At 42.5% G+C, this 288,358-nt stretch overlaps 1 long non-coding RNA gene and 1 pseudogene across 1 annotated transcript; one reads left to right on the top strand and one right to left on the bottom strand.

The window, feature by feature from the left end:
* Window positions 1–79,415: 79,415 nt before the first annotated feature.
* Window positions 79,416–203,620, top strand: LOC143773664 (uncharacterized). The gene is made up of 3 exons (XR_013215289.1): window positions 79,416–79,473; window positions 108,076–108,167; window positions 203,276–203,620. It is a non-coding gene; the product is annotated as an uncharacterized LOC143773664 (long non-coding RNA).
* A 20,137-nt stretch (window positions 203,621–223,757) lies between these two features.
* Window positions 223,758–225,958, bottom strand: LOC143775016 (piwi-like protein 1 pseudogene; annotated as a pseudogene).
* Window positions 225,959–288,358: the final 62,400 nt, after the last annotated feature.

Here is a 288,358-nt window from a genome sequence, read left to right as displayed (position 1 = left end):
CAAAACCATGGTCAAGTAGACCAACAAAGATGTCATCCACAACTGCCAGGAAAATTGTTTTGTGATGTAAATAAAAACCCACAAATAACATCAACTGGACTACAGGACTCTCTGAAAACTAGCAGTGTGGCTGTTTCAAGATGCACAATAAAGAGCCACTTGAAGAAAAATGGGCTGCATGGTGAGTCGCCAGGCAAAAGTCATTAGTGCGCAAATGCCACAAAATATCTCGCCTACAATATGCAAAACAGCACAGAGACAAGCCTCAAAACTTCTGGAACAAGGTAATTTGGAGTAATGAGAACAAAATTGAACTTTTTCACTACAACCATAAACGTTACATTTGGAAAGAGGTCAACAAGGCCTATGATGGAAGGAACACCATTCCTACTGTAAAGAACAGAGGAGGATCGCTGATGTTTTTAAGATGTGTAAGCTACAAAGGCAAAGGAAACTTGGTCAAAGTTGAAGGAAAGATGAATGCAGCATGTTATCAGCAAATACTGTTAGCAAATTTGCACTCATCAGTCTGAAAGCTGCACATGGGACGTACTTGGACATTCCAACATGACAACGATCCAAAACACAAAACCAAGTCAACCTGTCTTTGGCTACAACAGAACAAAGTTCTAAGTGGAGCTTAGTTGATTATGTTTTTCAATAAAGATAAAACTATTTGGACTGTTGACACTTCCTAAAATTGGCCATGGCCATTAGCTAACTGCAAGCTGAAGTTTTTCCATCAGATTATATGTGTATGTGGATGCCATTCATCTAAGGTGGGGTGATCTAGTACCCATTGACATTGCATGGTTGGCAGAACTGAAAATGACCCACTGCTCATACAAAAGTTAAATTGAAAGATTTTTACATTTAGCAATATTCATGGTGAATCAAATCAGCATGATTATTAAGATGTAGGTAACGATTCAACAGAAGTAAAATATCATATAATAATAATAATCTTTATATAGCGCTAACACATTACGTAGCGCTTTACAGTTTGCACACATTATCATTGCTGTCCCCGATGGGGCTCACAATCTAAATTCCCTATCAGTATGTCTTTGGAATGTGGGAGGAAACCGGAAAACCAGGAGGAAACCCACGCAAACACGGAGAGAACATACAAACTCTTTGCAAATGTTGTCCTTGGTGGGGTTTGAACCCAGGACGCCAGTGCTACAAGGCTGCTGTGCTAACCACTGCACCACCGTGATGTTAGATCTATGTGTGTTATTCTTTAATGTCTGAGCTTTTCTTTCTTAAAAGTTTAAAATTATCCATTGGTAAGTACATCTCGGTAATTAATAGCAGAATTCAATTCCTGGTAGAACAGAGCTCATTCCCAGTAAACTATGTAGTGAACAATTAATCTGGGTGCAGGATCTTCCCCAAGTAACTGGTTTGTGCGGTCATCTTTTATTTCCAGATAATCACTAGTCCAATATCTGACTTCACAGTCGCTGCCTATTTAATTTTATCAGCTTTATTCCCGTCTCTTCATTCAGAATTTTTTTCTGATCATCTTATCATAGATAAAATTATATATAGATTCAAACTATCATCTTCCTAATGATTACATTTAAATATTTTTTACCTTTTAATTATTTTTTATGTTATTCATTAAGTGCTGTAAATTCCACAAAATAAAGAAGGCAGACAACAAAGTTAAATTATATAAGTTTGAATAATTGAAGTGCTTTTAAAATTAGTTGATATATTTCTTCATATTTTTTCTATTTCAAAATTTTATGTTGTGCTATTACCTTTATTTAGGAGATGCATGCTACTTTGACAGTAAGTAGTAATCAATTTATATCACCTTAGACACAAGCAATAAAAATCTGCCTTAGGTTATAGGTAAGACAAGAACATGAAATTATTGTAAAATTACTCTGAACTAATGAAAAGGAAAGCAGAGATTGAAATTCTTGATAAGAAGTTTATTAATATGTGCAGTACTCATAAAATAGATCTTTAAATTACTTGACCTGTTGTCTTTGTACTTTACACCTTCCCACAAAGCCATGAAATTCGCATAGACACATAAATGGATCTTAGCTGAGTTTGGTGACTTATAACAAAACACTATAATTGAATTGAATTGAACTTTTGGCAAAACCAATGCTCCGAAATCTGAATCAAAGAGCAATGCTATTGGTAGATCATGATGAACAAAGCCCACTGCTATTGGACCCTAAATCAATTTGAAGATTTAATAAAATCTTATCATTCTGTCAACAAAGATAATATTAAAATATTTGTTGTTATATTGTTGAATATATTCTAAGCATGTAGTACTCGCAAAGGAATTATCCAGGATTAAAAAAAATATTTTTTCTTCCAAAAATGTCTAAAATGACAGCTCTATCCCATTCAAACTAATGCAGATGAGTAGCAGTAAAAGCTACAGCCCAAAGAAGCAAACCTTTTTTTCTAATATCTTTAAAGAGAAATTAACTAAGTTGAAGATTCTCTTTATTCTCAACCAGGCTTTTAAGTACAATAGTAAGGCTAGGCTTTTATATATCTTGGCCACCAGTGTCAGTATTTTTATATCAGTTGTTGGCCAGCTTTTTTACTAGTTTCTTGAGCGAGACAGATAAAAAAGCAACATGTATTATTTTGTGATCCAGCATAGAGAATGCTCTGGCGCAACAAGAGATGCACAGGATTAATGTGAGCAATCCCATAGAAAACAATGAGATCTGTTCCCGCCTCAGTGTGTCTTTGCCATGAGCAAAAATAAAAATGCAAGAAGGCCAAAAAATGGAAACCTGACCACATACTACTGGCACTAATATCGTTATGTTAACTGCTTGTCTATTTAAATCATGCCTTGTAATTTATATAATTAAAGTCATATTCTCATTTCAATGTGTCTACATACCAACAAAGATAAGTTGGGTGGTCACTATTTGGTAAAAAATATATTTTCATTTTGCTATCTAAATAAATATCTGTTGAATACTAGACAGCATGTAAGTGTAAACATAACTTTTGTAATTATATCATGTATACCCAAATGTTGTCATATACTTCTTAACTTTAATTTATGACAATTCTGAAAAGTTTGTGTGTATTAATTTTCCGCTTTGTAATGTGTATATGTTCATAGAATATCTGATGAATGTTGGAAAGTGAAAATTATTATTAATGCTTTCTCTATTTTTTATGGATGAAAAAAATGAAATTTTTTTAGCAGCCCACATTGTAGAAATATATTTTAAAAATTACTTTTCCATTACTCAAGGGTTGCATTACCTGTACTTCACTGGTTTCTATCTAAAACTTTGTTTTCTCACATTTCTTATTTCCCAGATAAGACATTAACTCTAGTCAATCCATTTCTTTCTGCAATCATTACGCAAGTCTGTCTTGTGTGAAACAAATACACTTGCTGCTGCTTTCACATGATGCATACCATATATGTTTAAACCTTTCATTAGTTCAGAGTAATATATATATATATACAGTACTGTGCAGAAATTTTACACAAGTGTGGAAGAGATAGATGTATCAATGATTCAATTTAAATTTCCACTTTATTTGTTCACTACACAATGTGAAGTGAACAAATAAAAGGGAAAATTAAATTAAATCATTTGTTGGCATGACCACCCTTTGTCTTCAAAAAAGCATCAAAGCATCAATTCTTTTAGGCATACTTGCATAGATTTTGAATTAACTAAGCAGGAAGTTTATTCCAAACATCTCGGAGAACTAGTCACAGATTTTTTGTGGATATAGTTGTACGAATACTACTGTCTCTTCAGGTAATCCCAGACAGACTCAATGACGTTAATTGTTATGATCCTTAGTGGTTGAGGATCACAAAATACTCCAGCTAAGTAACAAAACATAGGACAAGCTCTAGGGAGGTGGTAAACTGGACTGACCGCAAATCTGAACCTATCCAACACACTAGAGGTAGCCGGTGAACGTGACTAAAATCCTAGACGTCTCGAGCCAGCCTGAGGAACTAACTACCCCTAGAGAGAAAGAAAGACCTCACTTGCCTCCAGAGAAATAATCCCCAAAGATATAGAAGCCCCCAACAAATAATAACGGTGAGGTAAGAGGAAGGCACATACACAGGGGTGAAAGCAGATTCAGCAAATGAGGCCCACTAATACTAGATAGCAGAAAATAGAAAAGGGGTCTGTGCGGTCAGTAAAAACCCTTACAAAATATCCACACTGAGATTTCAAGAACCCCCGCACCAACTAATGGTGTGGGGGGATAAACTCAGTCCCCTAGAGCAACCAGCAAGCGAGGAAATCACATTTTAGCAAGCTGGACAAGAAACATGATGAATGCTGATAATCAAAAAATAAACAAACAAAAACTTAGCTTGTCTTGGAGATACTGGGAGCAAGGTAGTCACAAGGAATCTGAAGAGCACTGAATACATTGAGAGCAGGCAAGGAACTGCGTATCCAGGTGAGCTAAATAGGAAACCAACCAAGGATAACGAACCAGCTGATGCTGCCAACCTGCAGAAAGACAACACTACACAGTACCGCTTGTGACCACTAGAGGGAGCCCAAAAATAGAGTTCACAACAGTACCCCCCCTTGAGGAGGGGTCACCGAACCCTCATCAAGACCCCCCAGGGCGATCAGGATGAGCAGCGTGGAAGGCACGAACCAAATCAGCCGCATGAACATCAGAGGCGACAACCCAGGAATTATCCTCCTGACCATAGCCCTTCCACTTAACCAAATACTGAAGCCTCCATCTAGAGATACGAGAATCCAAAATCTTCTCCACCACGTACTCCAATTCGCCCTCGACCAGCACCGGAGCAGGAGGCTCAACAGAAGGAACCACAGGTACCACATACCTCCGCAACAAAGACCTATGGAACACATTATGAATGGCAAACGATGCTGGGAGATCCAAACGAAAAGACACCAGGTTAAGGATTTCCAAGATCTTATAAGGACCGATGAAGCGAGGCTTGAATTTAGGAGAGGAGACCTTCATAGGAACATACCGAGAAGACAGCCACACCAAATCCCCAACACGAAGTCGGGGACCCACACCGCGGCGGCGGTTGGCAAAGCGCTGAGCCTTCTCCTGTGACAACCTCAAATTGTCCACCACATGGTTCCAAATCTGCTGCAACCTATCCACCACAGAATACACCCCAGGACAGTCAGAAGACTCAACCTGACCCGAGGAAAAACGAGGATGGAAACCAGAATTGCAGAAAAAAGGCGAAACCAAAGTAGCAGAACTAGCCCGATTATTAAGGGCAAACTCGGCCAATGGCAAAAAAGTCACCCAATCATCCTGATCAGCAGAAATAAGACATCTCAAATAAGTTTCCAACGTCTGATTAGTTCGCTCGGTTTGGCCATTAGTCTGAGGATGGAAGGCCGACAAAAAAGACAAATCAATGCCCATCTTAGCATAAAAAGTCCGCCAAAACCTGGACACAAACTGGGATCCTCTATCAGACACAATATTTTCAGGAATGCCGTGCAAGCGAACCACATTCTGAAAAAATAGAGGAACCAAATTGGAGGAAGAAGGCAATTGAGGCAAGGGCACCAAATGGACCATCTTGGAAAAATGATCACACACCACCCAGATGACAGACATTTTCTGAGATACTGGAAGATCCGAAATAAAATCCATGGAAATGTGCGTCCAAGGCCTTTTCGGAATAGGCAAAGGCAAAAGCAAACTGCTGGCACGAGAACAGCAAGGCTTAGCCCGAGCACAAATCCCACAAGACTGCACAAAGGAACGCACATTCCTCGACAAGGAAGGCCACCAGAAGGACCTAGCCACCAAATCTCTGGTACCAAAAATCCCAGGATGACCCGCCAACACCGAAGAATGAACCTCGGAAATAACTCTGCTGGTCCATCTATCCGGGACAAACAGTCTCTCTGGTGGACAACGGTCAGGTCTATCCGCCTGAAATTTCTGCAGCACTCGTCGCAAATCTGGGGAAATGGCAGACAAAATCACTCCCTCTCTGAGAATACCAGCCGGCTCAGAAACTCCCGGAGAGTCAGGCACAAAACTCCTAGAAAGTGCATCAGCTTTCACGTTCTTCGAACCAGGCAGGTATGAGACCACGAAGTTGAAACGGGAGAAAAACAACGACCAACAAGCCTGTCTAGGATTCAGGCACTTGGCAGATTCAAGGTAAATCAGATTTTTGTGATCAGTCAAGACCACCACACGATGTTTAGCTCCTTCGAGCCAATGTTGGCACTCCTCAAATGCCCACTTCATAGCCAACAACTCCCGATTACCAACATCATAATTCCGCTCGGCACGCGATAACTTTCTTGAAAAGAAAGCACATGGCTTCATCGCAGAGCCATCAGAGCTTCTCTGCGACAAAACAGCCCCTGCTCCAATCTCAGAAGCATCAACCTCGACCTGGAAGGGGAGAGAGACATCTGGCTGACATAAGTGTTGTGAATTAGACTTTTTGGCTCCCTCTTGTGGTCACTAGTGGTATGACTCTGGGATTGTCTTTTTTCTGTTTGGCACTCACCTGGGTCGTTAGTCCAGGGGTGTCGCTATATTAACTTCCTGGATCCTTAGTCCAGTGCCTGGCATCGTTGTAATCAGATCCTTCTGTTGCTCCTGTCTGCTGGTCCTGGCTCTTGCAAAATTAAGCTAAGTCTTGCTTCTTTGTTTTTTGAGTTACTTGCTTTGCAACTATTTTTGTCCAGCTTGTACTAAATGTGATTTCTGACCTTGCTGGAAGCTCTAGGGGGCTGGTGTTCTCCCCCCGGCCGTTAGACGGTTCGGGGGTTCTTGAATATCCAGCGTGGATATTTTAATAGGGTTTTTGCTGACCATATAAGTCATCTTACTATATTCTGCTATTAGCTAGTGGGCCTCTCTTTGCTAAATACCTAGCTCATTCTTATGTTTGTCTTTTCCTCTTACCTCACCGTTATTATTTGTTGGGGGCTTGTATCCAACTTTTGGGGTCTTTTCTCTGGAGGCAAGAAAGGTCTTTCTTTTCCCTTCTAGGGTTAGTTAGTTCTCTGGCTGGCGCGAGACGTCTAGAACCAACGTAGGCACGTTCCCCGGCTACTTCTATTTGTGGTGCTAGGATTAGATATATGGTCAGCCCAGTTACCACTGCCCTATGAGCTGTTTTTTTGTGTTTGCAGACTTGGTATTGATTCCTGAGACCCTCTGCCATTGGGGTCATAACAGTATGCCAGGCCAATATTGAATGTTTAATGCATTGCAGAAGTGGGATATAAGAAAGGAAATTCTGAATTTTTTTTTTCTTTTTTTTTTTTTTTCTTCCTCTCTTCCTCCCCTTTACCTCTGAGTGGCTTGAGCTTGCTGCAGACATGAATGTCCAGACCTTGATTACAAGTGTGGACCAGCTTGCTGCTCGTGTGCAAAGCATACAAGATTTTGTTACCAGTAGTTCTATGTCTGAACCTAAAATACCTATTCCTGAACTGTTTTCTGGAGACCGATTTAAGTTTAGGAATTTCAGGGATAATTGTAAATTGTTTCTATCTCTGAGACCCCGTTCATCTGGAGACTCAGTTCAGCAAGTTAAAATTGTTATCTCTTTTTTACGGGGCGACCCTCAGGATTGGGCTTTCTCGCTAGCGCCAGGAGATCCGGCATTGGCAAATATTGATGCGTTTTTTCTGGCACTCGGATTGCTTTACGAGGAACCCAATCTTGAGCTTCAGGCAGAAAAAGCCTTGCTGGCTATTTCTCAGGGCCAGGATGAAGCTGAAGTGTATTGCCAAAAATTTCGGAAATGGTCCGTGCTTACTCAGTGGAATGAGTGTGCTCTGGCCGCAAACTTCAGAAATGGCCTTTCTGAAGCCATTAAGAATGTTATGGTGTTTCAGGTTTTGCGTGAGAATGCTTTATTTGTTAAGGGCTCAAAGTGTCTCTTTGGAGTACAGAAGGTTCCCTTTTTGGGGTTTATTTTTTCCCCTTCTGCGGTGGAGATGGACCCAGTCAAGGTCCGTGCTATTCATTATTGGACTCAACCCACGTCAGTTAAGAGTCTTCAGAAGTTCTTGGGTTTTGCTAACTTCTACCGTCGTTTTATTGCTAATTTTTCTAGCATTGCTAAACCTTTGACGGATATGACCAAGAAAGGTTCTGATGTTGCTAACTGGGCTCCTGCAGCCGTGGAGGCTTTCCAGGAGTTGAAGCGCCGGTTTACTTCGGCGCCTGTTTTGTGCCAGCCTGATGTCTCACTTCCCTTTCAGGTTGAAGTGGATGCTTCTGAGATTGGGGCAGGGGCCGTTTTGTCGCAGAGAGGCCCTGGTTGCTCTGTGATGAGACCTTGTGCCTTTTTCTCGAGGAAGTTTTCGCCTGCTGAGCGAAATTATGATGTTGACAATCGGGAGTTGTTGGCCATGAAGTGGGCATTTGAGGAGTGGCGTCATTGGCTCGAGGGTGCTAAGCATCGTGTGGTGGTCTTGACTGATCACAAAAATTTGATGTATCTCGAGTCTGCTAAACGCCTGAATCCTAGACAGGCCCGCTGGTCATTGTTTTTCTCCCGTTTTGACTTTGTGGTCTCGTATTTACCAGGTTCAAAGAATGTGAAGGCTGATGCTCTTTCAAGGAGCTTTGTGCCTGACTCTCCGGGAGTCGCAGAACCAGTTGGTATTCTTAAAGAGGGAGTTATCTTGTCAGCCATTTCTCCGGATTTGCGACGTGTGTTGCAGAGATTTCAGGCTGGTAGACCTGACTCTTGTCCACCTGACAGACTGTTTGTTCCTGATAAGTGGACCAGCAGAGTCATTTCCGAGGTTCATTCCTCGGTGTTGGCAGGGCATCCGGGAATTTTTGGCACCAGAGATCTGGTGGCTAGGTCCTTTTGGTGGCCTTCCTTGTCACGGGATGTGCGGTCGTTTGTGCAGTCCTGTGGGACTTGTGCTCGAGCTAAGCCTTGCTGTTCGCGTGCCAGCGGGTTGCTCTTGCCCTTGCCTGTCCCGAAGAGGCCTTGGACACACATTTCCATGGATTTCATTTCAGATCTCCCGGTGTCTCAGGGTATGTCTGTCATCTGGGTGGTATGTGATCGCTTTTCTAAGATGGTCCATTTGGTACCTTTGCCTAAGCTGCCTTCCTCTTCCGATCTGGTTCCTGTGTTCTTTCAGAATGTGGTTCGTTTACACGGCATTCCTGAGAATATTGTGTCTGACAGAGGATCCCAGTTTGTTTCCAGGTTCTGGCGATCCTTTTGTGCTAGGATGGGCATTGATTTGTCGTTTTCGTCTGCCTTTCATCCTCAGACTAATGGACAAACGGAGCGAACTAATCAGACTCTGGAGGCTTATTTGAGGTGTTTTGTTTCTGCGTATCAGGATGATTGGGTGACCTTCTTGCCGTTGGCTGAGTTTGCCCTTAATAATCGGGCTAGTTCCGCTACATTGGTTTCGCCATTTTTCTGCAACTCTGGTTTCCATCCTCGTTTTTCCTCGGGACATGTGGAGCCTTCTGACTGTCCTGGGGTAGATTCTGTGGTGGATAGGTTGCAGCAGATCTGGAATCATGTGGTGGACAACTTAAAGTTGTCACAAGAGAAGGCTCAGCGTTTTGCCAACCGCCGCCGCGGTGTGGGTCCCCGACTTCGTGTTGGGGATTTGGTATGGCTGTCTTCTCGATTTGTTCCTATGAAGGTCTCCTCTCCTAAATTTAAGCCTCGCTTCATCGGTCCTTACAAGATATTGGAAATCCTTATTCCTGTGTCCTTTCGCTTGGATCTTCCTGTGTTGTTTGCCATTCACAACGTGTTCCATAGGTCTTTGTTGCGGCGGTACGTTGTACCTGTGGTTCCTTCTGTTGAGCCTCCTGCTCCGGTGTTGGTTGAGGGCGAGTTGGAGTACGTGGTGGAGAAGATCTTGGATTCTCGTCTCTCCAGGCGGAGGCTTCAGTATCTGGTCAAGTGGAAGGGCTATGGTCAGGAGGATAATTCCTGGGTGGTTGCCTCTGATGTGCATGCGGCTGATTTAGTTTGTGCCTTTCACGCTGCTCATCCTGATCGCCCTGGTGGTCTTGGTGAGGGTTCGGTGACCCCTCCTTAAGGGGGGGTACTGTTGTGAATTAGACTTTTTGGCTCCCTCTTGTGGTCACTAGTGGTATGACTCTGGGATTGTCTTTTTTCTGTTTGGCACTCACCTGGGTCGTTAGTCCAGGGGTGTCGCTATATTAACTTCCTGGATCCTTAGTCCAGTGCCTGGCATCGTTGTAATCAGATCCTTCTGTTGCTCCTGTCTGCTGGTCCTGGCTCTTGCAAAATTAAGCTAAGTCTTGCTTCTTTGTTTTTTGAGTTACTTGCTTTGCTACTATTTTTGTCCAGCTTGTACTAAATGTGATTTCTGACCTTGCTGGAAGCTCTAGGGGGCTGGTGTTCTCCCCCCGGCCGTTAGACGGTTCGGGGGTTCTTGAATATCCAGCGTGGATATTTTAATAGGGTTTTTGCTGACCATATAAGTCATCTTACTATATTCTGCTATTAGCTAGTGGGCCTCTCTTTGCTAAATACCTAGCTCATTCTTATGTTTGTCTTTTCCTCTTACCTCACCGTTATTATTTGTTGGGGGCTTGTATCCAACTTTTGGGGTCTTTTCTCTGGAGGCAAGAAAGGTCTTTCTTTTCCCTTCTAGGGTTAGTTAGTTCTCCGGCTGGCGCGAGACGTCTAGAACCAACGTAGGCACGTTCCCCGGCTACTTCTATTTGTGGTGCTAGGATTAGATATATGGTCAGCCCAGTTACCACTGCCCTATGAGCTGTTTTTTTGTGTTTGCAGACTTGGTATTGATTCCTGAGACCCTCTGCCATTGGGGTCATAACACATAAGACTGGAGCTGAAAAAAACCGGTGCTTCAGCTCCCGAAAGGCCTCCTCGGCCGCAAGAGACCAATTAGTCACATCAGAACCCTTCTTGGTCAAATCCGTCAAATGTTTAACCACGCTAGAAAAATTAGCGATGAAACAAAGGTAAAAATTAGCAAAACCCAAGAACTTCTGAAGACTCTTAACAGACGTGGGCTGAGTCCAGTCATGAATAGCCTGGACCTTGACAGGGTCCATCTCCACAGTAGAAGGAGAAAAAATAAAACCCAAAAAGGAGACCTTCTGTACTCCGAAGAGGCATTTTGAGCCCTTCACAAATAAAGCATTAGCACGCAGGACCTGAAACACCATCCTGACCTGCTTCACATGGGACTCCCAATCATCAGAAAAGACCAAAATGTCATCCAGATAAACAATCATAAATTTATCCAGATATTCTCAGAAGATGTCACGCATGAAGGACTGAAACACAGAAGGAGCATTAGAGAGTCCAAAAGGCATCACCAAGTACTCAAAATGGCCTTCGGGCATATTAAATGCTGTTTTCCATTCATCTCCCTGCTTAATGCGCACAAGGTTATACGCACCATGGAGATCTATCTTGGTGAACCAACTGGCACCCTTAATCCGAGCAAACAAATCAGACAATAGTGGTAAAGGATACTGAAATTTGACTGTGATTTTATTCAGAAGACGATAATCTATACAAGGTCTCAAAGAACCGTCCTTCTTGGCCACAAAAAAAAATCCTGCACCAAGAGGGGAAGAGGATGGGCGAATATGTCCCTTCTCCAAAGACTCCTTTATATAACTCCGCATCGCGGCATGCTCTGGTATAGACAGATTAAAAAGTCGTCCCTTAGGGAATTTACTACCAGGAATTAAATTTATAGCACAGTCACAATCCCTATGAGGGGGCAGGGCACTGGACCTGGGCTCATCAAATACATCCTGGTAGTCAGACAAAAACTCAGGGACCTCAGAAGGAGTGGAAGAAGCAATAGACACCAACGGAGCATCGCCATGAATTCCCTGACAACCCCAACTTGACACAGACATAGCTTTCCAATCTAAAACTGGATTATGAGCCTGCAGCCATGGCAGACCCAAAACGACAACATCATGCAAATTATGCAGAACAAGAAAGCGAATCACCTCCTGATGTACGGGAGTCATGCACATGGTCACTTGCGTCCAATACTGAGGCTTATTCTCAGCCAATGGCGTAGCATCAATTCCCCTCAGAGGAATAGGAAATTCCAAAGGCTCCAGGACAAAACCACAGCGCCTGGCAAATGACAAATCCATCAGATTCAGGGCAGCACCCGAATCCACAAAAGCCAAACCGGGTAGGACGACAAAGAACAAATCAAAGTAACAGACAAAATAAATTTATGCTGCATAGTACCAATGGTGACAGGTTTAGTGATTTTTTTTAAGCATTTAGAGCATGCTGAGATAACATGAGTAGAATCACCACAGTAAAAGCACAACCCATTTTGACATCTATGACTTTGTCGCTCAATTCTGGTCAGAGTTCGGTCACATTGCATAGACTCAGGTCTCTGTTCAGAAAATACCGCCAAAGGGTGAGCAGATTTGCGCTCCCGCAAACGCCAATCAACCTGAATGGCTAAAGCCATAGAATCACTCAGACTTGTAGGGGTGGGAAACCCCACCATAACATTCTTAACAGCCTCAGAAAGACCTTCTCTGAAATTTGCAGCCAGGGCACACTCATTCCATTGAGTAAGCACCGACCATTTCCGAAATTTTTGACAATACACCTCTGCTTCATCCTGACCTTGAGAGATAGCCAGCAACGCTTTTTCTGCCTGATTCTCAAGATTAGGCTCCTCATAAAGCAGTCCAAGAGCCAGAAAAAATGCATCTACATTAAGCAATGCAGGATCTCCTGGCGCCAGAGAGAAAGCCCAATCTTGAGGGTCGCCATGCAACAAGGAGATAACAATTTTAACTTGCTGAGCGGAATCACCAGAGGAACAAGGTCTCAGAGATAGAAATAACTTACAATTATTCTTAAAATTTAGAAACCTAGATCTATCTCCAGAAAACAACTCAGGAATGGGTATCTTTGGTTCTGACATAGGGCTATGAATAACAAAATCCTGAATACTTTGCACCCGTGCAGCAAGATGATCCACACTAGAAGCCAGAGTCTGAACATTCATGTCTGCAGCTGAGCTCAAAACCACCCAGAGTTCAAGGGGATGAAAGAAGCTAAACAGACTGCAGCAAAGGAAAAGCGGGAGGAAAAAAAAAATGTACTCAGGTCTTCTTTTTATCCCACTTCTGCGATGCATTAAACACTTTTTGGCCTGCTCTACTGTTATGATCCTTAGTGGTTGAGGATCACAAAATACTCCAGCTAAGTAACAAAACATAGGACAAGCTCTAGGGAGGTGGTAAACTGGACTGACCGCAAATCTGAACCTATCCAACACACTAGAGGTAGCCGGTGAACGTGACTAAAATCCTAGACGTCTCGAGCCAGCCTGAGGAACTAACTACCCCTAGAGAGAAAGAAAGACCTCACTTGCTTCCAGAGAAATAATCCCCAAAGATATAGAAGCCCCCAACAAATAATAACGGTGAGGTAAGAGGAAGGCACATACACAGGGGTGAAAGCAGATTCAGCAAATGAGGCCCACTAATACTAGATAGCAGAAAATAGAAAAGGGGTCTGTGCGGTCAGTAAAAAACCCTTACAAAATATCCACACTGAGATTTCAAGAACCCCCGCACCAACTAACGGTGTGGGGGGAGAAACTCAGTCCCCTAGAGCAACCAGCAAGCGAGGAAATCACATTTTAGCAAGCTGGACAAGAAACATGATGAATGCTGATAATCAAAAAAATAAACAAACAAAAACTTAGCTTGTCTTGGAGAGACTGGGAGCAAGGTAGTCACAAGGAATCTGAAGAGCACTGAATTCATTGAGAGCAGGCAAGGAACTGAGTATCCAGGTGAGCTAAATAGGAAACCAACCAAGGATAACGTACCAGCTGATGCTGCCAGCCTGCAGAAAGACAACACTACACAGTACCGCTTGTGACCACTAGAGGGAGCCCAAAAATAGAGTTCACAACAGTTAATATCAGGGCTCTGTGAAAGTCATATCAGCACTTCCAGGGCTTCATGTTCTTTTTGTGGTTTTCCTAGAGATGTAACAAAATAAATATATAAAATAACGAATACACATTTAATCATTAACAAATGTTTGAAATTCCTCATTTGGCAAAAAAGGTATGCTTTATCTAGTGCACTCTGTCAGGATTCAAACATGGCAACTGACATATATCATTGTGCAGCTTGCACGAGTTTTCAGAGGACACAAAGTAGGATGGGCAAGCGTATATGTTCAAAAGCAAATAAGCAAGTGTAATACTGTAAAACCTAGTCTTTAGTATAACAAGATTAAAATCTTGCGCGTAAGCTGCTACAAATTCACAGCAATAATGTGATTCACTCAGGGAGTTTTGGGTTTAACCAGGATGACAATAGCTAATAGTGCTCTAATAGGGCCTGTTCCAACAGGAATGAGGAACAGGAGTCAACATCACATGAGTTTATATGCAATGACTGTGCTGAACCTTCTAGATGGTTGAGATTGTTCTATTTTCTATTACATTGTGGTTATGCTAATTGTAATATAATACCGGTGTGGATCATATTTGGGTCTCTTGTCTCACATGGGTCACTATTTACGCGGACCACCTTGACTAGGACTGACCACAATCAGTGCGGTATTCCAAATATTAGATCCCACTACTTTACTCACCTTTGTATGTATTGTGTCCCTATCTGTGTGAATCACATTTTTGTTGTCAATTTTTAGATTTGCAGCTGATTGCATAAGAGATTTTAATGGCATTATATTAAAAGTTATTTTTTATTGAACTTACTTAATTTCTTTTGAGGATATTTAGAAAAATTATTAATATTTAAATGTGTGTTATTTATTTTATTACATTTCTCAGATAAAACCATGAAGCTGAAGATAGTTTTTAATGACACTGGCTGTATGTTTGGGATCATTGTGCTACTGCAGAATTAATTTGGTGTTAATCACATGCCTCCCTGATTGTATTGCATGATTAATAAGAATCTGCTGTATTTCTTTGCATTGATACACCATTAATCTTGACCAATTTCCCAAAACCATTTGCTGAAATGCAGACTCAAACTTCACTGTTGCTTACAGAAACTCATTATTGTGCTACTTTGTAGCATTCCAACAGGCAAACTCCCTTGTGTCACTACCAAACAGTTAACAGTTTAACTCATCAGCCCAAATCACCTGCTGCCAGTTTACTGCACCAAGGGAAAGACAAAACGTCCAAGGTACAAAGTCATGGTGGAAAAATATGTAAAAATATTTATTGGCGTACAGGTGATAACAAGAAAAAACAGAGCAATACAAGATAGTTAAAAAATTATGAAAACAAGGGGAGCACACCCAGACTAAGCTACACCCATGTCCAGAGAAACAAAGAATAGAATAAAATGGTAGTTGAGAACAAATCATATATAGTCCATATGGAAAGAAGATTATTGTGAACTAGCATACTAGCATATAGCATATACAGAAGATAACAAATCAATGCATTTATGGCCAAAGTGTATGGCCAGAAAAATATATATAGAAGGTGCAGATGCTAGTGCAGGTAAAGTTTATAGTTATTTAAAAAGCCAGTAGCTAGATGCTCCCAGGTAAGGCATTGGTCCATACTCCATCTAAATACCAGTGTGTAGCCTATAAGTAACTACAGGGGGCATGCCTAAAACTGCATATAGGTCCCAGGTGCAGTCATGTTGCTGTTTATGTAAGCACTAATAGCTCTGAAAAGCATAGTATGTAGAGAGTTAGACTTAAGGTACCTTTACTCTAAACAACTTACCAACGATCACGACCAGCGATACGACCTGGCCGTGATCATTGGTAAGTTGTTGTGTGGTCGCTGGGAAGCTGTCACACAGACAGCTCTCTCCAGCGACCAACGATCAGGGGAACAACTTCGGCATCGTTGAAACTGTCTTCAACAATGCCGAAGTCCCCCTGCAGCACCCGGGTAACCAGGGTAAACATCAGGTTCCTAAGTGCAGGGCCGCGCTTAGTAACCCGATATTTACCCTGGTTACCATTGTAAAAGTAAAAAAAAAAAAACACTACATACTCACATTCTGATGTCTGTCACGTCCCCCGGCGTCCACAGGGTTAAAACTGCTTTCGGCAGGAGTGCTGGTAATGCACGTGCTGCTGCCGAGAGCTTCCCTGCACTGAATGTGTCAGCGCCAGCAGTAACAGCGGTGATGTCACTGCTGTGCTCTGCTTTACGGCCGGCACTGACACATTCAGTGCAGGGAAGCTCTCGGCAGCAGCACGTGCATTACCAGCGCTCCTGCCGAAAGCAGTTTTAACCCTGTGGACGCCGGGGGACATGACAGACATCAGAATGTGAGTATGTACTGTTTTTTTTTTTAAACTTTTACAATGGTAACCAGGGTAAATATCGGGTTACTAAGTGCAGGGCCCGATATTTACCCTGGTTACAAGTGAACACATCGCTGGATCGGCGTCACACACGCTGATCCAGCGATGACAGTGGGTGATCAGCGACCAAAAAAAGGTCCTGATCATTCCCATCGACCAACGATCTCCCAGCAGGGGCCTGATCATTGGTTGCTGTCACACATAACGAGATCGTTAGCGGGATCGTTGCTACGTCACCACAAAGCGTGACGTTGCAACGATATCGTTAACGATATCATTATGTGTGACTCAGCCTTTAGACAGAGATCCTCCGGCAGGTGGCGTCCACCCCAATACACGTTTTGTCTCTACTGAAACCTGACCAAGGTGGTCTAGCTTAGTCTGGGTGTGCGCCCTTTGTTTTTATAATTTCTCAACTATCTTTTATTGCTCTGTTTTTTCTTGTTATCACCTGTATGCCAATAATATGTATTTTTCACCATCACTTTGTACCTTGGACTTTATGGCCGGATTTGGTTTGTCTTTCCCTTGTTGCATATACTGACTGTCCCATTGGCACTTTCATATTTAGTCTAATCCCTTTTTTGTAGATAGCATATAGGTTACAATATATATATATATATATATATATATATATATATATATATATATATATATATATATATATATATATATATATATATATATATATATAATCACATCCGGGGGACCTACCCCATCTCCTTGTTCCCCGTTTTCAAATTTTTGCAAAGATAACACTTCTGGCCAAACTCCTCCAAGGGGTAGTTAGATGTAAGCCATTGTAGCCAGTTCTGAGATGATGGTACTGCACTGCTGGACTTTTTCTAATTTTGAAGGGAAGAAAGCATGATGTGTCTTTCATCTGCTGCACTAAGTTTCTTTGGCCAATATCTGCATATAAGGCTTCAGTGATGCCTAATCTTTGATGTCTTCATTACAGAGCAATACTGACAGATTCTTATCCATCATGCAATACCACCAGGGAGGTTCCAAATGTATTCTGCAGTAAAACAATAACTCCACACATATTGCCAATGTCATTAAGAACTACCTTCAGCATAAAGGAGAATAATGAGCATTGAAAATGATTATATGATCCAGACACAGCACCTGTTCTCAATATTATTGAGTCTTCTGCGGTATTATGTGAAGAGACAAAAGGTTTTGCCAAGCCTACATCCATAGAAGATCTGTAATTAGTTCTCAAAGATGTTTGGAACAATCTCTCTGGTGAGTTCCTTCAAGAACTGTGCGCAAGTGTACTTAGAAGAGTTGATGCTTTGATGCTGTTTTGAAGACAAAAGGTAGTCACAACAAATATTGATTTAATTTATATTTCTCTTTTGTTCGTACACTTTGCATTTTGTTAATTTATAAAAATAAACTATAAGAACTTCTATTTTTGAAAGAATTCCTAATTTGCAGCATTTTTTCACATCAACCTAAATCTTTTGTACTGTGTATATATACTGTATATAATTCTCAGAGCCATGCAATTACACAATATCCATAATAAAAACTGTATAAATTGCAGTCATACTCTAGAAATTGGTATACTTTGTATGTGCCAAAATGCATAGTATGTTTTAGACACCTACCGGAACAATTGTAAAAACAATATCTGGGAAAAATGGGTTGTGACTTTGCAAAATAGAGCACGTTTATTAATTAATGTTATATTCTATTTTTTTAAGGCAAAATGTAGTACTTACACTAGACATGGGCTAGTGAAAGAAAGAAGGATTTATTATCATCATTATGGAGTTTTGCTAAGCCGTGATCAAAATTAGCCATGTGGCAACTATGAGCCCTTGCAAGCAGGGGTCATATTCATTAAAATACATTGTTTACTGATGATACATCTCCTTTATATAGTTTTTTCCTTTCTTACCAACCAATTTGTAAGTGCTTTCATTTTCAGACGTGGCTTGTAAAATTAATTTTAAGTTTTAATAATATTGGTTGTTATTTGCACATCTTTCAGTTTTTGTACATGAAGAGTAAATCCTCTTTAGTTTTCTGTTCCGATCAGTTGTGCTTCCTTTTTTCACTGTCTAAAGACTATTTTTATCCAAATTGTAAAACTGTAAAATGTTAGTAAAACAGAAACTTATTACCTATGCTTTTAGAAATTAACATTCTCTTATTCAGTTGCTGCAATTATTGCTGAAAAGTGATCAGGAACTGTAGACATAATAGTTGTCACTTTAGAATTGCCTGCTCAGAAACAATGTTTTCCTCATCTCTAGGTAATATACTGTTTATTGGAATCTGTTTTATTCACACTCTTCCATGCTCATAACTAAATAAAAACATACTAGATTTTTTGTGGACACCGAGGAAAAAAATAAAACAAAATTACCGTTCTTTAGAGCTAGCAAAGAAATTCTACTTCTGAATGAATGGCTAAAGCAGCTTTGGTGATCTTGTCAACATCTTGTATCTATAAAAAAAAATCAAATTTATGTCATTTATTAAAGTAGAGGTATATGCAATTTCTTCAAGACCTTGGAAGTAAAATATTTGTAATGAAAAGTAGACTGATACATTTATTTTGTATTCAGTGAGCAAATATCTTCAATCTATTTCATAGCACATTGCCTCATTTAACAACTGAAGATTATCCAAAGGTTTGATTTCTTTTCCATTTGTCAATATTTCAAAGGCTCAGGTAACGCTTTTACTTAGGCTCATTCAATAAAAGGATTACAGAAACTAGTGTGCTATTACCAAAAATGTCAGAGCAATTTGTTACAAATCAGAGCAGCAATTCCTTCTTTGTAGTGCCAGGGATAAAAAAGGATCTGTGCTAATTAAGGTTGGGTACAGCCTTACAATGGGAGAAAGCAGCATAATCTTATTTTGCAACATGCTTTGTGTAGAAAAGAATTGTTGTCGTTGAAGTTTGGGAAAATGCATACTGTCATTGAATATTTATAACATTTTACAGTTTGATACATTACCTTTAAACATATGAATGTGGATGATAATGGCTTCTCTGTGACATGTAAAACGTGTCTTCTTACTCTAAAGCTGAAGTTGAGTCGCACATTGAGTTCCTTGTTTCCGATGAAGGCATAAAAAGATTTAAGCAACCAACCAAATATATAGACTTGCATAAAGTTGCTTGCTTATGTCTTCTATATTAAAAACATACATCCTTCAAGCAGCACACATCTCAAGAACAATTAATTGGATCAGAAACTCTAAAGATAAACAATGGTTGAATATAGAAGAAGGAATGTCGCCTCTTCCTCTACGCTCCATATTACTTGGACAAAAGGCTGACCCAATCTTAACTAATATAAAAAATATTCATACTTTAGCCACAATTAAAATATGGAAAAAATGTTACCACAGTTTAGCGCTCCCTTTATCCCCCTTAGCTAAAGTCACAGACTTACTAGATTACCTTCCTATCCAAGCAGAACAAATTCCACTAGACCTCATACTTGAAGATGGTGCACTTCTTCCAGTGAAAGAATTACACAAAATTCCCGGCCTCTCAGGACTAACATTTCTACAGCACAGAAAACTTTCCCACATCCTATACCAACAGAACCACCTGGTCGATTTTAATAAACCATTAACCCCTTATGAAATGTTATGCGCCAGATTAAAAACTCCTATAAGGATTCTATCAACTATATACCAATCTTTACTTAAAATAGACACAACACTGAAGCGAGCTTATTTGACCAGATGGGAAAAAGACTTAGGCTATTCCCTTACTGACTCACAAATCAAACATATTCACAGATTCTCACACGGTCCCTCAAAGTGTGTGCGAATCCAAGAAAATTCTTTTAAAATTATCACTAGATGGTACATCACACCCAAACAAGTACAAAGATGGCATCATGCTACATCCCCTATTCCCTTTCCCATCCATCACTGTATATGCACAGTATACACTAGTCTCCTCATGTTTTTCGATTTTCTGTTCTTTGTTGTCCATACTGTTGTACATATTGATTGTTTGCTCTTTATTTAATATCACCGAAGTAAACACTGAAGAAGGTCAATGTCTCTGACCGAAACGTTTGTACAAGTGGCTGCCATTAAAATTTCATATCATTGCACGTTGAGTGCCAAAGTTTATTTCATACAATATAGGATACGACATACATTTTACTCAGCAATAATGCCATAAATTGATAACCTCCCACACCAAGGAGCTACTATTCCCACCCCCCACCGACCCTTCCCTCCCCCTACTCAATCCCCCATCTCATCTTTCTCCCCCAACACTTGGACTCTCTTGTTCCTTTCTTTTTCCCTTTTACTTTAACCCCTTAATCCCGTATGACGTACTATCCCGTCAAGGTGACCTGGGACTTAATTCCTGGTGACGGGATAGTACGTCATAGGCGATCGGCCGCGCTCACGGGGGGAGCGCGGCCGATCGCGGCCGGGTGTCAGCTGCATATCGCAGCTGACATCCGGCACTATGTGCCAGGAGCGGTCACGGACCGCCCCCGGCACATTAACCCCCGGCACACCGCGATCAAACATGATCGCGATGTGCCGGCGGTGCAGGGAAGCATCGCGCAGGGAGGGGGCTCCCTGCGGGCTTCCCTGAGCCCCCCGCAGCAACGCGATGTGATCGCGTTGCTGCGAGGGTCTTACCTCCCTCCCTGCCTGCTCCAGACCCGGATCCAAGATGGCCGCGGATCCGGGTCCTGCAGGGAGGGAGGTGGCTTCACAGACGCCTGCTCAGAGCAGGCACTGTGAAGCAGCCTGCACTTCTCTCAGATCGGTGATCTGTCAGAGTGCTATGCAAACTGACAGATCACCGATCTGTATTGTCCCCCCCTGGGGCAAAGTAAAAAAGTAAAAAAAAAAATTTCCAAATGTGTAAAAAAAAATAAAAAAAAATATTCCAAAATAATGAAAAAAAAAAAATAAATATTATTCCCATAAATACATTTCTTTATCTAAATATATAAAAAAAAACAATAAAAGTACACATATTTAGTATCGCCGCGTCCGTAACGACCCGACCTATAAAACTGGCCCACTAGTTAACCCCTTCAGTAAACACCGTAAGAAAAAAAAAAAAAAAACGAGGCAAAAAACAACGGTTTATTATCATACCGCCGAACAAAAAGTCGAATAACACGCGATCAAAAAGACTGATATAAATGACCATGGTACCGCTGAAAGCGTCATCTTGTCCTGCAAATAACGAGCCGCCATACAGCATGATCAGCAAAAAAATTAAAAAGTTATAGTCCTGAGAATTAAGCGATGCAAAAATAATTATTTTTTCAATAAAATAGTTTTTATCGTATAAAAGCGCCAAAACATAAAAAAATGAGATAAATGCAGTATCGCTGTAAGCGTACTGACCCGAAGAATAAAACTGCTTTATCAATTTTACCAAACGCGGAACGGTATAAACGCCTCCCCCAAAAGAAATTCATGAATAGCTGGTTTTTGGTCATTCTGCCTCACAAAAATCGGAATAAAAAGCGATCAAAAAATGTGACGTGCCCAAAAATGTTACCAATAAAAACGTCAACTCGTCCCGCAAAAAACAAGATCTCACATGACTCTGTGGACTCAAATATGGAAAAATTATAGCTCTCAAAATATGGTAACGCAAAAAATATTTTTTGCAATAAAAAGCGTCTTTCAGTGTGTGACGGCTGCCAATCATAAAAATCCGCTAAAAAACTCGCTATAAAAGTAAATCAAACCCCCCTTCATCACCCCCTTAGTTAGGGAAAAATAAAAAAAAAGTATTTATTTCCATTTTCCCATTAGGGCTAGGGTTGGGGCTAGGGTTAAGGCTACAGTTAGGGTTGGGGCTAAAGTTAGGGTTAGGGTTTGGATTACATTTACGGTTGGGAATAGGGTTGGGATTAGGGTTAGGGGTGTGGTTAGGGTTACTGTTGGGATTAGGGTTAGGGGTGTGTTTGGATTAGGGTTTCAGTTATAATTGGGGGGTTTCCACTGTTTCGGCACATCAGGGGCTCTCCAAACGCAACATGGCGTCCGATCTCAATTCCAGCCAATTCTGCGTTGAAAAAGTAAAACAGTGCTCCTTCCCTTCCGAGCTCTCCCGTGTGCCCAAACAGGGGTTTACCCCAACATATGGGGTATCAGCGTACTCAGGACAAATAGGACAACAACCTTTGGGGTCCAATTTCTCCTGTTACCCCTGGGAAAATACAAAACTGGGGGCTAAAAAATAATTTTTGTGGGAAAAACAAAGATTTTTTATTTTCACGGCTCTGCGTTATAAACTGTAGTGAAACACTTGGGGGTTCAAAGTTCTTACAACACATCTAGATAAGTTCCTTGGGGGGTCTAGTTTCCAAAATGGGGTCACTTGTGTGGGGCTTCTACTGTTTAGGTACATTAGGGGCTCTGCAAACGCAATGTGACGCCTGCAGACCATTCCATCTAAGTCTGCATTCCAAATGGCGCTCCTTCCCTTCCGAGCCCTCCCATGCATCCAAACGGTGGTTCCCCCCACATATGTGGTATCAGCGCACTCAGGACAAATTGGACAACAACTTTTGGGGTCCAATTTCTCCTGTTACCCTCGGGAAAATACAAAACCGGGGGCTGAAAAATATTTTATGTGGGAAAAATTTTTATTTTTATTTTTACGGCTCTGCATTATAAACTTCTGTGAAGCCCTTGGTGGGTCAAAGCGCTCACCAAACATCTAGATAAGTTCCTTAGGCGGTCTACTTTCCAACATGGTGTCACTTGTGGGGGGTTTCTACTGTTTAGATACATTAGGGGCTCTGCAAACGCAATGTGATGCCTGCAGACCATTCCATCTAAGTCTGCATTCCAAATGGCGCTCCTTCACTTCCGAGCCCTTCCATGCGTCCAAACGGTGGTTCCCCCCCACATATGGGGTATCAGCGCACTCAGGACAAATTGGACAACAACATTTGGGGTCCAATTTCTCCTGTTACCCTCGGGAAAATACAAAACTGGGGGCTAAAAAATAATTTTTGTGGGAAAAAATTTTTGTTTTATTTTTACGGCTCTGCATTATTAACTTCTGTGAAGCCCTTGGTGGGTCAAAGCGCTCAAAACACATCTAGATAAGTTCCTTAGGGGGTCTACTTTCCAAAATGGTGTCACTTGTGGGGGGTTTCAATGTTTAGGCACATCAGTGGCTCTCCAAACGCAACATGGCGTCCCATCTCAATTCCTGTCAATTTTGCATTGAAAAGTCAAACGGTGCTACTTCCTTTCCGAGCTCTCCCATGCGCCCAAACAGTGGTTTACCCCCACATATGGGGTATCAGCGTACTCAGGACAAATTGTACAACAACTTTTGGGGTCCAATTTCTCCTGCTACCCTTGGAAAAATACAAAACTGGAGGCCAAAAAATAAGTTTTGTGGGAAAAAAAAGATTTTTTATTTTCACGGCTCTGCGTTGTAAACTGTAGTGAAACACTTGGGGGTTCAAAGTTCTCACAACACATCTAGATAAGTTCCTTGGGGGGTCTAGTTTCCAATATGGGGTCACTTGTGGGGGGTTTGTACTGTTTGGGTACATCAGGGGCTCTGCAAATGCAATGTGACGCCTGCAGACCAATCCATTTAAGTCTGCATTCCAAATGGCGCTCCTTCCCTTCTGAGCTCTGTCATGCGCCCAAACAGTGGTTCCCCCCCACATATGGGGTATCAGCATACTCAGGACAAATTGGACAACAACTTTTGAGGTCCAATTTATCCTGATACCCTTGTGAAAATACAAAACTGGGGGCTAAAAATCATTTTTGTGAAAAAAAAAAAGAATTTTTATTTTTACGGCTCTGCATTATAAACTTATGTGAAGCACTTGTTGGGTCAAAGTGCTCACCACACATCTAGATAAGTTCCTTAGGGGGTCTACTTTCCAAAATGGTGTCACTTGTGGGGGGTTTCAATGTTTAAGCACATCAGGGGCTCTCCAAATGCAACATGGCGTCCCATCTCAATTCCAGTCAATTTTGCATTGAAAAGTCAAATGGCGCTCCTTCCCTTCCGAGCTCTGCCCTGCGCCCAAACAATGGTTTACACCCACATATGGGGTATCAGCGTACTCAGGACAAATTGCACAACAATTTTTGAGGTCCAATTTCTTCTCTTACTCTTGGGAAAATAAAAAATTGGGGGCGAAAAGATCATTTTTGTGAAAAAATATGATTTTTTATTTTTACCGCTCTGCATTATAAACTTCTGTGAAGCACTTGTTGGGTCAAAGTGCTCACCACACATCTAGATAAGTTCCTTAGGGGGTCTACTTTCCAAAATGGTGTCACTTGTAGGGGGTTTCAATGTTTAGGCACATCAGGGGCTCTCCAAATGCAACTTGGCGTCCCATCTCAATTCCAGTCAATTTTGCATTGAAAAGTCAAATGGCGCTCCTTTCCTTCCGAGCTCTGCCATGCGCCCAAACAGTGGATTACCCCCACATATGGGGTATCAGCGTACTCAGGACAAATTGTACAACAAATTGGGGGGTCTATTTTCTCCTGTTACCCTTGGTAAAATAAAACAAATTGGATCTGAAATAAATTTTGTGTGAAAAAAAGTTAAATGTTCATTTTTATTTAAACATTCCAAAAATTCCTGTGAAACACCTGAAGGGTTAATAAACTTCTTGAAATTGGTTTTGAGTACCTTGAGGGGTGCAGTTTTTAGAATGGTGTCACACTTGGGTATTTTCTATCATATAGACCCGTCAAAATGACTTCAAATGAGATGTGGTCCCTAAAAAAAAATGGTGTTGTAAAAATGAGAAATTGCTGGTCAACTTTTAACCCTTATAACTCCGTCACAAAAAAAAATTTTGGTTCCAAAATTGTGCTGATGTAAAGTAGACATGTGGGAAATGTTACTTATTAAGTATTTTGCATGACATATGTCTGTGATTTAAGGGCATAAAAATTAAAAGTTGGAAAATTGCGAAATTTTCAAAATTTTTGCCAAATATTCATTTTTTTCACAAATAAACTCAAGTTATATCGAAGAAATTTTACCACTATCATGAAGTACAATATGTCACGAGAAAACAATGTCAGAATCGCCAAGATCCGTTGAAGCGTTCCAGAGTTATAACCTCATAAAGGGACAGTGGTCAGAATTGTAAAAATTGGCCCGGTCATTAACGTGCAAACCACCCTCGGGGCTTAAGGGGTTAAATACAAATCTTGAGAAGATGCTTCTTTAATCGATGAAAGATGATTGTATAACTCTGACATTAATGGTACTTTCGTTAATTTGAAACAATCAGAGCTACCAGTACCAGATATAAGTTTACATTTTTTTAACTATGTTATGGTCACTGTCGTTGAATATGTTTGTTATACATTAAATTTCTTCAATAAAAAGAACATTGAAAGAAAAAACATACTTCCTGTGCAGTTTGTGTTTATCTTTGTGTATAATTGCCCATGCTTTGCTTATAGTGCATTTGAATGTGTTGTCCTCTCCGACGGGTCCCAGAAAGCATCATTGCTTTTTGTATCCATACTGTATTTGCAATTATGGCTTCATTACATTGAAAATTCATTGTAATGAACCTATAACACTGAGATTTCACAATATTTCCTTTTATATCTTTTTCCTGGAACATTTTGGACCTGCAGTGAATCCCATGCAGAAGTATACAAATAAATAAACAAATTATGACTGTGTGCTTAAAGTGAATCTGTCACCAGGTTTGGCCGATATGAGTTATGGCCATCCCCTTTCAGGGCTGATATACAGTATTCTATAATGCTGTATATCTGGTCCCAGCCCGACCTGTAAGAGAAGAAAGATACCTTTTATTATACTCACCTGCAGGTTGGTCGGGTCTGATTGGCATCGCTCTTCTTGGTCTGACGCCTCGCATCTTCTCGCGATGCTGTCCTGCTTGCTTCATGTGGATGTTTTTGACCCTGCATCATCTACACAGTCTCCTCGGCACCACACTCCTATGCAGGCATGCTCTTCTGCCCTTTTGAGGGCAGAGCAAAGTATTGCAGTGCGCAGGTGCTGGAAAAGGTCAAAGTAAGCCTGCGCAGGAGCGCAGTACCGTGGGGACTGTGTGGATGATGCAGCGACACGTTATCCACAAGAAGGAAGCAGGATGGCAGCTATCATAAGAAGATGGGAGACGCTGAACCGAGAAGAGCGACACCCCTCGGACCAGACTGCCCGGCAGGTGAGTGTAATAAAAGTTATTTTTCTTCTCTTACAGATCGGGTTGGGGGCTGATATACAGCATTATAAAGTTCTGTATATAAGGCCTGAAAGTTGATGGCCATATCTTATATCGGCCAAAACTTGTGACAGGTTCCCTTTAAAACACTCAATTTTACGAGAAATGTATAATTAAAAACTGACATATTCTGTAACTCAAGTTTGCTTATTTTATGCATGTTATTTTTACGGTGCAAAAAGCAATTGAAACACTTTCAGATTTTATACTGGCCACTAGAGCATTCAGGTGGCAGCTTTGTGGCACATCCTCATTCCAATTATATCGGTAGTGTTTATGGATAGCAGTTGTACCTATTGTACCCTCTGGATCTGTTCACATGTCAGGGTATTCTTATAGATTGAGTGGACTGCACAAATCATATCTAATTTTGATAGGAGTCTCGGATCACACTTGCCAATGCAAGTCCATGGATCCATGAAAAAAATTGGACAGCACTCATGTTCTATCCGTGTGCAGTGTATTCTTTTCAAGGAATGTTTATTCTTAAAAGCTTGAAATTCTTCCATTGTTTTGTTTTTCATTCTAGTTAAACGGAAGAATCTGTGATCAAACTATGATGGTAAAAACTAACAAATTGACCAAAGTGATGACACTCGGATAAAAAACAGTGATAAAACTAAGATTTTTTTTTGTGTGTTTGATAAAAATCACTGACAGCTGAATGAGACCTGTGCATATTGAGAAATTTAATAACATGCTTTATCGTACTACTCCAGGCCTAAATAATGCAGGATAACAACACTACACACACGGATAAGGTTCTGTATACATCTTGCCTGTAGTTTGTATCATTTATAGTGATTTATGAGATATATTATTTATGGAATATTTCTTTGACATGACAATAATGATTGAGGGTGGTCTCAGAGGCAAGACACCCACTAATTATATATTAATGTCATGCTTGACTTATGGTATCAGTATTATAATATATTTAAAGCAAATCTCCAAGATTTGTGTTGGACCTTAATAAATTCACCTTGCTCTCTGGGTCTTTCAGACATGGATAATATGAGTTAATTACAATGTTTGTAATATTTGCAATTTAGCTGATTTTCTAAACATGTTACATTTTTTTCTTATCTGTCTAAATTGCTTACACAAAGGTCAGTAAGAAATTGTATTTGTTTACTTTGAACATGATTGACATTTTAAAGTTTCATAATTATCCTGGTTCAAATGAATGCAAATTACCTAATCAGCAAATGCAGCAGCGTGTGATAAATGTGAAGTCAGGCAAGGAGTCTCAATGAAGAATTCATTAGCATGCATTGGTTTCAGTGTTTTGATGATGTAATAATAGATGTTTTAAAATACACAGTACATGTTTCAGTGTGCAATGTGGAAATGTACTTGTGAATAATTCACACTACCTCACTCACTGTCTGCGGAACACAGTGAATTTAGAACACCTAATATATCCAAATAAGTAATAGTTGAATAGGCTTATCTCCAAAGTCATCTTTTTCTGTGCATTGTCTTCACCTTATCCACCACTAAAAATGTTCATGAAATAGTTAGTTTGGCCATGACTAAAATGTAATAGAAATGTAAAGTATTTAAAAGATAGATTCTTTTATAGGTTATTTTTCAACTTATCTGAAAAAACTTTCTATTGAGATGTTAATTTGTGTAATGTTTCTACCAAACATCAGAATTTAATTAATAAAGCATGGAGCAAAATTCATTGCAAACATACCCTTAATAAACTTTCAAATGCAGCAGATCTACTGTAAAAAATAATTGCAGGAAATGCAAAGCGATAAATGTGTACTAATTTTGGTGCTTATGTTGATGCTGATTTTCTTGTGAAAAACAACAATATGGGAAATAAAACAAGTACAAGTATACTCCTGTTCACTGGTGGTTCACTGGCACTTTTGCTTGGATCACCGGGTCTCTGTAAAACCTGGCCTACTGCAATCATTTCTCACGTATGGCTAAGTGAATTGGCCACAATTTGTTTCAGGTACAATCAGTGGAATTAACACTGCTCTGAAAATATTTTATTATGTTCTTAAGTCTCTTAAAACACTAAAGTATTTTGACCCCAAGAAGGGGTTAAAATAATAGAACACACCTGTCTTAGGAACGCCCCACATCTGTCCTCTAGCCACAGCTCACCATACAATAGTCTGCTTCAGATCTGTTGTCTCTTTGACCTAGCCTTCTTCAGTCCTGTCTTTGTTCTTGAGGCACTGATGAGGTCTCAGATGTTCACGACAGGCTAGACTAGAGCCCCCGTCACACTAAGCGAGGTCGCTAGCGAGATCACTGCTGAGTCACAAGTTTTGTGATGCAACAGCGACCTCAGTAGTGAACTCGCTATGTTTGATACGTAGCAGCGACCAGGCCCCTGCTGTGAGATCGCTGGTCGTGTCGGAATGGCCTGGACCTTTTTTTGATCATTGTGGTCCCACTGGGTAGCACACATCTCTGTGTTTGACACCTTACCAACGACCTCGTTGACTACAACGTCACACAGGACATCCCTCATCGAGGTCTAAATCATCATAATAGCTGCCATGTGACAGGGTCACAACGACCAACGACATCGTTGTACAGGTCGCTACAGGTCGCCGCATTGCTGCTGCGTCGTTGGGAAGATCTCACTGTTTGACATCTCACCAGTGACCACATAGCGACGCAGCAACGATCCCTGACAGGTCGTATCGTTGTCGGGATCGCTTTAGCATCGCTAAGTGTGACGGGGCCTTAGGACTGGTGAGTATAATTTTTTACTATATTTTATACACTTCTTGTACTGGTTGGCTGCCATTTTTCTAGATTCGTGGAAATCAAATTCCAAAAGGTTAGGCAGAAACTGAATTTGTCAGAACATTGTAACACATTTGTTTTTTTATGACTCAATCTGTTCTTCTCGAGTCTTACCCATCTCATTTCATGTGACTGATGTAGCCTCTGATTGATTGCTGTTGTCTCATGAGATGAAAAACATCACAAAAGTGAAGATCCAGCAGAAGATCAGTCAAGAAAGTCATGGAAGCCCCGAGGGTTGGGAGGAAATAATGTATGAGCTGATTCATCTTAGCTTTTATGCCAGATAACTGAAAAAAGTCTCATCATTTCTGTCTAACGGAAGGCATTTTCATGCCAGTGTGAGTCAGCATTGCCAAAATAAGTGGAGCTGGGGAGGAGCCGTGTTGGGATGGGACATAGCCATGTCTACCCATCAGGTTCGTCAAGAGAGTCAACGCTTGTGTGTCAGAAGTGCTATTCCTTAGTGGAGTAGCATTTTTGACCACATAGGTGCATATAGCTCAGAAGACATGCCATGTCATTAAGTGGCATGCATATGTTAATGACTTTAGCGCCTTTTACTCTAGCATGACTGACATAGCATGAAAGTGCGCTTAACCAATCTTGATGAATTGGTGTTTTTTTATTTTTAACATTTATGGAAAGTTGCATTTTTTTGGACCTGCTGATTCTGCTGTCAGAAAATCTTAAACAATGAGGCTTGTTGTGGACTTTTACTTTTGCATTGAACATGATAGCAAAAGAGATGCAAACCTGTGAAAAATTTGCAACAAAAAAATCATTAATTTCTTCTTGCAATATAATTGTATTTGCATTTGTCCTGTATTTGATGACCTGAATGATCTTTGATCTGTAAATAATATTCAAATTTTTTGCAACTTTTATGTAGAAATGCAGTCCTTTAAATTATGAGATTGGGCCATCGTATAAGAAAAGTGAAATTTTTAGCATAGGTACAAAAATTGGTGTGAAAATGACCTAGATGGATTCCAGCAGTAGGATCAATCCATCTATTCTCTCTATATGGGCATATAGGTCATAAAAAGTTGTATAAAATGATACCTTGATATCTGCAATCTGATGTCTTATTCCATCTAAATCCACATTTTCCTTTCATTTAAATGAGCTATTATTTCCCCTTAAGAAACTGAAAAAGTTGATATAGTAAGGCACGACAATGAAATGTCTCAATTTATGAAAAAAATTGTGGAGCAATGATAAATGTCTCCCAGAGTTTATGGAGAAAAATAGCTCAGTAAAATAAAATGAATCTACCAGTGATAGGTGAGCATGCTCGGCACTGCTTGATACTCAATCGAGCGATGGGGTGCTCGATAGAGTAGTGAACAGTACTGGGTATAGCTTGGTGCTCTAGGACCCAGTAAGTGAATTAGCTGTGTCGGGCGCAGAGAGCGAGAGAGATTTTCTGTCCTGCAGAGAAATGCTCTAGTTTGCCATTCACTCCATCATGCTCGCTACTCGAGGAGAGCACGTCCGAGCGTCTGACTTGCTGGATTCAAGTACTGAGCTCTTAAGCATTTATTTCAGTGCTCGAACAACACTAGAACCTACATATAAAATTACAGGCATACAGGGAGATAGTGAATCTCCATAAAAACCTATCGTTACTATTTTATGACTCTGTTCTACTCATATTTATGTAAGTCACTTTCTAAAAGCAAATTTTATAATTTAGCAGCATTTTTTGACATTTTTGCTATCTGGTCAGCCTATAATAACACATAAGACATTTTTAATGTTCCATTGTTATTTTTAAAGCCTTGCTGAACGAATTTCAACTAAAATATTTGCTGTTTTTTTGCAAAAAAAGCTTCTGCATATTTGTTAATGTACTAAAAAAAGCTTTCTATATAAAATGTTTCTGTAAGTTTGAGCTATATTGTGCACTGTATATTTTGTATCATGTGAATAAATTCATCAATTGCATAATCTTGCGCAAGCTTTTTTTCTCCATAATTGCTTTTTTACACTTGTGACTGTTCTATGACCTATAACAGAAGCATATTTTCTCACCATGTGTTGACTTATGAGCCTACCATGTGTTTGCTTATTCTGCTTAGCTTCAGAAATGTTTTTTAAGCTTCGATGGGTACACAGTATTCTTTTAGAGTGTATTCAGAGAAATTACTTTTTTGAACTCTTCTTTACTTTTAATCATACTGTTTTATAGTATATCATTTAGTGCATCTTGAATTATTTAGATTTTATGTAACTAAATGTATATTGAAAATATAGAAAATGTGATACTGAAATATGCAATAATTGCGCTGTTAAAGATGAAATCTTTGAATATTAAAGTGTACCTCTCATTTCATTCAATGTTAGTTTTTGCCCTTACTCCCTACAACAATTTAATTTTTTTTCTTTGTGCAAGCATCAGTCTAATATGATGAAAAAATAAATTTATTTTCATGCACTATAACTTGCCATTTATTCTTTGCGAGTGAGAGGATACTCTTCATCATTCTCCTACCAGCATAGTAGGTGCTGGGACCTCCTTTCTCTCTCTTTGCAATTATCATTATGCTTGTTGTTGTATCGTAGTTTGCCTGCCACAAACTTGAAGCCCACCTCTCTGTTAAACCTGATTGTTTGATAGACAGAAGAGCAGGGGCGCTGAGACAGATACCCATTGTCACTTCCTGTAATCTGTTTGTTTTTCTGTTGCTTCAGATGGATTACAGCAAGCAGTAGATAGCAGGCTGGACAAAAGATAGTTAACTAGTGGCTGTCCCTTTGAGTTGATTTTTCAGGCTGAAAATATAATTTGGGGTAATTTATGTATTCACTTTTTTTAGCCTTTGTTTTGGCCTTCAGATAAGCCCAATTACGCTAACATGTCAGTGACTACGAAACTATTTAATTAATTGTCAGTTACTTAATTTGCATTTTGAATTTCTTTTGTGTTATTTTGCAATTATTACTTATTACCCCATTACCAAAAAATTTGATTCACTGAACCCCCTAACTTTGATGCAGATTGGGAAATTAAGCCCACATCTTTACCAGCAGTTGATAGCTGTGTTATTCAACCATCATCTACCTCTATCAGACATGAGTGGAACAGAACTCATTCATCAGCTGTTAACATGTATAATGTCTGATGGGTAGCCATCATGGCTATAGTACTATAGTACAAGTGATCACCAATTGCAGGATTAAGCCTCCTAATGGGACTACAAAATAAAGCAAATAAATAAATGTTATTAAAATATGATTTTTTTTAATCATTGAATTTTTCCTAATTAAAAATAATTCAATTTTAAAATACACATATATGACATTTTTAAGTCCATAAAAGTCTGATCTAACAAAATATAAAAGTAATTAACTCAATCGGTGAAAAATGTAATAAGAAAAAATTCAAAACATCAGAAATGTAGTATTTTGATCGCCACAACACCTGAAAAAAATGCTATAAGACGCAATCAAAATGGTATCCGTAAAAACATCATTTAAGGATGCAAAAAAACTAAGCCCTCATACAGCTCCACTGACCAAAAATTGAAAACATTATTGGTCTCCGAATGGTGACCAATATTTATACACAACTGTACATGGTTGACATCACCAAACTAACCAGAAACTCATACTGCTTTATAATGAACACTGTAAAAACAAAACCCCAAAAAACAATTGCAATATTGCGTATTTTTTTCACACTTGGAATTGTTTTCCACTTTCCATTACATAGCATGATAAAATAGTGTCATTCAAAAGTACAACTTGTCCCATAACAACGAGATAAGGCATCGCCTTAATGTTCTTTTTCCCCAGCCTATATGTTACAAAAAAGCTGAGGGTGGTGAAGAACAATGCCAATTTAGGCGTTAGACCTTTCGAAGACTTTAGGTATACCAGATTCTTGTGATCTGAGATTAACATAGATGCTCTGTTTTCCACTCATGACCCTCTTTCATCCAAAATAAATTATACGCCCCTCTGAGATCCAGTTTAAAAAAAACAAATTTTTAGGGATCACATCACATTTGAAGTGACTTTGCGGGGCTATATGACAGAAAGTACCCAAAAGTGACACCATTCTAAAAACTGCACCCCTGAAGGTGCTCAAAACCACATTTAGGAAGTTTATTAACCCTTCAGGTGCTTCACAGGAACTAAAGCAATGTGTAAGAAAAAAATGAACATTTAATATTTTTTCAAAATTTTTTTACTTCGGACCCAATTTTTTTATTTTCTCAACGGAATCAGGAGAAAATGAACCACAATATTTGTTGTGCAATTTCTCCTGAGTACGCTGATGCCCCATGTGTGGAGGAATACCACCGTTTGGACGAATGGCAGGGCTCGGAAAGGGAGGAGCACCATTTGATGTTTTGAATGTAAAATTGGATGGAATCGAGAGCAAATGCCATGTCGCATTTAGAGAGCTCCTGATGTGCCTAAACTATGAAAAACCCCACAAATGACCCCATTTTGGAAACTAAACCCCTCAAGGATCTTATCTAGATGTGTGCTGAGCATCTTGAACCACCAGGTGATTTACAGAAGTTTATAACAGAGCTAAAAAATACCCCATGTGTGGGTGAAAACTACTTTTGGGGCACAGTGCAAAGCTCAAAAGGAAAAAAGCACCATATAAACCCCTTTACACTAGAGGGTGGTTTGCACGTCAATAACTGGACCAATTTTTGCAATTATGACCACTGTCCATTTATGAGGTAATAACTCCGGAACGCTTCAATGGATTGGCGATTCTGAGATTGTTTTCTCGTAACACATTCTACTTCACGTTAGTGGTAAAATTTCTTCTATATAACTTGCGTTTATTTGTGTAAAAAACGGAAATTTGGTGAAAATTTTGCAATTTTCAAACTTTTAATTTTTATGCCCTTAAAACAGAGAAATATGTCACACAAAATAGATATTAAATAACATTTTCCACATGTCTACTTTACATCAGCACAACTTTGGAACAATTTTTTTTTTCGTTAGGATGTTATAAGTGTTAAAAGTTAACCAGCATTTTCTCATTTTTACAACAAAATTTGCAAAACCATTTTTTTTAAGGACCACCTCACATTTGAAGTCACTTTGAGGGGTCTATATGGCAGAAAATACCCAAAAGTGACACCATTCTAAAATTGCACCCCTCAAGCTGATCAAACCCACATTCAAGAAGTTTATTAACCCTTCAGGTGTTTCACAGGAGCAGAAGCAACGTGGAGGGAAAAAATGAACATTTAACTTTTTAGTCACAAAAATGAACTTTTAGCAACGATTTTTTAATTTTCACAAGGGTAAAAAGAAAATGAACAGATAAAATTGTTGTGCAATTTCTTCTGAGCATGCCGATACCCCACATGTGGGGAAAAACCACTGTTAGGGTGCATTGCAGGGCTCAGAAGGGAAGGAGCACCGTTTGACTTTTTCAAACCAAGCCATGTCGTGTTTGGCGAGCCCCTGATGTACCTAAACAGTGGAAACTCCCCACAAGTGACCCTATTTTGGAAACTAGACCCCCTAAGGAACTTATCTAGATGTGTGGTGAGCACTGTAAACCTCCAAGTGTTTTATTAAAGTTTATAATGCACAGGTGTTGAAAATGATATTTTAGTCCCCAATTTTTTATTTTCCCAAGGGTAACAGGAGAAATTGGACCCCAAAAGTTGTTGTACAATTTGTCCTGAGTATGCTGGTACCTCATATGTGGGAGAAAATGACTGTTTGGGCACATGTCGTGGCTTGGAAGGGAAGTAGTGAAGTTTTGAAATACAGACAGACTTTGATGGAATGGTTTGAGGGCGCCATGTTCCGTTTCCAGAGCTCTGATCTGCCTAAACAGTAGAAACCCCCACAAGTGACCCCATTTTGGAAACTAGACCCCCTAAGGAACTTATCTAGATGTGTGGTGAGAACTTTGAACCCCAAAGTGTTTCACTAAAGTTTTTAATGCCTGGGCATGAAAATAAAAAATCATATTTTTTACCCACAAAAATGATCTTTTAGTCCCCAATTTTTTTATTTTTGCAAGGGTAACAGGAGAAATTGGACCCCAAAAGTTGTCCAATATGTCCTGAGTATGTTGGTGTCCCATATGTGGAAAAAACTGTTTGCGCACACTTTGGGGCTCAGAAGGGAAGTAGTGTACAATGTGCATGGACGGCTTTTTGTACCACACCTTGGCCTTTCTCAAAGCACTGTACGGTTGGAGGAATTGATCGGAGAGATCAAAGCCCCCCATGTTTCTGTTGTACCCCAGTACACAGTCCAGTTTGGTGACCTGTGTAGAGGTACCTCGTACAGTGCTGAGGACGCTGCCATCACCGTGAATTGTGGTCAAGAGAAGGACCCCACTTGTCCTTGTACTTGACCACCAGTAGGTGGTCACCACATTGGGCTCTGCTGTCACCCTTTCTGAGCATCTGCCCAAGTAGTGTTTTCGGGAGGTCTCTCTGATTTTTGCGGACAGTACAGCAGGCTGCGCAGAGAGGGATTTGAAGAGTGGGATGCTGGAATAAAAGTTATCGGTGTAGAGGTGATAACCTTTATCCTGCAGTGGGTGCACCAAATCCCACACAAGTTTCCCCCTCACTTCCAGGACATGGGGACACTCAGGGGGTTCAATCCTGGTGTCCTTTCCTTTGTATACTCTAAAGCTGTAGGTATACCCTGAGGTACTCTCACACAGCTTATAGAGTTTGATTCCATACCTGGCCCTCTTGCTGGGCAGGTACTGACAGAATCTGAGCTTTCCCTTAAAATGAACCAAGGACTCATCCATGCATATGAAAATGTTTTGTTGAAGTGTTCGATGCCCGGCCGAACTTTGAACAGACGGTCAAAGTTGGGGTCATCTCATGTGGGACACTGTGCATTAATGGTATAATCCAGGAATTTGTTGTTGGCCTTAAAACACGTCCAAGCCATGACCATACGGAACACTGGAGTGTTGTATAAAATATCAACACTCTAATATTGCCAAAGTTCTGGCTTCTTCAGGATCCCCATATGAAGTACCAGGCCCCAAAACGGCATCATTTCAACTGCATCTAGAGGAGACTAGGTTAGAAAATGATATATCTGGGTTTTGCGCCAAAAATTGCCAAGCATATAAACTAGTTTGGCCCACCATGCGATTAATAAAATCCTCAGAGAAAAAGACTTTGAAAAAGTCTATTTCTGTGAGGCTGGTGGTGTCAAACTTGATTCCTGATTTTGCCACAAAATCAGAAATCAGTGGCTTGGAATTTTCAGGGGGCGAGGTCCATACGGGGTCCAAAGAGGGGTGCGCTGGTTCATCTTCAGGAGAGGGCGCTGCCTCATCTTCTGTCCTGGGACGTTTGCGTGTTGGTTCCACAGGACCCGAGGAGGAAGATGAGGAGGAAGAGGATGAGGATGAAGAATCCAAAAAGTAAAGAAATGTGTGATCCTCTCCCTTGCTATCAGTGTTGGACGCAAGGAAAGTATATGCCTCCTCCACTGTATATTGCTGTTGGGACAAACGTGATGAGCGGGACATTTTTTGTGAATATGGTGCTTTGTGGGTACTTTATTTATAATTGCCTGTGAAAAGAAAAGTGTTACATTTATCAAAGATCAGCGGCTGCTGGATGTGTGCACGTAGGTGGCGCAAGGGGGTGGTTTTCACACCATTCTCCATGCAGTATAAGTGATTAGGTGACTTTATTCTTTGGGTCGGTGTGATTACAGCGATCCCAGATTTATATCCGTTTTTGTTATGTTTGGCTGCTGTCACACACTAAGGCTGGTTTCACACTTGCGTTTTTGTCTGCAGCGTTTTTTGCACAAAAAACGCATGCGTTTTTTTCCCCTATATTTAACATTGAAAACGCATGCGTTTATTTGCACATGCGTTTGGTCGCGTTTTCAAACGCATGCGTTTTTTGTCTGCATGTGTTCATTTTCAAAAATGCTACCTGCAGTATTTTCTTGCGCGTTTTTTTGCCGCGAAAAAACGCATGCGTTTTTTTGCGGCAAAAAAATGCATTGCTGTCTATGTAACGCATGCGTTTTTAAGCACATGCGTTTGTTTGCGCTAAAAACGCATGCGTTTTTATAGAAAAAAACCAGAAAACACACTGAAAAGCCACCCACCACCATCAAGGTGATAAAGGGATCCAAACCCTAACCCTAACTCTACCCCTAACCTCACCCCTAACCGTTTAATGAACATTTTCTGACAGTCATATTGCCACGTATTTAAGTGCCACGTATCACGTATTTCAGTGCCACGTATGCCACGTGCCACGTATTTAAGTGCCACGTGCCACATATTTAAGTGCCACGTGCCACGTATTAAAGTGCCACGTGCCACGTATTTAAGTGCCACGTGGCACATATTTAAGTGCCACGTATTTAAGTGCCACGTGCCACGTATTTAAGTGCCACATGCCACGTATTTAAGTGCCACGTGCCACGTATTTAAGTGCCACGTGCCACGTATTTGAGTGCCACGTATTTAAGTACCAAGTATTTCAGTTGCACGTATTTCAGTGCCACGTATTTCAGTCACGTTTAGGGTTAGGGTTAGGGGTAGGGGTAGGGTTAGGGTTTTCTTGTTTTTTCTTGTGTTTTCTTGTGTTTTCTTGTGTTTTTCTATAAAAACGCATGCGTCTAAAAAACGCATGCGTTTTACCGCGTTTACATGCGTTTTTCACACATGCGTTTTTTAAAAAAAAACGCATGCAGACAAAAACGCAAGTGTGAAACCAGCCTAAAGGACACTATTTTTGCAAGAAGTTTTTGCATCGCCATATTTTGAGAGCTGTAACTTTTCCATATTTCAGCTGACACAGACTTGCCTTTTTTTTTAGGGATAAGTTGTCATTTTTAATGGTACTACTTTCAGTCACATGAGATTTTTTAATCTCTGCCTATTCCAAATTTTGTGGAGGCAGAATGAATAAAAAACATCACTTCACCATTTTTTTGTCTTTTCCCCCTTCTGCGTGTTTTAAAATTGATAAGGCAGCTTTATTCTTCGGGTCAGTATGATTACAGCAATGTCACATTTCTATAGTTTTTTCATGTTTTTGCGCTTTTACACAATAACATTTTTTATAGAAAAAATAATTATTTTTGCCTTGCTTTATTCTGAGAGCTATAAATTTGTTATTTTTCTGCTGATGGAGCAGTATGGTGGTATGATGATAAAGTATAGTTTGCAACTTTTTTTGTGTTTTTTTACAGCGTTCACTGAAGGGGTTAATTGGTGTGATATTTTTGTAGCTTGGATTGTTCCAGATGCGTCAATACCAAACATGTGTACTATTTTTGTTTATTTACATTTTTTTTTACATAAAAAGTGTATTTATTAGAGGATTTTTATTATTATTATTATTATTAATATTATTATTACTACTATTGTTATTATTTTGTTATATTTTTATACATATTTTAAAGCAAAATGTTTTACTTTTTTTTCTTTTTTACCTAGTCCCTTTATGGAACTTTCAATTTTTTTCCTTGGATTGCAGGTATAATGCATTGCAATGCATTAGCATTGCATTGCATTATACCTATACTGAAAGCTTCGGACAACATGTTGTGTGCATGATCTCAGAAGCTTTCTGTAGCTTGGTGACCCGGGGATTTCATGGAAATGATCGGGCTCTCGCGATATCAATGCTAGGGCTTTCCTTAGCTTGCCCTGTTGCTCAGGTAATTTCTGATGGTGAAGATGCTGGGGCCACATACCTTGTCTTTGCTCCTGAATTTGCCCTCAGTCTGTACCCTTCCACTACCCAGAGAAGAGGGGAGAGGTAGTATACCATAATATACCAACAAGACTAACAAGGTAATATGAACAGGGGTAAAGAACAATACCAGACATACAAATATATACACATAAACAACAGAAGTATGCTCTGGGGAGTGGAAGATGAGGCAAAACCAATGAGGGAGTAGTAAGGGAATAATCACACACTCATAACCTAGCAACAGTCAAATCCACCAAATGCCTTTCTCCAATAAACACCAGCAACAACTTCCAGCCGTACAGCAAAAGCTATCTCTGACAATGAATATCAGCCAGGACTCAGTTTATATACGAGATGGGAGTGGCTAATATCTGAGAATCTCAGCTCCAGGAGCTGTCAACAGAGCAGATTAACCCCTGCACTGCCCTAACAAATTTACATCGTTTATTAAGAAGGTGAAGTGTTTCTAATCAGTGCAGAAGTAGGAGAAATCAGATGCTGCAGATTTCTGTCTCCTTTCTAACGTGGTAAACCTGTGACAATGTCACTTTATCAGCAGTCGTAACCATGAATACTTAAGGTTCTGCAATCCCTGCACATGAGGAAAAAGACATGGCGAGTAAAAAAAACGATGCTTTTTTTCTAATTGAAGGTATTTCCTAATATTATTATTATTATTATATCTACTAAATATTAGGATAGGTTCTTGAAGATGGATATACACCTTTAATGGTGGTCCTTACTTTTAGAAGGCCTGCCATCTACATTGACAAGTCTGCTTTAGTAAATAACGTTTTTTGTCCTACAATATTAGAACATATTTTAGATTTTCTCACTGTGCTAGCGGGGATTTCATGGAGGTTACCACAGTTCAGCCCTGCTGGGAACGCAGTCTCAGTGACCGGAGGTCAACTCGATGATGTTTCCGCTAGGACTGAGGCTCAGTCACTAGTGGTTCTCAGCCTGGACAGTCGTATCTTGGTACCATCCAGGTTGAAAACTTTTTATCCCCCAGAAATGGATTATGGCATGGGACAGAACGACGGATAGGTAAGGGATATACACAGAGGCGTAGCTAGGGTTTTGGTCCAGGGGCGGCGAAGGTTCTGAGTGGGCCCCTAACCAGGTAACCTTGATTAGAACTTGGTGACGCGCCCTAATACTGGAGAACCTCAGCAGAGGCCCGCGCTGTTACTGAAGATAATCTCTATACAAAGACCAATAAGGATATTACCACCGTATGGTTAGTGGTAGATACCAGCCCTACAGAACATATAAGAGATCACAGCACAGTTACAGATAATGTCTTACAGCTGACGTCCTTTCTGATGGAATCATTCATTTTTCCTGTCTTTTCCATCTGGCCCAGACCGACATGACAACTTCTTCCAGCCAGGACTCGGCTGCAGAGAATACAACAAAGACACATTTCACTTCTCATATTCCAGCCCCATCACCATCTATTCCCAACCTGCACAGACTCCTCATCCTACTGATACCCCAATATTGAGCCGCTGCTGCCGTATGTGCCCCTATTACTACACCTGATACCCCAATACTGAGCTGCTGCTGCCGTATGTGTCTCTATTACTGCACCTGATACCCCAATACTGAGCCGCTGCTGCCGTACGTGTCCCTATTACTGCACCTGATACCCCAATACTGAGCTGCTGCTGCCGTGTGTGCCCCTATTACTGCACCTGATAATCCAATACTGAGCTGCTGCTGCCATATGTGTCCCTATTACTGCACCTGCTATGTGGTTCTCTGTGCCCTCTAAATTCTAAAGCAACGCTCTATAATATAGTAATGACGGATGCAAGTGCCCTAGAAAACAGTACCCATATTTTGCCCCTACAAAGTAATAATGCCCTGTGTGCCCCTTTGATAGCCATAGTAACCTGAGTTCCCCTATAATAATAATAATAATTTTTATTTATATAGCGCCGACTAGTGTTGAGCGATACCGTCCGATACTTGAAAGTATCGGTAAGTATCGGCCGATACCGGCAAAGTATCAGATCTAATCCGATACCGATACCCGATACCAATACAAGTCAATGGGACACCAAGTATCGGACAGTATCCTGTATGGTTCCCAGGGTCTGAAGGAGAGGAAACTCTCCTTCAGGCCCTGGGATCCATATCAGTGTGTAAAAGAAAGAATTAAAATAAAAAATAGGGATATACTCACCCTCCGACGCAGCCTGGACTTTACCGCCGTAACCGGGAGCCGTTGTACCTAAGAATGCGCGCTTGAAGGGCCTTAGATGACGTCACGGCGCTCTGATTGGTCCGTAGCGGTCGCGTGACCGCTACGCGACCAATCACAAAGCAGTGACGTCACCTAAGGTCTTTCAAGCGCTTGAAATACCTTAGAAGACGTCCGCAGCTTCTAATTGGTCGCGTAGCGGTCGCGTGACCACTACGCAACCAATCACAAAGCAGTGACGTCTTCTAAGGTATTTCAAGTGCTTGAAAGACCTTAGGTGACGTCACTGCTTTGTGATTGGTTGCGTAGCGGTCACGCGACCGCTACGGACCAATCAGAGCGCCGTGACGTCATCTAAGGCCCTTCAAGCGCGCATTTTTAGGTACAACGGCTCCCGGTTACGGCGGTAAAGTCCAGGCTGCGTCGGAGAGGTGAGTATATGCCTATTTTTTATTTTAATTCTTTCTTTTACACAATGATATTAATCCTGATACCGATTCCCGATACCACAAAAGTATCGGATCTCGGTATCGGAATTCCGATACCCGCAAGTATCGGCCGATACCCGATACTTGCGGTATCGGAATGCTCAACACTAGTGCCGACATATTCAGCAGCGCTTTACAATTTATAGAGGGGACTTGTACAGACAATAGACATTACAGCATTACAGAAATCACAGTTCAAAATAGTTACCAGGAGGAATGAGGGCCCTGCTCGCAAGCTTACAAACTATGAGGAAAAGGGGAGACACGAGAGGTGGATGGTAACAATTGCTTTAGTTATTTGGACCAGCCATAGTGTAAGGCTCGGGTGCTCATGTAAAGCTGCATGAACCAGTTAACTGCCTAAGTATGTAGCAGTACAGACACAGAGGGCTATTAACTGCATAAAGTGTATGAGAACAATACATGCCCACTTTACATTTAATACAGTCCTGAGTCTCCCCCTGTACAGCTCCCCTTTACACAACATGATGCTCTCTTATACACAGTATACTGACCCCTTAGTAGCCTCAAAACTGTTTGATGGCTCCAACAATGTATAATGACCCCCACACTGTAATCTCCATACTGTATGATGGCCCCCTAGACACAGTAGCATAATGCACCAAATAGTCCACAATATAGTATAATGCACTCCCCATAGGCAGACTCTATAGCATAGGGCAGCCCCCATAGGCAGACACTGTAATAAGGCAGCACCGTCATATAGGCAGACCCTGAAATAAGGCAGTACCCCCATAGGCACACTCTGTAGTATAAGGCAGCACCCCCATAGCCAGACCCTGTAATAAGGTGGCAGACCCTGTAATAAGGCAGCACCCCCATAGTCAGACTCTGTAATAAGGCAGCCCCCATAGTCAGACCCTGTAATAAGGCATCACCCCTATAGGCAGACCCTGTAATAAGGCGGCAGACCCTGTAAAAAAAGGCAGCACCCCATAGTCAGACTCTGTAATAAGGCAGCCCCCATAGTCAGACCCTGTAATACGGCAGCAGCCCCATAGTCAGACTCTGTAATAAGGCAGCCCCCATTGTCAGCCCCTGTAATTAGGCAGCACCCCTATAGTCAGACCCTCTAATAAGGCAGCACCCCCATAGTCAGACCCTGTAATAAGGCAGCCCCCATAGTCAGACCGTGTAATGAGGCAGCACCCCTATTGTCAGACCCTGTAATGAGGCAGCCCCCCTAGTCAGACCCTGTAATAAGGCAGCCCCCTTAGTCAGATCCTGTAATAAGGCAGCACCCCCATAGTCAGACCCTGTAATAAGGCAGCCACCACAGTCCGACCCTGTAATAAGGCAGCCCCCAATAGTCAGACCCTGTAATAAGGCAGCACCCCTATAGGCATACCCTGTAATAAGGCGGCAGACCCTGTAATAAGGCAGCACCCCCATATTCAGACTCTGTAATAAGGCAGCCCCAAAGTCAAACCCTGTAATACGGCGGCACCCCCATAGTCAGACTCTGTAATAAGGCAGCCCCCATAGTCAGCCCCTGTAATGAGGCAGCGCCCTCATAGGCAGACCCTGTAATGAGGCAGCACCCCTATAGGCAGACCCTGTAATAAGGCGGCAGACCCTGTAATAAGGCAGCACCCCCATATTCAGACTCTGTAATAAGGCAGCCCCAAAGTCAGACCCTGTAATACGGCGGCACCCCCATAGTCAGACTCTGTAATAAGGCAGCCCCCATAGTAAGCCTCTGTAATGAGGCAGCGCCCTCATAGGCAGACCCTGTAATGAGGCAGCACCCCTAGTCAGACCCTGTAATAAGGCAGCACCCCTATAGGCAGACCCTGTAATAAGGCAGCACCCCTATAGTCAGACCCTGTAATAAGGCAGCCCCCATAGTCAGACCCTGTAATGAGGCAGCACCCCTATAGTCAGACCCTGTAATGAGGCAGCCCCCATAGTCAGACCCTGTAATAAGGCAGCCCCCTTAGTCAGACCCTGTAATAAGGCAGCACCCCCATAGTCAGACCCTGTAATAAGGCAGCCACCACATTCAGACCCTGTAATAAGGCAGCACCCCTATAGGCAGACTCTGTAATAAGGCAGCCTCCCTATAGACAGACCCTGTAATAACGCAGCACCCCTATAGGCAGACCCTGTAATAAGGCAGCACCCCTATAGGCAGACCCTATAATAAGGCATCACCCCTATATGCAGACCCTGTAATAAGGCAGCACCCCTATAGTCAGACCTTGTAATGAGGCTGCAGCCCCATAGGCAGACCCTGTAATAAGGCAGCAGCACCCATTAAAAAAATAAAATAAAGAAATACTCACATCTCTTCATCCTGGTTCCTGCACTGCTCCCGCTGATCTCCTGACAGCGGGCGCCGGGAAGTGATGTCATCACGCCTGCTGTCAGTGTTGGCGACGTCAGATGCCGACACTGACAGGGGGATGATGGGAGAAGGAGCGCAGCGCCTTCTCCCATCAATGCGATCAGCTGTATTGCTAAATGCCAGTACAGCTGATCTTCCGATGACGGCTGGGGGCCCACTGCTGGCACTGGGCCCCCCCACCTGCTCAGGGGCCTCATAGCGGCAGAGCAGGGAGATCGATTCTCCCTGCTCTGCCGCAGAATGTAACAGTTATCAGTAGCGTAGCTCCGGGTGGGCCCCCTCAGAGCACTGGGCCCGGGGCGCCCGCACCCTCTGCCCCGCCGGTAGCTACGCTACTGGATATACATTTTGTTTTCTTATAGGAGATGAGAGATTCAGTAGAATTATGTGTTAGGTGAATATGACTGTGTTTGTTATTTTTAAATAAAAAAGTAAAACTGTGTTTTGTTTATTTCAAATAAAGAACTTTATTCTGGCTGTGTGTTTATTTACCATACAACTATAGGATTAGTAATGGATATGTGCCTTATAGATGCCTCTCCATTATTAATCCGTGGACCTGATATCACCGAACAATAGAAAGGTGTCATCAACCCCAAAAATATGAACTCCACTTGCCACCGCTACAGGGCAAGTGGGAAGAGACGGCCAAAGCATCAGAATTGGCCCATCTAATAGATGTGGCTTCAGGCTGCTATTTTTAGGCTGTGTAGCAATATCCATGGCCCCTTACCAGCCTGAGAATACCAGCCCCCAGCTGTCTGCTTTAGCAAGGCTGGTTGTTCAAAATTGAGGGGACCACATGCCGTTTTTTTAATAGTTTATTTAATTAATTTAAATAAATGGTGTGGGCAGCCCTCTATTCTTCATAACCATCATTGTTCACACTAGCAGTGGTTTTACATCTCTGCACCGTGGACCCCGGGTTGCGATTGCACTTTAACCTCAAGGGTGGTTTGCATATTAATGACCGGGCCAATTTTTACAATTCTGACCACTGTCCCTTTATGAGGTTATAACTCTGGAATGCTTCAATGGAGCCTGGTGATTCTGACATTGTTTTCTCGTGACATATTTTACTTCACGCTAGTGGTAAAATTTTGTTTATACGACTTGCGAGTTTATTTGTCAAAGAAAAGGAAATTTGATGAAAATTTTGAAAATTTCGCAATTTTCCAACTTTGAATTTTCATGCCCTTAAATCACAGAGATATGTCACACAAAATACTTAATCATTACATTTCCCACATGTCTACTTTACATAAGCACAATTTCGGAACAATTTTTGTTTTTTGTTAGGAAGTTATAAGGGTTAAAAGTTGACCAGCAATTTCTCATTTTTACAACACCATTTTTTCTTTAGGGACCACATCACATTTGAAGTCACTTTGAGGGGTCTATATGATAGAAAATTCCCAAAATTAACATCATTCTAAAAACTGCACCCCTCAAAATGTTGAAAACCACATTCAAGAAGTTTATTAACCCTTCAGGTGCTTCACAGGAATTTTTGGAATGCTTTTTAAAAAATTAACATTTAAGTTTTTTACACAAAAAATATAGTTCATATCCAATGTGTTTTATTTTACCAAAGATAAAAGGAGAAATTGGACCCAAAAAGTTGTTGTACAATTTGTCCTGAGTATTATGATACCCCATATGTAGGGGTAAACCACTGTTTGGGTGCATGGCAGAGCTCGGAAGGGAAGGAGTGCCGTTTTGGAATGCAGACTTTGATGGAACAGTCTGCGGGTGTCACATTGTGTTTGCAGAGCCCCTGATGTACCTAAACAGTAGAAACACCCACAAGTGACCCCATATTGGAAACTAAACCCCCCATGGAACTTATCTAGATGTGTTGTGAGAACTTTGAACCCCTAACTGTTTCACTAAAGTTAATAACGCAGAGCTGTGAAAATAAAAAATCTTTTTTTTCCACAAAAATTATTTTTTAGTCCCAAGTTTTGTATTTTCCCAGGGGTAACAGGATAAAGTGGACACCAAAGGTTGTTGTGCAATTTCACCTGAGTATGCTGATACCCCAAATGTGGGAGAAAACTACTGGTTTGGCACATACACGTCGGGACTCGGAAGGGAAGTAGTGGCGTTTTGGAATGCAGACTTTGATGTAATGGTCTGCGGACATCATGTTGCATTTGCAGAGCCACTAATGTGCCTAAACAGTAGAACCCCCCACAAGAGACCCTATTTTGGTGAAAACTAGACCCCCCCATGGAACTTATCTAGATGTGTTGTGAGAACTTTGAACCCCCAAGTGTTTCACTAAAGTTTATAACGCAGAGCCGTGAAAATAAAAAATCATTTTTTCCCACAAAAATGATTTTTTAGCCCCCACATTTTTATTTTCCCAAATGTAACAGAAGAAATTGGACCATAAAAGTTGTTGTCCAATTTTTCCTGAGTAGACTGATACCCCATATGTGGGGGTAAACCACTGTTCGTGCGCACAGCAGAGCTAGGAAGGGAAGTAGCACCATTTTACTTTTGCGAAGCAGAATTTGCTGGAATTGCGATCAGACACGATGTTGCGTTTGGAGAGCCACTGATGTGCCTAAACAGTGGAAAGCCCAACCCTAACCTGAACACACCCCTAACCCTAATCCCAACCCTGACCATAACCCTAACCTCACCCCTAACCCAAACACGCCCCTAACCCTAATCCCATCCCTAACCACACCACTAACCCCAACACACTCCAAACCCCATCACGCCCCTAACCATAATCCCAACCCTAACCACACCCCTAACCCCAACACACCCTAACCTTAATCCCAACCCTAACCATAATCACACCCCTAGCCCTGACACACCGCTAACCCTAATCCCAACCCCAATCCCAACCCTAACCCCAACCGTAAATGTAATCCAAATCCTAACCCCAACTCTAGCCCCAACCCTAACCCTAACTTTATCCCCAACCCTAACCCTAACTTTAGCCACAACTCTATCCCTACCTTTAGCCCTAACCCTAACCCTAATGGGAAAATGGAAATAAATACTTTTCTCAATTTTATTAATTTTCCCTAACTAAGGGGATGATAAAGGGGGGGGTTTATTTACTGTTTATTGCAGGCTTTTAAAACGGCATTTTACGTTTGGCAGCTGTCACACACTAAAAGACGCTTTTTATGGCAAAAAATAGTTTTTGCATCATCATATTTTGAGAGCTATAATTTTTACATATTTTGGCCCACAGAGTCATGTGAGGTCTTGTTTTTTGCGGGACGAATTGATGTTTTTATTGATACCATTTTCAGTCACATGACATTTTTTGATCACTTTTTATTATGATTTTTAGGAGGCAGAATGAACAAAAAAAAGCAATTCATGAATTTCTTTTGGATGGGGCGTTTATACCGTTCCGCATATGGTAAAATTGATAAAGCAGTTTGATTATCGGATTAGTATGATTACAGCTCATTTATATCATTTTTTATGTTTTGCCACTTTTATACAATAAAAACTATTTTATACAAAAAATAATTATTTTTGCATCACTTTATTCTGAGGGCTATAACTTTTTTATTTTTTGCTGATGGCGCTGTATGGCTGCTCATTTTTTGCGGGACAAGATGACGTTTTCAGTGGTACAATGTTATTTATATCTGTCTTTTTGATCGCATGTTTTTCCACTTTTTGTTCAGTGGTATGATGATAAAGCATTGTTTATTGCCTTATTTTTTATTTATTTTTTTACGGTGTTCACTGAAGGGATTAACTAGTTGGACAGTTTTATAGGTCGGGTCGTTATGGATGCGATGGTGCTAAATATGTGTACTTTTATTGTTTTTTTAATTTACATAAAGAAATGTATTTATTGGAACAATATTTATTTTTTGTTTTCCTTATTTAGGAATTTAAAAAAATATATTTTTACACAGTATAATATTTTATTTAACTTTTTTACATTGTCCCAGGGTGGGACATCATTGTATAAAGTCAGATCGCTGATCTGACACTTTGCACAGCACTGTGTCAGATCAGCGATCTGACAGGCTGTGAAAGAAGCTTCTCAGATCCTGCAGGACCCGGAAAGACTCTGTGGCCATCTTGAATCCAGGGGTCTGCAGGCAGGGAGAACCTCAGAACAACAAGATCACATTGTGTTGTTCTGAGGGTCTCAGGGAACCATGCAGGGAGCCCCCTCCCTGCACGATTCTTCCCTATGCCACGGAATGCTGCAATCTTGTTTGATCACAGTGTTCCGGGGGTTAAAGTGCCGGCAGCAGTCCGTGCTGTTCCTGGCGCTTAGTCCCAGGTGTCAGCTGCTATAATCAGCTGACACCCGGCCACGATCGGCCGCACTCCCCCCGTGAGCGTGGCTGATCACGTATGACGTGCTACCCATCCACAGGAATTAAGTCCCAGGTCACATGGATGGGATAGTACATCCGATGGCAGAAAGGGGTTAATTTATATTTTATTTAGTGCAATCCACCAACCATAACAGTGACAAACACCCAGTGTTTGGGAGCCAAACCCAAACAGTAACATGGACTTCCTGGTGAAGTCTGTGCTCGGTGTCCATGCCAGAACAGTAGATGTTCAGTACGGATGCTGAAGTATACTGTTCGGGTTATTGCAACCTACAGGGTACCATGACAACAACAAGTAAGGCTGCTTTCACATTAGCGTCAGTACGGGCCCGTCGCAGTGCGTCGGGCTCACGTACCGACACATGCTGTGAAAGAAAAGCACAACGGGGGCAGCGGAAGCAGTCTTACGACGCTTCCGCTGCCCCATTGTAAGGTCCGGGAAGGAGGGGGTGGAGTTTTGGCTGTGCATGCACGGTCGACAGTTACATGTAACATTTTTTTGTGGCGGCGGTAAGCCAAAACACGACGCAACCGTCGCACGACGGTTGCAGCATATGGCAATACGTCGCAATGCATTGGTAATGTAAGTCTATGGTGAAAAAATGCATCCTGCAGACAACTTTGCAGGATGTGTTTTTTCTCCTAAACGACGCATTGCGACGTCCGCCGAAAAACACTAGTGTGAAAGTAGCCTAAGTCGCAGAAAGGCAGAATCACTTAAGTTTTTTTTACATGCTTGTCACACACAGTACCTTGTGATTTGTAATGTCCCTTATGCACCAGTATCACTTTGAAATATTGCAGTGGCTTAGAGCGAGTTTGGATCTCATTAGCTATGTCTCTGTCAAAATCGTTGTGTATCCCCCGACTTTTGTACTGACACACCCCAGTCTTCTGTCTACATGCAGGCATCACCATTGAGGCAAATTTTTGATTGCAAATTGCCTCTACTGACAGAAAGGTCACTATCGACCCTTTTAAGTCTTACCGTATGGCTTAGGATAAAAGCCAAACAAGCATCTCAATTTGCAAATATGGTGTTTTGGGATAATAGACGGCACTAGAGTTCAAGTCCTTTACCCTCTGAAGAGGCAATTTGCATATTTAATTTCCCAGAGGAGCATTATAAGCCTCCTCACACTGACATGCCACTGTTCTGAAGGAGAAACCCTTAGATCGCAGTCAGTACCTTCTCATACAGCCAAATCATTTCTCATGCTTTGCACTGATGAGGGGCAACTCCCCGAAACACTGTGTCTGCAAGTTGAAATTCTAGTTTAGCTATTATTATTAGTCATATGGCAAGGCTCATTAAAAGGAGCATTGCATGATGTATACGCCTCCTTACACTGACATGCCTGGCATGTCACTCTCCACAGGGAGAAACTTAACCCCTTTGAACCCATGTAGAGTACAGCATGTTATTACTGCAGGACAAGTCAATGTGACTGGTTGCAAGCCCCAGAATAACGGAATTGGTGTAGAAGGGGGATTACCTCATGAGTGCAAATTATTTTTCTTATTTTACAAAATCCCCTGCCTTTATTAAAAATTTAAATCTTGGACAACCCCCCCATTATTCTATGAACTATGATTTATTTAAATTGTTTTTAACGAAAAAGTGGGTTTATTTATTTATTTATAGGATGATATATCTTAAAAATACAGCGCTATTGACAGGTCCTCTTTAAGTGTCTGGTCAAGTGAAAGAAAGGTTTGCATTTTCAGGGCACATTCCAGCAATTATGATTATTATTTTCATATCTGATATTTTTCAGCTGTATGTTAGTGCTTTGATATTTCATTTTCAATAAAATCAAATATATTTCACCAGTAACTTTCTAAATGACTAGAACATTGGTAAAGGTCAACTGCGTAAAAAAAACAATTCTCAAGATACTCTAGATATCATTTGTCCATAACATTAACCACTATTAAATTTTTTATTAGGGTTCTAATTGTTGGAGGACAACAATGCATATAAACTTTATTTCAATCTCTGAATTACTGGCAAGTCAAAGTTATTAAAGAAGATTACTACAGCACAGTATTTATCATGAAATTATAATCAGTGCATACATTACCTTGGAGTTAGTTTTAATTGAATCCATAAATGTTAATGACAACATTTCTGATTTAGTCCTAAAAGTAGGAAGATGAAAAAACATTACTAATTGCTAAACAAAGAACATTTTAGAAAAGAGACTCATTTGCACAAACAAAGTTAATTTGCATACCAAAGTAAAAATTAATCTTAATGGTTTGTGATTCTTATTGCACCATATTTTAGTGCATTATGAACTAATCAACTTCCAATAGGGTCACCGGCTTTTTTACTTCATGAGCTTGCAGTGGCTGGTCCTTCTTACCATGTAAGAGAATGGGTATATTAGAGTATCTTGCAGTTCAGTGCTCAAATCCTATTAATGTTCTTGCACTGTACAGATGACAACGTTAAACCTAATGTTATACCAATGTGTTACCGCAGTGTTCTCCAACTCTTGTCCTCAAGAGCCAACAACAAGTCATATTTTGTATTGTTTGTATTGCACAGGTGATAATTGCATCACCTGGACAGGCAAGAATTCCATCACCTGGGCAATAGGAAGGAAATCATGACCTGTTTGCGGCTCTTGAGGCAATCTGTGTTTCAGTATAATCCACAAAGACATTAATCTCTTTACACAAGGATCATGTAGAATTTCAATGTCAATCACTTCAGCAACATTTAAGTCTAGGGCCATGATTCATTCAAGACCAATGCTATTCATGCCAAACTTGATGAGGGGGTATGTAAGAGTTAGAAGCCACTGACTTATTTTGTGTAGCTGGATTCAGGCACGTCTTAAAAGTGAAGTTCCCCTTGCCACAAATGTTACTAGTAAGATTTGTGGTGCAAGACATGCCATAGCTTGTTATGAATTAGACATTAGTTGCCATGCCCTATTCCGCCCCTTTCTTGCCTAGCTCCGTTCATGTTGGCGGAGCTGAAAGAAAATAAAAACGCTTAAAAAAATCTAAAAATATTTCTGCAACTTGCATTGCACAAAAATGTTGTGACTTTTCAAAGTGTTTTATACTACATTTCTGGCTTAAAGACTTTGAAGAATACATTTTACATTTACATTATACATTTGATGAATACATTACATTATAAACATTTGTTTTATCTTTAATTGTTTGTGTTTTATTGGTTGATGGACTAATATGTTGATCTTTGAGCTACTTTACTAAATTAATATCACATATGACATGGCACTAAACCAAGAAAATGTACTTAAGTCCTCAGGTTGTATTCTAAAGAGTCCTCAGGTTGCTTTTCCTGACTAGTTCTAAATAACAATAGGAAACAGCTTGCAGGTGATATTCTAAAGTATCTAATGATGCAGAGTTCCATGGCCCTCAGAACAGATTTCAGACCACGGATCTATGTCTGTGAACAGCTGATCCTCTCATATGCAGTGCCTTACTGTGGTATAGGAGTGAATAAAAATTAGGAAGTTCTAAGATTCTGTGGACAGATGTGTAGCAATGTGGATTCTCTACCTTTTAAGCCCTCGTTGCAATTCCACCTCTGCAAATACAATTTGCATAATTCCGCAAGGACTGGTTGTGTGAATCTGAAATCAGACATGACAGAGTTCATGTATTTTGTGGACAGTGCAGCAGTTATGTTACCAAAATTAAAAAAAAATCAAGTTCATCCAACTAATGTGGTAAATCGTGATGTTACATTGGCCCTTTAAATTTTTCACTCTTTGTTTCATTGCAGCCATTTGGTAAATTCAAAAAACTTCATTTTTTTCTCAATAATGTACACTCTGTACCCCATCTTGACTGAAAAAAACCCAGAAATGTAGTATTTTTTGCAAATTTATTAAAAAGAAAAACTGAAATATCACATGGTCATAAGTATTCAGATCATTTGCTCAGTATTGAGTAGAAGCACCCTTTTGAACTAGTACAGCAATGAGTCTTCTTGGGAATGATGCAACAAGTTTTTCACACCTGGATTTGGGAATCCTCTGCCATTCATCCTTGCAGATTCTCTCTAGTTCCATCAGGTTGGATGGTGAATGTTGGTGGACAGCCATTTTCAGGTCTCTCCAGAGATGCTCAATTGGGTTTAGGTCAGGGCTCTGGCTGGGCCAGTCAAGAATGATCACAGAGTTGTTCTGAAGCCACTCCTTAGGGTCAATGTCTTGTTGAAAGGTGAACCTTTGGCCAAGTCTGAGGTCCAGAGCACTCTGGAAGAGGTTTTCATCCAGGATATCTCTGTACTTGGCCGTATTCATGTTTCCTTTAATGACAACCAGTCGTCCTGTCCCTGCAGCTGAAAAAAAAACCCATAGCATGATACTGCCACCACCATGTTTCACTGTTTGGATTGTATTGGGCAGGTGATGAGCAGTGCCTGGTCTTCTCTACACATACCTTTTAGAATCATCACCAAAAAGGACTGTCTTTGTCTCATCAGACCAGAGAATCTTATTTCTCATAGTCTGGGAGTCCTTCATGTGTTTTTTAGCAAACTATGCAGGCTTTCATATGTCTTACAGTGAGGAGAGGCTTCCGTTGGGCCATTCTGCCATAAAGGCACGACTGGTGGAGAGCTGCAGTGATAGTTGACTTTGTGGTTTTTTTCTCCCATCTCCCTACTGCATCTCTGGAGCTCAGCCACAGTGATCTTGGGGTTCTTCTTTACCTCTCTCACCAAGGCTCTTCTCCCACAATTGCTCCGTTTGGCTGGGTGGCCAGGTCTAGGAAGACTTCTGGTGGTCCCAAACTTCTTCCATTTAAGGATAATGGAGGCCAATGTGCTCTTAGGAACCTTGAGTATTGCAGAAATGCTGTTGTAACCTTAGCCAGATTTGTGCCTTGCCACAATTCTGTCTCTGAGCTCCTTGGCCAGTTCCTTTGACCTCATGATTCTCATTTGGTCTGACATGCACTGTGAGCTGTGAGTAGTGTTGAGCATTCCAATACTGCAAGTATCGGGTATCGGCCGATATTTGCTGTATCGGAATTCCGATACCGAGTTCCGATATTTTTGCGATATCGGAAATCAGAATCGGAAGTGTGCGGTGCGTATGGTTCCCAGGGTCTGGAGGAAAGGAGACTCTCTTTCAGGCCCTGGGATCCATATTCATGTAAAAAATAAATAATAAAAATAAAAAATATTGATATACTCACCCCTCCGGCTGACCCTGGACCTTAGCGATGTAACCGGCAGCCTCCGTTCCTAAGAATGAGTGAGTGTAGGGCCTGCGATGACGTCGCGGCTTGTGATTGGTCGCGTGAGCGGTCACATGAGCAGTCACGCGACCAATCACAAGCCGCGACATCATCGAAGGTCCTTCACTCTGCATTCTTAGAGAACGAAGGCAGACGCTTGGACCGGTGAGAGCCGGGGCCGTCAGAGGGGTGAGTATATCAATATTTTTTATTTTTATTCTTTATTTTATACATGAATATGGATCCCAGGGCCTGAAGGAGAGTTTCCTCTCCTTCAGACCCTGGGAACCATTCCGATATTTTGTGTCCCATTGATATGCATTGGTATCGGGTATCATTATCGGCGATATCCGATTCTTTTTGGGTATCGGCCGATCCAATCCGATACCGATACCTTTGCATATCGGAAGGTATTGCTCAACACTAGCTGTGAGGTCTTATATAGGCAGGTCTGTGCTTTTCCAAATCAAGTCCTAATCAGTTTAATTAAACACAGCTGGACTCCAATGAAGGAGTAGAACCATCTCAAGGAGGATCACAAGGAAATAGATAGCATGTGACTTAAATATGAGTGTCTGAGCAAAGGGTCTGAATACTTATAACCATGTGATATTTCAAGTTTTCTTTTTTATTAAATTTGCTAAAAAATTTACATTTCGTTTTCTTTCAGTCAAGATGGGGTGCAGAGTGTACATTAATGTGAAAAAAATGGCTGCAATGAAACAAAGAGTGAAACATTTAAAGGGGTCTGAATACTTTCTGTTCCAACTGTACATTGCATAAAACTTTTGTATTTTTATATGGAGGAGGGGGCTTCAGACTGAAGAGAACTGACCAGCTGGTTTTAAAATCAGAAATAGTTTATTTAAGACTAAGTACACAAAACAAATTTGACTCCTCTTACTGAGGTATGCTATCATCGGGCAAAATAAGAAAAAAAATGTATTTTGAACTCTATGTTTTTGCAGTGGCCTTCTGTATAGAAATGAACTTAAATATTCATAAAAATGCAACATGATATCATTGTGTGAATGCATCCTTTCGTGGAATTAACTTTAATTTCCATTGATACTGTTTTGGGGCACTTTGAGCACATTAATGAGCTATTATTCAGTTTATAATTGCTTTATAATACCACAATAGAAGTAAAACTGCTGCAAAAGACACATAATTCAACAGTTTCAATAAAAAAGATTATTTATGTTGCATTATAGATAGCAGTTTTCATAATTCTAACATTACCTTAAAATCTTTCATAGTGCAGCAGGCTCCATTAGTCAGCATCCAGTATGAAGAGGGTTATGATAGGTGCTCGTTTCCTGCTTTGCTTTCTGACACTATTTTGCCTCCACTTTATAACAACAAAAGGTAAGAAGTCAGTGGTTAAAATAATGTGAGCCCAGCCAAAGGATCACAGAAGGCAGTAAATAAGATGACCAAATTCAGGAGTTAAAACCCAAACTCCCTGCCTGGATAGCATCACTAGTCCCAGAATAAAAACTCATACTGCAGCACTCTTACTTAGCATTGCCCACAATGATGGTATGGCACCACACAAAAACAGAAGCAGAGGGAGTGAGCACAGACATTAATGTAACAATACCTCCCCTTTTGTGAGTTACTGCTAAGCCCTTAGGACCTGAGCATTGATGTTATATAACATCCCTGCCGGGATCACCGGATGGATTTCCATCTCCTATCAGACAGATACACCATCTTACTTACCTCTCCAGGCCATGCTGTGAGTTCTGCCCTCTGCCAGCTCCATGCTATGAACCTCATGTCTCCTGCCTGCTGTTTGCATACTTCCTGGCTGTGTGCTTAGGGGGGTGGCGCCGGCACTCCCTGATTCTTACAGAAACAGTGCACACCTTCCTAAGGTGTCCCCAGCCAATTGCCAAGAGGCATCAGGTACTTAAGGCATCTCCACCTATAGGTATAAGCCTGAGCAACAAACACTCTCATTTTGTTTTCTGTTTTTGAGTTGCCAGGTCCTGTCCTCTTTTCCACCTCTCTGGGGGCTGCATACCCAAACTTCATTCTGTGTGTCTTGTCTTTTGCCTCCCTGGGGGCTGCATACCCAGGCCTGAATCCCTTGTCCAGAACTTGTTTCTGTGCCTGTCCTTGTATGAACTCTGCCCTAAACCTGCACCTGTTTGCATCCTTGTTTGTTGCCTTCCCTACTCAGCTGTGTGTATCTTAGTGTCTACTACTTCTGCTCTGCTGTGCTCTCTGCATCCTGCGGCTCTGCTTTCTTCATCCCGCAGCTCTGCTCTCCTCATCCTGCGACCCTTCTCTGTTCTCTGTGTCTTGCGGTCCTGCTCTGCTCTCCGCATCCGGTAGTTCTGCTCTGCTTCCCACATCCTGCAGCTCTGCTCTACTCTGCTATGCTCTTCGCATCCTGTGGCTCTGCTCTCTGCATCCTGTGGCTCTACTCTACTCTCCACATCCTGTGGCACTGCTCTGCTCTCCGCATTCTGCGGCTCTGCTCTGTTCTCTGCGTCTTGCAGTCCTGCTCTGCTCTCCATGTCCTGTGGTTCTGCTCTGATCTCTGCATCCTGCGCTTCTGCTCTGCTCTCCACGTTCTGCAGTTCTGCTCTGCTCTCCACATCCTGTGGCTCTAAGTAGTGTAGCAGAGAGATTACTCATCAAACTCAATTTGACAGTTGGACCCGCCCCTATCAAAGTGTATCAAAGTGTGTAACCCCTCCCCACTCTGTTAGCCGTCTGTCCCTCCGTCTTGGCTGATTTTCCCTTTTGATACAGTTTGATATTGTTAATTTGATACAGTGATTATTATCCCAGTATTTGTTTTTATATTAGATTTTTCGTATTATATGTAGCTGGTGTGAGATTATTCTGTAAGATGTGTTTTATTACCAATGAGCACATAGAGTGCAAAATTGTGTTTTATAACACACCGTGCCGTTTATATAATTTTATATCCTAGGATTCTCATTTTACACATGGTTTAGAGCACCAGGGTCATTATATGGGCACATTATGTATATGGCCATATTACAACACCCGCAAGTATGTAGCGGTGTGTTTTATACGATTATAAAAACCAAAGACACGATGTTGTAAAAGTTTAAAAGATTTATTGTTGTAAAATAAATACATCTCAAAGACATTTCAATACTATAAAATTCTTACAGAATATAAAAAAGCAAACATTAAATAGCACAGTGATCATACTTCAACACACTTCTTACAAAATAAATAAGTAAATAGTATCACAAGTACAATGAACATACATCATTACACTTCTTACAAAATAAATAATATAGTGTTACAAGCCGAGTACAGCATTTATCCAGTAAATTCTTTACATTGTGAGCCACATGGTTTGTAGCATCGGTAGAGACCTTTTTTTAGGTAGCAGAGTTCCGCGTGTGGTACCTAATGACCGGGAATGTAAAGATTGAATTGTACGCGGTGTTGGGGCTAGCATCTGTGGTGTAGATACAGCGTGTGTCTCACTGCTGGAAATTTTTAATTCATCTAAAAGCTTCCTACTAGTGGAGTTACCCACAACTGTAGACGGTATATTTAGCTCGGCCATAGCCTGCATAAATGAATCCCAACCCGGAGGTAAATTTCTGTGGGACAGAGCATGACTCTGCGTTGTACTACGTACCAAATCCAGTAAGTTAGACCCTGGTATTACGGATCCTTTGAAAATAAATTCAGCTTTATTATTCCAGGCTGTAACATTTTTATTCTGTAGTAACCTGCTTAGTAAAAATTCAGCATTCTTTTTATATCTCTGGTTTATATGGCTGACAATTTCAGCGATCTCTTGATTTTTATCAGAGTCGGTATTTGACAATTGTTGCTGATCAGGATCAGGAGTGCTAACGAGATTTAAAGCCGTTACTTCTTTTGTGCTGTGTCTCGTATGTACCAAGTAGCGCTGTAGCACGGTGCTATACATTTTAGTTTTCACATCATCGGGAATGTCATGACGTTGTAAAATGGTGCTAATCTCACCATCAAGGCAGCAAATAACACTGTCGCGAATTTTATCTGTAGCACTGGGTCTTAGTTTGTCTAGCTCCTGTTTGGGGACTAGATACATTTTCTCTGTATGCTCCATTATTTTCCGGCGAGCAGACTTGTTATTATTGTAATTGCAAAAGCTAAAAGAGGGCCGATAAACCCGCCGGCCTGCTTTAGTAAGCGCTTCTTTTTCTTTATGGGCTGCGACCTGTCGCTCAGGGTTCTTATAGCTTTACGCCACTTTTTTTAATATGCCCTTTTGACGCTCTTTCAGCAGAATCCTGCCTTTTAAGATGTTTAAAGCAATCTCGCCGATGGCTGTAATTAGATCACTGCTTGCATTGCGCAAAATAGACTTTCTGACAGCGGGGGTTGCTTTCACCAGAGTTTTAAGGGCGCCCAGTTACGCCGGAGCCTCTCAGACATCTTTACATCACAACACACACAGCGTAGAATGTCTGATTCCACATAAAATTCACTTTTTAGAAGTATTTTTCTTTTGATCATAGACAGCAGGCAACGCTGGTGGAAACAACCCGGTCCTTAAGCAAAGATCCTTGGGGGTATTAGCTCTCAAATCTACAAGCAAATACCCATAAGGCTCTCGCGTGGCATCCTCAAAAGCTTTCAGGTAAAAACGTGTTTTTCCGGGATACATCTGACGAGCTAGAGTTAAAATTTGTAATTTATCTCGGGGGTTATTAAAAAGCACTATGTACTTTGTGTTTAAATTTATCATGCGGCTTTTCTTACCCTGACAAAATATGTTTTGTACCAGGTAGAAAATGCTGAGATTTCTGTGGTGCACATACTTGGTAAAGGCTTTTTCTATCTCACAATTTTCACTAGCACTCTCCATGAGATCATCAACAATAGCCAAATTCACCTTCTCCGGTGGGAATAATTCGTCATCTACGAATGTATTCGGCAGACCCTCCACAAATCTGGCGTGGGGAAAAGAGAGAGAGATTTCATCATATAGTTTTTGCCAACACGAATAAAACCAAACAATATTATCAGGTTTCTGAGAAAAATTAGTTTCAATATTATATAGCAGTTGTTTTACAAAATAGCTCTTTCCAGAATTAGACGGCCCTGCTAGAATGCATGAGAATGGGTGTTGCAGACGTGGATCCATCACAATACGCGACTAATACCCAAAAGGTAATGTTGTGAAATCATCTAATAGGCTCCGCTTTGTATAAACGCAATTTTGTGTTTTGCGTAATGGCCTCGTTTCAATATCCCAGTACTTTTTATTTCTCACAATGGACGGCTGCTGTACGACAATACGTTTCTGAGTTTCTGTGGCAGAACTGGTAGTCCAGAACTAGATCTTTTAGACTGTTGAAATTAATAGATTGAGAGTTACCAACATTTAGTGTTATCCCCTTAACTTTTAAGACAGTTTTACCGGTGTTGAGTTTGTATCCGTAAGTTTTGGGGCCCGCGGATACAAATTCTGTGATGTGTGTACCATCGGGTATTTCACTGGTCAGCTCCCCCAGGTAATCGCCTAAAGGCGGTTGCCACTCACCATCTCTCTGTACAAAAATAACTGAATCTGTGTCGTGATAAAGGCACCTCTCCTGCAGCCGGTCCAGCAGCGAATAGAGCTCTAACCGAGCATACGCTGTTGTAAAACACGCTATAAAAATGTTTGTGTTTTTGTTGAGTGTGTGGTGTCCTTTTGTATGTTTCCAGTTAATGGTTGCAGTGTCATCATCAAGGAAATGTAACTTTGAAATGTCATAGTAAGGCAGGAACAAATACTTAAAAAGCTCATCTGGATCCCTAACAATGCTGGTACATGATAGATTAGATCTCTGAGAAAACTTTCCCCATAAAGAATTTAAGAAAAGCTTGGAGATCTGTCTCTTAGCAGGATTGACAGCTATATTTTCAGGTCGTAATTGCACACCTTCTTTTTCAAGAAAAGAGTCAATGTACTGCCTTTTCTTAGCGTCATCAGTGCACCAGCTAGGATAACCAGAGGCTTCCTGCTTATCCCTAAGATGTAATTTAAAGTAGGGAGCAAACAGATCATCAGTGGTTTTAGGAAAATGCCATATTTCATAGATGTGTGCGATCCGATACCCTTTTTCTATCGCCATCTCGAGCTCTATAGTGCACCAGGTGCCTGTCAGGGCACGTTCCTCATCACTATGAGCACAAATATCTGTCTGGGAGTTTACAGTGCATGTGTAGCAAAGGGGGAACATTAATTTTTTGTTGAGTTTTACCGGTAGAACTGGAAAAAATAGATCTCTCGGTGGGTAGACCTTGACTTTAGCAATGCCAAAGTATTTTTTAATGAATCCAAAATTGTCATAGATGATGTCTGGATGGCCTACAGGGTATGTTTTAGTTTTGTTTACAAAGGGGTACAGACTGGTGAAATCGTAGTAATGTAAAGTCTCCCCTTCTTCCAGCTGGTGATAGAGCTTAATGGCATTAGTTCGGCCGCCATAAAGCGCATCACGGGGGTCTAAAGGAACGGTGAATTCCATCTGGTGGAGAAATGCTTGAAGGTTAGAATCATTTTCAACCATTTCATTCCACGCATGCTCCCACATCACTCTTACTGTATACCCGCAGCACTGTAAGTAATGCTTTTTAGCTAAAAAGGTATAATATAACTGGCCGTAGGACATGTTTGTGACCTTATTCGTGTCATTTTCATTATAGCACATGGGACACCCGTGGTAAAAACAGCCCTGAAATTCAAAGGCTATGTGTTGGTCGCTAACATAGGCATAACCATCTAGAAAATATTTCCCGACCTGTTTTTCACCGCCTCTCAAAGCGTGCTGTATGTCAATGTTCTCGGAGTGGGCTACATACATGAGCCACTGTATAGCGGGTGACGAGTAGCGCTTTTTTGCCTTGTGATAATTATCACCGGGCAAAATGGCGATGGTCTTTTTTGGAAGAAATTTAAATCGGTACATTGCCATACACACCGAGGCCAGGGTGAGGAGCTGAAAAGGATCAACACATCTGCTCACTACAATCATTTGCTTTTGACGCTTACAGTATTTTTTGACATTTTTCTGTGTCATTTGCATAATACGCTCTCTATAGATCTCGCAGGAGCGTCTCAAAATTTCAACATCCTGTTTGCAATAAGATTTTAGCTCAGCCTTGAAGTTAAAAGTTGTGTTTACCTGTGTCTCATACCACTCCAGGAACTCTACCTTCTCACCAGGTGACAAGTACTCCACCCCATAATATTTTACATCAGGTGTGGGGCCTACATAGTTTTGGTTTTCTCTGGTATTGAAAAAGTGTGGAAAATGTCCTTTGCCGCCTGAAAAACCCATGGCCTGTGGTAATTTACTGAGTTTCATGGGGATAAAATTTAGAGAGTCTATGAACCTTATAGACATATCGGGGAGCGTCACACACAAGAGCCGGCCACCTTGGGATATCAACTGTACCTCTAGTTTTTCAGAAATCAATTCCTTAACAATAAAGTATGAGTCGTATCTTCCACCATTGTGGGCAATAAATGTGTGATCTGAAAATTTACCGCTTGTAAAGAACTGTACAAAGTCATGTGTACAGGTATCCCCCTCAAACTCCCAGGAGGGGTGACCATGCAGCGTTGTAGCATAAATGTAATTCGGGATGTGCGTGACTGTCTCCTGCATACATTCAAAATCATAAAAGATATAACAATCTGACTCATCCTGTGCCACATACCGCCGCATGTAACAAAGATGAGCATCAAATTTATATATACATCTGCGACATACAGGACAGCGCAAACCATTACATTTATGCTCAGTCTCGCTATTTCTGAAAGCAAAACGGTTGCATGAATCACAAAACAATTTAAGCCTGCAGAAGGCTATGTCGTCTACACCCAATTGTGTGTGATAATCTAAGCACTCGCTCGAGCGGCAATAAACATGGCAAACAGGACATCTGGGCTGCTGGTCGGCAGGGCCTTCTGCACAATCCTCTCTCTGACAGGCTTTACAAAAATGCTGGCAGGAATGATTGTTCTTGTGATGAAACACTGAATTGCAGAGCTCACAAAAGTAATCAGCACCGATAAAACCCTTCATGTTTTTGATACCGTAGTAGTGATTATCATGGAACAATATGAATACGCTTTTACCACTAGCAGTATTGCCATTCTGAAAGTAGCGCCAATCACCATGACTATAGTACAGCACTTTAATAGTGACCCCCAAATATTTTTCAAATGCTGGAATGTCGCTAAAACTCACTAACTGACCATCAGGAATGCCCAGGGCTGTGTGTATGTTTTTAGAGCGGCTCAGTAAAACATCATCAGCGACATCCATGTTAGCCATCAGGGCTCACACACTAGCAGCCAAACACAGATTTGTCGTGTAATTGTTAAAATCATACAGCCATCGCCTCTTTTGTATAATGATCTGACTGCTCGCTATAGATTTCGAGCGCCTTTTTACACCACCGCGTCGGTTTTTAATGATGGTGACGACTAGCTTTAGCGAATTGGATGATATGCATTCAGCGTTACTTTGAAGTGAGCTGGCAATGGCATTTAAAAAAGATTCGGAATGAAAATCTTCCCTGGTTTGTTTTGTAGTGAAAATAGGGTCTAAAGTATCGCCACCTTCAAGCCTTAACTGTACAAAGTCGCCAGGTTCAATGTCCCTGCAAGAGCCCGCGGAATAAAGAAATCTGATGTGACTGGCTGGTTGAATAAACAAGATACCTACACGCTACACAAACCTGCTAGAACACGCTTTTTGACAAATAAAATTTACGTCTCGGACATTGATGCGCAGTGGCAAGCGGATCTCGTAAGTTTAATTGACTATTCAAGGGAAAATGATAATGTCGAATACATCCTGACGGTGATTGATACTCTATCGAGATACGCATGGTGCGTGGCCTTATCAAACAAGACCGGTGAGAGTGTAGCCAGATCGTTCAAATTAATATTTCAAAATGATAAGCGCATACCGAAGAAATTGCAGACGGATCGCGGCAAAGAATTTATAAATTCACAACTCAAGCAACTATGTAATATGCATAATATTCACCACTTTTTTACCAACAATGATGTGAAGGCAGCTATGGTAGAGCGCTTTAATCGCACATTAAAAACCTATATGTGGCACTATCTTACGCAGCACAATACCTTTAGGTATATTGATATTTTACCGGATTTGGTGCATAGCTAAAATCACACTTATCATTCTACCATACGCTGTAGTCCCGCTGCTGTGACAGAGAAAAACGCTCTGGAAATCTGGTGAAATATTTACAGTTCTACTATTACTAATAAGCCTATTAAACCGTCTTTAAAGATTGGAGATCATGTCAGAATTTCCAGCTATAAAGGGATCTTCTGTAAGAGCTATAAAAAATCGTACAGCGACGAGATTTTTTTAATTACCGCAGTCTCCAATAAATTTCATAAACCTCTTTATAAAATTAGTGATTTAGCCGGTGATGCTGTAGATGGGTCATTTTATAAGGAAGAGCTGCAAAAAATACCTATGGATGAGAATCGTGTCTACAGAGTAGAAAAGATTTTGAGAAAAAAACGTGTCAGGGGTGTGAGTCACTGCTTTGTCAAATGGCTGGGGTACCCCGAAAAATTCAATAGTTGGATCCCGGCTTCGGAGTTGACAGATATATAGCCATGGAAGCTGGTTCGTTTTTTGTCACATTACCCAGCAATTCCTCAATCAAAATCTACCCCGAAAACACCATATCGAGCTACAATACCAAGTTAGCGAGGGCCGTTCAACTTTCAGACGCTTATGAAGTGGCGTTAACGGAAATACAGTACCCCCATACATGGAACACGTTTGAGGCTTTTGAAGGGAACTTCTACGCGGCTAAACACAACGATCCGTTAGAACATTATCACATAAAATCAGGATTTTACTCGAACATTCATAAGCTGGTTGGCACGGTCAATGCCCGAATAGAAGCGCTGAATTTATCCACGCCTGCCTACAGAATACGGTATGATGAGCTACGCCGAGAGGTGATCCTGCCCGAGCCAGCCCCTATACAGTTTGCTCTGGGTACTAAGCTAAAATTTATTTTCGGCCTACAGACCGTCGATGACTCCCCCATTGCTTTAATGCTGTGGAATCGCCGCTTTTACCCCGATTCAAAGGCTGGTTTTTATTCGCTTTTTGTATACACTGATATAATTCAACATCGGCTTGTAGGGGACAGTTACGTTCAACTGTTACGAACCGTAGAAGTTAGCGGCGATGATAATGATATTGTCACGGTGCGCTACTCGCGTCCCGATTACATACCGCTGTGCAAACAATACTTTGACTCCATAAACATTACAGTCATGTCGGACCAGGGTACGCCGGTTAAATTCAGATACGGAAAGTGTATAGTGCGATTAAATTTTAGACCGCGACAGTATTGACACGATAAAATGGTGTCTCAAAGGGTGTATGAAGATCCTGCTGTTTATGCCCGCTACTATACTGCCCAGTCGTTGCACAGGCTAGAGGGGTTCCGTGGGAGCGAGTACATGTATGGCTCTGGCCTGGCCGGAATATTTAAAGGCTTATTTCGCTGCGCTGTGCCGCTTTTCAGAAAAGGCCTAGAATTAGTAAAACCGCACGTTAAGACAGCGGTCCGGAACATCGCGACGGACGCCGTCACGACCGCCTCAATGGCCCTTATGAACCGGCTAAATACACAACCTCAGCAAGACAAATCTGGGATAATTTATGTCTAAAAAAGCACAAAAAAGAAAGAGGCGCGCTTGCCCGCCTTTACCGCCGATGCTCATGAATAAAACTACCACCAAGAGACGCCCCCATCAGAAACGAGTAAGACGCTCTGTGGACGACATCTTCTAATCAGTTATCATGGCTTTCCTGCATGATGCTTCTGTAGAGTGCGCAAAATCTGAACTGGATATTTTTGACGTACCCCCGACACAAACAAGTATAGAGAAATCTCTATTTGTAGAAGTACAACCGGTTGCGGCTCTGTCAGACAGTGGACCGTTGGAACTTTTCATATCTGGGAGCGGCGATTATTATTATGATCTGAACAACACGCTGCTGTACATAAGCTGTCGCATCGTGAAGCAAGATAATACGGCTATCACCGATGGTTCCCATGTGGCTCTCATAAACTACCCTCTAGCCACCCTTTTTAACCAGGTCGATATTACTCTGGGAGATCGACTTATCTCACAATCAGACAATCTCTACAGCTATAGAGCGTACATAGAGACCCTTTTAAATTACAGCTCGCAGACGCTGTCATCACAATTTACAGCGGGTTTGTTCTATAAAGACACTGCGGGCCATCATAATGACCGGTGCTTGGATGGCGCAAATGCAGGGTTTATCAAAAGAGCCAATGCAACTTATCGCTCAAAGCCCATCGACCTCTTGGGGCCCATTTTTGGGGATATATTTAATCAACCAAAGTTAATATTGAATGGACTTGACCTTAAGGTTAAGTTAACAAGAAATAAGGATGCTTTCTGCCTCATGTCCGCAGAAGCCGAGCCGCTGAAGGTGCAAATCTCGCAAGCGGCTCTCTATGTGAAAAGAGTGCAAGTATCTCCGGCTGTCCAAATCGGTCACAGCCAGGCCCTCCTATCCGCAACAGCCAAGTACGCTATTGACCGAGCATGCATGAAAGTGTACAGCATCGCCAAGGGGACACGGATCACGAACCACGAGAACCTCTTCCTAGGCCAGATACCAAAAACTGTTATATTGGGGTTTGTAGATAATGAGGGGTTCAGCGGTTCTTATGCGAAAAACCCGTTGCACTTCCACCACTACCACGTCAACCACGCCGCTTTATATCTGGACGGCCAACAGATACCTGCGAGACCTTATAATCCTAATTTTAATGATGATTTAGCCATCAGAGAGTATATGGCGCTTGCCCATATATCTGGCAAGCAAAAGGCTGATTGTGCCATGGCGATAGATCGTGAAGAATTTATGGCTAGATTCACTCTATTTGCTTTTGATTTATCGCCTAATCAAGAGCCTGGAGGGCATTTCTCGCTCATTAAAACAGGTAACCTATGTGCTGAAGTCCACTTTGCACTAGCGACACCCCACATGATAAATATGATTGTTTTTGCAGTCAACCACACCATTCTGGAAATTAATAATAGGAGAGAGATCTTGTACGATTTTAATTAAGTAACGATGGACAGTCTGCAGCGGTATTGAGGGCCGATAATTATACAGAGCGCATATTCGCCGGTATGTTTCCGTGTGATTTGCTTTCGGAAGAAAGAGTGACTCAGAGACCCGCGGCATATATCGTGAATACAGACCCGGCGAATCAAGCTGGACGCCACTGGCTATTAATCGTACTCTGCGATGATAAGACGGGCATATTTTTTGATAGTTATGGGTTTCGTGTGGACAATATTATCTTCCCACGCAAATTTGTGACATTCCTGAACAAGAATTGTGACTCGTATTGTTATCAGAACGCACAAATCCAGAATTTGTATAGCCGTGTATGCGGCCATTATTGCATATATGTATTGCACCATTTAGCACGCAGGCTACCATTCAAGAAACTTTTACAGCGTTTCACTTCTGACTTTCAAAGAAATGATAGAATCGTATCAGAGTTTGTGTCATCAAAATTAGCAACTTTAAAGAACTGTTATAACACTCGTCATCTTTTTTCATCAAAAATGTATGTGTCTTTGTGCACAGTTGTATTGAGATTTAGCTAACATTGCAGAAGCGTATCAGAGTTTGTGTCATCAAAATTAGCAACTTTAAAGAACCGTTATAACACTCGTCATCTTTTTCATCAAAAATATATGTGTCTTTGTGCACAGTTGTATTGAGATTTAGCTAACATTGCAAAGTGTGACTGTGGTTAGCTGGCCGCACTTTGCATGGACATTATCTGTACAGGGTGCGGCGTCTCTGTGCTTGTGGTTATTTTATCTGGTAACCACCCCGAGCATCTAGCTGGATATCACACCTAACACAACCCCTGGACACGCTGAAAAATTATGCTGTCACTGCTTCATTCTTAATGTGTAGTGGTCAGCTCCCTGAGCAGCACTTGCAAATAAGAGTAAACTTAATACAACATATAATGACCAAGTAGTCGCATTTTGATAGTGACATTTAACATTTTGATAGAGACATACATAATATACCAGGATAAAATACATTATCAAGGATAAAATACATTATCAAATTAACAATATCAGACTGTATCAAAAGGGAAAATCAGCCAAGATGGAGGGACAGATGGCTGACAGGGCGGGGAGGGGTTACACACTTTGATACACTTTGATAGGGGTGGGTCCACCTGTCAAATTGAGTTTGATGAGTAATCTCTCTGCTACACTACTGCTCTGCTCTCGCCCAGCACTCCATGGCTCTTTTTCCCTCCAGTCTGTACTGGTTACTACCCATTCCCTTATGCCACTTGAACCTGCCTGTGTTCCCATGCCTCCTGAAGCAGTTCCTGTCCCTCCAGTCTGAACCGGTTCTTATCTGTTCCCTTTTCCTACTCCTACCTGCCTGTGTTCCTGCCCTGCCCGTTACAGTCTTGATTCCTCCAGTCTGTGCCATGCCCACCTGCCTGCCAGTGTGCCCGCCTGCCTGGCAGAGTGCCAGCTGTGCCCACCTGCCAGAGTGCCAGCTGTGCCTGCCAGAGTTCCAGTCGTGCCCACCTGCCAAAGTGCCAGCCGTGCCCACCTGCCTGTCAGCCGTGCCCGCCTGCCCACCAGCCATGCCCACCTGCCCACCAGAGTGCCAGCCGTGCCCACCTACCTTCCAGAGTACAAGTCATGCCTGTCTGTACTTGAATGCACCTGTCCCTAGTGCTCCTTCCCCCAGTGATATCAGTGCTACAGCCAGACACCGCCCTGGATTGGTATCTGGTAGCTACCTGCCACACAAGCCTGACTGTTGTGAATTTGGATTCTGGGCTCCCCCGGTGGCTACTGGTGGAATTGAACTGGTGTCTTCATCTTCTCTGTTCACCTGTTCCCATCAAGATGTGGGAGTCGCTATATAACCTTGCTGCTCTGTTAGTTGCTTGCCGGTCAACAATGTTATCAGAAGCCTCTCTGTGCTTGTTCCTGCTCCTAGACAACTACTAGATAAGTTGGACTCTTGTCCATGTTTGTTTTTGCATTTTGTTCCAGTTCACAGCTGTAGTTTCGTTACTGTGTCTGGAAAGCTCTTGTGAACGGGAATTGCCACTCTGGTGTTATGAGTTAATGCCAGAGTTTTAAAGTAATTTCTGGATGGTGTTTTTTGATAGGGTTTTCAGCTGACCATGAAAGTGTCCTTTCTGTCTTCTGCTATGTAGTAAGTGGACCTCAAATTTGCTAAACCTATTTTCATACTACGTTTGTTATTTCATCTCAACTCACCGCCAATACATGTGGGGGGCCTCTGTCTCCTTTCGGGGTATTTCTCTAGAGGTGAGCTAGGACTAATATTTTCCTCTGCTAGCTTTATTTAGTCCTCCGGCTGGGCTGGGCATCTAGAACCAACGTAGGCATGCTACCCGGCCACTGCTAGTTGTGCGTTAGGTTTAGTTCATGGTCAGCTCAGTTCCCATCTTCCAAGAGCTAGTTCCTATATATGCTCATGCTATGTTCTCTTGCCATTGAGATCATGACAGTTTGACCGGCCCGCAAAGTGTTAATTGTTTGGGCTGAAGCAGGAGAAAAAGAAGTGTTGAAGGGAAATTTTTTTTTTTTTCCCCTCAGAGTTTTGCTGCCTAGCCCTTAATTGCTGTCTAGCTGCTTCTTACCTCCTCTTAACCCTTGAATGGCTCTGTGTCCACCTGTTTGTAATGGATCTTCAGAGTGTAACTGCAGGTTTGAATAATCTCGCCACGAAGGTACAAAATTTGCAAGATTTTGTTTGTCATGCACCTGTATCTGAGCCGAGAATTCCTTTGCCGGAATTTTTCTCGGGGAATAGATCCGGGTTTCAGAATTTTCGAAATAATTGCAAATTATTTTTGTCTCTGAAATTTCGCTCTGCCGGAGACCCTGCACAGCAGGTCAGGATTGTGATTTCCTTGCTCCGGGGCGACCCTCAAGACTGGGCTTTTTCATTGACACCAGGGGATCCTGCGTTGCTCAATGTGGATGCATTTTTTCTGGCCTTGGGGTTGCTTTATGACGAACCTCATTTGGAGCTTCAGGCAGAAAAAACTTTGATGTCCCTATCTCAGGGGCAAGATGAAGCGGAAATTTACTGCCAAAGATTCCGTAAATGGTCTGTGCTTACTCAGTGGAATGAGTGCGCCCTGGCGGCGACTTTCAGAGAGGGTCTCTCTGATGCCATTAAGGATGTTATGGTGGGGTTCCCTGTGCCTGCGGGTCTGAATGAGTCCATGACAATGGCTATTCAGATCGATAGGCGTTTGCGGGAGCGCAAACCAGTGCACCATCTGGCGGTGTCCACTGAGAAGTCGCCAGAGAGTATGCAGTGTGATAGAATTCTGTCCCGAAGCGAGCGGCAGAATTTTAGACGGAAAAATGGGTTGTGTTTCTATTGTGGTGATTCTACTCATGTTATATCAGCATGCTCTAAGCGCACTAAAAAGCTTGGTAAATCTGTTTCCATTTGCACCTTACCGTCTAAATTTATTCTATCTGTGACCCTGATTTGCTCTTTGTCATCTATTACCACGGACGCCTATGTCGACTCTGGCGCCGCTTTGAGTCTTATGGATTGGTCCTTTGCCAAACGCTGTGGGTATGATTTAGAGCCTTTGGAGACTCCTATTCCTCTGAAGGGGATTGACTCCACCCCATTGAATAATAATAAACCACAATACTGGACACAAGTAACTATGCGTATTAATCCGGATCACCAGGAGATTATTCGCTTTCTGGTGCTGTATAATCTACATGATGATTTGGTGCTAGGATTGCCTTGGCTGCAATCTCACAACCCAGTCCTCGACTGGAGAGCTATGTCTGTGTTGAGCTGGGGATGTAAGGGGGCTCATGGGGATGTACCTGTGGTTTCCATTTCATCATCCATTCCCTCTGAAATTCCTGAGTTCCTGTCTGACTATCGTGACGTCTTTGAAGAATCCAAGCTTGGTTCGTTACCTCCGCACCGAGAGTGCGATTGTGCCATAGATTTAATCCCGGGTGGTAAATACCCAAAGGGTCGTTTATTTAATCTGTCTGTGCCTGAACATGCTGCTATGCGAGAATATATAAAGGAGTCCTTGGAAAAGGGACATATTCGTCCATCGTCATCTCCCTTAGGAGCCGGTTTTTTCTTTGTGTCAAAAAAAGACGGCTCTTTGAGACCATGTATTGATTATCGGCTTTTGAATAAAATCACTGTTAAATATCAATACCCATTGCCGTTGCTGACTGATTTGTTTGCTCGCATAAAGGGGGCCAAGTGGTTCTCTAAGATTGACCTTCGTGGGGCGTATAATTTGGTGCGAATCAGGCAGGGGGATGAGTGGAAAACCGCATTTAATACGCCCGAGGGCCACTTTGAGTATTTAGTGATGCCTTTTGGTCTTTCTAATGCTCCGTCAGTTTTCCAGTCCTTTATGCATGATATTTTTCGCGATTATTTGGATAAATTTATGATTGTGTATCTGGATGATATTCTGATTTTTTCGGATGACTGGGACTCTCATGTCCAGCAAGTCAGGAGGGTTTTTCAGGTTTTGTGGTCTAATTCTTTGTGTGTGAAGGGTTCTAAGTGTGTTTTTGGGGTACAGAGGATTTCCTTTTTGGGATATATTTTTTCCCCCTCTTCCATTGAAATGGATCCTGTCAAGGTTCAAGCTATTTGTGATTGGACGCAGCCCTCTTCTCTTAAGAGTCTTCAGAAATTTTTGGGCTTTGCTAACTTTTATCGTCGATTTATTGCTGGTTTTTCGGATATTGCTAAGCCATTGACCGATTTGACTAAGAAGGGTGCTGATGTTGCTGATTGGTCCCCTGATGCTGTGGAGGCCTTTCGGGAGCTTAAGCGCCGTTTTTCCTCTGCCCCTGTGTTGCGTCAGCCTGATGTTGCTCTACCTTTTCAGGTTGAGGTCGACGCTTCTGAGATCGGAGCTGGGGCAGTGTTGTCGCAGAAAAGTTCTGACTGCTCCGTGATGAGGCCTTGTGCCTTCTTTTCCCGTAAATTTTCGCCCGCTGAGCGGAATTATGATGTTGGGAATCGGGAGCTTTTGGCCATGAAGTGGGCTTTTGAGGAGTGGCGCCATTGGCTTGAGGGGGCCAGACATCAGGTGGTGGTATTGACTGACCACAAAAATTTGATTTATCTTGAGACCGCCAGGCGCCTGAATCCTAGACAGGCGCGCTGGTCATTATTTTTCTCTCGGTTTAATTTTGTGGTGTCATACCTACCGGGTTCTAAGAATGTTAAGGCGGATGCCCTTTCTAGGAGTTTTGAGCCTGACTCGCCTGGTAACTCTGAGCCCACAGGTATCCTTAAGGATGGAGTGGTATTGTCAGCCGTTTCTCCAGACCTGCGGCGGGCCTTGCAGGAGTTTCAGGCGGAGAGACCTGATCGTTGCCCACCTGATAAACTGTTTGTTCCTGATGATTGGACCAGTAGAGTCATCTCTGAGGTTCATTCTTCTGCGTTGGCAGGTCATCCTGGCATTTTTGGTACCAGGGATTTGGTGGCAAGGTCCTTCTGGTGGCCTTCCCTGTCACGAGATGTGCGAGGCTTTGTGCAGTCTTGTGACGTTTGTGCTCGGGCCAAGCCTTGTTGTTCTCGGGCTAGTGGATTATTGTTGCCCTTGCCTATTCCTAAGAGGCCTTGGACGCACATCTCGATGGATTTTATTTCAGATCTGCCTGTTTCTCAGAAGATGTCTGTCATCTGGGTGGTGTGTGACCGTTTTTCTAAGATGGTCCATTTGGTTCCTCTGCCCAAGTTACCTTCTTCTTCCGAGTTGGTTCCTCTGTTTTTTCAAAATGTTGTTCGTTTGCATGGTATTCCTGAGAATATCGTTTCTGACAGAGGGACCCAATTCGTGTCTAGATTTTGGCGGGCATTCTGTGCTAGGATGGGCATAGATTTATCTTTTTCGTCCGCTTTCCATCCTCAGACGAATGGCCAGACCGAGCGGATTAATCAGACCCTGGAGACATATCTGAGGTGTTTTGTGTCTGCTGACCAGGATGATTGGGTTGCTTTTTTGCCATTGGCGGAGTTCGCTCTCAATAATCGGGCCAGCTCTGCCACTTTGGTGTCCCCGTTTTTCTGTAATTCGGGGTTTCACCCTCGATTTTCCTCTGGTCAGGTGGAATCTTCGGATTGTCCTGGAGTGGATGCTGTGGTGGAGAGATTGCATCAGATCTGGGGGCAGGTGGTGGACAATTTGAGGTTGTCCCAGGAGAAGACTCAGCTTTTTGCCAACCGCCACCGTCGTGTTGGTCCTCGGCTTTCTGTTGGGGATTTGGTGTGGTTGTCTTCTCGTTTTGTCCCTATGAGGGTCTCTTCTCCTAAGTTTAAGCCTCGGTTTATCGGCCCGTATAAGATATTGGAGATTCTTAACCCTGTTTCCTTCCGTTTGGACCTCCCTGCATCCTTTTCTATTCATAACGTTTTTCATCGGTCATTATTGCGCAGGTATGAGGTACCGGTTGTGCCTTCCGTTGAGCCTCCTGCTCCGGTGTTGGTTGAGGGTGAGTTGGAGTACGTTGTGGAGAAAATTTTGGACTCTCGTGTTTCCAGACGGAGACTCCAGTATCTGGTCAAGTGGAAGGGATACGGCCAGGAGGATAATTCTTGGGTGAATGCATCTGATGTTCATGCCTCCGATCTGGTTCGTGCCTTTCATAGGGCCCATCCTGATCGCCCTGGTGGTTCTGGTGAGGGTTCGGTGCCCCCTCCTTGAGGGGGGGGTACTGTTGTGAATTTGGATTCTGGGCTCCCCCGGTGGCTACTGGTGGAATTGAACTGGTGTCTTCATCTTCTCTGTTCACCTGTTCCCATCAAGATGTGGGAGTCGCTATATAACCTTGCTGCTCTGTTAGTTGCTTGCCGGTCAACAATGTTATCAGAAGCCTCTCTGTGCTTGTTCCTGCTCCTAGACAACTACTAGATAAGTTGGACTCTTGTCCATGTTTGTTTTTGCATTTTGTTCCAGTTCACAGCTGTAGTTTCGTTACTGTGTCTGGAAAGCTCTTGTGAACGGGAATTGCCACTCTGGTGTTATGAGTTAATGCCAGAGTTTTAAAGTAATTTCTGGATGGTGTTTTTTGATAGGGTTTTCAGCTGACCATGAAAGTGTCCTTTCTGTCTTCTGCTATGTAGTAAGTGGACCTCAAATTTGCTAAACCTATTTTCATACTACGTTTGTTATTTCATCTCAACTCACCGCCAATACATGTGGGGGGCCTCTGTCTCCTTTCGGGGTATTTCTCTAGAGGTGAGCTAGGACTAATATTTTCCTCTGCTAGCTTTATTTAGTCCTCCGGCTGGGCTGGGCATCTAGAACCAACGTAGGCATGCTACCCGGCCACTGCTAGTTGTGCGTTAGGTTTAGTTCATGGTCAGCTCAGTTCCCATCTTCCAAGAGCTAGTTCCTATATATGCTCATGCTATGTTCTCTTGCCATTGAGATCATGACACCTGACCTCACCACTAGAGGCTCCAGTGAACACCAAGGTAGCTGCTTAGTCATGCCCTTCCAGGGTAGTCTGGCTTGTAGCACAGTGGGGCCACAATCCTTGCTCGCGCCATCCAGTCTGGGCCCGAGCGTTGCATGTTATTATTATTAGCCAAAACTCAAGATATTTCATCTGGTCCCTACAAGATATCAAGTTCAAGATCACTGCACAATTTGAATAATCTGATTCTGAACGCGTCCGGCCAAAACACATACAGAAACCTATCCAATGTCAAACCATATATAACACGAGTTTCACTGAATCTCAGATGTAAATTAAATGTAAATTAAAAATATCCACAACTCATCCATCCTGGACCCTCAGCAACAATTGTATAAGTAATACTTATGTAATGATTCATTCATACGTGCTCATTCAGGCATTTATTTTTATTTTTTATTTTTTTCCTTTTCTCTTTCACTTTTCAGTTGATTTTTACAAGAAGAGAATAAAAATCCCTTACCTCAATCACTCCGCCTGATTCAGCTCAAATTGAGTTGAATAATGTCCTCTGTCACATACAGAGGATCACACCTAACGGAACCCCTCATCAATCATGGACTTATTTATATCCCTTATCTCAATTACTCACCTCTCATGTCATTCAGAAGTTCTCATAGACATACTGTACATACAAGGATTTCCACAGACTGCCTATTTTGCACTTTGGAATTAACACAACTTATGTAACTACAGCAGTGTCCACTGACACTCTGAGATCACCAAGGCCAAACAACAGAAACCACAGCCCTATACAAAATACAGCCTGGTATGATGTACTGCCAATCCAAAATGACCAAAATAACAATACTGCACAGAGTCTATCCCAGCTCTGTACTACACAGTACACAACCAGTTAGTATATTGACAGATATTACAGATGACAATTATCTTATTACTCTATTATTAAACTCTCATAGATGTAAACAGACAAAACACAAAACTCACTGGTGATGTAGGTTCTTTGAACCATGTTCGCAGCCTTTACCCAGAGATATGGAGAGATCCAAAGAGATTACAAGTGCAAAACAAAGTGTAGGAATAAAATTTCTCATCTTGCTGCAGCTGGGTTTTGCATGTCCAATCTCTCAGGAAACTCCCACATACGAATTCTGAATAGACTGGGCACCACAGTCCCACGTTCGGGCGCCAAAACTGTCATAGCTGTTTGCGTTCTGACCCAATGTCAGATATGTCAGATCACCAGTGAGGCCAAATCAGGAGGTTAAGCCCTTCATTGATAAGCGCTCTTGGAGAAAAAGGAAGCTGCACACATGCTGTGAGCAAAGTCACTTTATCTGATCTAATGGAGCAAGAGACAGTATTTTATACCATTTACAACAAATGTAATTCTCAATGTAATTCATATAGCCCTCCCCCCTGTAACCCTGGGTCATGCTAACCTTTATTTCCCACGTACCCAGAACATGCTGTTTGCTATATAAGATAAGAAGTATACAATCCTTGAAGAGGAGACTACCAGACTACAGCATCATAAGAATAAATTCTAACAGATTCTAGCAATTAAAGGCAAAAGGCAATTAGAGGCAAAACTTTAACCCTTCTATATCACCTCTCAGATCCTGAAAAATAATGATATTTGTGCCTCACATTCCAGATTGCCTCTAAAGACAGGAGAAAGAGGATTACTAAGAAAGTACACTGGCAAACTGTATGTTTTAAGCAGGGATTTATGGAACACATGGTGCATCTGGAAGGAAGAAAACAAATTTAAGTGGAAGATTACTGGATTAATGAACTCAGTTATTTCATAAGGCCAATTAACTTTGGTCTTAGTTTAGCGGAAGGTAACTTTACTTTAACCCCTTAGTAATGAAGCTAATTTTGACCTTAATTACCAGGTCACCTTTTTAAGTCTAGCCAGTGTCACTGTATGTGGTAATAACTCAGGAATATTTTAACAAATCTTCATATATTTATGAAAATATTGAAAATTTGACAAAAAATGCTTCACAGGAATTAATTGAATATGGAAAGAAAAAATGAACATTTTACTTTTTTTCTTAAAAATTTAGCTTTGTCCTCAAATGTTTTACTTTCACAAGGGTAATAGGAAAAAGTGGACCACAGCATTTGTTGTGCAATTTCTCCTGAGTATGCTGATATCCCATTTGTGGGGGGAAAACAATTGTTTGGGCACATGGCAGAGCTTGTAAAGGAAGCAGCACTTTTTGACATTTTGAAAAAAAAATGGCTGGAATCAAGAGAGGATGCTATGTTATGTTTGGAGTGCCCCTGATGTGCCTAAACAGTGGAAACCCCCAACAAGTGACCCCATTTTGCAAACTACACCTGTCAAAGATTTTATCCAGGGGTATATTGAGGATTTTTAACCCAAAGGTACTACACAGAATTTTATAAAATTAGGTTGTCATATTGATAATGTCATCATTAGGGTTGAGTGCGAGTGCTCACTACTCGAGGTTGCATCAGAATGCTCCGGTATGCACCAAATATCACAGGTGCTCAAGTGACCCAGATACACTTGCACTCAACTCTAGTCATCAAACTTTTTTTATTTTTGAAATAACCCTAATCCCATTGCTAACTGTAACAATAACCCAATTCTAACCCTAATCCAACTCTAGTCCAAGCCTAACCCTAACTCTTCTCTAACCCTAGCCCACTCCTATCCCTATCCTAACCCTAACCCTAGATCAACCCTAACCCTTAGCTCAACCTGAACTCTAGCTTAGCCTCAACCTATGATTCCATATTTCCTTCATTTGTGTTGTTATACATTGTAGTATATCACACTAAAAATGTTTTGTCATTTTTTACCTATCAATACAGTACTCCTGTCTCAGTGTAGGCTCAATATTATATGGAGTTTATTCTTTACCTTCTGGCACTAGGGTAGGTGGACCATGTATGTATCTCTTCTAATAGCATGCTCCCAAACAGATTACTATGTTTATGCTCTGTGAATTATGCTATTCTGATTATTATTGTGTTTTTCATAGAGTGTGATTCCACACAAATGGATTTTAGAACACACGACTAATCATGGCTCTGTCAAATTAATGAGTTATTCAAATAAGAACCAAATTTGGTTTTATATTTGAACTACAGAGATAACCAAGAACACATTCATGAATTAAAATAATTACTTCACAGGAGAAAGAGAATCTGGTGGAACAAAGGCTTTCTGTAAAAATAAATTATGAAGTGTTTGATTCCTTGGGGCTTATGGGTCCAAGTGTTCTCCTCCTTTGCCATTGATAATGCTTGGCTTTAGCCAATAATTGCTCCAGATGCTTCATGGGTCTCCTCATCAAACTTAATGACCAAATATTGGTCTAGATGCAAAAGGAGCTAGATTACTTACAAACCTCATTTAAAAAATATCTATCTTCTGAAGCCCTTAGTAAACGTAATACGAAATTGCACTCTCATTTTTTCAGATAGGAGAATGAGACAACTTCAGTTAAAACCTCAAGAATCCAAAGAGATACACTGGACTTCCAGAACAATCATGTTTATAAATGGAAGAGAGCTGGACCTATGTCTCCCTCCCTACCCAGATCTCTTTCTAAAACAGTCTCTTCTACAGTGTTAGGAGACAATTCAGAATATGGGAGTATAAAGGAGAAGCAAGCATTTAAGATTTTCCAGAGTAATTCTACCTCTAGATACACCAGACAGAATAGAGGAAGACCAACTAATAAATGAAAATTACATCACATACTCCTCATGTGGAATCTAAATGTAAACGGAATTCCCTTGAGGTAACTAATGTTTCTTCTCATATTCTCTCTGATACACAATGTCAAGTCCTGGGACTTTTTTTGTACCAAATAATACTTTTAATTACTTTACAGCCACAAATGACCTTCATCTATATGTACATAAAATGATACTGCAAAAGCTAAACAATAAAACATTAATTGATTTCGACAGATAAATAAAGGCAGAACAGGAGGCATTGGCAATCTAAGAGGATTTGTTAAGGGAACAGAACTTCAATTCCCCAGGTATGTTTCCCACCTCAATAATACAGAGATCTGCAATATTTCATCCTCTGTCTCTCTGAACAAAAATATAGATTTTTACTAAGCTTGTCCTCGAGAATTTTTTAAAAATCCCTATAACTCTAATGATAACCTTACTCGCTCAAAACATGTGTCACTCAAAGAGTTGAGGGCCATGACTGATTTTGTGATTAAGATGGCAGACACGGGTGAAAATGTTGTTATTGGGTTTACTAAGAAAGATGAGAAAGAAGCTTTTTGACAACTTGATAGAAATACCTTTTCTCTTGGAAGGCACATTTCTGATATCCAGACTCTACAGGGTTCCCATAGACCCACATTTAGTTGCTTGTGGTTGATGAGACCACTATCTGTATGAGCTCCTCAGTGTAGTAGATTCATGAAACTTAGGAGGAAGTGCAGAGTCAGCAGCACCTTTCTGTCTGAGTTTAAACAATCACCTATCAAGGGAGTTAGGAGTAGGCAACTGTACTAACGTGTTCTTCATTTTGTCAGAAGGTCAACTATGGAAGCAATGGCGAAAGGCTCTATCATTCAACAGAGAGAATATTGCCCAGCAGTGATGCTCCATACAGTATTCCACAGCACAACACTGCCCTTGGTGTACAGATTGTGAATTGTTTCCTGCCAATTTCACTCTGGCAGGATTGTCATAAAGTAGATAAATAAATATATAAATAATCTCTGATGTAAAGTTCTGGAGAAACAGAAGGTAAGAAAAAGGCCAAAGCCTAGGTATCACCCTGCAGCAGAAATATTATTTGTCCCGCATGATTGCTGTGAGTGCCAGATAAATATGGGCAACAAATTTCCTAAAAGGTAAAAAAATGGTCAGGAAAAAAACAGTGGAGGTGCTGCTTCTGATTGTCTTTGAGTGGCTTGATAGTCTTAAATCTGTACTGATGGGCTGCAGAGCATGCTGTAAATCCAACTGCCAGCACATTCTTATAGCTGACAATCACAAAAAACTGAAAGTTGGCTACTCACAGAAGGAAATATTTTCATTTTCTCCTTTAACTACAATTTAATTATGGTGGCAAGGCAACATTGTAATGTCATTTACCTGCAGAGTAACCATATTTATGCAGTTAAATAGCATTTTCCAATGTGAATGGTTCCCTTTAACCTACAGTATTTAAAGGGATTTGGACTTACACAGGAGCCCCTGGGTTGGGTCTATGGAATGGAGGTTGGTCTGTGGAGCTGAGTTTGCAAAGGATGGACACATAACTGTGTCAATATCAAGATAGCAGGTACAGGGGTTAACCCCTAAGCTATTTATATTGATGGCACTTCTAGTTCCAGAATATCAAACCAAACTTCTGCACTGTCGCCCGGTATTGACCATAAAAAGAGCACAGCGCTGCTTGACAGCAGAACTATAGAGAGTGAACACAAACATGGATACAACAATATCCTTTACATATTACTGGCAGATGGTGACATAGAATGGGCTCCCAGTGCCCAGGACAAGGAAGGTATTGTAACACATAACCCAAAAATGATACCCCTAAATGCCCCATTAAAAATCTATCCATTGTCCTGAATAATCAGGGATACCTATGTAATTTTTTAAAGACACAACACATTTCAACAGATAAAGGAGAAAGTATGCCATACTATGCCATTGTTGACAAGAGCTTTTAAATTTTGTTGGATTAATCATTCTGTTCATTTTTTTCTCCTATTCAACTTGTCTGTATAGAGTAAGCACAAACAATACATGTGTAGCATAAAAACATCATTTTGGTGGCTTTAAGAGGGAAAAAATAATATTTTGCATTACAGTATTTTTTATCAAAATACATTTTATTAAATAAAGGTCTAATGCTCCAAATTAATTCTTATTATTAATCTTTTTTAAACTAAATATATTAGACCAGTTCCTAAATAAAGGATTGTGCTGGCACTAAATTCATGAAAAACAAAATCAATATAATACTACTTAATGACTCTGCTTTTTTTGTAAGTCAACAATTCTCCAATTAATTAACCAGTGATTAAAGTCAGCTTCCGAGAATTAATCACAGCCTACAGAAGTCATTGTCCTTGTGTGCTTCATTAGGACTGTGCTTGCCCTTCAGACAAGAAAGCTGTAAGTAAATGCCAACACTGTGACCTGATTTCCACATATATGTAAAAGAAAACACAAAACTCTGAAGAACTTTTGTTAGATTTACAAAGTCCACAGTGCGGCTAATACTCCATTCTTGAGTATGTTCTAAAGAATGGTGGGGTCTCATCACTGCAATCATTTGGTAAAATATATCTACTTAATGCAATCATTTAGCCCTTTTGATAGCAAATCCCTTCAGAGTATGTGTACACAACGTCTTTTCAGACTGGCCTTCTATGAAACCTGCCTGAAAAAGTAGTTAAAAATGATAAAGAGAATGAACATATACCCTACGCTGAAAAGATGACTTGTTGTGATATGATCTTTCAGACTTCAACAGCCAAAAAGTGGCTAAAAGTGAACTGACCATTCTTCTTGGTATTCACGCACTGTGTTGTTCAGAAGTAAAAAAAAAAAAAAATCCAATGGAAAAAAGCTGAAAAGATGCTAAAGAAGACGCTTCAGGAAAAACACAGATGGGATTTTTCTTGAAGCATCTTCTGCTTGGTAAACGTAATAGGTACTTAGTAGTGTTGAGCGATACCGTCCGATACTTGAAAGTATCGGTATCGGAAAGTATCGGCCGATACCGGCAAAGTATCGGATCTAATCCGATACCGATACCCGATACCAATACAAGTCAATGGGACTCATGTATCGGACGGTATTCCTGATGGTTCCCAGGGTCTGAAGGAGAGGAAACTCTCCTTCAGGCCCTGGGAACCATATTAATGTGTAAAATAAAGAATTAAAATAAAAAATATTGCTATACTCACCTCTCCGACGCAGCCTGGACCTCACCGAGGGAACCGGCAGCTTTCTTTGCTTAAAATGCGCGCTTTTCCTTCCTTCCGTGACGTCACGGCTTCTGATTGGTCGCGTGCCGCCCATGTGGCCACGACGCGACCAATCACAGCAAGCCGTGACGTAATTTTCAGGTCCTTCTAGGCATTCAGTATTTTAAAATTACGTTCCGGCTTTGTGATTGGTCGCGTCGCGGTCACATGGGCGACGCGACCAATCACAAGCCGTGACGTCACAGGAGGCAGGAGACGCGCGCATTTTTAAAATTACGTCACGGCTTGTGATTGGTTGCGTGCCGCCCATGTGACCGCGACGCGACCAATCACAGCAAGCCGTGACGTAATTTCAGGTCCTGATGCCTATTTCTGCATTGAGGACCTGAAATTACATCACGGCTTGCTGTGATTGGTCACGTCGCGGTCACATGGGCGGCACGCAACCAATCACAAGCCGCGACGTAATTTTAAAAATGCGCGCGTTTCCTGCCTCCCGTGACATCACGGCTTGTGATTGGTCGCGTCGCCCATGTGACCGCGACGCGACCAATCACAAAGCCGGAACGTAATTTTAAAATACTGAATGCCTAGAAGGACCTGAAAATTACGTCACGGCTTGCTGTGATTGGTCGCGTCACGGCCACATGGGCGGCACGCGACCAATCAGAAGCCGTGACGTCACGGAAGGAAGGAAAAGCGCGCATTTTAAGCAAAGAACGCTGCCGGTTCCCTCGGTGAGGTCCAGGCTGCGTCGGAGAGGTGAGTATAGCAATATTTTTTATTTTAATTCTTTATTTTACACATTAATGTTGTATTTTACACATTAATGTTGTTTCGATACCGATACCTGATACCACAAAAGTATCGGATCTCGGTATCGGAATTCCGATACAGCAAATATCGGCCGATACCCGATACTTGCGGTATCGGAATGCTCAACACTAGTACTTAGATGTCTAAAAAAAGATGTCATGTGCACATCAACATAATAGTATTGTGATTTTTATTCACAATAGTATTTGTAATATTAAACAAGAAAATGGTCTGAATCACAGAAGATATGTATATTTCCGATTATTTTACACTGTGTTGGATCCACTTCTGATTTATATAATCGTCACCAATGAAATTACAACACCTGGAATAAAAAGTTATAGAATTATCACAACATTGATTATATATGAAAATTATGAAAAACTAGAATAACAATTTTAGACACATTTTGCATGTTCAAGCATTATCATGTTGAGAAATACATGCACTTACATGCTATCAATAATTGTATTAATGGTTGTGTGAGGAATGTTCTGCCACACAGAATGTACTTTGGCTTCAAGATCCGCTGCTGGTAGCTCCATTTGCAATTGTCGGGCAATGATGTCCCAGATTTGTGTAATGTGAGACAAGTCCAGAGGCGCAGCAGGCTATGGTAGCATGCTTAGGCAATGCAATGTGCTGCCTGGCATTGTGTTAAAAAATGGCTTCTGGGGCACTTCCACGTTTCTACCTCCTCATGGCTTCACAAAAACAACTTAGAAACCCCAGTAAAACTCACCCTTATAAGTATACACTATTCCAATAACTTACCATTATATTAATGAATGTTTCTGTGCTGATATTTAAGGGATACCTTTCTTGGTTAAATGACAATAGATGCTATCATGTTTATGCATTTGTAAATCATGTGACATTTTACTGCAGCATTATGCTCACACCACAAGTAAGGAACTACTACAGGCTTAATCTACATTGAGTAGGGTCACATCATCGCAACTTAGAGTGCTAACCATGTTAGGTAATAATGGCTCTTTAACCCCTTGGCCAGTTTTCACCTTCCTGAACAAGCCAGTTTCCATTTTGCAATTTTCAATCTTTTAATTTTTATGCCCTTAAACCAGAGAGTTATATCACACAAAATAGTTAATAAGTAACCTTAACCATATGTGTACTTTACATTATCATCATTTTTTAAACATTTTTTTTGTTAAGAAATTAGAAGGGTTCAAACTTTATCGTCAATTTTTAATTTTTCTAACAAAATGTACAAAATTGCACAATTGCACAATTTCTACTGAGTATGTCACTACCCCGTACAGTGTGGGACAAAATCCTACTTTTGAAGCACAGTACAAAGCTCAGAAGAGAAGGAGCACCATGTTATACTGCACATTTTGCTGTTAGGCTAGGTTCACATTGCGTTAGGGCAATCCGTTAAGCGCATAGCGCTAGTGGATTGCACTAACACAATGTTTCTCTAGGGTCTGCGTTCGGCGTCCCTGCTAGCGCAGATCCCCGATCTGCGCTAGCGAGGAACGGACCTCGGGTGCACCTCGGACGCTGCTTGCAGCGTCTGAGGTCTGTCACAAAAGAACGGCCGAAAATGGCATGCGCTAGCGATGCGCTACAGGGGAAAATCACATTGCGGTCAATGGACCCGATGCATGGCGTTAATTGCGACATTTTTGCCGTGCAACGCAGTCCGTTAGCGTTAACCCATTAACGCAATGTGAACCTAGCCTTATGGTTTGTGGGTGCAATGTAACATTGGTAAAGTTTCTGGGAAGCCAGAGCAGCAGAACCCTCCCAAAAGGTGAATAAGTTTGCAAAGTACACTTGTCAATGAATTCATCTAAAGATGCAGTGATCACATTAACAAGACAGGTGTGTCACAGAACTTTATAATAATGGGAAGTAAAAAATAATTACGTTATTAAGACAAAAATGTTTAGCCCCAGATTTTCCATTTTCACATGGTGAACTCAATAACAATGGAACCAAAATATGTTGCACAATTTCTGCTGAACAAAGTAACACCCCAGATGTGTCTGTGAAGAGATGCTCAGCCACTTAGTGAGACTTGGAAGGGAAGGAGTGCTATTTGAACATATTTTCCTAGAATAGTTTGTTGTCTCCATATACTGAGCCCTTAAGTTCCAGAAGAGCAAAATTCCTCCTCAATGTACCTCTATTTGGAAATGAAAACCCTCTGGGAATTTAACTACAGGTGTAGTGACGATTTTGACTCCATAGGTGTTCTTCCAGAAACAAGCAGTAGTGGATGTTGCTAAGTGAAAATTGCAAATCTGCCACTGTAGTGCCTGCACATTGTAATGCCCAGTACATTGTAATGCACATAATGCCCATCTCATGTTTCTGGAGACACTCTCCCCATAAATTATGCATGCTCCGATCACTAGAGTACTGCCAAACATGTGGTTGCTAAATGTGGTTTATGCACACTGAGGTTCATAAGGGAGGAATTGGGAGCACATAATTTGATGGATTTCTTTAGCACGGAACCATTTCACTTTTACAAAGTCTTTGTGTTTGGAAAAAAACAACATGAAAGTTCCCTATATTTTTGTTAAAAGATGACAAGCCTGAGTGGAGACTTGCTTTTTTCGTGAAATGAGTTAACAAGTGTGACAGTTTAAGGGCTCATACCTATATGTGAGAAAAAATGGACTGGAAAATGGACGAGTGCCATGCGAGTGTCATGCGAGTACAATGCGATTTTCACACCTTGCATCCGATTTACATCCGAGTGCATTGCGATTGCTATCTGACTGCAATGCGATTTTAACATGAGCTTTTACATGCAGTGTGGGAAAATGCTAGTTCATAAATAAATAAATAAAAAGCATCATTTTTTACATGCTTTTTATTTATTTTTTTACTTTGTTCACTGAAGGGGTTAACTTGTGAAACAGATTTATAGATCGAGGTGTTACGTACTCAGCGATGCCAAATATGTGTACTTTGTTTGTTTTTCATTTTTTTTTACAGTAAATACATGTATTTACTGGTTTAATATGTTTTTTTTCATTTTTTCGTTCTTTATTTTGTGATTTTTTTTTAAATAATTTGACAATTTTTAAAAACTATTTTTACTTTTTCACCTTGTCACACAGTGGGTCATCAGCTTGCTGATCCAACACCCTGCAATACCTTTGTATTGTGGGGCACTTGCAGGCCACCGTACATGACTGACCATTGGCACAACACGATTGCAATCACATTGTGACAATTGGAGCTGAAAGTTATCGCCCTCCTTCTGCTATGCCAATTGATTTCACTGTCACTATTGGGTTGAACAGATTGTGGGTGTTTCTGCAGGGTGCTAACTTTATTATATAGCTGACACCTGTTGATGATTGCACTTTCTCTGTGAGTGAGGCAACCTGATAGTTCTGGAAGTTTGAGGGAACTCACCTCCTGCAGTGCCGTACATGTACAGCGGATGTCATGAAGGGGTTAGGGAATGGTAGGTATAAAATACACATATATTTTCTCTAGTTTTCCCCTCCCCGATCTGACCAATTAATGGTTCACTACTTCCCTCATATACATTTGATAGCACAATTATTGTTGGGTACTATTTTTGGTTATAATTGTATCTTTTCTTGTCTTAGCTTTATGAGTATCTTTAATGCTTATCTAATACAAATAAAAGTTTTATTTGAGCTCTACAGTTATTTCTATGGTTATTGTCCCCCTAGTTTTAATTCTGTTTTAGTGTTACAATAACTATGGCATTGCCCACAGGGTCTCCAGACCAATGTCTGGTTATCATTGCACCCAAGACATACTCCTTACTGAAGAGGATAGATCTCCATTCCAGCCCCCTATGCTGTTTTACTTTTAAACCATTATAGCCTTTGAGAGCGGTGATATGCTCAATGGAACATCTTTAGCTGGACAACTTTCTCATAGCCCAATGTCATATAAATTCTATCTGATGAATTGTGTAGTCACTGTTTGATGCCTTAGCCTTGTTATGTGATGTCTAATCAAAATTGCAGTACAAAATGGATCACTATACTCCATTGTTTGTATCTGATGAGAACATGTGAGCGATGCCATGAAGAAGCCTCCTAGAGGGAATGTCACAACGGTCATACACATGGGATTATTTTGCAGAATTACATAATCTACTGTAGCCAGACCCTTCAAATTTATGTTCCAGCTTGGTGTTACAAATAGAAAACAGACCAGCACATCCAAACTAGTGGGAACCGGTGCCAACCAAAAAAGCATATAAGTTGTAAAATGATAAAGGCTGCACCATGATTTGCAAGAATGATTACTCTAGAACATTGACACTGCATTACCACCATAGAAAAATGTAAAAAAAGAAAAAAAAAGTGCTATATAATGTATATATGAAATATTCATCTGCAAAAATTGTAAAAAAGAAGGTACATAGAGCATAGATTGGCCAATATATGTGAGTCCCACTGCCACGTCAAGGCGTCATTCGTAAATTGGGTCCCTGTCCTGATATGTCACCTCTCCTGGGCAAAAAATCCTACAATTTATGAGGCAGGAATGGACCAGCTAACTACTTAAAATCACCTGTGGCTGATGGGAGTGGGAGTGCACATGTCCAAAAAGGCTTTGATATAAATAGAGAAAAAGACCAACACATCCAAACTAGTGTGAACAGGTGTCAACCAAAAAAAGCATATAAGTTGAAAAACGATAAAGGTTGCATCATGATTTACCAAGAATGAATACTCTAGAACATTGAAACTGCATTACTGCCATAGAAAAATGGGAAAAAAGGAAAAATAGTGCTATATAATGTATAAAAGAAATATTCATCTGCAAAAATTGCTACAGTGAGCAGTCTGCATGCCCTAGACATGCTATCTCGGCCTGCATCATCTCTTATCTTGTCTACCTTTGAGTACAGTAATGATGAAACACTGAACTTTTTATAGATACCAAAGACAGCAGATCTAATGTCCGTGCATAGGGCTTTTATAAGGCCTTAAACTGAAATAGAAAATAAATGCCAAATAATATATTTTTGATTTATCTAATGCTTTCATTTCTAAGATCATTTTCAAATAGCTTTCAAGATAGTGTGCATGATACCAAAAACTATTAACAGGAAAAAATAACCTCATTGAGTATTTTATAAAGTAAAACTCAAACAAATAGTAAAAGTTACAAATATACAATCAACATGAAGCAGACATTTCACTTTACTATCTAAAAAAATGTTTTGTTATTACTGTGCATGGTTTATATGATCTGTTGTCTAGTATATTTTAGACCATAAAACTACAGAGAAACACTTTGCACCACTGGTTTTATGAAATATGTTCTTTATGGAAATGCTGGGTATATGCATTGACATTTATTCACTATGCTGTTTGTTGTTTTACAACACAGCCAACCTACTGCTATTTTATCTATATTGAGGAGCATTTAACTTCATACCGAGACTGAGTATGTCACCATAACTTTCATAACAATAATATTGGCTACAGTCATTCATGATGGTTTGATGTATATATTTACTTTCTGTGAAAGTGATTCCCTGTATTCCGATGTCTAAAATGATGGAAACATTTCATCAAAAAGCAATATAGTGGAAATAATAAAATGCGACTTCAAAGATGAGTCAGTTTTTTTTGTTTTTTTTTGAATGTTGAAAAAAACACTGCAAACTACGATAACAAATGTGCGGCACATTAGTGTATGAGATAGAAAGATGAAAGAGCAGAAGAAAAGTGAATGAAGAATAGTAAGTAGTTCTAATATACTGGCTTGTGGAAGGGCATTTGCAGTACATGCAAAAAAATAAGAAAATCTTTTGAAATTCTAATAGGTTTTACAATTAAAGGGAACCTTTATCTACTGCACTCCAACCAGTGCCTGCTGTTTTAGGCCTGTTTCACACGTCCTGATATTTCCTGTACCAGAAAAATCAGTACCGGAGATATCAGTGTCCATGACGCCATGTGTGTAACACTTGCGGCACACGTGTGGCAACTGTGTGCCGCATCAGTGCCACACGTATTGGCGACAGGGAAGCAGTTAGCGCTGTTCCCCAGCAGCAGATGCTGAAGACAGCTCTCATAATTCTCCCCTGCTCTGCCAGCAAACAGCGCAAACAGGGGAGATTGATGAGAGCTATATTCAACTGAAAACAGCGACATCAGGCAGTGGGCGGCTGGTGGGACTATTACTCCCATCAGCCTATACCTGCTGCCGCTAATAACAGTGAGAGCAGGAGACAGCTGATAGGAATATTCAACAGCCACTGCCTGCACTATAAATAATATAGCCTCTGTGACCGGCAGTCACCTCAATGAGTTCACCACTGCTCACTGAAGCTGCGCTCACATCAGCTCAATCACCAGTAGTTCTCAACCTGGACAGTCACATCTTGACACCTTCCAGATTTAAATCTACTAATACCCAGACATGGATTACGGCATGAAATAGATTGACGGATGGGTGAGGGATATTGTTCTTTTATTATTTTTGTTTTCTTAGTGGAGACAAGGAATTCAATGGAATTGTTCATAACCAGCCTTGCTGAAGCAGACAGCTGAGGGTTGCAGCCCCTTGCTGTGAGTTTTGCCTGGCTGGTTATGAAAAATACAGGGGAACCCACACCATTTTATTTATTTATAGTGTTATTTCCAATAAAACTATAGGATTAGTAATGGATATGTGTCTTATAGATCCCTCTCCATTACTAAGATGTGTGCTTAATGTCACTAGACAATAAAAAGGTGACATCAATCCCACAAATATGAACCTCAATTGCCACTGCTACAGCGCAAGTGGGAATAGCCAGACAAAGCACCAGAATTGGCACATCTAATAGATGTGCATTTTCAGGGTGGCTGCTGACTAATTATTTTAGGCTGGGAGGCTTATATCCATGACCCCTTACCAGCCTGAGAATACCAGCCCTCAGCTGTCTTCTTTAGCTAGGCTGGCTGTCAAAAATGTGGGGGACCTCACATCAGTTTTTAAAAAATATTTATTTATATAATTTAAAAAAATAACATGGGGACCCCTCTCTTCTTGATAACCAGCTTTGCTGAAGCTGACAGCTGAGGGTTGCAGAGTTTTGCCTGGCTGGTTATAGAAAATTCAGGGGACTCCACACTGGATTTCTTATTTATTCATTTATAGCGCAGGCGGCAGCTGATGAATACTCCTATCAGCTGCTGTCTGCTCTCACTATTATTAGCAGCAGTAGGTGTAGGCTGATGGGATTAATGGTCCCATCAGCGGTCACCTGCTGTCACAGTTATCAGTTGACTATGGCAGGGGATGATGAGAGCCATCTTCAGCACTCAGCATCATGGAACAGTGTTAACTATACCACTGCTTCTCAGGTGCCGGTATGTGTCACACAAATGACATCCTTGTGTGTCATCCGTGCGCACGTGTGTGGGGGTTACCAGTGCTGCTGTTAAAAAATGGATATGTCAGCGTATTTTGCTCATGAACACATGGTCCTTGGAAACAATCGCAACCCGGAGTCCACAGTGCAGAGATGGTAAACTGCTGCTACTGTGAACAATGACAGAATGAAGCTGCGTGCTTTAATCTAAATCAGACTGCATTAACTCCACACAGTATGAACACAATGCAAAGTACAAAGCTCAGTTACTTCACTGAGAGATACTGTTAGGGGTTGAGTTCCCGCCTCTGCACAGGGGGAATTTTGAACCATCTCCGCTGTGGTCTCCCATTCTTTTCCAGCCACAGTGGAGCCTGCTCTGGTGTCTGGCTCAGCCTGATACGGTGCGGATGGTAACTGCTGCCTTTCTAGGCTCAGCCATTGTAGCCAGTACTGGTCAGTGGCGAGAAGACGTCTCTGGGCCTAAGTCCTGCTTTTCCCCTTCTGAGCATGCCCAGGGTAAGTCCTCTCATTGGAGGTCTGGGGTCACATGCTCAGGTACTACAGCAGCTCCCATTGGTCCTCTAGGAAGGTCCTGAAGTGGCTCAGGTACTGTAGCAGCTCCCATTGGTCCTCTAGGAAGGTCCTATAGTTGCTGCAGCTATAAATGGTTCACATGGCCGCACGGCCATGCGCTAGTATCAACTAAGTTGTGTGTTCTGCGCCAGTGTGGTCATGTGTATGTGGTTTCAGGGTTTGGCTGAAATAAGCCCCTAGAATACCGGCACCTCCGGTGAGGAGTTTTGTGTGAGTGGATTTAGGGCCTGGCTGAAATAAGCCCCTAGAATACCGACACCTCCGGTGAGGAGTTTTGCGTGTGCTATCCTGACTGCATGACCACTATTTGCTCTATTTGGCATCTTTGTTCCTCTGTGAGGTTAACAGGGCACTGCGTTCTCTTGTCTTAAGTGACTCTGTGAAGTAACAAAGTTCACTTATACTGCCATATAGTGCTAGCAGCGGTTTTTACTCCTGCACGGTGGACCCCGGGTTGCGAACGCACCTATTACTCTTTAAATATATATTTGGTGCGTTACGCCAAACCCTAATATAATACTGGTGCCAGGGTCTGGCTAGTAAATGGCGGATAAACAGCAATCTTTGTGGTGCATCCAGCAGCTGGAGGGTAGGTTGGCAGCTCTCGAGCACTCAACCTCACCAGTGGATGTTACCGCAGTTGCTGTTCAGGCTGCTAGCGTGCCTGCAGCAACCTTGTCTACTGCCACCCCTGTTCCGACTCTTTCTCGCCTCCCGCTGCCAGATACATTTTCTGGAGATAATAAATCTTGTAGGGGTTTTGAGAGCCAGTGCTCTATACATCTCGAGCTTCTGGCCGCACGTTTCCCCACAGAGCAGGCAAAGGTGGGATTTATAGTGTCTCTTCTGACGGACAGGGCGTTGGAGTGGGCTACGCCGCTGTCGGAGCCTGGCGATCATGTGGTGCAGAGTACTCCGCTGTTCCTGAGCACTCTGAAACAGGTCTTTTTAAGACCTCAAGTCACCCATGATATGGCGCTCAAACTGTTGGCATTGACTCAGGGCTCGTCCTTGTTCAGCCATTTTGTGTCTGCTTCCGTACCCTAGCATCTGAGCTGGAGTGGTCAGATAAAGCCCTTATCCCTATATTTTGGAGGGGACTGGCTGACAACGTGAAGGGCGCTCTGGCCACTAGGGAGATTCCCGCCACACTGGAGGAGTTAATACAGTAACTGTGTCCACTCGTATTGAGCTCAGTTTTCATGAGCGTAGGTTAGAGTGAGCCCAGTGTAGGCAGAGGTTTTGGCTGGCTCCCACCTTAACCAAACCTTTGGAATCTCCAGTCCTGGTCCCTGAGTCACATGAGGCCATGGAAGTGTCATGAGCGGGATCTAAGTTCCACACCACTCATGAACTCACGGTCTGTCATGTTTGCCAGCAGTCATGACATCTTGCCACCAGATGTCCCCAGTGGTCGAGGAAATGTCAGCGTCTAGTGGTAGAAGGTGGAGGTACACTAGACATGGCAACATTTGCCTCCAAATGTTCCTTTAAGGGGACAATTACTATAGGCTCATTCTCCCACTCGGTAGAGCTCTGCATGGATTCTGGGGCAGAGGGCAATTTTATGTCTTCTGCCTTCGCCCAACGTCATGCAATTCCCCTGGTAATGCTAGCTCAACCAGTTACCGCATGAGTGGTGAATGGGTCGACACTGCCCTCTCTGATAACACACCAGACCATCCCTTTCACCCTGTCCATGTCGCCATCTCATCAGGAGATTATATCTCTGCTCATCATTCCTGAGGGAATTGATGAGGTCCTGTTAGGGATACCTTGGCTACGGTACCACTCTACTCATATTGACTACAGACTTACGCGATAACTTACAAAACAAAAAAAGAAACAAGTTTTTACGTGATACAGAAGACTATAAGAACAACCAAGTCTATAAATGGCAATTCTCCAATTACTTCAGGAATCGCAGACCGGCACGTCGGGACTACAGTCCATTTTCTACCAGTTCAGACAGCGATTTCGGTACCACAAGGTCGTCTTTTTTAGAGCAACGTCCCAATCGGTCCTACAAAGGAAGACGCGGAGGGGGAAACGGCTACGGAATGGAACAGCGCAGAATGACAACCAGATCGCAGGTACATATGCTGAGACCAACATTGTCTACAATATTTCCTCCCCATGCCTTTCCCCCCCAGAGATGAGCCTATTACAAAAAGGACTTACATTTTGTCCAGTTCCTAGGCTAAACACTTTTCGCTTAGATCAAGAGTTACATCGTTTTTTCAGGAATGTGAGACTTAAGGCTCATTTTGCACATGTACCAGATACCACTTCTCAGTTACCCTGTTCTATTGGGTCCACATTTTTCTTACGCAATCTCAATTTACGTACACCTAGCCATTACCAACCGCCCCGCACTTACCATCCGGTAGAGACCTATATTGACTTTGTCAAGATGGACATCAAAAAGAATCTTGAATCTATAGAGAGAGGGCAACTCCATATCAAACACAATTTGTCTAGTGAGGAAAGCAGAGCCTTAATGACACTAAGAGATAACAAGGATATAATCATTAAGCCGGCGGACAAAGGGGGTTCGATTGTAGTGATGGATCGTAGTTATTACATGGGCGAGATTCGGGCCCAACTTAGTGATCAATCTACATACCAACCTATTAACAACAACCCTACGTTTGAGATTTCCAGGGAGATTAAGGATCTGGTTGCCCATTATACAGCACTGGGAACAATTGATACCAAACTGGGAGAATTTTTAATAAACCAACATCCCATCACCCCCGTGTTTTATATTCTCCCCAAAATCCATAAACATCCTACCAGACCTCCTTGCGCCCAATTGTGGCCTCCACAGACTCCCTTTTGTCCCCTTTGGCTATTACACTAGATAAAATTCTATCCCCGCTTATTCCAAACATCAGATCGTTTCTTAAGGACACCACTGATTTTTTGAAATCTCTCCGTCATCTAGGCAAATTACCTTATGGGTGCAGGTTGGTTACAATGGACGTAAACAGCCTGTACACTAGCATCAGACATCAGGATGGTATCTCATCCGTCATGTCTTTCCTTTCCAACCAGACACAATTCTCTAGTCAGCAAAAGGAATTTTGTAGAGATTTACTCTCATTGGTGTTAACTCGCAATTTTTTTATTTTTGAGGATCAGTATTTTATACAAAAGAAAGGGACTGCTATGGGGTCTAATATGGCACCCCCATATGCCAACATCTTCATGGATCACTTCGAAACATCTCACGTCTATGTACATCCCAGTTTCACGTCATACGTGATATACTGGCGACGGTACATAGACGATATTTTTGCAATCTGGATGGGAGACGTTGATACCCTCCAGAGCTTTCATTCTGACCTTAATTCCTGCTTACCAGGCCTCACCTTTACATTATCCCATGATCCCACCTCCATTAACTTTTTGGACACCATGGTAATTATTGACTCTGATGGGAATATCGAAACTGACTTATATGTGAAACCTACTGACAGGAACAGCCTGTTGATGTACGACAGCTGCCATCCACGTCATATTAAGAAAAGTCTCCCAAAATCCCAACACGATAGGGTGGATAGAATTGTCTCCAAGCCTGAGACTATTCGCGCCAGACATCGAGACATGAATATCAAATTCCATGATAGGGGATATCCTGCACACATTCTCTCCCCTTCCAGGTCTATTGTACCTGATAGAGGTCCGCCTATTCCACGTATGGCTTTTGTCTCTACATTTCACCCTTTCAATTATCTTTTTAATAAAAGTATCCTTCGACACTGGGACATTCTGAAACAAGCATATCCTCAGGTTAGGGAATTTAGTACCAAACCGCTCATCAGTAACAAGAGATGTACAAACATTAGAGACCTCCTTGTCAGGGCTGACATTGGTTCCAGTAAACAGGGATTAACGCAAAGGGTCTTCTCTACACCCCGGAATGGGACATTTCCGTGTTTGGGATGTAATCAATGCTCTAATGTCGCTAAAGGAGATTCGTTCACACACCCACGATCTGGCAAAAGGTTCCCCATTAATGGCCATTTTACGTGCAATTCATCTTTTGTCATATACCTCATCAAGTGTCCGTGCGGTCTCGGATATGTTGGAGAAACTACCCAGCATATCCGAGACCGCATATCTCAACACAAATCCACCATTAGGCGTGGTAGATTACTTTTACCTATTCCATTCCATTTTTCACAGAATAACCATGGTGTCTCCCAGCTCAAATATCAGGTTATAGATCATGTTCCGCTGGCACGAAGAGGAGGGGACAGGGTTAAGAAATTGAAGGAGCGTGAATCCTTTTGGATTCACACATTACAAACCCTGTCTCCCCTAGGGTTGAATAGGGAGTACGAAGTTGGCTTCTGAGATGTTTCTACCCAGGCATCCTTTATTTACTATTACGTGCCCACTTACCATGTGTATTTTATTTTTATTTTTATTTTCATTTTTTACATACATAAATATCTTCTCATTATAATGGTTATTTTACCCGAGGAGTTTGCCATTTATGTCTTTGTCGTTGTTGTGATATTGTGTCCACAGTATCTTTTACAGTGTAAGCCGTACCAGGTTCACCTTTTATACTATTAGTGCTAACCTGTATAGGTTCTTATTCCTCATAATATTTTTCCTTACAGTTTCTGTTCACTTTAAAGCTTTGTTCCCCCTTTTTTCTTTGACAGCATACAAGAGACACTTAGAATTGGAGTCTTCTATTACGACGCATGCACCATCACTGTCACGGCGCACATCGGCTTTTTCCGCTCTGGCCCCGGAGATTCTCTATCACATGACTCACCCCTCACCCGGAAGCACCTGCGTCAGCACGTTCCTGTTCTGTATAAAAAGCGGTCTCGTATCACACTTCACACTCCTGACCGCAGCAATCTGTCCTTACCTGGAGCCCCGTTCCGGACGCTGTAAAGTATAAGGTAATATCTTCACTGTCGTACTACACCTATGCAACCACAGCTCATTACAATTATTTTCACGCTCACCAAACATATTGTTTCCCTTTACAGCGGGAGCCATTCACTCTGAGGGTCACAGCACAAGTAACGTATTTTTTATCCTTCATCCTTGGCCTGCACTTTTAGATAACTTTATAAAGCTTCTGGTATATACTATACACGGTTTACTAAGATTTAGGATTATACCCTGGTACGTTCACACTTATCACCTACAATTCTTTGGAGCCTGTATACGGCCCTATAGCATTTCATTATATTAGCCCCAGAGCATCTGTTTGCCTATCACATTAGTGAGATGTTCTGCTGTTTTTGTTGTTTTCTTTTTCTTCTTTCTTAGCAAGATGCCTCTTGTCAGGATATGTTCTTCATACAAGTTTTGAATGTGTGTATATATGTATTATATGTACTTATATTTACTGGTGTTACGTAATATGCAATTCTACGCAGATGGCTAGATATACACTGAACATACTACATAAGGGATGTCCTTTTCCTTTTTTCTTTTTCTTTTTGCATTCTTCTTTTTGCATATATCTTGTTTGACACCATGTAGTGCACCCTTTATGTTACTTCTTGCATATTTTGCATATATTGTTTTCTGTATATATTATTCCTTGTATATATTATTGTCTTTTGCTTATGTATATTCCAGATAGACTGATACCCCTTGAGAAAGGCAATCATATGCCGAAACGTCGGGGATATTCATATAAGTCTACAATTGTGATCATTTTCCTTTTTTGTGAGACATCCCGCTGTCTGCTGAATTGAGACATAATTAACTAATAAAAATTAACGGTTGAAGATATATGGTGTGCCGGAGTTATCTATAACATATTCTACTCATATTGAGTGGTCCACAGGCAGAATTTTGGGATGGGGTGAATCTTGTGGGGGTAGATGTCAGAGGCAATGCGTTCAGGTTACTACTACCGAGGTACCGGTAGATCTATCCTCTCTCCCCAAGCAATATTGGCCCTATGCTGACTTGTTCTCCAAAAGGGCTGCGGAGACCCTTCTGCTTCACCGCCCCTATGACTGTCCTATAGACCTCTTGCCTGGTGCTGAGCCTCCCCTGGGTCGACTCTATCCATTATCTCTCCCAGAGATGGAGGCAATGTCACAGTACATCCAGGAAAATTTGGCAAGGGGATTCATAGGGAAGTCAGTGTCACCTGCAGGAGCTGTGTTCTTTTCGTGCAGAAGAACGGGGAACTATGTCCTTGTAAAGACTACAGGGGTCTTAACGCCATCACCGTTAAGAATAAATATCCCCTGATATCTGAGCTCTTTGATAGGCTTCGGAGAGCAAGGGTATTTACTAAACTAGATTTGCGGGGTGCTTAAAACCTGATTCGCATCCGTGACGGGAACGAATGGAAGACGGCTTTAACACCAGAGATGGGCACTATGAATATCTAGTGATGCCCTTTGGGCTCTGTAATGCTCCAGCCATTTTCCAAAACTGTAAATGATATCTTTCAGGATATGCTTTCCACATCGGTTGTAGTCTTTTTGGATGATATCCTCATGTACTCTCCAGATATTGACTCCCACCGGAGAGATGTTTGCAAAGTCTTCGACCTAATTCCCTCTACGCCAAGAGAAATGTGTGTTTGAGGAAGAGTCCTTACCTTTCCTTGGCTAATTCATCTCCACCCAGGGATTGGCTATGGATCCTGCCAAACTACAGGCTGTGATGGACTGGCAAGAACCCCATTCTCTTAAAGCGGTGCAGTGCTTTATGGGGTTCATTAACTATTATTGCCAGTTCATTCCTCATTTCTCAACTTTGGTAGCTCCCTTGGTAGCCCTCACCAAGAAGGGAGCAAATCCCAAATTGTGGTCTGAGGAGGTCTCCAAGGCCTTCACTTTTATTAAGTCCCATTTTGCTAGAGCTAATGGAGATGGATGCCTCTTCCGTTGGTGCTGGAGCAGTCCTCTTTCAAAAGGATGCTCATGGTCGGAAGCATCCTTGCTTCTTCTTTTCCAAGACCTTCAGACAGCGGAGAGGAATTATTCCATCGGGGACCGGGAGTTGCTAGCAATAAAGTTTGTCTTCTCTGAGTGGAGACATCTTTTGGAGGGGGCTCACTTTCCTTTCCAAATATTCACAGACCACAAGAATTTGGTTTACCTACAGACAGCCCAAGGGTTAAATTCTCGCCAGGCCAGATGGTCCTTGTTCTTCTCCCAGTTCCATTTCACCCTCTATTTCCTTTCCGGGGAGAAGAACATTCGTGCCGATGCTCTTTCTCACTCTGTTGTATCATCTAAGGAGGAGGAAGAGGAGCCTTGGCTTATTGTCCCTACCGAGAGTCTGAGAACTGGGGCCCCGGTTTCGCTAGAGTATGTGCCTCCAGGCAAGACTTTGGTACCATTTGGACATTTTGGGTCCAAAAGGACATCTGAACTACTGGCAAGGACATACTGGTGGCCACATATGGCCCATGATGTCACAGACTATGTTCAGGCATGTGTCTCCTGTGCCAAAAACAAGTCTCCTCGTCAATGGCCAGCTGGGTTGCTTTAACTCCTGCCGGTGGGGAGATGGTCGGGATGACCTTTGTGGTGGGCTTACCAAAGTCCCGTGGCTGCACCATCATTTGGGTGATCACCGACCATCTTTCCAAAATGGTGCACTTGGTGACTCTTCCACGGCTACCTTCTGCATGGGTGCTGGCAGCGTTGCTTATCAAACACATCTTTTGCCTACACGGTATGCTGGACAAAATTGTCAGTGACCGGGGTCCCAAGTCTGCGTCTCTATTCTGGAGAGCGCTTTGTCGTCTACTCAGCATTGAGTTGAATCTCTCCTCGGCATATCCTCCTGAGACTAATGGGTTGGTAGAGAGGGCCAACCAGTCTCTTGCCACATTTCTACATCATTTTGTTTCTGCCAGGCAGGATGACTGGGAATCCTTGCTACCGTGGGCGGAGTTTGCGCTTAACAACGCTGTAGCCAACTCCACCGGTCAGACTCCATTCCTCCTTAATTACGGCCAGCGTCCGCGTGTCCCTGTGCCCATACCTGTGTCTTCCGCCAACTCCAGGGTGGCATACTGGGCTGTGGAGGCACGGGACATTTGGGACTGCAATCAGGATGCCATTCAAGCCTCCAAGGAGAGGATGAGGTCCTCCGCTGATGCTCATCGGCACCCCGCTCCAACCTTTGCTCCTGGTGACTTAGTGTGGCTCTCCACCTGTAACATCAGGCTGCGTGTTGAGTCCACTAAGTTTGCACCTCGCTACTTGGGTCCCTTAAAGGTCCTCAAACAGACTGCTGAGTACTATACCCTGTTAATCATCAAAGGGATGGAAGCACGTGGATTGCGCTTGCTCTGCGACTGATCCATGTCAATCGCAAGCAAGAATGAACGAGATGCTGAGCAAAAGAAAGAATTCATATGACGCTAGGTGCAAAGCGCTGACTCTTTCCCTGAGAGGTGTAGCCTGAGGGTTGGACTTGCTCTGTAACTCAGCTGTGCTAACCGCATACATGTAGGAAACAGATGCTAAGCCAAGAGGTAGCTACCAGTCCTAACCCTACCTGCCAAACATAAGAACTCTCATAAGAATGACATGAGCAAACAGAGTGGTAGAGTATCCACTCACAAACTTCACACATAAGTGATACTAGCGCACCCCTGTGTGCTGCTGGGGGCCTTTTATACACAAGGCTCCACCCCAAACACTCACACCCAGTCAGGCGAGACATCGCTTGTGGACCAATCCAGGGTTGCCCCCTCACCAGAGCAGCAAATGTCCAACCACCAATGAGCAGACCCCACATCCCGAACATGTTCAATCTGGTGAACTCTGGACTTAGACTCCCAAGCGTCTGGCTTCATCTGCCTCTCACATATTGCATTACCTTTGGCTGGAGAGCCAGCAGTAGCCACAAGAATATTACGAGCCTGAGCAAGAAGCTGGGACCGAAGTCTGTGCTGAGCAGCACCCGCCTCAGCTGGACCAGAATGGGAGACCGAAGGAACAGATAATGCTTGGGATCTATCCCGCACAGTGGGAAAAACCTGATGTCTAACACCATCTGTGTGCAATCCAAGTTTTTCACTGACCTATAACAATTTCTCCTGCTACCCTTGTAAAAACAAAAAATTGGCCATAATTGTAAAAAAAAATGTTCCTGGTCATGAAGCTGAAAGCGGGCTGGGGGTAGATGGGGTTTATTGGCTTCATGCAGGAAAGACATAGAAAATCCATAAATTTCTCTACTGTTGCAAGGGCAAGAGAAGTCAAGATGCATCCAAGAGACACAGCAATATAGGAGAGGCAAAGCCAATTTGTTTAGTATCTTATTTTTTTTTAGTCACAGTACTTAAGTTTTAGCAAAAAATAGCTTTTTGCTTGTCTTTTTGACATATTTGAAGTTTTTCATAACATGGGAATGCTTTAGATCAAACTACTGTATATACTTGAGTACAAGCCGACCTGATAATAAGCCGAGGCACATAATTTTGCCATGAAATACTGGGTAAACTTATTGACTCGAGTATATGCCGAGTATGCATTGTCCCCTCATCCCCATCCTGGTATGCATGGCTCCCTTGTCCCCGTCATTGTATGCATAACTCCCCCATCCCTGTCATTGTATGCTTGGCTCCCCCGTCCCTGTCATTTTATGCATGGCTCCCCCATCCCTGTCATGGTATGCATGGCTAGTTATCCCCTATCCTTGTATGCATGATTCCTGTTAAAAAAAAAACTAAAACATCCTATTTACCTGCCTGTGCACCCTCGGTGGCACTGCATCTTGCTCGTTCTGGCACCAGCAGCTCTGCCTATGCTGAGCGATCACATGGCCCCAATCATTAAGGTAATGAATATGCACTCCACACCTATGGTAGTGGAGAGATGTGTATATGCATTACCTTAATGAGTGAGGCCACGTGATTGCTTGCACAGGAAGAGCTGTTGGCGCAGAAAAAAGGAGATGCAGTGCCAGTGAGGGTGCGCCGGAAGGTGAGTAGGATATATGTTTTGAAAGCCGAAGGCTGTGGCTGGCACTGTGCGCTATTACAGCAGCGGCACAGGCATTAGCCACAGCCGTGGGCTCCTGCCTCTGTGACCCACTGCTCCACCGCTCCCCCTCCCCCCGCCGGCCCTTTGGTACAATTGACTCGTGTATAAGTCGAGGGGGGTTGTTTTCAGCATAAAAAATGTGCTGAAGAACTCGGCTTATACACTCGTATATACGGTAAACACTCTTGCACACTCTTGTACTCTGGCTTATTTTTGCATGGTGCTTTTCTGGGCATATACAGATTTGCCTCAGTCTTCAATAGAACCTTTCAAATGAGGTTATTATGTCTGACTTCTGACAGAACAAAAGTGTGCCATGTTACATAGGACTTTGTATGTACAAAGGAATATTCCACTAGAAGCACTTCTGACTTTATCTGTAAGTCACTGTCCTAATAGTAGCCAAACAAGCTCCATGTCATGTTGTACAGGTGCCAACATGTTTTTATATTAATAACTAGGGACTTATAACCCATAACAATTTAGCAATATTTGATATTGTTTTATCACCAAATTCCCATCACCCATTCCAGAAGCATGCATTTTTTTTTTATAAAATCAAGTCTATTATACAAAACATAAATTTGTATATATTTGGAAGCAGAAACACATTTTGAGAATTGATTTCATTGTATCATTTGCTGATATTTTTCAATTCACTCTGGTCGCTGAAAGTAACAGAATTCATCACAGTTACACATAATAGATTTTGACAGCATTGAAATGAACTGACAAATAGTTGCAAAAGTAAAAGGCTTCCTCTCCCTGCACCTGCTTATATATTATTTCTGCATGTTTATAACGCCTCTCGGTACAGTACTGAGGATTATAAAATTATTTAATACTCTTCATCATCTTTTCAAGTTTTTTATCATCATCAATTTTCAGGCTCTTCTGTTTTTAAAGTTTGTTTTTTATTACATTGAAATAATTGAAGTGCTAATAATAGCTACAGTGGCATATAAAAGTTTGGCCACCCCTGGTCAAAATTATTGTTATTTTAATCAGTTAAGCAAGTTGAAGATGAAATGATCTCTAAAAGGTCTACAGTTAAAGATGACACATATTCTTTGTATATTAGTCAAATATATATATATATATATATATATATATATATATATATATATATATATATATAATGTATTCTTTTTCATTTTAAAAATTACAAAAAGGAAAATGGTCCCATGCAAAAGCTTAGACACCCTGCATGATTAGCACCTAGTAGCATCACATTTTGAACATATCGCAGATTGTAAACGCTTTTTGTAGCCAGTCAAGATACTTTCAATTCTTGTTAGAGGAATTTTCTTCCATTCTTTTTTGAAAAATTCTTCCAGTTCTCTGACATTCCTGGGTCGTCTTGTATGCACTGCTATTTTGAGATTTAGCCACAGATTTCTAATATGATACGATGCGATACGATACACTATATTGATACTGGGGGGAAATTACAGTTCAGATTGTGAGGGCCATTGTGAAACCTTAAGCTTGCGCCTTCTCAGGTAGTCTATTGTGGATTTTGACATGTGTTTTGGATTGTTATCCATTTGTAGAAGCCCCCCGCTTATCAACTTCAGCTTTTTTTCAGATTGTGTCATGCATAAATCAAGAATATGTTGAAATTTCATTGGATCCATTCTTTTCTATACTTGTGAAATGTTCCCCGTGCAATTGGTGGCAACACAACCCCAAAGCACTCCTATGCTTAATGGTTGTTAAGATGTTATTTTCCTGAAATTCTGTACCCTGTTTTCTCTACACGTACCTTTGATCATTGTGATGAAAGAGTTCTTTTTTAATCACATCAGTCCACATCACTTGTTTCCAAAATGCATGAGGCTTGTTTAGATGTTCTTTTGCATACTTCTGATGCTGAATTTCATGGTGAGAAGACAGGAGAGGTTTTCTTCTGATGTCTCTTCCATGAAGGTCATATTTGTGCAGGTGTCTCTGAAGAGTTGAATAATGTTCCACAACTTCAGAGTCTGCCTGATTTGCCTCTTTAGCAATCCTACAAGCAGCTCTCACTGAAATTTTGCTTGGTATTCCGGACTTTATCTTGACATTCACCTGTCATTAACTGTCTTTTCTTAATTACATTTTGAACTGAGGAAAGGGCAACCACAGTCTGCATGATTTGCTCACAGTGGTGAATATACTGCAAAGTTATTTCTATTTCTTGTATATAGATACTGCATTAAATAATTTGGGATACATTATAAGTAAAATCAACTTGTGCCATTTTCTGTTTTGTACAGGCATCCAAGTCCTCCTTGAACTTATTTAATGAGTATGTGACTTCATACCCCAAACCTGCAGAGTTTGACATAAGTGCTCTATTTTCTTTCCCCATGATTGGCTGCCTTATGTGCGCTTTCCTCCCTATCTTCACTAGAGCACAGCTCATGTGATCTGCCACTTTGTGAAGATTTTGATACCTTCTCTCCTCTACATGCTATGATCACTCTTGTACAGCCATTAACTTCTACCCACTGCTATTTCTAAAAGCTGGCCATACTTTTTGCTAGCTGTTGGTTAAACATTTGTGAGGCTAACAGCTGTTTCTCTTCCCTTCCCATGCTCTGCCAAGTGTGCAAGTGTTCTCACTACCTAGAGGTGAAGACACTATTGATAGACCTCTGGCAGAGGATAATCTCTGCAAATAACAAAAGGAATGTTGAAATTCAACATGGCAAACTCTTTTTTCCTTGTTAGCTGTTATTGGCAGAGAGTCACGATAACAATAAACATATTTACCATAACAGAAAAATACAGCATAAAGTGGCAGTAAAAAATTAAAAAATAATGTTTATTTAAATCTAATTAAAAACATAATAATATCAAAGGTGACTGCATTCCAAGCAGGGAAGGCCAATACACAGAGTGTGATCCAAAATGTGTTTGCAGAGTAAAATATAATTGAAGCCACTAGAATGTAACGTACAAATTGCGGGATATACGGAACAGAAAAAGCTGGCTATAGTAAAATAGTAATTAGCAGCACTTACATGAATAAGGAGTCTGTGTGTGGCATCCCCCGCTGCCCGAACGCTCGTTTCACTTTCTTTGTCAGGAGGCGTGTGTTGGGAAGAGGTGGGACTGTTTAAATAGTATGTGTGACCAATCAGCGGTAGTGGTTATAGAGGTGTGTGTCTGTCATGTGTCAGCTGTTCCATGCGCATAGATGCTGAACGCATGCAGCGCTTCCTCACCCTTTGACATCTGGACGAGTGGCAGCACAGGATCTCAGGCGCATATGCCATTTCACAGATGGACCATGATGGCTTGCGTCCCAAGGCCACAAGTCTATGCATCTCAAGGAGGGGTGATTTCAGCGGCGCATGCGTGCTATACACCAGAATTGGTTACTACGTTCAGCATCTATGCGCATGGCACAGCTGACACATGACCGACACACATCTCTATAAATGCTACTGCTGATTGGTCACACATACTACTTAAATAGTCCCACCTCTTCCCAACAAACGCCTCCTGATGAATAAAGTGAAATGTGCATTGGGGCAGCGGGGGATGCCACACACAGGCTCCTTATTCATGTAAGTGCTGCTAATTACTATTTTACTATAGCCAGCTTTTTCTGGGGAACAGTATATCCCGCAATTTGTATGTGTTACATTCTAGTGGCTTTAGTCATTTTATACTCTGCAAACAAATTTTGGATCACACTCTGTGTATTGGCCTTCCCTGCTTGGAATGCAGTTATCCTGGATATTATTATTATATTTTCAATTATATTTAAATAAACATTATTTTATACTGGCACTTTATACTGTATTTTTCTGTTGTGGTTGATATAACTGATTCCGTTTTTTGGTTCCTTGGTATATCTACATGGGTTTCATTGTGTAGTCAATAAATATATTTACAGCAAAATAGTAGGAGATTTGTAATAAGTAGTTTTTAGGAAGTTGCCTAAATTCATATTAAAAAAATATGAAAATTTGAGAATCCTCGGTGGTTGATATCTTTTAATGGCTAACTGAAAAAATGGTATCAAGAAGCAAGCTTTTGAGACTACTCAGGTCTCTTCATCAGGCATAATACACTTGGGAGTCTCAAATTTTAATATTTTTCTATTTACTGGCTAACAAGGTATAACAAAATATTTTTATTATATTCACATTAATTCTGCAATTATTTATGATATAAAATATTTTGCAGATATCTAAAAGTGGGTGATAGTGATATATTAGTCGTGTACAACATTTTGTTGAAAAAATGCCAAAAATAATTATGTTTATTTCTATGAAGTGATTCAGTGTTATATTTCTGTTTTGAAAGCGAGAAAGCTGTTTCAGAAGAAGCATCATCAATTTGCTAACTTTGAGCTGTCACCTGGTGATCAATGGCTAAGCAGTTCGGTATAATCAATTAAGATGGTACTGTGAGCCATTGATCCTCGGGTTACATATTCATTTATGGAGTGAAGTCTAAAGGTTAGCAATGCTTGATCTCTTATATTTTTAAGCCACACAGATCAAGTCTATAGAAGTCTGGAATAAAACATATGTTTATAGGAAATACATTAAAAATAACATTCAGCAGTATGTTTATACAGGAAAATACAATTGTTGGGTGACCAATAAATTGAGTGATACAATAAATAATCGCATCACAAGGGTACAATCTAAAGGCAATAAATGGTCCTGCTAACCCAAGAACTACAGTACCATGAAATCTCATAATTTTGGTTCATATAAACCTATTAAAAAAAATCAATTAATACATCTAGTTTTAATGATCTTACTATTACTATAAATTTATGTTTTTTTAACAATTGGATTTAACAAGCAAGATATGGAACTGTATGAAAGTTGACAGGTTAACCCCTTCCTGACATCGGACGTACTATCCCGTCAGGGTGGGGTGGGCCCGTATGACCACCGACGGGATAGTACGTCCAGCGCGATCGGCGGCGCTCACGGGGGGAGCGCGGCCGATCGCGGCCGGGTGTCAGCTGCCTATCGTAGCTGACATCCGGCACTATGTGCCAGGAGCGGTCACGGACCGCTCCCGGCACATTAACCCCCAGCACACCGCGATCAAACATGATCGCGATGTGCCGGCGGTGCAGGGAAGCATCGCGCAGGGAGGGGGCTCCCTGCGGGCTTCCCTGAGCCCGCCGCAGCAACGCGATGTGATCGCGTTGCTGCGAGGGTCTTACCTCCCTCCCTGCCTGCTCCAGACCCAGATCCAAGATGGCCGCGGATCCGGGTCCTGCAGGGAGGGAGGTGGCTTCACAGAAGCCTGCTCAGAGCAGGCACTGTGAAGCAGCCTGCACTTCTCGCAGATCGGTGATCTGTCAGAGTGCTATGCAAACTGGCAGATCACCGATCTGTATTGTCCCCCCCTGGGGCAAAGTAAAGAAGTAAAAAAAAAAATTTCCAAATGTGTAAAAAAAAAAAAAAAAAATATTCCAAAATAATGAAAAAAAAATAAAAATATTATTCCCATAAATACATTTCTTTATCTAAATAAAAAAAAAAACAATAAAAGTACACATATTTAGTATCGCCGCGTCCGTAACGACCCGACCTATAAAACTGGCCCACTAGTTAACCCCTTCAGTAAACACCGTAAGAAAAAAAAAAAAACGAGGCAAAAAACAACGCTTTATTATCATACCGCCGAACAAAAAGTGGAATAACACGCGATCAAAAAGACAGATATAAATAACCATGGTACCACTGAAAGCGTCATCTTGTCCCGCAAATAACGAGCCGCCATAAAGCATGATCAGCAAAAAAATAAAAAAGTTATAGTCCTGAGAATAAAGCGATGCAAAAATAATTATTTTTTCCATAAAATAGTTTTTATCGTATAAAAGCGCCAAAACATAAAACAATAATATAAATGAGGTATCGCTGTAATCGTACTGACCCGAAGAATAAAACTGCTTTATCAATTTTACAAACGCGGAACAGTATAAACGTCTCTCCCAAAAGAAATTCATGAATAGCTGGTTTTTGGTCATTCTGCCTCACAAAAATCGGAATAAAAAGCGATCAAAAAATGTGACGTGCCCAAAAATGTTACCAATAAAAACGTCAACTCGTCCCGCAAAAAACAAGACCTCACAGGACTCTGTGAACCAAAATATGGAAAATTTATAGCTCTCAAAATGTGGTAACGCAAAAAATATTTTTTGCAATAAAAAGCGTCTTTCAGTGTGTGACGGCTGCCAATCATAAAAATCCGCTAAAAAACTCGCTATAAAAGTAAATCAAACCCCCCTTCATCACCCCCTTAGTTAGGGAAAAATAAAAAAAATGTATTTATTTCCATTTTCCCATTAGGGTTAGGGTTAGGGCTAGGGTTGGGGCTAGGGTTAAGGCTACAGTTAGGGTTGGGGCTAAAGTTAGGGTTAGGGTTGGGGCTAAAGTTACGGTTAGGGTTTAGATTACATTTACGGTTGGGAATAGGGTTGGGATTAGGGTTAGGGGTGTGTCAGGGTTAGAGGTGTGGTTAGGGTTACTGTTGGGATTAGGGTTAGGGGTGTGTTTGGATTAGGGTTTCAGTTATAATTGGGGGGTTTCCACTGTTTCGGCACATCAGGGGCTCTCCAAACGCGACATGGCGTCCGATCTCAATTCCAGCCAATTCTGCGTTGAAAAAGTAAAACAGTGCTCCTTCCCTTCCGAGCTCTCCCATGTGCCCAAACAGGGGTTTACCCCAACATATGGGGTATCAGCGTACTCAGGACAAATAGGACAACAACCTTTGGGGTCCAATTTCTCCTGTTACCCCTGGGAAAATACAAAACTGGGGCTAAAAAATAATTTTTGTGGGAAAAAAAAGGATTTTTTATTTTCACGGCTCTGCGTTATAAACTGTAGTGAAACACTTGGGGGTTCAAAGTTCTTACAACACATCTAGATAAGTTCCTTGGGGGATCTAGAAGTAAATTTTGTGTGAAAAAAAGTTAAATGTTCATTTTTATTTAAACATTCCAAAAATTCCTGTGAAGCACCAGAAGGGTTAATAAACTTCTTGAATATGGTTTTGAGCACCTTGAGGGGTGCAGTTTTTAGAATGATGTCACACTTGGGTATTTTCTATCATATAGACCCCTCAAAATGACTTCAAATGAGATGTGGTCCCTAAAAAAAAATGGTGTTGTAAAAATGAGAAATTGCTGGTCAACTTTTAACCCTTATAACTCCCTAACAAAAAAAAATTTTGGTTCCAAAATTGTGCTGATGTAAAGTAGACATGTGGGAAATGTTACTTATTAAGTATTTTGTGTGACATATCTCTGTGATTTAAGGGCATAAAAATTCAAAGTTGGAAAATTGCAAAATTTTCAAAATTTTCGCCAAATTTCCATTTTTTTTGCAAATAAACGCAGGTAATATCAAAGAAATTTTACCACTATCATGAAGTACAATATGTCACGAGAAAACAGTGTCAGAATCGCCAAGATCCGTTGAAGCGTTCCAGAGTTATAACCTCATAAAGGGACAGTGGTCAGAATTGTAAAAATTGGCCCGGTCATTAACGTGCAAACCACCCTTGGGGGTGAAGGGGTTAATGTTATACTGTATATGCAGCATTTTCTATAGACTATTTTCCTAGTATTGCTTGGCTCTCTGAATTTAGAATTACTATGCATGTGATTCGAAGAAAATACTTTTATGCTAAAAAATCACAAAAGTATTCTAAGAGTGATAACTTTATTACCAACAAATATAGTCTGCATGTCCAACACAATTTAGGACAAATCCTGGATTTCTTTTCATGTACATCCTCCAATGTAGTGTAATGATACAATGTACAATGTGCCCATACTGTGTATCATACTGAGTGATGGCTATCAGCCTGTGTGTGTGGGGAGCAGTGGGGCCATTATTACCAATGGATTACTCAAGGTGTCAGATTTGTAAATGCGGCACAAAGAAGACATTATTACTTTCTAGGAGGTAATTTGTTAGCACTATTAGGGTACCGTCACACAGTACCATTTACATCGCTACGACGGCACGATTCGTGACGTCGCAGCGTCGTATGATTATCGCTCCAGCGTCGTAGACTGCGGTCACACGTTGCAATCACGGCGCTGGAGCGATGCCGAAGTCCCCAGGTAACCAGGGTAAACATCGGGTTACTAAGCGCAGGGTCGCGCTTAGTAACCCGATGTTTACCGTGGTTACCAGCGTAAAAGTAAAAAAAAACAAACAGTACATACTCACCATCTGATGTCCGTCAGGTCCCTTGCCGTCTGCTTCCTGCTCTGACTGAGATCCGGCCGTACAGTGAGAGCAGAGCGCAGCGGCGACGTCACCGCTGTGATCTGCTCTCACTTTCCGGCCGGCAGACAGTCAGAGCGGGAAGCAGACTGCAAGGGACCTGACGGACATCAGATGGTGTGTATGTACTGTTTTTTTTTTTTTACATTTACGCTGGTAACCAGGGTAAACATCGGGTTACTAAGCGCGGCCCTGCGCTTAGTAACCCGATGTTTACCCTGGTTACCAGCGAACGCATCGCTGGATCGCTGTCACACACAATGATCCAGCGATGACAGCGGGAGATCCAGCGACGAAAGAAAGTTTCAAACGATGTGCTACGACGTACGATTCTCAGCTGGGTGCCTGATCGCAGTAGCGTGTCAGACACAGCGATATCGTAACGATATCGCTAGAACGTCACGAATCGTGCCGTCGTAGCGATAAAAATGCCACTGTGTGACGGTACCCTTACTTTCCAAGACACTAAAAGAGGGCATTAACATTTTCTGGTGGGTAATTTTACCAATTAGAGAGTACAAAAAAGGTGGTTTACTTTGTATGGAGCACAGTGGCAGGTATATTTATGTGGGGCACTATCAGAAGGACCGTTACCATGCCACAGACCTGGTGCAGTAATAGGGACAAAACAAGCAGCAGCATGATCAGCATTAGGGTATCAGTAGGATGAAGAGTTTATGCAGGTTAGGAGTAAATGATAAAAGTGATAGAAGTGTGAGAAGTTAATTGTGTCTATGTTGTAAACTCTACAGATGGTTTATGGCTGGAAGAAGTCATCATGTCAGTCTGGGCCATAAGGAATAGATGAGAAAAGTGAACGGCTCCATCAGAAAAAGCATCAGTGGTAAGTCTCTGTCTACAAATGTACTGTAATCTCTTAATATGTATGTTCTGCGGAATTGGTATCTACCACAATTCAGTCATTGTAATACAGAATCTTTCTTGGTTTTGTATAGAGATATTTTTATTAATAGCATGATCAGTTAAATTGTTCTCCTTTACCTACTATGAATAGGATGCACCATCATAGTCATAAATATGGTTACCTAGGTTAGGAACACACTCAGATATGTTTTGCCCCCTCTGTGTTCAACTCCTATCTACGACTTTGGGTAGAAACCAACAGCTTGCATTGTTGGACTTTTTATGGTTTTTTTTATTTATAAAAAAAATTGCCAAAAAATATTATTTTTTGGGAGCAGATGTCTTCCTTTCCAGAGTTTACCCACATGAAGCATATAATGGAAGAAGCCATAGCTTTTTTGATAGGAATTGATCCAAAATCCTTTCTGTGGTGTAGGGACAGGTTTAGTGCTTACAAGCTGAACAAGCAATGGCATAACTTTGTTTAATTATTAATTATCCTTTGGTGCATAAGCAGATTTGATATTTGTTCATAAAGTGAGTATGCAACGGAGAAGCACAAGGGCCCAGACAAAATGGCCAATGAAGACACAATGGGAGGAACCAATTTATAGCCCAGACAGCAAGAGTTAATTTTCCTAGCAAGAGACAATTTAAACATTTTTTATATTCTTCTTATTTTTTTTCTATATCGGTAGGGTTCAGAAAAAGTTTTGGTTGCTGAAGAAGCCATGGCTTATAGCATTTCAACCGTAACAACAAATTAAAAAAATAGTCAGCAAAAACATTTTTGTAGCAGAAGATTGTAAACTTTTTGCCAAATGTGTAAAGACAGTATGGCCCTTGAAGAAGGATTAGTTTTTAACAAACAGTACAATTTGTTCAGCATGTTAAATCTTTCTCTCTCTATCTGATGTTGGGTGAGATGGTATGGTGCAGACAATCAGGAGGGATTATCATAGATTATCATATCATACAGCAGATAATTTGTGGTGATAGTGAGAGGACTATTTCCACTCACTTATAAGTACAAAGTACAAGGAACTAAAGCAAAACCAAAGAAATGGGCCGACACACCTGTTGGTATAGTGCAATGTGTAGGTGCACAGTCACACTGTGGCCATTATCAGACAAATTATAGGAAACAAATAGCAAATACTCTGCGGTAAGTGAACAGTAATAGTACATGTAATTTACGTTTAAAAGTTCAGTAATAAAACAACACATTTTAAAAAATCTATTATGATAAATTTATCATGAGATTGTGCAGACACAGCATAATACTGCACAGTCTTTGGAGAATGTTCTATGCATTTAGTAAAAAAAAACGCTATTGATGTTGACAGGTTTTATTTTTTGCTTTGCTTTATTTTTTTGCTTTCAATCGCTGTCATTGAAACGTTATTTCTCTTATTATGAAAATAAAACACAATGCAGTTCTAAACATTTTTCTGCAGCATTATAGTTCGAACTTTCTTTCATAACTAAAACTTTTATATTGTGTTTTTTTATTATTATTTTCACTAGTAACAGCGTACTGTTGAAGAGCTATGTGTCAGTCTGAGGCTGTCATGAAAACTGACTAAGATGTAGTGAACATTTTACATTGCTATTGAGTTTTATTCTTTTCAACTCTGTTGTGTATAACGCAAGTCAGTATGTTGAAAACAAAATGAAAAGGTGTTGAAATGTGATTGACTAGTATCTAAGACTGCTTGAGACCCAATATGTGCTTTTACTCAAACACTTTTTTTCAGAAGATGGTGTGTTTTGGTCATTTATTTTTCTATTAGTGAATTCCTAATTTGTGATGTATAAATTGTTTGCAGTGAAGAAACAGATTTTCATGTAATCATATTTTTTGTCCAAAATATACAAGAAATTAGTTAGAGTGGTGATTCACTTTGAATCGTTTTTCAGCAAATTTTTATATTTGCAAGGATTAGTTTATTAGTAAATACTAAATGCAGTTGACTTAAATGTTATCATCAAGTCTAGAACCCCACTCCAGAAATGTGTCTCTTACATGCATACTGTACTTGTCAGCACTCTTGAGACCATAAATTCTAAAGGTTTGTGTCAAACAATAACCACAGTATCGAAGCATAGAAATCCGTTCATCATTGCATAGAGTTATATAGCATTTTATTTAGAGCCATAGCATAACATTTTATTCTTAATTAGAACCAGTTGAAACAGCACAGCTACAATACTTCACAAAAGTAAATACACCCCTCTCATTTTTGTAAATATTTTATCTCTTTTCATGAGATAACGCTGAACATGTGAAACAATGATACATGTATGATATAATGTAAAGTAGTCATTGTACAGCTTGTACAATAATTTAAATTTGGTGTGCCCTCTAAATAACTCAGTACACAGCCATTAAACCGCTGGTGACAAAAGTGAGTACACCTTTAAGGGAAAATGGCCAAAATGTGCCCAAAGTGTCAATATTTTGTGTGGCCAATTACTTTCAAGCACTGCCTTAACTTTCATGTGCATACAGTTCACAGGTTGCCATTTGAATCCTTTTCCACTCCTCCATGATGACATCACTGAGCTGGTGCATGTTAGAGATCTTGAGCTCCTAAACCTACAATTTGAGAATGCTCCACATATCATCAATAGGGTTTACGTATGGAGACATTTTTTAGCAAGGCAGTGGTCATCTTATAGGTGTGTTTGGGGTTACTAACATGTTGGAATACAGACCTGCGGCCCAGGTTTCAAAGGGAGGGGATCATGCTCTGCTTCGATATATCACAGTACATGTTGGTATTCATGGTTCCCTCAATGAACTGTAGCTCCCCACAGCAGGCAACACTCATGTAGCCCCAAAACATGACTCTCACAACACTATGCTTGACTGTAGGTGTGGCACCACAGAGTCCAGTTGCCACAGTGACATTGCCTACCTCTGAGGGGTGATGTCATGCCTGGAGGCAGGAAGAGGTCCCCATGCCAGGTAATACACAGCATTCATCACGATTCCTGCTCCAGGCTAGAGGGAGGAGCTCTAGACCTGACTTCAGGGGAGCTGTTCTCTCTGGTTGGGAGGAGGAGTCTGTTAAGTCTGTTGGGCAGTTAGTCTGGGGAGAGAGAAGGGACAGGAGCGGAGACAAGGGCTCTGGGGAATTGAAGCTGCGTCAGAGCTAACCGCAGAATGGAGCGCTGACAAAAAGGACACCAGAGCCCTTGGCTGTGCGGGTGAGGTACGCCCAGACAGACGAATCTGGAGGGCAGGGGACTGCAAGCTCCCTAGCCAACACCCAGAGGCACCACAGCAGACCAAGAGCCCGGGGCTGCCAGTGAAAAGGCAGTGCCCATGATAAGCTCACGCTGTCTGCCATACAGGTTAAAACCAACATGCAGGAGAGGGCCGAAGCTTAGCTACAGGCAGCAGGGACCCAAAAAGAGAGTGCAGCAGGAAGGTCCCCAACTCCACCTGGCAGGGTGGACCCCCTGAGTGCCTCCAGGCTAGCCGGACTCCTTCTGTCATCTATAACTGGTACCATGGATTGCATTTTAATCTACCAAGAAGTAAAAGGTAAAGAAAACTGCACTTCTCTGTGTCCCTTACTTATTCTCTGCATGGCAACGTTCACCACCACCTGAACAGCCAAAAATATTTGCCCTGGGGCCCTGCTCTACCTGTGGGGAGCTGTACCATCTTTGCTGCATCACCATCGGCCCCAGTGGACCTGAACTGCAGCGTCAGCCACCCATTGCCGAACACCACGGGTGGCGTCACGACTCAATCCCATATAACTATCCCACATTTTAAGACAATAGAGAATAGAGAAACTTGCCACTCAAAAATACTTTAGCATGGATAGTTATTTATTCAATGTGCATCCTCACATTGCAATGCAACTCACCTCTCGACTTCTGTCACCCTCCATGTGCGCAGACACACTCAGGATTCCTCTTCGCATCCAGGCTCCTTTGAAAACTCTGTTGGAACCAGTTTTGACAGGATATATGTATTTCCCAGTATACCAGTGTAATTGTTCTGATGAATGTCCGGATGTGGACCGAAAATGTTCAACTTTTGTCTCTATGGATGCACAGTGAATAAATAACTATGCACGCTAAAGTATTTTTGAGTGTCAAGTTTCTCTATTGTCTGGATTGCATTGGGCTGGATGCCCTACTTGAGCACCTAACTCGCATGATAGTACGAGGGCCGTGTTGTACCACTACAATATTATCCCCCATTTTAAGACACGGCCAGGCCATGGAGGTGATCACGGCCCCATGATTTCACCCAAAGAACTGTCTGGCCCAGTTCCGAGTACCCCCTGGCTCTGGCAGGCATGTCATAAGCAAGACCCATTTGTCTTGTCTTTCTCACCTGGTTTCTGCCACACACGCTTAACACCATCTGAAACAAATAACTTCATCTTGTACTCCTCAAAGCACAGGACATAGTTTCAGTAATCCATATCCTTAGTTAGCCTGTCTTCTGCAAACTGTTTGAAGGTGTTAGGGGTCGAGTTCCCGTCTCTGCACAGGGGGAATCTCAGACCATCTCCACTGCGGTCTCCCATTCTTCTCCTGCCGCAGTGGAGCCTGCTCAGCGCAGACATCGGTCCCAGCGTCTTGCTCAGTCCCACTCTGTACAGAGTTACTGCTGCTTTTCCTGCTTCTGCCATTGAAGTCAGTGCTGGGCAGCGGCGAGCAGACGCTTCTGGGACTAAGTCCTGCTCTTCTCGTTCTGAGCATGCCCTGAGTAAGATCTCTCAGTGGAGATCGAGGGTCACATGGTCAGATACTGCAGCTAAGTCCATTGGTCCTTTCAGGAAGGTCCTGTAGGTGCTAAGACTAAGTCCTGCTTGGCACACACTGAGCATGCCCAGGGCAAGATCTCTCAGTGGAGATTTAGGGTCACATGCTCAGGTATGGCAGCCTCTCATTGGTCCTTCTGGGAAGGTCTTTTACTTGCTGCAGCTATATAAGGCTCGCATGGCCACACGGCCATGCACTAGTATTGCTTCATTTGTGTACTTTGCGCCAGTGTGGTCTTGTATGTGTGTTCAGGGACCCGGCTGAAATAAGCCCCTACAATGCTGGCACCTCCGGCGAGGAGTTTGTATGCTTGTGTGTTCAGGGACCTAGCTGAAATAAGCCCCTAGAATGCTGGCACCACCGGTGAGGAGTTTCGTGTGCGTGCAAGACCACTGACTGCTCTAGTTTAGACAGTTAACCTGTGCCTCTGTGGCGTCTAACAGGGCGCAGCGCTTTGTGTTCACGGCTGCTCTGTGAAGTAACAGAGTTAGCTAACACTGCCATTAGTTCTGCTATTTACTAGCAGCAGGTTCTCCTGCACGGTGGACCCCGGGCTGCGAACGCATCTATCCTAATAAATATATACTTTCATTAGGTGCGTTCCGCTAGCCCGATCATAACATAATACTAGCGCCAGGGTCTGGCTAGTAAATGGCGGACATACAGCAATCTTTGCGGTATATCCAGCAGCTGGAGGGTAGGTTGGCGGCTCTCGAGAGCTCAACCTCAGCTGTGGATATTTACACAGTTGCTGTACAGGCTGCTAGCGTGGCTGCAGCAACTTTGTCCACTGCCACCCCTGTTCCGACATTTTCACTCCTCCCACTCCCAGAAAAATTTTCTGGAGAAAGCAGATCTTGTAGGGCATTCGTGAGTCAGTGCTCTATTCACCTTGAGCTTCTGGCTGCACATTTTCCCACAGAGCGGGCTAAGGTGGGATTTATTGTGTCCCTCTTGTCGGACAGGGCATTGGAATGGGCTACGTGTTGGGAGCGTGGAATGGGAGCGTGTTGATCATGTGGTGCAGAGTGCTTCATTTTTTCTGAGCACTCTGAAACAGGTCTTCCTAGGACCTCAAGTCACCCATGATATGGCGATCCAACTGCTGGCATTAACTCAGGGTGAGTCCTTGGTCAGCCAATTCGCCATCCGTTTCCGAACTTTAGTTTCAGAGCTGGAGTGGTCGGATAAAGCCCTTATCCCCATATTTTGGAGGGGGCTGGCTGATCACGTTAAGGACGCTCTGGCCACTAGGGAGATTCCAGCCACACTGGAGGAGTTAATAACTGTCTATACCCACATTGACCTCCGTTTTAACGAGCGGAGGTTTGAGCGAGCCTAGTGTAGGCAGAGGTTTCGGCTAGCTCCCAGCTTCGCCCGACCTCTGGAATCTCCGGTCCTGGTCCCTGAGTCACATGAGGCCGGGGAGGTGTCACGAGCGGGTTCTAAGTCCCGGACCGCTTGGGCACCCAAGGTTCGTCATGTTTGCCAGCAGTCTGGACATCTTGCCACCTGATGTTCTCAGCGGTCGAGGAGACGTCAGCCTCTAGTGGTAGTCGGGGGAGGTACACTAGATACGGCGACGTTTGCCTCAAAATTGTCCTTTAAGGGGACAATTGACATTGGCTCATCTTCCCACTCAGTAGAGCTTTGCGTGGATTCTGGGGCAGAGGGCAATTTCATGTCTTCCGCCTTTGCCCAACGTCACGCAATACCCCTGGTTATGCTAGCACAACCAGTTATGATACGAGTGGTGAATGGGTCGACACTGCCCTCACAGATAACTCACCAGACCATTCCTTTTACTCTGTCCATGTCGCCATCCCATCAGGAGACAATATCTCTGCTCGTCATACCTGAGGGTATTGATGAGGTCCTGTTGGGGATACCTTGGTTACGTTACCACTTTCCACATATCGAGTGGTCTTCTGGCAGAATTTTGGGATGGGGTGAGTCTTGTGAGGGTAGGTGTCAAAGGGAGTGCATTCAGATTGCTTCTACTGAGGTACCCGCAGATCTATCCTCTCTCCCCAAGCAATACTGGTCTCATGCGGACATGTTCTCCAAAAAGGCGGCGGAGATCTTTCCGCCTCACCATCCCTATGACTGTCCTATTGACCTCTTGCCTGGTGCTGAGCCTCCCTGGGGTTGAGTTTATCCACTATCTCTCCCGGAGATGGAGGCTATGTCTCAGTACATCCAAGAAAATCTGGCAAGAGGGTTCATCAGGAAGTCAGTGTTGCCTGCTGGGGCTGGGTTCTTCTTTGTTCAGAAGAAGAATGGGGAACTGCGTCCGTGTCTTGACTACAGGGGTCTTAACGCCATCACCGTTAATAACAAATACCCATTACCCCTGATATCTGAGCTTTTTGATAGGCTACGGGGAGCAAGGGTATTTACTAAATTAGATCTGCGGGGTGCTTACAATCTGATTCGCATCCATGAGGGGGACGAATGGAAGACTGCTTTTAACACCAGGGATGGGCACTATGAATATCTGGTGATGCCCTTCGGGCTCTGTAATACCCCAGCCGTTTTCCAAGACTTTGTGAACGACATCTTCCGGGATATGCTCACCACCTCGGTCGTAGTCTATCTGGATGATATTCTCATCTACTCTCCAGATATCGATTCCCATCGGAGAGATGTTCGCAAAGTCTTTGACCTCTTACGGGCAAACCCCCTCTACGCCAAATTGGAGAAGTGTGTGTTTGAGCAGGAGTCCTTGCCATTCCTTGGTTATATCATCTCTGCCCAGGGTTTGGCTATGGATCCTGCCAAGCTACAGGCTGTGATGGACTGGCAGGAACCCCATTCTCTTAAAGTGGTGCAGCGCTTTATGGGGTTCATTAACTACTATCAACAGTTCATTCCACACTTCTCAACGTTGATAGCTCCCTTGGTTGCCCTTACCAAGAAGGGAGCAAATCCCAAACACATTTCGCTAGTGCTCCCATCCTACATCGCCCCGATGTAAAAAAAACCCTTTATCATGGAGTTGGATGCCTCATCTGTTGGTGCAGGAGCAGTCCTCTTCCAAAAGGATGCTCAAGGTCGGAAGCATCCTTGCTTCTTCTTCTCAAAGACCTTTTCACCAGCAGAGAGGAATTATTCCATTGGGGACAGGGAGTTGCTGGCCATGAAAATGGCCTTCTTGGAGTGGAGACATCTCTTGGAGGGAGCTCGTTTTCCTTTCCAAGTCTTCACAGACCATAAAAATCTGGTGTACCTACAGACAGCCCAGCTGTTAAATTCTCGCCAGGCTAGATAGATGGTCCTTGTTCTTCTCCCGGTTCCATTTCACCCTCCATTTTCTTTCTGGGGAGTAGAACATTCGTGCCAACGCTCTCTCTCGCTCCGTGGTGTCATCAGTGGAGGAGGAAGAGGAGCCGCGGCTTATTGTCCCCACCGAGAGCCTGAGAACCTTAGCCCCGGTTTCGCTAAAGTCTGTGCCTCCAGGCAAGACTTTTGTACCACCCAATTTGCGACCGGAGGTTCTCTCGTGGGCTCATTCGTCCAGGGTGGGTGGTCATTTTGGGACAAAAAGGACATCTGAGCTGTTGGCGAGGATGTATTGGTGGCCACATATGGTCCGTGATGTCAGGGATTATATTCTGGCGTGCGTCTCCTGCACCAAAAATAAGTCTCCTCGACAACGGCCAGCTGGGTTACTCTATCCATTGCCAGTGGCAGACAGGCCCTGGGAGATGGTCGGGATGGACTTTGTGCTGGGTTTGCCCAAGTCTCGGGGCTGTACCATCATTTGGGTTATCACCGATCACTTCTCCAAAATGGTGCATTTGGTGCCGCTTCCGCGGTTACCCTCGGCACGGGCCTTGGCAGCGTTGTTCATAAAGCACATCTTTCGCCTACACGGTATGCCAGACAAGATTGTCAGTGATCGGGGTCCCCAGTTTGCTTCTCGGTTCTGGAGAGAGCTTTGTCGTCTTCTCAGCATTGAGTTAAATCTCTCCTCCACATATCATCCCGAGACGAATGGGTTGGTAGAGAGGGCCAATAAGACCTTGGTCACATATCTGCAACATTTTGTCTCAGCCAGGCAGGATGACTGGGCATCCTTGATACTGTGGGCAGAGTTTGCGCTGAACAATGCGGTTGCTGACTCCACTCCCTTTCCTCCTCAACTATGGTCAGCATTCGCGGGTACCTGTGCCTATGCCCGTGTCTTCTGCCAACTCCAGGGTGGCAGACTGGGCTGTAGAAGCATGGGATATTTGGGACCGCACTCAGGATGCCATTCAGGCCTCCAAGGAGAGAATGAGGTCCTCCGCTGATGCACATCATCACCCCGCTCCGACCTTTGCTCCTGGCGACTTAGTGTGGCTCTCCGCCCGTAACATCAGGCTGCGAGTGGAGTCCGCTAAGTTTGCACCTCGCTACTTGGGTCCTTTCAAGGTCCTCGAACAGGTTAATCCTGTGGTCTATCGTTTGGCCCTTCTGCCACGCCTGGGTATCACCGACACCTTTCATGTGTCCCTCTTGAAACCCGTATACATGTCCCGGTTTTCCGAGTCATCTGCTGGGACATCAGGTTCGTCTACGGATGATTATGAGGTGAACGCTATTTTGGGGTGCAAGGTGGTACGTGGCAAAAAATTTTATTTGGTGGATTGGAAGGGTCATGGTCTTGAGGACAGGTCCTAGGAGTCTGTTGAGCATATTCGGGCTCTGCAGCTCATTGCTGCCTTCAAGCGTGGCGAGGCCCAAGGAGGGGGGCCCATGTCAGGGGGTGGCAGAACTTATTGTCTCCCTTTTTGAGCACGTGGGCACTTATCTCTCTACACAAGCAGGTCCCCTGATGATTGGCTTGGAGGAAACGCGTCGGGACTGACCACAGGGAGAGTGCAGGGCATGTTATTACAGGGGTAGATGTGGACTGCCCTTGTAAGGGTGGGAGCTCTGGGGATAGCTTACTGGTAGCCCCATAGGGAATGACAGGGTATTGTCGTCTCTTTTCATCGAGTCCCGGATTACTCCCTGACCAGAGGTTTTCCGGTGCTCCTGCTCATGCATCTTGGAATCGGTGAGATTGTTCCTTTACCGTTTCACTTTAATAATCACTAATAACACCATTTTTGTAGGTGCTATATTCTGTAATTTAGTGATAATTGTTTTACATGCAACCAATTGTATGGAGTATGGCCCTGCCATTCATATGAATATGTTTCTGGTAGTCATGGTTTGAACCATACCTTGGTCAGCGTTCATTCCGCAAGTGCCACTGCAGGCGGAGTTGTTTGAATCCTAACGGGGGTTTCTTGCAGGTCTCATGGTGGGGACCTCACCCCATGTTTTTTATATCACTTTGGGTGACATTGTTTTGACTTTTATCCTTTTAACATTAGTAAAAGTTATGTTTTAAGTCCACTTCTGCTGTTAGTCTAAGAAATATCGTGGAAAATGTATTTTACTACTAGATGTCTTTCTATAACTTTTCAATTTTGATAAAACCTAGCAGCATTTGTAAGTAAGTTAAACTATATGTCATAAAAAACAGGATTATTGGGACTTTACCAAATTATTTGGTATTAGTAAAATAAATACATATAGAATCAAAATAATTCAATTTCAGTGAAATGTAGTTATTTCTGTAAATATTATCGACATTATGATAGCAATGTTTTGCTGCTAAAATGCACAAAATGCAAGCTATATCCAGTGCTTAATTATTTTCATGAAGAAGAGGTCAGAAGCATATTATTTCTGCTCAATAAATGATTTGTTGAAGATATTTTGCTATTAAGATTTTCCTGAAATACTCACCCAGTGCCACCTTAATGCTTGTAACGCTAGGTTCCTGACAGTTTTGTCATGGTTATGATAAATGATCCATTTTGCAGATGCTGATTGTGTGACCCATTTAACTAGCAGTGGTCCTAGAATGACATTATGAAAGATGTTTAGCAGCAGAAAGAAAACAAAAAATTGCTTTGAAGTGTAAAAATTGAATAATCTAATGGTGAATTCATCATCCTGGTACAGAGTAGCTTACATTTGAAATGTACAGTTCAATTAAGTTAAATGTATTGTGCTAGATAGGGATAACATGTTTTCTTTTTTCCTTATTTTAGCAAGTTGGAAACCTGAATTATAGCATTTTTTAAAATTATTTGTATAATTTTAAACCATTACTTAAATTAGGTCGCTAAATTTGATGAACAATAATCACACTAATATTAGTAAGTGGAATTATTGTCTAGATACTAATAACATACATTATTTTTTAACAAAATGAGTCTGACAGCTGATACACACTGCCCGATTCATAAGTAGCATGTATCAGATGCTAGCTGCATGATTTCAGCCAGGTATGCTTGCCTCTGAAACACATCATTGTTCCACTGGAAAACATACTTTTCTCCCTGCTTGCTGTCCTGGAGTGACAAGCCTGGAAGCCATGGACCGTGGTGGGCGAAGCCGTGGACAAGGAAAGCAGTAAACACTAACCTTGTCAAATGAACTTTTAATGTTAACTCAGACTGAGTGCACTCGTGCCAACCAACAAAATGTAACAGGTTTTTTCGCACATATCAGAACTGACCAGGAACAATGTGCTGCCTCACTCAGTAGGCAGGAAATGTTGACTACATTACTATAATTTACCTAATTGTGCAGTCGCCTAGTGCGGCTATCAAGCATTTTCCTGAAAAACTGGAATAATCAAATGAATGCCAGGGGTGGCCTATTGGTTATGCAGCACAGCAGCTTACAAACTTAAAAAACAACTTTAAGCCCACTAGATATAACCCAGTTATTGCATTATGCATCGTTGTGTTCAATTTAAGGATCATGCGTGTGCAATGCAATGGGCCACTCCTTGGATCACCTCTGTAAACTTTGGTAGTTCCCTCTTTAATACTGTATTCTCTGTAAGTCTCTAGTGGTTCAGAAAGCTGAGTTTGATGGGCACTGATGCACTCATGTGCCAGTATCTCCCTGTCTGACTTTGGCACAAACTATGTGTGCGTGCATGTTCCCACCATAATCCTTGAGGTGGGCCTGAGCTCAGGATTTAACAACCTGTGTCTGGTCAAGTGTCATTTCAGAGATAAGCCAGCCTGGACGATGGCTGATTGACCAAAGAATGACAAGTTTCTAACTGGTGTTAGGAATCACAGCTGATTTGCTGGAGGGTCCTCCAGGTGGGTCACTTATGTCAGATCCTGAGGATTTCGGCTCCGCAGATGGCAGGAGACGTCACACATCCTCCTACACTGATTGATAATCAGGAACAAGCACTTCTCTGTACACAGCTTACTGTTGAACCAGCAAATGACTGTCCTATGTGCACAGAAGTTGTCGGCCCAGTAAAGTAGGTTATTTAATGATCATCAATCAGCTGTTATTTAAGGCTGTCATCAGCCAATGTAAATGCACCCTTAAAGGGGCTTTCCCACTAACAAAGTTAATTGTAATCAACATTTTAATGAATAAATCTTTGAATAATAATAAGTCCCACAATTTAATGTGTTTAAAAAAATGTTTCTGTGCTGAGATAATCTTATAAATGTGCTAGGTAAAACATTGCGTACAAACAGGCAGTGAAATATTTTGCCTCATAAAAAGAATTTACTGTGATCCTGTCCTGTCCCATTTGTATACTCTTCTGCTTCCTACACTGCCCACGAGATGTGCTATGATCAGACCATGTTCCTGCACGGTCAGACACAGCACCATTACACAGTACATAGCAGGATCATATTTATAAGATTATCTCAGCACAGGAACACTTTTTTAACACACCCAGATGTGGAACTTATTTTTATTTCAAGATGTATTAATGAAAATGTAGCTTGTTCATGGAAAACCCCTTTATCTACTTAATGACCTATGACATATACTCGTATATCCATCATAGGTTGCTGTCCCCTCTTTGATGCAGGCTCCGGTGCTGAGCCTTCACCTTTTCCAGCACATGACTGCTGATCTAAACAGGTGTGCACCTAACAGCCGAGGGTTGAATTGTGATCCACCTGCAGCTGTTAACTAGCTAAATGCCACTGTTACGTTTTTTGGCAACCTCAACATTGAGGCAATCAAAACATCACATCTACCCCAAAATGATATCAGTAGAAACATCAGCTCAGGGCACAACAAAAAAGCCCTTACACAGCCTAATATCCTAAAAAATAAAAACATTACGGTCTCAGAAAATGTCAACAAAAGCATTTTTTTGTTCACAAATTTTAGATTTTTTTTTCCAGCATAAAAAAACTTTACATGTTTAGTATTTGCATACTCATGCTGACCTGGAGAATAATATTGTCAGATCTGTTTTGCCATATAGTGAACATGGTAAATGCAAATAAAAAAACAATTAACAATTTAGCTATTTCAATGCACTTGGAATTGTATTTTTGGTACACTATATGGTAGAATGAATGGTGTCATTAAAAAGTACAACTCGTCCCATGAAAAAGCAAGCATTCATATGACTTTATTGTCAGAAAAATAAAAAGGTTATGGCTCTTGGAAAAAGCGGAAAAAAGCAAGAATGAGAAAAACTGAAAATCATCATGTCATGAAGGGGTTAAAGAAATGGATAAAATTAAAATAGAAATTATTGGGGAAGCTTATTTGACATTTTTTCAACATTTTGTATGTTTAGCATTCCTTTAAAGAGTAACTTGATTGCAAGTCATCATTTTCCAGCTTCACATTTTTTAATTGACAGATTTCATGCATAACACATTATAAAACCTGTACAGGCGGTTTTTTTTTTTATGATATAAGCAAGCTGAGCATGCCATTAAATGGAGCCAATAAATGTCCAAACACAATTTTACATTTGTGTTTCAGTTACACAATTAGTATAGATGTGTTGCACAGAATAAAAAAATACAAAAAATAACTAGCATACAGATTAGATTTTAGATGTTAGGAACGGTAGATTTTCTCTGTCAACTCTTGGTGACTTTTCGTGACTCAGGCAAGGTTACTGATCAAAGCAGGGCTCAATAGGTGATTTGTCATTTTAACTTATGGAATTGCTGACCAGAACAACAGTCTTTAACTTCTAACCATAAATGACAAGTCATTTAGAAAGCAGCCTTCTGAAATCTCAAGTGTATGGCTAGCTTAAGTTTTTGCAAAAATAAAACATTTTTTGTTTTCAAAGACAATTGTTTTCTATATTGACCTGTCCTTTATTTAATAAAAGGAATTGTATAGGGTTAGAAATTTTTTTTTTTTGCTAGAAACAGCACCAATCTCCATCCTACTGTTCTTTAGACTCTTCGGGCTTTATTCATCAAGACAGACCTTGATCATGCTGTTCTTGATGAGGATATATGCTGGACCATGAATCAGAAGCATTGGACTAGTGGTGTGCTCCTCTGTGTATTCATTGCTACAAATACTACAACAGTATCTGCTGAAGTAAGACTTGTGGCACAGTCGACATTGACACTCATCATGAATGTGACAAACGGCAATTGCCACTCACCATCCTGCCCCAACTCTGCACACTCAGTTGGAACTGCATGAAAATGGCATGAAAATGCCAAAGGTTGAGGAAAGTTAGAGCAATCCTTGAGTTGCACCAAAATTATGTGATCTTTCAAAGTTTTGTATCCCATAATACTGGCATACAAGCTTTGATGAATTGGGTCTTTTAGCTTCAGAAAATTGTCTTTCTCATTATCCTTTGCTAATTATTATGCCTTAGGACAGCTTCATACATCTGCAGATACTTTACTAAAAAAAACAGCTTAAGTCCCTCATTTATGAAAACTTTCTAATAGCTTTCATTTTTTCACAGCTAAATAAGAAAGAAAAGCTAATATCTGATTGGTTGTTTTGGACAATAAGGCAGTTTTACAATTAGTTTTCATAAATAAGGGGCTTTTATGATTATATGATTTAAATCATGTCCACCATGATTTTTACACATATATCTCTAGACAAAATATGGAGCTCTAAATTTCCTACTTCCCTTACACTTAGAGTTAGATGACAAAATCCCTGTTAGTCATTGCCACCAGTAGGAAAAGATCATTGGACTTCACTTTATACAGCTACTATTGAAGTCTTTGAGAGCTGGATAAACCATCATATCCAGTAAGCACCCCTACCGGTGGCTGTAAACTGCATTTTACTAATGTGTAACAGAACACATGTGAAGTTGGTCAATGATGGGATGTCTCTTACTGATGTTAGTTTCACAATATGGATACCACTGTAAAAAGGGTTTCATTTAAAGGAAACATATTGGGCAAATGCTTGGGCAAATGCTAAGACACATATACTCAATGTCCTAGTCATGTAATTGGCCATGACTATTTATAATAAAGACTTACAAGTTTTGTATTGATTCTGCACTCATTTTTAAAAGTTCATCCAATGTTGATTATAAAACAATTATTGTTCTAAATAGGTAGTGAGCAAACATTATGCATTACTTGCATCAGTAAGTAAATAATTGTGCAAATGCTTGTCTGTGTTGTAAGCATAGGTTGCTTAAAAGAAATTCCAGATGAGATTGGCTTGCATTTTCTGCCTGGTTAGAGGAGACTGTGGGTAAGAGAGTCTCATTAGAGTGATGTCAATTTTAATTAATTTTTAAGTATTGCACTAAACAAATGAGAGAATAGCTTTGATCAGCACCTTCACCTGCAACATTTATCAGCCAAGTGATCTTTATCACCTTTGCTGATGACAGTAAATCAAATGCATTCTCCTTCTCAATCCATGAAACAAATGATTAAAGTGTCTATAAAATTTTCGATTTAACCGTAATCTAATTGTATGTGAATAAGAAGTTCACTTGTTTGATGGATGCGGTTTCACAATGTAGGGATATTCAAAAGAATACTTAAACAGTGAAGTTAACTGGAAAGTTTACAAGCGTCTGTGTTTCATTAGGAGACAAATAGCTAGGGCACCATAGCATAACATAAAGCTGTGCACTTGACCTTCCTTGGGAGTGGGTCTGACATAGTTTTATGTGCAGAATTGACAAAACTGTAAAAGGCACTTTGCTCAAGTTTGTACTTGAATTATAATAGCAATCATTTACATTAATGCCAATAAATGTTTTATTTGACAAATAAAGACAAATTTACTAAGTCAATTATTCTGGCAGAGTAAGTGGAAAAAAAACACATGGCTTGCTGTACTTTTTCCTGTTATTAACTTGAATTACAAAATACTTATGATGGGAAGTTAGTCGTGACTATATTGATTTAAGCATAAAAATAAAGTATAATGGAAACCTTTCACAAATCGTAAAGGTATGGCAATATACTTAGGTATTAAAACATTACATAAATATATGTAAAATAAAATTGTCATGGATAAAAGATGGTTACCATCAAATGCAAAAAGTTGGAATATCACTACAGTAGGTATCGTGATCTGACATTGCTCTGATTCCATTCATCTCAAGTGTCACCCAGACCGTAATCAGTAAAATTTCTGAGTGCCAAGTTCATTGTTACTGGTATACAGAAAGGCACTGGCAAGTGCAGGCTGGTATACAGATAAGCACTGGCAGGTGCAGAGTGGACCAGCTGGTATACAGATGAGCATTGGAAGGTATGGAGTGGATCAGCTAGTATACAGAAAAGCACTGGCAGGTGCAGAGTGGACCAGCTGGTAAACAGATGAGCACTGGTAGGTGCGGAGTGGACCAGCTAGTATACAGATGAGCACAAGCAGGTGTGGACTGGTATGGCTGAAATATAGATGGGCAAGCAAGTACGGGTAGACAGGTACTGGACAGGTAGACTGACTAGCGAGTACTTGGGAACCTGACAATTAGCAAGCGTGCTAAGGACATACAAACCACGTTGCTGGAGGGGGTGCCTTAAATAGTAAGCATACCCCAGCTATTGGCTGGGGACACTTTAGGAAGGTGCGCACTGAACTTTTAAGAGTGAGGGAGTGTATGTACATCCTAAGCATGGTGCCCAGGGATCTGCATGCAGTGCATGCACCCTGGGCAGCTACCACCAAGAGAGCAGGAGCAAGTGCATGATGGGGGCTGCGGCTGTCAGTGAGTCGGCGTCGCTGCTGGGAAGTGGAGCAGTATGCAGGTATGCCTAGGCTACAAACTCTACATACAAAATCCTATTACACTATTATCATACCCTGCAAAGCACACTTTCTTTTTGGTTTTAATAACAGGAAGTTCCCTTTGAACATCTTTTGATATCACAGATGTTGAAAAAGGAGGATAACTCTCGAGACATATTGAAATTTAATTGTTGAAACGCTATATATATATATATATATATATATATATATATATATATATATACACTCACCGGCCACTTTATTAGGTACACCATGCTAGTAACGGGTTGGACCCCCTTTTGCCTTCAGAACTGCCTCAATTCTTCGTGGCATAGATTCATCAAGGTGCTGGAAGCATTCCTCAGAGATTTTGGTCCATATTGACATGATGGCATCACACAGTTGCCGCAGATTTGTCGGCTGCACATCCCAAAGATGCTCCATACAAGGCAGGATGGATCCATGCTTTCATGTTGTTTACGCCAAATTCTGACCCTACCATCCGAATGTCGCAGCAGAAATCGAGACTCATCAGACCAAGCAACGTTTTTCCAATCTTCTACTGTCCAATTTCGATGAGCTTGTACAAATTGTAGCCTCAGTTTCCTGTTCTTAGCTGAAAGGAGTGGTACCCGGTGTGGTCTTCTGCTGCTGTAGCCCATCTGCCTCAAAGTTCGATGCACTGTGCATTCAGAGATGCTCTTAGGCCTACCTTGGTTGTAACGGGTGGCGATTTGAGTCACTGTTGCCTTTCTATCAGCTCGAACCAGTCTGCCCATTCTCCTCTGACCTCTGGCATCAACAAGGCATTTCCGCCCACAGAACTGCCGCTCACTGGATTTTTTTTCTTTTCCGGACCATTCTCTGTAAACCCTAGAGATGGTTGTGCGTGAAAATCCCAGTAGATCAGCAGTTTCTGAAATACTCAGACCAGCCCTTCTGGCACCAACAACCATGCCACGTTCAAAGGCACTCAAATCACCTTTCTTCCCCATACTGATGCTCGGTTTGAACTGCAGGAGATTGTCTTGACCATGTCTACATGCCTAAATGCACTGAGTTGCCGCCATGTGATTGGCTGATTAGAAATTAAGTGTTAACAAGAAGTTGGACAGGTGTACCTAATAAAGTGGCCAGTGAGTGTATATATATATATATATATATATTTTTGTATGTATATACATATATATATATATATATATATATATATATATATATATATATATATATATATATGCATAGAAATATAAATTATCCCCAAACAGTCATTTGTAAAATTCAACTCACCAAAACATAGAATTTGAAAGACCCCTGGAGATGTCCAGCATTAACTTTTAGCAACCTGTGCTACAGTAGCTCTTCTTGAGTCTTAACCCAGACAGGCTAGCATTAACTACCAATATTCATCAGTGACCCTTGGGATTCTATGACCCAGTGACCAGTTTAATAGCTGTCCTTTCATAGACAATTTTGGTAGCTATCAGTAACTACATACTGTAAATACCTCACAGGACATGCAATTTTGGAGATGTGCTATGATCCTGGTGGTAGGATCTCAAACTGACCTGACAAATATACCCTGAGTATATAGGACAAGTTCTGGGGATGTGGAAGCTATACTGACCGCAATCCTGATCCTATCCAAACACACTAAAGGCAGCTGTGGAACATTACCTGAAAACCTAGACGTCTCGTCACAGCCTAAGAAACTGACTACCCCTAGAGAGAAAGCAAAGACCTCACTTGCCTCAGAGAAATGTACCCCAAAGTTTTAGATAGCCCCCCACAAATAATAATGGTGAGTCAAGGGGAAAACACAAACGTAGAGATGAAACAGATTTAGCAAATGAGGCCCGCTTATACTACATAGGCAGAAAATAGATAGGTGTCTGTGCGGTCAGTACAAAAACTATCAAAAGTAAACCACGCAGAGAATACAAGAACCCCCACACCGACTCACGATGTGAGGGGCGCACTCTGCACCCCAGAACAAACCAGCAAGCAAAAAATCACATAAAAGCAAGCTGGGCTGAACTCATAATATAATGAGAAACGTTTTCAAGGAAATAATGAGAAACTGAACACGCAAACTTAGCTTCTCATAGCAGGAGACTGGTCACAAGGAATATTCAGGAGAGCACAGGATCAGGACTGAATACACCGACAGCAGGCGACAAGTAAAGGTCCAGGTGAGTTAAATAGGCCCAGCCTAGCAGGAGATGAAACAGCTGAGCCCAGCCAAGACCAGCCATATCGCTAAAGGCCACCAGAGGGAGCCCAAGACCAAACTCACACAGTACCACTCATGACCACAGGAGGGAGCCCGAGAACGGAATTCACAACAGTACCCCCCCTTGAGGAGGGGTCACCGAACCCTCAACAGAGCTGCCAGGCCGATCAGGACGAGCCAAATGAAAGGCACGAACCAAATCGGCCACATGGACATCGGAGGCGACAACCCAGGAATTATCCTCCTGACCATAACCCTTCCATTTCACTAAGTACTGAAGCCTCCGTCTCGAAATACGAGAATCCAAGATCTTCTCCACCACATATTCCAACTCCCCCTTGACCAAGACCGGAGCAGGAGGATCAACAGAAGGGACCACAGGCACCACATATCTCCGCAACAATGACCTATGGAACACATTATGAATGGCAAACGATGTTGGGAGGTCCAAACGAAAAGACACAGGGTTGAGGATTTCCAAAATCTTATAAGGACCGATGAAACGAGGCTTGAACTTAGGAGAGGAAACCTTCATCGGGACATAACGAGAAGACAACCATACCAAATCCCCCACACGAAGTCGGGGACCCACACAGCGACAGCGGTTAGCAAAGCGCTGAGCCTTCTCTTGGGACAAAGTCAAATTGTCCACCACATGGTTCCAAATCTGCTGCAACCTATCCACCACAGAATCCACCCCAGGACAGTCAGAAGACTCAACCTGACCCGAGGAGAAACGAGGATGAAAACCAGAATTGCAAAAGAAAGGTGAAACCAAAGTAGCAGAACTAGCCCAATTATTGAGGTCGAACTCAGCCAATGGCAAAAAGGTCACCCAATCATCCTGGTCAGCAGAAACAAAACATCTCAAATAAGTTTCCAAGGTCTGATTAGTTCGTTCGGTTTGACCATTCGTCTGAGGATGGAAGGCTGACGAAAAAGACAATTCAATGCCCATCTTAGCACAAAAGGATCGCCAAAATCTGGACACAAACTGGGTTCCTCTGTCGGACACAATTTTCTCCAGAATACCATCTAAACGAACCACATTCTGAAAAAACAATGGCACCAAATCGGAGGAGGAAGGCAACTTAGGCAAGGGTACCAAATGGACCATTTTGGAAAAACGATCACAAACCACCCAGATGACAGACATCTTCTGAGAGACAGGAAGATCCGAAATAAAATCCATGGAAATATGCGTCCAAGGCCTCTTCGGGACAGGCAAAGGCAAAAGCAATCCACTGGCACGAGAACACGAAGGCTTGGCCCGAGCACAAATCCCACAGGACTGCACAAAGGAACGCACATCCCGCGACAAGGAAGGCCACCAAAAGGATCTCGCCACCAAATCCCTGGTACAAAAAATCCCAGGATGACCCGCCAACACCGAAGAATGAACCTCGGAAATAAATCTACTGGTCCATCTGTCTGGGACAAACAGTCTCTCCGGTGGACAACGGTCAGGTCTATTGGCCTGAAACTCCTGCAACACCCGTCGCAGATCAGGAGAGATAGCAGACAAAATCACCCCCTCTTTGAGAACACCAGTTGGTTCAGAAACTTCCGGGGAGTCAGGTACAAAACTCCTAGAAAGGGCATCAGCCTTCACGTTTTTCGAACTCGGAAGATACGAAACCACAAAATTGAAACGAGAGAAAAACAGCGACCATCGAGCCTGTCTCGGATTCAACCATTTGGCAGACTCGAGATAAGTCAAATTCTTGTGATCCATCAAGACCACCACACGATGCTTGGCTCCCTCAAGCCAATGTCGCCACTCCTCAAATGCCCACTTCATTGCCAACAACTCTCGATTACCAACATCATAATTCCGCTCGGCAGGCGAAAACTTTCTTGAAAAGAAAGCACATGGTCTCATCACAGAGCCATCAGAGCTTCTCTGCGACAAAACAGCTCCTGCTCCAATCTCTGAAGCATCAACCTCGACCTGAAAGGGAAGAGAGACATCGGGCTGGCGCAAGACAGGAGCCGAAGAAAACCGACATTTCAACTCCTGAAAGGCCTCCACGGCCACAGGAGACCAATTCGTCACATCAGAACCCTTCTTGGTCAAATCCGTCAAAGGCTTCACCACACTAGAATAATTAGTGATGAAGCGACGGTAAAAATTAGCAAAACCCAAGAACTTCTGAAGACTCTTCACAGATGTAGGTTGCGTCCAGTCATGAATAGCCTGGACCTTGACTGGATCCATCTCGATAGTAGAAGGAGAAAAAATAAAGCCCAAAAAGGAAACCTTCTGGACTCCTAAGAGACATTTAGAGCCCTTCACAAACAAGGCATTTGCGCGCAGGACCTGAAATACCATCCTGACCTGCTTCACATGAGACTCCCAATCATCAGAAAAGACCAAAATATCATCCAGGTACACAATCATAAATCTATCCAGGTACTCTCGGAAGATATCGTGCATGAAGGACTGAAACACAGGGGGGGCATTAGAAAGCCCAAAAGGCATCACCAAGTACTCAAAATGGCCTTCGGGCGTATTAAATGCTGTTTTCCATTCATCGCCCTGCTTTATGCGCACAAGATTATACGCTCCACGAAGATCTATCTTGGTGAACCAACTGGCCCCCCTAATCCGGGCAAACAGATCGGACAACAGTGGCAAGGGATACTGAAATTTGACTGTGATGTTATTTAGAAGGCGATAATCTATACAGGGTCTCAGAGAACCATCCTTCTTGGCCACAAAAAAGAACCCCGCACCCAAAGGTGACAAGGACGGGCGAATATGTCCCTTCTCCAAGGACTCCTTTATATAACTCCGCATAGCGGTATGTTCTGGTACAGACAAATTAAAAAGTCATCCCTTAGGGAACTTACTACCAGGAATCAGATTTATGGCACAATCACAATCCCTATGAGGAGGTAGGGCACTGGATTTGGGCTCATCAAATACATCCTGGTAGTCCGACAAAAATTCAGGGACTTCAGAAGGAGAAGAAGAAGCAATTGACACCAAAGGAGCATCGCCATGAATCCCCTGGCACCCCCAACTTGACACAGACATTGCTTTCCAATCCAGGACTGGATTATGAGCCTGCAGCCATGGCAGACCCAACACGACAACATCATGCAAATTATGTAGCACCAGAAAGCGAATCACCTCCTGATGTACAGGAGCCATGCACATGGTCAATTGAGTCCAGTACTGAGGTTTATTCTTGGCCAATGGTGTAGCATCAATTCCCTTTAGCGGAATAGGGAATTGTAAAGGCTCCAAGATAAAACCACAGCGCCTGGCAAATGACAAATCCATCAAATTCAGGGCAGCACCTGAATCCACAAAAGCCATAACTGGGTAGGATGACAGAGAGCAAATCAAAGTAACAGACAAAATAAATTTAGGTTGTACAGTACCAATGGTGACAAACTTGGCAACCCTTTTTGTGCGCTTAGAGCATGCTGAGATAACATGAGCAGAATCACCACAGCAAAAGCACAACCCATTCTGATGTCTGTGGTTTTGCCGTTCAACTCTGGTCAGAATCCTGTCACATTGCATAGGCTCAGGTTTCTGCTCAGAAAATACCGCCAGAGGGTGCACAGGTTTGCGCTCCCGCAAACGCCAATCAATCTGAATGGCCAAAGACATTGACTCATTCAGACCCGTCGGCATGGGGAACCCCACCATAACATCTTTAAGGGCTTCAGAAAGACCCTTTCTGAAAATCACCGCCAGGGCGCACTCATTCCACTGAGTGAGCACTGACCACTTCCTAAACTTCTGACAATAAACCTCTGCTTCATCCCGACCCTGAGAGAGAGCCAGCAAAACCTTCTCTGCTTGGTCTACTAGATTTGGTTCCTCATAAAGCACTCCAAGCGCCAGAAAAAACGCATCAACATTTAGCAGTGCCGGATCTCCTGGCGCCAAAGAGAATGCCCAATCTTGAGTGTTACCTCGCAACAAAGAAATAACAATTTTGACTTGTTGAACAGAGTCGCCAGATGAGCGAGGTCTCAGAGAAAGAAATAACTTACAATTATTCTTAAAGTTCAAAAACCTAGATCTATCTCCGGAGAACAGCTCAGGAATAGGTATTTTAGGCTCTGACATAGGACTGCGGATTACATAATCCTGAATGCCCTGTACCCTTGCAGTGAGATGATCCACACTAGAAGACAGACTCTGAATGTCCATATTAGTAGCTGCATACAGAACCACCCAGAGATTAAGGGGAGGAGAGAGGCAAAACACAGTGCAGAGGAAAAAAAAAAAAATGACCTTAAGATTTCTCTTCTCCCTCTTTAGCTGCATTAACACTTTCGGGCCTGCTGTACTGTTATGATCCTGGAGGTAGGATCTCAAACTGACCTGACAAATATACCCTGAGTATATAGGACAAGTTCTGGGGATGTGGAAGCTATACTGACCGCAATCCTGATCCTATCCAAACACACTAAAGGCAGCTGTGGAACGTTACCTGAAAACCTAGACGTCTTGTCACAGCCTGAGAAACTGACTACCCCTAGAGAGAAAGCAAAGACCTCACTTGCCTCAGAGAAATGTACCCCAAAGTTTTAGATAGCCCCCCACAAATAATAACGGTGAGTCAAGGGGAAAACACAAACGTAGAGATGAAACAGATTTAGCAAATGAGGCCCACTAATACTAGATAGGCAGAAAATAGATAGTTTTTGTACTGACCGCACAGACACCTATCAAAAGTAAACCACGCAGAGAATACAAGAACCCCCACACCGACTCACGATGTGACGGGCGCACTCTGCACCCCAGAACTAACCAGCAAGCAAAAAATCACATAAAAGCAAGCTGGGCTGAACTCATAATATAATGAGAAATGTTTTCAAGGAAATAATGAGAAACTGAACAAGCAAACTTAGCTTCTCATAGCAGGAGACTGGTCACAAGGAATATTCAGGAGAGCACAGGATCAGGACTGAATACACCGACAGCAGGCGACAAGTAAAGGTCCAGGTGAGTTAAATAGGCCCAGCCTAGCAGGAGATGAAACAGCTGAGCCCAGCCAAGACCAGCCATATCGCTAAAGGCCACCAGAGGGAGCCCAAGACCAAACTCACACAGTACCACTCATGACCACAGGAGGGAGCCCGAGAACAGAATTCACAACAGAGATGCCTGGCGTGGTTGTCTTCAGAAAGTCCACATGGACCAGGGCTCATCCCACTGAATGGCCTCTTTCCTTCCCTGTGGGCATAGTACTATTCAGACAGCACAAGGTGATGGTAAAACTGTGTGGCAATACTTTATTGAACCACCAACAGACAATAGCATTGTACAGTCCCAGCAAGTACATAGGATGGTGCAAATTACATAATCTCACTTTTCCATTGGCTTGCCAGGATTAAAGCATCTGCAATAAAGATTCCAGGGCACTCTACCCCTACTAGTGGCACCCCACTTTTGGTGGGCACCCACAAAAATTAGAAAATGACAAACTTAGGAAGCTTACTGTCCATTGAGGTATGTGGCCAGGTGATCTAATTGTCACAACCTGGGTGCTCCAGATGTCTCCATGGGCTCAGTGATGGTCACTGGATCAAATCTGCATTATTTCAGTTAGAGCCATGGTCCCTGGCTATTGTTCTGCAAAGTGTCTCTGCAGAAGAATGAAGGTTCCCTTTCATACCCCCATTTGCCCTTCAGACCATCATCCACAGGTGGGGTGAGGTCAACTCTCATTGTTCAAGTATTAAATCAATCTGCATAGTTTATCCATCAGTGTTTGCAGGTAGGTCATCAAGCTACATGGACTTATACAATGGGTAATCAATATATTAGCAAACATCGATTGTTCAATGTCCCTTCATCCCTGTCCTACAAGGACAGCAGCACAATAAATTGTAGGAGCTGATATAATAGGTACTCAGAAGCCATTCAACAATTCAACAAACATCAATTCAGGAGTCAATGTTCAGGCTCAAATGAACAATGGCTTACATCTCTTGACCTCCTGCAAATTATATCTGACATAATTAATAATAAATACTGTGTTCTCACAAATGGCTTTAAATCTTCCTAGACACTGATGATCTACTCTAGTGTGCATAAAAATATATTTCAATGGCAAGCATTAGGATAAAACCAGGTGTAATCACTGCTCTAAATGAGTTTAGTTTCCCATTAGAGATTAGCGGATCGATCCATGGAGGTTCAATTTTGAGTGGAATTTTCTTAAAATTCACAGTTCCATATGAATCCAAATACTTCCTTCTCACACTGCTGAAATATCAGACTAATAATGCTTTGCAAGACCTTCCTCATAATATCCTGCAGCACAGGCTAGCTAAATCCTTCTAAGCTCTATGTAGAAACAGAATGTCTCTTTTCCAATGCATGAATCATGAGTCACTGCAAAAGTCCTTGGTAGAGTGGAGGAGTGGAGCAGCTGGGTCAGTAGTTGAAGAAGGGGAATGAAAAATGCAGGGAAGAGACTTTCTGTTTCTACTAAGAACTTAGAAGGATTCAGTAGAATCCACATGATGTCATAGACCTAATGGAACAGAGAATAATTAGCTTGGTAGAAAGGCAAAATGACCAATTGTAAGTACACAGTGCTTTATAATATGATTGCAAAAAATTAAGAGGATAGAAATTTTGATGGGAGTGCTTCTTTAACTAAGTTGTGACTTGTAGAGTATGAATAGTCCTGCATTCATTTATTTAGTAATTACTGTAGTTAATGCTGATCACTTAGAAGTACCTCAGATCACTTACATGGCATTAAATGTATAATTCTTTTAGTATTCATGATATACACTGTAAAAAGGGGCAGATTGTGAAGTAATGTCCTTTTCACATGAATTGTGACACATCTGCTCTTCTAAATGTCTATTTTGATCAAAAGAATGATTTGATCTCAATGCAAAGAAGAGAGAAAAAAAATCCTGTTCATTTCCTTAGGGATTGTTGCACATTTTCCTTGCCAATAGACAATTCTCCTTTAGATTAAGAAAGACATAAAGGGAAATGGTTTCCCATGTGTGTTGTGAAGAGTCTACATTACTTACATTATTGTCGAAATCTTATTTCACTGAATTCAGGTTTCATGGACTGAAGATGAAAGCTAAGAGCCGCTATTCTATACTGTGGAAATAGCACTCTGGGGGAAAATTTATACTAACTTTTGCATTGGACCATGTTTTTGGTGACTGTCAGCTAGATCACTTCTCACAAAAAGACGACAACAAAAAACGCTAGTGTGTATGCATTTAAGTGAATGTTTGTCCTAGGTAAGAACTATTTTGGCTTTTCATTTGTTTGGACAAATCCTAGGATAGAAACAAAATGAATATACACTCTGCTATAAGTAAGTAAAAAGCAGTAGCGCATATAAATAATATAGATTCGGTACACCTTGATGCTGGTGGGACGGCTTTTACACTTTTTTTAAATAAAAAACAGTGTTTACAAAGTACTCTTTGTAATTGATATGCCCAATTGCTTTTTACTTATTTACTGCAGGGTCTATTTTAATTTTATTTCTATCATAGGTTTTGTCTTTTTAATGGCCAGTGGGAACATGCTACTACACGTTGCCTGTATACCAACTTATACTCAAATTCCTTTTTTTTGGTTTTGCTTTAGTCTTTTGCACTCACTGCAAATAAGGGTGTTGCTTCCCTTTTAAATATGTGTCATGCTCCTGGATTCCATCCCTTGAGTTTCTGTTCTGTCGTCGGCTTCTCTTTCTGTGAAGCCATAGGAGAAAAGCTTTCCTTCATTTGTTTGATTCATAGCCCAGGATGATCCTCAAAAGGATTCTTTCTAGTGCTACTGTCATACTGTGTTTTGCGTGTTTACTTGCTCTTTACTGTACATCAAGAAAGTTCATACAGGAAATTTGCTATAGTGGTCAAAAGAGTGCATTGCTTTCCCGAGGTCATTTATGTGAAGGTATACATTTTCATGCTATATGAAACAAGGCTGTACTATCCCAAACAGAGATATCTCAGTAAAAAACATACCGCACAGTTGATTTTTTCCTTTACATTTGAAGTCTATAGCTGTCACAAGCCACTCTATGCTTACACAGTGGCTTCAATGATATCTTCCTCACTTATACCTCCAGTGTACACTATAAAATGCAATGTGATAAGACGAAGCTGCAATAGTATGAATTGTGTGAATTGACTGCAGTGTGTCGTCCGCAGTTGGTGGGATATTTGAACAGCCATCTGGCATTTAGTACAAGCTTGTCAGCCTAATATGAAGGCTAGTTATGGAATGTGCAGAGGAAGCATTTCATGCAGATTTATTAGGTGGGTCTAAAGAACATGAGAGAAAAATTGTGTTCCAATAATTTGGTGTTTTTTAGTGTGGGCGTTTTTCTTTAGTTAAAGCAGTGGGTGGTTGCAGGTGCAAAATGGTGTTTTAGAAAGTACTGCTTTCATTTATTATTAAATATCTTTTGTAGACACTAGATCTTTATTATGAAAAAGCTTCTATAGAATTCTATTTCAATACATAAAAAGTACAAGAAGAATTTATATGTAAATGTAATAATTTATCACTTCCTCCAGAAAAAAGCAGAATAGTTGTCTTCTTGACTCAAGGCATTTATAAAAGATTTCCATCATGTAAAATATGTGGTGGACATCAAAATCTGTCACAGGAAGTATTATCTGGATCACATGTAAGTTTACTAAAAAAAAGTGGTCTTTTATAGAGGATTCTTTGTATACAAACATTATAAAGCTAATATGTCCTGTTGCCATAAGCAAGTAGGAAGTTGAAGCCACACTGGACTGCATTCCACCATACACAATAAAAAAAATTGTGTGGGGTTCCCTGTAATTTTGATAACCAGCAGGCAAATCTCACATCTTGGTGCTGCAACCGTCAGCTGTCAGCTTCAGAAAGGCTGTTTATCAAGAATAGAGGGGTCCACACGCATTACTTTTTATTTATTTAAATAAATAATGTAAAAAAATGGTGTGGCTGATATTATCAAGGTGGTAAGGAGCCATGTATATTGGCCCCTTCAGCCTAAAAATAGCAGCTCGCAACCACACAGAAAAAGGCGCATCTAATAGATGCGCCAATTCTGGAGCTTTGCCAGGCTCTTCCCACTTGCCCTGTAGTGGTGGCAAGTAGACGTCATATTTGTGGGGTTGATGTCACCTTTGTATTGTCAGGAATCATCATGGATTGGTAATGGAGAGGCATCTATAAGACACCTTTCCATTACTAATGCTATAGTTATATGGTAAATAAAGACACAGCAAGTATAAAGTCTTTTATTTGAAATAAAACAAAATACACTTTTACATTTTTATTTAAAAATAACAAACACAGAGTACCAGAGAATACAAAATTGATATCAACCTCACAAATATGAACCCCACTTGCCACTGTTACAGGGCAAGTGGGAAGAGCAGGGCAAAACACCAGAATTGGCGCATCTAATAGATACACCATTTCTCGGTGGCTGTGGGCTGCTATTTTTAGGCTGGGGGGCAATATCCATGGCACCTTACCAGCCTGAGAATACAGCCTCTAACTGTCTGCTTTAGAAAGGCTGGTTGTTAAAAAAAAGGGGGGACCCCATGACTTTTTTTAATTATTAAAATAATTGAAAAATATTGTGTGTGGACCACTCTATTCTTGATAACCAGCCTTGCTAACAATGACAGCTGAGGGTTGCAACCCCCAGATGTGAGTTTTGTCTGGCTGGTTATCAAACATACAGGGGAACCAATGCTATTTTTTTATTATTTATTTACAGCACAGGCGGTGGCTGATGAATACTACCATCAGTCACTCCTGCTTTCACTGTTATTACCGGCAGCTGGCATCAGCTGATGGGAGCAGCAGTCCCATCAGCTGACACCACCAGTGACCAGAGGTAAACTTTATACTTCTGTTTATAGCTGCAAACTCACGCAGTGTGGGAACCATAGCTGTCTGACCGGCGGTGATGATTTTACCGCTGATCAGAATCAGTGTTTGTTACGATGTCATACACATGACAGCATGGCAAACACTGTATGTTTGGGCTCCCCAAGTGATTGAAGGCAGGGTTTGCATCCGGGTACAGACTGGTACCCGAAACTGAACTTTTTGCAACTGATCGGCCGAACCCGCCGGACATGAACAACCAAGTGTCCGCCCATCTCTATGTGCTATTAATTTATAAAATAAAAATTAAAACCTTTACTCTTTAAAAGTAGTCACACGTATGATGGAATCTGAAAAATAATATGCTGAAAGAAAGCCCAAGAAATAATGTCTCTTCTATTTTCCCTATTTTCCATAGCCACCCAGTTGTAACAGAATGCCATTAGAAAGAATGACCAAAGCCAGAAAGATGATTGACTAAGGAGCTAGATTTAAAACACCCTATAAGTTGGATCCCAAAGATGTTGTTGAATAGGAGGCCCCTCCACAAATTGATCTTACAGTAGTTCAATTATCCAAAAGGTCCATCTTTCTGTTAGATTAATTTTCCCTACTGACAGATCTCATGTACTGTAAGGCAGACTCATTATTGAAGAAAGACTATTCTGCAACTGCATTTAGCTAAAAAAAATTGCCCTTTTTACAGTTTCTATGGCTTAGTGAGCTATTTACTGACCTTCAGGACAGAGTTCCCAGGGAAAAGATGCTTCAAAACTCTTCTTAAGACAGCCTCAGATTTACTATGTGACTCTCCCTTGGATATTTTGAAGTTTGCTTCAAATACCATGGTTCTTTTAATCACTGAAAGGGGCATTATGGGTCAAACAATGGATTGGAGATATTATCTCTAAAAATAATTTTTGCAGTATTCCCTTTCAACCCTCAAATCTTTTTAGCTTTCAATTATAGTGCATATTGATGACCTTAAGTGAGGATAAAGTGGTCTCTTTTTCACAGACTAAGAAACCATTCTCCATACCCTTACATTCTTCATTCAAGAATTTAAGTCCAATACGCAATCACGTTAGGAGGAAATAGTCCAAGCATCAACCTAAAAAATTATGATGCCAAAACTAAATAACCTCCTGTAGAATGAAGGATGTCAAGATTCACACTTGCCTGAACCCACATGTCTTCTGATTTCTAGCAATCAAATCTCAATCAGGACAGCAATGAAAAATCTTGGCTCTCTGAAATCCTCCCTTGAAAGAGTACCCACTTCATGTCTCTTCAGAGCAATATTCTGTTTGCCTGGGACATAATTTACCATTTCCTGAACAAGCTGTTTTTTAATGTTCACTCTACAAAATAGGATTTGAAATGTTGGATATCTTCAAGTCTTCTCATGAAAAACAAGTGTCCAGTATCTCAACCGTCTATAACCATAACAACAGTTTAAGTTAGAATGCTGTTTTTCAGGAGTCATGGGTCAATGGGAAGTGTTCCTCACTGGAGAAGTCTTTCTTCTCCAATATGAAAGAACTCACGGCTTAAAAACTATTTTTTTTTTAATTTTCAAGCTCCTCTCTTACTTCGAGATCTAATAGTACAATCAAACAGCCTAGGAATAGTATTTTATTTATTAATCATCAAAGAAGAACAATGAACCCATCCCAAGGTATGTCATCTGATTTTTTTTTCCTGAATCAGTCCACAGGAACCTCTTGGCAGTCCATAAGCTGGAGATAGTTGAGTGGAAGGAAAACGTGTGGTAGAAAAAGGTGCACAAGCAACCTTGAAAGGATTGTTAAGAAAAGGCCATTCAAAAAATTTGGGGAGATTCAGAAGGAGTGGACTGCTGCTGGAGTTATTGCTTCAAGAGCCACAACAAACAGATGTATCCAGGACATGGGCTACAAGTGTCACATTTCTTGTGTCAAGCCACTTATGACCAATAGACAATGCCAGAAATGTTAGGGGTCGAGCTCCTGCCTCTGCACAGGGGGAATCTCGAGCCATCTCCGCTGCGGTCTCCCATTCTTCACCTGCCACAGTGGAGCCTGCTCAGCGGAGGCGTCGGTCCCAGCGTCATGCTCAGTCTGATACTGTGCGAAGGGTTACTGCTGTCCTTCGAGCTTCTGCCATTGTGGCCAGTACTGGTCAGCAGCGAGCAGACGTCTTTGGGACTAAGTCCTACTTTTCCCCTTCTGAGCATGCCCAGGGTAAGATCTCTCATTGGAGATCAAGGGTCACATGCTCAGGTACTGCAGCAAAACCTATTGGTCCTCTAGGAAGGTCCTGAAGGTGTTCAACGACTGAGGCAGTCTCTCATTAGTCCTTCTAGGAAGATCCTGTACTTGCTGCAGCTATAAGAGGTGCGCATGTCCGCACGGCCATGCGCTAGTGTCAATTTATGTACGAGCTCAGCGCCAGTGTGGTCATGTTTGTGTGTGTATTCAGGGACCCAGCTGAAATAAGCCCCTAGAATGCTGGCACCTCCGGAGAGGAGTTTGGTGTGTGTGTATTCAGGGACCCAGCTGAAATAAGCCCCTAGAATGCTGGCACCTCCGGCGAGGAGTTTCATGTTTGCATTTGACTGCATGACCACCATCTGCTCTACTAAGTAGCTGTGTTCCTCTGTGAGCCAAACAGGGCACAGCGTTATCCTTGCTAACAGACTCTGTGAAGTAACAGAGTCTGTTTATATTAGTAAATTGTACCGCCATATCTAGCTGCAGGTGCTTTCCTGCACGGTGGATCCCGGGTTGCGAACGCACCAACTTCTTCTAATAAAAATATATATTCAGTGCGTTCCGCCAACCCTAACAAGAAGCATCTTCCCTGGGCCAATTAGAAAAAGAACTTGACTGTTGCTCAGTGGTCCAAGTTGTTGTTTTCAGATTAAAATAAATTTTGCATTTCATTTGGAAATCAAGGTCTCAGAGTCTGGAGGAAGAGTGAAGAGGCACACAATCCAAGCTGCTTAAGGTCTATTGTGAAGTTTCCACATTCAGTGATGGTTTGGGGAGCCATGTCATCTGCTGGTGTAGGTCCACTGTGTTTTACCAAGACTAGTGTTGAGCATTCCGATACCGCAAGTATCGGGTATCGGCCGATACTTGCGGGTATCGGAATTCCGATACCGAGATCCGATACTTTTGTGATATCGGGAATCGGTATCGGGATTAATATCAATGTGTAAAATAAGGAATTAAAATAAAAAATATTGCTATACTCACCTCTCCGACGCAGCCTGCACCTTACCGAGGGAACCGGGAGCCTTCTTTGCTTAAAATGCGTGCATTTACTGCCTTCCGTGACGTCACGGCTTCTGATTAGTCGCGTGCCGCCCATGTGACGGCGACGCGACCAATCACAACAAGCCGTGACGTAATTTCAGGTCCTGAATGCCTAATTCTAGGCATTCAGGATTTGAAAATTACGTCACGGCTTGTGATTGGTCGCGTGCCGCCCATGTGACCGCAACGCGACCAATCACAAGCCGTCACGTAATTTTCAAATCCTGAATGCCTAGAATTAGGCATTCAGGACCTGAAAATTACGTCACGGCTTGTTGTGATTGGTCGCGTCGCGGTCACATGGGCGGCACGCGACCAATCACAAGCCGTGACGTAATTTTCAAATCCTGAATGCCTAGAATTAGGCATTCAGGACCTGAAATTACGTCACGGCTTGTTGTGATTGATCGCGTCGCGGTCACATGGGCGGCACGCGACCAATCAGAAGCCGTGACGTCACGGAAGGCAGTAAACGCGCGCATTTTAAGCAAAGAAGGCTCCCGGTTCCCTCGGTAAGGTGCAGGCTGCGTCGGAGAGGTGAGTATAGCAATATTTTTTATTTTAATTCTTTATTTTACACAGTAATATGGATCCCAGGGCCTGAAGGAGAGTTTCCTCTCCTTCAGACCCTGGGAACCATCAGGGATACCGTCCGATACTTGAGTCCCATTGACTTGTATTGGTATCGGGTATCGGTATCGGATTAGATCCGATACTTTGCCGGTATCGGCCGATACTTTCCGATACCGATACTTTCAAGTATCGGACGGTATCGCTCAACACTAACCAAGACCAAAGTCAGTGCAGTCATATGCCAGGAAATTTTAGAGCACTTCATGCTTCCCTCTGTTGACAAGCTTTTTGGAGATGGAAATTTCATTCTCCAGCAGAACTTGGCACCTGTCCACACTGCCAAAAATGCCTGGTTTAAAAACAACAGTATCACTGTGCTTGATTAGCCAGCAAACTCTCCTGACCTTAACTCCATAGAGAATTTATGGGGTATTGTCAAGAGGAAGATGAGAGACACCAGACCCAACATTGCAGACGAGCTGAAGTCTGCTATCAAAGCAACCTGTGCTTCCATAACTCCTCATTAGTGCCACAGGCTGATCACCTCTATGCCGTGCCACAGGCTGATCACCTCTATGCCATGCCACATTGATGCAGTAATTGATGCAAAGGAGCCCCAACCAATATTGAGTGCATGTACTGAACATATATTTCAGTAGGCCAATATTTTGGATTTTAAAACCATTTTTCAAGCTGGGGTTATATTTACTGAGATAACAACTTTGATGTTTTCATTGGCTGTAAGCCATAATCATCAGTATTAACAGAAATAAATACTTGAAATACTTTGCTCTGTTTGTAATGACTCTATATAGTATGAGTTTCACTTTTTGTATTGAATAATTGAAATAAATTAACTTGATGATATTCTAATTTAGTGAGAAGCACTTGTACAACTTGTGACAGTGACTGGCATTGTTGTAAATGGCTGGTATGTGTCGCGGAGGAGGTGATCCTCTGCGCTGTAAGCCTGAAATGTTGCTCTGAGACTTGTAGTTCCACAAGCCTTGTTTTTGTTTAAACTAGGGGGGCTTACAGGGTTAGTAGGAGAACTGAGTGGTACTGGCTAACCACACACACCTCCCACCTATAGGGGTGGTTTCAGCAACATAATGTGACCTTGGTTTGGGTCACATGTTTGAGGTTGTAAGGTCCTGTATAGAGGTCAGGCCTGTGTGTTGGAAGGTCTTATGAATGGACAGACTTCCTGAAGAGCACATGGTGAGACCATGCACCTGGAAGGTCTCTGTGTTGGAAGGTCCTGGAAGTAGGACCGGATTCCTGAGTAGCACATGGAGAGAGTGTGGACCTGGATGGTCCGTGTTGGAAGGTCCTGAGGGTGGACTGGATTCCTGAGTAGCACAGTGTGAGACAATGTACTCGCAGAGTCTGTGATGGCACTGCGTTGGGGAAGTTACAGACCTTCTGAGGGTCTGGACTGTCGGGTGTGCCCTTGTCCCAAGGCATCAGATGAGACAGTGATCCCAGTGAGGCAGCTTCCCTAGAAGCCAAAACTGGCGAGGAGTCAGCGTGTGGACCAGGAGCTCCTGTAAGGTAACTCCAAATATGGGGGTTATAGTAAGGGAAGACAAGTATCTGCCAGTAGACTGTTGTTGCTTTTTGTGTTCCGTGGAAGTTAATGAACTGTGTGGTCACCCACTGTAACTGGACAAAGTGAGGTCCAGCATGTTTAGAGACTGCAAACTAATGAACTGAAGCGGTGTGTAAGAGACTTTGTCACAGTGGGTAGTTGCCCACGGAAACTGGACACAAGAATGTCCGGCATGTTTAGGGACTGTGATTTAAAGCTGTGCATTAAGAAATGCTATGGTCTGGTGTGAAGTTAAGTGAGGTTCTGTGATGTATGACATGGCATACATCGGTTTATGAGTGCATAATAAACCGCATGGACGATTTTCAGTGTGTGCATTAATCCCGTTGCCAAGCGAGTGTTCCCCAACACATGCAATAAACACTGTACTACAAACTGTTAAGAATAAGTTTGATTCAATACAATAAAATGGCCCATTCCTTACAACAGTGAAAGATTCTGATTAAACATCATAGTACATTTTAAAACATATAGTATTATACTAATCAATATCTAAAGTATTTTGCTAAAAGAAAATTTTCATTTTAAAATGATCATTCAGCAACAATTCTAAGCAAATATTTTGCAAATCATACTACTTTTACTACTAACTAAGAATCATATAAAAAAAGCACCAACAAATACCAATTATAATAAAAATTACAAAATTTATTAGGTATATTAAAAAAAAATATTTAAAGAACCAAAATAACCATAAAAGGGATGTGACAAGGTAAGCCAGAAATGGATGGCACCACAAACAGAGACAGGTACATTCAGGTATATATTAAAAATACAGTATGCATGCTCAAAGCTAATTTAACCTATGTTTGTGCAAAGAGACACATAAGCACCGAGTGCACCAAGGGGGCTGTATACCACCCTTGAAACATGAGCAAAAAAAGGAGTCAGATGGAGTGACTAAATAATAAAGGTAAACTACCTGAATGGACACTGGAGCTCTGAGGTGCCGCCGTCCCCAACGCGCATTTCGGCGCTTAAGCCTTCTTCCGGGGGATGGCATCCTTAGAGAACCGGGGTCTTAAATAGAACAGAGTGCCCAATCAAGCCTGTCCAGCTAACAGGATCACTGTATGCAGGTGGCGCATGTGGACGCCGACGAAACCGGAAGTGGGGGCGAGCGAGGACGTCACCAAGCATGCCGGCCCGAACGCGAGACCCCGCCCACATGAAATCACGTGAGCGGAGACCCGCGCACAGGACCCAGACAAGCCAGGATGAGACGCCGTCACCCGCACCCAGTTGCCTGGAGCCGGTGCACATGCGCACAACAGTGAGGTGACTTAGATTAACACCAATAGGTTAGGTGAGAATAGTTAAAGTGCAGTGCATAGAATTGAATATTAATGAACTTAATATTCATTTGACGTATACATTTACCTTAATTCTATTGATTTTTTGGATGTCACTGTGAGGAGGGGTGTGGATGGCATTTTGATTGCCGATGCCTTTCGTAAGGACATGGCGGTCAATTCTGTACTGCATGCTTCGTCTTCCCACCCACCCCATGTGATTAACTCTGTTCCTGTTGGCCAGTTTCTCCACATAAAGAGGATTTGTTCGTCTAATGAAGATTTTGAGGTACAGGCCAGAGATATGACGGATCGTTTCTTGGATAGGGGCTACAGCAAGAGGTGTCTCAAGAGAGCTTATAATAGAGCTAGAAATACGAGGAGGCACCAACTGTTGTATGCTTCTGGTGCAAATAATGAGAATACACAGGTAAGATTGGTCACACAATATCACCCTCAGTGGAGGAGAATGTATGATGTTGTTACTAAATATTGGCCAATCCTCTTGGCGGACCCAGTCCTAAAGCAATACTTACCTTCTAAACCATCAATTACGGCTCGTAGGTCTCAAAATCTGGGTGACCACCTTGTTAGGAGTTACCTAGCGCCTCGCCCTCCATCTCCTATCTTTTCTTCAGGTTTGGCTCCCCGGACTAATGTTTGGGGTTGCCAACCTTGTGGTAGATGCATGGCGTAGATGCATGGCGTGCCCTAACATTGTCTCAGCTCGGGACTTTTCTTCTTCAGATGGTCGCATGTTTGTTATTACACAAACTATTACTTGTACAACCACAATGGTGGTGTACCATGCTTCGTGTCCATGCAACAAAATTTACGTGGGCCTCACCACGCGAGCCCTTAAGGTACGGATACGGGAACATGCCCGCGATATTTTATCTGCGGCTAAGGAAGAGAATGTTGAGGCCTTAAAAACCATCCCGCGCCATTTTAGAAAATTCCATTCTTGTGATCCTTCTGGTTTTCATGTAAAGGGTATTGACCGCATTGTTTCCAGTCTCCGTGGGGGTAATTTAAGCCGACTATTGGCGCAAAAAGAGTCATACTGGATCTGGAGACTTCGCACTGTTCATCCACAGGGATCTTCTTGATTCACCTTGCTGTTTTTTTGTTTTTATTGGCATCTTACCATCTGGTGTTCTTTTTAATAATTTTTTATTCTTTATTTTCTTAGTTTTCTCTTCATTAATTTGAATATCTGCCCATTCAGCTTTGGAGGAAATCTTTGTATCCAGTTACTATATATGGACTTACTGTGAATTGGATCACCATCACCTTGCAGCTTATTTTCTTTGTATTATATTTATTAAACTGCTTGTATTATTGTCACTTTTTATTTTACAATATATGTACTATTATATTCACTTAATGTATTCATATGTATTTATTGCATATCACTGTATCTACCTTATTCAGCATTGTTGCTTGTTATGCATCTATTTATGCCATTATCTATGCACTGCACTTTAACTATTCTCACCTAACCTATTGTTGTTAATCTAAGTCACCTCACTGTTGTGTGCATGTGCACCGGCTCCAGGCAACTGGGTGCGGGTGACGGCGTCTCATCCTGGCTTGTCTGGGTCCTGTGCGTGGGTCTCCGCTCACGTGATTTCATGTGGGCGGGGTCTCGCGTTCGGGCCGGCATGCTTGGTGACATCCTCGCTCGCCCCCACTTCCGGTTTCGTCGGCGTCCACATGCGCCACCTGCATACAGTGATCCTGTTAGCTGGACAGGCTTGATTGGGCACTCTGTTCTATTTAAGACCCCGGTTCTCTAAGGATGCCATCCCCGGAAGAAGGCTTAAGCGCCGAAACGCGCGTTGGGGATGGTGGCACCTCAGAGCTCCAGTGTCCATTCAGGTAATTTACCTTTATTATTTAGTCACTCCATCTGACTCCTTTCTTTGCTCATGTTTCAAGGGTGGTATACAGCCCCCTTGGTGCACTCGGTGCTTATGTGTCTCTTTGCACAAACATAGGTTAAATTAGCTTTGAGCATGCATACTGTATTTTTAATATATACCTGAATGTACCTGTCTCTGTTTGTGGTGCCATCCATTTCTGGCTTACCTTGTCACATCCCTTTTATGGTTATTTTGGTTCTTTAAATATTTTTTTTTAATATACCTAATAAATTTTGTAATTTTTATTATAATTGGTATTTGTTGGTGCTTTCTTTTTATATGATTCTCAGTAATTATTGGCACTTACCTCTCATTTATGCACCGTTCCTCATTCGGTTGTGGGTGCAGGCCTTGTGTTTTTTTGTTTTTTACTACTAACTAGTACAACTTCTACAACTAATAGTACTACAATAGTTTACCGTTCTACCAAAGTAAAAGACAGTAAAAGTCATTTTTGCTATAGTTTAGCTTCTATTTGAAATATTTGTACTTTATTTTGTCACAGTAATTGACAATTGACACTTGAGTCTTAAAAGATTATGGTTTCTTTCACATGCATGAAGAATTTTTGTCTGATTGATGACAGCTATGGAACCTTTTCCTAGTCACTAAGCAGCATTAATTTACAAACTAAAACAATATTAGCAAATCGTTAATGATCCATGAAAGAGTTTCAACACTAAAATTTCAACTAAAGGAATTTCTTATGATTAAATGTGATTAGTGACACTGTAAATGTAAATGAAAATAAAAAGTTATAAAACTTATATATTCTTTAAATCTCTACAATGTCTAAAATATATTTGACTTTGAGGTCTAGCCCATTATTTTTAGTGTTCCTTTATAGAATTGTCCACTACTGAACCACCAATGATTAATCGATTCAGGGCCTCATGTAAAATAACAGCAATGTATACTCACTTTGCGCAGCAGCGCCATTTCAATGATTTCGGCACTTCTATTCCTAGGGCGTGACGTGACATTGTGTCACATAACCACTGCAGCCAGTCAGCAACGCCTGCTGACTGGCTGAAGCCTTTGCTATTTTGTTAGAACTAACATTTGTTCTAATGGAATATTGACCAGCAGTAGATTATCAGCAACCACTGATTGGCTGCAGTGGTTATATCACGCAACAATATCATTCGCTATGAACAGTATCACAAACATTTGCCAGAATGCCATCAAAGCAGGAGAAGAATATACATTGTTCTTGTTTTCTATGGGGCTCTGAATATTTAATTCATCTCATCAAAAAGGTACAAAATTTTCTGAATCCTGCTAGCTTGTAAATATAATATTTAGAAGGTTCCTTGCATTAACAATAAGTCTGATAATATATTTTGTATTGCTTAGATTTTCTCTTTTAGGTGGTGTTAAAGGCTAATGTTCTAGAAGTTTTTATACTGTGCCTCATATACTAAACTAGTAAACTCCTTAACTCGAATTCTGGAAACCATTGACACCCCCAAGTGTGTAGCCCTTTATGTCATCTAGTAAAATGATTATGTCTCTGAAAATAGGTGTTTTGTTATAAAATTAGTTTACTTTGCCTACTTGTCATTTTCTGATACTTTCTGTATTTTCAATCCTCTTATTATTATTATGTTTAGCTGAAGCACTTGTTATTTTTTCTAGGACAAGTTACTTTTTCTTAATAATGTTTTATTTATTTTGGAATGCAACACTTATTGCAACAATTTTCAAGTCCTGTGCATCAAAACCTATTGATATTTGTACTTGTAAAAAGCTTTTTTTCAGACATTGCACATATTACTGTAAAATACATAATGTTGGCAATTCATAATTGATGCATCTGATAAAGTAAAAGGTTCATAATGTTTTATGCATACAATTATAGTGTTGTCTCCAACTTTTAAATATCTAATGCAATGAATTCTCCTGTGCATCAAGTACATCACAGTAGCTACTGGGAGAAATTTAAAAACAATGAGTAGGAAATAAGTCTCAAAATATCCATCTATAGAAGATGCAAATAAAAGTTTTTACAGGAATAATGCAGTGTATCTGTAGGCTAACCTTTAACGATCTATTTGAACAGTGGCATCATATGGATGCTCTACCAAGAAAACTGCAAAGATGAGAATTCTGAAGTGAAGCATCAAACCTCAAAAGCAAGTGCATTATCACTATGCTAGTGCTTGTATTATACCATTCTTTCCACAATGTGTTTTAACACCGTTATAGAAAAAAAACACATTAAACTTCTAGGATACCGACCGATATTTTTAAAAACTTTATTTAATTAAATTTTATGATTGTTTTAGAATTTCAGATAATAGCACTTCAATAACCCACTATTTGCAATTAAAACTCAATTTTGTGTTCTGAACTCAAAAAGATTAGTTGTCGTTATGTTACTATGGCTCCTAATGCACCCATTTGTATTAGACTAACAAGTGTAAACTCATCGATATCAAAAGATTTGTCTGACATTGTAAAGTGGTGGGCCCTAGATTCTCCCCCGACAGATTGTGTGTGCACTGCTGTTTGTAGGAGAGTTGAACGACATAGCCACAGGTCAAATGTTTGGATCGTTTGCCTGACATCAAATAATAACATTTTTCTAAATTCAATTTTCTAAATGCATGGTTCATACAGTAAAATATGGTGGTGGCAGTGTCCTTATGTGGGGCTGCATGAGTGATCCCGATGTCGGGGGGCTACATTTAATTGATAGCATCATAGATTCACAGATGTACTGCTCTATATTGAAAGAGAAGATGCTACCGTCTCTCTGTGGACTTTGTAGATGTGCACTTTTCCAACATCATAATGATCCAAAACACACATCTATTGCTTTTCTGTAGAAGGACAGGGTGAAAGAGTGAGTGGTCAAGTGTCTCTATGGAACTATGGTCAAATGTTCTATGAAACTCAGTCTTGCTAACTTAAAAGAAATTGTTCTAGTATTCAGTAAGATATTGATTAAAATCTTAATTTTCAAAAGGGATGTACTCATCTGTGCTGAGTACTGTCTATATACAAATATATATATATATATATATATATATATATATTATACATTTTTTTTCTTTTTTATGTAACTCACAAATCGCCAGCATCTAAAATTAAAATTCAAATTCAACTGGCTATCTCACAAAGTGAGCATGTTATTAACATTTTTCATTTTTGTTCATACTTGTCTGTTGTAATAGTCCAATATTGGACCTGTATCGCCACCTGAATACAGTGGCCTATTGCAGGTCCTTATTTTTTGGACACAAAACTAACAAAACTAACTAACTTTCTTGTCCTGATTTTTTTTTTTAAAGTACTGGGGCTGAATATCGACCCTTTTATGAGCCTTGCCATATGACTTAGGATAAAAGTCAAACTAGGGTCTCCATTTGCAGACAGTGTGTTGGGGTATTGCCCCTCATCAGTGCAAAGTATGAGATATGATTTGGCTACTTGAGAGGTTTATTTATACATACATATATAAGAAAAAAAGGCAACAAAAATAGTACGGTATTTCTGTATATTTTATTCTTTTTGCCTCCCTAATGAAAAACGATCAAAAAATCACATGTACCATGTCATAGAAAATATTAAGATCCATAACACAGCTCCCTCTCACATAGAATTTCTCTGGAGGGACAAGAGCTTACACTCCTGAAGTAGAATTACACAGTTTAACATATGGGAAGTGAGGAAATTACGTACGGCTGAGAGTTGAGATAACTAATTAAAACTCCCTTTTAAGCAGAGCACACCTGGAGGGCCAAGCAGGATGTCTATTGTGAGGAAGACTGAGATTTATAGATTGGAGAGAAAGATAAGCAGAAAATCTAATACTGATAGGGAGAACTATTGTCATATTTCCTCTGAAGGGAACATTAATAGCAAAACACTAGGGCACCATTGTGAAGTTATGAATTTTGGGGTTTGTATTGACCCGATATTTATGAGATATAGATTTTCAGCATTGTAGCAAGGGTTTGGACATGACGCTCTCAATCATGTCACCATGGGTTCACTAGAATGCTTCCAATTAAATAACCACTTAATAGATGATGCAAACCAGATCATGTTTGGACTTTTGGTAAAGTTAAAATAATGATAAAAATATGACGGTAATATATCCTGCCTGTGACCCCAGGGGTGAAAATATCTTTGAAATTATAAATCTCATAATCTTCTGAAACTGAAGTCACATCCCAGGACCAGCCCTGTTATAAGTCATCAAGGGGAGGTGTGTGGGTGTAACGTAAGTGATGATAAAAGGTCAAGGCAAATTATGTTCTGGATTTTTGCAGAAAGATACATATCAGTGCATGCATGATTCCTGTTCACTCTATGTTTCCAATCAAAGTGCTCTCCTTTGCTAGGCTGAGCCACTTCTGTGGCCAGCATACTATGTTTCTTGTTGTTTCTCCTTTTATTTTACGGAATTGTATATGCTGTATTGTTTTGTCCCCTTTTTAAAATCTTTTTATAAACACTGTTTATCATTCTGGATTAAATATAAAGTTTAAAGTTATGTTCATTTTGTTCTGTAAACCACACTCCTGAATGCCATATGCTACTATAAACCACGTGTCTGAGTGGCCTATAAACAATTGATGATGGCAGTGAGTAATTCTTTGGTTATCATGGAGTTAGCAATGACTGTACCATGGAATACAGTATATATACATTCCATGAGTTGGAATCTGAGGTCTATATACCTTATGCTCACTGTTAGTTCTCCAATAAAATGTCTATTAGTGGTAACCATTGCAGCCTCATGCATTAATTGTTGGCAAATTGTGTAATTGTCCTGACAAAAGGGGGCAGCAGAAGGCTGTATATGAAAAAAAGAGGTAATAGCGGGTTGATTCAGCATGACTCCCCTGGCAGTGATTCCTGACAACTGGTAGCAGCAGCGGGATCTGCATGATCTCTCCGCTGTCATCATTGACACACCACAACATGACTTGAATTAAAACTACAGCATGTGCAGCTAAAAATAAACCCTCAAATTGCTCTGATGCAAGAAAATGTTGAAACTTACAGCTCTCAGCTTTGTTTACCTCACAACAAATGATTTTTTTTTCAAAAAGTATATTAATTGTACAAAAGTAATTAAATTAAATATAACTATATGAATTTGATATCCCCATATTCGTGATGAGCTACAAAATGAAGTAGACACTTTATTTAGGCAGTGCAATGAACAGCGTAAAATATAAAATAAAATGAAAAAAGTTATTTGTGGCTAACACATTTTGTTTAAGGATTCAATTATTATAACTGTGTCCAAAATGTATGGTAAACCAAAGCATGGCACTGGCAATAGATGTAGTATATTGAGAGAAAAAACACTCCATACAACACTAGCAGCAGCACCACTGGAATGTTTCACAGCTACTGTCCCCAAAGTGATAGCGTGAATTGCAAGTCATAATTGGCTTACCTTGCCTCTGATAAGCATATAAGTTGGGGGGGAGCAGAGGAAGTTATGGTATATTTAGTGGGGAAAATAAGTATTTGATACATTGCATATTTAGCAAGTTTTCCCACCTACAAAGAATGGAGAGGTCTGTAATTTTTATCAATGACTGTAAATGAGCTGGAAGCAAAGTCTTAAACATTAGTTAGTAATACACTACGACGTCATCAATTAAAATCCTGCTGGGCATGCAAGGTCCCCCTGCTCATGCCAGCACATGTCCAGGCCCATATGAGGCTCACCAATGACCATCTGGATGATCCAGAGCAGACATGGGAAAAGGTTATGTGGTCAGATGAGAAAAAAATGCAACTTTTTGGTATCAACTCAACTTGTTGTGGTAGGAGGAAGAAGAAGGATGAGTACAATCCCAAGAACACCATCCCAACCATGAAGTATGGTGAAGGAAACATCATTGTTTGGGGGTGCTTTTCATCAAAGTCGACAAGATGACTTCACCGTATTGAAAGGCGGATAGATGGGTCATATATCACAAGATTTTGATCAACAACCTCCTTCCCTCAGTAAAAGCATTGAAGATGGGTCCTATCTGGGTCTTCTAGCATGACAAAGACCTAAAACACACTGCCAGGGCTACTAAGGAGTGACTCTGTATGAAGCATTTCAAGGTACTGGCATGGCCTAGTCAGTCTCCAGACCTGAACCCAATAGAACATTTTTGGAGGGAGCTGAATCTCAATGTTGCCCAGCGACAGCCTGGAAACATCAAAGATCTGGAGGAAATCTGTATGAAGGAGTGGGCCAAAATTCCAGTTGCAATGTGTGCAAACTTGGTCAAGAACTACTCTGTAATTGCAAACATAGGTTTCTGTACCAAGTATTAAGTTCTGTTTTTCTATTGTATCAAATACTTATTTCATGCAATAAAATGCAAATCATACAATGTAATTTTCTGGATTTTTATTAAAGATTTTGTCTCTCTCACAGAATCCTTTGTTAGACTTCTCCATTCTTTCTAAGTGAGAAAAGTTGCAAAATCAGTATCAAATACTTATTTTCCCCACTGTTTGCCACCATGCTCATCTCAGTCACAGCAGGATGATGTAGCTTCTGACAACAATATCACTATCTCGAGTCAGTGTTCTGCACAGTCCATCTGCTCCTCTGCTAAAGCACTTAATGTTTTACATAGCAGAATTTCCATTCTGTCAATGACATATATTTCTGTTATGCCTCTAAGTACCAAAAACTAGAGTATCACAGGGAATAAGGAAAATAGTACACCAGCACAAATTCTTCAGTTAGTTTATTGGAATATATCAAAAGTCAGCCTTTGTACTCAGAAAGCATAGGGCCAGAGATGACCCAATTCTAACACCAAGCTATATTGCTGGCATTGTGAGCTGTGGTATTAGAGATACTAGCATTGGTAGTGGCTCACTAAGGCAGGGCAAATCACGAAGTGGGAATCAGACGGGAGGGGAGTGGTGAAGGGCAAAGAGGACAGGCTATTTCCCACAAAGAGTCAATTGTTAACTGAATGAATATGGAATAATGACGATGATTCTGTGGTGCACAAGACATTGAATCACATGGCTGTGTTAGCTTTGGCATTACACAGTTCTTGCAACATGTGTGTAGAAAGGGTAATATCTGTTTATTCTACTGTCACCTCTGAATCAGATGATGCCACATATGCTGTTGTTGAAGATTCAAAGCTTGAAAGGTCTGTTGGTGCCAATGGTTAGCCGTATGTACGAGCATTTCGTCTGTAAGAATTATTTTCCATTCTCCCACCAGAAAATTATTTGGAAATCTGCAAGTTAGCAAAGAAAAATAAGCTGTATTCATATATTCTTTACATAGACTAGGAACTATGAATGTCCATCAGCACATGAAACATTGCTTGCTAATTTGGAGAAAGCCAAGTGACCATAAAAAAAGGGCAAGCCAGATGTTGACCTACTCCCCATTTTTGTCACGTTGGTTTTTTGACTGCCAATCTGCCTTCTCATGTAGAAGCTGGCCAGTGTCATCTTCACCATCATCATTATCATCACCACTAGTGTTTGTTGTACTCGGAGTACGCCTCCTCCTTCTCTATGAACCCGCAAATATCAATGCCTGATTGTGTCAAAGAAACAGCTGTACGCACTCAGTCATCCTCCAATTTGCTGACTAAACTCTCACCTGGTCAAGTTGCTTGTAGTACAGTCGCTTCTGTGCAACCATATGGAGTTTGGTGCCTTTTGAGAAATTATGATATGCACTGAGCTTTGATGAAAGGGGTGCCTGTTTTATACTCTTATATGCAGGAGAGGATAGGCCGCTCTCCTGACTTGATTTAAGCTCCAAAATGTACTGCACCATAGACACGTGGAGCAGCAACTATGGGCAAAGAAAACACTTGCATTTCATGGCCTACTGAGTGAATGTTGGAAGCAACAACGATGCTCCACCGCAACTACAACAAGCAGGGAAGATTTGGCAGCTTAGCAGCTTGGAGCTACAGTATGTCTGTTTCCACCGCAAGATAACTGCTTCTCCTCCTCCTACCTTTACGTGATCAAACACAAACAGCCAGAGGGTATAGTGCAGATTCCACACATTAACTCACTCATTTCGCTCATGCAGGGTAAAGTGCTATTGCCACTTATTCTTTTACCACATATTCAATACAACACTATTCAGTAGCATGTAAATGTTTGGGCACTCCTGGTCAAAATTACGGTTATTGTGAACAGTTAAGCAAGTTGAAAATTAAATAATCTCTAAAAGTCTTAACGTTAAAGACGACACATTTCCTTGGTATTTCAGTCACACAAAAAATAATATATATACACTCATCTTTTACATTTTAAAAATTACAAAAAGGAAAATCAGCTAATGCAAAAGTCTGTGCACCCTGCAGCACCCCTTTCAAAAGTATCACATAGTAACATAGTAACTAGTAAAGGAAGTAAGTAGTAAAGGAAGACTTTAAGTCCATCTAGTTCAGCCCATAGCCTAACCTAACATGCCCTAACATGTTGATCCAGAGGAAGACAAAATAAACCCATGTGGCAAAGGGTAAGCTCCACATTGGGGAAAAAAATTCCTTCCCACCTCCACATACGACAATCAGACTAGTTCCCTGAATCAACACCCTATCAAGGAATCTAGTATATATATCCTGTAACATTATACTTTTCAAGAAAGGCATCCAATCCCCTCTTAAATTTAAGTAATGAATCACTCAATACAACATCATGCGGCAGAGAGTTCTATAGTCTCACTGATCTTACAGTAAAGAATCCGCGTCTGTTATTATTTCACCTATTGTGTCTCCCCATTTCCTTGTAGATTGTAAGCTTGCGAGCAGGGACCTTACTCCTAATGTCACTGTTTAAATTGTCTTAACTCGTACCGAATTTATTGTTTGTACATGTCTCCGCTTAATTGTAAAGTGCTGTGGAATATGTTGGCGCTATATAAATAAAAATTATTATTAATTATTATTATTATGCTTAAACCTTCTTTCCTCCAGATGTAGAGGATGCCCCCTTGTCCCTGTCTCAGGTCTATGATTAAAAAGATCATCAGAAAGGTCTTTGTACTGTCCCCTCATATATTTATACATTAAAATAAGATCACACCTTAGCCTTCATTTTTCAAAATTAAATAGCCTCAAGTGTAATAATCTATCTTGGTATCACAGCTTGTAAATGTTTTTTATAGCCAGATAAGAGTTTTTAAGCTCTTGCTTGAGGGATTTTTCTCCATTCTTCCTTGAAAAATTATTTAAGTTCTGTGGGATTCCTGGCTCATCTTGCATACACTGCTATTTTGAGGTTTAACCACAGATTTTCAACGATGTTTAGATCAGGGGACTGTGAGGGCCATTGTAACACTTTCAACGTTCGCCTTTTGAGGTAGTCTATTGTGGACTTTGACTTGTTTTTAGGATCATTATCCATTTGTCGAAGCCATCCTCTTTTCAACTTCAGTATTTTAACAGACGGTGTTTTGTTTTCATCAATAATGTGTCGAAATTTAATTGATTCCATTCTTCCTTCTAAATGTGAAGTGTTCCCCATGCCATTGGCGTCAAAACACAACCACGTTGTTTTTCCTGAAATTCTGTGCCCTTTTTTCTCCACTCATACCTTTGATTGATCATTGTGGCCAAAAAGTTCTATTTTAACATCATTGGTCCACATGACAAGCAGGGGTTCTGATTTGCTTCTCTAGTAATATAAGAAGCAGCTCTCACAGAAATGTTGCTTGGTCTTAACATTTCAAACTGTGGAAAGGGCAACTTGAAAACACTTTGCAATCTTCTTATAGCCTTCTCCTGCTTTGTGGGCCTCCATCATTTTAATTTTCAGAGTGTTAAAAGCTGCTTAGAAGGAGGCTATGTTTTTAAAAGCTGGGTAATTTGCATCACCTGGCTTTTCCAAACGATGATAGTGAACAAGCCATAAGCCTTAGTCTATGTGCCCACGTTGCATTGCTGCGTTTTTCTGCTGCGGAAACACTTAAAAATCGCTCACAAAACGCATCCCATTAATTTTAATAGCATTCTGCAATTGTTGTGCCCATGCTGCGTATTTTTCCGCAGCGGAATTGCTTTGCGGAAAAATATGCAGCATGTTCAATAATTTTGATGGATCCGGCAATTCCACCATCATAGAGTTTTATAGGAAGACGATTGGAAAAAACGCATGAAAAATGCGGCAAAAAAGCGACAAAAATGCTTGAAAACCGCGACAAAAAAACCATTAAAATCCACAAGTATTTTCCTTGGCAAGGGAGTGCAGATTTAAAGTAGAAAAATTTGCTTCTATTCTGCAAGGTGGGCACTTAGCCTAAAAGGTTAATTAAGGTCTGAAACATTGGTCAAAGTTATCTGAGCACACAAATCTACAAGGGTGCTCAAACTTTTTGCATCAGCCCATTTTCCTTTTACATCCAGACAATTGTGCATGCACAGGAGCTGTGCGTGCTTGATCATGATCAGGTGTCAACTGATTGTGACAGCTGACATCCACCACTTCAGCCCCCGAAATATTGTGAGTGCTTGCAATCAAAACATTTAGCAAGTATGTAGAGGGGAGAGCCTCTGCTGCTCTCTGATCTCGGGGGCCAGATCAATGCCGTGGTTACCCAATGTCATCAATGTCATCATGAAGACATCCGGGTCACCAGGATTATGGCAAGCCGCTCAAACCATGTGCATGATCATGCAGCACTAACAGTTATAATTAATTGAAATGCTACTGCATTACAATGGATTAGAACAACAATCAGGCAGCTGAAAGTGAAAGTCCCATAGTAGAAAAAAGTAAAAAAAAGAAGAAAAAAAAGTAAACAAAAATGCAAAAATGATTTTGTAAAATTAAAAAAAATAATACAATATATATTGTATATCTATAGCACTGATATATGTCTATTTTTATGAAATAAAGACAAACAAAAAAATAGCAGATTTAGTATTGCCGTGTGCGGGACAACCTGCTCCATAAAACTATCCCAATAGTTAACTTCTTCAGTGAACACCGTAAAAAATAAATAAATAAAAACAGGGCAAAAAACAATGCTTTTCCTTATATTGTCTAACAAAAAGTGGAATAAAATGAGATCAAAAAGACATATGTAAATAAAAAGGTTGTTAGGGCTGGTGGATGCACTAAATAAAATATAAATTAAAGTGCAATTGCAACTCTGGATCCACTGTGCAGAGATGTATAATTCCTGCTAGTGTGAACAATGATGAAACAAAACAGCAAGCGTTACCTTAAACACACTGTGTTAACCCCTTCCCGACCTGTGACACAGCGTATGCGTCATGAAAGTCTGTGCCAATCCGACCTGTGACGCATATGCTGTGTCACAGAAGGATTGCGTTCCTGCGGGTCGGGTGACCGGGGTTAATGAAAGGTCATTTGCCCCCCCGGGGCTACGATCACTCCTGGCGACCTTTTTTTCACCCCCCTCTGATCTGATTGGAGCTAGCGTCCATGTGACGCTAGCCCTCCAATTAGATGTGGAGGGGCGGAGAAAAACAACGTCTGCCTCGCTCCTCAGCTTCATCCCATCCGTGGAAGCTGAGGAGCGACGTGCCTGACAAGTCACCTGCCCCCCCAGACGCCGCGATCGCCGCCGCCGCTGCTGCACACTTCTTTAGTGTCAGCGCCGCCGCTGCCACCGCCTCCCCCACTGCCACTGCAGGCACCGCTGCTGCTGCGGAGGACAGGTACCTCCCCTCTCCTGCCCTCCACTCCCCCCAACCTCCGCTTCCTCCCCCCTTCCCCCCTGATCACCCCCTGCTCCGGTGATCGCCCCCCCCAGCTGCCGTTCTTATTGATCTTTTTACCGCTCCCTGCACCTGTCAGCCCCTCCTCCCCTGGTGATCACCCTAGTCAGTGATCACCGCTAATCACCCCCTGCCCCCCCCGATCACCCCCTGCCCCCCCGATCACGCCCTGCCCCACCTGATCACCCCCTGCCCCCCCCTGTCCACCTGATCACCCCCTGCCCCCCTTTGTCACCTGCTGCTGCGTGCTCCATTTTCTCCTCTCCTACCCCCCACGCCTGTCAGCCCCTCTTCCCCTAGTGATCACCCTCTTCAGTGATCACCCCCTGCCCCCCCCACCCCCCTGATCACCCCCTGCCCCCCACTGATAACCCCCTGCACTCCTTTATCACCTGTGGCTGTCACGCTAATTTCTCTTCTACTGCCCCCTGCGCCTGTCAGCCCCTCCTCACCTGGTGATCACCCTCTTTAGTGATCACCCCTAATCACCCCCTGCCCCCCCTGATCACCCCCTGCCCCCCCCACCCCCCTGATCACCCCCTGCCCCCCACTGATCACCCCCTGCACTCCTTTATCATCTGCGGCTGTCGCGCTAATTTCTCTTCTACCGCCCCCTGCGCCTTGTCAGCCCCTCCTCACCTGGTGATCACCCTCTTTAGTGATCACCCCTAATCACCCCCTGCCCCCCCACCCCCCTGATCACCCCCTGCCCCCCACTGATCACCCCCTGCACTCCTTTATCACCTGCGGCTGTCGCACTAATTTCTCTTCTACCGCCCCCTGCGCCTGTCAGCCCCTCCTCACCTGGTGATCACCCTCTTTAGTGATCACCCCCTGCCCCCCCTGATCACCCCCTGCCCCACCCCCACCCCCCTGATCACCCCCTGCCCCCCACTGATCACCCCCTGCACTCCTTTATCATCTGCGGCTGTCGCGCTAATTTCTCTTCAACCGCCCCCTGCGCCTGTCAGCCCCTCCTCACCTGGTGATCACCCTCTTCAGTGATCACCTCTAATCACCCCCTGCCCCGCTGATCACCCCCTGCCCCCCTGATCACCCCCTGTCCACCTGATCACCCCCTTTATCGCTGCTGCCAGCTCCATCTCCATCTGACGCTGCATCTCCTCAGCCCCTTCCTCCCCCCCGCGCCTGACAGCCCCCCCGCGCCTGACAGCCCCCCCGCGCCTGACAGCCCCCCCTGCAGAAGAGTTTCACCAAACACTCGCACATACACACGCACACGCAACACTATAATAAAGTTTAGATTTTTTTTACACACGCACACACACCACACACACAATGTCCCGCTCATCCCAGTCATCCCAGTCACAAAGGCTGTACTCAGCTGAGGAGGCATATTCCTTTCTTGCCTCTGAAGCTGATAGTGAGGGAGAGGACCCCACTTTTTTGTATTCCTCCCCCTCTTCCTCCTCCAGTGACACGGACTCGCCACCCCCAAGATGTCGCAGGACGAGAAATCGCCCGGAGCCCAGGAGAGGAGAGCCGGAGCCCAGGAGAGGAGAGCCGGAGCCCAGCGGAGGAGAGCCGGAGCCCAGGGGAGAAGACACACAGCCAAGGGTAAGTAACCCCCAACCTAGTGCTAGTCACGCCCAACCTAGCACTAGTGCCCCCACATGGACCCCCGTCCCTGAAAATTTTGCTCCACGGATTCCTGATTTCATTCCCCAATCAGGAATCCAATTTGAGACTGCCAACCTCAGGGAAATAGACTTTTTCAAAGTCTTTTTCTCGGAGTCAATCGTCAGTCTCATGGTGGAGCAAACAAATTTGTACGCCATGCAATTTTTTTCCCAAAACCCGGTTTCATCATTTTCTGCTTGGAGTCCCGTTGACTCTGCAGAAATGTTGAAATATTGGGGACTGGTCCTTCACATGGGGATTGTGAAGAAACCAGAAATTCGCCAATACTGGAGTACTGATATTTTATATCAAACTCCAATATATGGCATGGTTATGAATCGCAAACGTTTTGAGGCGATTCATAAATTTCTCCATTTTAAGGACAACACTGACATCCTTCCCCGCGATGACCCGAATTTTGACAGACTGTTCAAAATTCGGCCTATCATCGAACACTTCAGCAACAAGTTTGCTGAAGTGTACATTCCCCAAAGGGAAATTTGTGTGGATGAATCCCTCATCCACTTCAAAGGGCGGCTTCAGTTCCGTCAGTACCTGCCCAGCAAACGGGCAAGGTACGGGATAAAGCTCTACAAGATCTGTGAGAGTACCTCAGGGTACACTCTCAGCTTTAGAGTTTATCAAGGAAAGGACAGCAGGATCCAGCCCCCAGAATGTCCACCCGCTCTGGGGGTGAGTGGGAAAATAGTGTGGGATTTGGTCCACCCACTGCTTGATAAAGGTTACCATCTGTACGTTGATAACTTTTATACAAGCATCCCACTCTTTCAATCCCTCTCTGCCAGAGCTACCGTCGCTTGCGGTACCGTGCGGAGAAACCAGAGGGGTCTCCCTTTGTCACTAATTGAGCAGGTTCTCCCAAAGGGTGAGAGCCGAGCCCAATGTAGCGGCAACATGCTTGTGGTCAAGTTCAAAGACAAAAGGGACGTCTTTTTCTTGACCACAATCCATGGTCCCGGCACCACGGCCACCACCGTTCGAGGTACCCCAGTACAGGTCCAAAAACCGGACTGTGCCCTGGGGTACAACAAACACATGGGGGGAGTTGATCTTTCTGATCAAGTCCTCCAGCCCTATAGTGCCATGCGGAAAACGAAGGTGTGGTATAAAAAACTGGCTGTGCACATCGTACAAATGGCACTGTATAACGCATACGTGCTATCACGATGTGCAGGCCAGACCAACAACACCTTCCTTCAGTTCCAGGAGGCGGTGATAAAGGCCCTGATGTTTGGAGGCGAGGAAGGAGCGGGCCCCAGCACCTCTGGAACTCAAGCTTCCCGTATTGTACCAGGGCAACATTTTCCCAGAGAGGGGATAAGAAAAAGGTGCCGAGTGTGCTATAAAAGGGGGACAAGAAAAACAACTCGTTTCCAATGTGAAACGTGTCCTGACAAACCTGGACTGTGTTTGAATGAATGCTTCAGAATTCATCACACGTCCATTGACTAAACACATCCTGACATGGACTCACCCACACCAGGCTGACATACACAACACCACACACACCAACCTGACGTACGCTATACCACACCACACACCAACGTGACGTACACTACGCCACACACACCAACCTGACACACTACGTCAGGTTGGTGAGTGTGGTATAGTGTATGTCAGGTTGATGTTTGGTGTAGTGTACGTCAGGTTGGTGTGTGTGGTGTAGTATACACCACACACACACCAACCTGACGTACACTATGCGACACCAACCTGACATACACCACACCACACACACCAGCCTGACGTAGCGTGTCAGGTTGGTGTGTGTGGCGTGTACGTGAGGTTGGTGTGTGGGGTGTATACTACACCACACATGACGTACACTACACCACACAACAACCTGACGTACACTACACCACACACCAACCTGACGTACACTACACCAAACACCCCAACCTGATGTAGTGTACGTCAGGTTGGTGTGTATGGCGTAGTGTACGTCAGGTTGGTGTGTGGTGTGGTATAGTGTACGTCAGGTTGGTGTGTGTGTATGGTGTACACTACACCACACACACCAACCTGACGTACACTACACCACACACCAACCTGACGTACACTACACCACACATCCCAACCTGACGTAGTGTGTCAGGTTGGTGTGTATGGCGTAGTGTACGTCAGGTTGTTGTGTGGTGTGGTATAGTGTACGTCAGGTTAGTGTGTGTGTATGGTGTACACTACACCACACACACCAACCTGACGTACACTACACCACACACCAACCTGACGTACACTACACCACACATCCCAACCTGACGTAGTGTGTCAGGTTGGTGTGTATGGCGTAGTGTACGTCAGGTTGGTGTGTGGTGTGGTATAGTGTACATCAGGTTGGTGTGTGTGTGTATGGTGTACACTACACCACACACACCAACCTGACGTACACTACACCACACACCAACCTGACGTACACTACACCACACACACCAACCTGACGTACACTACACCACACACCAACCTGACGTACACTACACCACACACCCCAACCTGACGTAGTGTACGTCAGGTTGGTGTGTGGTGTGGTATAGTGTACGTCAGGTTGGTGTGTGTGTATGGTGTACACTACACCACACACACCAACCTGACGTACACTACACCACACACCCCAACCTGACGTAGTGTGTCAGGTTGGTGTGTATGGCGTAGTGTACGTCAGGTTGGTGTGTGGTGTGGTATAGTGTACGTCAGGTTGGTGTGTGTGTATGGTGTACACTACACCACACACACACCAACCTGACGTACACTACACCACACACCAACCTGACAAAGTGTGTCAGGTGGGTGTGTATGGCGTGTACGTCAGGTTGGTGTGTAGATTGGTATAGTGTATGTCAGGTTGGTGTGTGTGGTGAATACTACACCACACACACCAACTTCACATACACTACATACCTTCCACACGCAACATGGTGTCCGCTAATGATTGGAGCTAATTTTCCATTCAAAAAGTGAAATGGCGCTCCTTCCCTTCCGAGCCTTGCCGTGCGCCCAAACAGTGGTTTACCCCCACATGTGAGGTATCGGTGTACTCAGGAGAAATTGCCCAACAAATTTTAGCATCTATTTTATCCTGATGCCCATGTAAAAATGAAAAAAATTGAGGCTAAAATAAAATTTGTGTGAAAAAAAAGTACTTTTTCATACTTATGGATCAATTTGTGAAGCACCTTGGGGTTCAAAGTGCTCAATATGCATCTAGATAAGTTCCTTGGGTGGTCTAGTTTCCAAAATGGGGTCACATGTGGGGGAGCTCCAATGTTTAGGCACACAGGGGCTCTCCAAACGCGACATGGTGTCCGCTAATGATTGGAGCTAATTTTCCATTCAAAAAGTGAAATGGCGCTCCTTCCCTTCCGAGCCTTGCCGTGCGCCCAAACAGTGGTTTATCCCCACATGTGAGGTATCGGTGTACTCAGGAGAAATTGCCCAACAAATTTTAGCATCCATTTTATCCTGATGCCCATGTAAAAATGAAAAAAATTGAGGCTAAAATAAAATTTGTGTGAAAAAAAAGTACTTTTTCATACTTATGGATCAATTTGTGAAGCACCTGGGGGTTCAAAGTGCTCAATATGCATCTAGATAAGTTCCTTGGGTGGTCTAGTTTCCAAAATGGGGTCACATGTGGGGGAACTCCAATGTTTAGGCACACAGGGGCTCTCCAAACGCGACATGGTGTCCGCTAAAGATTGGAGCTAATTTTCCATTCAAAAAGTGAAATGGCGCTCCTTCCCTTCCAAGCCTTGTCGTGCGCCCAAACAGTGGTTTACCCCCACATGTGAGGTATCGGTGTACTCAGGAGAAGTTGCCCAACAAATTTTAGCATCCATTTTATCCTGATGCCCATGTAAAAATGAAAAAAATTGAGGCTAAAATAAAATTTGTGTGAAAAAAAAGTACTTTTTCATACTTATGGATCAATTTGTGAAGCACCTGGGGGTTCAAAGTGCTCAATATGCATCTAGATAAGTTCCTTGGGTGGTCTAGTTTCCAAAATGGGGTCACATGTGGGGGAGCTCCAATGTTTAGGCACACAGGGGCTCTCCAAACGCGACATGGTGTCCGCTAAAGATTGGAGCTAATTTTTCATTCAAAAAGTGAAATGGCGCTCCTTCCCTTCCAAGCCTTGCCGTGCACCCACACAGTGGTTCCCCCCCACATATGAGGATTCAGCGTACTCAGGACAAATTGGCCAACAACTTTTGTGTTCCAGTTTCTCCTTTTACCCTTGGGAAAATAAAAAAAATGTTGCTAAAATATCATTTTTGTGACTAAAAAGTCAAATGTTCATTTTTTCCTTCCATATTGCTTCTGGTGCTGTGAAACACCTGAAGGGTTAATAAACTACTTGAATGTGGTTTTGAGCACCTTGAGGGGTGCAGTTTTTAGAATGGTGTCACTTTTGGGTATTTTCAGCCATATAGAACCCTCAAAGTGACTTCAAATGTGAGGTGGTCGCTAAAAAAAATGGTTTTGTAAATTTTGTTGTAAAAATGAGAAATCGTTGGTCAAATTTTAACCCTTATAACTTCCTAGCAAAAAAAACTTTTGTTTCCAAAGTTGTGCTGATGTAAAGTAGACATGTGGGAAATGTTATTTATTAACTATTTTGGGTCACATAACTCTCTGGTTTAACAGAATAAAAATTCAAAATGTGAAAATTGCAAAATTTTCAAAATTTTTGCCAAATTTCCATTTTTTTCACAAATAAACGCAAAAATTATCGACCTAAATTTACCACTAACATGAAGCCCAATATGTCACGAAAAAACATTCTCAGAACCGCTAGGATCCGTTGAAGCGTTCCTGAGTTATTACCTCATAAAGGGACACTGGTCAGAATTGCAAAAAACGGCAAGGTCATTAAGGCCAAACTAGGCTGGGTCATGAAGGGGTTAAAGGGAACCTGTCACGCCCAAAATAGAGGATGAGCTAAGCCCACCAGCATCAGGGGCTTACCTACAGCATTCTGGAATGCTGTAGATAAGCCCCTGATGTACCCTAAAAGATGAGAAAAAGAGGTTAGATTGTACTCATGCACGTGCGGTCCCGGTCTGGTCCGATAGGTGTCGTGGTCCGGTCTGGCGCCTCCTATCTTCATCAGATGACGTCCTCTTGTCTTCATGCTGTCGCTACGGGGCAGGCAGCCGCAGCGCAAAGACAAGAAGAGGACGTCATCGTAAGAAGATAGGAGGCGCTGGACCTGGACCGCTACGCCCATCGTACCGGGACCGCCTCTAGGTAAGTATAATCTAACCTCTTTTTCTCATCTTTTAGGATACATTGGGGCTTATCTACAGCATTCCAGAATGCTATAGATAACCCCCTGATGCTGGTGGGCTTAGCTCATCTTAGATTTTGGGGGTGACAGGATCCCTTTAATTCCACACAGTATGAACAGGATGCAGAATATCTAGCTCTGTTAACTTCACAGAGAGGTAGAGTTCCAGGTTTGCTAAGTATTTAATACCCTGTTAAACGTCACAGGGATGATAGCACGCGAAGAGAGCTTGCTCTCAAACTAAACTGTGCTAAGTGCACACATGAATGAAGCATATGCTAAACCAAGAGAAAGAACTCATATGACACTAGGTGCAATACCCTGTTGCCTTCACAGAGAAGTATAGTGTAATAAGGGTTGAGCTTGCTCTGTAACTGAACTGTGCTAACCGCACACATGAACGAAACAGATGCAAAGCCAAGTGGCTAGCGACCCCAGTCCTGAATGCTACTAAACCTGTAACTGAATGGCACCCAAAGCATATAGCAGACTAAAGATTGAGGCGCTGAGCCATAGGTACGAAATAATACGGCATAAGTGTGCAACCTGCCTGCCAATGTGTACAGTCTCTGTGCATAGACTGACACACACAAATGTGCAGACAGAGTGGTAGAGTATCCATACGCACCAAACATAAATGACACTAGCAAACCCGCGTGCGCAACTGAGCACCTTTTAAACCTTAGGCTCCAACCCAAACACTCAAGCTCAGCCGGCCGTGACATCGCCCCACCAATGAGAAGATGCCACATCACGGACATGCCCAGTAAGGTGATCTCTGGACTTAGACTCCAGAGCACAAGGCTGCACCTGCAAATCACTGGTTACTAGTGATGAGCGAGTATACTTGTTGCTTGGATTTTCCCGAGCACGCTCGGGTGACCTCCGAGTATTTGATAGTGTTTGGAGATTAAGTTTTCATCACCTCAGCTGAATGATTTACAGCTAGTAGCCAGGCGGAGTACATGTGGGGGATGCCTGGTTGCTAGGGAATTCCCACATGTAATCAAACTGTCTAGTAGTCGCAAATCATTCAGCTGCTGCAAGGAAAACTAAATTTCTGAGCAGTCATAAATACTCAGAGACCACCCGAGCGTGCTGGGGAAAACCCGCGCAAAGAGTACACTCGCTTATCACTACTGGTTACCATAGACTTGACTGGAGAGCCAGCAGAAACCCAACGTATGCCACAAACCTGAGCATGATGCTAGAACTGACATCTGTGCTGAGCAGCAATCCCAGCGGCTGGACTAGAATGAGAGACCACAGCACCAGGTGATGTTTGGGATCTATCCCGTTCAGCGGGAGAATCCTGAAGCATGATCTTCCACAGTTTTGTGCACTTTTGAAAAGAAGGAAACCGCTGAATAGAGGCCAGATGGAGTCAAGAGTAAATCTAGTGTTTCATTACAGTTAGTGGCTCCCTTGGGGTTTTCATCTGAATCACGTCACTCGGAGATTAAGATGGAAACCTTCAAAGTAAGAGCTCAGTGTAGAGTGCCTGATAAATGTGATCCTAAATTTTATGTAAAATGTTCCCAATAAAAGCTTCAACTCAGTCCACAAAAATAACAAGCCCCCACTCAGGTCTGTCATCTGTCAATGGAAATATAAGGGGCTTCCATGTTACTGGTAGTACAAAGGCTCTGGAAAAGTGCTTCTTGTACCCAAAAAGAAATCCAGCGAATTATGTGCTCCTAAACCCTAATGCCCCCCTCCCTTCGGAGCCCTAGTGTGCCAAAAACACATTTGGAGTCCACATGTTTTGCAATTCTGTAGAGATGATTGCCCACTAATTTATGCGTGTCTCTAGAAGCATGACCTGGGCATAATGTACTGGTCAATATAATATACTGGTCACTACAAATTACTGGGCACTACAACAGCAATTTGCAATTTAGGCTACTTTCACACTTCCGTCTTATAACGTACGTCGCAATGCGTCGTTTTGGAGAAAAAATGCATCCTGCAAAGTTGTCTGCAGGATGCGTTTTTTCTCAATAGACTTGCATTAGCGATGCATTGCGACGTATGGCCACACGTCATATCCATCGTGCGACGGATACATCGTGTTTTAGCGGCCGCGAAGCACAAAAAAAGGTCAATGTAACGTTTTTTTGTCTGTCGGTTCTGCTTTTTACGAACGGATGCGTGGTAAGACTGCAACCACTGCCCACGTCGTGCTACATTTAGCACAATGTCCGTCGGTACGTCGGGCCGACGGTTTGCTACGGCCCCGTACCGACGGAAGTGTGAAAGTAGCCTTACTCAGCAACATCCACTGCTTCTTGTTTCTGGAAAACACTTATGTAGTCAAAATCATTGCTACAACTGTAGATACGTTCTTAAAGAGGTATAATTTCCAACATGGGGTCACTTGAGTGGGGACTCTGCTCTTCTAGCACTTAGGGACTCTTTATGTGGAGTTGACAAACTATTCTAGGAAAATCTAAGCTTCAGGAGGCAAATAGCGCTCCATCCCTCCCAAGTCTCGCTGTATGGCTAAGCAATACTGTCCAGCCACATAGAAATCAGGGGAAACATTTTGGTGCCATTTTTACCCATTTCTCTTTATGAAAATGTAAAATCTGGTGCTAAAACAACATTTTTGTGGTAAAAATTTAATTATTTTGTCTTCACTGACCAATGTTATAAAATTCTGCGACAATTATGTGACACACCAGTAGTGCTAATGTGATCAATGCAACCCTAGATTAATTTACCAAGAGATAAGTTTGCAAAATGGGGTCACTTATGGATCACTGAAATCAATCTTAAACACGTGATAATTAGTTCTCCAGGTGATTCTAATTAAAGGAAAACTACTTAAAAATGATGTTCCACATTATTAAGCAGGCCACAGTTTTCAAGTAACATGGGAAAGAAAAGGATCGCTCTATGCTGGGGCAGTAAAGGGGTTAACTTTAGACCTTTTAGACCTTTTAGAGACCATTTTATATTCAGCAAGTTATTCAGCCCTTGCCAAAAAAAAAATAATAAGGAATTCTATAAACCTTGGACATGTACAGATTCTTCATCATGCTTAACTGTTGCTTGCATACTCTCTTTATTGTTCCCCTCTTAAGGCTTTCAGCAAACAAACAGCATTTTGTTACAGCCAAATACCTAAAATTTTTACTCATCATTCCAGATCACATTCTGTTATTTTTCAGCACCCAGTTCTTATGTTTTTGTGCATTTTTCATCATTTGGCCTTGTTTCAATGTCGAAGGTATAGGTTTTGGTTACAATTAGTCTATGATGACGACTTCTGGTCAGATTTCTCCTAACAGTAGATCAATGTAGCTGGGTCCCACTGTTTGCTTTCAGGTTCTGAGCTGATTGAACTGCTGGACATCTTCTGACTTCCAAAGTAAGTAAGCATATGTCTATAATCTATCGCAGTTTTGTTGGACAGCCTCTGGGCCTCCGGATTTCAATATTTCCCAATGCTGACATTTTGAGTCTGTCTGGGATTACGTGAAGAGACAGAAGAAAGCCCACATGCTTACATCCACAGAATATCTGTGGTTAGTTGTCCAATATCTTTGGAAAAGCTCCATGCTTCAGTCAATTAAAATCTCTATGCAAATGTAGCTAGAAAATTGTTGTTTTGAACGCAAAGGGCAGTTACATCAAATATTGATTTCATTAATTTTTCTCTTTTTGCTAAATGATAAAAATAAACTATTAACATTTCTATTTTTAAAAACATTCTTACTTTGCATTATTTTTCCACTTCTGCTTTAAACTTTTCCACTGCATTGTAACCTGTTAATTATTTTGTTGTTGAGTATGGCAACAAAATTGACTGCATGCTATATGTTAAAATGGAGGAACCTGGAAGGGACAAAAAGCGCAGTAGGGTTTAATCTGGTTAAATGTTGGGAAAGTATATGCACATGCTTGCCTGATCAAGTTGTACACCCACAACTGCTGAAAAAGACTTAGGCTGCTGCAGACCAACAAGGAGCAAATGATGACAACTGGAAACAAATGGGTTAACCAGTGCTGACATCAAAGGATGATGAAAAGACAATAATCCAATTCTGTGTTTTAATGGTCAACGCATTTTGAAGTTTCAAACCACCTATATGTTGTGCTACACAACATACACAACTTCGTGGAGGGTACAAATTACAAGTGTCTTGCAGCTGTTGGCCTCTAAGCCTGGAAGCGGTATTCTTCTGTGTGGACTGGCAATTCCTCTCAAAAAGTGAATTAATTACAACAAAGTGAAACTAAAATTGGAGAGAAATATAGTACCAGTAGGCACTCTTAGGCTGAGTAACCACAATGAGTATTTGGTAGATATTTGATGCTGTTCATTTTTGCTGCTCAAAAAATGTAGTGTATTACTGTTCCTGCAGTGATTGGGATTTATAGAAATCTCATGACCACTGTGCATTTTTTCACGCACCACAAAGTGACCTACGGTGCATTTTAACATTCACAACATGTCAATTTTCCTTTAACACATTGACCACTGACATCTTTATTGCCCCAATCAGTGACTATCTGCTGAAGACATTTCTGAGATGATAAGGTAAAGTCCCTAGGACGCCAATATTGTTCATATAATACCGTATAATTTTGATTCATTGAGGTACGTATGTATCAGTAGGCAGCTCTGAAAGATTAAAATCAGCTACTGATAGACAAGTGGGCAGCAGCCAATGTGTTAAGTAAATATAAGGGTTTTTATTGTGGATTTTCCACAAAGACTTGAATGAAAAAGAATTGCATCTATTTTTTACATGAGCACATGACTCATTTTGGATTAGAATCTCAGCCTTCTTCATATACTATGCTATAGCATTGCTATATATGTAACAGAGAAATCTGTAATCTATAAATATTGTAGCCTTACAATACCTGTAATGAAATGTATCAAGGGGACGTCACCTACTATTGAATATTCTTTTGCTGTTCAAAATTTCAATTAATAGTGATTTATTGCAACCCACAACCCCAATTACAGTTTGAGTGAGACCTATTTTGCCACAGAGAGTTTGCATTAAGATGAAAATATGAAATAAAGAAACTAGCGCTGATTCAAAGTATTAGTGAATCCAATTATAAGGTGGATTCTGTATTTTCAACATCTTCCTAGTATATAATTATATGAATGAGACTGCTTTCATATTTCCTGTGGATAGCTGTAAAATGATGTGCTGCTGGAAAAAACCATGGGTGGGTTGGATGTCTACAGATGTAAGATAAAAAAATAATGGGCTAGCTAAAATGATGCTATTAGAAGTGGCTGAATGCAAATTCTATCGACTCTACTCTATATTCAGACGAGCCAGTTTCCTTTCTTATAAATGATGCCAGTGTGGCGCTGGCAAGCTGCGAGAGAGTGATGTTGCGCTCATGTTGTACTTACCAGCCTACTCACTAGAAAATCTATTGAAGTGCATGTAGCATGCTTAGAGGTGAATGGCATGATTGATAGTAATTGTGACAAAGCAAATGTGCTCCATCTGTGTGTAATCCGCTGTCAAGAACAAGTTCATTTTTTAATGAATAGATCCCAAAATCAGAAATTTAGTTGATAGATTAACAAAAGACAAATGACAGTTTCCCTATCAACTCAATTACAATCAGATGGAATGCAATAAACGCATTATTTAATTTGATATAGAAAACACTCTAAACTTTCATGCATGACGAAATTTATTGAAATTTACCCTTTTACTCTGCTGAATAATCACAACTGCATAGTTATAAATCTGTATTGTATACTTAAAAGACTTGTTTCCATTTATTTCTAGTAAAATTCTTGAGGTTGCTTTTTTTTTTTTTTACAGTTGATAAAATATCTGAAAAGAAGCCATTATATTTTCTCAATACCAATTAACCAGTGAATGACCTTGAGTTTTAATATTCAATTTCGAATCATTCTAGCTAAAATTGAAACAAATGATATCAAGTCAGATGTAAAGAGTAGGATGACTGTGGTGGATGCGTGCTGAATGCCACACCATCTGCGTATCCTCGTAATGGTGTCGGGTAGCACATCTGGCACATTATTAACAGAGATTTAAAAATAATAATTCATTCTTAATTAATTCAGATTCATCTAAATGGAAAGCTGGATCGCTCTCAGAGAGATGCTTTCTCCCAACGTGGAAACAATGTACGGTCAATCCTTTTATCAATTACATTTTTATGGACAATCAAATCATAATTATTTTATACTCCTTTAAAGGCCATGTGGGGTGATACCCTTATAGCATTACAGCAATGGAAAAATTACTTTGTAAAAACATAGAGGGCCAAGCAATTAGCATATATCTGCTCTGTATTGGATTTAAAATGCAAATATGCTGCTAGTTAATGTAAAAGACAGAAAGTTTAAAGACTTTGAGAATGCATGTGTTAGAGAAAAAGCTATGTATTAGACACATAGGAAATATTCTGTGCACATATGTGTGTTAGGCATTTCCCACACCTTCCAGTATAACTGCTTTGCGGTTCCTCAGTATAAATGGCTTGTAATTTGTCTGCACTCACTCAAGCATAGTAAGTCCTGCTGTGAGGAAGATAGGTATAGTGACATCCTTTAGGGAAGAAGAAGAGAAAAAATCTCAAAGGATTAGTCAACTTCTCAGAACTTATTAGAACCTCTTGATTCTGCTCATTGGCAATTATTGTCAAGCCGAGTTTTAAAAGACACCCCTCTCAAATAGTGAGAAAAAATATTCTTTTTACACATCCCAATATCTTTTCTTTAATAATGCACAGTAATAATGCACAGCAACACTTTTCTGTTATCTTTACACAATGAGGTGGATTTACTTTGTAGACTTGTGGATTTGAAGTGAAATCATTAAGCAATATATTGATGAATTGATTTTTCTGAAAAAAAAATGTATGCTCTTCAGACTGTGCATTTAAGAAGTATTGTGCTCATTCATTGTTTGCATTTAGTAAGAATCATTTTAAAGAAGTGCTGGCTATTGTAATGTCCAGTTACAGTGTTACAAACCTTTAGTCAAAGCTTTGACAAAGATCACTGTTGTGATCAAAACGCGTTGCTCAGTCTGCTTAGCTGTCATCTATTGTCCCGGATTTTCACATGGATTTTTTAATATTTTTCTAAATAAAGGAGCATTCATTTTTATCTAAGGAGCAGGAAGAATTATTTCTTATTTGTCTATATCAGCATCAACCAGGACAGACTTCCGTGCACCTGTGCTTCTAACGGTGAGCTGTCTGGTTTCCTTTTATTCTTGTGTTTCATGACATATTGATGGTAAAAGTGGACACATGGATAACACACTGATGATAAAAACGGATATACTGATGACACGCTGATGGTAAAATGGAAATACTGATGAGACACTGACACAATTTTTTATTTGGTTATGAGGCCTCATATGTGTCAACTAATGAAAAACAAGTCTAATGAAATGTGTATTCTGCAGTATGATTGCCAGGGAATTACATTTTCTTCAAAGTTATTTGATATGAATCATATTATCCTTATTATACTATGAGGTCTCTTCAGATCCCAGAGCAACATAAACATGGTGTTAAAAAAATACTCACCTTGCTGATGAGGATGACAAATGGACCAACAATGGATGACCAAAGGCACAGAGGAGTGAACTGAGGTCTTGCACACTGGAACAGATGACTAACAAGGTGATTTCTTTTTCTCTCCCTCTACAGTTCAGCAAAATTTTGGTCAATTTTGCATCCATTTTTTTTTTTTAATTAAAGGCGAATTAAATTTTTTCTTCAATTGATTTGCTCATTTCTACTGTGAACACACCTTCCTTATGGTTCAACATGGAATGCATTTTATTTCATTATGAAATATTACTTAGAAATTATAACTGTACTTCTAGCTATGCTCTGAAATACTTGGCTCTGGGGCTAATGAACAACTGGTTCTCTCCTTATAGATTTTGTCTAATTGTAAATGTTTCATTAGCAAAAAAAGTATGCAAATTAGCTCTTTCTAGAAGAAACTATCTTGCTATGTACACCTAATGCAGATAGTTCCCTATAAGTCTTTTGTGCATTTTTTCAAAAAGTTTTGCAACACGACTTGACATATTAGCCAAATTAAACACTAATATAAAGACATATTGTATATCTTCTGAAATCCCAAGATTCTGACTTACTGCAAAAATATGAAATGATCATCACAGAAAATGCTGTTTCTCACAAGCCCTCACCCGAAAGGGGAAAGATCCTTAATAACTGCAAGTGTCAGGGATTGTTGCCTCCCTTTCAATAAAGCTTAAGGAGAGCCTTTATCACCCTTGAAACCACCAAGGTTGACTCTCTAGTGTCCACCAGCAGTCACTGACACCTGATGGTTAGACACACGCACCTAGACGTGAAGAAGGGACATCCTAAAGGGGTCATCCCATACTAAAAAGTCCCTGCAACAAATACATGTGGTCAAAGTACTTAGTCCAGTATAGAATCCCCGTGCACCATTGATGAGTATGTGCTACTCGGCAGGGCCTCCCACTAGGTATAAAAACAGCAACAAATCCAAAGATATCCGAGGCCGCATAGAGAGCCTTTTTATTATTCCAGTCTTTATTTCAATATATTTAAAACATAAACGCAGTGAGGAGACAAAAATAGAGCAACAGTTCAGCCAAATGGCCTTTTTCTGTATTTAAGACTTGAGAAAGGCCATTTGGCCAAAACATTGTTCTATTTTTCTCCCCTCACCGCTGTGATTTTTTGAATATTTTGGAATAAAGATTGTATATTTACCAGGATCGCTATGCTGCCTCAGATATTGTTTAAATACATGTGGACAGTAAACTCACATTGCACATAAAAATTAAACAAATAGGGATGTGCACTTTGAATGCAGCCTGCGTATTCACCTTGAAATTCAAAAAAATTCCTTATATCTCCTACCAAAAAGTCCCAGGACCAAAAGAGGTTAATATAAGTAAATGAATGAAAGTAAAATGCATATATCTATGGACAGTTGTTTTGATGTACTAAACCATCATATGTGTAGTGTTTGGCTAATTGAAAGAATTACCCATGATACAACTTTGGGGGATAGGCTCTACATATTGGCCTTATTTCATGTGACAAAAGTATGTAAATTACTTCTCTCCAAAAAGAAGAAACAATCTCCCATTTGATGGTATAATACTCTGTTACAATATGAATCATGAAGCAGTGAAACAAACTTGAGTTTGTATGACTCACAAGGAAATTTTTGCTGTGTTCTACATATTTATGTACAATATCACATATGAAAAATATGGAATAGACTTCTCAAAATCCAAAATTTGAGATAATGCGTAATGTGCGATATGTAAAGATCTATATGAATTTATGTGTACATATTTATGTAATTGAGCATTTGAGCTTACTCTTCATATATTTACTGCCTTTTTGCAATTCTTAATTCTGCTATACTGCAAAAGACTCAGAATAAATTACATGCTGCTTTTGAAAGTCAGCTTCCTCTTGTTGCATACATCAATTTCATATGTCAATATGTAGTTTATATATACACATGGCTATCAAATGGATTGGTGTGATTAATGGTAATTAATTAATTGATGGAGGGTCTTCAGAGGTTCTATGTTTGTGTTTATTGCTTCTATTAATTAGTGTGCAGTTTCTAAATGCCAAGCACATTCAATGTTTTATTAAAATAAAGTGTTTATTATAAGATAATAGAGCTAAAAACAAGTTTCTTCTATGAAAATAATTTTTTTTTTGCATATGTTGTCTCTATTAAAACATATAGCAAAAATTTACCACATACAACATTTTTATTTTTTTAGGCTATGTACAAACATTATTATACAAACATTATTATACCTACTCCAAAATAGCGAATAAACCAAATGAAAAACTGTATATAAAATATATAATTTTATTAAGTTATAATAAAATATATGGAGGAAAATCAAATGACAAAATATATGGAGACCACTGCACAGAGATATTAGTAATGGGTATAATGACTAAATAACATGATCATATATAATAGAATCCCATACAAATAGCCTATGGAATAAATATATAAATATGTGAATACTAGATTCTATCACATTGGGAGGGCGGTAATGTTGCGATGGGGGCAGGCTTTGCAGCATTGAGAATCTCTCCCCCATGTGCTCACCTACCTATCCACTCTCTCTTTCCCCATGTGCTGACTTCTCCCATCTGTGCTCTCTTCTTTGACCTGTCTACCCCATGTGCTATCCCCCTTGTCTGCTGTCTCTCTCCTTGCTGTGCTGTCCCGTTTGAGCTGTCTCCCCCCTGTGCTCTGTCTCTCTCACCCCTGTGCACTTTCTCTCTTCCCTATCTGCTGTCTTCTCCTCTGATGTCATCTCTACTTTGACCTGTGTACCCCATGTGCTATCTCCCTTGTCTGTTCTCTCTATCTACAAAGATGGCGGTGGTCAGTGAACCATTCGGCTGATCCTGGCTGCGGCGTGTTTGCGACTGTGTTCCGCTGGTGAAACCACGCAAGAGGCCGCGTATGGGATATACAGTGTGTGTTTGTGTGTGTATGGTGCGTATGGCGTATACACTGTGTGTGTGTGTGTGGTGCGACGGTGTTCCGCTGGTGGTACCGTGCAAGAGGCTGGTACCAACAGCAGTTTCCATATTGAGACACCCATCACTTGGGTGCCCCAATATGAAGGTCGGTGAACTTCTGCCGCTTGGAATTCAGGGATCCGGACACATCTGGATGGAACAAGATGTGAAGACATTACAAGGTAAGTATATATTAAGAGGTGGAGAATACATCATACACATCTTAAAAAAGAAAAGGAAGTATGATAAGATAGTATGTACCAATAGTCAGTACCCTGTGGCTCCTGTGACTCCAACGTATGTTTTGCTTAGTGGCTTTCTCAAAGAGTATGAAGGGCAAGTGAAAAGGGGGACTTATTTATATGTAATACAAACCAATCAGTAAATAAGGTTCCTAAAACAGGTGGTGTGTCATTAATCATTGCCCTTTGGCTGCAAGAAACACAAAGTGGTCAAGGCATAGCAAAGGTTGCCCAAGCAGACGATAAAGTGGCAGCAGAAAACATTAACCCAGCAAACAGTGCCGAAAATATGATTTGAAAGCTGTATGCGTTCCAAGGTGGAATGCACGCAGCCATGGACACCCTCGGAAGTGGAAGTGATATGCAATGCAAATGTGTGACAGCATGGACTGCGCAAGAGACAAGGATGTGGTGAGGAGCGGATGTGTCACATGCTACACATCTCATTGGGTAACTATGCTAAGAGCAGTGTCGCATGTAAGCAATGAAGCATTCCACAGTGGAACGCAAACATAGGAACAGTTGCTATGCTAGACAAGGGGGAGTGTAATTTCACGTATGAGCAATGATACGTTCTGCAATGGAACTCAAGCTCAGAAAAAATTGCTATGCTGGCCAAAAAGATGGAACAGATAGTATTAAGTGCAAATAACAATACTGTCAGTATTAGCAATATTAGAATTAAAATAAAGAACCACAAAGATGACAAATATAGTAGATCTAAACCATCAAATAATGGTGTATAACATAAATATAGTGACAAGTGCATAATCATGTAGTTATGAGATATATACAATATATATTGATGACATTTTATGCATTTGGCAGGGATCTCTGGAAAAGTTGCAAACCTTTATGAATCATCTGAACATACAGACTGATTTATTTCATAAGCCAACCTCAACAGTTTACTTCATGCATCATTGTCACGCCAACAAAGCCTCAATCGTGGAATTCCAGTGGAACAATTCTTGAGGATGCGACGTATTTGTTCAGACGATGAACTTTTTGAGAAACAAAAAATTTTAATATTGCTGATATTGATAGCATTGTTATTTGCGTTTTATACTACCTGTTTCCATCTTTGTGGCCAGCATAGCAATTGTTTCTGAGCTTGAGTTTCATTGTGGAACATGCAATTGCTCATACGTGATATTACTCGCCCTCTTGTCTAGCATAGCAACTGTTCCTGTGTTTGCGTTGCACTGTGGAACACATCGCTGCTCATATGTGACACTGCTCTTATCATAGTTACCCAGTGAGATGTGTAGCGATACATCACATCCGCTCCTCACCGCATCCTTGTCTCTTGTGCATTCCATGTTGGAGAGCATCGACACAGCACGTCACTTCCACTTCCGAGGGTGTCCATGGCTGCGTGCATTCCACCTTGGAACGCATACAGCTTTCAAGTCATATTTTCGGCACTGTGTGCTGGGTTAATGTTTTCTGCTGCCACTTTATCTTCTTCTTGGGTAACTTTTGCTATCCTTTGACTACTTTGTGTTTCTTGCAGCCAAAATGCAATCATTAATGCCACACCACTTGCTTTAGGTAACTTGTTTACTTATTGGTTTGTATGACATAAATAAGTCCCCCTTTTCACTTCCCCTTCATACTCCTTGACAAAGCCACTGGGCGAAACAAACCTTGGAGTCACAAGAGCCATAGGGTACTGACTATTGGTATATACTTCCTTCCTTTTCTATGCCTTTTTCAGATGCATATTCTGCACCTATTTATATATTTATTCAATAGGCTACTTGCATGGGATTCTATTATGTATGACCATGTTATTTAGTCATTATACCCATTACTAATATCTCTGTGCAGCGGTCTCCATATATTTTGTCGTTTGGCTTCCCTCCATCTTTTATTTCTATATTTTATTATTATGACTTAATCAAATAATATATTTTATATCCTTTTTTTACCACTATTTTGGTGTAGGTACATTAATTCTGTTTCAGGGAATATCCATGCTAATGTTGTAATTCCGTAGTGAGCTTGTCTCACCTTGGTTGTTGTCTTATGTACAAGCATTTAAACATTCACATGACACCCAGCTGAAACTGGACATAAAACATGAGTCAGTAGAGAGTGGATATCTGGGTAATAATATAAACACTTACAAAAATTGTAATAATTGGATTAGTGATAACGAGACTCATCAAACAACACTAATATCCATAAAACAAAACTTTTGAATGTAACAATGCTATAAAACAAAGCAAACAGACTGGAAATTATTAGATTTTGTCCCCAACTAGTCACATGACAACCACTCTCGCTGAAAAACAATAGATACAAACACCAATTCTCTTAAATAAACTTTTCTTAGTGAAAAGAGAAAGGGTGCCGTTGTCCGGAGCAGCAGTAAAAAATTCTCACTCGTCCTAGTCTTTCCCTAATGATATCCCTGTCAGGACTCTGGATTCCCTGTTCATCTTTTGTGCTTTATAACGCTTTTTCATGATGGCATCTGCTGCATGCTTCTGCTCATGTGATCCGCCTTTTCTGTCCTTATAATCCTAGTTTGCCTTCCAGTCCATGCTTGTGTATACTGCTTGAATTCCAGGCTATTTGTTGCAAGAGACTGTTCCTCTCCAGATAATAAAGTTCAGCCCCTCCAGCAAACCTTCCCAGCGCGCAGTGGTGGTCGTGCTACAAGCTGTGTGACTGTGTTTCTTTCATCCGCCTCAGCCTGCCTGCTTAGGACACGTAAGTTCGGCCTGCTTCAGCTAATCTTGTTTGTGTGCAGTGGAAGTATATTTTACTGCTCTGGACTTCTTAAGAGGCTCACAGCTCTGCACTGCTTTTGGACTCTTATTCAGAGACTGCCAGCCATGTTGTGAACTGTATCTTCTGATCAGCTTTCCCCAGCATTTTTGCCTCTCCCAAGAGACTCTGATTGCAGCAGTACTGCATATGAACTACCTTTAGTATCTCCCTGTTTGCTGTGTTTTCTTGAACTGTTGCTCACGTGCTCACCTACATTTATTTGTGTAAATAGAGACTTGTTATCATACTTTTGTTCAATTGACTCATTTGTCTCAAGCCAAGAGGTTCCTGAGTGTTCCACTACAATTGTTATAGGATATACAAGCCACATAAAGGCCCCGTCTCACTAAGCGAGATCGCTAGCGAGATCGCTGCTGAGTCACAAGTTTTTGATCATTGAGGTCCCGCTGGGTAGCACACATCGCTGTGTTTGACACCTTACCAACGACCTCGTTGACGACTCAGACACCGACACATAGGCGTGCATTTGCGTTGCCTTTTCCGTGCCCATTCAGTTCCGATTGGTGGTCGCTACTGCGTTCTGATTGGTTGGCGGCCTTGCCTTATGAGGCGACACGATAGCTCTTTTGTCCTTTGTTCCTGAGCGCGTGGTGGATTGCAGATCGTTGTAGAGTTCTCCGGCCTGCGACTCCTCTTCGATTCTATTCTTCAACGGTTCTTCTGACATCTATACTTTGTGCACGGTAGGTATCTTTGGGGTCTCAAATGCGTTTTCATTTTCCCCTACATTTTCATAGGGCACCTACTAATTACCTGCTATCATTGCTCTGGAGGGAGGGAGTGAGGGCTTGGCTGCTATCTGTGTACATATACTTTTGCACGGGCTGCCATTTTAGGGGGTCTTGTGCGTGCACACCCATATAGCATGTTTTCTGTCATGCACGGTAACGGAATGGAGTGCTTTTATTTTTTAATTTTTTTATTTATTTATTTTTTTTAATAACTTTCTCATATTTTTATTTTATTTGTTTCAGTTTGCAGCATCATGAACAATGCGCAGTGTGCTGTTGTGTTTGCTGCATTACTGGTTGAGGAAGCTCGGTGTCAAGATGAGGCACGGATGCTAGAGAGGCGTTCCAAATGAAAGCGTCGCATGTGGACCAGAGAGTGGCTGCAGAAGAGGTCTGATTTGACCCACATGCAACTTGTAAGAGAGCTTCAGGAGAAGAATCCTCATGATTTCCGCAACTATCTGCGGATGTCAGAGGAATCCTTCAAACATTTACTGGAAAGAATTACTCCACTGATTCAACGGAAGGATACAACGATGTGTGCTGCCATCCCGGCAGATGAAAGATTGGCAGTCACGCTGCGATTCCTGGCCACCGGGCGCTCGCTGCAAGACTTGCATTTTTCTTCAGCCATTTCAAGGCCCCTGCTCAGCGTTCTAATTCCAGAGACATGTAATGCAATTTTCCACAGTCTACGTAGCTACATGCAGTTTCCCAACACGGAGGAGGAATGGAAAAAGATTGCCTCCGATTTTGAGCAGCATTGGCAGTTCCCTAACTGTGGTGGGGCTTTGGACGGGAAACATGTCCGGATCACTCAACCACCGAACAGCGGATCCTATTTTTATAATTATAAGGGCTATTTCAGCATCATCCTGATGGCCCTTGTTAACGCGAATTATGAATTTATAAATGTAGATGTTGGCATGAACGGAAGGGTTTCCGATGGTGGTGTTTTAGAGCACACACTCTTTGGAGAGCGTTTGAACAACTGTGACCTTCACTTGCCTCCCAACTCTGAGACTAGAGGCAACCTTAATTTTGTTTTTGTCGGTGATGAGGCCTTCCCGCTTCATCCCAATCTTATCAAACCGTTCCCCCAAAAAAGTCTAACAGAGGAAAGAAGAATTTTCAATTACCGCTTGTCAAGGGCACGTCGGGTTGTAGAAAATGCATTCGGTATCATGGCTAATCGCTTCAGAGTTTTCCACATGCCTATTAACATGAAGCTTGAATCGATAGACTCCGTTGTTTTGGCTTGTTGTGTGCTTCACAACTTCCTTCGCCGTCGCGATGCATTGGCGTACAGTCCACCTGGCTTCATGAACTCTGTGGGCCTAGTAAATGGGGAAGTGCAGCTCGGTGAATGGCGCGCAAATGATCCCGCAATTGCAGGCCTTCAACCATTGGGAAAAAATATTTATAAACCTGGGAATCTGAATTAACTAGTGAACATATATCCCCTTAAAAAATTAGATTTTATTATGAATATTTTAAAAATACACCACCCAGTGCTATTTAGGCACAATTCGGCCTAAAGGTAAAAAAGACCAAGGTCTAGCGCATACCCTGCAATGGCCTACTCTGTCACCTGCCTGGCTGTGGAGGTTGGCACCCTAATTACGATGTTTTGGCGCCCCCACTCAACGTGGACTACCCCTCACTGCCCTAGATCACCCTATGCTGCAGGTGTGAAAACAAAATACATAAGAACAGAGATGAAGAAAGCAAAAAAATGGTCAAAAAAACACACAAAAAACTAAATAGAAAAAAATTAGCAAAAGAACAGAGGCAAAAGCAGGATATTAGATAAGACCTATATAGGCTCCGGCCCCTTTTATAAACCAATTTGCTAAACACCAATAATAGGCAATGGGTATGCTGTCAGATGTGCCACATAAAAATTTATAGCATCAATCACTACAGCCTATACCACATATACTCAAAAATACTGCAGTTTGTCTAGCTATTATTAGCATAAATTATACCCATAAGGGATTAAAGCCTGCAATTAATATTAAACACAACCCAAATAGATAACCAGGGCCAAGTATTTAAGGTATCTCAGTGGTGTAGGTAAAATTATATGTTATTTATCATGATATATTGCACTTCGCCTCATAGCCTTAGCATAGATAACTGCCTTAAAAATTGCAAATTATACCATATACATTTTCTTCTTCATGGACTATCAAGCCATAGATGTACCAGCCCTAGGGGGTTGACCCCATATATAAACAGGGCTAAACAGTCACAAAGATACTAGTGCAAAAGCCTAAAACAGGCAAGACTGTACAATTTTCCAATGGTATAAGCAGGATGGCGTGTTACTTATCATGATACACTGTGCCTCGCCTCAACGCGTTTCCCCGTAGTTCGGTTCATCAGGAGGCCCGTCAGAGGGTTCTCAAAATGTTAGATGCCATAGATGAGTAGCATGTCAACCATTGGGACCTGGCAGAAACACCCACGATGTGAAGACCTGCCGAGGCAACTACTGCCAATATTTTAACGGTCCTGGTGCTGTTAATTGGCAGCATCAGAACTTATAGTGGGCTACTACTGACATTTATACACTGTTTTAATTATTGTAATGATTTGTCTAATAAACTGTGTGTTTTACTTTGCAAAAGCTTTGTTTCTCATTCTTTCAGTAGTAAGGGCCCGTATATACATACGTGTACTCTTATGTATACAGATACATCCATATACACATACATAGAAATCTACACAGGAGGACCGCAGACAGACTTCCTAGGCCTAAAATAATAAAATAGGCTCTATCCACCATTAGGTGGCAGGGGTACTCAGGCAGCATTGGTGTGGTGAGCGGAGGACTTCCTAGGCCTAAAATAATAACATAGGCTATATGCAGCTTCCATTTGGTGGCAGGGGTACATGCAATGCATATTCGGCCAATTAAGGGCAGGTGTCTATTTTGGATGCCCAGGAATCAAAGGGGAATGAAGGTTGAGGGAGAACATCGGTAATGGAGGAAAAATAGTTAGTAACCATACTGGACAAATGCTGTCTCCTGTCACTTTGAATAGATGCTGCAGTACCTGTCGCATCTGCGGTCATTGCAAAATCACTCCACAACCTGGTCAGAAAACCCCTCTGTCCTACGCCACTTCAGATTTGTGCACATCTAACACCTCTGCCCTGTTGTCCCCTGCAGCTCGTGTGAGAACCATCACCGGCCCCTTTTGAGGATACACAAGGCATAATCCGGCATGTGGGCCAATTTTTCCAGTTGTCAACTCAGTGCATATGCTGGGTTGAGGAGCACTTGCTCGCAAATCAACGTCACTTGTCTCCCTCTAAAACCCTGAACCCGGCCATCCTCCTCGTCCTCCTCCTCTTCGTCCGCCACCTCGTCCTGTAGACTTCCCTGAGCAGACAATGGCTGACTGACATAAAGGCTTCCCTCGTCCTCGGCTGCAGACGCCTGTTCCTTTATGTGCGTCAAACTTTGCATCAGTAGACGCATTAGGGGGATGCTCATACTTATTACGGCGTTGTCTGCACTAACCAGCCGTGTGCATTCCTCAAAACAGTAGTAAAGGCCCGTATATACATACGTGTATTCCTATGTATACAGATACATCCATATACACATACATAGAAATCTACACAGATACCTACATATACACATACATACTCACAGACATACAAATATAAATACCTATCTAAACATAAATACATATCCATACATTAAACCACCAACACTCCAGTCTTCCTGTGCAACCGGAGATGCTGTATTGATAATGCGTCACTTTTAAGAACGCTGCAGCGTCTTCGGTCTGACCTGGAGATTAGAATTCAGCCCGCTTCCTTCGCGCACGCAGTAGCGTCCTGTAATAAACCTGCTGGAGACGTTGATGCGTCGTAGGCGTGGTTTACGGCGTTGATGCGTTGTGGGCGGGTTAAAAGACATTGATGCGGCCTAGCTTGTAACAAGAGGCGGCAAAATGGCGGTCAGGAGACGAGCAACACCATGGGGCGACGCAGAAGTGCGCTACTTAGTTACAGAGTTAGATTCCAGGGATTATGGGTGTCATGAGCACTCAGAACATCCAGTCCTCCACAAGCAGGCTGTGCTGCGGAGGATCAGTCGGGGCCTAGCCCAGAGATTTGGGGTGCAGAGCTCCAGTACCCAGATCCGGAAGAAGCTGGCGGATCTGCAGTACAGATCCAGTGAGCGCATCACCAGCATCTGGTCACAGAGCCTGCCCCATCGTGGTGAGTGACGTTAAGATAGGTTAGTATAAGATATGGCCAGAGCCGTATTTGGAGTTTCTGCTGCCCTATGCACTTTTCGTGCTGCCTCCCCCATTGATGAGTATGACTAAAATGCAGAGACTGTCAGCAGTGACTTGGGCTACTTTCACACCACTGTTTTTTGCCATTCACGGCAGATCCAACAGTTTTTCCACATCTGCCGTGTAACAGATCAGTTACGACAACACTGCATTCGGCCTCATTCATTCCCTATGGGACTTGTGGACATGTGCAGCACTTGCGGTTCTTGCAACAGCAGGAAAAAAAACGCTGCTAGCGGTGTTTTTTTGTCTCACCGCAAGTGCAAAACCGCAAGTGCCGCACATGTCCGCAAGTAGCCATCACTACCTTTCCCTGCACCTTCCTTGCTCATCACCATCCCTCCCTGACCAAAAACTAAACTATAAAGCTTTCTATACTGTTTTCTATACACTAAAAATTACCTGACATATTCCAATGATAATGAGGGCGGTGGTGGCGCGCACCCAACGTCAGACACACCGTTGTAACATGAGGGGCCCTGTGCTTGTACTGCCGTCCAGGAGAGAGTGTCCCCCCCCAATGTCAAACAGTGCTCTACCACTTGCTAAATTATCTGTTGCTGCTCCACCACTGTTTAGTATAGGCGCTGAAATCCTTCCATGCCTGGCACAGACAATAACAACTTGTTGACATGTATGATGCTTCTTAAAATAGTCAGGGGCCCTTTTAATACAGGACAGGGGACGTTATTACAAAGGCGGGGACATGTATATGTATCACAGATACACTGCTCAGGGGGGACAGTATACACACATATACATATACACCACACAGTGCTCCATCTTGTATAATGGCAGCACATAATGCTCTGCTCCGTACACACACACGCATGTGGCTCTGCACACATGCCGGTCCGCTCCGCACACACCCGGCTCGGCTCCGCATGCCTCGTACACACCAAGCTCCGCTCAGTGCACCTCGTACACACCCGGCTCCTCTCAGTGCACCTCGTACACACCCGACTCCGCTCAGTGCACCTCGTACACACCCGGCTCCGCTCAGTGCACCTCGTACACACCCGGCTCCGCTCAGTGCACCTCGTACACACCCGGCTCCGCTCAGTGCACCTCGTACACACCCGGCTCTTCTCAGTGCACCTCGTACACACCCGGCTCCTCTCAGTGCACCTCGTACACACCCGGCTCCGCTCAGTGCACCTCGTACACACCCGGCTCCGCTCAGTGCACCTCGTACACACCCGGCTCCGCTCAGTGCGCCTCGTACACATGCGGCTCTGCTCCATCCACACTGTAAACCCCTCCTTACCCCACACATAAACGAACCCTCATCCATCACCATGACAACCAGCACTGCACAGTCCTGCATACAATGAGGCCCCTGATCATATGACCCAAAATACGGCCCTGTATATGGCGGCACATTAGTTACAACAGTAATTACAGTGCAGCACCTCAGGTATGTAATAATGTAAGTTATTTTTTCTCCAGCACCTGCAGACCCGGAGCCCCAGCCGGAGTCACCTACAGGCTCGTCACCAACAGGCTCGCCAGCATCACTCCGTGATATGGGTGAAGCCTTGGCTCCCGGTAATTCTTGCACATAAAAAAAGATCCATACAACTTGTAAAGGATAGGGCTGTCGTGTACTATGAAGTGTTGTATCTTTCCCTAGCTGGTGATGCCAGAGGATCCGGGTGGTCCCTTAGCTCGTCATCACCCGAGCTACCCGGAAACCGTAAGTGTTAAATAACAAACACGTACCTGATAGTTAGATGCATGTACAGAATAAGGTTTACCATTCCCTCCATAGAAATCCCTACATTAGAGGACCTCCTGGCTTCACACAGGAGGATGATGGCGGCACATCGGACACTGACTGAGCAAGTCAAACAGCATGGAGTGATGCTGGCAAGTTTTGTGGCTGCCCAACAGCAGAGCCACAGCCACTAATTTATTTTTGTTGTTGTTGTTATATTTAAGTTTTTTGTTGTTGTTATCTTTATTTTCGTTCTAAAACAAAATTACAGTTTATATCCGCTGTTGTGTACGCTTTGTTAAAAACAAATAACATGTTTCATCACTCACACTCATAATATGTATGCATCTGTATACATGCACCCAGCCCATTACCCCGCCTACTAGACCTGCAAATAACTATATGCTGAATTCAGTAAAGCAGGCTGCAAGTTTGAAACAACAAAACATTTTTATTTTATAACAAATATTAACATAAATAAACATTTTAAATTAACTCTTTCATTAACAATAACTTAACTATTTAACAATTAAACTTAAACCCTAAATGTTAAATAGCACTAAAGTTCTTCATACTGGTTGGGCAGAGAAGTTAATTGGGCAAGGAAAGAATGTGAAAACCTGGGATATTGTGGTGGAGGGGCAAGCGGCAGGTTTTGATGAGATATAATTCGACGGTGTGCTGGTGTGCCACACATTGCCTCAGGCGTTTCGTTCATTGGCTGCCGTGAACAAGGATCACGTTCCATCCAACTGCGTACAGTGGACGTTTCGTCCAGTTGACCGGCTGCCGCTTTGCTTAAAGTTTCAAAAATGACCCTTTCGGCGTGGATCCTCTGAGTGTCTTCCAGCTTCCCTAGCCGATCAGCGGCGAAGTTGGCAAAGCTGTCCACGGTAGTGTTGCTCTGCTGGCTTAACATCTGCTTTGCCAAACTGACTAGCTCTATCGATGGCGACAAGGTGTCCTTTCTTCTACGACAATTGTTTATCCGCCGTGGTACAGAAGCTGAGTTGAGGGTTGAGGGTGCAGGGTCTTCACTCGACCCCTCAGTAGCCTCCGCCAGGCTCGGTTCATCACCCAGCATGTCGTCACTGGTTGCGGTGGACAGATCATCATGCTGATCTTGCTGCAGGAACAGAAAATTAGAAAATTAAGAATTAAGGGGAGGAACTAGTAGTACAGGATAGGATTTGTCATTCAACGGTATGAGCACTGAGTGGGGCAAAAAAGTAAAGGATTGTACTTATCTGAAGTGGAAGGGATAACTTTTCTAAACTGCAGAATAAAGCAGGTAAAAACTTAGTTACTATTTTCTATTCTACTATGGCATGAGAGACCGTTTTAATGCTTTTTACAGGGAAGCAAGCAAAGAAGGTACTTACATCTCCAACAGGGGTGTCAGTCGGGATCACAGGGTCTTGATCCAGGGTCTGCCGCATTGAAGATACCATTGTGCGCGGCAGCTCCTGGTCACGGGTGAAGCCAAGCAAGTCATAGTACCATAACGAGGGCACATAAACCTCATCTGTGGCGGCACCAGACTTCATTGACTTCACCACCTTGTTCAGCTCTTTTTATACACTGTGCGTAGACCCTGGATCTTTTTCCGGACAACGCTCTCATCCACCTTCTCGCAGGGGTTATAAAGAGCAACAAGTTTTCCATATGCCTCCCTTTTTTTATTTCTGTTACTGTACTCAGCAGATTTAATCTGCCAAAGGCAGGGCAGGGACCGATACATCTCAATTAATTCCCGTACAAATTCCTCGCTATTGTAAGACATCTGAAAGAAAGAAAGAATAGCATACAGTGAGTATATGTGGAACATTTTAAAAAGAGTTAAGTTTGAGCCACACTACCGTGTGCCCACGAGACTGCCTAAAATGGCTCCATGTGCAAAAGTATATGTACACAGATAGCAGCCAAGCCCTCCCTCCCTCTTTCCAGAGCAATGATTGCAGATAATTAGTGGGTGCCCTATAATAAATTATGGAAAATGGAAACGCATTCGAGACCCCAAAGATACCTACCGTGCACAAAGTATAGATATCAGAAGAACCGTTGAAGAATAGAATTGAAGAGGAGTCGCAGGCCGGAGAACTCTACAACGATCTGCAATCCACCACGCGCTCAGGAACAAAGGACAAAAGAGCTATCGTGTCGCCTCATAAGGCAAGGCCGCCAACCAATCAGAACGCAGTAGCGACCACCAATCGGAACTGAATGGGCGCGGAAAAGGCAACGCAAATGCACGCCTGTGTGACTACAATGTCACACAGGACGTCCCTCATCGAGGTCTGAATCGTCATATTAGCTGCCATGTGACAGGGTCACAACGACCAACGACATCGTTGTACAGGTCGCTACAGGTCGCCGCATCGCTGCTGCGTCGTTGGGAAGATCTCACTGTTTGACATCTCACCAGCGACCACATAGCGATGCAGCAACAATCCCTGACAGGTTGTATCGTTGTCGGGATCGCTTTAGTGTCGCTAAGTGTGACGGGCCTTAAGGAATCTGCTGAGACAATGGCTGCTGAGCCTAAAATTGAACAGTTGTTTGCATTGATTAGATCTCTGCAAGAACATGTGGGTGATCTGCAGAGCAAGTTAGAAGACCGCACCTCTTGCCATTTTATTGGAGCCAAACCATCAGGAGCAGCTATGTTTTTTATTAATCTCTTCTCATTTTCCTGTGATTCTAGGCATTCACTGGCTGTGTTCACAGAATTCAACTATCAACTGGGAGACTAAGGAAATTACATTTCCAATAAGGAGTGATTCAGCATTAAGGGAAACTCTTCCGAAGTCCCTTGATTTGGAACCTCCTGAACCAGTATTCACCTTACCTTCTGTGTATAAGGAATTCTCTGACATCTGTGATAAGAGGAAAGCAGATCAGCTTCCCCCACATAGACATTATGTGCTTCCAGGGGAAGCTATTCCTTTCAGCAATGTAAATCCGTTGGCAGATCCTGAGCTCCAAGCTTTGAAAAGAGCTTTGAAAGAGTATATTGATGGAAATTTGGCCAAGGGCTTTATACGTCCCTCTTCCTCACCGACAGGGGCTCCTATCTTTTCTGTAAAGAAGAAGGATGCAACTTTAAGACCCTGTATCAACTATAGGGAACTCAATAAGGTGACCATCCGGAATCGGTATCCCTTGTCTTTGACCCCAGAATTGTTGGAAAGAATCCGTCATGCCAAGGTATTTTCTAAATTGAATCTTCACGAGGCGTATAACATGATACGTATATGTCCTGGTGATGAATGGAATACATCATTTAGATGTCGGTATGGACATTTTGAATACTTGGTGATGCCTTTTGGCCTGTGTAATGTCCCTGCAACTTTTCAACATTTTGTCAATGATATTTTTAGAGATTTACTGGACCGGTTTGTTGTAATATATCTGGACAACAGATTCTTTACAGGAACATCAAGAACATGTTAAATTGGTTTTGAAGGGTTTACAAGAAAACCATCTTTATATCAAGCTGGAGAAGTGTGAGTTTTATCGTTCTGAGATACAATTCTTAGGTTATGTCATCTCTTCCCAGGGGCTAAACATGGAATCCGGTAAGATTCAAACAATCCTTGATTGGCCTAAGCCTAAGAACGTTAAGGAAGTTCAACTCTTTATCGGTTTTGTAAATTTTTATAGACATTTCATTCAAAATTTTTCAGAGATAGCCCATGCCATCACTTCTCTAACTAAGAAGGAGAGATCCTTTATGTGGTCTTCACAGGCTCAGGAAGCTTTTGATCGGCTTAAGTCACGTTTCACTTCAGCTCTGCTTTTGATTCATGCGGACCCTGCACTTCCTTTCATTGTGGAGGTGGACGCTTCTAATAGGGCGTTGGGAGCCATTCTCTCTCAAAGAACTGGAAAGAAGGCTCTGCTACATCCTTGTGCTTTCTTTTCCCATAGAATTAACCCTGCAGAGAGGAACTATGATGTGGGAGTCAAGGAACTTCTGTCAATTATTGTGGCCTTTAAGTAATGGAGGCACCATCTGCAAGGGGCCGCACAACAGATCGTGGTGCTGACTGATCATTGCAATTTAGAATTCCTCAGATCTGCTAAATGTGTGTCTCCACATCAGGTTCAGTGGAACTTATTTTAAAACCAATTTAATTTTGTTTTTTTATACCGTCCAGGTTCTCATAATGGAAAGGCGGATGCTTTGTTCTGGATCCATTCTGTGGATTCCGTACCTGAATCTACATTCCTGAGGCCGTACTTCTGCAGATCCTCAAGTTGGTACATGACTCCAAGTTGGCTGGTCATAGGTGGGTAGAGAAGACGCAAGAATTCCTGAGCCGATTTTTCTGGTGGCCAACTTGCCTGAAGGATACTACTCTTGCGAGGTATGTGCTCATTACAATACTCCTTGTGCTTCTCCTACGGGTCTACTTCAACCACTACCGGTTCCATCTCGTCCATGGGGATCAATCTCTATGGACTTCATTGTGGATCTTCCTACTTTTGTTGGCATGAATACGATCCTAGTGATGGTTGATCGTCTGAGTAAGGCTGCTCATTTTTTTCCTTGTGCTGGCCTCCCCTCAGCTAAAGAGACTGTGAACTTAGTGATATAAAATATTTTTCGGCTGCATGGGGTTCCAGATGAAGTTATCTGTGACCATGGAGTACAATTCACCTCAAGATTCTGGAAGGGGTTTTGTGCTGCACTTAATATTAATGTTCGTCTTTCTTCCACATATCACCCTCTGACAAATGGTCAGACCAAGCGAACAAATCAGACTCTGGAGCAATTTCTTCGATGCTACATCTGCCATTTTCAGGATGATTGGTTGTAACTACTTCCTGTAGCATAAATCTCCTACAACAATTCTCAGAATGCCTCCACTATGGTAATGCCTTTCTTCGCTAATCTAGGTTATCATCTGTTGTGGATTCTGTTTTTGGGCTCCCTCTGGTGGTTACGGCTGGTACTGGGTGACTTTGGTGGGTTGCGGTCTCTGGTTTCCACCTGTCCATCAGAGGCTGGGTGTTTCCTATTTGACCTGGCTTTCCTGTCATTCCCTTGCCGGCTATCAATGTACCCAGATGTGCTCAGTTTGGTTCCTGACTACCTGCTCCCAGATCTCTCAGGATAAGCTAAGTTCTGTTTTTCAGTTGTTTGGTTTTTTGTCCAGCTTGCTAAATATTACTCTATGCTAGTTGGAAGCTCTAGTGGGCTGAGGTTCTCCCCATGTGCCATGAGTTGGCACATGGGTTCTTGTAATCTCAGGATGGTTTTTGATTAGGGTTTTTTGCTGACCGCTCAGACCCCTTTTGTATCATTCTGCTTTCTAGTTATAGCGGGCCTCATTTTGCTAAACCTATTTTCATCTCTATGTGCGTGCCTTCCTCTCATTTCACCGTCAATACATGTGGGGGGCAACTATACCTTTTGGGGTTAATTCCTCTGGAGGCAAGCTAGGTCTTTATTTCCTCTGCAGTGCTAGTTAGCTCTTAGGCTGGCGCGTGGCGTCTAGAATCAACGTAGGCACGCTCCCTGGCTATTTCTAGTTGTGTTTGTCAGGAGTAGGGCAGCGGTCAGCCCAGGTTCCATCACCCTAGAGCTCGTCTGTTATTTATGTTATTTTGCTTGTCCAGTGCGATCCCCAGCCATTGGGATCCATGACAATCATCTAAGCATCTTTCCTAGATCTCCGATGGATGTTCAGGTTCTGGCAGTGGAGGAGAGGTTGACTACTTTGAGGGAGAATCTAGAAGTTCACAGAAACTGGGACAAATGTTCATTGGTCCTTTCAAGATCAGCGGTATCGTGAGTTCTGTGGCCTGCAGTCTAAAGCTACTGAGGACTATAAAGGTACACCCAGTATTTCATGTCTCTCTATCAAAGCCTGTCTCTCCTAATAGCTTCCAGGGACGTGTGGTGGCCTCTTCATAACCCATACTGGTAGATGGGCAAGAGCAATTCTTGATGGAGGAAATCAATGATTCCAGGATCCACAGAAATCAACTTCAGTATCTTATAAGATGGCAAGGGAATCCATCTGAGGAGGACTGTTGGGAACCAGGGCTAACATCCTTGCCCCACAGAAGATTACTCAGTTCCATCAAAGATACCCTGAGAAACCAAGTCCGGGATCGTCCTGAGGCCACTGTTAAGGAGCGAGTAACTTATAGGGAAACTCCCCTGAAACCAGGTGTTAGAGCTCCCTCTTCTGTTCTGGAGTAAGGAAAAGTGTTGGATGCTAGTGTTACCTGGTAAGGTACCTCCTTACTTCCAAGCATGACATCACGCCCTGTGAGGGAGGCAATGCCACTGTGGCAACCGGACTCCTGGGGTGCCACACTAGCCTTTCATGCACATATGATAAGTGCAGACTGCTGATGCAATGTGATAACTGGTAAACATGTAAACCATGGTATTAAAATGTTTATTTTAGCTTTATTTTTAAATCCTCAGCTGAAAATCCTCAAGACTGGCATTGTTCATGTCGCACCAAATGTTCTAGAGTCAGATGCTTCTGATTCATTAAGAGGCATTCACTTTTTAATGAATTAAGAGAGTCTTAAAGGTCTCGTCCCCTCTATGCTCTGTATCATAAATTTTATTCTAGTCCAGGGACTGAAATGAGATTTGTGTTGTAAATATGCTACAGCTTTTCATGAACTAGACAAGCTGGCATCTCCATGATCCAGTCCTGATCCCATCCCACCCCAGCTATAGCCATTTTACAAAACTCGCTGAAACTGGGGTGGTAATGGCAAAAGTTGCAACATCTTTGTGCAGGTCCGCGCAAAAAATTTTCAAACAGTTTTAGGTCAGATTTTCAGCATACTGACTTTGATGAATTAGGGCCAAAATATTATGTCCGTTCCTTTTGCATTTTGCTGTAAAAATATTTAATCTAAATGGATACCATTTTTTGTGAGCCCCATAGTCTGGATGATATTTGATCTTACCGTATATACTCGAGTATAAGCCGAGATTTTCAGCCCAAATTTTTGGGCTGAAAGTGCCCCTCTCGGCTTATACTCGAGTCATGATCGGTGGCAGGGTCGGCGGGTGAGGGGGAGAGGGCGCTGAGGCATACTCACCTAGTTCCGGCGCTCCTGGCGCTCCCCCTGCCCGTCCCAAGGTCTCCGGGTGCAGCAGCCTCTTCCCCTGTTCAGCGGTCACATGGGACCGCTCATTAGAGAAATGAATAGGCTGCTCCACCTCCCATAGGGGCGGAGCCACATAATTCATTTCTCTAATCAGCGGTGCCGGTGACCGCTGATAGAGGAAGAGGCTGCGGCACCGAAGACCAGCTGTCCGGGGGAAGGAGCGGGACGCCGGGAGCAGGTAAGTATGTCATATTCACCTGTCCTCATTCCACACGCCGGGCGCCGCGCCATCTTCCCGGCGTCTCTCCGCACTGACTGTGCAGGTCAGAGGGCGCGATGACGCATATAGTGTGCGTGCCGCCCTCTGCCTGATCAGTCAGTGCAGAGAGACGCCGGGAAGATGGCGCCGAGGAGCTGCAAGCAAGACAGGTGAGTATGTGTTTTATTATTTTATTGCAGCAGCACAGCTATGGGGCAATAATGGACGGTGCAGAGCACTATATGGCACAGCTATGGGACAATAATGGACGGTGCAGAGCACTATATGGCACAGCTATGGGGCAACGGTGCAGAGCACTATATGGCACAGCTATGGGGCAACGGTGCAGAGCACTATATATATGGCACAGCTATGGGGCAACGGTGCAGAGCACTATATGGCACAGCTATCTATGGGGCAACGGTGCAGAGCATTATATATATGGCACAGCTATGGGGCAACGGTGCAGAGCACTATATGGCACAGCTATCTATGGGGCAACAGTGCAGAGCACTATATGGCACAGCTATCTATGGGGCAACGGTGCAGAGCACTATATGGCACATCTATGGGGCAACGGTGCAGAGTACTATATGGCACAGCTATGGGGCAACGGTGCAGAGCACTATATGGCACAGCTATGGGGCAACGGTGCAGAGCACTATATGGCACAGCTATGGGGCAACTGTGCAGAGCACTATATGGCACAGCTATGGGGCAATGGTGCAGAGCACTATATATATGGCACAGCTATGGGGCAACAGTGCAGAGCACTATATATATGGCACAGCTATGGGGCAACGGTGCAGAGCATTATATATATGGCACAGCTTTATGTGGAGTATCTATGGGGCAACGGTGCAGAGCATTGTATATATGGCACAGCTTTATGTGGAGCATCTATGGGGCCATAATGAACGGTGCAGAGCATTATATGTGGCACAGCTTTATGTGGAGGATCTATGGGGCCATAATGAATGGTATGGAGTATCTATTTTTAATTTTGAAATTCACCAGTACCTGCTGCATTTTCCACCCTAGGCTTATACTCGAGTCAATAAGTTTTCCCAGTTTTTTGTGGCAAAATTAGGGGGGTCGGCTTATACTCGGGTCGGCTTATACTCGAGTATATACGGTATATCTCCATTGTTTAGTATATTGGTGTACAAAATGTTCTGATTTCCCTGCAGTAAGACAATATACATCTTCCTTATATAATTTGTTGTAAAATGTGATGGAAATATATGTTCTTTTTCATTTTTGAGCAACAGATTGTGCTTCAAATGAGAATATAATGAATAGTTATCTACAACTATATGTTTGAGCTTTTATAAAATGACATGAAAAACTACAAACTGACATTTTATTAAAAGCTTTTCTATGTAGAATTAATAACAGTTTAAAATATGCTTCCTTTGACATGTACAGCTGTCAATCAATCAAATATGAAGTAGCAAAATCACTTTTTTGTCCATCACATATGAATAATAATGAAAAAATATTTCTGTAAATGGACAATTCTTAAGGAATGATCATACAGTATAAGGCCGGGATCACACATATGCGACATACGGCCCAGTCTTGCAGGTGAAAACCCAGCTCTGGCGCCGGCACTCCGGAGCGGAGCATGCAGCAGCAGCACAGCAACACATGGAGCTGCACGCTCTGCTCCGGAGTGCCGGTGCCAAAGCTGGGTTTTCACCTGCGAGACTCAGCCGTATCTCGCATATGTGTAATCCCAGCCTAAGTCATAGAATTTACCATGTGTTTTGTGACTGCTTTATATAGGTGCATCCGGATAACCAATCTCACTGGTTTATGAGAAGTCTTGAATCCTATTAGTCCTTTCCAGAAAAATTATTAATGATAGCTCATATTTTATAAAAGTAGCTCTGGGGAAAATTATTTATATACTATTTGAAAAAAATATTGGGACTTTGGTAAACAATGAAAGGATGATTCAGGATATAGGTAATGGCATGAGAATGATGCTTGCCTAAGTGCAAACTGTAAAGGTTTGGTGGAGGAGTGACAAATCTATGTGGTTATTTTTAAGTGTTGGTCTAGGCCACATAGTAACAGTTTAAGAAAATCTTAATGCTCCAGCACACCAAGACATTTTAATAATCTTTATAATAATAATAATCTTTATATAGTGCTAACATGTTCCGCAGCGCTTTACAGTTTGCACACATTATCATCACTGTCCCCAATGGGGCTCACAATCTAAATTCCCTATCAGTATGTCTTTGGAATGTGGGAGGAAACCGGAGAACCCGGAGGAAACCCACGCAAACACGGGGAGAACATACAAACTCCTTGCAGATGTTGTCCTTGGTGGGATTTGAACCCAGGACTCCAGCGCTGCAATGCTAACCACTGAGCCACCGTTTTTGGATAACTGTATGCCTCCAATCATGTGGGAATAGTTTGGAGAAGACTTTTTTCTGTTTGCGCCTGATTTTGGTCCAGTGCACAAAATGAAGTCCATAAGTGTTTGCTTGGGTGAGTTTGGTATGGAAGAACTTGAATGACCCACACAGATCTCCCATTTCAACTCTGTAGAAAACCTTTAAGATAAGCTAGAATCTCATACAATAACAGGGTCTAATCTCACAAACGTTCTTCTGGATAATTGGGCAAAAATTTTCACAGATACGCTCTAAAATCTTTAAAAAACCTTCCCAGAAGAGTGGAAGTTATTAGTTCTGTAAGGTGGACCAACTAAATATTATGGATACCTATGTTTTTGGAATGGGATGTCATAAAACCTACTATAGGTGTAGTGTGTAGGTGCCCCAATACTTTTGATAATATTGTATACTTTTGTCCATTTTGTGAGGTAATCTAGAACACGAGGATTTAATGTATGAACAGCCTTTGTAGGTATAAAGAATTACCGTATATACTCGAGTATAAGCCGACCCTAGTATAAGCCGACCCCCCTAATTTTGCCACAAAAAAACTGGGAAAACTTAATGACTCTAGTATAAGCCTAGTGTGGAAAATGCAGCAGCTACCGGTAAATTTCAAAAATAAAAATAGGTACCAATAAAAGTAAAATTAATTGAGATATCAGTAGGTTAAGTGTTTTTGAATATCCATATTGAATCAGGAGCCCCATATAATGCTCCAGACAGTTCATGATGGGCCCCATAAGATGCTCCATACAAAATACGCCTCATGTAATGCTCCATAAAGTTTTTGATAGACCCCATAAGATGCTCCATATTAAAATATGCCCCATATAATGCTGCACAACGGTTAATAATGGCCCCATAAGATGCTCCATAGACACATTTGCCCCATATAATGCTCCACAAATGCTGATTATGGCCCCATAAGATGCTCCATAGAGATATTTGCCCCATATAATGCTGCACATGGCCCCATAGAGATATTTGCCCCACATTATGCTGCACATGGCTCCATACAGATATTTGCCCCATATAATGCTGCACATTGCCCCATACAGATATTTGCCCCATATAATGCTGCACATGGCCCCATACAGATATTTGCCCCATATAATGCTGCACGTGGCCCCATACAGATATTTGCCCCATATAATGCTGCACATGGCCCCATACAGATATTTTCCCCATATAATGCTGCACATGGCTACATAAGATGCTCCATACAGATATTTGCCCCATATAATGCTGCACAGTGCCCTATTCAGATATTTGCCCCATATAATGCTGCATATGGCCCAATAAGATGCTCCATACAGATATTTGCCAACATATATCGCTGCACATGGCCCCATAAGATGCTCCATACAGACATTTGCCCCATATGCTTTTGCTGCGATAAAAAAAAAGACATACTCACCTCTCAGGCCCCCGGCACTTGCTATATTTACTGGTCCGCGATCCACCGACGGCTGCCGCTGTGTCTTCCCCATCCTGTGCACTGACGTTCAGGCAGAGGGCGGCACGCACACTAATCGCGTCACCGCGCCCTCTGACCTGAGCGTCAATGCAGAGGATGGGGAAGACACAGCGGCAGCCATCGGTGGAAGGGGGAACAAATGCTCCTGGCGCGGTGCAATCCCTGGTACTCCGGCGCTGGCAGCTTCTTCCTGTATTGAGCGGTCACATGGTACCGCTCATTACAGTAATGAATATGCGGCTTCACCCCTATGGGAGTCCATATTCATCACTGTAATGAGCAGTACCATGTGACCGCTCACTACAGGAAGAAGCTGCCGGCACCCGGAGAACCAGGGACGTCCAGGGATCGCGCCAGGATCAGGTGAGTATTATTAGACAGCTACTGCTCCCCCTTCCCTGCCGACCCCTGGGTATGACTTGAGTATAAGCTGAGAGGGGCAATTTCAGCCTAACAAAAAAGGGCTGAAATTCTTGGCTTATACGTCTCCTTAATATATTTCATATTGATGTTTGTCAATGTTCTTACCACAGACAGTTGGCTTAAATACTTTGATAAATGTGTTCCAGTGCTGAAAACTTGCTTTATTATATCTCAAAATCAGACACAAAGATGGAAACCTTCATTACTGCCAAACAAAAAATCATGAACTCAGACACAGCCATATCTGTAAAAACAGAAATAGTACTCAAGATTGAACTTATGAATATTAGAAACCATTAAGACTGAAAGAATATGTGACAAGTCCTCTTTGGTGTTTGCAAGTATTTAATTATGTGATAGAAGATACATTGATTCCTGTGGAGAGAAGAAGAAAAGATATGTAGACTCAAGATATTACAGGACCTTTAAATCGCGTGCTGTGAGATATAAAGATCAATCTTGAAACCAGGATGTCTGAGTGCTCACAGTGTCAAATTGTAAGAACCCGTATGGATGCTAAACTCATAATACAATTCAAAATGCTATTTAATTGTCTACTCAATCAGATTCTAACTGTGATATCCCAAAGTAACTTTCTATAGTATATATAAAAATTGAGATAATTCTATCCTCTGTAATTTTTTCCAGTAAGCTGTACAAATAAATTGTAGACATTTTATTATTAAAGAGGTATATTGGTATCAGCAAAAAATAAAGGTTTAAGTCCTTTCCTGCTGCAGCCATTTTTCATTTTAACTTTTTTCAGCCTTGTCTTCCAAGAGCTATAGCGTGTATTATTTAAGTAATTTGTAATGCCACTATTTAATGTACAGTACATGGTACTTTAAAAATGGAAAAGAGAGCTGTATGGTTTAAAATGAAAATGCATTTTTGACATTGTTGGTCAGGTTTAATTTTTACAGTACATTTAAATAAATGTTTAATTTTTACATTACATTTAAATAATATTTTTTATTGTTTTATAGCTTTAGTTTTTTTTAAAGTAGAAAAATATAACAGTTTGTGTAAATATAGCTTTTTTGCTTAGTGAGCTGAATTATCATTAAGTACCAGGCATCATTTTGGAACCGATACAATGTTTTGATCCCTTTTTTTGTATTGGATTTGGTAATGCAAGTCAGCTCTATTCACTTGAATGGAGATAAACTGCGATATCCAACAAAGTCCTTTGACTTTGAAGGAAAAAAAAAAATTGCTTTCCATCCCTTGACAACCTACCTAACCATTTAAACATGTTTCTTGTTATGTGATGGGTTCTTACAGGCAGAACAGTGAAAGCTGTTGATAATTGAACTCATTTAGAAAAGTTATAATGAATAAGATAGTAACTCCCCCCACTGTAAAAGGCATTAACTCTTGATTTGCTAAGGGCTGAGAGCAGTACATGGAAATATGTTATAATCAAATGTGGATTCGAATCTGTCACCCTCAGGACGTATATGACCTACTAATATATACAGATGATATGAATGTTACACCAGTCCTACCTGTATGCCTCATATTAGCGGTCTCATTGATGAGATATCATATTCGGCATACACAATGAAAAGGTGTTCTCCCCACTTACACCCTACATAGTCATCACTAGGAACTATGTGTATAGGAACTTAGGTATCCATATGATATGATTAACCTGAGCCATTTACAACGCAGCTTCAGATATATGCCCGCACTATAGAATTTTATGTTTATTCCCCCTCTTTTTCTTTTGTCCTCCCAGCTCCATATAAAAAAATTTGGGCATTATTTGCTATTTGTGTGTGATCTACTATATTATGTGCATTTAGATCACTTACTTTTTCTCCCACACTGTGTCCCTGGTAACGCGCATGCGCGGTCTGTGTCTGTGAGCCCCGGCTCTCTGCGTCCATGGTTCCTAGGTTACGCCGGGTACTCTGTTCCTGTGCGGCCTGTCATGTGACGTGGAGACCGGAACTCGCAGACCTCCTGACTGCGCATGCGCCGGATACACCCGGGCCGCAGCGCTCGGTAAGCCCACACTATAAAAACCTCTCTAGACCATTAACGATTACCCCCTGACGAAGGAAACATATCCGAAACGCGCGTCGGGCGCCCGCAGGTTCAGGACCCAATATACCCCCCAGGTAGATATATAAGTGATACCGCTGTGGTTTCAGACTGTTGTGTATGGTTATTTGCCTACAGACCTTATATAGGTCTATGCACCGAGGCACTTTATAATAAGTCTGTTGTCATTTCTTATAATTACTTTTATAGTGCACAATTTCTTTTTTTGGCACATTTGGCACTTTTTTCACAAATGCTATTGAGCTTTTTTCACAAATGCTATTGGAATTTTTTATGTAATTTTCACATATATAGTGTTTTAACATTTGTAATTGGTACACACGTTCCTTATATGGCTATTGCACCTTATACTCTTTGCACCTTATTACGTACACAATTTAAAAAGAAAATATAAGGATTTTTCCTGTATTGGAGGTACTCTTTTGAGTATGGGTATCATGTAATCCTGTCCTTGCGGTATATTTGTATTATCGTTTTATATTCTTTTAAAAAAATTTTTTTATATATTGTTGCCATTTCTATAAATAAAGGCTTATTACAAAGATCCCTAAGCTTTAAGACTTTCTGGTGATTTCCTTGTTCCATGGTGGTTCGGTAATTGTGTTCCTTATCACAGTGGTTTTTACTGTTGCTCTCACAGTACACCCTAATTACGAGTTTATTTGTTAATTTTGGGAAGATATATATATCAGAGGCATAAATTTTGAGGATTGAATAAGGGTATACTGTGTATAATCTAATTGTTTATTGTTGTGTTCTGCACAGGTCTTTTTCTGTACTATCTGGATATGGACTTCAAAACCAGAGAGTTGTCATAGCAGGGACAGATTAATGCAGTATTTTCGAATGGCAAAGCGAATATTGTGGTTACTGACGGTTTGCAATTTGATGAATTTTTTAAAACTATTAAGAACTTAACGTATAAGAGAACCCGAGCCTGGTGGAGTAAGGCCTTCCTAGAAAATTATATTCAGCGCCAATTAATCCCTAGGGGATTAAGGATACACGTAACCCCTGCATTTCCTGTTACTGATGAGGAATTCATTGGAAGTTGGGAAGGTGTATGCAATACTGCCTCTAGACAACTGATGGAATTATTAGTAAAATATAACTCAAATAATATAGTCACTATTGATAAATCCCTGGATGAAGTGTATGTTAAAGCTAAAAATTGCTTGTCAGCTGAGCAACTATCATCTATTGATGGTCTACTGGAAAAACAGATGGACCAGTGGATAAAAGATATCCAAACCACTCAGAGAAGTAAATTAACAAGAGACCAAAAGGACTTCTCCAGTGGAAGAATTTATAGGTGGGGTAAGAATCAACAGGAGGATAATGTATGTAATCGGATTGACTCTACCTCATCAAATCAAGCTATAGTAGATGTGTCTGGTGCCTCCTCATCTGCCTCTGTTTCCACTCTGGCTTCTATAGTTTCCACCCCTAAATGAAAGCGTGAACCCCGATATGCACTGGTTAAACGGAATTTTAGACAAACTCCAGAGAGAAACAGTTTGAAGGTGATTAACTTAAGTAATTATGCTTTATCCGAAACTGAAATAAATGTTCTGAAAAAAGGTCTCACGTTTTGCCCTATGGCACAATTTGATAAGTTTGTAGCTATCAAAGACTTACATCTGTTTGCCAGGAAATTAATGTTTAAAAAATATTTTCACAATGAAGAATTGTTTAAATTATTCCCAACAGAGGCGGAGCAGGAGGCACTAGAGATTTTGGATGAATTAGCCCAAGAGCACAATGAACCATTAGGAGGTAAGATCCCGTCATCCATTCGGCCCAGATCTCGTAAATTTCCCCCCTTTGTCAGCCTGTCCCACCATTGATACTTTTGTCAAAACAGTGAGTAGAGAATTTGACAAAATCCCTCGTTTTCCATCTATGGATAACCTTGATAGGACCGAAAAAATGGCCTTAAAAAATTTGGAACAATTAAATGATGTGGTAATTAAACCGGCTGACAAGGAGGGCAATGTTGTGATCTGGCCCAAACAGATGTATGAATCTGAGGCATTCCGACAACTAAGAGATAATGTGTATGATAAGAAATTGACATTCAACCCCCTGGGAAAATTTAGAGCTGAACTCTCGGTGGTTTTAAAAGATGCTCTCGATACAGGGATTATTAGCAAGGATCTGCATACAGCCCTTCAAGTACCTGAACCAACTGTGTCGACATTTTACTTATTACCAAAGGTTCACAAAGACCAAAAAATTCCACCAGGTAGACCCATCTGTTGTGAATTCTGCTCTTGGGCTCCCTCCGGTGGTTGTAAGTAGCACTTTTGTGAGTTCTGCTCTTGGGCTCCCTCCGGTGGTTTTGAGTGGTATGGCTGCTTCTTGGATTTAGCATCAGCAGCTGCTTCCACTGATCATCTTTCTGGCTCGGCTATTTTAGTCTGGCCTTATCCCTCAATCAATGCCAGTTGTCAATTGTTCCTGCTTGGAGTCATGGCTCTTTTGGATTTCCCTGACACTCTGACCTGTTCAGCAAAGATAAGTCCTTGCTTGTCCTTTTGCAGTCCTCTTGTTGTGGACTTTATTGTTCAGCACATTCTATGTTTTGCTCATTTGTCCAGCTTATCAGTATGGATCTATTCAGCTAAGCTGGAAGCTCTGGGCAGCAGATTTTTCCCTCCACACCTTTAGTCAGGTGTGGAGATTTTTGCATTTCTCTGCGGTGGACTTTTTCTAGTTTTTATTACTGACCGCACAGTGTTCTATCCTGTACTATCTATCTAGCTGGAAGTGGCCTCCTTTGCTAAATATTGTTTCATTCTGTGTATGTCATTTCCTTCTCCACTCACAGTCATTATTTGTGGGGGGCTGTCTATCCTTTGGGGATTCTCTCTGAGGCAAGATAGCTTTCCTGTTTCTACCTTTAGGGGTAGCTAGTTCTCCGGCTGTGACGAGGTGTCCAGGGAGTGACAGGAACATCCCACGGCTACTTCTAGTGTTGTGTTAAGATCAGGAACTGCGATCCGTATAGTTACCACCTGCTCAGAGCTAGTCGCATGTCGTTCCTAAATCACCAGTCCATAACACCCATCATATCTGAATGTGGTAACTACCTTGAAAAAATAAATAAAATTATCGACTCAAAATTACAACCTTTGGTTGAGAATTTGCCCTCATTTATAAAAGACACTAATGAACTCTTGAAAAAGATAGATAGCCTCTATGTTGGTGACGACACGCTCTTGGTGTCTTGTGACGTCGAGAGCCTGTACACCAACATCCGTCACAGTGATGGCATCCGGGCGGCAGAATACTTCCTAAATTCCTCATGTATACCCACATCCATGAGACAATTTGTTATAAGTATGCTTGAGTTTTCATTAACAAAAAATGTCTTTCTTTTTAAGGGGTCCCTCTACCCCGTCATACGCCAACTTGTTCCTGGGGCTGTGGGAGAGAGACCTACTTCACATTGAGCCTGTATCATCAATGGACTGCATCCCTCTTTGGGTGCGGTTCATGGATGATATATTTTTCATTTGGCAGGGTTCCATGGATTCGCTTCATATTTTTATGGAACAATTAAACCAGAATCATTTGAACATCCATCTAACCTACAAGTGTGATACTAAATTTATTGAATTTTTGGATGTGGGTATACATAGGGATGAGAGCGGCTGCCTATACACCAATATCTTTCGGAAATCAATGGCGGTCAATTCCCTTTTACATGCCTCCTCATCACACCCACCTACCATGATCAAATCGATCCCGATAGGCCAATTTTTGCACCTATGAAGGATCTGTACGAATGAGGCAGATTTCGAAAGTCAAGCTTTGAACCTTAAAGAAAGATTTCTGGAAAGGGGATATAGCAAGCATTCAGTTAAGAAGGGATATAATCGTGCTAAGCACATAACAAGACATCAAGCCCTTTATGGGAGCAAGCCACACAAATCAAATAGGGTAGTAAGATACATTACACAATACCATGGTCAAACTGAGTTAACGAGAACATATATAAATAAATCATGGGCAATCTTAAAAACTGATCCTAACACAATACATTGGTGAGACGTGTAATATAACTTACCGTAGATCCAGAAATTTGAAGGACCAACTAGTAAGAAGCCATTATTCATACAACTCGGAAATTCCGTCATTCCTCATGAGTACTAAGGCAGTACCTGGCTGCAAACCATGCGGCCACTGTGTCGCATGTACTAACATCAAGAGAACTGACACATCTTGCAACCATAATGGCACTGCCACATAAAAAATCAAACAGTTTATTACCTGCACCTCTAAAGCTGTAATATACCATGCCACTTGCCCATGTTCTCTGGTGTACGTGGGAATGACAACCAGACAACTTAAGGTACGCACCAGAGAACATGTTTTGGGAATTGTAGATGCCAAAGGAGTGGAGGATATATCCTCTTTAAAAACTATCCCGAAACATTTTAAACTATATCATGAATGTGACACTTCTTTGTTGAGGGTAACCGGCATAGACATGGTTAAAACTAATGAGAGAGGTGGCGAAATAAGCATGGCTTTGGCGAGAAAAGAAACAAAATGGATATGGACCCTTAATACGGTCTCACCTAAAGGATTAAATGAAAATCTTAGTTTTGCACCTTTTTTGTAAACCGTTGTGTAACCTTTTAATTTGTCTTTTATTCTTTTGTGGTTTTTAAAAATTTTTAATATTCAATTTTTTATATATTGATTTTAGTTTTACATTTTATTTACCTTGGGCGGACTGTGGACCTTATACGTAGTATTCCTGTCGGTCATGCTGGAAGTCCGGACTAAAGAACACAATATATCTGATGAAGTCTACGAACAACAAATAAGGAGCAAAAAGGCAAAAGAAGATCAAAAAAAGACGAAGGAGAAAGAAAAAACTTTTCAGTTATTATTTTTATAATTTTTTGCTTATATATCACTACTTTTCATCCTTCCATATAATTTTTGATTATATTTGTTTTCATCTTTATTATTATTTATTATATAATTTTTTATTATTTTTATTATTTATTAGTTATTTTTTATTTTTTTAGTTTTCTATTTAACTTTATTATTTTTTATTTTTTATATTTTTTCTTTGTTATCCTTTATTTTCATTTTTCACTATATATATATATATATATATATATATATATATATATATATATATATATATATATATATATATATATATATATAAACTTTTTTATTATATTTTTTTGCTTAATTTTGCTTGCTTATCTACTGACATTGTATTGGCATTAAAACAAGCAACAGATATATATTATGCTATATATATATATATATATATATATATATATATATATATATATACTGTATATATATTTTCCAAAAATTCAATATATAATATACACTATGTTCCAAATTATTATGCAAATGACATTTTTCTCTGATTTTCCTAAATGGTTGGTGCAAATGACAGTCAGTCTAATAAAAGTAATCACCCGTTAGAGTATACATCGAATTTTATTGAAGAAACCTCCCAATGATAACAGTATAATCTCCAAAATGAATAAAAACTTAAAATGCACTGTTCCAAATTATTAGGCACAGTAGAATTTCTAAACATTTGATATGTTATAAAGAACTGAAAATGCTCATTTGTTGAATTTGCAGCATTAGGAGGTCACATTCACTGAACAAAAAGCTATTTAACTCCAAAACATCCTAACAGGCCAAGTTACATGTTACCATAGGAACCCTTCTTTGATATCACCTTCACAATTCCTGCATCCATTGAGTTTCTGCTTGTATGTCTTTGCATGAAGTCAGAATAGCCTCCCAGAGCTGCTGTTTTGATGTGAAGTGCCTCCCACCCTCATAGATCTTTTTCCAAAGGTTCTCTATAGGGTTGAGGCCAGGGGAAGATGGTGGCCACACCATGAGTTTATCTCCTTTATGCCCATAGCTGCCAATGACTCAGAGGTATTCTTTGCAGCATGAGATGGTGCTTTGTCATGCATGAAGATGATTTTGCTCCTGAAGGCACATTTCTGCTTTTTATACCATGGAGGAAAGATGTCAGTCAGAAACTCTATATACTTTGCAGAGGTCATTTTCACACCTTCATGAACCTTAACCCCTTCATGACCCAGCCTATTTTGGCCTTAATGACCTTGCCATTTTTTGCAATTCTGACCAGTGTCCCTTTATGAGGTAATAACTCCGGAACGCTTCAACGGATCCTAGCGATTCTGAGACTGTTTTTTCGTGACATATTGGGCTTCATGTTAGTGGTAAATTTAGGTCGATAATTTCTGAGTTTATTTGTGAAAAAAATGGAAATTTGGCAAAAAATTTGAAAATTTCGCAATTTTCACATTTTGAATTTTTATTCTGTTAAACCAGAGAGTTATGTGACACAAAATAGTTAATAAATAACGTTTCCCACATGTCTACTTTACATCAGCACAATTTTGGAAACAATTTTTTTTTTTGCTAGGAAGTTATAAGGGTTAAAATTTGACCAGTGATTTCTCATTTTTACAACAAAATTTACAAAACCATTTTTTTTAGGGACCACCTCACATTTGAAGTCATTTTGAGGGTTCTATATGGCTGAAAATACCCAAAAGTGACACCATTCTAAAAACTGCACCCCTCAAGGTGCTCAAAACCACATTCAAGAAGTTTATTAACCCTTCAGGTGTTTCACAGCAGCAGAAGCAACATGGAAGTAAAAAATGAACATTTAACTTTTTAGTCACAAAAATGATCTTTTAGCAACAATTTTTTTATTTTCCCCAGCGGTAAAAGGAGAAACTGGACCACGGACGTTGTTGTCCAATTTGTCCTGAGTACGCTGATACCTCATATGTGGGGGTAAACCACTGTTTGGGCGCACGGCAGGGCTCGAAAGGGAAGGAGCGCCATTTGACTTTTTGAATGAAAAATTGGCTCCAATCTTTAGCGGACACCATGTCACGTTTGGAGAGCCCCCGTGTGCCTAAACATTGGAGCTCCCCCACAAGTGACCCCATTTTGGAAACTAGACCCCCCAAGGAACTTATCTAGAAGCATAGTGAGCACTTTAAACCCCCAGGTGCTTCACAAATTGATCCGCAAAAATGAAAAAGTACTTTTTTTTCACACAAAATTTCTTTTAGCCTCAATTCTTTCATTTTCACATGGGCAACAGGATAAAATGGATCCTAAAATTTGTTGGGCAATTTCTCCTGAGTATGCCGATACCTCATATGTGGGGGTAAACCACTGTTTGGGTGCACGGCAAGGCTCGGAAGGGGAGGCGTGCCATTTGACTTTTTGAATGGAAAATTAGCTCCAATCGTTAGCGGACACCATGTCGCGTTTGGAGAGCCCCTGTGTGCCTAAACATTGGAGCTCCCCTACAAGTGACCCCATTTTGGAAACTAGACCCCCCAAGGAACTTATCTAGATGCATAGTGAGCACTTACAACCCCCAGGTGCTTCACAGAAGTTTATAACGCAGAGCCGTGAAAATAAAAAAATAATTTTTCTTTTCTCAAAAATTATTTTTAGCCCAGAATTTTTTATTTTCACAAGGATAATAGGAGAAATTGGACCCCAAATGTTGTTGTCCAGTTTGTCCTGAGTACGATGATACCCCATATGTGGGGGTAAACCACTGTTTGGGCGCACGGCAGGGCTCGGAAGGGAAGGCACGCCATTTGGCTTTTTGAATGGAAAATTAGCTCCAATCATTAGCGGACACCATGTCGCGTTTGGAGAGCCCCTGTGTGCCTAAACATTGGAGCTCCAGCACAAGTGACCCCATTTTGGAAACTAGACCTCCAAAGGAACTAATCTAGATGTGTGGTGAGCACTTTGAACCGCCAAGTGCTTCACAGAAGTTTATAACGCAGAGCCATGAAAATAAAAAATAATTTTTCTTTTCTCAAAAATGATTTTTTAGCCCACAATTTTTTATTTTCCCAAGGGTAACAGGAGAAATTGGACCCCGAAAGTTGTTGTCCAGTGTCTCCTGAGTACGCTGATACCCCACATATGGGGGTAAACCATTGTTTTGGCACACGTCGGGGTTCGGAAGGGAAGTAGTGACGTTTTGAAATGCAGACTTTGATGGAATGCTCTGCGGGCGTCAGGTTGCGTTTGCAGAGCCCCTGATGTGCCTAAACAGTAGGAACTCCCCACAAGTGACCCCATTTTGGAAACTAGACCCCCAAGGAACTTATCTAGATGTGTGGTGAGCACTTTGAACCCCCAAGTGCTTCACAGAAGTTTATAACGCAGAGCCGTGAAAATAATAAACGTGTTTCCTTTCCTCAAAAATATTTTTTTAGCCCAGAATTTTTTATTTTTGCAAGAGTAACAGGAGAAATTGGACCCCAAAAGTTGTTGTCCAGTTTCTCCTGAGTACGCTGATACCCCATATGTGGGGGTAAACCACTGTTTGGGCACATGCCGGGGCTCGGAAGGGAAGTAGTGACGTTTTGGAATGCAGACTTTGATGGAATGGTCTGCGGGCATCATGTTACGTTTGCAGAGCCCCTGATATGCCTAAACAGTAGAAACCCCCCACAAGTGACCCCATTTTGGAAACTAGACCCCCCAAGGAACTAATCTAGATGTGTGGTGAGCACTTTCAATCCCCAAGTGCTTCACAGAAGTTTACAACGCAGAGCCGTGAAAATAAAAAATCATTTTTCTTTCCTCAAAAAAGATGTTTTAGCAAGCAATTTTTTATTTTCACAAGGGTAACAGGAGAATTTGGACCACAATATTTGTTGCCCAGTTTGTTGTGAGTACGCTGATACCCCATATGTGGGGGTAAACCACTGTTTGGGCACACGTCAGGGCTCGGAAGGGAAGTAGTGACATTTGAAATGCAGACTTTGATGGAATGGTCTGCGGGCGTCACATTGCATTTGCAGAGCCCCTGATGTGCCTAAACAGTAGAAACACCCCACAAGTGACCCCATTTTGGAAACTAGACCCCCAAGGAACTAATCTAGATGTGTGGTGAGCACTTTCAACCCCCAAGTGCTTCACAGAAGTTTATAACGCAGAGCCGTGAAAATAAAAAATAATTGTTCTTTCCTCAAAAATTATGTTTTAGCAAGTAATTTTTTATTTTTGCAAGGGTAACAGGAGAAATTGGACCCCAACAGTTGTTGCCCAGTTTGTCCTGAGTACGCTGGTACCCCAAATGTGGGGGTAAACCACTGTTTGGGCGCACGTCGGGGCTTGGAAGGGCGGGAGCACCATTTGACTTTTTGAACGCAAGATTGGCTGGAATCAATGGTGGCGCCATGTTGCGTTTGGAGACCCCTGATGTGCCTAAACAGTGGAAACCCCTCAATTCTAACTTCAATACTAACCCCAACACACCCCTAATCCTAATCCCAACTGTAGCCATAACCCTAATCACAACCCTAACCCCAACACACCCCTAACCACAACCCTAACCGCAACACACCCGTAACCCTAATTCCAACCCTAATCCTAACCCTAATCCCAACCGTAACCCTAATCCCAACCCTAACCACAACTGTAACCCCAACACACCCCTAACCCTATCCGTAACCCTAACCACAAGCCTAATCTTAACCCTATTTCCAACCCTAGCCCTAATTCCAACCCTAACTCTAATTCCAACCCTAACCCTAAGGCTATGTGCCCACGTTGCGGATTCGTGTGAGATTTTTCCGCACGATTTTTGAAAAATCTGCAGGTAAAAGGCACTGCGTTTTACCTGCAGATTTACAGCAGATTTCCAGTGTTTTTTTGTGCGGATTTCACCTGCGGATTCCTATTGAGGAACAGGTGTAAAACGCTGCGGAATCCGCACAAAGAATTGACATGCTGCGGAAAATACAACGCAGCGTTTCTGCACGGAATTTTCCGCACCATGAGCACAGCGGATTTGGTTTTCCTTAGGTGTACATGGTACTGTAAACCTGATGGAAAACTGCTTCGAATTCGCAGCGGCCAATCCGCTGCGGATCCGCGGCCAATCCGCTGCGGATCCGCGGCCGATCCGCTGCGGATCCGCGGCCGATCCGCGGCGGATCCGCTGCCGATCCGCGGCCGATCCGCTGCGGATCCGCGGCCGATCCGCTGCGGATCCGCGGCCGATCCGCTGCGGATCCGCGGCTGATCCGTCGCCGATCCGCCGCCGATCCGCCGCCGATCCGCTGCGGATCCGCGGCCGATCCGCTGCCGATCCGCTGCCGATCCGCTGCCGATCCGCGGCCGATCCGCTGCCGATCCGCTGCGTATCTGCTGCGGATCCGCGGCCGATCCGCTCTGTGTGCACATGCCATAACCCTACCCCTAACCCTACCCGTAACCCTAACCCTACCCCTAACCCTACCCCTAGTTCTAACCCTAGTTCTAACCCTAACCCTAGTGGAAAAAGAAAAAAAAAATTTTCTTTATTTTATTATTGTCCCTATGGGGGTGATAAAGGGGGGGGGGTTATTTATTATTTTTTTTATTTTGATCGCTGTGATAGAACCTACCACAGTGATCAAAATGTACTTGTAAGGAATCTGCCGACTGGCAGATTCGGCGGGCGCACTGAGCATGCGCCCGCCATTTTCCAAGATGGCGGCGCCCAGCGAGGAGACGGCCGGACACCGGGAGGATCGGTAAGTATGAAGGGGTGGTGGGGGGGTGGATCGGAGCACAGGGGGGGTGATCGGAGCACAGGGGGGGGATCTGAGCAAGGAGGGAGCGGACAGGAGGATGGGGGAGCCGGCAGGCGGACGGAGGGGACCGGACCCCATAACGGAGGACTGGGGGGGCGATCGGTGGGTGTGGGGGGGGGCACTTGAGTATTTCCAGCCATGGCCGATGATATTGCAGCATCGGCCATGGCTGGATTGTAATATTTCACCAGTTTTTTAGGTGAAATATTACAAATCGCTCTGATTGGCAGTTTCACTTTCAACAGCCAATCAGAGCGATCGTAGCCACGGGGGGGTGAAGCCACCCCCCCTGGGCTGAAGCACCACTCCCCCTGTCTCTGCAGATCGGGTAAAATCGGAGTTAAACCTTTCACCCGATCTGCAGGGACGCGATCATTCCATGACGCATACGCTGCGTCATAGGTCGCATTGGCACCGACTTTCATGATGCAGCGTATGCGTCAAAGGTCGTGAAGGGGTTAAAGGGCCCTACCAGCTGTTTCTCCATGATTCCGGCCCAAAACATGACTCCTCCACCTCCTTGCTGTTATTGCAGCCTTGTTGGGACATGGTGGCCATACACCAACCATCCACTACTCCATCCATTTGGACCATCCAGGGTTGCTCAACACTTATCAGTAAACAAGAATGTTTGGAAATTAGTCTTCATGTATGTGTGGGCCCAATGCAACCATTTCTGCTTGTGAACACTGTTTAAGGGTGGCCGAATAGTAGGTTTATGCACCACAGCAAGCCTTTGAAGGAGCCTACACCTTGAGGTTCGAAGGACTCCAGAGGCACCAGCAGCTTCAAATATCTGTTTGCTGCTTTGTAATGGCTTTTTAGCAGCTGCTCTCTTAATCCGATGAACTTGCCTGGCAGAAATCTTCCTCATTATGCCTTTATCAGCGCAAACACATCTGTGCTCAGATACAGCCACAAGTCTCTTAACAGTACGATGATCACGCTTAAGTTTTCGGGAAATTTCTAATGTTTTCATCCCTTCACCAAGGCATTGCACTATTTGATGTTTTCAGCAGCAGAGAGATCCTTTTTCTTTCCCATGTTACTTGAAAACTGTGACCTGCTTAATAATGTGGAACATCATTTTTAAGTAGTTTTCCTTTAATTAGAATCACCTGGAAAATTTATTATCCCATGTGTTTAAGATTGATTTCAGTGATCCATTGAGCCCTGAGACACAATACCATCCACGAGTTTATTTGAAAACAAAACAATTAAATCTTTATCACACTTAAATCCAATTTGCATAATAATTTGGAACACAGTGTATATGTGTTGATCGATATGGTGGAAATCTGTTTTGCATAAGTTCCCTCCCCCCTTCCCCCCCTCTTCCCTTCCCATTAGTCCAGTGCAGGCACTTAGGCATTAACCTGAGCCATTTACAACGCAGCTTCAGATATATGCCCGCACTATAGAATTTTATGTTTATTCCCCCTCTTTTTCTTTTGTCTTCCCAGCTCCATATAAAAAAATTTGGGCATTATTTGCGTGTGATCTACTATATTATGTGCATTTAGATCACTTACTTATTCTCCCACACTGTGTCCCTGGTAGCGCGCATGCGCGGTCTGTGTCTGTGAGCCCCGGCTCTCTGCGTCCATGGTTCCTAGGTTACGCCGGGTACTCCGTTCCTGTGCGGCCGGTCATGTGATGTGGAGACCGGATCTCGCAGACCTCCTGACTGCGCATGCGCTGGATACACCCGGGCCGCAGCGCTCGGTAAGCCCACACTATAAAAACCTCTCTAGACCATTAACGATTACCCCCTGACGAAGGAAACCTATCCGAAACGCGTGTCGGGCGCCCGCAGGTTCAGGACCCAATATACCCCCCAGGTAGATATACAGTATAAGTGATACCGCTGTGGTTTCACACTGTTCTGTATGGTTGTTTGCCTACAGACCTTATATAGGTCTATGCACCGAGGCACTTTATAATAAGTCTGTTGTCATTTCTTATAATTACTTTTATAGTGCACAATTTCTTTTTTTGGCACATTTGGCACTTTTTTCACAAATGCTATTGAGCTTTTTTCACAAATGCTATTGGAATTTTTTATGTAATTTTCACATATATAGTGTTTTAACATTTGTAATTGGTACACACGTTCCTTATATGGCTATTGCACCTTATACTCTTTGCACCTTATTACGTACACAATTTAAAAAGAAAATATAATGATTTTTCCTGTATTGGAGGTACTCTTTTGAGTATGGGTATCATGTAATCCTGTCCTTGCGGTGTATTTGTATTATCATTTTATATTCTTTTAAAAAAATGTTCTTATATATTGTTGCCATTTCTATAAATAAAGGCTTATTACAAAGATCCCTAAGCTTTAAGACTTTCTGGTGATTTCCTTGTTCCATGGTGGTTTGGTAATTGTGATCCATATGACTGTAGACACCTAAGCTATTGCTATATCCTAGGATCCTGAATATGGGAATACCAATTTAGGCCTCTCATTATTAAACAAGCACAGAGTTGTCAGGGCTTCTGTACTTCCCCTCCCCCACATTGTTTGACTGCGAGATGGAAGCTGAAGCAAGGTACGAAGATTGCAGATGCAAATGTTTTCATTATGAGGCAAAATTCACTTTTGCTGTACTGCCTTAGCTCATAAACTGCAGAGCTATGTGTGATTAAAGAAGTTGTCCACTACAATAATTTTTTTTTTCATAAATCTTGCTATTATGGGCCACTGAAAACATCCACTCTGTTTATTTCAGCAATATTACCTTTTATCATGCTGTAGCAGCACATCTTCAGTGCTGGATCCAGCTCTCATGGGGTTAATCAACAACTTCCTTTCTCCTGAGTTATTGTGCTCTAATACTACAAGTTCCATGATGCTTTGCACAGGCTTCTAAGCACGAACCTACCACACCCACTCCAAAACACACCCCAACCCCTCCCTCCTCTCCCTCCTCTAGCTTCAAAAAGATTTGTGATGTCATTTCTGTCCAACCTCCTCTTTTACATTTGTCCAACCCACACTCCATTACACACAGATAGATAGATAGATAGATATGGGATGGACAGATAGATAGATACATACAGAGATATATCTATATCTATTTCCATAGATAGATGTCCATATCCATGTTTCTAAACCTCTTCACCCCTGGAGCTTTTTTCGTTTATCGCTCCCCTTCTTTCCAGAGCCATAATTTTTTTGTCAATACGGTAATGTGAGGGCTTATCTTTTGCTGTACAAGTTTTACTTTTGAACGACACCATTGGTTTTAAAATGTTTCGTAACAGAAAATGTGAAAAAAATTCAAAGTGCGATGAAATTGCAAAAAAAGTGCAATCCCACACTTGTTTTTTGTTTGGCTTTTTTGCTAGGTACACTAAATGCTAAGGCCAGTCTCACATGTCCAGATAATTCTGGTACCAGAAAAATCGGTAACAGAGTTATCTGTGTCCGTGTGTCCGTGTGCATTAAAATCCAATAACGGGCTATCAAAAGAACGTATCTGCACCAAAATGGTATCATTAAAAACGCCAGCTCAGCACGCAAAAAATAAGCCCCCAACCGACCCCAGATCATGAAAAATGGAGACGCTACGGGTATCGGAAAATGGCACAATTTTTTTTAGCAAAGTTTGGAATTTTTTTTCACCACTTAGATAAAAAATAACCTAGTCATGTTAGGTGTCTATGAACTTGTACTGACCTGGAGAATCATAATGGCAGGTCAGTTTTAGCATTTATTGAACCTAGCAAAAAAGCCAAACAAAAAACAATTGTGGGACTGCACTTTTTTTGCAATTTCACCGCACTTGGAATTTTTTTTCCCGTTTTCTAGTACACGACATGGTAAAACCAATGATTTCATTCAAAAGTACAACTCGTTCTGCAAATAATAAGCCCTCACATGGCCAAATTGACAGAAAAATAAAAAAGTTATGGCTCTGGGAAAGAGGGGAGCGAAAAACGAACACGGAAAAACGGAAAATCCCAAGGTCATGAAGGGGTTAAGGGCCCATTCTGACATCAGTGATTTTCATCAGTGTAAATCTTTCAATTAGTTTTTTTCTGTATTTTCCTCTCCTGGTTTGGGCATTCAAACACTGAAGAAAAATCATAGGTGTCTGAATAAACCCCAGGAAAGCAAACTGTCAGTCATTACATGTCTCACAATGGTAACTTCCCCTTTAGGTAAAGTAAGCCCTGCACGCAAATTCTAAATACAGATCAGTGTCCGGCCCATAGATCTTAACAGCTCATTTACATATCAGTAAAATATGGTTTGCTCTGAAAAAAGACTTTGGATCGCAGATGTCAAGTTACCATTTTATTCAGCTTCCTATGACCTTGCATGCTCCTACAGACAGATTAGGAAGGTTGATACTACTGACAGATTCCCTTTAATCTTTTCTCTGGTATGTGTTTAAAAAATTTCAACTTGTTTACAACAAGACCGATCTCTTTCTCATTGTCAGAAAGTAATCGAGTTACATGTAGGGAATTTAACAGCAAACAAGCCAAAAAATGTGATCTCGGATTCAGGTCAGGTCACAGACTAAAATGAAATAAGCCATAAATAATCCAACATAATATCATGCCAATAAACTGTTTGACATGCAGAATTTTTACTTGATCACAAAAACACTGTTGTGTTAAATGAGTCCATGATGTTTAGGTACAAAGGTTGTGATCAGTATCAGAGGTTTTCAAAAATATTCCGATAGATTATATTATTATTTTACTAATATGTTGATATTAATAAAATAAAAACACTTCAATATCCAAGAGCTAGATATGTTTCTTAGCATTCCTAACCTAAGGACATTACAGTGATTTTATTTTTTAGTTTGTTAGCATACCTTATGGTATATCAAACCTGAAGAAATTATCCTTCTCCAGGTAAATAATTCCATTGAAAGAATTATGTGAATAGGCTTATGTCAACCAATATCTTGAAAGGGAATCTTTCACCAGGTTTTTGCTACTCTCTCTGAGAGCCACATGATGAAGGGGCAGATACCCTGATTCAATCAATGTATCACTTACAGTACCTTGCGAAAGTATTCGGCTCCCTGGAACGTTTCACCCTTTTCCCACATATCATGCTTCAAAGATAAAGATACCAAATGTCAGCCTGTCACCCAGGTCCCCCGCCTTACAGCGTCTGTATACTGTACTGTATACTGTATGAGGAGGCACGATCAGCTGAATACAGTATACAGACGCTATAAGGCGGGGGACCTGGGTGACAGGCTGACACACGCAGTGCGCATGCCCAGGAATCCTAGCCCCGCACTGTGCATAATGCATAACACACTGCGGGGCTAGGATTCCCAAGGTGGGTGGCTGCAATGCCCGCACAGGCACAGTCTGCAAGCCTGGCTGGGACGTCACACGGCCAGAGCTTACACACAGCGCAGGCGCCGGTTTTGAAGCGAAAAAAGCGCGGAGGGGGCAGCGCCAAAAGCCCCTGAAGATTGGAGTGACGGCAGAGTAGCGGTTCAAGCTGGGGAGTGAGGACCCGCCTCCCTGGCTAACGACAGGTATTTTGGATAAGTTTCAAAACGCTTTATTTTGGGAATACTTGAACCAAAAACTAAAAGAGCCACCTTGTTAGAATGCAGCATTACTGCTGCACAAGGTGGCTCTTTTAGTTTATAACGGCTGGAGGGGGGTGACAGTGACCCTTTAACTTCAAAGAGAGTATGATTCAATGTGGTTATTAATACTTGAAATTATGTAAAAAATGAAAACTATGTATTAAAAATTGTGATATCAAAATGAGCTATGCAAAAAATTAGTTATACTGTGTCAGTGATTATTGGAGTGTGAGGAGTGTGAAATGTGTTTTTCCCAAAAAGTGCTCAAATTAGGAAGGAAAGCCACATAAAAAAAATCTGAATAATTAGTTTATTATGAGCCCCGACTGAACAACTGTATTACAGTGTGTACGGAAAGTATTCATACCCCTTTACATTTTTCACTCATTGTTTCATTGCAGCCATTTGGTAAATTGAAAAAAGTTCATTTTTTTCTCATTAATGTACACTCTACACCCCATCTTGACTGAAAAAACCCCCAGAAATGTAGTAATTTTTGCAAATTTTTTTTTTTAAAAAAAAAAGCTGAAATATCACATGGTCATAAGTATTCATACCCCTTTAAATTTTTCACTGTTTGTTTCATTGCAGCCATTTGGTAAATTGAAAAAAAGTTCATTTTTTTCTCATTAATGTACACTCTGCACCCCATCTTGACTGAAAAAGCCCCCAAAAATGTAGTAATTGTTGCAAATTTATTAAAAAAGAAAAACTGAAATATCACATGGTCATAAATATTCAGACCCTTTGCTCAGTATTGAGTAGAAGCACCCTTTTGAGCTAGTACATCCATGAGTCTTCTTGGGAATGATGCAACAAGTTTTTCACACCTGGATTTGGGGATCCTCTGCCATTCATTCATGCAGATCCTCTCCAGTTCTGTCAGGATGGATGGTGAACACTGGTGGACAGCCATTTTCTGGTCTCTCCAGACAGAGGTGTATCTAGGGTTTCTGGCACCAGGGGCAAGAATTCATTTTGGCGCCCCACCCAAAGGACATATGCCATTTGCACACTTAGTCATGTACCCACGAGCTTCTCTTCCTGAAGCTCTGAATGTTCAGTGAAAAACTGAGAGAAGCAGAAGAGAAGCTCGTTGTCACAGGACCATAAGTATGAAAGTCGCATGTGAGTGAAGTGTCCATGTGATGGTTACTGGAACCTGCAGAGCTGAATCCTGACATCGCAGGCTTCTGAATTCTCACAACTCATGCACTGCACACTTTTAGGATTCTCCCTCGCCGGTGGACAGTCATGTAAGCACAAGCATGTGATTTGTATACTTCTGACCACATTCCGACTAGACATGCCCGGCCTCGCTCAGTTCATTTTCATTGACTGAGGCCACACATGTCTAGTCAGTATGTGACCACATCTATGTAAATCGCCAGCACGAGAGAATCCTGACAGTGTGCAGTGCGCACTGTGAGAACTCAGAAGTCTGCAGTCACAAAGAATGACTGCAGACTCATCACAAACCTGGACATTCCCTTTAATGCTCCTAACATAAATAAAAACATGAGAATTAGTTAGTATCACACATAACATTTATATCCAGGTACCTTATAGATGACGTCGTCTCTGGAGCTGTTCTCCTTCTTTTCTTCATCTTGTCCAGACCACATGATGAGTTTTCTCATCCACAGCTCGTCTCTGCAGACCTCCATCTTCTCCGCTCTTTTGCAGAAAATCTCCACATGACGCCCTTAAAGATAGAAGTGTCATTATAATGCTCCTGAATAAAAAAATTGCCCCTCACTATATTGTCTGCACAAAATATGACCCCCACACTGTCCCTCTTATGGTACATGCTCTTCACACTGACCTCTCCTTTCCATCCGGCCCCCACTTCACAATGTCATCTCATACTGTGTCCCCCTATAGGGCCTAGTATTTATACTGTACTCTCATCACACTCCCCCTCCTTGGTATACTGTCCCCTCCTGGCTGTACCCTTACACTGTCCCTCCATGCTACACCCCCACTATTAAGTTTATATTCTGTGCCCACTCACTTTTCTCCCCTCATACTGTCTCCTCACACTATTCCCCTCCCTCATACTGTCTCCTCTCACATCCCCCTGTTCACCATACTGTGTCCTCATATATTTACCCCCTCACTTTCTATACTGCCTGCTCACCTGACTCCCATAATGTGTCTGCACACATCCCATCACCCTCACTCCCCGTACTCTGTCCACATACATTTTTCATATCGCTACTCATACTGTGCCCGCATACATTCCCCCGTTCGCTCCCTATACTGTCTGCAACCATCCCCCATACTGTTTCCTCATACATGCCCTCATTCCCCCATACTGTTTCCTCATACATGCCCCCCATTCCCCTGTACTGTTTCCTCATATATGCCCCCATCTCCCCCTTGCTCTTCATTTTGTGTCCTCAAATCTCCCCCACACATTAAATCCCCCATCCCCACTCCAAATCTCACCCCACACATAATAAAATCCCCCATCCCCAAATTCTCCCCACACATAATAAATTACCCTATCCCCACTCAAATTGTCCACACACATATTATTGTCCTCTACCTACCCCATCATTGCTCTCTTCACCACCTCCATCATTGCCTTCTCCGTCACACCCATCATTGCCCATTTCACCAAATCCATCATTTCCTCCCCCACCCCATTATTGCCCTTTCCACCACATCCATCATTTCCTCCTCCCCCACCATCCCCATCATTGCCCTCTCCCTGTCAGCCCTATCATTGCCCTCTCCTCTCCCATCATCCCCATCATTGCCCTCTCCCTGTCAGCCCCATCATTGCCCTCTCCTCCCCCACCATTGCCCTCTCCCTTTCAGCCCCATCATTGCCCTCCTCCCCCACCATCCCCATCATTGCTATCTCCCCGTCAGCCCTATCATTGCCCTCTCCTCCCCACCATCCCCATCATTGCCCTCTCCTCTTCCATCCCCATCATTGCCCTCTCCCTGTCAGCCCCATCATTGCCCTCCTCCCCCACCATCCCCATCATTGCCCTCTTCCCGTCAGCCCTATCATTGCCCTCTCCTCTCCCACCATCCCCATCATTGCCCTCTCCCTGTCAGCCCCATCATTGCCCTCCTCCCCCACATCCCCATCATTGCTCTCTCCCTTTCAGCCCCATCATTGCCCTCTCCTCCCCCACCATCCCCATCATTGCCCTCTCCCCGTCAGCCCTATCATTGCCCTCTCCTCTCCCACCATCCCCATCATTGCCCTCTCCCTGTCAGCCCCATCATTGCCCTCCTCCCCCACCATCCCCATCACTGCCCTCTCCCCGTCAGCCCCATTATTGCCCTCTCCTCCCCCTACACACAGACACACACACCATTTACCTATCTGCACAGCCACATTCCCCTGCAGCGCCACACACACGCGCCATACACACACACACATCCCTCTCACCTCTCCTCATGCTTTGCTGCAGCATCTTCCTCTGACACAGCCGGCCGCTGAATGATGACGTCATCCAATGGCGCTGTCTGTTTGAGAGGAAGCGTGGGCAGGAAGCAGGAAGACAGATCACTGCAGCTCCGCTGCTATTTTCTCTTGTAGGCAGCGGAGCTGCAGGGATTTCTTCCTGCCTGCCGCAGCCACCCTGCAGGGGCCCCCCTCCACCTCAGGGCCCACATGCAGTATGTCCACATATTTTGGAAGCCGGCGCTCTGCAGCTTCTCTGTGCCGGCTGTCAGCTTGACAGTCGGCACAGAGAACAGCCGACTCCTAGACCGGGGGCGGCAGAATGCAGCCGCCGGGGGAGACACTGCGGACCGCCACATTAGGCAGCCCGACTGCGCCCCCCTGCCAGCTGCGCCCAGGGCACATGCCACGGCTGCCCCCCCTAGATATGCCACTGTCTCCAGAGATGCTCAATTGGGTTTAGGTCAGGGCTCTGGCTTGACCAGTCAAGAATGATCACAGAGTTGTTCTGAAGCCACTCCTTTGTTATTTTAGCTGTGTGCTTATGGTCATTGTCTTGTTGGAAGGTGAACCTTCGGCCAAGTCTTAGGTTCAGAGCACTATGGAAGAGATCTCTGTACTTGGCTACATTCATGCTTCCTTCAATGACAACCAGTTGTCCTGTCCTTGCAGCGGAACCTTGAGTACTACATTAATTCTTTTGTAACCTTGGCCAGATCTGTGCCATGCCACAATTCTGTCTCTGAGCTCCTTGGCCAGTTCCTTTTACCTCATGATTAGTGTTGAGCATTCCGATACCGCAAGTATCGGGTATCGGCCGATATTTGCTGTATCGGAATTCCGATACCGAGATCCGATACTTTTGTGGTATCGGGTATCGGTATCGAAACAACATTAATGTAAAAATGTGTAAAAGAGAGAATTAAAATAAAAAATATTGCTATACTCACCTCTCCGACGCAGCCTGCACCTTACCGAGGGAAGCGGCAGCGTTCTTTGTTTAAAATTCGCGCTTTTCTTTCCTTACGTGAAGTCCCGGCTTTGTGATTGGTTGCGTCGCAGTCACATGGGCGACGCAACCAATCACAGCAAGCCGTGACGTAATTTCAGGTCCTTAAGGATTTTAAAATTACGTCCCGGCTTTGTGATTGGTTGCGTCGCAGTCACATGGGCGACGCAACCAATCACAAGCCGTGACGTCACGGGAGGCTGGACACGCGCGAATTTTAAAATGCGCACTTGTCCAGCCTCCCGTGACGTCCCGGCTTGTGATTGGTTGCGTCGCGATCAACCAATCACAAGCCGGGAGGCTGGACACGCGCGCATTTTAAAATGCGCGCTTGTCCAACCTCCCGTGACGTCCCGGCTTGTGATTGGTTGCTTCGCGATCAACCAATCACAAGCCGGGAGGCTGGACACGCGCGCATTTTAAAATATGAGCAATATTTTTTATTTTAATTCTCTCTTTTACACATTAATATGGATCCCAGGGCCTGAAGGAGAGTTTCCTCTCCTTCAGACCCTGAGAACCATCAGGAATACCGTCCGATACTTGAGTCCCATTGACTTGTATTGGTATCGGGTATCGGTATCGGATTGGATCCGATACTTTGCCGGTATCGGACGATACTTTCCGATACCGATACTTTCAAGTATCGGACGGTATCGCTCAACACTACTCATGATTCTCATTTGGTCTGACATGCAGTAAGAGATGTGAGGTCTTATATAGAGAGGCATGTGCCTTTCCAAATCAAGTCTTATTAGTTTAGTTAAACACAGCTGGACTCCAATGAAGGAGTAGAACCATCTCAAGGAGGATCACAAGGAAATGGATAGCATGTGACTCTTAGCAAAGAGTCTGAATACTTATGACCATTAGTGGTAAGCGAACATGCTTGCCACTACTTGGTTCTCACCTGAGTATCACTATGCTCGGTGTACTCGGCGAGCTCCAAGTATTTCCGGGATTATACGGGTCTCCGCCCTGCAAATCTGGTGTTCTTTAGAGCACCAATGACAATGCAGGGATTGTCAGCAATGCACTGTAATGCTGCAGCCATCTTTGTTGTGGTATTACAGTGATTGGCTGGCCGCACAGCATCATCAGGTCTATAAGAGACCTGGCGCCTCCTTGCTCACCGCATTCTTCTTCGGACTTAGCGAGTGTAGGTAGAGCTGCTGCTGATATAAGGTCAGAATTGTACTTTTAATAGTTAGTGTAGGTCTGCCACTGGTCAGTCCACAACTCCTGAGAAACCAACAGTCCTTTTTAGGGCTGATTCGGGAGTCCAGAGCTTGCAGCGCTAGGTAGGCAGGGGAGTCTATGTGCACATATCCACATCAGTGCAAGGCCTGCAAGCACTGTATGTGAGTACATAGCTCTCACTGCATACCTCCAAAAGCTCCATTACTGTCTGCTGCTGCTTATTTAATATATACCTAGCTGCAGTTTTCTGTGGCATTTTATTTTTTTTCACCTTATACCTGCTTCTTTTATTCTAAAGCAATCCATGGCCCCCTTATTTCAACATTTGTTTGCTTGGTCATGTTGCAGACTACAGCCAGGTTATTGTAATTGAAGAGCGCGCAAATCTAACAATTTTTTTTTGTCCCAGGCATCAGATGGGTGTGCACCAAAAAATCTTTTTTTGTGTGTCATAGGCAACTTGTTGACACAATTTATTTGTGCCCCAAAAAATCAAGGCCACATTTAGATCAGTCTGTTATCTCAGGCTGACAACTGGTTTATCTGTGGTGGAAAACTCGTAGCTTCGCAGGCATAAGTTTCATAGTTCTGTCTGCTAGCCTTGTTCGACTTTTTTTTTCTTTTTTTAAATTCATCAAAACCCCCAAAAATGTATACAGTCTGTCATGTCAGGCTGAGGCCTGGTGTATCTGTGGTGGAAAAATTGTAGCTTCACAGGCATAAGTTGCGTAGTTCTCTCTGCTAGCCTTGTTCCACTCATTTTGTTTTTCAAAAATTCACCAAAAACCAGAAAAAATTTTATACGGTCTGTTATGTCAGGCTGAGGCCTGGTGCATCTGTAGTGGAAAAATCGTAGGTTTGCAGGCATAAGTTTCATAGTTCTGTCTGCTAGCCTTGTTTGACTTTTTTTTTCTTTTTTTAAATTCACCAAACCCCCCCAAAAAATGTTTACAGTCTATTATGTCAGGCTGAGGCCTGGCGTATCTGTGAGGGAAAAATCATAGTTTTGCAGGCATGTGTAGCTTAGTTTTTTGTGCTAGCCTTGTTCTACTCTTTTTTTTTTTTCAAAAATTCACCAAAAACCAAAAAAATATTTTATACAGTCTGTTATGTCAGGCTGAGGCCTGGTTTATCTGTGGTGGAAAAATTGTAGCTTCACAGGCATAAGTTGCATAATTCTCTCTGCTAGCCTTGTTCCACTCATTTTGTTTTTCAAAAATTCACCAAAAACCAGAAAAAAATGTATACAGTCTGTTATGTCAGGCTGAGGCCTGGTGTATCTGTGTTGGAAAAATCATAGCTTCATAGGCATACATAACATAGTTCTGTGTGTTAGCTTTGTTCTACTCTTTTGTTTTTCTTTTTTCAAAAGATTCACCAAAAAACAAAAAAAATGTATACAGTCTGTTTTGTCAGGCTGAGGCCTGGTGTATCTGTATTGGAAAAATCATAGATTCGCTGGCATAAGCTGTATAGTTCTGTCTGCTAGCCTTGTTCCACTCATTTAAAAAAAAAAAAATTCACCAAAAACCAATAAAAAGTTTTATACAGTCTTGTATGTCAGGCTGAGGACTGGTGTATCTGTGGTGGAACAATTGTAGGTTTGAAGGCATACTGATCAGATATAATTTTGCTCCAAATAAATACTTTTGTGTTGAGCTTTTGAAATAGTTCAGTAGTCCATTTAAAATGGGCAAGGCAAGGGGCAAGGCAAGGGGAAGTGGACATGATGCTGATGGTGCATGCAGAGGCCGAGGCCGTGGCCAAGCTGAAAGTGGGTCACAACAAAGACCCACATCTTCTCACTCAACCTTCCTGTCCCAGTTTCTAGGGGACCACAGCACACCACTATTGAAGCCAGAGCAGTGTGAAATGGTTGTTGGTTGGATAGCAGATAATGCTTCCAGTCACTTAGCCAGCACCACCACCACCATGTCTTTAACATGGTCAAGTCTGAGTAGCCGTGAGTGTGGACTGGATATTCCTTATCCTGATACTCCTTCCTCCCACCATGCCGAGTGCCCTGAGGCAACTGATCCCACACTTGGAAACTCTGAAGAGCTGTTCAGTTTTCCCTTTCAAGATTCCGTACTCTTGGCCGGTCAACTTGAAGTGATGCCAGATGAAATCACATGTCCAAAGCTTTGACCAGCCATGGCCACAAGAAGGCAATGGTGGAAAAGTGTCACAAGAGGTGGACGATGTTGAGACACAATTGTCAGGAAGTCAGGAGGAGGAGCAGGGTGCGGATGTGGAAGACGAGGTGGTGGATGACATAGTGACTGACCCAACCTGGCAGGAGGACATGCAGAGCGAGGACAGCAGCACACATGGGGAAGGAGGCATATCACCCCAACAGGCAGGAAGAAGCAGTGTGGTGGTCACAGACAGAAGACGTGCATCCATTCAACGTGATACCAATATGAGGGAAGTTGCCATTCCAACTGTTAGTTCTTCCCAAGTCTGGTTATTTTTTAAAGACTGTGCCGATAACCTCAAACAGGCCATTTGCAGCACCCGCCATGCCCGCATCAGCAGGGGTAGCAAAACTACCAGCCTGACCACCACCAGCATGATCAGGCACATGGCAGCAAAGCAGCCGACTTTGTGGGCCAAACCCCAGGCTCCAGGAACACTGTCTGCAGGTGACACCACTGCTTCTTCCACTGTTTTGCATAGAAGCCAATCCCCAGTCCACCATACATGTGAAGATGCCTCTAGCCCTGCACCTGTTGTTGCCCACCATCAAGCAGCACCATCATCAAGCCCGTCCACATCCTGGTCCCAGCACAGCTTTCAGTTGTCTATACCCCAGTCATTGAAACACAAGCGTAAATACCCATCCAACGCCCCACAGGCCACAGTACTAGATTCTAACATTTCTCTTGCTTTCGCTCGAAATGTTGCCTTTTAGGCTCGTTGAGATGGAAGCTTTCTGCAGCTTGATGGCGGTGGCCATCCCAAGGTACTCGGTCTCGAGTCACCACTATTTCTCCCGGTGTGCTGTACTGGCATTACACCAGCATGTGTGCCACAACATTACCCGTGCCCTCAACAATGCTGGTACTAGGAAGTCCACCTAACCACGGACACGTGGACAAGTGCTTGTGGGCCTGGACGGTACATCTCACTGATGGCACACTGGGTTAACATAGTGGAAGCTGGGACCCAGTCGGACCTTGGGATGGACCACCTCCTCCCCTTGCCGAGGATTGCGGGCCCTACATCAATCAGGGTTGCCCCCACAGTCTAAAGCTCCTGCACCTCCTCCTCCTCTTCCTCCTCCTCTTCAGCCTCCATCTGTGAAATGAACACATCAGTCAGGAGCTGGAAACACTGCAGCACTGCCTCAGCCAAGCGGCAACAGACTGGCTGATGATGAAGAAGTCATACCATTCAGGTCTGGTGACTTCACTATCAACTGTTGTTCCCGGTGGTGGATTCTAGAGCCAGCCACCAATATTGGCAAAGAATCTGGCATTTATTCTTTTCTTCCCCACCACCACGGTTAGTCTTGGGCTGTAATCCTGTTTAGCAGACTTGATGCAGTCCATGAACTGTGGGATCTCATAGTTCAATAAGGTTTTGAGCTGTCCGTCGCCTACTCCTTCTCTGTAGATGATGATGCGGTGCGGCAGGCCTACGTTAGTCTTGCTCCACGTGAGCAGCATGCTTGCATACAAACTTTCAGGCCATTGACAATCTCTTGTCTCTGATCCTGTATGATGCATCGGGAAAACCAGAGAGTCATTTGCTTATTCGTGCACACGACAGAGCCAGCAATAGATCTGCTCACCTGCAGAGTGTCATGGTAGCAATCAATCCCATTGATTATCATTTTTTCCAGTGGCATCTCCATGGTCCACAGCTCTAATCCGAACTTGCAGTTCATCTGTAAGGCGATTTTGGTACAGACGGAGAGGGCAATCTGGGTTTTTTTCAAGGTCCTGGCGATGACGCACTGACTGGGGATGGGGAAGTCCACGCACAGGTGTTTCTTTATGGCGTAGTGCTTCATCTTATTAGTGCTGGACAGGATGCAGACGACCATCTCGGTGTGGTCCATAATGTTTTGCTGGAAGGCCTGTAAATATCCTCCCACCATGTCCTCGACTTGAACCAACACCGCCTGGTCCATCTTGATGCATATTTGCTGTGTGATCTTGAACATGTTCTGCAGAAGAGCATTTTCCGCATCCTAATTTCTCCGGGTGTAAAAAAGCAGCCAGTTATTCATATCTCAGGGGCTGATCAGGATGGGACCCCTCAGCTCTCACAACCAATCAGCAAACTGTGGATTATATTCAGCAGATTTTTCTTTTTGCAGGATTTTTTCCGGAGGTGCGATTCTCCCTTCAAACTGTAGGAGATCAGTATCGAAATTTAGCCCCCAGTCACGTAGCTCTTTCTGACACTCTCATCCTTGTGTATTTTGTTCATGAACTTCCCAACTTGCTCTCTCTCTGTTCCTTCTGTTCTGGTGGTAAGCGGGTGTGAATGGCCATGTCTTTCATGACGTTGAAGTCATTTCTCATTCTGTTGGTCAGACTTGTTAGGTTACAGAACTCTGGCACCAGTACGATGGCTCCGTCTGTGGCTCCCAGCTTGGGCCTCCAGGGGATGTTCACGATCAGCGGCTGGATCATGTCTTTCACTTCTTCATTGTATTGGTTCTTATAGTAGTCCACAAAGTTGATCTTGCTTCCATCTGCCTTCTTGAAGGTGGATGCTGTGGTCATGTTCCAGGCGATCTCGACTATAAGGTAGGTTTTAGTATTGTACTTGGTGAGGATGATCTCTCCGTTCAGCTCCTTGCAGCAGGCATCCTGGAACCTCTGAGGGCCACATGAGGAGTAGAGGCTTCTCATGCACAGTCTTGGTCCTGAGGACTTAATGGCTGACATCAATGCTCAACATGATGCTGGACTCGTACTGGAGGATGGAGGTGGAAAAGCCCTGGCAGACGAGTCAGTGGGCTCTGACTTTGGTGGCGTTGCTCGGGTTGTAATAGTTGCGTCCTATCTGCTTCATATCCATTATCTTCAGGAGTCTTCGGAAAATGATGTTATAGAAATGGCAAAAGTGTCTACATGATGTCCGTTACCAATTTGAAACCAAAAGAAATGTTACTCCCCCAGGAGAAAATTTCGTAAAAAGGAGATGTAAGTATCTTCTTCCCATTTATTATTATATTTTCCATTTTTCATAGCTCTGGAAAGTCCTCTAATGAGGTTGTGTATACCTCTACAATAGAAAATTATTCAAATACTTTTATATTACATGTTTACATAATAAAAAGAGAGAAAAAGCTGCAGACCAAACACTGGGGATCACCACACTGATATATAGTAGTAATAATTTTATTGAATACAAAAACCAACAAACTTGTTTAAAAACAATTAAAAGTCAAACAACATTGACATAGTTAAACCCAGACAGCTTACAATAAAGCCAGAGACAACCCCTCCCAAGGCGAATGCAAAGTCATAAACACAACAATAGTGCCATCATTGCAGTTCATGGCCTAGGGAATACACATAGATATTAATGAAAATATGTATGCTTATGACACGCCAATAGATTGCACTGAAATGTATTCCAATCACTTAACAATAAGTAAGCATTAAACATAGCTGCTGAACACTGATGCTGCCTAATGAATAACAGAAAGCCCTATATATTGAGACATGAATATTGCTCAAATATTGGTGATATACGTCACCATAGTGAAGGTTTACTTTCACTGCGCAACTGCAGGTGCCTTTATTTTATACACTTGCGTCCTCATTGAAAGTGGGTATTTCTTAATGAAATATCTCTCAGTGTTTCACGCCATATGTATATAAACGTTGATTCGTTTGTACCCCATTACAAGTCTTTTTCAAGTGTCATTTTTCATGCATACATTCAAATTTTTGGTCTGTCTAATACCGTAGGTCTATACACTATCTTGATTAAAACAAAAAAAATTACAATGTGGTAGTTCCGTGACACGCCTCATCTATCTGTGGGCTACAAAGTGTGCTTTTGAGGCTTCCAATATCCTTTTTTTGCTGTGTGTTACTCTAGCTCAAAACAGTAAACACTATTTTGTCATGAATTTAAAAAAAATGTACCCCCCATGGGGAAATGTTGGTCAGCCCATACACTTAGTGAATGGGCAGTACGAGTCTAGGAGACAGGCTCCTTGGTAATGGGACAGTTTTGTTTAGGAGGCCCTCCTCCATGTTTCTTCCAAGGGGGGATTGGGGTGCGTGCAAATTTGGGTAAAGGCGGCCCTTGCATTGAATGCATAAGGAACCTGCATGGCAGGACCAACTGAAGACTGTGAAGTGGGTTTTCCTGTGACCATCCAGTATCTGGGTTCAAAGGCTTATTGGGGTGCATATGACTTGATAGCAGAGCAAGCCTTACATTCAATGCAACATTTTTTTCCGGAGGCCCTCCTGTACCTCTCATGAAAGGGGTATTGGGGTGCGTTGTAATTCTTGGCAGCCCAGCCACTCACTGCAGAGGCAATAACAGAATAGGAGACCCACTGTTTAATAATGGCCCTTTACGAATATTAATGCAGCCTGATGCCCCTCTAAAAATAGACTTTGTGAACTTTAAGAGTCCCTCCTTCAGAAATGAAACAAGATGTGTCTCCTTATGTGTCACACACCACATGGCCAGCTAGGGTTGTTAAATGTTACAATGACATTTCCCAGTGAATGCATTTGTATTGGTTGAAAGCAATGTTAAAGTTAAAAAAAGCATCAAAAACGCTGCGTGTGAACATAGCGCAAGTGGTGGAGGAACATTTTGGTCTGGGGTAAATTATTTTGCTTTTGCCTTATATACAACTCATTAGCCTGGAAAGGATGTACATTAACATATTTCCCAGCAAAATCGATTTTGGTTTCGTTTTTATATGTTTTTTGGTGCACCTGTAAAAATGGAGTGAAACTCTGACAACATTGCTTACAGCTGTGACCTTGGAGTCAGAAATGCTTCCAGGGGTGATCCCCATGATGTTCCTGTGTCATTTGAGCTGTGTTTCCATCATTTTCAGACGTTTTTAGACCTTAAAAGAATCCCCAGGGAGATTGCGGTAAAAATACTCGGGTTTCCCATAGACTTACATTGAGCTCGTTGCTCAGGTCGAGTACCCGAGTATTCCAATTTGCTTGACCTGAGCAACGAACACCCGAGCATTTTAGTGCTCACTCATCACTAATGACCATGTGATATTTCAGTTTTTCTTTTTTATTAAATTTGCAAAAATTACTACATTTCTGTTCTTTTTCAGGCAAGATGGGGTGCAGAGTGTACATAAATGTGAAAAAAATTAACATTTTTGAATTTACCAAATGGCTGCAATGAAATAAAGATTGAAAAATTTAAAGGGGGTATGAAAACTTTCTGTACCCACTGTAAGCTGTATATGTCTATGAAAGCCACAATTAATGATCTGTACAACATGAATGTATAAAATAGCACAATCAAAATGAGAAGTATGGAAGTCAGTTAATGCAGATTTTCCTGCCAGGTCAGATATCTACTATATAAGGGTATTCTGGCAGTTATTATAGAACAGATTGTGTTGGGATTTCTGCAGGACTGAACTATGGCAATACAGATTAAGCAATTAACCTTGATGTCACTGTAATTATTAAGATACTTTAGCAAAATGAACTAATTTCCCCAAAGGATGTTTTCCTGAAATTAACTTCCAATATTTTTGAGTTGCCAAAATAGGAAATGTTAATGGAAATTTAGGTTGCCAATTTTTAACAAATGTTTAGGGTAAATGGCTATATATAATTTATTTATAATTTGTCTGAATTAAAAAATGCTGAATAAAACCTTAAAACTTACAATAGATTAGTTAACTCTACGGATCAGTAATGTTTATTCAAGAATATTTTGCAACAAAAGCTTGACAGGAAAATCTGCTACAGGGCTCCTAATGGTAATATTACCAAAAGTGCTGATGCTTTGCAAAAATGTGATATTGTAAGTGATAACATCATGATACATCTTAATAATGTTATTCCTCCAAATGGATGTCCACATGATACATATTAGCCGTTACCTTCAGCTAGAGAGTTCAACGTAAACATGGAATCTCCAAGCTTTACTTTATATATATCTACATACACAGTACAAACCAAAAGTTTGGACACACCTTCTCATTTAAAGATTTTTCTGTATTTTCATGACTATGAAAATTGTACATTCACACTGAAGGCATCAAAACTATGAATTAACATATGTGGAATTATATACTTAACAAAAAAGTGTGAAACAACTGAAATTATGTCTTATATTCTAGGTTCTTCAAAGTAGCCACCTTTTGCTTTGATGACTACTTTGCACACTCTTGGCATTCTCTTGATGAGCTTCAAGAGGTAGTCACAGGGAATGGTTTTCACTTCACAGGTGTGCCCTGTCAGGTTTAATAAGTGGGATTTATTGCCTTATAAATGGGGTTGGGACCATCAGTTGTGTTGTGCAGAAGTCTTATGGATACACAGCTGATAGTCCTACTGAATAGACTGTTAGAATTTGTATTATGGCAGGAAAAAAGCAGCTAAGTAAAGAAAAATGAGTGGCCATCATTATTTTAAGAAATGAAGGTTAGTCAGTCCGAAAAATTGGGAAAACTTTGAAAGTGTCCTCAAGTGCAGTGGCAAAAACCATCAAGCGCTACAAAGAAACTGGCTCACATGAAGACCGCCCCAGGAAAGGAAGACCAAGAGTCACCTCTGCTTCTGAGGATAAGTTTATCCGAGTCACCAGCCTCAGAAATCGCAGGTTAACAGCAGCTCAGATTAGAGACCAGGTCAATGCCACACAGAGTACTAGCAGCAGACACATCTCTACAACAACTGTTAAGAGAAGACTTTGTGCAGCAGGCCTTCATGGTAAAATAGCTGCTAGGAAACCACGGCTAAGGACAGGCAACAAGCAGAAGAGACTTGTTTGGGCTAAAGAACACAAGGAATGGACATTAGACCAGTGGAAATCTGTGCTTTGGTCTGATGAGTCCAAATTTGAAATCTTTGGTTCCAACCATCGTGTCTTTGTGCGACGTAGAAAAGGTGAACGGATGTACTCTACATGCCTGGCTCCCACCGTGAAGAATGGAGGAGGAGGTATAATGTGTGTGGGTGCTTTGCTGGTGACACTGTTAGGGATTTATACAAAATTTAAGGCATACTGAACCAGCATGGCTACCACAGCATCTTGCAGCGGCATGCTATTCCATCCGGTTTGCGTTTAGTTGGACCATCATTTACTTTTCAATAGGACAATGACCCCAAACACACCTACAGGCTTTGCAAGGGCTATTTGACCAAGAAGGAGACTGATGGGGTGCTACGCCAGATGACCTGGCCTCCACAGTCACCAGACCTGAACTCAATTGAGATGGTTTGGAATGAGCTGGACCGCAGACTGAAGGCAAAAGGGCCAACAAGTGCTAAGCATCTCTGGGAACTTCTTCAAGATTGTTGGGAGACCATTCCCGGTAACTACCTCTTGAAGCTCATCAAGAGAATGCCAAGAGTGTGCAAAGCAGTCATCAATGCAAAAGTTGGTTACTTTGAAGAACCTAGAATGTAAGACATAATTTCAGTTGTTTCACACTTTTTTGTTAAGTATATAATTCCACATGTGTTAATTCATAGTTTTGATGCCTTCAGTGTAAATGTACAATTTTCATAGTCCTGAAAATACAGAAAAATCTTTAAATGAGAAGGTGTGTCCAAACTTTTGGTCTGTACTATATATGTACAGTGCCTTGCGAAAGTATTCTGCCCCCTTGAACTTTTCAAACTTTTCTCACATATCATGCTTCAAACATAAAGATACCAAATGTACATTTTTGGTGAAGAACCAACATCAAGTGGAACACAATTGTGAAGTTGAATGAAATTTATTGGTTATTTTAAATTTTTGTGGAAAATCAAAAACTGAAAAGTGGGGCTTGCAATATTATTCGGCCCCTTTACTTTCAGTGCAGCAAACTCACTCCAGAAGTTCATTGTGGATCTCTGAATGATCCAATGTTGTCCTAAATGCCTAATGATGATAAATATAATCCACCTGTGTGTAATCAAGTCTCCGTATAAATGCACCTGCTCTGTGATAGTCTCAGGGTTCTGTTTGAAGCACAGAGAGCATCATGAAGACCAAGGAACACAACAGGCAGGTCCGTGATACTGTTGTGGAGAAGTTTAAAGCTGGATTTGGATACAAAATGAGTTCCAAATCTTTACACATCCCAAGGAGCACTGTGCAAGTGATCATATTGAAATGGAAGGAGTATCATACCACTGCAAATCTACCAAGACCTGGCTGTCCCTCTAATCTTTCATATCAAACAAGGAGAAGACTGATCAGAGATGCAGCCAAGAGGCCCATGATCACGCTGGATGAACTGCAGAGATCTACAGCTGAGGTGGGACAGTCTGTCCATAGGGCAACAATCCATCGTACACTGCACAAATCTGGCCTTTATGGAAGAGTCGCAAGAAGAAAGCCATTTCTCAAAAATATCCATAAAAAGTATATTTTAAAGTTTGAATAAAATCAACAAACAGGTGCTGCGCTAGCAGGAGGAACTGTGACTAGGAATACATCTCAGTCACCTACCTCACTGTTATGAACTGATGTGTCCACTTGGAGCAATGAGCTGCTGCAGACCGTCCTCTGCTATCTTGGAAGATCTGTGATTAGACAGTGCAGCCACGTAAACGATGCACTACCATCCGGGGAGCGTCCTCCCGTAGTGCTGAAAACCCCACCAGTCTCGCCGCTGTAGTGTCCGGCAGGCAGCTACGGCCGATAGCGCCGCCGTGCAGTGGCGTGGTGAGCGGGGGGCGTGGCTACTAGGTGACGTCACCAGTCCGTATGACGGACACTAACAGGGGCCAATCCCGACGCGTTTCGAGGGTGCCGACCCTCTTTCTCAAGGTGACACCTTGAGAAAGAGGGTCGGCACCCTCGAAACGCGTCATAACAGTGAGGTAGGTGACTGAGATGTATTCCTAGTCACAGTTCCTCCTGCTAGCGCAGCACCTGTTTGTTGATTTTATTCTAATTTTAATATTGGTTGGCAGGGTTGCACACTACGTGCCAAGGTGCTTGCAGCTGAAGGTTCAGGCCAATACATAGCGCCAGTGTGTTACTTTACAGTGTTTGATATTTTAAAGTTTGCAAGAAGCCACCTGGGAGACTGTTATGACCTGGTGGTTAGGAGCACCCGAAGTGACCTGATGGTTAAAACAGAAAACCTGGGACAAGCTCTGAGGAAGTGGTAACTCCACTGACCGCAATCCCTAATCCTATCACACACACTAGAAATAGCCGTGGAGCGTACCTAACTCTCCCTAGACGCCTCTTCACAGCCTAAGAGCTAACTACCCCTAAAGATAGAAATAGCAGCCTACCTTGCCTCAGAGAAATTCCCCAAAGTAGAGGTAGCCCCCCACAAATATTAACTGTGAGTTAAGAGGGAAGTGACAAACACAGGAATGAAACAGATTTTAGCAAAGGAGGCCGAATCTTCTCTAGAAAGACAGAGGATAGGAAAGGGATCTATGCGGTCAGTATAAAAAACTACAAAAACCACGCAGAGTGTGCAAAAAGACCTCCACACCGACTCACGGTGTGGAGGTGCAGCTCTGCACCCCCAGAGCTTCCAGCTAGCAAGGAAATATCATAATAGCAGGCTGGACTGAAACATAGCATGTACAGAAAAATATATTCAAAAAACCAATGAACAGCAAATGACTAGCAAGGACTTAGCTTCTGCTGGAGTAGTCAGGTCATCTGAGAATTCCAAGAGAGATCTGAACCAGTACTGAGACATTGACAGCTGGCATGGACTAACGACCTGGGCAGAGTTAAATAGGGAAGCCAGCAGCAGCAACAAATGAGGGCAGCTGAGAAAGCCAACCTCAAAGATCAGCAGTTCCACTCAAAGCCACCAGAGGGTGTCCAAGGACAGAACTCACCAAAGTACCATTCACGACCACAGGAGGGAGCCCGAGAACGGAATTCACAACAGGAGACACACCAAACATGTGGAAGAAGGCACTCTGGTCAGATGAAACCAAAATCGAACTTTTTGGCAACAATAACAAACTATATGTTTGGCATAAAGGCAACACAGCTCATCACCCTGAACACACCATCCCCACTGTCAAACATGGTGGTGGCAGCATCATGATTTGGGGCCTGTTTTTCTTCAGCAGGGACAGGGAAGATGGTTGAAATTGATGGCAAGATGGATGGAGCCAAATACAGGACCATTCTTGAAGAAAACCTGTTGGAGTCTGCAAAAGACCTGAGACTGGGACGGAGATTTGTCTTCCAACAAGACAATTGTCATGTCGGACGCTGTTCAGACCAGGTCGTTCGACAGACAGTGGTAATTCCACTTTTGACCACTATGTGCTCATTGGCGTCGGCTAGATTTTATCTATCTGGTCCGGGGTTAATTTACCTGATGCTCGGATTGGAAGCTGGGCCATGCCCATTGCCTTTAAATAGTTCTCCTGAACATTGGGCGTCACCGATTATAGCTTCTGTCTTGTGCGTTGTTATCTCGGTCTGGAGTGGTGAGCCAGTAGTTGGAGTATCGTTGCTGGTGGTGTATTTCCCTTTCTCTTATTTACTCCTTCCTATATTTGTATTTATTTTGCCCTGCGCATTTATAGTGTATTTCTGAGTGACTGCGGCATGGTGTATATTTTCCGTTATCCTTGTCTGTGCTAACTGTGGGTATTGGTGTATGATCTTTTCACTGGGTGGTGGGCGGTGGTTTCAGCCTAGGGTTGAAACAGGAGACAGGGTGAGGGTCGAGGCCTAGACATGCACACCATCAGTGTAAACTCTAGGTAGAGGGTCAGTCAGGATTTCCCTAGTCTGAGGGAAATTGCAGGGGCCCGGGTTATTAGCTCTTGCCCACCTAGTCTCCCCATGACAACAATGATCCCAAACATGAAGCAAAATCTACAATGGAATGGTTCACAAATAAAAGTATACAGGTGTTAGAATGGCCAAGTCAAAGTCCAGACCGCAATCCAATGGAGAATCTGTGGAAAGAGCTGAAAACTGCTGTTCACAAACGATCTCCATCAAACTTCCCTGAGCTCTAGCTGTTTGCAAGGAAGCATGGGCAAGAATTTCAGTCTCTCAATGTATAAAACTGATAGAGACATACACCAAGTGACTTGCAGCTGTAAGCACCGCAAAAGGTGGCGCAACAAAGTATTAAGTTAAAGGGGCCGAATAATATTGCATGCCCCACTTTTCAGTTTTTGAATTTCCACAAAAATGTAATATAACCAATAAATTTAATTCAATTTCACAATTGTGTTCCACTTGTTGTTGATTCATCACCAACAATGTACATTTGGTATCTTTATGCTTGAAGCATGATATGTGGGAAAAGGTTGAAAAGTTCCAGGTGGCCAAATACTTTCGCGAGGCACAGTATATACATATATATATATATATATATATATATATATATATATATATATACAGTGCCTACAAGTAGTATTCAACCCCCTGCAGATTTAGCAGGTTTAATAAGATGCAAATAAGTTAGAGCCTTCAAACTTCAAACAAGAGCAGGATTTATTAACAGATGCATAAATCTTACAAACCAAAAAGTTTTGTTGCTCAGTTAAATTTTTATAAATTTTAAACATAAAAGTGTGGGTCAATTATTATTCAAGCCCTAGGTTTAATATTTTGTGGAATAACCTTTGTTTGCAATTACAGCTAATAATCGTCTTTTATAAGACCTGATCAGGCCGGCACAGGTCTCTGGAGTTATCTTGGCCCACTCCTCCATGCAGATCTTCTCCAAGTTATCTAGGTTCTTTGGGTGTCTCATGTGGACTTTAATTTTGCGCTCCTTCCACGAGTTTTCAATTGTGTTAAGGTCAGGAGACTGACTAGGCCACTGCAACACCTTGATTTTTTGCCTCTTGAACCAGGCCTTGGTTTTCTTGGCTGTGTGCTTTGGGTCGTTGTCTTGTTGGAAGATGAAATGACGACCCATCTTAAGATCCTTGATGGAGGAGCGGAGGTTCTTGGCCAAAATCTCCAGGTAGGCCGTGCTATCCATCTTCCCATGGATGCGGACCAGATGGCCAGGCCCCTTGGCTGGTAAACAGCCCCACAGCATGATGCTGCCACCACCATGCTTGACTGTAGGGATGGTATTCTTGGGGTCGTATGCAGTGCCATCCAGTCTCCAAACGTCACGTGTGTGGTTGGCACCAAAGATCTCGATCTTGGTCTCATCAGACCAGAGAACCTTGAACCAGTCAGTCTCAGAGTCCTCCAAGTGATCATGAGCAAACTGTAGACGAGCCTTGACATGACGCTTTAAAAGTAAAGGTACCTTACGGGCTCGTCTGGAACGGAGACCATTGCGGTGGAGTACGTTACTTTTTGTATTGACTGAAACCAATGTCCCCACTGCCATGAGATCTTCCTGGAGCTCCTTCCTTGTTGTCCTTGGGTTAGCCTTGTGTTGTGAATTTGGATTCTGGGCTCCCCCGGTGGCTACTGGTGGAATTGAACTTGTGACATCATCTTCCCTGTTCACCTGTTCTGATTAGATCTGGGTGTCGCTATATAACCTGGCTTCTCTGTTAGATGCTTGCCGGTCAACAATGTTATCAGAAGCCTCTCTGTGCTTGTTCCTGCTCCCAGACATCTACTAGATAAGTTGGACATTCGTCCATGTTTTGTTTTTGTATTTTGGTTCCAGTTCACAGCTGCAGTTTCGTTACTGTGTCTGGAAAGCTCTTGTTGATCAGGAATTGCCACTCTGGTATTATGAGTTAATGCCAGAGTCCTAAAGTAATTTCTGGATGTGTTTTGTTAGGGTTTTCTACTGACCATGAAAGTATGCTTTCTGTCTTCTGCTATCTAGAAAGCGGACCTCAAATTTGCTAAAACTATTTTCCTGCTGCGTTTGTTGTTTCATCTCATATCACCGCCAATATATGTGGGGGGCTTCTGTCTCCTTTTTTTGGGCATTTCTCTAGAGGTGAGTCAGGTCTTATATTTCCCTCTGCTAGCATTATTTAGTTCTCCGGCCGGCGCTGGGCATATAGGGATAAAAAGTAGGACATGCTACCTGGCTACTTCTAGATGATGCGGTAGGTTTAGTTCATGGTCAGTATAGTTACATCTTCCAAGAGCTTGTTCCTATAGAGGCTTATGCTAGTTCTCTGGCCATGGAGATCATGACAGTTTGACCGGCCCACTAAAGGGTTAAAATCCTTGGCTGAGAAAGGAGAGAAATAAGAAGTCTGCTGAGAGTTTTTTTTTTTTTTTCCTCTGTGCTCTTAATTGGATCACTTGCCAGTCTGTCTATGCTGCAGTCTTTCTTTTTTTTCTCTCTCCTTATAATCTTTGAATGGCTTTGTGTTCACCTGTTAATAATGGATCTTCAGAGTGTAACTGCAGGTTTGAATAATCTCACCACGAAAGTACAAAATTTGCAAGATTTTATTATTCATGCTCCGGTATCTGAGCCGAGAATTCCTTTGCCGGAATTCTTCTCAGGGAATAGATCTAGCTTTCAGAATTTTAGAAATAATTGTAAGCTATTTTTGTCCCTGAAATCTCGTTCTGCTGGAGACCCTGCACAGCAGGTTGGGATTGTGATTTCCTTGCTCCGCGGCGACCCTCAAGACTGGGCTTTTGCATTGGCACCAGGGGATCCTGCGTTGCGCAATGTGGATGCGTTTTTTTTGGCCTTGGGCTTGCTGTATGAGGAACCTCATTTGGAACTTCAGGCAGAAAAAACTTTGATGTCCCTATCGCAGGGGCAAGATGAAGCTGAAATTTACTGCCAAAGATTCCGTAAATGGTCTGTGCTTACTCAGTGGAATGAGTGTGCCTTGGCGGCTACTTTCAGAGAGGGTCTCTCTGATGCCATTAAGGATGTTATGGTGGGGTTCCCTGTGCCTGCGGGTCTGAATGAGTCCATGACAATGGCCATTCAGATCGATAGGCGTCTGCGGCAGTGCACCATCTGGCGGTGTCCACTGAGAAGACGCCAGAAAGCATGCAGTGTGATAGAATTCTGTCCAGAAGCGAGCGGCAGAATTTTAGACGGAAAAATGGGTTGTGTTTCTATTGTGGGGATTCTACTCATGTTATATCAGCATGCTCTAAACGTACTAAAAAGCTTGATAAATCTGTTTCCATTGGCACTTTACAGTCTAAATTTATTTTGTCTGTGACCCTGATTTGCTCTTTGTCATCTATTACCACGGACGCCTATATCGACTCTGGCGCCGCTTTGAGTCTTATGGATTGGTCCTTTGCCAATCGTTGTGGGTATGATTTAGAGCCTTTGGAAACTCTTATTCCTCTGAAGGGGATTGACTCCACCCCATTGGCTAATAATAAACCACAATACTGGACACAAGTGACTATGTGTATTAATCCGGATCACCAGGAGACTATTCGTTTTCTAGTGCTGTATAATCTACATGAGGATTTGGTGCTGGGATTGCCATGGCTGCAGTCTCACAACCCAGTCCTTGACTGGAGAGCTATGTCTGTGTTGAGCTGGGGATGTAAGGGGACTCATGGGGACGTACCTTTGGTGTCCATTTCATCATCTATCCCCTCTGAAATCCCTGAGTTCCTGTCTGACTATCGTGACGTCTTTGAAGAACCCAAGCTTGGTTCACTACCTCCGCACCGTGAGTGCGATTGTGCTATAGATTTAATTCCGGGTAGTAAATACCCAAAGGGTCGTTTATTTAATCTGTCTGTGCCTGAACATACTGCTATGCGAGAATATATAAAGGAGTCCTTGGAAAAGGGACATATTCGTCCATCGTCATCTCCCTTAGGAGCCGGTTTTTTCTTTGTGTCAAAAAAAGACGGCTCTTTGAGACCATGTATTGATTATCGGCTTTTGAATAAAATCACGGTTAAATATCAATACCCATTGCCGTTGCTGACTGATTTGTTTGCTCGCATAAAGGGGGCCAAGTGGTTCTCTAAGATTGATCTCCGTGGGGCGTATAATTTGGTGCGGATCAGGCAGGGGGATGAGTGGAAAACCGCATTTAATACGCCCGAGGGCCACTTTGAGTATTTGGTGATGCCTTTTGGTCTTTCTAATGCCCCTTCAGTCTTCCAGTCCTTTATGCATGATATTTTCCGCGATTTTTTGGATAAATTTATGATAGTGTATCTGGATGATATTCTGATTTTTTCGGATGACTGGGACTCTCATGTCCGGCAAGTTAAGAGGGTTTTTCAGGTTTTGCGGTCTAATTCTCTGTGTGTCAAGGGTTCTAAGTGCGTTTTTGGGGTTAAGAGAATTTCCTTTTTGGGATATATTTTTTCTCCCTCTTCCATTGAGATGGATCCTGTCAAGGTTCAAGCTATTTGTGATTGGACGCAGCCCTCTTCTCTTAAAAGTCTTCAGAAATTTTTGGGCTTTGCCAACTTTTATCGTCGATTTATTTCTGGTTTTTCGGATGTCGTTAAGCCATTGACCGATTTGACTAGACAGGGTGCTGATGTTGCTAATTGGTCCCCTGATGCTGTGGAGGCCTTTCAGGAGCTTAAGCGCTGTTTTTCTTCTGCCCCTGTGTTGCGTCAGCCTGATGTGACTCTTCCTTTTCAGGTTGAGGTCGATGCTTCTGAGATCGGAGCTGGGGCAGTGTTGTCGCAGAAAAGTTCTGACTGCGCCGTGATGAGGCCTTGTGCCTTCTTTTCCCGCAAATTTTCGCCCGCTGAGCGGAATTATGATGTTGGGAATCGGGAGCTTTTGGCCATGAAGTGGGCGTTTGAGGAGTGGCGCCATTGGCTCGAGGGGGCCAGACATCAGGTGGTGGTATTGACTGACCACAAAAATTTGATTTATCTTGAGACCGCCAGGCGCCTGAATCCTAGACAGGCGCGCTGGTCATTATTTTTTTCTCGGTTTAATTTTGTGGTATCGTACCTACCAGGTTCTAAGAATGTTAAGGCGGATGCCCTTTCTAGGAGTTTTGAGCCTGATTCACCTGGCAACTCTGACCCCACAGGTATTCTTAAGGAGGGAGTTATCTTGTCAGCCGTTTCTCCAGACCTGCGGCGGGCCTTGCAGGAGTTTCAGGCGGATAGACCGGATCGTTGTCCGCCTGATAGGCTGTTTGTTCCTGATGATTGGACCAGTAAAGTCATCTCTGAGGTGCATTCTTCTGCGTTGGCAGGTCATCCTGGAATTTTTGGTACCAGGGATTTGGTGGCAAGATCCTTCTGGTGGCCTTCCCTGTCACGAGATGTGCGAGGCTTTGTGCAGTCTTGTGACGTTTGTGCTCGGGCCAAGCCTTGTTGTTCTCGGGCTAGTGGATTATTGTTGCCCTTGCCTATTCCTAAGAGGCCTTGGACACACATCTCGATGGATTTTATTTCAGATCTGCCTGTTTCTCAGAAGATGTCTGTCATCTGGGTGGTGTGTGACCGTTTTTCTAAGATGGTTCATTTGGTTCCCCTGCCCAAATTGCCTTCTTCTTCCGAGTTGGTGCCCCTGTTTTTTCAAAATGTTGTTCGTTTGCATGGTATTCCTGAGAATATCGTTTCTGACAGAGGAACCCAATTTGTGTCTAGATTTTGGCGGGCATTTTGTGCTAGGATGGGCATAGATTTGTCTTTTTCGTCTGCTTTTCACCCTCAGACTAATGGCCAGACCGAGCGGACTAATCAGACCCTGGAGACATATCTGAGGTGTTTTGTGTCTGCTGACCAGGATGATTGGGTTGCTTTTTTGCCATTGGCGGAGTTCGCCCTCAATAATCGGGCCAGCTCTGCCACCTTGGTTTCCCCGTTTTTCTGTAATTCGGGGTTCCATCCTCGATTTTCCTCCGGTCAGATGGAATCCTCGGATTGTCCTGGAGTGGATGCGGTGGTGGAGAGATTGCATCATATCTGGGGGCAGGTGATGGACAATTTAAAGTTGTCCCAGGAGAAGACTCAGCTTTTTGCCAACCGTCACCGTCGTGTTGGTCCTCGGCTTTGTGTTGGAGATTTGGTGTGGTTGTCTTCTCGTTTTGTCCCTATGAGGGTCTCATCTCCTAAGTTTAAGCCTCGGTTCATCGGTCCGTATAAAATATTGGAGATTCTTAACCCTGTTTCCTTCCGTTTGGACCTCCCTGCATCCTTTTCTATTCATAACGTTTTTCATCGGTCGTTATTGCGCAGGTATGAGGCACCGGTTGTGCCTTCCGTTGAGCCTCCTGCTCCGGTGTTGGTTGAGGGTGAGTTGGAGTACGTTGTGGAAAAAATCCTAGACTCCCGTGTTTCCAGACGGAGACTCCAGTATCTGGTCAAGTGGAAGGGATATGGCCAGGAGGATAATTCTTGGGTCACTGCATCTGATGTTCATGCCTCTGATCTGGTTCGTGCCTTTCATAGGGCCCATCCTGATCGCCCTGGTGGTTCTGGTGAGGGTTCGGTGCCCCCTCCTTGAGGGGGGGGTACTGTTGTGAATTTGGATTCTGGGCTCCCCCGGTGGCTACTGGTGGAATTGAACTTGTGACATCATCTTCCCTGTTCACCTGTTCTGATTAGATCTGGGTGTCGCTATATAACCTGGCTTCTCTGTTAGATGCTTGCCGGTCAACAATGTTATCAGAAGCCTCTCTGTGCTTGTTCCTGCTCCCAGACATCTACTAGATAAGTTGGACATTCGTCCATGTTTTGTTTTTGTATTTTGGTTCCAGTTCACAGCTGCAGTTTCGTTACTGTGTCTGGAAAGCTCTTGTTGATCAGGAATTGCCACTCTGGTATTATGAGTTAATGCCAGAGTCCTAAAGTAATTTCTGGATGTGTTTTGTTAGGGTTTTCTACTGACCATGAAAGTATGCTTTCTGTCTTCTGCTATCTAGAAAGCGGACCTCAAATTTGCTAAAACTATTTTCCTGCTGCGTTTGTTGTTTCATCTCATATCACCGCCAATATATGTGGGGGGCTTCTGTCTCCTTTTTTTGGGCATTTCTCTAGAGGTGAGTCAGGTCTTATATTTCCCTCTGCTAGCATTATTTAGTTCTCCGGCCGGCGCTGGGCATATAGGGATAAAAAGTAGGACATGCTACCTGGCTACTTCTAGATGATGCGGTAGGTTTAGTTCATGGTCAGTATAGTTACATCTTCCAAGAGCTTGTTCCTATAGAGGCTTATGCTAGTTCTCTGGCCATGGAGATCATGACAGCCTTGACTCTTCGGACAAGCCTGGCCTCGGCACGGGAGGAAACTTTCAAAGGCTGTCCAGGCCATGGAAGGCTAACAGTAGTTCCATAAGCCTTCCACTTCCGGATGATGCTCCCAACAGTGGATACAGGTAGGCCCAACTCCTTGGAAAGGGTTTTGTACCCCTTGCCAGCCTTGTGACCCTCCACGATCTTGTCTCTGATGGCCTTGGAATGCTCCTTTGTCTTTCCCATGTTGACCATGTATGAGTGCTGTCCACAAGTTTGGGGAGGGTCTTAAATAGTCAGAAAAGGCTGGAAAAAGAGATAATTAATCCAAACATGTGAAGCTCATTGTTCTTTGTGCCTGAACTACTTCTTAATACTTTAGGGGAACCAAACAGAATTCTGGTGGGTTGAGGGGTTGAATAATAAATGACCCTCTGAAAAGACTTTTCACAATTTAAAAAAAAAATAAACAAAGAAATAACATTCTTTTTTGCTGCAGTGCATTTCACACTTCCAGGCTGATCTACAGTCCAAATGTCACAATGCCAAGTTAATTCCAAATGTGTAAACGTGCTAAATCTGCAGGGGGTTGAATACTACTTGTAGGCACTGTATATATATATATATATATATGTATATACCGTATATACTCGTGTATAAGCCAAGATTTTTAGCACAATTTTTCTATCCCTGCATCTCTGTTGTCCCAGTGCAGGCAGCTCTCCTGTGTTGATGGTCACATGGTACCGCTCATTAAGGTAATGAATATGGACGAGTCTCCACTCCCATAGGCGTGGAGAGCATATTCATTACCTTAATGAGCAGTACCACGTGACCGCTGAGCAGGGGAGAGGACAGCTGCCGGCGCTGGGACAAGGAAGATGCTGGGATGGAGATCCAGGCTCGAGGATGGTGAGTATGATGGGGAGGGCGAGAAATGTGAGCCATGCATACAACCAGGGGAAGGGGGAGCCGAGCCTTGGGGGACGGGGGTCCGAGCCATGTAGGATGGGGAGACAAGCCATGCAGACCAGGGTAGCTGAGCATTGTGGGACCGGGGGAGCCCGCATACAACAGGGGGAGCCACACATACCAGGACAGGACAGGAGGAGCTACATACCAGGACAGGACAGGAGGAGCTACATACCAGGACAGAACGAGGGGAGCCACATACAGGACAGGATGGGGAGCCACATACCAGGACAGGAAAGGGGGATCCACATTCCAGGACAGGACAGTTGGAGCCAAGCATAGCAGGACAGGGATGAGGGGGACAATGCATACCCGGCTTATACTCGAGTCAATAAGCTTACTCAGTTTTCCGTGGCAAAAGTAGGTGCCTCGGCTTATACTTGGGTCAGCTTATACTCGAGTATATTATTATTATTATGATTATTATTTATTTATAAAGTACCACTGATTCCATGGTGCTGTACATGAGAAGGGGTTACATACAAATTACAGATATCACTTACAGTAAGCAAACTAACAATTACAGACTGATACGGAGGGGAGAGGACCCTGCCCTTGTGGGCTTACATTCTACAGGATGGTGGGGAAGGAGACAATAGGTTGAGGGTTGCAGGAGCTCTGGTGTTGGTGAGGCAGTAGCTTCGGTAGTGGTGAGGAGGCAGCGGGGTCAGTGCAGGCTGTAAGCTTTCCTGAAGAGGTGGGTTTTCAAGTTCCGTCTGAAGGATCTAAATGTGTTTGATAATCGGATGTGTTGGAGCAAAGAATTCCAGAAGATGGGGGATATTCGGGAGAAGTCTTTGAGGCAGATGGGTGAGGAGCGAATAAGTGTGGAGGAGAGAAGTAGGTCTTGGGAGGACCAGAGATTATGTGAGGGAAGACATCGGGAGATTAGTTCAGAGATATATGGAAAAGACAGGTTATGGATGGCTTTGTAGGTTAGAATTAGTAATTTGAACTGGATACGCTGAGGGAATTGGAGCCAGTGAAAAGATTTGCAGAGGGGGAAGTGGAGGAGTAGCGAAGAGAGAGGTGAATTAGTCGGGCAGCAGAGTTAAGGATGGACTGGAAAGGTGCAAGGGTGTTAGCAGGGAGGCCACAGAAAAGGATGTTGCAGTATTCAAGGCGGGAGATAATGAGGGCATGCACAAGCATTTTAGTAGATTGACGGTTGTGGAAAGGATGGATTCTAGAGAACTTTTTGAGCTGGAGGCGACATGAGGTGGAAAGAGCATGGATGTGTGGCTGGAAGGAAAGGGCAGAGACAAGGGTTACTTCGAGGCAGCGGACTTCCAGTACAGGGGAAAGCGTGATGTCATTAATTGCGATAGATCGGTCAGGTAAGAAAGATCTATGAGATGGAGGAAAGATGATGAGTTCAGATTTGTCCACATTGAGTTTGAGGAAGCGAGAGGAGAAGAAGGAGGATATGGCTGATAGACACTCCGTGATTCTGGACAGCAGAGAGGTGACATCTGGGCCAGAAAGGTAGATCTGAGTGTCATCAGCTTAAAGGTGGTACTGGAATCCATGAGACTTTATGAGTTGTCCCAGGCCAAGTGTATAGATTGAGAAGAGTAGGGGTCCTAGAACAGATCCTTGGGGGACTCCAACAGAGAGAGGGTGTGATGAGGAGGTAGTGTGGGAGTAGGAGACCCTGAATGTGCTGTTGGAAAGGTATGAGGAGATCCAGGATAGGGCAAGGTATTTGATGCCAAAGGAGGAGAGGATCTCTGGTAGGAGGCAGTGGTCAACTGTGTCGAAAGCAGAGGGCAGGTCTACAAGGAGGAGTACAGAGTATTGTCCGTTAGCTTTGGCTGTAAGTAGGTCATTAGTAATTTTCGTCAGGGCTGTCTCAATTGAGTGATGGGGCGGAAACCAGATTGTAGATTGTCAAAGAGCAAGTTAGATGAGAGGTGGGAGGAAAGTATATATATACTGTATATACACAGGAGCTTCTCACAAAATTAGAATATCAACAAAAAGTAAATTTATTTCAGTTCTTTAATACAAAAGGTGAAACTCATATATTATATAGAGTCATTACAAACAGAGTGATCTATTTTAAGTGTTTATTTCTGGTAATGTTGATTATTATGGCTTACAGCCAATGAAACCCCAAAAGTCATTATCTCAATAAATTAGAATACTTTATAACACCAGCTTGAAAAATGATTTTAAAATCCGAAATGTTGACCTATTGAAATGTATGTTCAGTAAATGCACTCAATACTTGGTCGGGGCTCTTTTTGCATTAATTACTGCATCCATCAGATTATCTATGGGGTTAAGGTCAGGAGAGATTGCTGGCCAAACAAGCACAGTGATAATGTTGTTTTAAAACCAGGTATTGGTACTTTTGGCAGTGTGGACAAGTGCCAAGTCCTGCAGGAGAATGAAATTTCCATCTCCAAAAAGCTTATAAAAAGCAATATATTTTTAGTGCTTGTATATTTGAAAAAATGGGTCAGCATTTTTTATTGGAACCAGTATCAATGAGAATCATTACATACTGTTGGGCAGTTTTTTTCTCTATTTTCATTTTTTTTTTAATTTTGCAAATTTACTGTGATCCTTGATTGCACAGCATTATATAATGTGTTGATGGTGCTTAAATTAAAAATAATTGTATTACTTTTTTGAAAATGAATGTATTTTTACTTCCTAATTAAACCCTGCTATATTCACCTTGCTCTGGTCCACTGGCGAGCCACCGCCACAATTCCCATTGCCTGGCATTGGCTGCAGTGCTGATGTCTACCATATGGCAGAAGACAAGACTGAGAAAATGTATACCAATGTATACCGATTCAAGGTACTTGCATGGCATAGCACACGACTTCGGACCCATCTGGGCTGCAAGGGACTTCCTCACAGCAAGCGGAACAACCGTGAAGCATAATGGAGCCATTAAGGACCTGCTGAACACACTTCAACTTCCAAAAGTGGTGACAATGCTAAAAGTCAAAGCGCATGGAAAACTGAACACAGTTGGGGCACGAGGCAACAACATGGCGGATATGGCAGCCAAAGAAACAGTCAAGGGAAGACAATATGGACAAGTGGAAGAGGTCGTAGAGCCGGACGGCTACTACAGGACGGCTGAAGACAGGAAACCTGACAAGATGACGTCCTGTGATCTGCTCAAAAAGCTGCAAGAGCAAGCCCCAAAGGACAAGAAGGAATGCTGGATGCAGAAGAGAGCAACACATGAAGAAGGAAGGGTATACTCAATGGACTACAAACCCTGTTTACCCCGAAGCATGTACCCTATGGTGGTCCAGTGGGCACATGGGCCCACACACAGATTAAAGACACAGATGAATGATCCGATTGGTGCTTACTGGTTCGCTCCAGAAATCTCCACCCTAACAGCCAAGTTCATAAACAGCTGTCTGACCTGTGGCAAATGCAACCCTGGAAGAATCAAGAAAGTTCCCACTCATCAACTTGCCAGACCACTGTACCCCTTCCAGAGGATCCAGATAGACCACATCCAGATGCCGCCAAGTGGAGGATTCGAATATGCCCTTGTGGTCGTGGACGTGTTCTCAGGATGGCCAGAAGCTTTCCCAGTGAGGAACCAGTCAGCAAAGACTACTGCAAAGAAGCTACTCTCAGAGACGAGATATGCAGCTATGGGGTCCCAGAAGTGATAGAGAGTGACCAGGGACCTGCATTCACAGCAAACCTCACATGAGAGATCTAGTCAGCAGTAGGGTCAGACTTAGGCCTACACACTCCCAATCACACTACTCAGTGTTAGGCACACTCCCAGAGGCCCATAAAAGCTGTCACCATATGAAATTTTGTTTGTGTCTAGTCCCAGGTTAGGGGTATCCTTTCCCTTAGCAGCTGATTATGTAATATGATACTTTGTCTGCTTATGTAATTGAAATCACCAAGAAACTTGCTAACATCCATTCTCGAGTTTTTTTTTCTTCATTGCCAGATCCAGATTCAGTGTCCGGTATGCACTCCTAGAAGCCAGGAGATTGGGTGTTGGTGAAAAAGCTTGTAAGGAGAACACCACTCGATCCCAGATTTGATGATCCTGTTCAAGTGCTGCTGATGACACCAAACTCTGTGAAACTGGAGGGAAGACTCGCTTGGATCCACTCATCGCATGGCAAGAAAGCTCCCCTACCAGAAGATGACACCCAAGCCAGAATGATGTCGTGGATGCCCTGCCTGACCGAACAGATGACCTACCTGATAAAGACTGCACATCGCTCACTACACCTGCTATTGACTAAGAGACTGATTGCAACGAACCCCCGTTAGGGACAGATCTCCTGACCGCCCATTTGCGAAAAGTCTGTATGGAGTGGGGCACAGGCGTTAGGCTTGTGTCAGTTCGCCAACAGCACAAAAGAGTTGCAGCGCTTTGGGACAGGAGGCTAGGATTAGGGCAAGTGATATCTAAGGGGGGCTTGTGATAGAAATATATATATCATGTAGATCTCACTTGCATGTATACTCCTCTATAATCAAATATATACTTATATGCTCACAGCAAATATATACATTATAATCAATGGTTTAAAATGGCTGACACGAACTGAACTGATATAAGCCTGATATAACCCAGACAGATCATATGGGGTTTTCCACCCCTAAAAGCAGAAGAGAGTCAGATGTTTGGTGACTGCTGATCAAGTCTCTCCACTTTGTCCTAGACACAGAACTCGAGTTCGGTTGCTTAATCAGCAGTCATATGAGCATTAATCACAATATTCCATATATGTTTAGATAACCAATGACAGAGGAGCTAGACAATATGGTAATTAACTAACCACCCCTGACAACCCCTAACCACTCCTTTCTATGTGAAAATATAAAACTATGTATGTACAATAAAGTATCAGTATTGATGGAATGTTGTTCTGTCACAGTTGTGTACAGTCCATTCTTGATGAGCGCTCAAAATACTCAGTCTAATTGGGAGCGGCCACAGCACACACAGGGATATATTTATCCAACCCTAATATTTCCATAACAACATTAAAAGGGTTTTCCATGAACAACAATCATTCCTTATTTACAGGGAAGATGATAAATGTATGATCCCTGGAGTTTCTCATTAAACTCTCTCCACTCATGAAACAGCTGTCCATCTCTTTTGATCACACGTTCAGTATTTGGTCAGTATTTTCCATCAGTATTTGTAAGTTAAAACCAGGAGTGGGTGAAAAGTTCAAAAGTGGTGCACGTGTGACTTTGGCAAACAAATAGTGAGGTAAAATACTGACCAAATACTGAATGTGTGAATGTGGCCTAATACTGGAGATACCATGGATGGTGAGGTAAAAAGAAGCTAATCTTATTACTATCCACAATGTATTTTTAATTGCTAAGTGGCTGAAGTAAGCTTGAGATAGCTTGACCGTAAATTGTATGGTTTATCTCCAGGTCACAACATCAGAGCTTTCTACTGCACAGGCTCACAGGCATCTAGAATGATAACATCCTAGGACAGGTTTCCATCATTCTAAGAAAACTGTAGCAATTTTAATTTCAACAGCGATTACCTTCAAGATGGGCATGGTTTTCTAACTAAAGGTGTTAAGAAAAGTACATATTGACATTTCCTTTTTTTCCAATTTCGATAAAACCTCTTTAACCCCTTAGTGACAGAGCCAATTTGGTACTTAATGACCGAGCCAATTTTTACAATTCTGACCACTGTCACTTTATGAGGTTATAACTCTGGAACGCTTTAACAGATCCAGCTGATTCAGAGATTGTTTTTTCATGACATATTGTACTTCATGTTAGTGGTAACATTTCTTCGATATTACTTGCGTTTATTTATGAAAAAAACGGAAAAATGGCGAAAATTTTTAAAATTTTGCAATTTTCAAAATTTGTATTTTTATGCCCTTAAATCAGAGAGATATGTCACAAAAAATAGTTCATAAATAACATTTCCCACATGTCTACTTTACATCAGCACAATTTTGGAAACAAATTTTTTTTTTGTTAAGGAGTTATAAGGGTTAAAAGTTGACCAGCAATTTCTCATTTTTACAACACCATTTTTTTTAGGTACCACAACACATTTGAAGTCATTTTGAGGGGTCTATATGAAAAATAAGAAAATAACCAAGTGTGACACCATTCTAAAAACTGCACCCCTCAAGGTGCTCAAAACCACATTCAAGAAGTTTATTAACCCTTTACGTGCTTCACAGGAACTGAAACAATGTGGAAGGAAAAAATTAACATTTAACTTTTTTTTGCAAACATTTTACTTCAGAACCAATTTTTTTATTTTCACAAGTGTGAAAACAGAAATATAACCATAAATTTTGTTGTGCTATTTCTCCTGAATATGCCGATACCCCATATGTGGGGGTAAAACACTGTTTGGGCGCACCGCAGAGCTTGGAAGAGAAGGCGCGCCGTTTGACTTTTTCACTACAGAATTGGCTGGAATTGAGATCGGATGCCATGTCATGTTTAGAGAGCCCCTGATGTGCCTAAACAGTGGAAACACTCCACAAGTGACACCATTTGGGAAACTAGACCCCTTAAGGAACTTATCTAGATGTGTGGTGAGCACTGAAAACCCCCAGGTGCTTCACAGAAATTTATAAAGTAGAGCCGTGAAAATAAAAAATCCTTTTTTTTCCTCAAAAATGATTTTTTAGCCTGCAATTTTTTATTTTCTCAAGGGTAACAGGAGACATTGGACCACAAAATCTGTTGACCAGTTTGTCCTGAGTATGCTGATACCCCATATGTAGGGGGCACTGTTTGGGCACCCATCGGGGCTCGGAAGGGAAGGAGCGCCGCTTTGAATGCAGACTTTGATGGGATGGTCTGCGGGCATCATGTTGCATTTGCAGAGCTCCTGATGTACCTAAACAGAAGAAATCCCCCACAAGTGACCCCATTTTGGAAACTAGACCCCCCAAAGAGCTTATCTAGATGTGTGGTGAGCACTATAAACCCTCAACTGCTTCACAGAAGTTTATAATGTAGAGCCATGGAGATAAAAAAAATCATATTTTTTCCACAAAAATGATATTTTCACCCCAACATTTTTACTTTCACAAGGGTAACAGGAGAAATTGGCTGATACCTCATATGTGGGGGGGGACCAATGTTCGGGTGCATGGCAGAGCTCGGAAGGGAAGGAGCGCCGTTTTGGAATGCAGACTTTAATAGAATGGTCTGCGGGCGTTATGTAGCATTTGCAGAGCCCCTGATGTAGCTAAACAGTAGAAACCCCCCAAAAGTGACCCCATTTTGGAAATTAGACCCCCCGTGGAACTTATCTAGATGTGTGGTGAGAACTTTGAATGCCCAAGTGCTTCACTTCAAGTTTATAATGCAGAGTCGTGAAAATAAAAAATATTTTTTTTCCACAAAAAAGATTTTTAGCCCCCAAGTTTTTATTTTCACAAGGGCAACAGGAGAAATTGGACCACAAAAGTTGTTGTCCAATTTATCCCAAGTATGCTGATGCCCCATATGCTGGGGTTAAGCACTGTTTGGGCGCACGGCAGAGCTCAGAAGGGAGGGAGCACCATTTGACTTTTTGAGCCCAAAATTGGCTTTCGTGTTTGGAGACTCCCTGATGTACCTAAACAGTGGAAACCTTCCAATTCTAACTCCAACCCTAACCCCAACGCTACCCTAACCCTAATCTCAACCCGATCCATAACCCTAATCACAACCCTAACGATAATCACAACCCTAACCCCAAAACAGCCCTAATCTCAACCCTAACCATAACCCTAATCAAAACCCTAAATCCAACACACCCCTAATCCTAATCTCAACCCTAACCTCAAACCTAACCCTAATCCCAATACACCCCTAACCCTAATCCCAACCCTAACCTTAACCCTAATCCCAACCCTAATCCTAGCCCTAACCCTAACTTTAGCCCCAACCCTAACCCTAGCCCTAACCCTAGCCCTAACCCTAAATTAAGCCCCAACCCTAACCCTAGCCCTAACTTTAGCCCCAACCCTAACCCTAACCCTAAATTTAGCCCCAACCCTAACCCTAGCCCTAACTTTAGCCCCAACCCTAACCCTAACCCTAGCTCTAACTTTAGCCCCAACCCTAACCCTAGCCCTAAGGCTACTTTCACACTTGCGTCGTGTGGCATCCATCATTTTGGACAAAAAACAGATCCTGCAAATGTGCCCGCAGGATGTGCTTTTTGCCCATAGACTTGTATTGCCAACGTATCGCTATGGATGGCCACACATCGCGTCCATCGTGCACTGGATCCTTTGTGTTTTGGCGGACCGTCATCACAAAAGAAATTCAATGTAACATTTTTTTGTACGTCGCGCCCGCCATTTCCGACCGTGCATGCGAGACCGTAACTCCACCCCCTCCCCAGGACATAGACTGGGCAACGGATGCGTTGAAAAACTGCATCCGCTGCCCACGTTGTGCACAATTTTTACAACGTGCGTCGGTACGTCAGAGGACAGAGAATCACACATCGCTTTTTTTTTTTGCGGCCGCCGGTAAACGGTTAATTACCGGCGATCGCAAAACAGGGGTCGGTAAAAACCGACCCCAATCATGTTCTTTGGGGTCTCGGTTACCCCCGGCAGCCGAGACCCCAAAGATCTTCCGGGTGCGCATGCACCCGCCATTTTTTGGTTGGAACAAGATGGCGGCGCCCATCGGGAGCCACGAGGAGCACCGGGAGAGACAGGTGAGTATCAGGGGCGATCGGGGACCCCATTTCTCTGTCTTCTGATGTGCGATCACATCAGAGGACAGAGAAATTAAAAGGGAAATCGCGGGGTTTTTTTTGCGACCGCCGGTAAACGGTTAATTACCGGCGATCGCAGTAAAAGAAAACCCTGAATCATGTTCTCTGGGGTCTCGGCTACCCCCGGCAACTGAGACCCCGGAGAAAATCCAACTCTGGGGGGCGCCATTCACTTTTTCCACAGCACCATTAATTAACAGCGCTGTGGTTTAAATACCCTTAACTGCCGTCATTAAAAGGCATATCGGTGTTCGTTAAGGGGTTAAGAAGCTTGTAGCATTGGATAGGACACAGTTTGCACTACCAGTTCAACCATGCTGCTGGTCCTTTCAATCTGTTAGGCTTCTTTCACATTTACATCGGTACGGGGCCATCACAAAGCGTCGGTGCGATGTACGTTTGTGAGTTTGTGCATAACGTGAGCAGTGGACGTAGTATTTCAATGCGTCCGCTGCCCATTCTATAGTTCCGGGAAGGAGAGAGAGATCTCCGCCCGGGCATGCGCAGTTAAAAATGCACGATGCAACATACGAAAAAACATTATCTTGAACGTTTTTTCAAAACAACAGGCCGCCAAAACCCGACGCATCAAGTGGACGACGCATGCAACGTATGGCCATACATCACAATGCGTCGCTAATGCAAGTCTATGGTGTAAAAATGCATCCTGCGGGCAACTTTGCAGGATGCGTTTTTTCTCAAAAACGACGCATTGTGACGGTTCCAAAACAACGGAAATGTGAAAGAGGCCTAAGAGAGCACCATCACCCCTCCCCAGGAAGCAGGAAGCAGAGTAGAGGTGCCCTCCGAAAGACAGAGGATGAGAATAGCTCTTTAAATGCTCTAACATTTCATGTTACCCTGTATATGATATAATTTTTTCAAAAGCTGAATCTTAACACAATGTTTATTGCACATTAATTTTAAAATCAATATTAATAGTATGGATTTCATAAGGGGTAGGAGAAACTTTATTATAGAAAACACTTGCTTTTCAAATTAAATGGAAAAATGTCTAACTTTCATCTCATGAATCATGATATGTGTTCTATTTTCTGTTGTGAATAAAATATAACTATAAGAGATTTCTAAATCATTGCTTTCTTGTTTTCTTTACATTTTACACAGTATCTCAACTTTTTTTTTAAAATTAGGGTTATGCGATTAAAATGCTTTTTGCCTTCATGCATACAAGCTGAATTTGTTTGTGGCAAATCTAATGTGGAGTTTGTCACAACTAGTGATGGGCGAGCGTGCTCAACACTGCTTGATACTAGTGTGAGGCAGTGCCGAGTATCATGAGGCACTCGAGTGCTCGGGTCCCAGTAAGAAGCTCATTTGATTTAGCTGAGCAGGGCGTCGCACTGAAGGAGGGAGAGTGAGTCCTCTGGAAAAAAGCTTAAGTTTGCCATTTACTTCCATTATGCTTGTTGCTTGAGCCTGTCAGAGCGTCTGCTGTGCTCGATTTGAGTACCAAGCATTTCAGCATTTGACTGATAAATATCAACACTAGTCACATCTTTGTGTGTTGCATGGAAAGAAGTTATTTTCACAAATGATATTTTTCTTTTAGGCAGAAATCTGTATGATTAAAAATCATGTATTAGTATTATAAAGCAGGGGCAGACTCAAATAGCTTGGGGACCCTGAGCAAGAAATGTGTCTGGCCCCCCTCCCTGCCCAGTACGCTGCTTATGATGAGAGCAATCTGGCAATGGGAACTAAGGTAGATTGCTCCCATTATTATCAACCTGCAAGCAGGTGCGTACATAGAAATCACAGGGTCCCATAGCAAAAGTTCTATTTGGGCCCCCACACCTCTAAACATATATATACTGTAGTTATATTTTTTCATTGAGATGGAAATATAGATATATACTGTATGTGTGTGTAATAAATAAATAAATATATATATATATATATATATATGTTAGAATTTGGCTCTGCTGGTTCCAGCGCAGTCAGACTTGCAGTCAGGTGAAAACCAGTGTTGGCCATGTCAGTGAATAGAACCAGAGGTGTAGCTAGGGTTTTGGTTCTGGGGTGGCAAAGTGAATAGAACCAGAGGCGTTGCTAGGGTTTTGGTTCTGGGGTGGCGAAGCTTCTGAGTGGGCCCCTAAGCAGGTAACCTTGATGACAACTCGATGACGCACCCTAATAGTGGAGGAGAACCTCAGCAGATGACCGCGCCTTTACTGAAGATAATCTACTATATAATTGTCTAAGGGTAACTTCCGTCTGTCCTTCTGTCTGTAACGGTTATTCGTTCGCTGATTGGTCTCGCCAGCTGCCTGTCATGGCCAATCAGCGACGCGCACAGTCCGGAAGAAAATGGCCGCTTCTTACTCCCCGCACTCACTGCCCGGCGCCCGCATACTCCCCTCCGCTCACCGCTCACACAGGGTTAATGCCGGCGGTAACGGACCACGTTATGCCCCGGGTAACGCACTCCGTTACCGCTGCTATTAACCCTGTGTGACCAAGTTTTTTTACTATTGACGCAGCCTATGTAGCGCCAATAGTAAAAACATCTAATGTTAAAAATAATTAAAAAATAAAAAATGATTATATACTCACCTACGCCGCCTTTCCCGCTCCTCGCGATGCAACCGGCACGTTCCGGTGGCACAGATGGTCTGGCAGAAGGACCTGCCATGACGTCACGGTCACGTGACCACGACGTCATCACACCCTGGGACCGGAAGATGCCACCTGCACCCCACACAGGCGACAGAGCTACAACGCGCCTGCGGAAGGTGAGTATATGTTTATTTTTTATTTTTTTAACCTGTGTCATACGTGGATGGGCAATATACTACATAGCTGGGAAATATACTACCTGTGTCATACGTGGCTGGGCAATATACTACGTAACTGGGCAATATACTATGTGGCTCTGCTGTATACTATGTCACTGGGCAATATACAATGTAACTGGGCAATATACTACGTGGCTGGGCAATATACTACATGGCTGGGCAATATACTACGTCACTGGGCAATATACTATGTCACTGGGCAATATACTACGTGGACATACATATTCTAGAATACCCGATGCGTTAGAATCGGGCAACCATCTAGTCTCTATATAAAGACCAACATGGATATTACCGCCATATGGTCAGTGGTAGATGCCAGCCCTGCAGAACATATAAGAGATCAAAGTACAGTTACAGATAATGACTTACCGCTGATGTTCTTTCTGATGGAATCGTTCATTTTTCCTGTCTTTTCCATCTGGCCTTGACCGACATGACAACTTCTTCCACCCAGGACTCGTCTGCAGAGAATACAACAAAGACACATTTCACTTCTCATATTCCAGCCATCACCATCTATTCCCAACCTGCACAAACTTCTCATCTTGCTGATATCCCAATGCTGAGCCGCTGCTGCCGTGTGTGTCCCTATTACTGCAGCTGCTGTGTGGTACTATGTGCCTTCTAAATTCTAAAGCAACCCTGTATAATACAGTAATGCAAGGTGCAAATGCCCTAGAAAACAGTGCCCACATTTTGCCCCCTAGAACGTAATAATGCCCTCTGTGTGCCCCTTTGATAGTCACAGTAACCTGAGTTCCCCACTTTACATTTAATAATGTCCCGAGTCTCCCCCTGAACAGCTCCCCTATACACAGTATAATGCCCCTCACTGTATAGTACCACCCACACAGTATACTGACCCCTTAATAGCCTCCAAACTGTGTGATGGCTCCAACACTCTATGATGGCCCCTTCACTGTAATCCCCACACTGTATGATGGCTCCATAGATAACCTCCATATAGTACAATGTGCCAGATAGTCCTTAATATTATTATTATTATTATTATTATTATTATTTATTGTTATAGCGCCATTTATTCCATGGTGCTTTACGTGTGAGGAGGGGTATACATAATAAAAACAAGTAGAATAATCTTAAACAATACAAGTCATAACTGGTACAGGAGGAGAGAGGACCCTGCCCGTGAAGGCTCACAATCTACAAGGGATGGGTGAGAATACAGTAGGTGAGGATAAAGCTGGTCATGCAGCGGTTTGGTCGATCGGTGGTTACTGCAGGTTGTAGGCTTGTCGGAAGAGGTGGGTCTTCAGGCTCTATATAGTATAATATAGTACAAGGCAGCACCCCCATAGGCAGACCCTGTAGTATAAGGCAGCACCCCATTGGCAGACCCTGTAGTACAAGACAATACCCCTATAGGCAGACCCTGTAGTGTAAGACAGTATCCCAGTAGGCAGACCCTGTAGTATAAAGCAGCACCCCCATAGGCAGACCCTGCAGTATAAGACAGTAACCCCCTAGGCAGACCCTGTAGTAAAAAGCAGCACACCCATAGACAGACCCTGTAGTATAAGACAGTAACCCTATAGGCAGATCCTGTAGTATAAGGAGCACCCCATAGGCAGACCCTGTAGCGGTGCTCCAAGCTCCTGCTCATCTCCTGACAACGGGCGCCGGGCAGTAACATCATCACACCCGCTATCAGTGTCGGCAACATCAGACATTGACAGGGGGATGATGGGAGAAGGAGCTCCTTCTCTCATCAATGCGGTGAGCTCTATCGGCTAGATGCCGGACAGTCTGTTGCCCCACAGCACCCATGCTGCAAGACTGAGCCCCCATGACTCCAGACCGCGCCGCCCCACCAGCACAAAACCGCCGCAACAATGGCCACCACACAGCACAACACCAAAATGAAAGGAGCACTTAAACTCACCTTCCTCCAGCTCTTCAGTGAGAGCCAAAATGGGCTAGACCCCTTACTTTGCAGTCTCCTGCTAATTAAAATCACCTGTGCCAAATGGGAGGAGTGCTGGTCCAAGAAAAAGACAAGAACATGCTTCGTACAAAAAGAAAAAAAGAGGCATGAACTGCACCTCCAAAAATCATATGTTGATCTAAAGCCGCTAGGCAAAAATTTATATAACTGAACATGAGGTTTTCAGTTTAACATTCTAATCAGACTGTATGAAGCCCATTGCCACGTCACGGCAAACCTCGTAGTGGGTCCTACCGCCCTAATGGAGCGGAGCCGTCCGGTGACCACCGCCACAGTGGCAATGCACCAGCAGGGCGGACGGCCTGTGCCCCACAGCACCCATGCTGCAAGACTGAGCCCCCATGACTCCAGACCGTGCCGCCCCACCAGCACAAAACCGCAGCAACAATGGCCGCCACACAGCACCAGCACCAAAATGAAAGGAGCACTTAAACTCACCTTCCTCCAGCTCTTCAGTGAGAGCCAAAATGGGCTAGACCCCTTACTTTGCAGTCTCCTGCTAACTAAAATCACCTGTGCCAAAAGGGAGGAGTGTCAGGACGTCTCTGGCTCTGCACAGAGTAGCGGTAACTCTCAACCTGCTGCTGTCAGCATCAGAAGGTGCGAGCCTACCTTCCTGAGCATACAGTTATCTGCCCTAGATAGCACCGGCGTGTGCAAGTTCCCCCCTCGTACCATCCAGAATGTGTCCTGCTCCCCAGCAACCTAGCAAATGCCTTCCTGTATTAGGTATGTAAAAATTCACAAATAGGCATTAATTGTATTTGTAATTATATTGTGTACCAGGATTGTAGTATATATAGGCGCAATATAAGGAGGTGTTGCTTGTTTATATTCTACAGGGCAACTTGGTTGGCACGCATATTAGTGGTGTACACGAGGTGGTGCATATGATCTTTCAGGACAGCAGAGTTGGTAATATTGTGATTATCTCCAGGCACTCATAGCGCGGTATTTCTCATTAATTATCATGAATTAACATCTGCTTTTATTCTTCATAGGTGAACCTCATTCAACATTTTACTTGTTCGTTTGGAAAAAAAATATTCCCCATATTCATGATCATTGCGTAAACACTTGTAAGAACAGAGTGATTGTAATGACAGAAACACTACGGAAGAATGCTAATTTTGTTCTCCTATATGACTGATTGGGCAACTTCAGCAAAAATTGATTACTCTGTCACCTCTTTGAGTCTACTAATGACATGTTGTTCTTCCAAAGAGACTCAGACTTACTTGATAGACTTGGCCTCAGCTATTTCATTCAAATCTCAAAAGGAAGAGAGCAATAAGTAAGGTAATAAAAAAGGCCAAAACCTATTGAACTGAAATTAATTAAATGACCAACAGACCTTTAAACAGGCTAATTATTATAAGTCTTTGTGGAATATCTATGTAAATCATTTCAGGACACAATATATAAATAAAAAACATGCATAAATACAGTGGCATGTAAACATTTGGGCACCCCTGGTCAAAATTACTATTAAAGATTACGCATTTCCTTTGTATTTTCAACTTTCAGAATATATATATATATATATATATATATATATATATATATATATATATATATATATATAGGTTAAAAAATTGGAACAGCACCAAGCACAGTACCTTAACAAAGTGCACGCATCCCCAGTCAGCAATCTCAGAAGGCTCCTTGCAATAGTAGAAAAAAAAGGGGAAACAGCACAGCAGACTTCCAGAAAAAAAGTGCTTATTGCCCAAATGGCGTGGCGACGTTTCGGATACAATCCTTTCTCAAGCAATGAATATACTACAAGTGCAGACATATATAGGCGCTCCATCCATCAATTTGATATATCAATTATTCACAAATTATTAAAAAGTATACAATAAAAGCCGGGATCATACACAGCGAGATACGGCCGAGTCTTGCAGGTTAAAACCAAGCTCTGGCACCGGCACTCCAGAGCGGAGCGTGCGGCCGCATAGCAATACATGGAGCCGCACGCTCCGCTCCAGAGTGCCAGCGCCAGAGCTTGTTTTTAACCCCTTCCCGACATTTGACGTACTATCCCGTCGAGGTGGGGTGGGCCCGTATGACCGCCGACGGGATAGTACGTCATCACCGATCAGCGGCGCTCACGGGGGGAGCGCGGCCGATCGCGGCCGGGTGTCAGCTGCATATCGCAGCTGACATCCGGCACTATGTGCCAGGAGCGGTCACGGACCGCCCCCGGCACATTAACCCCCGGCACACCGCGATCAAACATGATCGCAGTGTACCGGCGGTATAGGGAAGCATCGCGCAGGGAGGGGGCTCCCTGCGGGCTTCCCTGAGACCCCCGGAGCAACGCGATGTGATCGCGTTGCTGCGAGGGTCTCCTACCTCCTTCCTGGCTGCAGGTCCCGGATCCAAGATGGCCGCGGCATCCGGGTCCTGCAGGGAAGGAGGTGGCTTACCGAGTGTCTGCTCAGAGCAGACACTGGTAAGCCTGCAGCCCTGCACAGCAGATCGTCGATCTGGCAGAGTGCTGTGCACACTGCCAGATCAATGATCTGTGATGTCCCCCCCTGGGACAAAGTAAAAAAGTTAAAAAAAAAATTTTCCACATGTGTAAAAAAAAAAAAAAAAAAAATCCTAAATAAATAATAAAAAAAAAATATATATTATTCCCATAAATACATTTCTTTATCTAAATAAAAAAAACAAAACAATAAAAGTACACATATTTAGTATCGCCGCGTCCGTAACGACCCAACCTATAAAACTGCCCCACTAGTTAACCCCTTCAGTAAACACCGTAAGAAAAAAAAAAAAAAAACGAGGCAAAAAACAACGCTTTATTACCATACCGCCGAACAAAAAGTGGAATAACACGCGATCAAAAAGACTGATATAAATATCCATGGTACCGCTGAAAACGTCATCTTGTCCCGCAAAAAACAAGCCGCCATACAAAATTATCAGCAAAAAAATAAAAAAGTTATAGTCCTGAGAATAAAGCGATACGAAAATAATTATTTTTTCTATATTTTAGTTTTTATCGTATAAAAGCGCCAAAACATAAAAAAATGATATAAATGAGATATCGCTGTAATCGTACTGACCCGAAGAATAAAACTGCTTTATCAATTTTACCAAACGCGGAACGGTATAAACGCCTCCCCCAAAAGAAATTCATGAATAGCTGGTTTTTGGTCATTCTGCCTCACAAAAATCGGAATAAAAAGCGATCAAAAACGGTCACGTGTCCGAAAATGTTACCAATAAAAACGTCAACTCGTCCCGCAAAAAACAAGACCTCACATGACTCTGTGGAGCAAAATGTGGAAAAATTATAGGTCTCAAAATGTGGAGACGCAAAAACTTTTTTGCTATAAAAAGCGTCGCTGGTTTCACACTTGCGTTTTTGTCTGCAGCGTTTTTTGCACAAAAAAACGCATGCGTTTTTTCCCTATATTTAACATTGAAAACGCATGCGGTTTTTTTGTACGCGTTTGGTCGCGTTTTCAAACGCATGCGTTTTTTTTCTGCATGCGTTCATTTTCAGAAATACAACCTGCAGTATTTTCTTGCGTTTTTAAGCACATGCGTTTGTTTGCGTTAAAAACGCATGCATTTAAACACACTGAAAAGCCACCCACCACCATCAAGGTGATAAAGGGATCCAAACCCTAACCCTAACTCTACCCCTAACCTCACCCCTAACCGTTTAATGAACATTTTCTGACAGTCATAGTGCCACGTATTTCAGTGCCACGTATTTCAGTGCCACGTATTTCAGTGCCACGTGTTTCAGTGCCACGTATTTCAGTGCCACGTATCACATATTTCAGTGCCACGTATCACGTATTTCAGTGCCACGTATCACGTATTTCAGTGCCACATATTTTAGTACCACGTATTTCAGTGCCACGTATTTCAGTGCCACGTATTTCAGTGCCACGTATTTCAGTGCCACGTATTTCAGTGCCACGTATTTCAGTGCCACGTATTTCAGTGCCACGTATTTCAGTGCCACGTATCACGTATTTCAGTGCCACGTATTTCAGTGCCACGTATTTCAGTGCCACGTATTTCAGTGCCACGTATTTCAGTGCCACGTATTTCAGTGCCACGTATCACGTATTTCAGTGCCACGTGTTTCAGTGCCACGTATTTAAGTGCCACGTATCACGTATTTCAGTGCCACGTATTTCAGTGCCACGTATTTCAGTGCCACGTATCACGTATTTCAGTGCCACGTATTTCAGTGCCACGTATTTCAGTGCCACGTATTTCAGTGCCACGTATTTCAGTGCCACGTATCACATATTTCAGTGCCACGTATTTCAGTGCCACGTATTTCAGTGCCACGTATTTCAGTGCCACGTATTTCAGTGCCACGTATCACGTATTTCAGTGCCACGTGTTTCAGTGCCACGTATTTAAGTGCCACGTATCACGTATTTCAGTGCCACGTATTTCAGTGCCACGTATTTCAGTGCCACGTATTTCAGTGCCACGTATTTCAGTGCCACGTATTTCAGTGCCACGTATTTCAGTCACGTTTAGGGTTAGGGTTAGGGGTAGGGTTAGGGTTAGGGCTAGGGTTGGAGGTAAAGTTAGGGTTGGGGCTAAAGTTAGGGTTGGGGCTAAAGTTAGGGTTAGGGTTTGGATTACATTTACGTTTGGATTAGGGTTGGGATTAGAATTATGGGTGTGTCAGGGCTAGGGGTGTGGTTAGGGTTACCGTTGGGATTAGGGTTAGGGGTGTGTTTGGGTTAGGGTTTCAGGTAGAATTGGGGAGTTTCCACTGTCCAGGCACATCAGGGGCTCTACAAGCGCGACATGGCGTCCAATCTCAATTCCAGCCAATTCTGCGTTGAAAAAGTAAAACAGTGCTCCTTCCCTTCCGAGCTCTCCCGTGCGCCCAAAAAGGGGTTTACCCCAACATATGTGTTATCAGCGTACTCGGGACAAATTGAACAACAACTTCTGGGGTCCAAGTTCTCTTGTTATCCTTAGGAAAATAAAAATTTGGGGGGCTAAAAATCATTTTTGTGGGAAAAAAAAGATGTTTTATTTTCACGGCTCTGCGTTATAAACTGTAGTGAAACACTTGGGGGTTCAAAGTTCTCACAACACATCTAGATAAGTTCCTTGGGAGGTCTAGTTTCCAATATGGGGTCACTTGTGGGGGGTTTGTACTGTTTGGGTACATCAGGGGCTCTGCAAATGCAACGTGACGCCTGCAGACCAATCCATTTAAGGCTGCATTCCAAATGGCGCTCCTTCCCTTCCGAGCTCTGTCATGCACCCAAACAGTGGTTCCCCCCCACATATGGGGTATCAGCGTACTCAGGACAAATTGGACAACAACTTTTGGGGTCTAATTTATCCTGTTACCCTTGTGAAAATACAAAACTGGGGGCTAAAAAATCATTTTTGTGAAAAAAAAAAAAAAGAATTTTTATTTTCACGGCTTTGCGCTATAAACTTTAGTGAAACACTTGGGGGTTCAAAGTTCTCAAAACACATCTAGATAAGTTCTTTGGGAGGTCTAGTTTCCAATATGGGGTCACTTGTGGGGGGTTTGTACTGTTTGGGTACATCAGGGGCTCTGCAAATGCAACGTGACGGCTGCTGACCAATCCATTTAAGTCTGCATTCCAAATGGCGCTCCTTCCCTTCCGAGCTCTGTCATGCGCCCAAACAGTGGTTCCCCCCCACATATGGGGTATCAGCGTACTCAGGACAAATTGGAAAACAAATTTTGGGGTCCAATTTATTCTGTTACCCTTGTAAAAATACAAAGCTGGGTGCTAAAAAATCATTTTTGAGAAAAAAAATAAAAATTATTTTCACGGCTCTGCGTTATAATCTGTAGTGAAACACTTGGGGGTTCAAAGCTCTCAAAACACATCTAGATAAGTTCCTTAGGGGGTCTACTTTCCAAAATGGTGTCACTTGTAGGGAGTTTCAATGTTTAGGCACATCAGGGGCTCTCCAAACGCAACATGGCGTCCCATCTCAATTCCAGTCAATTTTGCATTGAAAAGTCAAATGGCGCTCCTTCCCTTCCAAGCTCTGCCATGCGCCCAAACAATGGTTTACACCCACATATGGGGTATCAGCGTACTCAGGACAAATTGCACAACATTTTTTGGGGTCCAATTTCTTCTCTTACCCTTGGGAAAATAAAAAATTGGGGGCGAAAAGATCATTTTTGTGAAAAAATATGATTTTTTATTTTTACGGCTCTGCATTATAAACTTCTGTGAAGCACTTGGTGGGTCAAAGTGCTCACCACACATCAAGATAAGTTCCTTAGGGGGTCTACTTTCCAAAATGGTGTCACTTGTAGGGGGTTTCAGTGTTTAGGCACATCAGGGGCTCTCCAAACGCAACATGGCGTCCCATCTCAATTCCAGTCAATTTTGCATTGAAAAGTCAAATGGCGCTCCTTCCCTTCCAAGCTCTGCCATGCGCCCAAACAATGGTTTACACCCACATATGGGGTATCAGCGTACTCAGGACAAATTGCACAACATTTTTTGGGGTCCAATTTCTTCTCTTACCCTTGGGAAAATAAAAAATTGGGGGCAAAAAGATCATTTTTGTGAAAAAATATGATTTTTTATTTTTACGGCTCTGCATTATAAACTTCTGTGAAGCACTTGGTGGGTCAAAGTGCTCACCACACATCTAGATAAGTTCCTTAGGGGGTCTACTTTCCAAAATGGTGTCACTTGTAGGGAGTTTCAATGTTTAGGCACATCAGGGGCTCTCCAAACGCAACATGGCGTCCCATCTCAATTCCAGTCAATTTTGCATTGAAAAGTCAAATGGCGCTCCTTCCCTTCCAAGCTCTGCCATGCGCCCAAACAATGGTTTACACCCACATATGGGGTATCAGCGTACTCAGGACAAATTGCACAACATTTTTTGGGGTCCAATTTCTTCTCTTACCCTTGGGAAAATAAAAAATTGGGGGCGAAAAGATCATTTTTGTGAAAAAATATGATTTTTTATTTTTACGGCTCTGCATTATAAACTTCTGTGAAGCACTTGGTGGGTCAAAGTGCTCACCACACATCAAGATAAGTTCCTTAGGGGGTCTACTTTCCAAAATGGTGTCACTTGTAGGGGGTTTCAGTGTTTAGGCACATCAGGGGCTCTCCAAACGCAACATGGCGTCCCATCTCAATTCCAGTCAATTTTGCATTGAAAAGTCAAATGGCGCTCCTTCCCTTCCAAGCTCTGCCATGCGCCCAAACAATGGTTTACACCCACATATGGGGTATCAGCGTACTCAGGACAAATTGCACAACATTTTTTGGGGTCCAATTTCTTCTCTTACCCTTGGGAAAATAAAAAATTGGGGGCAAAAAGATCATTTTTGTGAAAAAATATGATTTTTTATTTTTACGGCTCTGCATTATAAACTTCTGTGAAGCACTTGGTGGGTCAAAGTGCTCACCACACATCTAGATAAGTTCCTTAGGGGGTCTACTTTCCAAAATGGTGTCACTTGTAGGGAGTTTCAATGTTTAGGCACATCAGGGCCTCTCCAAACGCAACATGGCGTCCCATCTCAATTCCAGTCAATTTTGCATTGAAAAGTCAAATGGCGCTCCTTCCATTCCAAGCTCTGCCATGCGCCCAAACAATGGTTTACACCCACATATGGGGTATCAGCGTACTCAGGACAAATTGCACAACATTTTTTGGGGTCCAATTTCTTCTCTTACTCTTGGGAAAATAAAAAATTGGGGGCGAAAAGATCATTTTTGTGAAAAAATATGATTTTTTATTTTTACGGCTCTGCATTATAAACTTCTGTGAAGCACTTGGTGGGTCAAAGTGCTCACCACACATCAAGATAAGTTCCTTAGGGGGTCTACTTTCCAAAATGGTGTCACTTGTAGGGGGTTTCAGTGTTTAGGCACATCAGGGGCTCTCCAAACGCAACATGGCGTCCCATCTCAATTCCAGTCAATTTTGCATTGAAAAGTCAAATGGCGCTCCTTCCCTTCCAAGCTCTGCCATGCGCCCAAACAATGGTTTACACCCACATATGGGGTATCAGCGTACTCAGGACAAATTGCACAACATTTTTTGGGGTCCAATTTCTTCTCTTACCCTTGGGAAAATAAAAAATTGGGGGCAAAAAGATCATTTTTGTGAAAAAATATGATTTTTTATTTTTACGGCTCTGCATTATAAACTTCTGTGAAGCACTTGGTGGGTCAAAGTGCTCACCACACATCTAGATAAGTTCCTTAGGGGGTCTACTTTCCAAAATGGTGTCACTTGTAGGGAGTTTCAATGTTTAGGCACATCAGGGGCTCTCCAAACGCAACATGGCGTCCCATCTCAATTCCAGTCAATTTTGCATTGAAAAGTCAAATGGCGCTCCTTCCCTTCCAAGCTCTGCCATGCGCCCAAACAATGGTTTACACCCACATATGGGGTATCAGCGTACTCAGGACAAATTGCACAACATTTTTTGGGGTCCAATTTCTTCTCTTACCCTTGGGAAAATAAAAAATTGGGGGCAAAAAGATCATTTTTGTGAAAAAATATGATTTTTTATTTTTACGGCTCTGCATTATAAACTTCTGTGAAGCACTTGGTGGGTCAAAGTGCTCACCACACATCAAGATAAGTTCCTTAGGGGGTCTACTTTCCAAAATGGTGTCACTTGTAGGGGGTTTCAGTGTTTAGGCACATCAGGGGCTCTCCAAACGCAACATGGCGTCCCATCTCAATTCCAGTCAATTTTGCATTGAAAAGTCAAATGGCGCTCCTTTCATTCCGAGCTCTGCCATACGCCCAAACAGTGGTTTACCCTCACATATGGGGTATCAGCGTACTCAGGACAAATTGTACAACAACTTTGGGGGTCCATTTTCTCCTGTTACCCTTGGTAAAATAAAACAAATTGGAGCTGAAATAAATTGTGTGTGAAAAAAAGTTAAATGCTCATTTTTATTTAAACATTCAAAAAATTCCTGTGAAACACCTGAAGGGTTAATAAACTTCTTGAATGTGGTTTTGAGCACCTTGAGGGGTGCAGTTTTTAGAATGGTGTCACACTTGAGTATTTTCTATCATATAGACCCCTCAAAATGACTTCAAATGAGATGTGGTCCCTAAAAAAAAATGGTGTTGTAAAAATGAGAAATTGCTGGTCAACTTTTAACCCTTATAACTCCGTCACAAAAAAAAATTTTGGTTCCAAAATTGTACTGATGTAAAGTAGACATGTGGGAAATGTTACTTATTAAGTATTTTGCGTGACATATGTCTGTGATTTAAGGGCATAAAAATTCAAAGTTGGAAAATTGCGAAATTTTCAAAATTTTCGCCAAATATTCGTTTTTTTCACAAATAAATGCAAGTTATATCGAATAAATTTTACCACTAACATGAAGTACAATATGTCACGAGAAAACAATGTCAGAATCGCCAAGATCCGTCAAAGCGTTCCAGAGTTATAGCCTCATAAAGGGACAGTGGTCAGAATTGTAAAAATTGGCCCGGTCATTAACGTGCAAACCACCCTTGGGGGTGAAGGGGTTAACCTGCGACACTTGGCCTTATCTCGCTGTGTGTGACTCCGGCCATATAAAAAGTATATAATTAGTGCTTAGTGCATACATATGTATGTATATATCAAATTGATGAATGGAGCACCTATATACTGTATGTCTGCACTTGTAGTACATTCATTGCTTGAGAAAGGATTGTATCCAAAACGTCGCCAGTGCCACGCCATTTGGGTAATAAACATCACTTTTTTATCTGGAAGTCTGCTGTGCTGTTTCCCCTTTTTTTTCTAATATATATATATATATATATATATATATATATATATATACATATATATATACAGAGAGAGAGAGAGAGAGAGAGAAAGAAATATTTATTGCCGTTTGGGCAATAAAGTCCATTTTTTTCAGTTTTTTGTGCTGTTTTCCTTTTTTATTTCTATTTTTAAAGCCATTTGAATATTGGTTGGGGGAACTTTGCACATCATTAAGGTAGTATTTGATTCTGTTCCAATTTTTTTCTTTGTATATATATATATATATATATATATATATATATATATATATATATATATATATATATATATATTTATATACAGTAGGGGAAATAAGTATTTTATCCCTTGCCGATTTTGTAAGCTTGCCCATTGACAAAGACATGAGCAGTTTATAATTTTAAGGGTAGGTTAATTTTAACATTGAGAGATAGAATATCAAAAATAAAATCCAGACAATCACATTGTATAAATTATATAAATTTATTTGCATTTTGCAGTGAGAAATAAGTATTTGATCCTTCTGGCAAACAAGACTTAATTCTTGGTAGCAAAACCCTTGTTGGCAAGCACAGCAGTCAGACCTTTTTTGTAGTTGGAGATGAGGTTTGCGCACATGTCAGGAGGAATTTTGGTCCACTCCTCTTTGCAGATCATCTCTAAATCATTAAGACTTTGAGGCTGTTGCTTGGCATTTTAAAAATAACAAAAAGGAGAATAGGCCAATGCAAAAGTTTGTACACCCTGTATGGTGAGTATCTAGTAGCCCACCCCTTTTGAATGTATCACAGCTTTAACCCCTTCACCCCCAAGGGTGGTTTGCACGTTAATGAGCAGGCCAATTTTTACAATTCTGACCACTGTCCATTTATGAGGTTATAACTCTGGAACGCTTCAACGGATCTTGGCGATTCTGACACTGTTTTCTCGTAACATATTGTACTTCATGTTAGTGGTAAAATTTATTCGATATAACTTGCGTTTATTTGTGAAAAAAATGGAAATTTGGCGAAAATTTAGAAAATTTTGCAATTTTCCAACTTTGAATTTTTATGCCCTTAAATCACAGAGATATGTCACGCAAAATACTTAATAAGTAACATTTCCCACATGTCTACTTTACATCAGCACAATTTTGGAGCCAAAATTTTGTTTTGTTAGGGAGTTATAAGGGTTAAAAGTTGACCAGCAATTTCTAATTTTTACACCACCATTTTTTTTTAGGGACCACATCTCATTTGAAGTCATTTTCAGGGGTCTATATGATAGAAAATACCCAAGTGTGACACCATTCTAAAAACTACACCCCTCAAGGTGCTCAAAACCACATTCAATAAATTTATTAAGCCTTCAGGTGTTTCACAGTAATTTTTGGAATGTTTAAATAAAAATTAACATTTAAATTTTTTTTACACAAAATTTATATCAGCTCCAATTTGTTTTATTTTACCAAGGGTAACAGGAGAAAATGGACCCCAAAAGTTTTTGTACAATTTGTCCTGAGAATGCTGATACCCAATATGTGGGGGTAAACCACTGTTTGGGCGCATGGCAGAGCTCGGAAGGAAAGGAGCGCCATTTGACTTTTCAATGCAAAATTGACTGGAATTGAGATGGGACGCCATGTTGCGTTTGGAGAGCCCCTCATGTGCCTAAACATTGAAACCCCCCACAAGTGACACCATTTTGGAAAGTAGACCCCTTAAGGAACTTATCTAGATGTGTGGTGAGCACTTTGACCCACCAAGTGCTTCAAAGAAGTTTATAATGCAGGGCCGTAAAAATAAAAAATCATATTTTTTCACAAAAATGATTTTTTCGCCCACAATTTTTTATTTTCACAAGGGTAACAGGATTAATTGGACCCTAAAAGTTGTTGTCCAATTTGTCCTGAGTATGCTGATACCCCATATGTGGGTGTAAACCATTGTTTGGGCGCATAGCAGAGCTCGGAAGGGAAGGAGCGCCATTTTACTTTTCAATGCAAAATTGACTGGAATTAAGATGGGACGCCATGTTGCATTTGGAGAGCCCCTGATGTGCCTAAACATTGAAAATCCCCACAAGTGACACCATTTTGGAAAGTAGACCCCTTAAGGAACTTATCTAGATGTGTGGTGAGCACTTTGACCCACCAAGTGCTTCAAAGAAGTTTATAATGCAGAGCCGTAAAAATAAAAAATCATATTTTTTCACAAAAATGATTTTTTCGCCCCCAATTTTTTATTTTCCCAAAGGTAAGAGAAGAAATTAGACCACAAAAGTTGTTGTGCAATTTGTCCTGAGTACGACCATACCCCATATGTGGGGTAAACCACTGTTTGGGCGCATAGCAGAGCTCGGAAGGGAAGGAGCGCCATTTTACTTTTCAATGCAAAATTGACTGGAATTAAGATGGGACGCCATGTTGCGTTTGGAGAGCCCCTGATGTGCCTATACATTGAAACCCCCCATGAGTGACACCATTTTGGAAAGTAGACCCCCTAAGGAACTTATCTAGATGTGTTTTGAGAGCTTTGAACCCCCAAGTGTTTCACTACAGTTTATAATGCAGAGCCATGAAAATAAAAATTCTTTGTTTTTTCACAAAAATAATTTTTTAGCCCCCAGTTTTGTATTTTCACAAGGGTAACAGGATAAATTGGAACCTAACAGTTGTTGTCCAATTTGTCCTGAGTACGCTGATACCCCATATGTGGGGGGAACCACTGTTTGGGCGCATGGCAGAGCTCGGAAGGGAAGGAGCGCCATTTGGAATGCAGACTTAGATGGATTGGTCTGCAGGCGTCACGTTGCATTTGCAGAGCCCCTGATGTACCCAAACAGTACAAACCCCCCACAAGTGACCCCATATTGGAAACTAGACCTCCCAAGGAACTTATCTAGATGTGTTGTGAGAACTTTGAACCCCCAAGTGTTTCACTACAGTTTACAACGCAGAGCCGTGAAAATAAAAAAAACCTATTTTTCCCACAAAAATGATATTTAGCCCCCCAAATTTTTATTTTCCCAAGGATAACAAGAGAACTTCGACCCCAAAAGTTGTTGTCCAATTTGTCCCTAGTACGCTGATACCCCATATGTTGGGGTAAACCCCTGTTTGGGCGCACGGTAAAGCTCGGAAGGGAAGGAGCACTGTTTTACTTTTTCAATGCAGAATTGGCTGGAATTGAGATCGGACGCCATGTTGCGTTTGGAGAGCCCCTGATGTGCCTAAACAGTGGAAACCCCCCAATTCTACCTGAAACCCTAATCCAAACACACCCCTAACCCTAATCCCAACGGTAACCCTAACCACATCCCTAACCCTGACACACCCCTAAATCTAATCCCAACCCTAATCCCAACCGTAAATGTAATCCAAACCCTAACCCTAACTTTAGCCCCAACCCTAACCCTAACTTTAGCCCCAACCCTAACCCTATCTTTAGCTCCAACCCTAGCCCCAACCCTAGCCCTAACCCTAGCTCTAACCCTAACCCTAACCCTAGCCCTAACCCTAACCCTTACCCTAACCCTAGCCCTAACCCTAGTCCTAGCCCTAACCCTAGCCCTAACCCTAGCCCTAACCCTAACCCTAGCCCTAATGGGAAAATGGAAATAAATACATTTTTTTAATTTTTTTATTTTTCGCTAACTAAGGGGGTGATGAAGGGGGGTTTGATTTACTTTTATAGTGGGTTTTTTAGTGGATTTTTAAATTGGCAGCAGTCACACACTGAAAGACGCTTTTTATTGCAAAAAATATTTTTTGCGGTACAACATTTTGAGACCTATAATTTTTCCATATTTTGGTACACAGAGTCATGTGAGGTCTTGTTTTTTGCAGGACGAGTTAACATTTTTATTGGTAACATTTTTGGACACGTGACAGTTTTTGATCACTTTTTATTCCGATTTTTGCGATTCAGAATAACCAAAAACCATCTATTCATGAATTTCTTTTGGGGGAGGCGTTTATACCGTTCCACGTTTGGTAAAATTGATAAAGCAGTTTTATTCTTCGGGTCAGTACGATTACAGCGATATCTCATTTATATCATATTTTTATGTTTTGGCGCTTTTATACGATAAAAGCTATTTTATAGAAAAAATTATTATTTTGGCATCGCTTTATTCTGAGGACTATAACTTTTTAATTTTTTTGCTTATGATGCTGTATGGCAGCTCGTTTTTTGCAGGACAAGATGACGTTTTCAGCGGTACCATGTTTATTTATATCTGTCTTTTTGATCGCGTGTTATTCCACTTTTTGTTCGGCGGTATGATAATAAAGCGTTGTTTTTTGGCTCGTTTTGTTTTTCTTACGGTGTTCACTGAAGGGGTTAACTAGTGGGACAGTTTTATAGGTTGGGTCATTACGGACGCGGCGATACTAAATATGTGTACTTTTATTTTTTTTTGTGTTTTTTTTAGATAAAGAAATGTATTTATGGGAATAATATATATATATTTTTTTCTTTATTTAGGAATTTTTACTTTTTTACTTTGTCCCGGGGGGGACATCACAGATCGCCGATCTTACAGTTTGTGTAGCACTCTGTGAGATCGGCGATCTCACTCATCACTGCAGGCTTACAGAGCTGCAGCCTGCTCCTGACCCGGAAGTACTCCCTGCAGGACCCGGATGCAGCCCCGCAGCCATTTTGGATCCGGGGACTGCAGAGAGGAGACGCTCGGTACAAGGTGAGCACATCACCTTGTACCGATCGTCTCAGGAAGCACGCAGGGAGCCCCCTCCCTGCGCGATGCTTCCCTGTACCACCGGTACACCGCGATCATGTTTGATCGTGGTGTGCCGGGGGTTAATGTGTCGGGGGCGGTCCGTAACCGCTCCTGGCACATATTGCCGGATGTCAGCTGCGATAGGCAGCTGACACCCGGCCGCGATTGGCCGTGCCCCCCCCGTGAGCGCGGCCGATCGCATATGACGTACTATCCCGTCGGTGGTCATATGGGCCCACCCCACCTCGAATGGGATAGTATGTCAGATGTCAGAAAGGGGTTAATACAGCCAAAAATGGGCAGCAGTGTTTACCTACCCAGGTCTCAGAGCTAGTGCACTCTCAGGATGCAACAAACCTAGGTAGTAGTGTTGAGCGATACCTTCCGATACTCAAAGGTGTCGGTATCGGATGGTATCAGCCGATATCTTAAAAATATCGGATATTGCCGATGCCGATACCCGATACCAATGCAAGTCAATGGGACACAAGTATCGGAAGGTATCCTGGATGGTTCCCAGGGTCTGAAGGAGAGGAAACTCTCCTTCAGGCCCTGGGATACATATTCTTGTAAAAAATAAAGAATTAAAATAAAAAATATGGATATACTCACCTCTCCGGCGGCCCCTGGACCTTACCGATGTAACCGGCAGCCTCCGTTCCTAAGAATGAGGAGTTTAGGACCTTCGATGACGTCGCGGCTTGTGATTGGTTGCGTGACCGCTCATGTGACCGCTCACGCGACCAATCACAAGCCGCGACGTCATCGCAGGTCCTAAACTCCTCATTCTTAGGAACGGAGGCTGCCGGTTACATCGGTAAGGTCCAGGGGCCGCCGGAGAGGTGAGTATATCCATATTTTTTATTTGAATTCTTTATTTTTTATTGAATTTGGATGCCAGGGCCTGAAGGAGAGTTTCCTCTCCTCCAGACCCTGGGAACAATACACTGGGAACTTCCGATTCCGATTTCCGATATCACAAAAATATCGGAACTCGGTATCGGAATTCCGATACAGCAAATATCGGCCGATACCCGATACTTGCGGTATCGGAATGCTCAACACTACTAGGTAGTAAAGATGGCGGTAATACAGGTGCAAAATTCTGATGAGACAACCACTCACAACCTATCAGTTCATGGAGGGGTGATTGCTTAGCATTAAATTGCACAAAACTACTTGTATAGGGCGCTGGCCACACACAGATAATGCACAGTTTTATAGCCTATTAGTCATGCCCATACTATTGGATTAAGAAGGCTGCCCAGCACTACCTAAGTGCATCCCATGAGAACAGACAGCCTAGTTTACAAAGTCAAACATGCTGGGCTTGGCTGCATCCTGAAAACTGAAGTGCAAAAATATATATATACATGATATATGAGGTATTGGTCGATATTTTGGCCAAGATATGCAAGCTTGCAACCTGTGTCAAGGGTACTCACACTTGCAAGTCTGTATGTTGCAGTCATTATCCTGCTGAAAGATATGGTTTGGGGCTGAAATTTTTATAAAAAGATCACATTAGGCGATACTTCTTTGAACAGGAGATAAGTGTAGCAGCGTCTCAGTCATTGCTGCCAGTTCTGAACTGAAGGCACTACTAGAAATCTAATGATTTTGAAAGGAAGTAAGCATGATATGTCTTTTATCTTTTGTACAAAGTTTCCTTTGCTGATTCCTTCAGCCAAGGTCCTCAAAATTGTCCATTTCTTGGTGTCATTGCTCAGAAATACAGGCAGATTATTTTGCATCATGCAATTCCATCAGGGAGGTGGCTGACTGGCTCAAAATTTATTCAGCAGCAAAAAAACAGACAATACCATTAAGAACTATCTTCAGCATAAAGTAGAGCAAGGAGTCCTTGAATTGATTACTTTGTCCCCACAGCGCCCTGATTTAAAATAACTGAGTCTATCTGGGATTACATGAAAAGAGAGAGGGATTTGCACAAAACTTATTTCATAGATCTGTTGACAGTTTTCAAAGATGTTTAAATCAACCTTCCTGCCAATTTCCTTCATAAAGATCACAGGAGGATCACTCTGGAGAAGGACGCTGAAGCAGGAGGCAGGAGATCGCAGGGGGCAACATACTGGACACCAATGAATTCTTTACTCAGGTATTCAGCTCTTTCAACTCCTGCATTTATCCTGTATGTCTTCAGTCACTCTATTATGTCAGCAAGCAGCATCTAATGGTATTCAGCTCTTTCAACTCCTGCATGTCTCCAGTCAATTCTATTCATCTTTGCAAGCATATGTAATGTTATTTAGGCAATTCAACTTACTCTGCTTGCCCCTTTTTCAAAGTTATTTATGATCCATGTAGGCCTGCATAGTTGTTTATTTGTTAGTTCATTTATTGCCTCCTGCTGTCATAACTTAGTTGATTGATTGCTAACAAGGTAAAATAGTGCGAGATCTTAGAGCTAGCCTCTTATATATTGAGACATAGCCTGGGGAAGCATTTATGCAAGGGTGCATTTATTCACATTTAATCGAAGCACATTTTAGCAAAGTACCGGCAGTTATACCATGACAGCTAGACAGGGCAGGAGATAGGTAAGACAAATAAACTAACCTATTCACAGTACATTTGGATTACAACAAATATTTACCATATGCATTTGTATAATTTATATCCTGGCTGTTGCAGTCGGTCACATCCACCGCCCTTGCATTATCTCTAGTGTTGAGCATTCTGATACTGCAAGTATCGGGTATCGGCCGATACTTGCTGTATCGGAATTTCCGATACCGAGATCCAATACTTTTGTGGTATCGGGTATCGGGTATCGCAACAACATTAATGTAATAATGTGTAAAAAAGAGAATTAAAATAAAAAATATCGCTATACTCACCTGTCCGACGCAGCCGGGACCTCAGCGAGGGAACCGGCAGCGTTGTTTGTTTAAATTTCGCGCTTTTACTTGGTTACGTGAAGTCCCGGCTTGTGATTGGTCAGGGCGGCCATGTTGCCGGGACGCGGACCAATCACAGCAAGCCGTGACGAAATTACGTCACGGCTTGCTGTGATTGGTCCGCGTCCCGGCAACATGGCCGCCATTAACCAATCACAAGCCGTGACGTCACGGGAGGCTGGACATGCGTGTATTTTGAAAAGCGCGCGTGTCCAGCCTCCAGTGACGTCCCGGCAACATGGCCGCCATTAACCAATCACAAGCCGGGACATCACGGGAGGCTGGACATGCGCGTATTTTGAAATGCGCGCGTGTCCAGCCTCCAGTGACGTCCCGGCAACATGGCCGCCATTAACCAATCACAAGCCGGGATGTCACGGGAGGCTGGACATGCGCGTATTTTGAAATGCGCGCGTGTCCAGCCTCCAGTGACGTCCCGGCAACATGGCCGCCATTAACCAATCACAAGCCGGGACGTCACTGGAGGCTGGACACGCGCGCTTTTCAAAATACGCGCATGTCCAGCCTCCCGTGACGTCACGGCTTGTGATTGGTTAATGGCGGCCATGTTGCCGGGACGCGGACCAATCACAGCAAGCCGTGACGTAATTTCGTCACGGCTTGCTGTGATTGGTCCGCGTCCCGGCAACATGGCCGCCCTGACCAATCACAAGCCGGGACTTCACGTAACCAAGTAAAAGCGCGAATTTTAAACAAACAACGCTGCCGGTTCCCTCGCTGAGGTCCCGGCTGCGTCGGACAGGTGAGTATAGCGATATTTTTTATTTTAATTCTTTATTTTACACATTAATATGGTTCCCAGGGCCTGAAGGAGAGTTTCCTCTCCTTCAGACCCTGGGAACCATCAGGAATACCGTCCGATACTTGAGTCCCATTGACTTGTATTGGTATCGGGTATCGGTATCGGATTGGATCCGATACTTTGCCGGTATCGGCCGATACTTTCCGATACCGATACTTTCAAGTATCGGACGGTATCGCTCAACACTAATTATCTCTTTACACTCCATCCATATCGGCCCCTCAGTCCTCTCCTCTCTTATGTATAGCACTCATGCTCTTTTCTCATTGCTAAATTGCACAGATCCATTCAGTCCCACCATCCAACACAAGAGACGCTCTCACAAATCGCTTAACCATCTGCTCACTCTTTCTATCCTCCTTCTCCTAATCGCAGGAGATATCTCTCCCATCCCCGGCCCCCCCATGTTATAGCAAGTCAAACCCCACAATTGCTACTCCCAGAAACTCCTCTAATCTTATTAATATAGCCTGCATGCCATCTGTCTCTTTCAATTGTGCCCTTTGGATTTCTCGCTCAGTGGGTAATAAACTCTCTTTCATCCATGACTTCTTCCTTTCTAATTCTCTTAAACTCCTGCCTCTTACTGAAGCCTGGATCCAGCAGTCAGACACCACCACTCCTGCTGCTCTTTCATATGGTGGGCTGCACTTCTTTCACACCCCAAGATCAGACGACAGAGCAGGTGAAGGCGTTGGTCTGCTCCTATCACCCAAATGTACCTTTCAGGTTATCCCTCAAGTACCCTCACTTGTCTTCCCTTCTTTTGAGGTCCATGCTGTCAGACTCTACATCCCCTTCTCCATACAAGTGGCGGTGGTGTATCGTCTTCCGGGCCCCTCCCATCAATTTCTGGATCACTTTGCCACTTGGCTTCCACACTTTCTCTCCTGTGACATCCCCACCTGCATCATGGGTGATTTCAACATCCCCATTGCTTTTTCCCTCTCCCCATCTGCTACTTACCTCTTATGTCTATCTTCCTCTTTCGGCCTTTCGCAGCTTACTAACTCTCCAACTCATGAAGACAGAAACTCCCTCGACTTGGTCTTCTCCCGGCTTTGCTTAGTGGATGATTTCACAAACTCCCCTCTTCCGCTTTCTGACCACAACCTTCTTTCATTCTCTATCAAGAACTGCTGAATGCCTGTGGAGAAAATCCAATCAGCCTGAAGATTTTCATCCATTATAAGTTTATGCTTAAAACATACAACACTGCCCTTCACCTCTCCAAACAAACCTATTTCAACACCCTCATCACGCCACTATCCAATGACCCTAAACGTCTCTTTAACACTTTTCATTCCCTGCTCAACCCAAGAGTGCAGGCCTCAACCACGGATCTCTATGCTGACGATCTGACCAATTACTTCATAGAAAAAATTGACCATATCTGACAGGAAATTTTCTCCCAAACTCCTCATACCATACACTGTCCACCCTCCCCTACTACATCTCGCTCACTATCTGACTTTGAAGCAGTCACAGAAGAAAAAGTAATCAGGCTCCTTGCATCTTCTCGCCCGACCACTTGAACCAGTGATCCCATTCCGTCACATCTCCTCCAGTTCCTTTTCCCTGCTGTCACCACTCACCTAACAAAAATATTGAACCTCTCTCTCTTCTGGTATCTTTCCCTCCTCATTTAAGCATGCCATCATACATGTATTACTTAAAAAAAATCCCTCTGCAAAAACTGTGCCGCTAACTATAGACCTGTCCTTAATCTTCCCTTCATCCCTAAACTCCTGGAACGCCTGGTCCACTCCCGTCTTATCTCTCAGATAACTCTCTTCCCGACCCTCTACAATCCGGTTTCCGCTCTTTACACTCTACTGAAACTGCCCTTACTAATGTCTCTAATGATCTACTAGCTAAATCTAATAATCACTACTCCATACTAATTATCTTGGATCTCTAAGCAGCATTCGACACTCTGGATCATCAGCTCCTACTCACTATGCTCAGCTCCATCGGCCTCAAGAACACCGTTCTCTCATGGTTCTCCTCCTATCTCTCTGACTGCTCCTTCACTGTATTCTTTGCTGGCTCCTCCTCCTCTCATCTTCCCCCTTGCTGTTGGGTTTCCTCAAGGATCGGTCCTAGGCCCCCTTCTCTTCTCTTTGTATACTGCCCCTATTGGTCAAACAATCAGTAGATTTGGTTTCCAGTACCTTCTCTATGCAGATGACACCCAATTATATACCTCTTCTCCTGATATCACGCCTGCCTTTTTAGAAAACACCAGTGATTTTCTTACCACTGTCCTCCCTCTATTTGAAAACTGAACTTGTCAAAAACTGAGCTCCTTGTGTTTCCTCCCTCTACTAATGTACCTATGCCTGACATTGCCATTTCCATGTGTGGTTCCACCTTTACTCCCCAGCAACATGCCTGCTGTCTAGGGGTCATACTTGATTCTGAGCTTTCATTCACCCCCCACATCCAATCACTGGCTCGCTCTTGTTATCTGCACCTCAAAAACATTGCTAGAATTCGACCCTTTCTTACTTTTGACTCTGCAAAAACTCTTACTGTTTCTCTTATTCATTCTCATCTGGACTATTGTAATTCTCTACTAATCGGTCTCCCTCTTACCAAACTTACCCCTCTCCAATCTGTCTTGAATGCTGCAGCCAGGATCATATTGCTCACCAACCGTTACACCAATGCCTCTACCTTGTGCCAGTCATTACACTGGTTACCCATCCACTCCAGAATCCAGTACAAACTTATTACCCTCACCCACAAAGCACTCCGTGGCTCAGCACCACCCTACCTCATCTCCCTCATCTCAGTCTACCACCCTACCTGTCCCCTCCATTCTGCTAATGACCTGAGGTTAACATCCTCAATAATCAGAACCTCCCACTCCCGTCTTCAAGACTTTTCACATTCTCCACCAATTCTTTGGAATGCACTACCCAGGTTAATATGATTAATCTCCAATCCCCACAGTTTTAAGCGTGCCCTAAAAATGCATTTGTTCAGACTGGGCTACCATCTCAACGCATTAACCTAACTATCCCTGTGCTGCCCATTTAAAATTTTTTACCATAACCAGGTTCCTCGCATCATGTTCTCACATGCTTCATGCATCTATTAGCCCTCTGGGTCTGTATTGTTACATACTTAGGCTGATAACCGGTTCGTGCAACATTACATGAACACCCGATTCTTACACTTTGGCTGGTCTGAAAAACTAAAACAATTGTTACCATCCACCTTTCGTGTCTCCCCTTTTCCTCATAGATTGTAAGCTTGTGAGCAGGGCCCTCATTTCTCGTCGTATCTGTTTTGATCTTTGTGTTTATTGTTATGCTGTAATGTCTATTGTCTGTACAAGTCCCCTCAAAAATGTAAAGTGCTGTGGAATATGTCGGCGCTATAAAAATAAAATAATTGTACCTAAACGAATTGATGATTTGATGCTGTTTTAAAGGTAAGTCACATCAAATATTGAATGAACAAAGATTTTTCTTTTGTTCATTCACTTTTACATTTTTCATTCACAACTATATTTACAAGCATCCATACTTTACGTTTTCTCCCCACCTGCCTAAGACTTTTGCAATGCTGTATACAGTGCTTGAAAAAATGTTCCTATGCCGTGAACGTATCCACTTTGCTTCACATTACACTCAAACTTAATTATTTAAGGGGGATTTTATGTGATTTATCAACACAAAGTAGCAGATATTTGTGACGTGTAAAAAAAATTATACATGGTTCTCTAATTATTTTAAAAATACAAATCTGAAAATTGTGCTGTGCATTTGTATTCAGCTCCTGTAGTCTGATACCCCTAAATAAAGTTCTGAGTGACCAATTACCTCAGGAAGTCACATACACTGATGAGCAAAAGGATAACAGTGTTTTGAACTTTTGACTTTCAGGCTCGATATTTCACCATGCACTACTGATTTGAACTTGAGACTACCATCATATTATAGACAATCGTCTTGGTTACCTCATACATAAATTTAACTTGCAACTATTTTATGATTAGTTCTGCAGATTCTTGTAATGTCATTGCATTGTTTTGTTTTGCTCCTGTAAATCAAAATTTAAATTTGCATTATTTTGTTAGTAATTTGTAAATCCACCTTTGGCTTTCAACGCTGCCTGAATCCTACTGGGCATGCTCTCGATCAGATTCAAGTATGCTTCAACCAAAATCTGATCCCAGGTGTCTTCTACATGATCCTAAAGTTGGTGCATACTGGTTGACTCACTTGAGTATGTATACAGCTTTTTCTTCAACTCTACCCAAAAGTGTTCAATTGGGTTGAGGTCTGGGGACTGTTGGGGCCAATTCAGCACCTCTACTTCATTGTCATTGAACCATTTCTTTGTCAATCTTGATGTATGTCTTTGGGTCATTGTCCTGCTTGAACACTGTGTCATCCTTTTCATACCTATAGTACTTCATGTGATGCTGAGTCACATCTCACAGCCAAGCCATGAGACAGGATAGTCAGGTGTCTGAGGTCCAAACCCACGAAGTAGGTCATAAACAGAAGCCATAAACAAAGGCATAGTAAAATGATGTTCTGAGGTCAGGATACCAGGAAAATAGCTTATCAGTGCAGTAGGGATTAAAAAGATGAATGGCCAGAACGAGGTACAAGGTCAGGCAATAAAATATCTTCAAACATAATGCAGACAGACAAACCACACTTAGCTGAATTTATGTCTGGCAGAGGTCTGGGAGCAACAGTAAAGTTAAGTAGCCTGGTAATCACTTAGGATAATGAACACCTGGCGACAGCCAGCACCTCCCAGTCTCAAATTGGATGGCAGAGCTGTCAATTAACATATAATAATAATAATAATAATTTTTATTTATATAGCGCCAACATATTCTGCAGCGCTATACAAACATACTGAAAGCTTCAACATACCACTTCACCAGACTGAATGACTGACCTGTCAAGCAAAATACTGACACCTTCAGCACGTCCTTGTAGCAAATTGGACGGTTGAGTTGTCAGTAACTGCATCCTAGACACACTGAAGGGTGGAACCATAACAGTATCCCATCTTCTAGGGGAGCCATCAGACTCCCAGATTTCCCAGGAAACCCGGCTCCAGCAGGAGAGGAGGATTTCTGAATGAACCCCCTGGCCAAATTCTCCTGAACCTACTCCGACATAGCTTGAGTCTCAGCTGGGGACAGAGGGTAAATTCAGCCTCTAGGGGGTGTAGATCCGGAAATCAAATTGATAGGGCAGTCATACAGTATCTGGGGTGGCTTCAACATGCCCCTTCACCAGACTGAATGACTGACCTGTCAAACAAAATACTGACACCTTCAGCACGTCCCTGTACCAAATTGGACAGCTGAGTTGTCAGTAACTGCATCCTAGACACACTGAAGGGTGGAACCATAACAGTATTCCCTCTTCTAGGGGACCCATCAGACCCCCAGATTTCCCAGGAAACCTGTCTCCAGCAGGAGAGGAGGATTTCTGAATTAACCCCCTGGCCAAATTCTCCAGAACGCAGTCTGACATAACTTGACTCTCAGTAGGGGACAGAGGGTAAATTCGGCCTCTAGGGGGTGTAGATCCGGCAGTCAAGTCAATAGGGCAGTCATACGGCATGTGGGGTGGCAAAGTCTCCGCTTCCTTCTTGTTAAAAACATTGGCAAAGGACCAATAGGCAGACAGCAAACTAGGCAGTGATGCTAGACAAGACGAGGCCCTAACAGGACGTAATGGAGCCAGACACTTATCATGACAGGAGTGTTCCCTGCAGAGCACCTCTCCAGTTCTCCAGTCCAACACAGGTTCATGCTGCCGTAGCCATGGTAGGCCTAAGAAAAAGGAGTGAAACATGTGGGAAAGAACATAGAAGGCAATTTTCTCAGTGTGAAGCATCCGAATACGGACCTCTAGCGGCTCAGAGCCAGGCGAACCATCTTCCAAAGAGTTCTCCTATCGACAGATGTTATAGCCAGGGGGTTCTTGAGTGGATGAACTGGGATATGGAACTGATCCACTAACGCCTGGAGGATTAAATTTCCGGCTTCCCCGGAATCCAAATACGCTGACTCAACAAACTGGGAATCACCGGATGTCATGGCTACCGTAAGGGTCAGAGGTAGGGAGATGCCCTTTCTGTTTAGGGAGGCCTCTCCTATTTTCTTTAGATACTGGAGCTTCTCCAGTCTCATCGGGCAGACTGGAATGGAGTGACCTATAACTCCACAATATAAGCACTAGTCTTTAGCATGACGATCCTTCAGTCGCTGTCTAGCAAGGGCAAGGTGGTTGATCTGCATGGGTTCCGATGATTCCTCAACAAGGTCTGCCTAGTCCTTGAAAAGATGAAACCAGGTGCCGCGGTTCTCTTTCACATGCCACCTCACTAGCACGCTCACGGAAGTGGAGGTCTATGTGGATAGCGAGGGAGATAAGGTTGTCGAGGGTAGTTGGTAGGTCTCGACCGGCTAGTTCATCCTTAACATCTCTGGAATGTCCCTCCCAGAATGTAGCCACCAAAGCTTCTTTATTCCATCCGAGTACGGATGCCAGGGTGCGAAAACGTAATGCGTATTGCCCCACAGAAGAATTGGACTGACGTAAATGGAGAAGAGCGAGAGCTGCTGAGGTTGTTCACACAAGCTCATCGAACATTTTGCAAAAAGCTTCCAAGAATGCAAGCAAATTGGAGATGGTCAGATCCTCTCTCTCCCATAATGGGTTCAACCACACCAGGTCCATGCCTCCAAAATGTGACATAAGGATCGCTACTTTTGCTAGGTCCAACGGGAAGTGGTGCTGGAGAAGTTCAAAATGTAGCCAGCACTGATTGATGAACCCATGGCAGAGTTTTGGATTGCCATCAAAATGTTGTGGAGCTGCGAGTCGGGGATCTGGATCTTGAACTAAGCAAACTGGGAAGTCTCTGAAGAAGACACGGCTGTTTCAACATGGGGGAACTCAGGAGGGATGATTAAAGCCTCCAACTTAGTGGTTAAAGACTCCAAATGTATGGATAGCTCTTCCTGTTTGTTTGTCTTTCTGTCAGCAAAGCTCTTGGTACATGGTCCAAATGGGCAGGATCCGGAGTCCAGCGGGATCCATGGCCTGATCAAACTGTCACAGATGTAGTTTGTGAAACCACTGTGCCACAGACTGCGGAGTGTCTGGAGGAGTGTGACTAGGTGAAGACCTGACTGTTCACTAGAGCCTCTGATGGTGAGGTTAGACTTGGCTCTGCACCTCAGTCCGGCTGGGAACGCAGCTCAGTAACATCAATGACATCACCGCTAGTCACCAATGCTGGGCTCACAGCAGCTCATTCACTAGTGGTTCTCAACCTGGATGGCCACATCTTGGCACCATCCAGGTTGAAAACTGTTTATCCCCCAGACATGGATTACGGCATGGGACAGAACGACGGACGGGAGAGGGATGTTGTGTTTTATTTTTGTTTTATTACAGAAGACAAGGGCTTTGGTGAAATAAGGCATTATGTGAGTATAATTGTGTTTGTTATTTTTAAATAAAAATACTTCAAGTAAAATACTTTACACTGGCTGTTTCCTTATATACCATATAACTATAGGATTAGTAATGGAGAGGTGTCTTATCAGGGCCGGCGTCAGCACCCGGCACACCCAGGCAAGTGTTAGGGCCCTGAGCAGACAGGGGGCCCACTTGCCGTCGCTATAGTGCCAGCCCCCGCGAGTGGACCCCCCGCCTGCTCCGGGCCCCGGCACTTGCGATACCTCTCCTAGTTCCAGCACTGCAGCATCTTCCATCCTCTGACTGTGACGTTCAGGTCAGAGGGCGCGATGACGTCACCAGTGCATGCCCTCTGCCTGAGCAGCCGCAGCACAGAGAGCAGGAAGACGCTGACGCTGAGGAGTCCAAAGCAGAGCAGCGTCAAGCAACGAGAGATGAGTATTTCATTTTTTTTTTATATTTGGAGCAATATATGGGGGCCATCAGAAGAGGCCCATATATGGAGCATTATATGGGGCTAATTCTACATGGAGTATCTTATGAAGCCAATTCAATAGGGAGCATTATATGGGGCCAATTCAATATGGCGCAGTATTTGGGGCCAATTACATATGGAGCAGTATGTGGGGCCAATAATATATGAAGCATCTTATGGGGCCAATTATTTTTGGAGCATTATATGGGACCCATTCTGTAAGAAGTATTATATGGGGACCATTCTGTATGGAGCAATATATGGGACTCAGTATACTGTATGGGGCCAATCATATACTGTATGGAGCATTATATGAGGCCCATTATATATGGAGCAATAGATGGGGCCCATCATATACTGTATGGAGAATTATATGTGGCTCACTATACTGTATGGAGCATTACATGGGGTCAATTCAGTATGGAGCAATATATGCGGCTCCTTCTGTATGGAGCACTCTGTGGGGCCCATTATACTGTATGGAGCATTATATGAGGCTCATTATTCTGCATGGAGCATAATATTGGGCTCATTATTCTGTTTGGAGCAATATATGGGGCTCATTATTCTGTATAGAGGACTATGTGGTGCCAGTTATACTGTATGGAGCACTATATGGGGCCATTATACTGTATGGGGCAATATATGGGGCTCATTATTCTGTTTGGAGCAATATATGGGGCTCATTATTCTGACCTAATGTAGAATGCACAATAGATATCACTCATGTAATGTAAGAAGTAAGTGAAATCTTTGGCATTGTACTATACCTATATTTCTCTGCCATATCCGTGCATTATGAATTGTGGTATGTGTTAAAGGGGCCCACCGGGACTCTTTCGCCCAGGGCTCATGAAAACCTGGAGCCGTGAGCTTGACATCACCTGACAATACAAAGGTGACATCAACCCAACAAATATGAAACCCACTTGCCACCGCTAAATGGCAAGTTGCAAGAGCCAGGCAAAGTGCTGGAATTGGCACATCTAATAGATGCGCCTTTTCTGGGCAGCTGCTGGCTGTTACTTTTAGACTGGGGGTCTATATCAAAGGCCCCTTATCAGCCTGAGAATACCAGCCACCAGTTGTCTGCTTAAGCAAGGCTGGTTGTCAAAAGTGGGAGGTACCCCATGCTATTTTTTTGGTTCTGGGGTTCCAACCTAGTGGGATTGGGGTTATGCTGGCCCCAAGAAACAGGAAAGAAAACATCTGCCTTCTGGAGAAGCAAATAATTTATGTTTGTTTTTGTTTGGTTTTATGCATTGTTGCCTTGCAGGTTTTACGGAGGGTTGAGGAGGACCATTATTAAAGTAGGGGGAAATGTAAGAAGATGGATCAACTGCCGTGTTTCCCCCTGAATACATCAGTGCTACTGTAGTATAGAATATGTAAGATGTGAATAATATTTTGTTCCTGATATGTTTCCTTCTGATAAAAAGGGTTAATTTCCCTGTGGCCTGCAGCACTTACTAATGGTCCAAGATGTCACTGTATAAAAGGCATAGAGACAGTTTGAGAGTTAAGGACAGTGGGTGGGTGCTTTGGGAATCTCTGGGAAGTGTCAAGGTCAGTTAGGTAAAGTGTGGTGAAGTGATAGCTGTGGTCATAGTCAGTACAAAAAAAGAAAACCAGCTCACCCAGGCTCTAGTAATATTGAAGCATGGAATCCCATGGACCAATTTTAGATCAAATATAGAAAAAAATCTGCTTCTTAAAATGGCAAGGTTTATTGAAAAATTCAGTGCATGATATTCACATAAACAGCAACGCGTTTGAATGCACACAGCTTTCTTTGTCACAGCTGTACACAAAATGACTGCAAGACACTTAAATAACACTAACTAGCAAACAAGAAAGAGGGCATCATCTCACAGTAGTATAGGGAACTATATGACATTGGTATTGGTCGATAGCTCGGCAGGACTTACCCACCTTTAGCCCCAACCCCCCGATTGCCCACCAGATGAACCCATCCCAAATAATGACAGGATTCTAAACTTGGATAATAATTGGCCACAGCGGCCTTTATTATAAACATACAAACATAACAGTAAAGTAACGTGGGGAGGGTCCTCGAAGCTCCAAACTGGTGGTAAACCATAATTGAGAGTGGACAGAAAACAGACCATAATTTACTCCCAGCCATTACCACACTGGCTCAGGAGCACCAAAGAACCCCGAAGGGTTACCAATGTCCACTTTAAACTTGGGAATCCGGCCCACCGTTGCCAAGATTCCCCCGAACCACCAGACCCGAAACCAAACTTTACACCAACTGAAGAATCCGTATACCGACGGATCCCCCAGGCCAATTTAGCACCAACTCCAAGGACCCCTCCCACCGCCTCAAGCCACTATGACCCAAAGCAACTAGCCCAGAAAAAACCCTTCAAACGAGAAAACAAAAAACAGGGCGGGAGGGCGGGATCTCCTGATTGCCTCCAGAGCGGGAACTGGCCAAACCCCACCCCCTCCTTGACCTATAAACCCCCTCTAATGCATATTACCACCCTCCCCTTAAACATAACCCCACCCTCTACCCTTCTGCTCCAAACCCCTGTCATGTCAGCCTGCACATACGCCATCTGAGGGGGAGGGGACGGCTTGCTCCGGCCTGCTCTTGACATTGGTATTGCTCGATAGCTCGGCAGGACTTACCCACCTTTAGCCCCAACCCCCCGATTGCCCACCAGATGAACCCATCCCAAATAACGACAGGATTCTAAACTTGGATAATAATTGGTCTCAGCGGCCTTTATTATAAACATACAAACATAACAGTAAAGTACCATGGGGAGGGTCCTTGAAGCTCCAAACTGGTGGTAAACCATAATAGAGATTGGACAGAAAACAGACCATAATTTACTCCCAGCCATTACCACACTTGCTTGGGAGCACCAAAGGGTTACCAATGTCCACTTAAAACTTGGGAATCCGGCCCACCGTTGCCAAGATCCCCCCGAACCACCAGACCCGAAACCAAACTTTACACCAACTGAAGAATATGTATCCCGACGGATCCCCAGGCCAATTTAGCACCAACTCCAAGGACCCCTCCCACTGCCACAACGAGGGTAATTGAACACCTCAAATACCCGAGACCCCCCACACTTGACCGCTATGGCCCTCTTGATACCGCTCTGCAATCCAAGGGCCCACAAATCGATGAGCACCACATTCAAATGAACACCATCTCCCAGGAGAAATTCTTCCCCCCTTCTCCAAATCAAAATGATGGATGAACAAGCCTCCGTTCCTGACAACAAAACTAGCTACCGCCCGATTTACCTTAATTCTAGCTTTATTAATCTTGTCCACGAATCTGGCGTTTCTCCAGCATCTCCTCGGGACAATATCAGACCATACCACAAGCAAATCTCGAAAAGACACCCCTAACCTGAGAAGATCGTGTTTAATATCCCGTATTAACTCATGACATGGGCAAACCCCAAAATCATTTCCCCCGACATGCAAAACCAAGATGTCCGGAGGTCTATCTAACTGAACACCATTATGTACCTCCTGCATAACCCTGTTCCAACACAAACCCCGAAAACTCAACCACCTGACCACAGCAACGTCTTTGGAAAAACCGAGTTGATGTCCTTCCCGCCAAACATCTGCACGCCTCGCGCCCCAATAAACATAGGAGTGGTCGATGATCCAAACAAACAGAGGATTCTGACCTAGAAAATACAAACAACTTAGAGTCCACACTAATGAAATAGCAAATACAGACCCACATGAAAAAACACAAACCTTCAAGGTCTAACATAGCTCTTGTAACGCCCAGACTCCCATCTCCCTATCCTCTGAATCACTTCAGGGGCCAAACCTCCCAAAGTCGCCTTGGTCGCGGGCCCCAATACGAAATGAGTGAGACACAAAACGAGAAGCATCTAGACCCAGCCCCGACAATGCTCGCCTAAAAATCGCAACAAACTGGAATTTGGATAGGAAAGATCCATCCTCATGACACAACAAAGGTCCAGTCTTGGATGGCCGAAAACTATTAAAAACCTGCCAACAATGAACGGGACACATAAGCGAACCAAGAATGGCGCCCAAGACTACCCGTTTACCTTTTCCTTCTTGGTCCGTTTTTGACCTACGTATCCAGAAATGTAAACGACCCTCAATAAGCACTACGTCCCTGTCCCAAAGCCCCCCTTGTTTGTACGTGGTGGGAGACACAATCTCCCCAACCCTCAAAGCTCAAAAAAATGCAATGGAGAAAGCTTAATGAAAAAGAGCCGCCTCAAAATTGGATATACAAATCTCATCTAAATGGGCGCCCACCAGTTCCAACATGACGAAAGAGACCGGGCACCTGCGATGCCCCTGTCCCGCCTTTCTTCGAAACCCTTTCACTGCCTGCCTTACCAGAAACAATTTTGTCAAATCCCACAATCCTCGAAGCTCAAAACCAAAGGCCAAAGCCGCCCTAACTCTATCCACCTTCGTTGCTGACCACCCCTCATCAGCACCGCATCTAAGCCACAACAACAAGGCTCCCACTTGATCATCACCCTCGTTAGTTGCCCCGCATGACACCAACCAGGACTCCCAATCGCACCATACCGACCGATACGCCGACCACGTGCTGGGTGCCAAAGATGCATGAATCAAAGGTCCTGCAGCCCGGATACCATGCTCCAAAGCTCTGGTGGGCAGTCCAGCCCTGCCTCCTCCGCATCCGGGGCCAAAGAACGAAAACGCTCCCACTGAAATCGAGACAAAGAGTCAGCAATAGAACTCTCCGCTCCAGGCACATGAGACGCCGTAATATACGCATTGATAGACATGCAAGACAACACCAACTGACGAAGAACCCTGAAAACCTGGGGAGAAGATGCCATCAAACTGTTAATGACACACACAACTGCCATATTGTCGCAATTAAAGCGAGCCCTTCTATTGCGCAAATCCTCCTTCCACAGATAATCGGCCACCAAGATAGGAAAGATTTCCAACAAAGTGATGTTCTTCACCAACCCAGAAGCGAACCAGTCGTCGGGCCACCTAGAGGCACAACACCGGCCACCAAAAAAAAGCCAAAACCGACCCCGCCCGAAGCGTCAGTGAACAAATCCAAATCAGCGTTGCCCACCACATCCTCCATCAGCAACGAACGGCCATTGTACCGTGCCAGAAAACTGTCCCACACCTCCAAATCAGCTTTGAGCTCGCTAGACAAGCGAACAAAATGATGCAGGGCCTTAACCCCCGCCGTAGCGCCAGCTAACCTACGTGAAAACACCCTCCCCATCGGGATGATCCTGCAAGCAAAATTCAATTTGCCAAGAAGGGACTGAACCTCACGTAATGGCAGCTTCTTTAAGCGATGCGCTCGAGCCCCTTCGCTTCCTAATCTGACCACTTTCTCCTCAGGTAACCTAAACTCCCAGTTAACTGAATCGATAACAATGCCCAGAAATTACAGACACGTGCTAGGCCCCTCGTTTTTTTCTGGCAAAAATGGGACACCGCTACCCAGATCACTGTCCTCAAGGCCATGTCACAACATCCGGACTGACCCGGCTCGATGCACAAAAAGTCATCCAAATAATGTTTCACTGAATCCAACCCTGACACATCCCGAATGACCCACTCAAGAAAGGAACTAAAAGCCTCAAAGTATGCGCAAGACAACGAGCAACACATCACAACAGGGAAAGGACCTGACATTCTCCCCAATGAAACCTCCTTATTCAACTTTTCTGAAACCACAGCCGCGTGTAACTCAGCTGATCTTAAATTCTTCAAAACTTGAGGGATACTAAAAGGAGGAGCGGGTATACGAAAACCCAATAACAACAACTCCGCTTTTTCCCTATCTGGGAACCTATTTAGATGGGGGGATCATCGCATCCAGCCTCACTGACGTCGCCCCCTTTGGAATTGCCCTCTGGCTTCAGTTTTTTCTTAAAGCATTTGGCAGCACCATGGGAAGATCTGTTGCAGTCTGAGCACGCGTGCTTAAACTTACAAGTAGCCCTGAATTTGCACTGAACGTCATTAAACTGCCAGCACAAACTGTGTTTTTGACCTCCCGATTGTCCGGACTGACCCCCTGATCCCGAAGAACTTCCTTGCGAGGTGGCTTGGCCAGAAGTTCCGGCCCCACCTTGAAAGGAATGACTGGTTTGTGGTTGCGGGTTATGGCGCCAATTAAATTTAATGTCCTTCTGATCCCATCTAATCGCCGGACGAACCGCCTTCCGCTGCCTAAACTTCACATCGTACCGGAGCCAGGCCTGACCTCCATATGCCCTATGTGCCTCACCTATCAAATCCATATAGCAAAATAAGACGGAACAGTTTTCAGGAGCCTTTTTGCCAACTACACTTGCCAGAATCGCGAACGCTTGTAGCCAGTTCACGAAAGTCTGAGGAATAAGACGCCATCTCCATTTCTCCTCATCCTCCTTCTTACTGTCCTCTTTCTTGCTCTTATCTAAATTAAATTTCTCCAAAGGAAGGAGCGAAAAGATCTCCACATACTCATCCGTCCAAATCTTCTCCCTCACTTCCTTTTTTAAATGAGCCCCCAACGGCCCCTTAAAACAAACATAACCCTCGCCCCACACTTTATCGTCCAAACGAATCCCACCTTCCTTCTCTTTTTCAGTCTGCATGGACACTGACACGGGCTCCGGCGACCTGCTCGGTGCCAAAGAACCCCCACCCGACCCACCTAGACCTAAGTCCGTAGGACCCACCCATGCAGCCAAAGGTGAAGGCACCGACCCGACACCTCCCAACCGTGTAAGCAACTCACGGATGCTAGATAACAACTCGCCTACCCCCTCATTCCCCAAATCAGACCGAACCCTCGCATGCTCCCCAGTAACCACCGCCCCACCCACCTGACTAACTCCAACTATCGGGGAAAACTATAATGTCAGTAACAAAACAGACATAGAGTCATGCTCCCCAGGCTGCAGGGGAGCTGGATTCCCCCAGCCGCAGACGTCCCGC

This window comes from Ranitomeya variabilis, chromosome 5 (assembly GCF_051348905.1).
Source record: "Ranitomeya variabilis isolate aRanVar5 chromosome 5, aRanVar5.hap1, whole genome shotgun sequence".
In the NCBI taxonomy this organism is placed as follows: Eukaryota; Metazoa; Chordata; class Amphibia; order Anura; family Dendrobatidae; genus Ranitomeya; species Ranitomeya variabilis.
Note: the sequence above shows the minus strand (reverse complement) of the source record. Positions and strands in the feature narration are given on the sequence as shown.